Below are 288,358 nucleotides of genomic sequence, written 5' to 3'. Positions count from 1 at the left end.
CTGGGCCACTCCAGAAGGTGTATTTTCTTCTGTTTAAGCCATTCTGTTGTTGATTTACTTCTATGCTTTGGGTCGTTCTCCTGGTGCGACACCCATCTTCTGTTGAGCTTCAGCTGGTGGACAGATGGCCTTAAGTTCTCATGCAAAATGTCTTGATAAACTTGGGAATTCATTTTTCCTTCGATGATAGCAATCTGTCCAGGCCCTGACACAGTAAAGCAGCCCCAAACCATGATGCCCCCACCACCATACTTCACAGTTGGGATGAGGTTTTGTTGTTGGTGTGCTGTGCCTCTTTTTCTCCACACACAGTGTTGTGTGTTTCTTCCAAACAATTCAACTTTGTTTTGATCTGTCCACAGAATATTTTGCCAGTACTGCTGTGGAACATCCAGGTGCTCTTGTGCAAACTGTAAACGTGCAGCAATGTTTTTTTGGGCAGCAGTGGCTTCCTCTGTGGTATCCTCCCATGAAATCCATTCTTGTTTAGTGTTTTATGTATCGTAGATTCGACTCACAGGGATGTTAGCATATGCCAGAGACTTTTGTGAGTCTTTAGCTGACACTCTAGGATTTTTCTTCACCTCATTGAGCAGTCTGCGCTGTGCTCTTGCAGTCATCTTTACAGGACGGCCACTCCTAGGGAGAGTAGCAGCAGTGTTGAACTTTCTCCATTTATAGACAATTTGTCTTACCGTGGACTGATGAACAGCAAGGCTTTTGGAGATACTTTTATAACCCTTTCCAGGTTTATGCAAGTCAACAATTCTTAATCGTAGGTCTTCTGAGAGCTCTTTTGTGCGAGGCATCATTCACATCAGGCAATGCTTCTTGTGAAAAGCAAACCCAGAACTGGTGTGTGTTTTTATAGGGCAGCTGTAACCAACACCTCCAATCTCATCTCATTGATTGGTCTCCAGTCGACTGACACCTCACTCCAATTAGCTCCTGGAGATGTCATTAGTCTAGGGGTTCACATACTTTTTCCGCCTGCACTGTGAATATTTACATGGTGTGTTCAATAAAAACATGGTAACATTTAATTCTTTGTGTGCTAATAGGTTAAGCAGAGTGTGATTGTCTATTGTTGTGACTTAGATGAAGATCAGATCACATTTTATGACCAATTTGTGCAGAAATCCATATTATTCCAAAGGGTTCACATACTTTTTCTTGCAACTGTATATCCAGCAGCGCTTTAGAGACGTTCAAGCATCACGCTGTCCCCAATGGGGCTCACAATCAGTATGCCTTTGGAGTGTGGGAGGAAACCCCCGCAAACACAGGGAGAACATACAAACTCCAGGCAGATGTTGTCCTTGGTCAGATTTGAAACTAGGACCCCAGTGCTAACCACCGAGCCACCCTGCTGCCCATCTTGTCTGCCTTCTTAGAACCCCTTCTTGGTTTTGTTTCTCTCTCTGGAATTATTGAAATGGAAGGTAGAAACTTACTCTGCTAAAAAAAACATGCACGAACACACATACGGTAGATGCCAAAATGATACAACAAGGAAAATGGAAACGTGCACCTGATTCCCGATGCTTCCTAGTTTATTAGGAGCTCAGTTTCATTTCCAGATCTTAATTTCTGTTGCTCAGGGTAAATGACCAACCTGAAATATACATATAGAGGAGGAAATCAGCTGCAGAAATATAAATCTACCACATGTGAATAACAGGATAATGAAGTACAGACCACATCAAACCTTACCGCCCCTATTATCTAATGCTAGTATTATAATAGTTATACTCTTGTAGATAGGAGCATAGAATATAGGAGCATAGAATATAACTACTATAATACTGCTCCTATGTACAAGAATATCACTACTATAATACTGCTCCTATGTACAAGAATAAAACTACTATAATACTGCTCCTAAGAGCAAGAATATAACTACTATAATAGGAGGCAGTATTATAATAGTTATATTCTTTTGCATAGGAGGCAGTATTATAGTAGTTTAAATCTTGCACATTGAAGCAGTATTATAGTAGTTATATTCTTGTACATAGGAGGCAGTATTATAGTAGCTATATTCTTGTACATAGGGGCAGTATTATAGTAAATATATTCTTGTACAAACGAGGCAGTATTATAGTAGTTATATTTTTGTACATAGGAGCAGTATTATAGTAGTTATATTCTTGTACATAGGAGGCAGTATTATAGTAGTTATATTCTGGTACTTAGGAGCAGTATTATAGTAGTTATATTCTTGTACATAGGAGGCAGTATTATAGTAGTTATATTCTGGTACATAGGAGCAGTATTATAGTAGTTATATTCTTGTACATAGGAGCAGTATTATAGTAGTTATATCCTGGTACATAGGAGGCAGTATTATAGTAGTTATATTCTTGTACATAGGAGCAGTATAATAGTAGTTATATTCTTGTACATAGGAGCAGTATTATAGTAGTTATATTCTTGAACATAGGAGGCAGTATTATAATAGTTATATTCTGGTACATAGGAGCACTATTATAGTAGTTATATTCTTGTACATAGGAGCAGTATTATAGTAGTTATATTTTTGTACATAGGAGTAGTATTATAGTAGTTATATTCTTGTACATAGGAGCAGTATTATAGTAGTTATATTCTTGTACATAGGAGGCAGTATTATAGTAGTTATATTCTTGTACATAGGAGGCAGTATTATAGTAGTTATAGTCTTGTACATAGGAGCAGTATTATAGTAGTTATATTCTTGTACATAGGAGCAGTATAATAGTAGTTATATTCTTGTACATAGGAGCAGTATTATAGTAGTTATATTCTTGAACATAGGAGGCAGTATTATAATAGTTATATTCTGGTACATAGGAGCAGTATTATAGTAGTTATATTCTTGTACATAGGAGCAGTATTATAGTAGTTATATCCTGGTACATAGGAGGCAGTATTATAGTAGTTATATTCTTGTACATAGGAGCAGTATAATAGTAGTTATATTCTTGTACATAGGAGCAGTATTATAGTAGTTATATTCTTGAACATAGGAGGCAGTATTATAATAGTTATATTCTGGTACATAGGAGCACTATTATAGTAGTTATATTCTTGTACATAGGAGCAGTATTATAGTAGTTATATTTTTGTACATAGGAGTAGTATTATAGTAGTTATATTCTTGTACATAGGAGCAGTATTATAGTAGTTATATTCTTGTACATAGGAGGCAGTATTATAGTAGTTATATTCTTGTACATAGGAGGCAGTATTATAGTAGTTATAGTCTTGTACATAGGAGCAGTATTATAGTAGTTATATTCTTGTACATAGGAGGCAGTATTATAGTAGTTATATTCTTGTACATATGAGGCAGTATTATAGTAGTTATAGTCTTGTACATAGGGGCAGTATTATGGTAGTTATATTCTTGTACATAGGAGCAGTATTATAGTAGTTATATTCTTGTACATAGGAGCAGTATTATAGTAGTAATATTCTGGTACATAGGAGCAGTATTATAGTAGTTATATTCTTGTACATAGGAGGCAGTATTATAGTAGTTATATTCTTGTACATAGGAGGCAGTATTATAGTAGTTATAGTCTTGTACATAGGAGGCAGTATAATAGTAGTTATAGTCTTGTACATAGGAGCAGTATTATAGTAGTTATATTCTTGTACATAGGAGCAGTATTATAGTAGTAATATTCTGGTACATAGGAGCAGTATTATAGTAGTTATATTCTTGTACATAGGAGGCAGTATTATAGTAGTTATATTCTTGTACATAGGAGGCAGTATTATAGTAGTTATATTCTTGTACATAGGAGCAGTATTATAATGGTTATTCCAGGTCAGAGAGGTCAGGTGCCTTACAGCAGAAGAGCAGAGAAGAATGAGAAGGGTCATATAACTAGTTAGCATAGTGGACACTGCTGCTGGCTGTCCTGCATACAGTACATTTTTGATGTTTATCTTCATGAGCAGCTTCCTCTTTCTAAAGCTAAATCATGTTGCTCAAGACACTTGTATGACTACATTGTTCTCCTCCTCTGACTGCTATATTCACTCTTTGTGAAAATGTATTTTGTGAACCAAAATTGTGATGCGATAAAATTACACTTTCCTTCCCTCTCTCCTGTCCAAATCCTGTCGTCTGTTGTCCCTGTCTGTGCCTTGTAGTGAACACTTCAGCAGTGATGGGACTATGAAGAATTTCCATCGTGAATTGGTTGTGTGTGTAAGATAGTGAATTGGTGATATGTTCTGGTGAGGCGGGTCCTGGCATGTGGGGCTGGCTTGCTGACAAGGAGGAGTGACGGGTTCACTTTTACTGTCTCATAACCTCTGCTCAGGAGCTCAGAGCCTCACACAACAATGGAGAACACATACTACCAGGAGCCCTACCCCAGCAAACCAGGGGACCAACCTCCTGCATACAGCCCTGTACCTCCAGTCGATACCCTGCTTATTACCCACCGGGGCCACATCATGGTGTCCATCAGCCAACCAATCTCAACCAATGTGGTGGTGGTGAATGGGCAGGTGTTAGTGGTAAATTTAAGTCTATATGTTTTACCTCTATATTATAAAAAATCCCAAATTGACTGAAAATTTGGGAAAAATTTCAATATTCTAGATTTGAATATCTACGTATTAAAGGCAGATAGTGATACTGTGACAACCACCCGCCAATCTCGTCGTACTATGCCACAGTTGCCATACAGGTCTCGTCCACTAGAAACTCCTGGAGGCGAATTCACTGTGAGCACCGTAAACGTGTAAGATTGGTTGGTGTGCAGTGTTTGACTTAGTTTCTAGACACTTACCAGCCATAGTCGCTTTGTTAGAAACGCACCTATCGGATGAAAAAGTGGCGGCGCTCGGCGGAAGGAGATGGGCCTCTTATGAATACCATTCCTGCTACTCCACATATTCTCGTGGAATCAGTGTTTATATACATAGACAGGTAGACTATGCCCCAATAGAACAGTTAATTGATCAGGAGGGTCGGTATATTTTTCTTCACTGCCATTGGCAGGGCCAAAGGAGCATTATCGCTTTTATATATGTTCCTCCCCCCTTTATAGTAACTGTATTATGTAAACTGATGGACTATATTTCGGTGCGAGAGGAATGCCCAGTGCTGGTGGTGGGCGACTTCAACTCGGTCATGGATATTAAAATAGATAGGATATCTTGGTTGGAATGGAAGCAACCATTACAATGATCCCCAAAAAGGGGAAAGACCCGCTGTCAGTTACATCCTATCGCCCCATCTCTCTGTTGAATACAGATTATAAAATCCTTGCAAAACTGTTGGCTAACAGACTAAAAGCTGATGGGGAGGGGGGAGGACTGCTCCATCCTGTCTCTTGACGCTGCTAAGGCATTCGACAGGGTGGAGTGGCCCTTCCTTTGGAGAGTGATGTCACGGGTGAAGATAGGCAAATATTTCTCTAGATGGGTTCATATTCTGTATCGGAACCCAGTGTCCAGGGTCCGGGTTAATGGGGAGTATTCTTCCCTCTTTCCATTGACCCGGGGAACACGACAGGGATGTCCCCTCTCCCCTTTACTTTTCTCACTGTTTTTGGAACCATCGGCATGCAAAATTAGAGCAGATGAGGAAATACAGGGTTTCGGATGTGAGGGAGCAGCTGACAAAATAAGTCTCTATGCGGACGACACTTTACTTTTTCTGGGGGGAGGGCATAGGAATTTGCCCAGGGTTATGGAAAGTATAGATGAATTTGGATGTCTATCCAGATATGAGATAAATTGGGAAAAATCGAAGTTTCTCCCATTAAAACTCCCTGTTCCACCGGGTTATAATTCTCGGGTCAGTATACTGACCCCATCAGAATCTTTAATATATCTGGGTATTCATATTGGTACCAAACTGGAGGATTATAAGAAATTGAATATGTGTCCAATAATAGCTAAGGTTACCGAAAAAATCCGAACATGGCTAAGATTACCCCTATCACAAATTAATCGTATTGCTCTCATGAAAATGACATTATTACCAATGTTATTATACGTATTAAATGTCGTCCAATAGCGGTAGAAGATAAGTTCTTTAATAAATTGGAGTCCCTCTTTAATGAATTAATATGGGGGCGCAAACGAGTAAGAATTAAAATACAATACCTGTATAAAGAAGAGGGCGGTAAAAATAAAATAACATAGGATGAGAATAAGATGTACTGTATGTATTTTGTACTGTAAGCATTTAGAATTTTGATAATGAATTGGTACATTGTAAATTTTATATCTCCTTTGAAAATAAAAATAATAAAAAATAAAAAAAAGATTGGTTGGTGGGCCCATACATGATACAATCGCGATTATGTACAATAGTTAAAATAAAATTATCGATTTTGCGCGGGAAATCAACTTGATTTGCTGTCACCACTCTTCGTATTGAATCTGAGCGAAAAGAGACCCCGGCTAGCTATTCCTAAAGGGAAGAAACGGTTATTTGCAACCTAGCTAACAAATCAACAATGTACAAAAATAAGACAATGCGGTAGTATGCCTCCTCTGAGGACAGAGCTGTTAGCATAGACCAGATAATCAAGTAACAAGGGCAAAACTGGAACGATTAAATTGTTTTATTATAAATACTATACACAGAAATATACATCAAAACTGACAGGTAAATATACCTGTAAGTCAAACAGATTGGTTGGATAGAAATAAGTAAAAAATAAAAAGTGAATAGAATGTCTGTAAATTCAGAATTACCGTGGTAGAGTCCAGTAAAAGATAAAGTCTTTGCAAGGCAAAATCCAAGATGGCAGGGTGACCAATACCGTGTGTCTGAGAACCTTTATATCTCGAAGCGGGAATTTCTGATTTGCTTGCGGATTTCCTGGAAGGAGTGTTAGAATAACTTCAAACATTTCGGAAGAGATTGTTCATTCCGTATTTTCCTAACCCATGAAATATGCAAAAAATCTGAAATCTATGGATTGAAGGTGACTTTCAGGTCGTCTTCCTTCTTGTACCAACCAGCTGTGTGATAAGGATGTGTCATTCTTCTCTGAAGTTTCTGAACAGGTTTATGGTGTTAGGACCCCTGCTGTGCTGGGGCCGCTCAGACTATAGAGAGGGCACTTTTATGGGTTTTTTTCAAGACAATATCAGATTGATGGACGTAACACCCGGCATGGGGTCAGGAAGAATCTTTGGCAAGGATTTGATAATTTACCTCTGCTCTGTGAGCTGTCACTGAAAGTTTTAACTCTTTGGTGAATGAGAGGACTCTTGTGATTTTTGTCATTTTAAAACAGGATGCATTCGCAATTTATTCGTATTGCAGAGATCACGAAGAGTCACCTCATTAGATAGCTTTTCCTTAGAATTCCCTATATGTCTACTTTATGTCGGCATCATTTTGAAATGTACATTTTATTTTTTTAGGACGTTAGAAGGCTTAAAATTTAAGAAGCAATGTTTTGAATTTTCTATAAAATTTTTAAAACCGACTTTTTCAAGGACCAATTCAGTTCTGAAGTCACCTTGAGGTTCTTACATAATAGAAACCACCCATAAATTACCCCCTTTTAGAAACTATAGCCCTCAAAGTATTCAAAAATGGTTTTAATTTAATTTTGGGGTCTATATGACTTTTTAAGCGCCTTTTATTACATATTTTAAGGAGGTGAAGCAGGCAAAAATTGCAATTCTGTCAGTGTTTGTGTTATTTTTTATGGGGTTCTCCATGTGGTATATTTAATATAATTTTATTCTGTGGGTTGATACTGTTATGGCGATACCAAATTTGCATAGTTTTTTTTTTTTTCATGTTCAACCACATTTTTTTATCAAAAAAATCACTTTTTATTAAACTTTTTTTGCATCACCAAATCTAATACCTATAACCTTTTTATTTATATGTCTCATTTTTGGGATGTGTAGGACTTAATAACTTTTTCTTTTTTGGGAGGTGAGGCAAAAAAAATAGCAAATCCGCCATTGTTTTTTATTTTTATTTTTAATAGCGTTCAACACGTGGAATTAGTACCATAATCATTTTATAGATCTGGTCATTACGGACAACGGCGATACCAATTATGTGTAGTTTATTTTATTTTTTCATTTTTTATCTCTTATAAATGAGTGGCTATGTGAAAGAACAATTTATTTTATTTTTAATTTACATTTTTATTTTTTTTACTGTTTTTTATTTTTACTTTTTTTTTAATCAAGTCCTACTTGGATCTTGAAGATCCAGTAGGGCTGATGGCTGTACTATAGTTTGCAATTGTCTTGTATTGCAAAGTATAATGTTATCAGTTTTACACTGATGCAAAAGCATTCAATGTTGCCATGTAAGGCGTCCGGAGGCCGTGGTAACCATCGGGCCGTTACCATTGCAACGCAGCAGCCCAATGGTTGAGAGAGGGAGCCTGTAACAGAACAGAGCCGGAGCCATCAGATACAGGTGGACTGCACCAGGGGGCAGGGTGGGCACAGCGGCACGCATGAGGGGCAGAGATCTGGGACACAGTGGCATGAATAGGATGTATAAAGCCATATGGGAGTTGTAAAAAGGTTAACATTAATTTAGAACTTTATTGGTTTTTAGACCTTATGTTACCTATTTTACTTTTAGAATTTTCAGAATTGCAAAATTTTTAAGGACTTTCAATTTTGAAAGATTTTTAATCATTGTATATTTGGGTTCTATTTGCATTGTTTTACTGTGTTTATTTTTATTATATATTTTTATTTATATATTTTTACTAGCAGAAGGACCCGGCTTCACACGGGTATATTTCATCTATTTCATTTTATGTTTCCGCGTGATATCGACTGTTTCCCCCATAACAGTGACCTCTACAGTACCCGCCCCTTTAACAATGACCTCCACAGTGCCCGCCCCTTTAACATTGACTTCCACAGTGGCCGCCCTTTTAACATTGACCTCCACAATCCCTGCCCCTTTAACAAAGACCTTCACAGTTCCCGCCCCTTTAAGAGTGCCTACCCCTTTAACAGTGACCTTCACAGTGCCCGTCCCTTTAACAGTGACTTTTACAGTGACAGCCCCTTTAACAGTGACTTTTTACAGTAACTGCCCCTTTAAAGGGAGTCTGTCACCACATTTGAGCATATTAGACTAATCAAATAGCGTTATATGTGCCACCGAGAACTTAAAAACGTTACCTTTGTTGTATCTAATGGAGTTTTCTTTCAGCCAAAAATGAACTTTTAGGATTCTGTAAATGCGCCCTCTCAAGTGCCCAGGGCGGCGTCTCAATCACCCGAGCCCCAGGCAGCACCTCCTCAATGGCTCATAACCCAGCCCTCCGTGTTCCTCTACCCGCCCGTTTACTCTCCTGCTCTCTCCTTTTCCACTGCGGCTGCACGGTCAAATTCGTAGCGGGCGCAGTGGAAAAGGAGAGAGGAGGAGAGTAAAGCACACGGAGGGCGGGGTTATGAGCCGTTGAGGAGGTGCTGCCTGGGGCTCGGGTGATTGAGACGCCGCCCTGGGCACTTGAGAGGGCGCATTTACAGAATCTTAAAAGTAAATTTTTGGCTGAAAGAAAAATCCATTAGATACAACAAAGGTACCGTTTTTAAGCTCTTGGTGGCACATATAACGCTATTTGATCCGTCTAATATGCTCAAATGTGGTGACAGACTCCCTTTAACAGTAACTTTCACAGTGACAGCCTCTTTAACAGCGACTTTCACAATGAGTGCCCCTTTAACAGTGACTTTCACAGTGAGCGCCCCTTTAACAGTGACTTTCACAGTGAGCGCCCCTTTAACAGTGACCACTACTTTAACAGTGACTTTTTATTTTAGTGACCACCCCTGTAACAGTGACTTTCACAGTCACCTCACCTTTAACTGACCTTCAGTGGCCGCCCCTTTAACAGTGACCTTCACAGTGACCGCCCCTTTAATAGTGACTTTCACAGTGACCGCCCCTTTAATAGTGACTTTCACAGTGACAGCCCCTTTAACAGTGACCAGTGGCCGCCTCTTTAACAGTGACTGTCACAGTGACCGCCGCTTTAACAGTGTCTTTCACAGAGACAGCCCCTTTAACAGTTACAGCCCCTTTAACAGTGACTTTCACAGTGACCGCCACTTTAACAGGGACCTTCATAGAGCTAGCCCCTTTAAAAACAGTGACCTCCACAGTGCCTGCCCATTTAATAACAGTGACCTCCACTGTGCCCGTCCCTTTAATAACCGTTACCTCCACTGTGCCCGCCCCTTTAAAAACATTGACCTTTACTGTGCCCGCCTCTTTAAAAACAGTGACCTCCACAGTACCCGCCCTTTTAAGCAGTAAAGAAAAATGGCTGGTTGTTATGGAAACCTGGAGAAAAACTGTGTTTATGGCAGTCTAAGACCCGGTCTAATACCTTCCCGGACACCTGATGTACCTCTGTGCCAAATTTGGTGAAGATCAGTCCAGTTGTTTGGTTGCGCATAAAGAACGTCCAGACAGACAGAAATTCATTTTTATATATATGAGATATATTTATTTATATTTTTTTTTATTTTTTATTTCCAATATTTTTTTTTCTACAATAAACGTATCATCGTCCCATAGGTTTTACCATCCCTAGTGCCTTTTCCCCCTTATTTTAGACCTTTATTTACCTTGACCTTCTTAATCCCCCAAAAATATTAGGTGCTTACCCTTAAACCACCTATGACCACTAAGGGCTCTTTCACACTTGCGTTCTTTTCTTCCGGCACAGAGTTCCGTCGTCGGGGCTCTATGCCGGAAGAATCCTGATCAGTTTTATCCTAATGCATTCTGAATGGAGAGAAATCCGTTCAGGATGCATTAGGATGTCTTCAGTTCCGGAACGGAACGTTTTTTGGCCGGAGAAAATACCGCAGCATGCTGCGCTTTTTGCTCCGGCCAAAAATCCTGAACACTTGCCGTAAGGCCGGATCCGGAATTAATGCCCATTGAAAGGCATTGATCCGGATCCGGCCTTAAGCTAAACGTTGTTTCGGCGCATTGCCGGATCCGACGTTTAGCTTTTTCTGAATGGTTACCATGGCTGCCGGGACGCTAAAGTCCTGGCAGCCATGGTAAAGTGTAGTGGGGAGCGGGGGAGCGGTATACTTACCGTCCGTGCGGCTCCCGGGGCGCTCCAGAGTGATGTCAGGGCGCCCCAAGCGCATGGATCACGTGATCGCATGGCACGTCATCCACGCACATGGGGCGCTCTGACGTCACTCTGGAGCGCCCCGGGAGCCGCACGGACTGTAAGTATACTGCTCCCCCGCTCCCCGCTACTACTATGGCAACCAGGACTTTAATAGCGTCCTCGCTGCCATAGTAACACTGAAAGCATTTTGAAGACGGATCCGTCTTCAAATGCTTTCAGTACACTTGCGTTTTTCCGGATCCGGCGTGTAATTCCGGCAAGTGGAGTACACGCCGGATCCGGACAACGCAAATGTGAAAGAGCCCTTAGGGCAGGGGTGGCCAACCTTATATACACAAAGAGCCCAAAAAAATATAATTATGACTACCGGGAGCCACAGGCTATACATTTCCACACAGTTACCGTATTTTTCGCCCTACAAGATGCACCTAGGTTATAACAAAGAATAATAAGATTAAAAAATATATATTTTTCATCTGATCTGAGGTCTGCTAAAAATATTTTTTCTTATTGTTCATTAGCAGAGAAAAAAAAAATATATATATATATTTTTAATCAGACCTCAGATCAGACTCCTAAATCAGATCCCCAATCCTTATCTGACCTACAATAAGATCACCAAACCTCATCAGACTTCCAAATCAGACCCCCAATGCTTGGATCAGACAACACAAATCACCCAGTGTCAGACCCTCAGTGCTCAGACCCCCCCCCCCCCCTCATGCTCAGATCTCCCTCCTTCTCAGATCTGACCCCCCATGCTCAGACCTGACCAACCCATGCTCAAACAAGACCGCCATGCTCAGATCAGACCCCCATTCTCAGCTCCTGCTCGGTCGGGCACCTGCTACTCTGCAGGTCTGACATGCTCTCCAATGTGACCTGATGAGCGCAATGTCAGGTCATAGTGCGTGTCTCCAGGTACTACGTTCTCACACTGTGTGCATCAGGACGTAGTGGAGAGTGAGCTGGAGCCGCAAAGTAGCAACAGAGCCCGATCAGGAGAAGACATCTGAGCCTGGGGTGGAGAGTGCTTCCCGGCTCCACAGCTAGAGCCTCACTTGAAGAAGCAAAGAGCCGCATGTGGCTCAAGAGCCACAGGTTGGCCACCCCTGCCTTAGGGTGTTAGGTGAAAACCCCTCAACCACTGTAGACCACCATAGCTATTGCAATTGACCTGGAGTCCGTAGTTGTTAGGCAGGTCTGGTCTGTATTTGTTTAGAAAGGTCTATATTCATTTTAGGGTGTGATAAAGGGGTCACATATATTACTTTACATTTAAATTACATACTTTGGGGTGTAAAATAGGCAAAAAAAATGTGCACAGGGGAGAATACTTTATTTTTGAGCAGCTTTTTATAGTTTATGGAATTGCTGTCATTACTGTGTCTTTTCTTGCAAGGTATGTAAGAAGCTCACTACCGAGGCGCTGGGTTTAAAAAAAGAAAAAATGTAATAAAATGTAAAGAATATGAGTTTTGTTTAGTTTTTTTTTGTTCGATTTCCAGCTTCTGCACATGGATACCTATACACCACAATTCTGGTGCAGTTAGTGTCGCAGATATTACGTGGCTGAAGCCGCAGTCTTTTTTAAAAAAAATCTTTGACACAATTTTTATGATTATTGAATATTTTGCGCTTTTACTTTAAAATTAGTTTAGAACTTTTTTGGTTTTTACTTTTTAGACCTTATGTTACTTCTTCTACTTTTATCATTTGCAGAATTGCGTCATTTTATTCGGGCTTGATGTGATTTTTGAACAGATCTTTATATTTCAGAAAGGCAATTTTGGGTGGATTTCCCCTTTAAGTACAACTTCCCTCTTGGACTCACCATGTGTGTACAGGGTACAACTGGCATCTAGCCACATTCATTTTTACGAGGCCTCTAAACCACAAAAAAAACTGACATACACTGTGGGGGAGATTTATCAAACTGCTATCAAGTAGGAGCTATCAATCAGAACCCTCGCCCATAAGTTCATTTAGACCTCAGAAGATAGATAATCAAAAAGGTGGATGGATGGATAGACAGAGAGAGAGAGATAGATAGATAGATAGATAGATAGATAGACAGATAGACGTTTACATGAAGGAACATGTTCATCTTCTTTCCCTTCTTAGAAACTTTCATTTCTCTCTCTGGAATAATGGAAATGAAAGGTAATAATTTGCTCTGCTAAAAAACAAGCCAGAACACATCTAAGGTAGATGCCAAAATCATTCAATCTGCAAAAATGTCAACGTGTACCTGATCCCCGACGCTTCCTGGTGTATAAGGAGCTCAGTTTCGTTTCCCCATCTTAATTTCTGTTTCTCGGATATTAACACGAATTTCAGGGGTCAATGACACAAGAAGCAAAAATTAGCAGAACAATATAAACCTGAAATATACATATCATCTGCAGAAATATAAATCTACCACATATGAACAGGATAGTGAAGTACAGACCAGAACAAACCTCACCACCCTGATATAGTCATATCTATAAGGGCAGTATTATAGTAGTTATATTCTTGTACATAGGAGCAGTATTATAGTAGTTATATTCTTGTACATAGGAGCAGTATTATAGTAGTTATATTCTTGTACATAGGAGCAGGATTATAGTAGTTATATTCTTGTACATAGGGGCAGTATTATAGTAGTTATATTCTTGTACATAGGAGGCAGTATTATAGTAGTTATATTCTTACATAGGAGCAGTATTATAGTAGTTATATTCTTGTACATAGGAGCTGTATTATAGTAGTTGTATTCTTGTACATAGGAGCAGTATTATAGTAGTTATGTTCTTGTACATAGGAGCAGTATTATAGTAGTTATATTCTTGTACATAAGATCAGTATTATAGTAGTTATATTCTTGTACATAGGAGCAGTATTATAGTAGTTATATTCTTGTACATAGGGGCAGTATTATAGTAGTTATATTCTTGTACATAGGAGCAGTATTATAGTAGTTATATTCTTGTACATAGGAGCAGTATTATAGTAGTTATATTCTTGTACATAGGAGGCAGTATTATAGTAGTTATAGTCTTGTACATAAGAGCAGTATTATAGTAGTCACAGTCTTGTACATAGGAGCAGTATTATAGTAGTTATATTCTTGTACATAGGAACAGTATTATAGTAGTTATATTCTTGTACATAGGAGAAGTATTATAGTAGTTATATTCTTGTACATAGAAGGCAGTATTATAGTAGTTATATTCTTGTACATAGGAGGCAGTATTATAGTAGTTCTATTCTTGTACATAGGGGCAGTATTATAGTAGTTATATTCTTGTACATAGGAGGCAGTATTATAGTAGTTATATTCTTGTACATAGGAGCAGTATTATAGTAGTTATATTCTTGTACATAGGGGCAGTATTATAGTAGTTCTATTCTTGTACATAGGAGGCAGTATTATAGTAGTTCTATTCTTGTACATAGGAGCAGTATTATAGTAGTTATATTCTTGTACATAGGAGCAGTATTATAGTAGTTATATTCTTGTACATAGGGGCAGTATTATAGTAGTTATATTCTTGTACATAGGAGCAATATTATAGTAGTTATATTCTTGTACATAGGAGCAGTATTATAGTAGTTATATTCTTGTACATAGGAGCAGTATTATAGTAGTTATATTCTTGTACATAGGAGGCAGTATTATAGTAAATATATTCTTGCACCTAAGAGCAGTATTATAGTAGTTATATTCTTGTACATAGGGGCAGTATTATAGTAGTTATAGTCTTGTACATAGGAGCAGTGTTATAGTAGTTATATACTTGTACATAGGAGCAGTATTATAGTAGTTATATTATTGCACATAGGGGCAGTATTATAGTAGTTATATTCTTGTACATAAGATCAGTATTATAGTAGTTATATTCTTGTACATAGGAGCAGTATTATAGTAGTTATATTCTTGTACATAGGAGCAGTATTATAGTAGTTATATTCTTGTACATAGGAGCATTATTATAGTAGTTATAGTCTTGTACATAGGAGCAGCATTATAGTAGTTATATTCTTGTACATAAGATCAGTATTATAGTAGTTATATTCTTGTACATAGGAGGCAGTATTATAGTAAATATATTCTTGTACCTAAGAGCAGTATTATAGTAGTTATATTCTTAACCATATTTCTTTTTATTGAAAGAAATCAGAGCCGAAGCCCACACATGTCATGACAAGTATGATAATAAAGCTTCAAATGACATTCAAGCATACACGTCATGGGTACATATTACAAGCCATCATTGCCAATGGACAATTAACTGATATCAAGGAAATGAGAAGTGGAAAGGAGGGGTGAGGGTCAAACAGGGGGGGAAGGAAGGGAGGGAAACAAGGAGGCGAAAAGACTTCTGCTCTATTACACAAATTTCCTATGAGCTTTCCATGGAGACCACAACCTTAAGAAGCGAGAACGTGAGTTGTTCTCCCAGTGTGCAAGCTCCTCAAATCGGTATATCTGGTCCACTTTGTCAGACCACATGGGGAGAGATGGAGGTGACTCATTCTTCCACAGAAAAGGTATGAGTAATTTAGCCGCTGTCAGCAGCATGGTCGGGAGATCATGTTTAGAGGGAGTAAAAGAGCCATTGGGACACCACAATAGAACAAGCTTAGCGTCCAACAGTATCTCAGTGTCGCATATCTGGTTGACCAATGTCTCAATCGACGTCCAAAACGGTTGGATTTTAGGGCAGGTCCACCAAATATGCGACAAAGAACCCGTGCCTGTACCACATCTCCAACAAACTTCAGGGATCTCCGGGTTGAGTTTATGCAAAAACTCAGGTGTCTTATACCACCTGCTAAGAAGCTTAAAGGAATTCTCCTGAATCCTCACACAACGGTTGAAGCCGTGCGAGTGAGCCAGGATGAACGCCTTCTCCGGCTCAGTAAAGGACAAGGAAAGCTCCCGTTCCCAGGAGGTCATATAACCCAGCTCAGGAGGAAGGGCGGAGAGAATTTCTCTATACATCTGAGACAGCGGTCTTAAGGGAGGCTTGGTGGACAGAATCTTCCTTTCCAGCCAGGAAGGTGAGCTATGCCCCTTAGAAGGTACAAAACAATTTTTAATATCTCGCCGGAAAACCGCTAACTGGAAAAAGGGTGCAGCTTTGACCTCTGGGAGGTCCAACACCGAGTCCCATTTCAAACTACCATCCGGGAGAAGGACATCTCGCAGAGAAATGCCAGCGAGCCTGGACCAAATCCCGGAGGGGTTTAACACAGCAGGGTGGATGTGACTTTGTAATAGGTTTAGTGGCATGTCGGGATGAGGAAACATAAAAGTATGGGACTGAACCATCTTGGACCATTCCACCAACATGCCCTTCCAAACCGGAGAGGAGCAGTAGTGGTTAGCTGAAATAGGCCTAACGCCCCACAGGGTAAGTAACTCCCGGCTTGTAAACAATGCATTCTCCAAACGGGAGCAAAGGGAAGTAGATTGGCGAGATATAGTGGCTACGCATCTACAGAGCTGGACCGCAGTATAATAAAACTTTACATCCGGCAACCCAAAGCCTCCAAACCTCCTATCTCTCGTGAGAACAGAATATGCTATACGTGGCGATTTGCCGTTCCATAGAAAGCGTGTAAACACCCTGCGAATTTCAGTAAAATAAGAGTTCGGCAACCAAACGGGGAGGGTTTGCAGCAAATACAGAAATTTGGGGAGGATGAAGGTCTTAATGTAGTTCTTTCTCCCTACCCAGGAGACAAATGGGAGTTTCAAGCTCTGTAGATGCGCACGCACAGTTTTCAGGAGCGGTATATAATTAAGGGAAGCCAGATCCCGAACATTGGCTGATATGTGAGTCCCCAAATACACAATGTCTCTGGCGGCCCAAGTGAATGGAGTAGCACGCTTAAGAGCATTAATCACTACCTGTGGGCAGGAAATGTTGAGCGCCATGGATTTCCCGTAGTTGATTTTAAAATTGGATATGAAACCAAATTCTTCAAATATGTCTAGTAGTTTGGGCAAGGCCTCCTTAGGATTGGAGGTCATGACTAAGAGGTCATCCGCGAAGGCTGCAGTAACATGCGTACAGGAACCGATCTGGAGTCCCTTAATATTTGGGTCTGCCCTTATTTTACACAGGAGGGTCTCCATCACTAAGATAAATAGTGCAGGAGAGAGGGGACACCCCTGCCTCGTCCCGTTAGTGATGCGAAATGGTGGCGACAAAGCACCGTTGACTTTGACCCTGGCAGAGGGGGACGAATATAGGGTGAAAATGGCTGCAATGAATTGGTCTGGGAGGCCAAACTTCGACAGGGTCCGCGACATATAATGCCAACCGACCCTATCGAAGGCCTTTTCCGCATCAGTACTCACCAACACCAGAGGCTTTGAGAATCTTTTAGCCCAATTAACAAGATGAAGGAGCCGAACCGTATTTTCCGACCCCTGTCTGCCATGGACAAAGCCCACTTGTTCCTCATGAACAATGTCAGGAAGAACATCCTGAAGCCTGGCAGCCAGGATCTTTGCCCACCACTTCACATCACAATTAAGCAAAGAGATCGGCCTATAGTTACTGCAGCAAGTCGGATCCTTATTCTCCTTATGCAGGACCGTGATGTGCGCCATTAAAGAGTGAGGGGCTAAGGAGCCTCCAGAAAGAAGGAAATTGCACAGATCCCTGAAACGAGGAACTAAAATGTCCTTAAAGGACTTGTAGTAAGTGATGGAAAAGCCATCTGGGCCAGGGCTTTTGCCCGAGGGGATGGACGAGAGCACTTTATGAATCTCAGAATCAGTAATGGGTCTAGTTAGCTGTGAAGCCTTGGATGGGGAAACAGAAGGGAGGTCCAAGGTCTGTAAAAACCTATCTGTGGCCTCTGAAAGATCACCTGCGGTGGCCCCTTCAGGAGAGGGTAGATTATACAGAGCTTCATAGAAGGCGCAAAACGTTTTAGCAATATCTGGAGTGGATTTGTGTATTTTACCTTTGGGGTCCTTAACAGAGGAAACAAAGGAGTCAGAGAACTGCTTCTTCGCAATCGCCGACATCAGTCTGTTTCCTCTATCCCCATGTGCATAGGCTTTAAATCGTGAGCGCAAGACCAATTTAGCTGAAGTGACATTCAATGTGTTTTTTAAACGTACTCTAGCCTCAGTAAGCTCCGACATATATTGCTTAGCCTGTGACTCCTTGTGGGAGGATTCAAGGCGAGCAATCTCCGCTAGCAAAGCATCCAGTGCCTGCGTCCTTTGCTTCTTCACATACGCCCCCAAAGCAATAAGTTCGCCCCTCATGACTACTTTGTGGGATTCCCATAATATAGAGGGAGAGGGAGGGGAGTCAGGCGTATCGTTAAGTCTAAAGAATTCGGAAATCCTTGTCCCAATTTTGCTAGCATGAGTGGGATCTAAAATCAGGGTGTCATTAAGACGCCATAGGCGTTCATTTCTTTGTGGCCCAAACAGGGAGAGATCAATGATAACAGGAGCGTGATCGGACAGTGTGATGCTGCCAATCCGGGCCCCAGAGACACTGCGCATATGTGAGTCAGACAAAAACAAATAATCCAATCTATGGAAGGATGACTTGGCATGTGAATAAAATGTATAATCACGGCCACTGGGATTCAAGGTACGCCAGACATCCCGGACCTTCAATTTTCTCAGGGCAGTTTTAAGCCTTTTCAAAAGCCTATACGATATCGACGGTTTGCCCACAGAGGTATCCACCGCCGGTTCTAAGGCAACATTGAAGTCGCCCCCCAAAACTAGCAATCCATCAGAGAAGGATGACAGTAAGTCCAGGGTCTGAACGAGCCATGGTACTTGCCCTCTGTTAGGCGCATACAAATTAGCAAACGTAACCGGAGAGTCTCCCAACACTCCCTTTACAAAAATGTACCTACCCTCGGGGTCCGCTAAAATAGAGGTATGCTTAAATGGGAGATTTTTGTGCAGAGCAACACTTACTCCCTTGCTAGCAGAGTCATGAGTACTATGAAACCACTGAGCAAATTTCTTAGGAGGAAGATTGGGGATTTTACCTGTTCTAAAATGAGTCTCCTGTAGAAAAGCCACTGAAACTTTATCCTTCAGGAGGAGAGATATGATCTGGGACCGTTTGCATGGCTCGTTCAGCCCATGGACATTTAGTGAGGCGACTACAATGGAAGACATAACATTAGATATTCAAGGGAGAAATAGCGTCTGATACCCATGAAAGTGTCAAAGAACACATAGAATGTATGAGCAGAATAAGGAAAAGGGTGAAGGAGGGGGGGGGTGGGGAAACAAAAAATAAAATAAGTAGAACATCAATGAACATGTTTAACTGGCAAAAACCAGCACAGATAGAGCATACAACCAAAAAGGAGTGAGTGCTTCCCCTATCACCATCCAAGACAGGATTGGATCGGCGAGGGGGCAGGAAAAGCACTCGATGGTCTAAACCAAAATAATAGACCAACAACAAAAGATGCGTCCAGCACCGGTAACGATTCCGGTCAATACCCTGCAGGCGGGGAACAAAGTTCTCAGTGTAGAGAAAACGTTAAGCATAAAATGCAATACAAAAGCGTCCATTTGCTTTCGTGACAACATATTCCAATGTCAATCGCTGGAGAAAACAAATAAGCCAGGCACCTTCTAAACCCGATGAAGAAAGTGGCAATGCGTGCCTCCAAACTTATATCAAAAAGATAAGTAAATCAGGTGGGGGCCCTCTCCATCTTGCCTCTACCCGAGCGCTCCTGTCTGCCTGGTGAAGCCTTCTGCCAGGCCGAGACACGTGGTGGAAGCCGGCAGGGGGCCATCCTGGTCTGCAGGCAACCATGAGGCGATATCCACCGGAGGGACATCCAGCGAATTCCAGACCGAAGCGAGATCCGCAGGGGATCGTATGGTAAGTACTTTACCGTTCCTGGAGACAGCAAGTCCAAAGGGATATAGCCACCGGAATGGCGTAGATGTTTTCCTCAGGACATCCAGGAGGGGCTTCATCAGACGTCGCTTCGCCAAAGTGGATGGCGCCAGATCCTGGAACATCTGAAATGGCGTGCCTTCATACTCCAGTACCTCCATCTCTCTCTGTTTCTTCAAGAGGGCCGCAGTATCCACGTAGCTTAATAGGCCGCAGATGACATCCCGTGGAGGTTCCTGAGGCTTGGGCCTGGGGCGCAGCGCCCTATGTATTCTTTCTACCACAATGCCCGCCGCTCTCTCAGGATCAAGCAGCATGGAGAAAATTTCGCGCGCTACCGTCGGCAAGGCCTCAGCCGCAATTGATTCAGGTAGGCCGCGTATTCTAATGTTGCGCCTTCGGCTGCGGTTCTCCTGGTCTTCCAGCTTTAAAAAAGCCTCATTCAGTAAAGTCTTATGAGCCGCCAGCGCCTCCGAAGCTTTGTTTTCATAAGACATGATGGATTCCTGCGCTTCCTCTAACGCGACCACCCTCTGGCCCAAATGCCGCAGGTCATCCTTTATATCAGAAAGATCCTGTTTGATAGGCGAGAGGGCTGATTCCAGGACCCGTCTGAGAGTCCGCTCTGACATAGGTGGTTCTCTGGGCCTCCTATCCGAGGTATCGGAGCCGCTGCAAGCATCGGAGAGGTCTCCTACGTCAGAGTCATGGGCTGCAGATTCCGCCATATTAGGGCCTTTCTGTGCCACCAGCCTCGGCGTTTTCCGGAGAAACTTCTCCATTTCTGGTTGCTTGGAATGCCGTGGGGTCGTCTCTGCACTTCCTCTAGCTTTGTCCTTGCCAGGTTTCCCCATAATAAGCAAAATTATAAGTTTAATTAGGGCAATTGAGCCGGATTGCTGGAGGAGCTCAAGCTCGTGCGGCCATTCAGCAGCGTGGCTAGGCTCCGCCCCCATAGTAGTTATATTCTTGTACATAGGGGCAGTATTATAGTAGATATATTCTTGTACATAGGAGCAGTATTATAGTAGTTATATTCTTGTACATAGGAGCAATATTATAGTAGTTATATTCTTGTACATAGGAGCAGTATTATAGTAGTTATATTATTGCACATAGGGGCAGTGTTATAGTAGTTATATTCTTTGTCAAATTTCTTTTTATTTGAGAAAGGCACAAAGTTATGTAAAAGGAGATACATCTCGTGTACCAGACGCAGCTGGATAGATGCTTAATCAGCAAACACAATACATCTCAAATGGTGGCATACATAACTCAAAACACCAATAACCTGTGCATACAGATATCTGGTGGGGAGGGTACGACAAGACAAAGGAAGGATGAAACTGGGGGAGGAAAGGATGGGGTAAGTTAGATGTCAAACTTATATCTTGCATTCTATCATATCAAAGCCTAGAACTTGCGATATTGCTTCCAGGGGGACCATATTTTAACAAATGCCGCTCTAGAGTGGTTCTCCCAGTGGGCCAACTCTTCAAACCGGTATAATTGGTCAATTTTCTTGGTCCACATCACGAACGAAGGGGCCGCATCATTCTTCCAGAGGAGAGGGACCAGTAGTCGGGCCGCTGTTATAAGCATGGTTGGTAGGTTAGACTTTGAAGGAGTAAGCGTGCTATTAGGGCACCAAAGTAACAGAAGCTTTGCATCTAGACTAACCTGGGTATTACATATCTTATTTATAGCTGTCACCACTTCTACCCAAAAAGGTTTGATTTTCTCACAACTCCACCAAATATGGGATAAAGAACCGGGCCCTCCTCCACACCTCCAGCAACTGTCCGGGATAGCGGGATTAAGCTTATGGAGGAATTCTGGCATTTTGTACCATCTTGTAAGTAATTTATAAGAGTTAGCTTGAATCTTAATGCAACGGTTGAATCCGTGCGAGTGTGTGAGGATAAACGCTTTTTCAGGTTCCGATAGAGTCATGGACAATTCCTTTTCCCAGGCTGCTAGAAACCACAGGTCTGGAGGTGCGGAGGAGAGTAGCTCCCTGTAAAATGTGGAGAGAGGTTTCTTTGGGCGAAGGGCAGAAGAGAGTTTCCCTTCTATCCATGAGGGATCCGTAGTAGGCCTAGGGAGCGCTGCTAAGCGCGCCAAATCTTTTTTAAAAGCCATGACCGCTAGGAAAGAGGCCTCCTGGACTCTCGGGATTGCGTATATTTTGCTCCAGTCTAAAGCACCCGACTCAGTCATGATGTCTTGTAGTGTAAGGCTGGAAAGCATTGCCCAGATTCCTGATGCCCCAGAGGTGGTAGGATGAATATATGCCTGCAGCAAGTGCAAGGGAAGGTTCAAACTAGGAAACTTGAGGGTCGAAGATCTATATAGTTTGGACCATTCTATTAACAAACCTTTCCATAAGGGCGATGTGAACTTATTGTTGGCGGTGCACTTGCGTAAGCCCCAAAGAACTAGCTTATCGTTATATGAGAGCATATCACACTCCAGTCGGGAGACAAGGCCGGGAGGGCGCCAAGATAGGAGGCTCAAAGCTCTATTTAGCATTGACGCTCTATAATAAAGGTACATGTCGGGTAGGCCGAAGCCTCCCAACCTTCTCTCCCGAGTGAGAGTGGCATACGCCAGTCTAGGGGAGCTGCCTGACCACACGAATGCTGAGAAGACTCTGCGGACCTCCACAAAGAAGGAATGGGGTAGCCAGATAGGGAGTGTTTGGATGAAATAAAGCAGTCTGGGGACGATAAAAGCTTTGATATAATTCTTCCGTCCAATCCATGAAATAAACGGCAGTTTTAGGGAGTGTAGGTGAGATTTAATGGATTTTAGCAAAGGGGCTTGGTTCAGCTCAAAAAGCTCCTCTGGCTTTGCTGAAATATTAGTACCCAGAAATGGGATTGACTTAGGAGCCCACGAAAAAGCAGTGGAGCCTTTGAGCGTTTCAACGGTAGAGGATGGGCAGGAGATATTCAGGGCCTGTGACTTAGTGTAGTTAATCTTAAAGTTTGAGACCATTCTGTACTCCTCAAAAAGGGCCTGAAGTCTGGGGAAAGAAGTTAGGGGGTTGGACGTTATGACCAAAAGATCGTCTGCAAAAGCAGCCGTCAGATGGGTCTGCGACCCCAAAATGATTCCTTCAATGTCCGGATCCTGCCTGATCTTGGCCAGCAGGGTCTCCATGACAATAACAAAGAGAGCAGGTGAGAGTGGGCAGCCCTGTCACGTCCCATTAGTGATGGGAAAGGCTGGGGAGAGTGTTCCATTAATCCGTATTCTGGCAGAAGGGAGCGAATAGAGTGAGAAGATGGATTGGATGAACTGGTCCGGAAGGCCAAATTTCGACAATGCTCGAGACATAAATTGCCAGCTGATCCTGTCGAAGGCCTTCTCTGCAGTGGCGTCTCTAGCTTTCAAATTTTGGGGGGGCACACTGGGGGCCAGGACAAAAGTAAGGGGGGCAGCTATAACAACGATACATTTACACAAGTACGCTTAGAAATGCTGCGATACTTTACCCAATACCTAAAACCGCAATATGGAAGAAAAACCCCATTCATTCAGATTTCAACATGTCCTAGCTGCCTGGGCATGCTGGAATTACTCAAATTCCAGCATCTACTGGCTGTGTCAGAGGCAAGTCCCCTTCTCTTTGATCTGTGGATGACACTGCTATTGGGGGGATCTGTGGATGACACTGCTATGGGGGGGATCTGTGGATGACACTGCTATGGGGGGGGGGATCTGTGGATGACACTGCTATGGGGGGGATCTGTGGATGACACTTATGGAGGGGGATCTGTGGATGACACTTATGGAGGGGGATCTGTGGATGACACTTATGGAGGGGGATCTGTGGATGACACTTATGGAGGGGGATCTGTGGATGACACTTATGGAGGGGGATCTGTGGATGACACTTATGGAGGGGGATCTGTGGATGACACTTATGGAGGGGGATCTGTGGATGACACTTATGGAGGGGGATCTGTGGATGACACTACTATGGAGGGGGATCTGTGGATGACACTGCTATGGAGGGGGATCTGTGGATGACACTGCTATGGAGGGGGATCTGTGGATGACACTGTTATGGAGGGGGGATCTGTGGATGACACTGTTATGGAGGGGGGATCTGTGGATGACACTGTTATGGAGGGGGGATCTGTGGATGACACTGTTATGGAGGGGGGATCTGTGGATGACACTGTTATGGAGGGGGGATCTGTGGATGACACTGTTATGGAGGGGGATCTGTGGATGACACTGTTATGGAGGGGGATCTGTGGATGACACTGTTATGGAGGGGGGATCTGTGGATGACACATACCGTTTATAGCATCTTATGCTATATGTGTCATCCACAGATCCACCCCATAACAGTGTCATCCTGGGATCCACCTCCCTATAAGGCACCATTCACACGTCCGCAATTTTGTTCCGCATTTTGCGTAACGGAATTGCAGACCCATTCATTTCTATGGGGCAGCATGATGTGCTGCCCAGATACGGAAATGCGGACCCGCACTTCCGGGTCCGCAATTTCGTTCCCGAAAAAAGTAGAACATATAGGCATATTCTATTAGTGCCGGCAATGTGCGGTCCGCAAAATGCAGAACACACATTGCCGCTGTCCGTGTTTTGCGGATCCGCAAAACACGTTATGGACGTCTGATTGGAGCCTAACCCCCATAACAGTGTCATCTACAGATCCTTCCCCCCCCATAACAGTGTCATCTACAGATCCTCCCCCCCATAACAGTGTCATCTACAGATCCCCCCCCCATAACAGTGTCATCTACAGATCCTTCCCCCCATAACAGTGTCATCTACAGATCCTTCCCCCCCCCCCATAACAGTGTCATCTACAGATCCTTCCCCCCCCCATAGCAGTGTCATCTACAGATCATTTTCCCCCATAACAGTGTCATCCACAGATTCCCCCCCCCCCCCCCATAACAGTGTAATTACATCCACAGACCACAGATCTAAACAGTAAACACTGTAATCATCCAGGCTGCAGATGGTAACTTTAAAGGGAGTCTTTCACCTAATCTGAGCGTTTTAGACCGCTCAGATCAGGTTATAGACTCTTTAACCCTCATTACGATTATACCTTTCTCTTATGTGTCCCTCGCCCAGATAATGAAAATAACACTTTTTAAACTTATGCAAATTACCTTCTGAAGGTGCCCAGGGGCGGCGTTACTGGGCGATGTGCCCAGAAAAACACACCTCCAGCCGGTGGACGTCACGAGCGGCCCCAGAGGACGGCGGGCTGGGAACTGGCCCGCACCTGCACACTGCTCTGCCCATTATGGGCAGATGAACAGCTTTTTATATTGCGCATGCGCCGGCCGGCGCATGCGCAATATGTGTTTTTCTGGGCACATTGCCCAGTAACGCCGCCCCTAGGCACCTTCAGAAGGTAATTTGCATAAGTTTAAAAAGTGTTATTTTCATTATCTGGGCGAGGGACACATAAGAGAAAGGTATGATCGTAATGAGGGTTAAAGAGTCTATAACCTGATCTGAGCGGTCTAAAACGCTCAGATTAGGTGAAAGACTCCCTAAATCAGTAGGATTCAGCGAATCAGCAGCCGCTCTCCTCTGAGTCAGATCTCTCTAATTAGACAGACTTAGTAACTTAGTACCTTATTAACCTACTCCACAATAGGTCAGGCTTCAGGCTGCTATCTTCGGTACTCGGTAGGGTTAGGGTAGGGCCACGGTGATGCTTCACTGCCTGGCTTGGCTTTAGGGCTTAGGCTACAAATACTTGAACTACAGGCAGTGCGTGCTCACAGTGACGTCACGCGCCTGGCCCTGCGCCGCCTAGGAGGAGGAGCAGGCACGCCGCCCGCACTGTTACCATACTACTGCGAGCGGCGTGCTGATTTCTCCACAGCAGCACAGCACTGGTCAGGTCCTGGGGACGTGTGGAGAGGTCCGGTCGGATAGAATCGTAGTTTTGATTCAGGTCTGACTCAACTCGTCAGGGCCTGGGGGCGGGGCTGGGGCGGGGCTAAGGACGCGGCGCGGCGGCGGTGGGTGGAGTCACCACAGAAGAAGAGAGACTGAGACCGCAAGTGAGTGAATGAAGATGCATGTCCGATACCCGGTACAGTCAGTGCACAGCAGGCACGACGCAGCAGGCCAGCAGCAGCACATGTCACACAACTCACAAACAACTAGTAGTGCCAAAATGAATTGGGGCATTTTAGTTGGGGGGGCACATGGGGGGGCACAGCTTGATGTAGGGGGGGCCGTGGCCCCCTCTGGCCCCCCCCCTGGCAACGCCACTGCTTCTCTGCATCTGTACTAAGTAGGGCTAGCAGTATCGAGTGCTGTCGGGCATGTGTAATCAGTTGTATGACACGGACCGTATTCTCACTCCCTTGTCTGCCAGAGACGAATCCCACCTGCTCCTCGTTGATAATGCCAGGGAGAGCCGCCTGAATCCGCTGAGCCAGGATCTTGGCCCACCACTTCACATCTGTGTTCAGAAGCGAAATTGGGCGGTAACTCCCACAGTTTAGGGGATCTTTATTTTCCTTATGAATTACCGTGATGTGGGCTGAAAGCGATTGGGGAGGAAGGGAGCCCCCTTGGAGTAAGTAGTTACATAGGGTGTTAAACTGGGGGATTAAAATATGCTTAAAGGTTTTGTAGTAAGAGATGGTGAAACCGTCGGGGCCAGGGCTTTTTCCTGAGGGTATGGTTGAGAGGACCTTAGCAATTTCAGTATCAGTGATGGGAGATAAGAGCTGGGCTGACTGCGCTGGAGTGATAGTAGGTAGCTTCCCCTAGTTGTGCTGGTGACAGTTCATTTGGTGTTTTAAGATTATAAAGGTCCCTATAGAAGGCACAGAAGGACTTTGCAATGTCTGGGGTGCTTTTATGTAATACTCCTTTGTCATCTTTAACTGCAGCGATAAAGGAATCAGTTTTCTGCTTCTTGACTAGGGCGGACATCAACCTATTTCCTTTGTCCCCGTGGGCATATGAACGGAATTTGGCTCTTAATAACAGCTTAGCTGATGTGACATTCTTTTAGGTTTTTGAGCTTAGTGCGGGCTTCTGAGAGCCCTAAGGCACAGCTAAGAGCCTGGGAGGTTTTATGTGATAACTCTAGAGCCTGAATCTGGGAGAGAAGTGTTGCCACAGCTTGATTCCGTTGTCTTTTAATATGGGCACCTAAGGCTATTAGTTCTCCTCTCAGGACTGCTTTGTGGGTTTCCCAGATAATAGAAGGGGAGGGCGCGTCAGGGCCTGAAGCATTAGATGCAAAGAAGTCAGTTATGATAGAAGACAGTTTAGCAGCATGGGAGGGGTCCGAGATAATGGTCTCATTTATACGCCAATTCCATTCCCTCTTTGGGAGGTCCTGCAGAGAAATACTCAGGAATACAGGGGCATGGTCAGACAGGGTGATGTTCCCTATGTGAGAACCGATAGCTCTATTAGCAAGGGATTTGGACAGGAATAGATAGTCTAGTCTATGATAGGACAATTTAGCTGCTGAGTAAAAGGAGAAGTCCTTACCAGTGGGATTTGTGGTACGCCAAATATCTAAAACTCCCAACCTCTGTAAGGCAAGCTTAAGGCGTCGTAAGCGGATATGTGTGATGGCAGATTTCCCATTCTAAGAATCTAATGCAGGTTCAAGGGTAGCATTAAAATCGCCTCCTAGAATAACCAGTCCCTCCTTGAAGGAGGACAATAAGCCAAGGGTCTGAACGAGCCAAGCAACCTGCCCTCTGTTGGGAGCATATACAGTTGCCAGGGTAACAGGAGTGTCAGCGATAGTGCCCTTAACAAACAGGTAACGACCCTCAGGGTCTGCAGAGACGGCAGAGTGCTTAAAGGGGAGCTGTTTGTGGATCGCTATGCTGACACCCCTGCTAGCCGAACTATAAGTGCTGTGGAACCACTGGGAAAACCTTTTAGGGGCAATTTGGGGACCTTACCCTCTCTGAAGTGGGTCTCCTGAAAGAATGCTATAGACACTTTATCCCTCTGTAAAAGGGCCAGGATTTGGGACCTCTTGCAAGGCTCGTTCATTCCCCGGGCATTAAAGGATGAAATCACAATAGATGACATACTGAAACAGAAAGCAGACAATCAGCATCTGAAAATGCAATATAAGACATCTGATGGTGAAGGGGGGGGAGGGAAGACAAACAGGTAAGGTAGTTAACGACAGTGCAAATACATATTGCAAAGGGAGCTCTACTGAGCACCTGACTATAGAACGACCCTTTCTCATCACGGCTACCAGCCGGGGTCTGTCAGGTGGGGGGTCTCGCAGAGCTATAGAGGGCCACTGATTGGCCATCAACAACGAGAAAAGGGGGTGACCCGCGGGTAACGCCGGGTTAACCCCTGCAAATTAGGAAGGAGCAAGGAGTAGGCAAGGTCCAGAACTTCAAGTGAACCAGAATAAAGTCTGGAAACGGGTGAACTTCAGCTAAACGTTGGAACAGTATTCTCCACAACAGTCGGACGGGACTGGCCTGGTGTCAGCCCTGTTGCCCCTATGGACCAGGGGGGTTTTAAAACTTTTGACCATAAGGCACTAAGTCCCGGGTATTTTAATTGGAGCAGGAAACAAAACGAAGAGCTTCTTTAGCAAATCCTATGCTCAGGTTGGAGGATGGGCAGATTTTTCAGCCCTAGCTTTGGGCGATTTCTTGGTGTAGACAGGGCGCCATTCCGCCGCCTGGGGTGGCGGGAGAAGCGGTTCTTCCATGTCAGCTGGCATCCATGAGGGGATCTCGATCGGGGTTAACCCCAGCTGGGCCCAACTAGCTTTTAAATTCCCCGGTGAGCGGATGGAGATCTGACGTCCGTTTTTGAGGACCGCGATCCCAAACGGGTATAGCCACCGGAACGGGGTAGCCACTGCTTTAAGGGCATCCAGGAGCGGCCTAAGGATGCGCCGTTTAGCTAATGTGGACGGGGCCAGGTCCTGAAAGAACATGACCGGCGTACCTTCATACTGCAGCTGCTCCTTCTCTCTGCCGGCTCTCATGAGTGCTGCGGTGTCGAGGTAACTGAGGAGGCCGCAGATTACATCTCGTGGAGGATCGGTATTCTTAAGTTTAGGCCTAAGCGCTCGGTGGATTCTTTCAATTATAATCCAATCTGCTCTTTCCGGCCCCAGCAGGTCTGCAAATATCTTGTGCGCCACTTTCTCAAGCGCTTCATTAGCGAACACTTCAGGGAGCCCGCAAATCCTTAGATTCCTCCTGCGGCTGCGGTTCTCCTGGTTCTGAATCCTCAGGAGCGCTTCATTAAGCAGGTCAGTGTGGGAGCTGATCGCCTTGTATGTTTTTTCTTCTCTCCGTAGAGCAGCCTCCTGTGCGCTTTCCAGGTCCGACACCCGGTGACCTATGTTCCGGAGGTCCTCTTTAATTTCAGACAAGTCCCTCTTAATAGGAGCTAATGCCGAGTTCAGCACCTCCAGAAGTGCCGCTTTAGTGAATGAGCCCCTCTGTTTCTTTGATTTGTAAGTCGAGGCATCCGAGACACTGCCGCCATCTGTGTCTTCCTCCATGTCGGATGTCAGGGCCGCAGCAGGCGCCATCTTGGGGGTCTCAGCCGACCGAAGCTTCGGTTGCTTTTTCAAGAATTGATCCATGTCAGGCTGTCTGGATTTAACAGGAGTCGGATCCGCTTGATCCTTAGATCGATCCTTGCCCACTTTGCCCATCAGAGCTGTGCTGAATGCAGATTATAGGGGTTAAATCGCCCGACAAGGTTGAGGAGCTCAGCAGCACACAGCCATTCAGCTAGGCAGCCAGGCTCCGTCCCCATAGTAGTTATATTCTTGTACATAGGAGCAGTATTATAGTAGGTATATTCTTGTATATAGGAGCAGTATTATAGTAGATATATTCTTGTACATAGGAGGCGGTATTATAGTAGTTATATTCTTGTACATAGGGGCAGTATTATAGTAGTTATATTCTTGTACATAGGAGCAGTATTATAGTAGTTATATTCTTGTACATAGGAGGCAGTATTATAGTAGTTATATTCTTGTACATAGGAGGCAGTATTATAGCAGTTATATTCTTGTACATAGGAGCAGTATTATAGTAGTTATATTCTTGTACATAGGAGGCAGTATTATAGCAGTTATATTCTTGTACATAGGAGCAGTATTATAGTAGTTATATTCCTGTACATAGAAGCAGTATTATAGTACATATATTCTTGTACATAGGAGGCAGTATTATAGTAGTTATATTCTTGTACATAGGAGGCAGTATTATAGTAATTATATTCTTGTACATAGGAGGCAGTATTATAGTAGTTATATTCTTGTACATAGGAGCAGTATTATAGTAGTTATATTCTTGTACATAGGAGCAGTATTATAGTAGTTATATTCTTGTACATAGGAGCAGTATTATAGTAGTTATATTCTTGTACATAGGAGCAGTATTATAGTAGTTATATTCTTGTACACAGGAGCAGTATTATAGTAGTTATATTCTTGTACATAGGAGGCAGTATTATAGTAGCTATATTCTTGTACATAGGAGCAGTATTATAGTAGTTATATTCTTGTACATAGGAGCAGTATTATAGTAGTTATATTCTTGTACATAGGAGCAGTATTATAGTAGTTATATTCTTGTACATAGGAGCAGTATTATAGTAGTTATATTCTTGTACATAATAGTCAGTATTATAGCAGTTATATTCTTGTACATAGGAGCTGTATTATAGTAGTTATATTCTTGTACATAGGAGCAGTATTATAGTAGTTATATTCTTGAACATAGGAGCAGTATTATAGTAGTTATATTCTTGAACATAGGAGCAGTATTATAGTAGTTATATTCTTGTACGTAGGAGGCAGTATTATAGTAGTTATATTCTTGTACATAATAGTCAGTATTATAATGGTTATTCCAGGTCAGAGAGGTCAGATGCCTTACAGCAGAAGACCAGAGAAGAATGAGAAGGGTCATATAACTAGTTAGCATAGTGGACACTGCTGCTGGCTGTCCTGCATACAGTACATTTTAGATTTTTATCTTCATGAGCAGCTTCCTCTTACTGAATCATTGCTAAATTATCTTGCTCAAGACACTTGTATGACTGCACTGGTCCTCCTGTGACTCTTTGTGAAAATTGCTTTTGTGAACCAAAATTGTGATGGGATAAAATTACACTTTACTTCCCTCTTTCCTGTCCAAGTCCTGTCACCTGTTGTTCCTGTCTGTGCTTGTAGTGAACACTTCAGCAGTGATGGGACTATGAAGAATTTCCATCGTAAATTGGTCATGTGTGTAAGATAGTGAATTGGTGCTATCTTCTGGTGAGGCGGGTCCTGGGATGTGGGGCTGGCTTGCTGACAAGGAGGAGTGACGGGTTCACTTTTACTGTCTTATAACCTCTGCTGAGGAGCTCAGAGCCTCACACAACTATGGAGAACACATCCTTCCAGGAGCCCTACCCCAGCAAACCAGGAGACCAACCTCCTGCATACAGCCCTGGACCTCCAGTCATGCAGCCGTCTCCATACCCGGCTTATTACCCATCGGAGCCACATCACAGTGTCCAACAGACCCTCATCTGTCAACCAACCTCAACCAATGTGGTGGTGGTGAATGGGCAGGTGGCATCAACCCGGCCCCAGTACAAGAATTACCTCTGCTGGTCCATCCTGAACTGTCTGTGCTGCTTCTGGCCCCTTGGAATTGCTGCCATTGTCTTTTCTTGCAAGGTACGTAAGGAGCTCACTGACGAGACGCTGAATTAAAAAAAATATATATAAATGTAAAAAATACATGTTTTTTGTGATTTCCAGCCGTATGGCCACCTATACACCAAAACTGTGGGACAGTTACTGCCGCAGATATCACGTGGCGGAAGCCTGCCATATTGCCATATTGGCAAAAAATTTGCACAGCATACTAAAGGAGGGGTGAAAACTTTATGTATATGATTTTTGAGCAGGGTCAATTTTATGGAATTTATATTTTATGGAATTGGTGTCATTACCTTTACCTGCACGGTATGTAAGAAGCTCACTACCGAGGCGCTGGGTGTAAAAAAATAAATACAATTTAAGAATATGGCGGTCATTTATTAAGTTTTACTCTACTTTTTGGCGTATTTAGCTTGCAGATTTTGTCACAAAGGTGTTTTGCAACAAATTTATGACTTTGACTTTACTCTGCTCACGCCACTTTAGTGAAATGGCGGAAAAAGGGGTAGTGGCGTGGGCAGGGAAGGGGGCGGCCTGGGCCATTTCAGTCATCATTTTCCACGCTAGTTTATGGAGTGCAAAATGGCTTTAAACTAAGCCAGCAAAACATGTTGCACGGCCGGCGGCAAAAAGAGCCAAAGTTATATAGAGGCTGCCAGTGGCGTGCCTAGGGTGTTTGGTACCCAGGGCGGGTCCTTTCTTCGGCACACCTCCCCAATACTTTAAAATAATTGTGCCCCTTCACAGTAGAATTGCCCTCATTGTACAACCTTCACAGTAGTTTTGTCCAGATATGTGCCCCCTCACGGTAGTTATGCCCATATTGTGCCTCCTCAAGGTAGTTATGCCCTCACTGTACAACTTTCACATTAGTTATGCCTACGTTGTGCCCCCTTAAAGGGAACCTGTCACCTGGATTTTGTGTATTGAACTGAGAACATGGGTTGCTAGATGGCCGCTAACACATCCGCAATACCCGATCCCCATAGCTCTGTGTGCTTTTATTGTGTAATAAAAAAAGCGATTTGATACATATGCAAATTAACCTGAGATGTGTCCTGTCCCTGACTCCTCTCACGTACAGGACTCATCTCAGGTTATTTTGCATATGTATCAAATCGTTGTTGTTTTTTACAACTCCCAGCATGCCCGGAAAGCCTACAGCTATCAGCCTACAGTCGAGCATGATGGGAGTTGTAGTTTTACAACCGCTGGAGGGCCACAGGTTGAGCATTCCTGAGATAAACAATACGCCTGTACAATCAATCTAGATCTTATAAAGTGCTTTTACAGTAAGAGCATTATGTGCAAAGAAGGCAGAAATCTTTATTATAGCTAAATATAAGTCAGATAATGCTGTTAAATGTGTTACTTTTTTATTTATTAGTCAGGCAAGTGCAGTAATAACCTGTGTAGGTAAGGAGAAGGCCAAAGCCCAACTTGGTGTGGGGGAGTAGAGGTAAACTGCAATCCTGCAACTTGGGATAAGGGGGGGAGGGCAGACCTCAGTAATAAGGCCCTCCTGTACACGCATGTATCTTATAGTCCTCGTATAGAGGTGACATATTGACCAATGCTCTGTTAGTTGGTACCAGAGTCTGATGGCATTGAAATGAGTGTGTAAGAGGGTGAGTGGTGAATTTGTATCTCTGTCTCTCATGAGGGTAGCAGGTTCCACAAGTGGAGTCCTGAATGTTATCCAGTGTTTCCAGACCTTTAAAAACTTCTCATGTTGTCTGGTTTCCCAACCCACTAGTTCCTCCAATCTGCATATCTGATCCACCTTTAGTACCCAATGTGAGACTGTCGGAGGGTCTTCACTGAGCCACCTCTGTGGTATGAGTAGTCTCGCTGCGTGCGTGGATAAGTTTTTTTTAGATGGGAACAAAGCCGGCGTGGGGAGCCAGAGAAGAACTAGCGCTGGTGACAGCTGGATAGGAGTATTCATCACCTTATGTATTATGTCTGATACACCATCCCAATATGGGCAGAGTTTTGGGCAGGACCAGAATATGTGGGTCTGAAACCCTACAGCCTCCTTGCACCGCCAGCACTGATCCAAGCTACTAAGACCTTGTGTGAGTGCTCCTGCACCTTCACACATCTCGAGAAGCCGTGGGAGTGTGCATAAATACGTAAAATGTCTGTTTCTGTAAATTCCATGTCTAATTCATTGGCCCAAGTTTTCAGGTATTGTGGGGTCCCTATAGGAGTTGGGGTATTTAGTGCTTGGTATAGTTTTGAGATCATCTTACTGGGGGGGTCTCTAATTGCAGTGCAGTTTCTAGGTAAAATTTCTCTCAGGGCGAGTGTCAAAAAAACTCCCCCCCCCCGGTAACAGACAGGCAGGCAGTGCGTGAGGTACAGTGAGTGAGCGCCGCTGCCTGCCTGTGGGGGGACATTATTTTTAATAAGGATCACTATGGACATTATTTAGAATGGAGGCTGCTGTGGATGTCATTATAACTGTATAATGTCTGATAGGCCTAGTCCTGAGTTATATTACCCTGCCCTGTATAATAATGTACCCTGATACCCCTTAGTTATATTACTCCAGCGGGGTAATATAACTAAGGGGTATCAGGGATGGGTACATTATTATACAGGGCATGGGCAGGGTAATATAACTCAGCTCAGGACTAGGCCTATCAGACATTATACAGTTATAATGAGTAATGACACCAACAGCAGCCTCCATTCTAAATAATGTCCATAGTGATCCTTATTAAACTTAATGTCCCCCACAGTGACAGTGGCCCCCATTTTCATGTCTCCCACAGTGGCCCCCCCATTGTAGTTAATTCCCCCCATTGTAATTAATGCCCCCCCATTGTAATAACCCCCATCCCCCCATTGTAATTAATGCCCCCCCAGACCATCACTCGCCTCACAGCAGGCATCAGCACTGCTCAGGGGCTCAGGGCGGGCGGTAACAGGCAGGCAGTGTGGCGCTCACTCAGTCACTGTATGTCACGCGCCTGCGCCGCCTAGTGGGAGGATCAGGCGCGTGACGTCAGTAAGTCTGACCAGGGCCGGTGCAAGGATTTTTGCCGCCCTAGGCAAGATAAAAATTGGCACCCCCGCCCCCCCCTTATCAGATCCGGAATTACGGACCCGGATCCGCAATTCCGAACCTGAAAAAAAATAGTACATGTCCTATTCTTGTCCCCAATAACGGACAAGAATAGGCATATTCTCTTAGTGCCGGCAATGTGCGGTCCGCAAAATGTAGTATTAATAACTAAACAATTAAATAATACACATATTGCATTGTCTACTTACCACCAGGACAATTAGATGATCTGGTCTCTGGCTGCAGTCTGGCTCTGCGGACTCCCTTGTCATTCTCTTCCCCCCCCCTCCCTTGTCACTCTCTTCCCCCCCCCCCTCCCTTGTCACTCTCTTCTCCCCCCCCCTCCCTTGTCACTCTCTTCTCCCCCCCTCCCTTGCCACTCTCTTCTCCCCCCCCTCCCTTGTCACTCTCTTCTCCCCCCCCCCCCCCTTGTCACTCTCTTCTCCCCCCCCTCCCTTGTCACTCTCTCCCCCCCCCCCTTGTCACTCTCATTCTACTCCCCCCACCCCCTTGTCACTCTCATTCTACTACTCCCCCCCCTCCCTTGTCACTCTCATTCTACTACTCCCCCCCCTCTTGTCACTCTCATTCTACTACTCCCCCCCTCTTGTCACTCTCATGCTACTACTCCCCCCCCCCCCTCCCTTGTCACTCTCAGTCTCATTCTCCTCCCCCTTGTCAATGTCACCTCTAATGTAGCGTGGCCGAGCTCTGTTCGCTCCGCGGTACAGGAGCTTTTGTTTCCTGTACCCGGCTGACAGGAAGTGCTCACTTAGTGTGCACTTCCTTTCAGTCCGGCCGGGTACAAGAAACAAATGCTCCTGTACCCCGGGCCGGACCGAACAGAGCTCGGCCACGCTACACTAACAACTCAGCAGTCTTTTTTTTTTTTTACCTCAACGGGCGCCCCCTGCTTCTGACAGCGCCCCGGACGGCCGTCCGTCCCGCCCGCCCCTAGAAACGGCCCTGTCTAATTGCAACAATTTCTCAAACCACGTTACTTCTGTTGTGTATTGTTTATTATTTAGCAATGGTTTGCTAATAGAATTAAATTCTATGGTGTCCATAAAGTTGCCGGAAGATAGAGTGTGGTTTAGCGGGTGTTGGTCAGGGAGAGGACCAGATGTCCCATCCAGGAATTCTGAGATGGTGTATCTGCGCAGTTTGTTCCACACCTGTGATACATGTTCTGCTGTGGGTCTAACTATGAATGGTGCAAGGTCAGCTGGCATTAGTGACGATGGGGTATGTAGCAAGCTCTGGTCTTTATTTAGTTGCCGCTGTGCCTTTAAGTAGCACATGTGAGTGTAGTGAGGAGGAGTTCAGGCCCCATAGTCCCGCTCTCTGTTTCATGTCAAGTCGGGAGATCTCTAGATCACTACCCAAAATGCTAAACCTGGGGGCATGGATCTGCAGCCACCTCTTCAGGTGTATGGCTTTATAATATAGTTGAGCGTCCGGTAGAGCCATGCCTCCCTGGTATTTCCTCAATATCAACGTGCGATGTGCCAGTCTCGTTCCCCCCCCCCCCCAGAAATATGCTGAAAAGCCGTCTAGTTTGTGTGATGAAGGAGGAGAGGAGAAACACAGGCAACATCTGCATGACGTACAGTATCCTGGGCATAATAAATGCTGTTAGCAAATTTTTATGACCCATCCATGAGATATATGGAATCCAAAGTGTGTGCAGTTGTTGGACATCCTTTAGTAGTGTAGCATAGTTTAGTTGGAATAATTTATCTAAATTAGAGGGGATCTTGATACCCAGGTAGGATAGGTGAGAAGTTTGCCAAATAAAAGGGGTTTTTGGTTTCAGTGAATGGTGCTGATACATTCATAGCTTCCGATTTTGAGTAGTTCACTTAAAAGTTGGACACCTGTCCGTACTTCTCAAACAGGGTTAGTAGATGCGGGAAGGCCTCGACCGGGTTGGAGACCATGACTAGCATAAGCTGCATTGAGGTATTCTGTGGGGCTATTCTCCATCCTAATTCCACTGATGTTCGGATGATCTCTGATGGCTTGGAGCAAGGTTTCCATGACTAAAATGTAAAAGGTGGGTGACAGGGGGCAACCCTGCCTTGTCCCATTCCTTATAGGGAAGGGAGGTGATAAGGTGCCATTGACTCTGATTCGAGCGCTAGGGTCACCATACAGTGACATAATTGCTTTTTGGAATTGCACAGGAAAGCCAAATTTTTGCAGTTTTCCTCATATAGGTCCAATTCACCCGGCCAAAGGCCTTCTCCGCATCTATGCCCAACAGAACCAGGGGGAGGCGTCGTTTAACCGCTAGTTGTATGGTTGACATAATTCTGCAGGAGTTATGACTGCCCTCCCTGCCTGGGACAAATCCCGCTTGCTCAGGGTGGATGAGCTTTGGGAGAAAGACACTGATTCGAGTTGCTAATAATTTTGCCCAAACTTTGACATCTACATTTAAAAGCGATATTGGCCTGTAGCTGCCGCATAGCTTAGGGTCTTTACCGGGCTTAGGGAGAATTGTGACTGTAGCTTCGAGGGACTGTTTGTGCAGCTGGGAGCCATTAAGGAGCGCATTGCACCAGGCAGCAAAGTGGGGGGGCCAATATTTGAAAAAATTTCTTGTAGTATCCCACGGGGAAGCCGTCGGGGCCAGGGCTTTTCCCCAGTGGCATGGAGCCTAAGACGTCCATGACTTCTTTCTCAGTGAATGGGGATAGAAGAGTCTCGCTTTCTGTGTTGTTTAAGCTGGGGAGTCGCAGGTGTTTTAAGAAGTCATCTATCAATGTGTCTCTGGTCTCATTGGGCCCTGTCACCCTCTCGCAGAGTCCATATAGGTCCTGGTAGAATTTTTGGAATTCCTCAGCTATGTCTGAAGTTTTATGCAAGGTGGTACCTTCTTTTGTGTTGATCCCTGCTATGTACATGGAATCTTTCTTTTGCTTCAGGAGGGAGGACATCAACTTTGTGCCCTTAGCCAGGGCCGGCTCCAGGTTCATGTGGGCCCTTGGGCGATAAAGTCTCAGTGGGCCCCATTACACAGTCATGGCTATCCGAGTACAGAAAAGGTAGTAGTGTTACCTGCAGTCCTATTTAAAACCACAGATAACACTGGTGCTAATAATGTGGTAGTGTTACCTGCAGTCCTATGTAAAACCACAGATAACACTAGTGTAGATTATGTGGTAGTGTTACCTAGGTCCTTAGTGTGCCTTCCTGTGTCTCTGCCACGGACTCCATGCTGGCGGCGCTGTCTCCTCCTTTTCTTCTTGCCCCGTACAGAACATTGTGATGCAGCTGCGTCAAGAGAAAGGAACACTGTGGGCATGGTGATGGTGACATGCACACAGAGGGAGAGACACAGACACACAGGGAGAGACACACACACACACACAGAGGGAGAGAGACATACACAGAGGGAAAGACACATATACACAAGGACACACACTGGGACAGTCAAATACACACAGGAACAGATACACACACACACAGGGATGGACAGATACACACACACACAGGGACGGACAGACACACACACACACAGGGACATACACACACACACACAGGGACAGACACACACACACAGGGACAGACACACACACACACAGGGACAGACACACACACACACACACAGGGACAGACACACACACACACAGGGACATACACACACACAGGGACAGACACACACACACACAGGGACAGACACACACACACACACACACAGGGACAGACACACACACACACAGGGACGGACAGATACACACACACAGGGACGGACACACACACACACACACAGGGACATACACACACACACAGGGACAGACACACACACACAGGAACAGACACACACACACACACAGGGACAGACACACACACACAGGGACAGACACACACACACAGGGACAGACACACACACACACACAGGGACGGACACACACACAGGGACAGACACACACACACAGGGACAGACACACGCGCACACACACAGGGACAGACACACGCACACACACAGGGACAGACACACGCACACACACAGGGACAGACACACGCACACAAACAGGGACAGACACACGCACACACACAGGGACGAACACACACACAAGGACAGACACACACACAGACATACATATGGACAGACACCTGTGCAATCGTCAACCAACTTCTATCTAATGTGTGGCCACCTTTAGGAGACATTAAAAGGGAATTCCACCTTTAGTTATGCTCCAACCTTTTGTTACCGTCTTATATGATTCCCACTGATTCCCAGTACTGAGGGGACATGGACTGGGGTTTAAAAGGGAATTATCAACATGTACCAGAAGGTGGTCTAAACCATAACTCATTAGGCACTGGCTAGACTGTGGGATGGAGTCTAAGCAATGCCTTAGGCCTCATGCACACTGCCGTTATGCATCCGTTCTGTGCATTGGAGACCGCAATTTGTGGTTCCCAATGCACGGGCAATATCTGTGCGGTGGCCGGGATGGATTGGTACCCATTCAACTTCAATGGGTACGTGATCCGTCCCACCCGCTAAAAATAGAACATAGTGCTTCCGTGGGGTTCCGATCCATGCTTTCGTTACGCATATCTGTGATTGCAATGTAAAATGTGATTGCAATGTAAAACCACAGATCATACGAGTGTATTACTGTAGTGCAGCGGCGGCATGAAGCCCACGGCGTCATAGCAACCAATGACGCCGTACGCTCCAGCTCTCAGCAGGATGCCAGGCCAGGATACCACGGACCGCTCACAGCCGTGTGCATTTGGCCTTACAGGCATGTGTGCTGCTGATGCTGAGCAAGAGCAAAGCAACACATGGTAATTGTTCTTTATTCAATTATTGGCTCCTTTGAGCCTTTATTTAGGTGTTTTGGTGTAGACAGTGACTGTGAGTCGTGACACTCACTGTAGCCCCAGGCGGCAGGCCCCCCATTCATGTAACATAAATACTACAAGAACTGGTCTTTCTGTGACTGTCTGTTACTACTAGTAACTTACTAGTTCACCTGAATTCTAAATTCAAAACGAAATCCAGCAGCAGCAGCACTGCAGCAGCGTTCAGCTTTGTCTGCTTTCCTCTGGGCGCCAGGTTTCCAGCTCTGGGCTCGGCTATCAGTCCTGTCTTCTGCAGCTGCGCCGAGACGAGTCCTGCTGCTGGCTGGGGGCGGGCTTACAGTCAGTCAGACTCAGAGGATGATCATTGATCTGTGCGGGCGGCGTGCGCTGCTATGGAAACTGCAGTGCCTGGACTCGGAGTCAGAAGATCACGTGAGAGAGGGGCCGGGCGGCGGGCACTGCGCAGCATGAATGAATCTGGCTGTATGCAAACATTTTAAAGGGGCCGTAGCGGAGACGAGTGGGCACCCTAACTTACAGTGGGCCCCGGCACTTGCCCGGGTTTGCCGGGTTCTGACGCCGGCCCTGCCCTTAGCTCCGTGTGAGTAGAAGCGAATTTGTGAGTATTAGTATGTTTTCGCATAGCAGATATTCAGGTGGTCTGTTAGTTGTTTGCGCAGGCTAGTTAGAACTTCCTGTGCTTCTAGGGCTCTAACGCGATTATGTACAGATTCAATGGCAGCAATTTGCTTAAAGGGAAGCTGTTACCGGGATTTTGGGCATAGAGCTGAGGACATGGGTTGCTAGATGGCTACTAGCACATCCGCAATATCCAGTCCCCATAGCTCTGTGTGCTTTTTTTTATCAGAAAATCACTTTTTATTAAATTATTTTTTTTGCATCACCAAATCTAATGCCCATAACCTTTTTATTTTTCCATCAACATAGTTGCATGGGGGCTTATTTTTTTTATGGGATGGGCTGTAGTATTTATTGGTCTCATTTTGGGGATGCGTAGGACTTAATAACAGCAATTCCGCCATTGTTTTTTATTTTTATTTTTAATAGCGTTCACCATGTGGGATTAGTACCATAATTATTTTATAGATCTGGCTATTATGAACACGGCGATACCAATTATGTGTAGTTTACTTTATTTTATTTTATTTTTCATTTTTTTTATCTGTTATAAATGAGCGGCTATGTGAAAGAACAATTTATTTGATTTTTAATTGACATTTTGTTTAATTTTATTTTTATATTTTGTACAGTTTTTTATTTTTACAGTTTTTTTAATCAAGTCCTACTTGGATCTTGAAGATCCAGTAGGGCTGATGGCTGTTACTATAGTTTGCAATGGTCTTGTATTGCAAAGTATAATGCTATTCGTTTTACACTGATGCAAAGGCATCCAATGTTGCCATGTAAGGCGTCCGGAGGCCGTGGTAACCATCGGGCCGTTACCATTGCAACGCAGCAGCCCAATGGTTGAGAGAGGGAGCCTGTAACAGAACAGAGCCGGAGCCATCAGATACAGGTGGACTGCACCAGGGGGCAGGGTGGGCACAGCGGCACGCATGAGGGGGCAGAGATCTGGGACACAGTGGCACGAATAGGATGTATATAGCCATATGGCAGTCGTAAAAAGGTTTAAATTAGTTTAGAACTTTATTGGTTTTTAGACTTTATGTTACTTATTTTACTTTTAGAATTTGCAGAATTGCTAAATTTTTAAGGGCTTTCATTTTTAGCCATTGTATATTTGGGTTCTATTTACATTGTTTTACTGTTTTTATTTTCATTATATATTTTTATTTATATATTTTTATATATTTATTTATATTTTTTTTATTTTTTATTTCCAATATTTTTCTTTCTACAATAAACGTATCATCGTCTCGTAGGTTTTTAACATCCCTAGTGCTTTCTTCCCCCTTATTTTAGACCTTTATTTACCTTGACCTTCTTAACCCCCCAGAAATATTAGGTGCTCACCCTTACACCACCTATGAGCACTTAGGGTGTTAGGTGAAAACCCCTCAACCGCTGTAGACCACCATAGCTATAGCAAATAACCTGGGGTCTGTAGTTGTTAGGCAGGTCTGGTCTGTATTCGTTTAGAAAGGTCTATATTCATTTTAGGGTGTGATGAAGGGGTCACATATATTATTTTACATTTAAATTACATACTTTGGGGTGTGAAATAGGCAAAAAATTTGCACAGGGGAGAATACTTTATTTTTGAGCAGCTTTTTATAGTTTATGGAATTCCTGTCATTACTGTGTCTCACTACCGAGGCGCTGGGTTTAAAAAAAAATGAAATAAAATGTAAAGAATACGTGTTTTGTTTTGTTTTTTTGTTCGATTTCCAGCTTCTGCACATGGATACCTATACACCACAATTCTGGTGCAGTTACTGTCGCAGATATTACGTGGCTTAAGCCGCAGTCTATTTAAAAAAAAATCTTTGACACAATTTTTATGATTATTGAATATTTTGCGCTTTTACTTTAAAATTAGTTTAGAACTTTTTTGTTTTTTAGACCTTATGTTACTTAGGCCTCATGTACACAGCCGTGTTCCGCGGCCGAGAGCGGACTGTGGAAACCCGGCCGGGATTCCTCCTGACAGTATGAGCGCACGGCGTCATTGGTTGCTATGACGCCGTGCGCTCATACTGTCAGGAGGAATCCCGGCCGGGTTTCCACGGTCCGCTCTCGGCCGCGGAACACGGCCGTGTACATGAGGCATTATTCCACTTTTATAATTTGCAGAATTGCAGCATTTTTTCGGGCTTGATGTGATTTTTGAACAGATCTTTATATTTCAGAAAGGCAATTTTGGGTGGATTTCCCCTTTAAGTACAACTTCCCTCTTGGACTAACCATGTGTGTACAGGGTACAACTGGCATCTAGCCACATTCATTTTTACGAGGCCTCTAAACCACAAAAAACTGACATACACTGTGGGGGAGATTTATCAAACTGCTATCAAGTAGGAGCTATCAATCAGAACCCTCACCCATAAGTTCATTCAGACCTCAGAAGATAGATAATCAAAAAGGTGGATGGATGGATAGACAGAGAGAGAGAGATAGATAGATAGATAGATAGATAGACGTTTACATGAAGGAACATGTTCATCTTTTCTCCCTTCTTAGAAACTCTTTAATTAATTTTTCATTTCTCTCTCTGGAATAATGGAAATGAAAGGTAATAATTTGCTCTGCTAAAAAACAAGCCAGAACACATCTAAGGTAGATGCCAAAATCATTCAATCTGCAAAAATGTCAACGTGTACCTGATCCCCGACGCTTCCTGGTGTATAAGGAGCTCAGTTTCGTTTCCCCATCTTAATTTCTGTTTCTTGGATATTAATAAGAACTTCAGGGGTCAATTACACAAGAAGCAAAAATGAGCAGAACAATATAAACCTGAAAAATACATATAGAGGAGGAAATCTTCTGCAGAAATATAAATCTACCACATATGAACAGGATGGTGAAGTACAGACCACAACAAACCTCACCATAGGAGGCAGTATTATAGTAGTTATATTCTTGTACATAGGAGCAGTATTATAGTAGTTATATTCTTGTACATAGGAGCAGTAATATAGCAGTTATATTCTTGTACATAGGAGCAGTATTATAGTAGTTATATTCTTGTACATAGGAGCAGTATTATAGTAGTTATATTCTTGTACATAGGAGGCAGCATTATAGTAGTTATATTCTTGTACATAGGAGCAGTATTATAGTAGTTATATTCTTGTACATAGGAGGCAGTATTATAGTAGTTATAGTCTTGTACATAGGAGGTAGTATTATAGTAGTTATATTCTTGTACATAGGAGGCAGCATTATAGTAGTTATATTCTTGTACATAGGAGCAGTATTATAGTAGTTATATTCTTGTACATAGGAGGCAGCATTATAGTAGTTATATTCTTGTACATAGGAGCAGTATTATAGTAGTTATATTCTTGTACATAGGAGGCAGTATTATAGTAGTTATAGTCTTGTACATAGGAGGCAGTATTATAGTAGTTATATTCTTGTACATAGGAGCAGTATTATAGTAGTTATATTCTTGTACATAAGAGCAGTATTATAGTAGTTATATTCTTGTACATAGAAGCAGTATTATAGTAGTTATATTCTTGTACATAGGAGCAGTATTATAGTAGTTATATTCTTGTACATAGGAGCAGTATTATAGTAGTTATATTCTTGTACATAGGGGCAGTAATATAGTAGTTATATTCTTGTACATAGGAGCAGTATTATAGTAGTTATACTCTTGTACATAGGAGCAGTATTATCGTAGTTATATTCTTGTACATAGGAGCAGTATTATAGTAGTTATATTCTTGTACATAGGAGCAGTATTATAGTAGTTATATCCTTGTACATAGGAGCAGTATTATAGTAGTTATATTCTTTGAAAATTTTCTTTTTATTGAGAAAATAGCAGAAATGACGTATTGCTACGTCCTGCCGTATCATATAAAATGACAATCAAAATGACAATCAAAAGACAATCAAAAGCGCACATCGCTTAAAACATACATATCTGGTCCCTGACACAGGCCTGAACATAGTTCCATGCATAAATAACAGTACATTAAAGATGCTCAACGCACAGGTACCGACAGCATAATCACATCACATTATGGTAATACGATATGGCAAATACTTGATAGCCCTTAAAATGTACACTAGTCTTGCAGCATGTCTATTGAATCAAATAACACAAGAATGTAGGGACAGGAGGGAGGGTAAGGAAGGAGGGGGGGGGGGAAGAAGGGGAAAGGGAGGAGAAATTAAGGGGGAAAAACTAAGAAACAACAATCCATCCATGACACTTGTACATACGTAGCTCTTCAATCAAAGGAAGTACATGACGCAGATTTAGGCATATAAGCAGGTACTAAATATCTTCAGCACAGACACACTCCAGGCTATTTGGCAACAACGCGCAAGTATTACTCCGCCTAACGTTCTTCTTGGTTAAGTGCATCTAGGAGGCACAGACGAATCGTCCCTAAATAGAAACCATGGTGACCACAGCTTGACATACTTATTGTGGTTCCTGTCCTCCCAACTCGCAAGCTCCTCCATACGACATATATGGTCTACTTTTTTCAGCCATGCCTCCACTGAGGGGGGTTCCGTACTCAACCAGTGCTGTGGGATAAGTACTCTCGCGGCCTGGAGTAATTGGGTGGTCAAGCATCTCTTTGAGGGAGAGAAAGAGGGAGTTGGGAGCCACAGGAGCACAAGGGTAGGAGGCACCACAATATTGACTTTTGTTATCTTCTGAATAGAGGATAAAACCCCCTCCCAATATGGCCGTATTTTAGGACAGAACCAGAAGATGTGAGACAGAGTCCCCACCTCCTCCAGACATCGCCAACACTTGTCGTCCTGTCTCATGCCCCTAATGAACATTTGCTTTGGAGTTAAATACCACTGGGTAAGAACTTTATATGTGTGCTCTTGCACTCTGGTGCACCTTGAAAAGCCGTGAGAGTGTGCGTGTATTCTCATAATGTCAGTTTCACTCAGCTCTAATCCAAGTTCAGCAGCCCAGTGTCTCAGATATTGCGGCATTCCAGGGGACCGGGGATTAACCAAGGCCAAATAGCATAGGGAGATCAGCTTGCGCGGAAAGGACTCACATGTCAATATTTTCTCAAACCATGACTGAGTAGGCTTGTGTCTGCTGCTTGCAATAAGTGGCTTGGAGACTGAATTGAGCTCTATTAGTTCCAAGAAATTGCCTGAGTTAATAAGGGTGTGCAATGGATGAGGAGCTTGTATGTCACCTGAGGACGCCCCTAAGAACTCCCCAGTTGTGAACCTACGCAGTCTTTGCCATGTCGCAGCTATTTGTTTAGAATTTGGCCTTACAGCAAAAGGAAGGAGGTCAGCTGGCATAGAGGGAGAAGGGTTGTTTAAGAGGTTAAGTTTGCCAGATACCTGTTGAATTACAGAGGCAGTGCCTCTAAGCAAAATTTGTGACCTGAGATTGGAGGAAGTGAGACCCCATAGACCCGCTCTCTGGACAGGGGAGAGTTGAGCCATCTCCAGTTCACGACCCCAAGTATGGAGTTTAGTAGCATGTAATTGAATCCATCTTTTCAGGTGTATCGCCTGATAATATAAATGTGCGTCCGGTAACCCAAAACCCCCCGTACCCTTACGTTGTATCAGTCTGCTATGTGCCAATCTTGCTGACTTTCCCCCCCATAGAAAAGTTCTAAATAATCTCCTGACCTGGCAGAAAAAAGACATAGGTAGAAAAATGGGTAACATCTGCATTGCATAGAGGAGCTTGGGCATAATGAAGGCCTTTAAAAGATTCTTCCTACCCATCCAAGACACATACGGGATTTTAAGTGAGTGGAGCTGTTTTTGTATCTCGCTCAAGAGGGGCTGGTAGTTTAAGCTAAAGGTTTGGTCTAGATCTGCTGGTAATTTAATACCTAAGTAGGAAAGATGAGAACCCTGCCAAATAAACGGGGTTGTGCCCTTCAGAGAGGAAACCACTTTGCTTGGTGCCGAAACGTTCAGCGCCTCTGACTTTGTGTAGTTAACTTTGAAATTAGAGATCCTCCCATACAGTTCAAAAAGGGATAGAAGATGCGGAAAGGCCTCGACAGGGTTCGTGAGCATAACCAAAAGGTCGTCCGCATAAGCGGCATTTATATATTCAGCAGAACTACCTCCGACCCTTAGGCCTTTTATACCAGGGTGTTCTCTTATAGCTTGCAGCAGTGTCTCCATTACCATAACATATAATGTAGGTGACAGAGGACAACCTTGACGGGTCCCATTCGTAATCGGAAATGGTTGAGAGAGTGTACCATTCACCCTTATGCGGGCACTAGGCTCATGGTATAAAGACATGACCGCGTTTTGGAATTGCTCCGGGATACCAAATTTATGTAAGGTTTTCCTCATATAGTCCCAGCTCACCCTGTCAAAGGCCTTTTCCGCATCCACACCCAGAAGGACTAGTGAGGCCTTTTCCTTTTTTGCTAACTGCATTGCTGACAGAACCCTACACGAGTTCTGGTTCCCCTCTCTTCCAGGCACAAACCCGGCCTGGTCCGGATGAATCAACTTAGTCAGAAGGGGAGCGAGGCGTAAAGCCAGCAACTTCGCCCAAATTTTCACGTCAACATTAAGAAGTGAAATCGGCCTGTAGCTGCCGCACTGGTTCGGGTCTTTACCCGCCTTTGGTAGGATTGTGACTGTCGCCTCTAGCGATTGCTTATGGAGGGTGGAGCCATCCAAAAGGGAATTGCACCAAGTGACTAAGCGCGGGGACAGAACTGCTGAAAATTTTTATAATACCCCACAGAATACCCATCGGGTCCCGGGCATTTCCCCATTGGCATGGAGCTCAGGATTTTCCCTACCTCCTCCAATGAGACTGGGGCAGTGAGTTGCTCCTTATCTTTACTCTCTAATTTGGGCAAATTAAGACCCTTCAAAAATGCATCAGCCGTCTCTGCAATAGTGGCTTCCGTGTCACCTTCCGGGCACTTGAGGCCATAAAGCATACTATAGAAGTTATGGAATTCTGCAGCAATTTCTGAGGTTTTGTGCAGCAGCTTGCCATTTTTATTTTTAATACCCGCTATATAGGAAGCATCTTTTCTCTGCTTAAGGAGCGCCGCCATAAGCTTCGTCCCCTTGTCCCCATGGGCATAAAAACGGAACTGGGCATACTGGTAAGACTTTGCCTGATGATAGTTGAGGTGGTCTTTTAATTTTTTCCTAGCTAATGCCAGCTCTTGCTGGGCCTCAATAGTTTTAGTTTTCTTATGCAGAGATTCTAAGGTTGTTATCTGCTCTAACAGTGTGTGAAAAATCTTTTGTCTTTCTTTCTTTTTTCTGCTGCCTAAAGCAATCAGCTCCCCTCTTATGACCGCCTTATGCGTCTCCCATACCGTGGCGACAGAGACGTCATCCGTGGTGTTCTCCTTAAAGAATTGTTGTATCTTTGCTTCTATGTCTCTCGCCACTTCCACATCATCCAGCAAGGTTTCATTCAGTCTCCATTGCCTGGCAGGCTGAGGAAGTTCAGAGAACACCACTGATGTCGTCACAGGAGCGTGATCAGACACCGTCATGGGCTCAATGGTGGAGCTACTTACCAATCCAGCGTGGATATCAGAAATAAAGATATAATCTAGCCTGGAATAAGCCTTGTGTGGGGCTGAAAAGAATGTGTAATCCAAATCTGTAGGATGGGTCAGACGCCATGTGTCCAATAAGTGAGCCCCTGCTAAGTGCTTGTTAATCCTGCCAATGGCTGCTTGAGTCAACTGAGAGGAGCGATCAGAAGCATCCATTAGTGGGTTCAAAGCCACATTGAGGTCTCCCCCCACCAGACAGATACCCTCTGCAAAAGCCGTCAATTTAGACAGTGTAGGCCTCAGCCATAACCCTTGGCCCCGATTAGGGCTATACAGACTTGCTAGTGTTACCAGAGTAGTCCCTATCCTACCCTTTATGAATATATAGCGTCCCTCCGGATCAGACATAGAGGAAATAAGGGAGAAGGGAACTTTTTTGGAGATGGCAATCCCCGCGCCCCTGGAAGCTTTAACATGAGAGCTGATGAACCACTGACTGAAGTAAGCCTGAGAGAGTTTGGGAACATGTCCTAGCTTCAGATGCAATTCTTGAAAGAAACAGATATCTGTGTGCCTTTTCTTTAGCAATCTGATTACCTGCGAGCGCTTTTGGGGGGTGTTAAACCCCCTCACATTGAATGAGGTGCAGTTAACTGCAGCCATACTTGTAATGAGATATGCACACAGCTGCGTACACTGTAATATGCGTACATGGATAGGAAAACAGGGGGAAACAAACAAAATAACGCCTTGCCATAAGCAAGATCCTTTGTACCCTTGAGCAAGAGGGTTGTGAGCAATGACAACATGAGGACTTCTTCAAGCCCAAGGTAAACAAAGGAGATGATGGAAACTCCATGTAGGAGCTAGGGAACCGCCGGTGACAAATTGGTAGCAGGCTGACATGCTCAGTGTCAGGTAGTACTGCTCCAGGTCACAAATCGGCTTTTCCGCCCCACAAAGTGTGCCAAACAGATATCACATTTGTGTGGACATAGCCACTATTCTGACTACTAAGGTGAATCTAGTTGTTTAAACCAGGTATCACAAAATATTATCTAATATGACATATGCACCCTCTGAGTGCCAGCTTAAAAGAAAGCACTGCAAACCGAACTTCTATGGGGATCACCCATATTAACAGTAAACGCATATAACTTTCCAACATAGGCCAGCAAAGCCTCAACCGCCCTTATTTTAAGTGCGCTCCTGACACATATTGGGCAGAAGCTGGGGGGCCCGCATTAACAAAGACCCACATACAACCTGCTGCGAATGTTCAGGTAATTCTTTGTTTAGCTTTTGGGCCTTTTCTTGCTGGCACCTTCGACCACCTGGAGCTTTCAGGGAGTTCTGGAAGCGGGACGCCAGTGTCCGCCGAGGGCAGCCATGATGGTATGTCCTGTGGCGTGGTGTTAAGCAGCTCCCAGGCCGCCGGCAGATCACTGGGGGTCCGGATCGTGCACCTCCTGCCGTCTCTGGAGAAGGTGAGCCCGAAGGGAAAGAGCCACTTGAAGGGGATCTTGCTGTGGCGTAGGATCTCGGTGACAGGCCGCAGGATTCTTCTTTTATTCAGGGTTGAAGGCGCGAGGTCCTGGAACAGGAGGAATCTTGTTGCCCTCGTATTTTACTTCTCCTTTTTCTCTAGCCGCTTTAAAAATCGCAGCGGTATCTACGTACCGCAAGAGTCCGCAGACTACATCACGAGGGGGTTCCCCCTCCCTGGGTTTAGGCCGCAGCGAGCGGTGAATGCGCTCAATTGTGACTGCAGACGCACCTTCAGGGCCCAACAGGGACGTGAAAATGGCCGACGCTGCTGCAGGGAGGTCCTCGTGTGTTACCGCTTCTAGGTAATCCTCTGAAGCGTACGTTTTTGCGCCTGCTCCTGTTCTCCTGATCTTCGATCAGTGCATAAGCATGGTCCAGGGAAGACAGGTAGGCATAACTGTTATCTCCCAACACGCGGGCATGTTCCAAGATGGCCCCCTGTGTAGCTTCAAGCCTCTCGACTCTATGGCCGATATGTTTAATGTCCTCTTTAATCTCAGTGAGCTCCTGCATCACCGGCTGGATTACTGACATGAGCGCTTGCTGCAGGAACTGCTTAGAGATGGGTTCAGCTGCTTCAGCTTGCGATCCCTGAGAGCCCTCAGTGCACGGGCTATCCGCTCTCTCAGCTTCCTCCATGCCGTCTTCAGGATCCGGCGGCGCCATCTTAGGCCGCTCAGCTACCGGAGCTGCAGATCGCTTATTAAAGAATTTCTCCATTTCGGAGGGTCCCCGGTCTTGCTTGAGGTGTTCAGGACGGTCTCCGGGTATATATCTGCCGATCTTCCCCATAATTCTGTAGTCAGGATGCGAAATAAACCACTTTGTGAGGTTATGAAGAGGAGAGCTCTCTTCACATGCAGCCGGTCAGGACGCTGGTCAAGCCCCGCCTCTATAGTAGTTATATTCTTGTACATAGGAGCAGTATTATAGTAGTTATATTCTTGTACATAGGAGGCAGTATTATAGTAGTTATATTCTTGTACATAGGAGCAGTATTATACTAGTTATATTCTTGTACATAGGAGCAGTATTATAGTAGTTATATTCTTGTACATAGGAGGCAGTATTATAGTAGTTATATTCTTGTACATAGGAGCAGTATTATACTAGTTATATTCTTGTACATAGGAGCAGTATTATAGTAGTTATATTCTAGTACATAGGAGCAGTATTATAGTAGTTATATTCTTGTACATAGCAGGCAGTATTATAGTAGTTATATTCTTGTACATAGGAGCAGTATTATAGTAGTTATAGTCTTGTACATAGGAGGCAGTATTATAGTAGTTATATTCTTGTACATAGGAGCAGTATTATAGTAGTTATAGTCTTGTACATAGGAGCAGTATTATAGTAGTTATAGTCTTGTACATAGGAGGCAGTATTATAGTAGTTATATTCTTGTACATAGGAGCAGTATTATAATAATTATATTTTGTATTATTGGTGAAGCTAAGTATAAGGCCTCTTTCACACATAGTGTATTTTCACAGACCACTGTCCATGAAAACCCGTCCTGCTGAGTGCACGAGTACATGGCGTCCTTGGTTGCTATGACGCCGTGCGCTTCGTGTCGCCGCCATTGTACATTAATACACTCATATATATCATACAAGTACTCCAGTGCACAGCTGCGGCAGCATGAAGAGCACATCATCATAGCAACTAATGACGCCGTGTGCTCATTCACTCAGCAGGACGGCAGGACAGGATTTCATGGACCGTGGCCTGTAAAAATCCACGTATGTGTGAATGAAGCCTAACACTCAGTATTGCCCCCCCCCCCTCTTTCTTTGCCATTTTCATTGTAGCACAATACAGGATTTCAGAGATGAATAATGTAATGCTGTATATCATTATGTAGTTCATTTTTGCATCCTCCGTAATTAACCGCTCCGGACTATCCCATTGTCAGCTCCTTTGTCGTTTTTCCAGTGTTGGTTTGTTGATGGCGCTTTACACGACACATCACATATTATAGGTGACGTCTATCTGATCGTCATCCCTCTCTGCCGGCCGCCCGCAGGGCATCCTTGACCCCAGGGATAAGATTCACAGCCGCTCTCTCTATAATCACTCTCTGCTGTTACATTGTTACTTTTTTTTTGCAACATTCTTCTCGCTTTATAAAGTCTTTGTTTCAATTTCAATTTTAATGATTAATTCCTGGCTTTGTTCTTATTCCTTAGACCTAAATGTAAATGAAATCACTGAATGCAGTCTGTGGGATGTAACTGTATTAATACAATAGGTAATGTAATAGTAATAATATGATAATTATGCTATTGTTGTGCACTGTAAATATGTCATGTTTCCTGTATTCAGAAGCATTGCTTTTTCTCTGTCTTATGTCATGTTCCGATGGGAGTACAAGGAAGGCTACATGAATGTAACACTGAGTAGATGGGAGGCAGTAGTGTGTACAAAACCACAGCAAAATGTCTGCTTGCTTCCAGCAGGTGTAGATTTGTGCTAAATTTGGGCCATTTTCCTACTCAACCCTTCCTTTTTTTTCTTGCCACTTTTGAAAAGAGCTCCAGGAAAAATCTCTGCTTGTCCGCCTGCGGATAATGATGGTGCCGCAGAAATGAGGAACGGAAGATCTTACGGCGTCTTTTCGCTGTTTTATAATATTTGACATAAATATTAAGAGACGAGTTTTAGCAGAATCTTCTTGGTGAACGGTAATCCGGGAAAACATGGAATTGGCGCTCCGCGTCTCGTGTAATTTCTCAAATGTCATCTTGGTATTTAATGTTTTACTGTTTCTCCTTGTGACATTTCAGGGAATGGAACAAAGTTTTCTCAGTTTCTGAACTGGAAAATCCAGGAAAGGTTCAGTTCTGTCTGGGGACGGAGGAAGGTTTTCTTTATTTATGCCCTTTATCGGCTTCACAGTCATAATACGACCCCAGCCCCTCCGAGGCGTAAGGCCCGTCTTAGAAGAATGGAGGGGGGAGGGGAGCACTGTATCACCTTCAATGTAAGGGGCAGCCGTGGATCTCCCTGTGATCAGCTCCATGAGGGCCAAGCAAAGAACCTTGCAAAATATGAATATTTTCTGCATTGTAATGTCACAGAATGAATATGCATACAGCATTACATGGGACTGCAGGTACCACAGCAGTATCTGTACACAGTATTTACTGTTACACAGGACTGCAGGCAACACTTACTATATTTTCTGCGCTCATTACAAAACGATACATAGGACTGCAGGAAACACCTACAGCAATATCTATATGTATTATATAAGGCCGCTGGTAACACCTACTGTATTATCTGCACTCATTATATACTGCTACATAGGACTGCAGGTGGCATCTACATTATATGCACTCAGAGTTATCATTGTGTTATCTGTGGTGTTACATAGGACTGCAGGTGACATCTACTACATTATCTGTACTCAGAGAGTTATCACTGTGTTATCTGTGGTGTTACATAGGACTGCAGGTGACATCTACTACACTATCTGTACTCAGAGAGTTATCACTGTGTTATCTGTGGTGTTACATAGGACTGCAGGTGACATCTACTACATTATCTGTACTCAGAGAGATATCACTGTGTTATCTGTGGTGTTACATAGGACTGCAGGTGACATCTACTACATTATCTGTACTCAGAGTTATCATTGTGTTATCTGTGGTGTTAAATAGGACTGCAGGTGATATCTACTACATTATCTGTACTCAGAGAGTTATAACTGTGTTATCTGTGGTGTTACATAGGACTGCAGGTGACATCTACATTATATGCACTCAGAGTTATCATTGTGTTATCTGTGGTGTTACATAGGACTGCAGGTGACATCTACTACATTATCTGTACTCAGAGAGTTATCACTGTGTTACCTGTGGTGTTACATAGGACTGCAGGTGACATCTACTACACTATTTGTACTCAGAGAGTTATCACTGTGTTATCTGTGGTGTTACATAGGACTGCAGGTGATATTTACTACATTATCTGTACTCAGAGAGCTATCGCTGTGTTATCTGTGGTGTTACATAGGACTGCAGGTGACATCTACATTATATGCACTCAGAGTTATCACTGTGTTATCTGTGGTGTTACATAGGACTGCAGGTGATATTTACTACATTATCTGTACTCAGAGAGTTATCACTATGTTATCTGTGGTGTTACATAGGACTGCAGGTGACATCTACTACATTATCTGTACTCAGAGAGTTATCACTGTGTTATCTGTGGTGTTACATAGGACTGCAGGTGACATCTACTACATTATCTGTACTCAGAGAGTTATCACTGTGTTATCTGTGATGTTACATAGGACTGCAGGTGACATGTACTACAATATCTGTACTCAGAGAGTTATCACTGTGTTATCTGTGGTGTTACATAGGACTGCAGGTGACATGTACTACATTATCTGTACTCGGAGAGCTATCGCTGTGTTATCTGTGGTGTTACATAGGACTGCAGGTGACATCTACTACATTATCTGTACTCAGAGAGCTATCGCTGTGTTATCTGTGGTGTTACATAGGACTGCAGGTGACATGTACTACAATATCTGTACTCAGAGAGTTATCACTGTGTGATCTGTGGTGTTACATAGGACTGCATATTGTGTTCCTTGTCTGTGTGTCCAGCAGTGTTGGACGTCTCTTTTTTCTTGTGTTTTTGAAAAGCTGCTAATTTAGAAAGACAAACAGGCAGATGTCTGGAGCGAGTCTGCGGCGGTGCGATGTGCTGCGGCTTCCTGTCTGCTATCTCCTGGGGTCTGATGTCTGATACAAGTGACTATTTTCATGCTTTCCAAAAGGATTTCACTTCCTGCCTTTATAATGGAGGTCACGGAGGAGGCAGGATGTGCTGTAGATGTTTGCGATGGTGTCTGTATGTCCGTCCTTGGTGTCAGGGCTCCTCCGTGTACAGGGTCCCAGGGTATCGGCGCCATGTGGCGAGGTCCTTACTGCCCGAATGTCCTTGTTTAAAGGCTCCTTGTCATTTCCTAGGTCACATTCATGACCTTTTAAGAACCCAGGGAAAAAATGTTTACTTGACATCATCCTGTCTTCTGTAAGTCACTGTATAAATGAAACATACCGAATCTTTCTAGTGCTTGCTGTCAGTGAATGTGAAGATTTATTTACATTCCAAACATAAATATAGGATGTCCTGCGCTAATCTTATTTATTGACTGCAGATTGGGGCAATAAACTGTGAACTGAATACAGCAGCAGAAATGTTTCCTGTCCCGGACCCAAGGGACATGTTTACTGTCACATTGTTACAAGCCATTAGGACAGGCAGACATGTAGCCACTGCTCTAACCTTCAGCTGCATGAGCGCAACTAGGTGACTGTTTCCATTTACTGACAGTAAGTGCAAATCTTCCCTCATCATATTATAAACAGTTTTTATTGTAATTGACAAACTCTGCTTGACTGTGACTGTTTGGTAGCACATATTAATTCACTGAGCACCACAAACCAATGACCTAAATGAGATCATATCGGACCCCATGGCGGTCCCACCCTGTACAGAAAGCAGAATCAAGCAGGTAAAAAAAAAAACTTCATCCACAATACTGGCACACAGCTGAATCTTACCATAGTGTAACTGTGAGCCACCCGCAGGAGCTCCACGCAGCCTTGTGCATCCCCAAATGACCGAATGCCCAGGCAATTAGAGGGATGAAGCTGCTTCATAAGAAAGTTACAGCAAACTTCTATAACTTGGGAAAGCTGAAGAAGGCAAGCGGCGGCCAGCAAGCTCTCTATGGTGTCTTCCTTGAGTTCTAACATACCTAAAAAAAATATATAATATCAGTATTACAAACAGAAGCTGTGAGAAAAGAGGACAATCTGGGCAAAAAAATAATAATTTATAGTGCAAACCCTATATGTTCATCAGGATGAACATATATCAGATTACTTACCCTGTACTGATCCTGAGTAACATCCTGTATCATACTCCAGAGCTGCACTCACTATTCTGCTGGTGGAGTCACTGTGTACATACATTACTTATCCTGTACTGAACCTGAGTTACATCCTGTATTATACTCCAGAGCTGTACTCACTATTCTGCTGGTGCAGTCACTGTGTACATACATTACTTATCCTGTACTGATCCTGAGTTACATCCTGCATTATACTCCAGAGCTGCACTCATTATTCTGCTGGTGCAGTCACTGTGTACATACATTACTTATCCTGTACTGATCCTGAGTCACATCCTGTATTATACTCCAGAGCTGCTCTCACTATTCTGCTGGTGCAGTCACTGTGTACATACATTACTTATCCTGTACTGATCCTGAGTTACATCCTGTATTATACTCCAGAGCTGATCTCACTATTCTGCTGGTGCAGTCACTGTGTACATACATTACTTATCCTGTACTGATCCTGAGTTACATCTTATATTATACTCCAGAGCTGCACTCACTATTCTGCTGGTGCAGTCACTGTGTACATACATTACTTATCCTGTACTGATTCTGAGTTAAATCCTGTATTATACCCCAGAGCTGCACTCACTATTCTGCTGGTGCAGTCACTGTGTACATACATTACTTATCCTGTACTGATCCTGAGTTACATCCTGTATTATACCCCAGAGCTGCGCTCACTATTCTGCTGGTGCAGTCACTGTGTACATACATTACTTATCCTGTACTGATCCTGAGTTACAATCTGTATTATACCCCAGAGCTGCACTCACTATTCTGCTGGTGCAGTCACTGTGTACATACATTACTTATCCTGTACTGATCCTGAGTTACATCCTGTATTATACCCCAGAGCTGCACTCACTATTCTGCTGGTGCAGTCACTGTGTACATACATTACTTATCCTGTACTGATCCTGAGTTACATCCTGCATTATACTCCAGAGCTGCACTCACTATTCTGCTGGTGCAGTTACTGTGTACATACATTACTTATCCTGTACTGATCCTGAGTTACATCCTGTATTATACTCCAGAGCTGCGCTCACTATTCTGCTGGTGCATTCACTGTGTACATACATTACTTATCCTGTAATGATCCTGAGTTACATACTGTATTATACTCCAGAGCTGCGCTCACTATTCTGCTGGTGCAGTCACTGTGCACATACATTACTTATCCTGTACTGATCCTGAGTTACATCCTGTATTATACTCCAGAGCTGCACTCACTATTCTGCTGGTGGAGTCACTGTGTACATACATTACTTATCCTGTACTGATCCTGAGTTACATTCTGTATTATACTCCAGAGCTGCACTCACTATTCTGCTGGTGGAGTCACTGTGTACATACATTACTTATCCTGTACTGATCCTGAGTTATATCCTGTATTATACTCCAGAGCTGCACTCACTATTCTGCTGGTGGAGTCACTGTGTACATACATTACTTATCCTGTACTGATCCTGAGTTACATCCTGTATTATACTCCAGAGCTGCACTCACTATTCTGCTGGTGGAGTCACTGTGTACATACATTACTTATCCTGTACTGATCCTGAGTTACATTCTGTATTATACTCCAGAGCTGCACTCACTATTCTGCTGGTGGAGTCACTGTGTACATACATTACTTATCCTGTACTGATCCTGAGTTACATCCTGTATTATACTCCAGAGCTGCACTCACTATTCTGCTGGTGCAGTCACTGTGTACACACATTACTTATCCTGTACTGATCCTGAGTTTTACATCAGACACGGAGGCTTCATATTGCTTTCTCTTCCTTTACTGATCACCATAGCAGCAAGGAGAAACAAAAAACAAATGCAAATGGTCACCATAGTAACCCATACGTCCCACCCCTACAGCCCCAATATAAGGCTGCGTCCAAGGTGGTACTTCCTCTTTCTTGCTGCTCACCAGATAAGTAACATGTTCATTTTATCTGCTAGCTGTTTCTGTTCTCCCTAAGGGTTTATTTCGCTTTAGAGTATATTCCCCTGGTTATTTTCTCCCCTGGGGTTTGTTTTGTTTCCTCCCTTAAGGTGCTTTAGTGATTGTGCGGCGGGATATCTTGTTATCCTGCATTCTTGTCCCAGGGGCTTATCCCTGTCAAGGCAACCTTGCCTTCCTCAGTATTCCCGGGTCCTAATTGCGCGCTGCGTTTTCCCCTGGGACCTTCCCTCTGGGGGTCCGTTTGGTTCCTCCCTCTCCCCCTTCTCCCCTCGGGAGTTTTTGCTTGGGGGTCCCATTGTGCTTTGCAGTCGCCGCTGGCCTTACCGCCATCTTCTGCCTCCTCGGCGGTGGGCCACGCCCCCTCTTTGCGCGCGTCTGCTGCCCGGCTCGGCGGCCTTCTCCCCACTATTCGCGCTCTTTTGGCTGGCTGGAGCGAGATCTCGCGAGATCCGGCGGCCATCTTGGTTCCCGTTCCCGCGAGATCTCGCTTCCTCCGGTTTCCTGCGTGCCTGCTGCCGGTCTCCTGTGCTGCGCTCCGCTCCCCTCGCTCCTGGGGTGATTAACCCCTCGTTCTCCTAGCGCTGTACGCATAGTTCCTCAGGCTCTCCTCACAGTCTTCTTCCTGCAGGTACCCTGTTCCCTGTGCTGGACCAATATGGACCCCTCTGCCCAGTCCCCCTCCTCCCCCCTCCCGGGGAATGCTAGTCTCCCTGACTCAGACACACAGGCGCAGCTCATCCAGCGCTCTGTGTCTAATGCGATTTTACAGGCTATGGGTTCCATGTCCACTGTCTTATCACAGACCATCTCCCAGGCCCTGTCTGCACACCCCCTAGCTGGGGCCAGACTTGCTTCCCCTGAGATTGCGCAGCATTCTTTTGCTGCTGAACCTCCTGTTGGACAGGAGACAATGACCGGTGTGTTGATGACCACCCCAGACGACGCGCTGAGGTCGCGTAAGAGAGCTTGTCCCCGCCAGGCTGATAAATCGCGGGTGTGGAAACACGCTAGAGCCCAAGCGGATGCCGTCTCTGACTCGGATCTGGGTTCGGGCCCGGAGGATCCGGCAGAGGCTACTGATTTTTCAGAGGAGGATGACTCCCCTCTGGGGTCCGACCCTATTGCCACTCCCCCTGCGGTTCCTTTAACTAAGGATTCCTCCTCTGCCTCTGCTGACCATTTCCCTTTGGATTCCTCCGGGGCTCCCATGTTTGATCCTGAGGCCCTCCACCACCCTAGATCGGCGGAGTGGCTCCCCGATACACAAATTAGCAGTTACCTGGAGCATTGGGCCCGCCGTCCTCTGTCCAAGGAGGCGCGCAGTAAGCTGCGGGCCGAGTGCCCTCGGCCCATTATACCCCATAAGGTCTGCGACACGCCCGTTGTGGATCCAAAGATGACCCAATTTTTGTCCAAGTCTGGGTGGAATGCCAAGAAGGGCTTAGACTCAGCCCTTAGAGAATGCCAGGACAAGCTCCTGGACATTTTCGGTCCACTGGCAAAAATTATGGAATTGGCGGAGTCCGCCAGACAGGAGGGTTCCCACATTGACCCTGAGGAGCTCACGGGCTGGGCCCAGCGGGCGATTTGCATCGCCGGGGGAACCAATGCATCCCTGTCAGTGGAAAGGCGCAAGGCCATCCTGCTTAGGATAGACCCCAAGCTCATAAATCTTGCCCAGACGGAGACGGGCAAAGAGGCGGAAGGCCTGCTTTTTGGGGACTCCTTTATAAAGGACCTCAGCCGCTTCGTCGGCACTTTTTCCGCTCTGGACAAGGCGCAGGCTACTATGCGCAAAGTCTTCCAGGGCCGGGTCTCTCACAGGGCCGGCAGCAACAGGGGCCGTCTGTCCGGCCGCTCCAGCACCCGAGGCAGGGGTGTATCCAGAGGCTCCTTCTCCCAGCGAGCTGCATTTCAAGACCAGCGGTCTCCCCAGACGTTCTTCCCATCCAGAGGGGGACAATGGCGCTCCCGTTCCTTCCGAGGAAACACGGCTCCCCGCAAGTCATCCGGTAAGTCAGACCCCGGACGGGGATTCTTCGGTACTTTATGTAGGGGGCAGGCTTCGGCATTTTTTACACGCTTGGGAACTAATTACATCAGACCCGTGGGTTCTGACGACGGTCAGAGGCTTCTCCATAGAGCTCATAGACACCCCTTGCTCAGTGCAACACCCACCGTCCTCTCTTCGGAGGGGATCGGACTCCGCCCGGGTGGACGAGGAGCTCTCTTCCCTCTTCCTCAAGAGGGCCATAGAGAGAGCTCACGGCCACTCAAGGGGGGTAATAAGCAACATTTTCTTGGTCCAGAAAAAAGGGGGTCAGATGCGTCCCGTCATCAATCTCCGGGCCCTAAACAGCATCGTGCGGTACCGTCACTTCAAGATGGAGGGAATCCATCTACTTCGGGACCTTCTCTCCCCCAGGGATTGGCTCGTGAAGCTGGATCTGAAGGACGCGTACCTTACGGTCTCGGTGGCCCCCCACTCCAGGGATCTCCTTCGCTTCCTCTGGAAGGACGAGGTCTGGAGATTCACATGCCTTCCATTCGGCTTGTCGTCGGCTCCGTGGTGTTTCACCAAACTCCTGCGTCCGGTCATGGCCTGGTTGAGGAGTCGCGGAGTACGCCTCATAATATACCTGGACGACATCCTCCTGATGCATCAATCCAGGTCGACACTGCTGCAGCACCTTCGATGGACGGCGGATCTCATAGAGTCGCTCGGCTTCCTACTCAACTTGGAGAAGTCCTGGCTCACTCCCTCCCAGAGGTTGGACTTCCTAGGCTTCACAGTGGACTCGATCTCAGAATCCCTCAGCCTGCCAGGGGACAAGTTACGGTCCGTTCGCAAGGAACTGCGACGGGCGTTGACCAGTGCCCACCTGTCCCTGCGTCACCTAGCCCGCATCATCGGCCTGCTGGCATCCTCCATACAGGCGGTCTTCCCGGCACCGTTGCATTACCGGGCCCTACAGCGCTTGAAGATTGCGCACCTCCGCTCGGGGGCCTCCTTTGCAGACATGGTGGAATTGGATTCGGAGGCCAGAGAAGAGATCCGTTGGTGGATCGCCAATCTGGAGGCTTGGAACGGCAGGGCGATTTTTGGTTTCCAGCCGGAATTCACCATCGAATCGGATGCGAGCCTCCAGGGCTGGGGAGCGCACTGCAACGGGGTCTCCACCGGAGGTCCTTGGTCGCATGTCGAGACTCACTTGCACATCAATGCCCTGGAGTTGCTGGCCGGCTCCTTGGCCGTCAAGAGTTTTACCAACGGTATGGCCAATGCATGTATCCGGCTCCGGATGGACAATATTTCAGCGGTTCGCTATATCAACCGTTTGGGCGGAACCCAGTCTGCTACTCTAGCGGGATTGGCGAAGGACTTTTGGGCGTACTGTCTCTCCAGGGACATCATGGTGCAGGCCGAGTACCTACCGGGACTTCACAACGTGCGGGCGGATTGGAGTTCCCGCCATCTTACGGACGGCAGCGACTGGCAGTTGGACCCGTCGATTTTCTCGGCGGTGTCATCCAGATGGGGACCCTTTTCCGTGGACTTGTTCGCCTCCCGGCTCAACGCTCACCTCCCTCGGTTCTACAGTTGGCGCCCGGATCCGGAGGCATTGGCGGCGGACGCGTTTCTGCAGGACTGGTCCTCCGACCTTCTCTATGCTTTTCCCCCATTCATGATGATTCCTCGGATGCTTCTCCAAGTGCGTCGCCATCGGGCGGAGTTGGTGGCGATAGTCCCGTTCTGGGACTCCCAGGTGTGGTTCCCGTCTCTCCTAGAGCTTCTAGTGGACATTCCAGTCCTTCTGCCGAACCCGACCTCTCTCCTGCGCTGCCCTCAGGGGACTCCCCACCCTCTGCTCCTGGACGGATCCCTACGTTTGATGGCCTGCCGGCTCTCAGGACTCCTGGAGCGGTCGACGGAGTTTCGGAGGCAACTAGGCGCCTCTTGGACGACGCTTGGGCTCCCGGCACCCGAAAATCTTATCGGGCGGCCTGGCGAACTTGGGCTGGCTGGTGCCTGGAACGGGACCTGGATCCCGTTTCAGCTCCTGTAGCTCAGTTGCTTCAATTCCTCACCTCTCTCTTTGAAGAGGGAAAGGCTTACAGAACGATCAATCTTTTTCGTTCGGCGATCTCTTCGTCACATCTAGGATTTGACGGCGTTCCGGCAGGACAGCATCCTTCCGTTTCGCGCCTCCTCCGAGGCGCGCGGCTGTCTCGGCCTCCCCGGCCGAGGTTTTCTTCCACTTGGGATGTTCCCTGGTGCTTACCTTTTTGTCCTCTTGGCCTACCAATACTGACCTTTCCTTACGTCAGCTTTCCGCAAAGTTGCTCACTCTCTTTTGCTTAATTTCTTGTAAGAGAGTTTCTGATGTGCGGGCTCTGGACCACGACGCCAGGTCCTTTACCCCGGAGGGCGTGTCTTTTAACATTTCGAGACGCACGAAGACGAACATCCGGGTCGTTTCGTACCCCAGCTTTCCTGCTTCCCCGGCCTTGTGCCCGGTAGCTTGTTTAAAGGAATACGAGGCCAGGACTCGTCCTTACAGGTCTCCGGTTGTGCCGCAGTTGTTTCTCTCCATCCGTCACCCGTTCGGTCCGGTGACTAGCCCCACTTTGGCCCGTTGGTTGAAATGGGTTATGGCTCTGGCCGGTGTGGACACTTCGGTGTTTACAGCTCATTCGGCGCGCGGTGCGGCGTCTACCTCTTTGGCGGTCTCGGGAGCTCGCCTGGAGGACATCCTGAGATTGGCGGACTGGTCGAGTGCCTCCACTTTCCGTGAGTATTATTTCCGTCCTCCTCCTCATTTGTTTGATCCCTTGGTTAACCAGCTTTGAACTAGCAATATGAAGCCTCCGTGTCTGATGTAAAACTAACTGATTTTCCTAGTCTACGACGTAAAGTCATAGTTTTATTAAGACACGGAGGCGAATATTGCCCTCCCTTCCCTCCCCTGGGCTCTGGTAGTGTGGGGGGAGTGTTTGGCCTGTTAGCTCTACTTTAGTTGGTAGGCCTATTTTGTACTGTTATACATTGAGAATGTTAAGTTGTTCGCCATTAGGTGCTCATACTTGTTTGTATGCTTTACACCGGCCTGGACCTCTGGTGTCCGCTGGATATGGGTTTGGCTTGGCCATGCTCTCGCTTTATCGGAGTTTGCTTCTCTTGTTCTTTCAGGTTGAGTCTTCCTGCCCTGGAATGTTCCTGTTCTGGACGTTGTTTTCCTCCGGCTCCTGCTTCTACCACGTTGGATTTGCTGAGAGTCTTGGATGATGGTTTCCAGTCCTTCCCCTGAAGTGGATCCTGTCGCTGGAAAGTTCCTGCTTGGATTCCGTGGGTCTCTTTGGCGCGGATCGTTCTTTGGGTGTTCCGGAGTTGTTCGTTCATCGGTTATTATGGACTGGTTCGCAGAGAAAGAGGAAGTACCACCTTGGACGCAGCCTTATATTGGGGCTGTAGGGGTGGGACGTATGGGTTACTATGGTGACCATTTGCATTTGTTTTTTGTTTCTCCTTGCTGCTATGGTGATCAGTAAAGGAAGAGAAAGCAATATTCGCCTCCGTGTCTTAATAAAACTATGACTTTACGTCGTAGACTAGGAAAATCAGTTAGTTACATCCTGTATTATACTCCAGAGCTGCGCTCACTATTCTGCTGGTGCAGTCACTGTGCACATGCATTACTTATCCTGTACAGATGACAGTGTGAGGACTGGTTGTGTGCAGTTTGGATGCTGCTCATGAATATACATTGTTGCTGTGTCTTGGTTTCCATCACATTGTTGCAGAACGTCCTGGATGTGTTTCTCCTCTTCCTGCTCCGGTCAATAGGTTTCTTCCATCCTTTACATTCTGATTCACAGATGCAATGTAAGTGAAAGGCAGCGACCGCCGCTGTGCGGAGGAGAGGGGGCAGCCGCTGACTGACAGATGAATGCAGCTGCCCTCAGCCTCCGCATCTGGCTGCACTGAGCGCATGATGAATAATCAGCCTCCTCCATTATATCCACAGATTAAAGCCCTCACCTCATGAAATGGAACTCAAGTGCTGGACTGTACTGTGATTATTCTGCTACAGTGTGTCAGCCACTCCGGTCTGTGCCCTCTACTGCAGGAGCGTGCTGACATGTATCCCTAACACTGATTCTAGTCACAGCGCCACACGTGCCCACAGGTTGTGTGCGTTACTGCACCTTAGTTCTATTGAAGTGGAATGGGGTAGAGCTGCAATACCACACACAGCCTGTGGACTGGTGTGGCGCTGTTTCCGGAAAAAATAGCCATGTGTCCAGCTAATCATGGACAACACTTAGGACTCAGAACTGAGTAGCAAAGGGAGAATGATCCTGCAGGTATCTGCTGTGGAAATACTTGGTTCTTGGATGCAGAACGGTCAGGGCACAAAATGATGTATGCTACAAGGATGGCTGAAGTCCTATGAGATGGAGGGACAGCCTGTGGATTATTACAGCAAATGTCTGATAATGTGGAATGTATGAGAAGGACACCGACCAGACACTGAGTGCCGGACTATTGGAGATCCAGATACAGGACCTGCAATACTTCAGAAAGTGCCTATAGCTTGGAATTTTATGAATCAGATCCAATAATCCAGAAGATGTAGCATTCAAATAACTATTACTGGTCACATGTGACTTCATAAGAATGTCGCTGTTAATATTCTTTATTCTATTATTATTATAGGTCTGTTGCTGTTATTACAGTTGTGCTCGGATCGGCTCATTACGAGAGGGTCCCCTACCTAAGCCTATATTCCCCCCCCTACCTAGAAGCAGCAGAGTTATGCCGGAACTGCTTATCGAAGGGTAGCCTAAAGGGGGCCACACCCATGATGAGTCCTGAGAAGAAGGGAGGGCTTCTGGGTGGGTCGAAAGCATTCGAACCGACAAGTGGGGGCAGGAGAGCCAGGTTTAAATAATTAAAGCCCCGCCTCCCCTCACACAAACACGGCACTCTTTAATTGCCTACCACTTGTGCTCGGATCGGCTCATTACGAGAGGGTCCCCTACCTAAGCCTATATTCCCCCCCCTACCTAGAAGCAGCAGAGTTATGCCGGAACTGCTTATCGAAGGGTAGCCTAAAGGGGCCAAAAGAACCATGCATAGGAGTTTTGAAAGACTTTGATAACAGAAACTACAAAACCAAAACTCGGAAAGCCAGTGACATTTTGTATTAAGGATCCGGGATATAACGCATGGAACACGCGGAACTCCAACGACCCAACCGTTTGATTACATGTACTGGTACCTTATGCATGGACGCCGCAGCTGCTGCGCCCCTGTGGAAGGAATGTCCTGTGATCGAGAGAGGATCGACCCCTGAACCTGTTAACTAAACCCGAATGTGCTGAATACCTGCCAGGTATAGTTAACAGTGCTATAGGACAGGTTTAATTGAGAGTGGCAAAAAACCTGACAAAGCCCAATAGGTGAGCGATAGTCCCCCCGGCCAGCAGCCGGGTAGGTGTTCATATTTCTGAAACAGGCGCCAAGCTGTCTTGTAAGCCCTCAGGGTATTACTGGCCAAGGAATTGGCCATCAGTCTGTTAGCCATGGTGAGATGAGAGACTAGTCAGTCTAGCATTGGCAACCGATCTGCCCCTGGACAAACCTGAAAGAAAAAGTGGAATTATTTTTATTTTTTATTTTTTAAACGGAGAAGCCATGCATGAGACTCTAATGGCAGAGTCATATGTGTAAACCTAAAACTGAGAAGCCATGCGCGAGAGACTCTAATGGCGGAGTCATATGTGTAACCTAAACGGAGAAGCCATGCATGAGAGACTAATGGCGGAGTCATATGTGTAAACCTAAACGGAGAAGCCATGTGTGAGAGACTCTAATGGCAGAGTCATCTGTGTAAACCTAAAGCGGAGAAGCCATGCGCGAGAGACTCTAATGGCGGAGTCATATGTGTAACCTAAACGGAGAAGCCATGCATGAGAGACTAATGGCGGAGTCATATGTGTAAACCTAAACGGAGAAGCCATGTGTGAGAGACTCTAATGGCGGAGTCATATGTGTAACCTAAACGGAGAAGCCATGCATGAGAGACTAATGGCGGAGTCATATGTGTAAACCTAAACGGAGAAGTCGTGCGTGAGAGACTCTAATGGCAGAGTCATCTGTGTAAACCTAAAGCGGAGAAGCCATGCACGATATACTCTAATGGCGGAGTCATATGTGTAAAACTAAAACGGAGAAGCCATGCGTGAGACTCAGATGGCGGAGTCATGTGTGTAAACCTAAACGGAGAAGCCATGTGTGAGAGACTCTAATGGCGGAGTCATATGTGTAACCTAAACGGAGAAGCCATGCATGAGAGACTCTAATGGCGGAGTCATATGTGTAACCTAAACGGAGAAGCCATGCATGAGAGACTCTAATGGCGGAGTCATATGTGTAACCTAAACGGAGAAGCCATGCGTGAGAGCCTCTAACGGCGGAGTCATATGTGTACACCTAAAACGGAGAAGCTATGCGTGAGAGACTCTAATGGCGGAGTCATATGTGTAACCTAAACGGAGAAGCCATGCGTGAGAGACTCTAATGGCAGACTATATGTGTAAACCTAAAACGGAGAAGCCATGTGTGAGAGACTCTAATGGTGGAGTCATATGTGTACACCTAAAACGGAGAAGCCATGCGTGAAAGACTCTAATTGTGGTTTGAATTTTTATTTTTATTTTTTAAAACTATAAACCACTTACGCAGCTCCAGTATGGGCACAGCTCTGTGTACGAGCACGAAGAGCATGGTATAACGCAGGTCACCTGCACGGACTAACTAACATCCTGTGCCTAAATGACCCCCTTGGAACCTTCTGTACGGCCGGCAGCAGGAAGCCAGCCACCGCCTATGATCTGCTCCCCCTGACCGAGCCTGGTACTCCTTCCCCTGATCCCTGCCTACCTAACGGCACGGCGGCCCGTGCCAGACTTTATTGAAGATGAGGAGCGGGGAAACGGTGTCCTGCACCTTTACCCCCAGCCGCGTGGGGAGCTCACGCTGCTCCCTGGCAGAGTGCACCAGTGCGGGGGAGCCCCCCCCCCTCAGCCAGGGCCGACCCACCGCCGACTGGACACTCGTACCGCGTGGGGAGCAGCGCCGCTCCCTGGCGATGTGCACCGGATCAGAGGGAGCCCTTCCTTTACCGTGAGCCCCGGCCCCCGCCGGTTTGAATCGTGTGCCGCGTGGAGAGCCGCATAGCTCCCTGGCATTATGCGCCGGCGCGGGAGTGCCCCCCCTAGGGGCTGGTTATTGTGACTGGAACCCGCTGGGAGACTGAGGCCTGACCGGACCTACCTGTGACCGTGAAGGCTGACCCCCCAGGCCGTGGCTGACCCGCGTGCGTAGACGTGACGCAACTACCTGTAGATGCCCACCCAGTGCCTGTAGTCAACGGGAGTGCGACCGAGTCTGTGGATGTGACCGACTGGCCCCTGTAGTCGTGAGGGGACCCTACCTCGGGAGTAGCGGTAACGGACCATCGCCTGTAGACGTGGTAGTATTACCTCACGAGTCTGTTGACATGAGACTAATGCCTGCAGTCGTGGCAGGGCTTTATAACGAGTCTGTAGTCGTGACAGACTAATGCCTGCAGTCGTGGCAGGGCTTTATAACGAGTCTGTAGTCGTAACGGATTTGTGCCTGCAGGCGTGGCAGGGCTTTAGAGCGGGTCTGTAGTCGTGACAGACTGATGCCTGCAGTCGTGGCAGGACTTTATAACGAGTCTGTAGTCGTGACAGACTGATGCCTGCAGTCGTGGCAGGGCTTTATAACGGGTCTGTAGTCGTGACAGACTGATGCCTGCAGTCGTGGCAGGACTTTATAACGAGTCTGTAGTCGTGACAGACTGTTGCCTGCAGTCGTGGCAGGGCTTTAGAGCGGGTCTGTAGTCGTGACAGACTGATGCCTGCAGTCGTGGCAGGGCTTTATAAGGAGTCTGTAGTCGTGACAGACCTGGCAAAGCAACATTCCTATCTATACATTTTTTTATTTTTTTTTTATTTTTTTTTTACTTCTTTCCCCCCCACCAAAGGCCACGATTGTAGGCGCCACCCTGTAAGAGATGCGCCAGAGGCCTGGCCATAATAGTCCACCATCCCCCGTCCCCCAAGCCTATGCAGGAGAAAAGGAGGGGGTTGGCCCACGCCTGCACCACCCCTGACTCACCTGGCGGCCATGACAGCCACAAACCCCACAGTATCGTAAGTTAGCCAACCACCTGTGGACCTGAATAAACAAGGACAGACATGTGAGTGAGCGCACGGTGGCTGGGTGACCCTTCACTCCTGCCACCGCTCCTTTGCTGTCCACCGGATTATTGCGACTGCGCCCGAACCAACCCCCTGAGTCGCCGTATGGGCTTGCGGGCCGCCCGGCTGCGTGCGCAAAGTGACGTGGCCAGCCCCCCTCTTTGGAGCCCTCTTTATATTTGATCCTTAAAACATATCCCAAATATATAATATTTTTTATTTTATTTTTTTTTTGTTTGTCCTGCCTTAGTACCTAGCCACTGTGCCTGAGCAAGGAGCCCTGTACCTGGACTGCAGTACCAGTATGGGCCTGTAGGTGTCGCCCTCTATCAAGCCAGGGCCTGCTGGAGCGCAGCAAGCCTGTGAGCTGCGCTGAGGAGCCGACGGCCGGCGTGACCGCTGCTCTGGGTATGTGAAGGACGTGTGACCCATCTCTGCTGAGCCACAGATGAGGGGAGCCCGCCTGGGGGACGCTGCACGTGGGAGTGGGGGTGCTTGGCGCGGGGCCTGGAGCGGATCGGGGTGCCTGTATCGGGGTGCCTGTATCAGGGTGCCGGAAGCAATCGGGAGTGCGGGCAGTCGCCAGCGCGGCTGGGGCCCGGCGGCACGCTCGGCAGCCCCCCATGTTATACATAGCGAGACGGGTGTGCAGCCACCCTGCCTACCTAATCACCGAAGCGACGAGCCCGACGCAGCCGACCACCCGATTCTCCAGTGACGCACGCACTTCTCTGGCACCAACCCACGAGCCGATTCGAAAGCATTCGAACCGACAAGTGGGGGCAGGAGAGCCAGGTTTAAATAATTAAAGCCCCGCCTCCCCTCACACAAACACGGCACTCTTTAATTGCCTACCACTTACATCCTATTCTTACCTGATTCCTATTATCATATTGATACTGCTGTTATTCTTAGATATTATGATTACTATTGTTACATTCTAACATACACTACTCACAAAACGTTAGGGATATTTGGCTAGTGGGTAAAATGTCAAGATGAACCTAAATCCATGAATCACGGAATACTTTGCTTTCTTTAATTAGAATTGGTATTAAACCGTCCTCCTCATCATGCTGCTCACATTGTGACATCATGAGACCAAGAGGACACCTAACAATTGATGTACAGTACCTCGCCATTGTGAGGCTTCAAGCAGGATGTTCTCAGATGGAAATGGCCCCTGAGATTAGAGTGTCACAGAGAGTCATCAGCAGGTTGTATCAGAGATAGAGAGACTGGAAGAGTCACGGAAAGGCAGAGAAGTGGACGTCCTTTGTCCACATCCCACGCTGATGAACAATGCCCTGCGGAACTGAATGATGAATGCCACACAACTCCAGATGCATTTAAGGGTGAGAGGCACCCAAGTGTCACGTCAGACCATTAGAAACCGTTTACATCAGTCTGGTCTGCAAGGTAGACAACCTGCGGGGTACCTGACCATACCACATATCATCTTGCATGGGCCAGGGAGCATGTACACTGGACAAGGGACCAGTGGGCCTCAGTGCTGTTCACTGATGAAAGTCGATTCACACTGAGCGGAGATGATGGCCACCAACGATGTTGGAGACATCCAGGAGAGCACCATGCATCACCAGATGAGCCTGTGGTGGATGGAGGTGGTGGTGTTACAGTGTGGGCAGGTGTGTCTAGTCTCTACAGAACTGCCCAACACTGTGAATGGTCCAGTGACAAGCCCAGACTACCTGAAGAACATCATTAATCCTTTCATTGTGTCTCTGCAGGAACAACACAGGCCTAATGTCATCTTCATGGAGGACAATGCGCCAGCTCATCGAGGTCACATCATTAGGGAATGGCTGCTGGAGACTGGGGGACCTCACATGGAGCGGCCTGCACTTTCTCCAGACCTGAATCCCATTGAAAACCTAAGGGATCAGCTGAGTCGCCTGAAGAGGCGTGTAACTCTGTACCTCAGAACCTCAATCACCTGAGGGCCGCCCTTCAAGAAGACTGGGATGCCATGCCTCAGTAGACAATAAGGCGACGTGTGAACAGCAGGAGACGTCGTTGTCAAGCTGGAATTGATGCTCAAGGCCACAGAACAAGTTCCTGAGACACTGACATTTTGTGGCGGTGTACCCAGCACTGGGGTCGGCTTCTGAGTTGAGGAAATCACCATCGCTGCTTCTACTTAATGCCCGACTGTCATCATATAATATCACTGGAGCCGGAACTTTATACGTTTTCCAAACGTTTCGCCTAAAAGCCAAATATCCCGAACTGTTTGTGAGTTGTGTAAATGTTCTTTCCTCGGGTCCTTCCTTTGACCTCTTCCCTTTACTCTACATCAGTTCAGCTCTGAGAACAGGAAGCAGCAATTTCTAGGTGTAAAAAATCTCTTTATGATAAGAGAGGAAATATGCGAATCTGGCAGAAGGTGAGAGTTGTCCTGGGGGCGGACATAAGAAAACCTTTCAGAATCTACCCGGGGGATCAGACACCGAACAAGGCAAGAAAGTGGTGAAGAAACATGGATATTATTGTATATTGCCTGGAAGGGGTAAAACAGGACAAAGCTGAAAGGAAGGAGTCTAAACTAGGCGTGTGTTATCTGTGGTGTTACATAGGACTGCAGGTGACATCTACTACATTATCTGTACTCAGAGAGATATCACTGTGTTATCTGTGGTGTTACATAGGACTGCAGGTGACATCTACTACATTATCTGTACTCAGAGAGTTATCACTGTGTTATCTGTGGTGTTACATTGGACTGCAGGTGACATCTACTACATTATCTGTACTGAGAGAGTTATCACTGTGTTATCTGTGGTGTTACATAGGACTGCAGGTGACATCTACTACATTATCTGTACTCAGAGAGTTATCACTGTGTTATCTGTGGTGTTACATAGGACTGCATGTGACATTTACTACATTATCTGTACTCAGAGAGTTATCACTGTGTTATCTGTGGTGTTACATAGGACTTCATGCTGAAACCTCTGTGTTTTAGGCTAGGTCTACACGACAACATTTGTCGCGCGACATTTTGTTGCACCAATGTCGCGCGACAATTTTTATAATGGCAGTCTATGGTGTCGCACTGCAACATGCAACATGTTGCGACTGCGACGCAACAGTCGCAGAAAATCCATTTGAGATGGATTTTTCTGCGACTGTTGCGTCACAGTCGCAGCATGTCGCATGTTGCAGTGCGACACCATAGACTGCCATTATAAAAATTGTCGCGCGACATTGGTGCAACAAAATGTCGCGCGACAAATGTTGCGCCCTATCCGAGTCGCGCGACAACTGTCGTCATGTAGACCTAGCCTTATGCTCCTGTTCTCTGAGATAAAACTTTGAACCCTTCTTTTCTCTGTTGTCTTGGACCTTCTTACATCTGGGGAGTCTTCTCATCTAGCCACCATTCTTTGCTCTGCTGCATGTTTCCTTTGCTCAGTGCGGTGTAGATGACTATTTCTGTTGTGCAGCTGTGTCGTTACAGTGTATAATATTCTAGTTTCCTCCTGCTTTGTCTTGCCATCTTCCTATTGTTCCGGGATATTATAATCTACTAATAAGAGAAGTCCAGCATGTGCGACGTCACGCATTCATAAGCGGCCAGTAAAGGGTCGTTTCAGCGAGACTGAGCTCCTGTAATACTCCATAATGTGGCTACGATTCCTTCATTTCAATCTGCAGGTTCTCAGTTTTCATTTTTTAGCATAAACTAGAGCGACTCTCCTGTGATTTTTTGGCGGATGCTTTGAGGCTCGGTTTGCCTTCCTGCGGCCATTTGTTTAATCTCTTGTAGAGATGAATGGGCGACGGCGTCTTTTCTGCTGAAATAAATCCACAAAGGTTCAGTCCCGGGAGACTCCTACAGGATCCTGAATAAATCTGTGATGTCGGCAACGGGGTGAGATACTTTCGATTGAAAAACAGCAACCGAGGCTTTTCTATCTCATGGAGCTGTCTCTTATGTAACAGAGTGTCTCTGCACCGAGTGTCTCTGCACCGAGTGTCTCTGCACCGAGTGTCTCTGCACCGAGTGTCTCTGCACCGAGTGTCTCTGCTCTCTATCCAAGCCTTCATCTACACTGTTCACACTCCATTTGTAATGGGAATTCAAGGGGATCTCATGGATCTGTCTCTTATGTAACGGAGTGTCTCTGCACCGAGTGACTCTGCACCGAGTGACTCTGCACCGAGTGTCTCTGCACCGAGTGTCTCTGCACTGAGTGTCTTTGCTCTCTATCCAAGCCTTCATCTACACTGTTCACACTCCATTTGTAATGGGAATTCAAGGGGATCTCATGGATCTGTCTCTTATGTAACAGAGTGTCTCTGCACCGAGTGTCTCTGCACCGAGTGTCTCTGCACCAAGTGTCTCTGCACCAAGTGTCTCTGCACCAAGTGTCTCTGCACCAAGTGTCTCTGCACCAAGTGTCTCTGCACCAAGTGTCTCTGCACCAAGTGTCTCTGCACCAAGTGTCTCTGCACCAAGTGTCTCTGCTCTCTATCCAAGCCTTCATCTACACTGTTCACACTCCATTTGTAATGGGAATTCAAGGGGATCTCATGGATCTGTCTCTTATGTAACGGAGTGTCTCTGCACCGAGTGTCTCTGCACCGAGTGTCTCTGCACCGAGTGTCTCTGCACCGAGTGTCTCTGCACCGAGTGTCTCTGCACCGAGTGTCTCTGCACCGAGTGTCTCTGCTCTCTATCCAAGCCTTCATCTACACTGTTCACACTCCATTTGTAATGGGAATTCAAGGGGATCTCATGGATCTGTCTCTTATGTAACAGAGTGTCTCTGCACCGAGTGTCTCTGCACCGAGTGTCTCTGCACCGAGTGACTCTGCACCGAGTGACTCTGCACCGAGTGACTCTGCACCGAGTGACTCTGCACCGAGTGACTCTGCACCGAGTGACTCTGCACCGAGTGACTCTGCTCTCTATCCAAGCCTTCATCTACACTGTTCACACTCCATTTGTAATGGGAATTCAAGGGGATCTCATGGATCCGTCTCCACAATGACCCGGTTTCCCCAGGCTCTCTATACAACCCCATTTACAAAGTCAATACAATGTTGCAAAATAAATTCTGACTTGTCCCCTTTTAAAGAGAGTCTGTCATCACAAAATGCAGTGGAATCTGCAGGCGCCAGGTTATAGATCAGGAGGAGCTGAGCAGGTTGATGTAGAGCTTTGTTGGATCCAGCAAAACTTGCAGTTTATCCCTTTAAGTCTTTACATATCAATCAGCTCAGCTCCTCCTGCTCTGTACCGTCTCCCTGCAGTTGGAAGGCATTTTGTGGTGACAGGTTCTCTTTAAATCCCATCACAAATGAAACACGACCCAGTATAGCCTCTCGCACAGCTGGTCTTTATCTACCAGATTTAGGGGCAAATGACTAAGGCGACTTTCACACTAGCGTTTCTATTTTCCGATATTGAGATTCGTTATTGGGGCTCAATACTGGAAAAAAAAAGCTTCTGTTTTGTCCCCATTCATTGTCAATAGGGACAAAACAAAACGGAACAGAACGGAGAGCTCAAAAATGCATTCCGTTCCGTTCTCATACCGGAGAGCAGCGCGCTGAGGTTTGCTTTCCGTCATGGGATGCGGCGCAAGACGGATCCGTCATGACCCACAATGCAAGTCAATGGGGACGGATCCGTTTTCTCTGACACAATAGAAAACTGAACCGTCCCCCATTGACTTTCAATAGAGTTGATGACGGATCCATCTTGGCTATGTTACAGATAATACAACCGGATCCGTTCATAAACAGATGCAGACGGTTGTATTATCAGTAACGGAAGCGTTTTTTTCTGAACCCTGCCGGATCCTGTAAAAAACGCTAGTGTGAAAGTCGCCTTAGAAGTGACTTGCACGAACCTCAGCACAGTAGAAGTTACGATAGTTCATCCTCCCAGTTCAGTGTAATGGTCAATCTGGAAATGTCTCCTATTTAATGTATGCACTTTATGTTACATTGTAGCCATGATGACTGCCTGCCATCGAAAATCCCAAGTCAACAGAGTTAGAAACATTGGCCTATAAACACACAGACTTCATGCTGAGCTGCAGCTTTGCTGCCACTTCCTGATTCTGAGCAGACAACCTCATGGTTTATATCACATCTACAGGTGAAACTCGGAAAATTAGAATATCGGGCAAAGTTCTTTTATTTCAGTAATGTAACTTACAAGGTGACGCTAACACATGAGACTCGTTACAGGCAAAGTGAGATATTCCAAGCCTTTATTTGGTATAATTTGGATGATTATGGCTTCAGCTTATCAAACCCCAAAGTCACAATTTTGAGGTCCCCTTTGCTCAGGGGGTACGGAGTAATTAGCTGACTGGAGGGCGACACTTTGAGCTGAGAATATTGAACCTTTTCACAAAATTCTAATTTTAAGCTGCATTACTGAAATAAATGGACTTTTGCACAATATTCTAATTTCTCGAGTTTCACCTGTAGGGTTTAGAAAATTTCAACAGGGCATCAAGTGGTCGCTACCTGTATAAGCATAATGTACGAGGGATTTAAGGGCATCGGGGTCCACTCCTTCCATCTTTATCTCTTCTTCTTTAGCTTCACGGACATCATTGGTGAACATAGCAGCAAAATAGTCTGAAACTGCGCTGAGAACCAACCTGGGGGCAGAAATAGACAGGACTGAGTGACTGTGCGCAGGAAAGAAGCCGCCTAAGGGCTCAGTCACACGTCAGTGTTCGGTCAGTGATTTCCATCAGGAGCGGCTCTAATCACAGGACTGGAGCAGATCTTCCCCTCATGTCTGTGGAGGCTCCAGGCCTGGTTTTGGCTCAGAATCACTGATGGAAATCACTGACCGAACACTGACGTGTGAATGAGGTTTAGGCTACATGCACACGACTGTATTTTGTTTCCGTGTCCGATCCATTTTTTTTGCGTATAGGATGCGGACCCATTTATTCCAATGGGTCCGCAAAAAATGCGGATCCGCAAAAAAAAGGATGCCATGCGGAACGTCATCCTTTTTTTTGCGGATCCGCAATTTGTGGACCGCAAAACACATACGGTCGTGTGCATGTAGCCTTAATGCACAAAAGTTTATGGTTTCCAGAGGATGATGAGGGTGGTCATTCTCTGTAAAAGCTTCTGCTCCTGTTTGGCCTCCTCCACTGACAGCGATCATTTCTGAACATTGCACAAGGGGTCCCCTAGGTTCAAATCCAACCATCTGCATGGAGTTTGTACGTCCTCCATTTTCCTCTCACATTCCAAAAACATACAGACAGGCTAATTTGGAATTTAGATTGTGAGCTCCAATGGGGACATGTAAAGACTGCAGGATATGTTGGCGCCATATTAATGAATATGAAAAATAAATCCTAATCCTAAATATGATAATGAAATCCATTTTGATGAATATTTCAATCTTGCGGCCATCAGGTGGCATTGCATTAATATAAAGTGCTACCATATGGCGGTATATTGCAGTCCTTGGATCATGTAATGTTATTAGGGCAGGACTGACACAGGGGCCCTTCTAATGCTGATCATATGCTCAAGAGGTCCATCATCGGACAGCCTCACTGATAGGAATCAGAGGAGATGCACCTGCTGTAAATACCTGGATGGGCCCCTACTGGACCTTAAAGGGGATGTCCAACCCCAAAACAAATTTTAATGAGGACTGGGAGATTGATTAAATTAAGAAAAAAAAGTGCATTCAGCAGACCGGCGGTTACATGCTGCTTGGGGATACATCACTGCTGAGGCCAGAGAATGGCTGCAGCAGTGTAAGTGACTACGGATAGGAAATCAACCTTCTGGTGACCGTAAGGCTGGGTTCACACCTGAGCGTTCGCGATGAAGCGCTCTGTATGCGCGATTGTACGGGCGTTTGCAATCGCGCGAACAGAGACAAACGAACGCCCATTGTCGCGTGTTCTCGCTGAAGTCTATGGACGGGAACGCGCGACAAGACGCCCCAAAGAAGCTCATGTACTTCTTGGGGCGTCGGGCGTTTTACAGCGCGATCGTACGCGCTGTAAAACGCTCAGGTGTGAACCCAGCCCAAGGAACAGACGGCGCCTCGTGCTGGATCACAGCGGCAGTCGGTAGGTGAATACACTTTTTCCTCTCCCCCCCCCCCTCGTTGATATTTGTTTTGGAGTGAGACAAACCCTTTAAGGCACCTAAAATACCGTACACTTTAAACTAACTTGTCCTTCTCAATAACGTGTCGGTTTAGAGTTTGCTACATCTGTATGGTCTGCATTACGATTATTTTTGCAGAGACGGCATTAGGCGGGAGCTTCATGTGCGTTTATCATTTTACACATCATAAGGACATCTGGAAGCGCTGAATCCAAGAATGAGAGGGGATTTACTGGACCCCCGCCTCCTATGTGCCCGGTCCGGACGGGCCTGTTGTTTTTTGCAGCCCTACAGGCGCTGGTTTCCTACCTGTGCGCTGGGATCTTGTAGTTTCCGGCGATCAGGAGGACGTCGCACAGCTGCTTCTGCTGGAGGTAGCTCTCCATCTTGCGGAAGGTCTGTTCTGCATGGTTCAAGCTTTGAAAGTATTCATCAGAACCAGTGGGGTTCATTCTATTGGGGGAGACACTCGCCGCCGGAAGCCTGTGAAGCCCAAACCCAGAAGATGTTAGTGAGGGGCCCGTTTCATTACTGCTCAGATTTATCATCTCCACCGGTTGCTACATAAAAGTGCAGATTACAACGTGATCCGGTGAGAGAAGAAATAATGATGTCCCCAGAAGTTTCACTTTCTAATTGTAATTCCCCGACTAATAACGGATGACGAATGGTCCGGAACTGTTTCCCCCTTTACATACAATAAATGCTCCTCCAGGATATGAAGCTCTGCTTGTTGTCAGTGAATAGGAGCATCTGTTTACCCTCTGAGATCTAAGGTTACTCTCCCACTAGCATTTCTTTTTTCGGTATTGAGATCAGTCATAGGGTCTCAATACCGGAAAAAATACTTCCGTTTTGTCCCCATTCATTGTCAATGGGGACAAAACGTAACAGAACGGAACGCTCCAAAATGCATTCCATTCCGTTCTCATACCGGAGAGCCGCGTGCTGCGGTTTGCTTTCCGTCCTGGGATGCGGAGCAAGACTGGATCCGGCAAGGTTCAGCAAAAACGCTTCCGTTATTAATAATACAACCGTCTGCATCTGTTATAAACGGATCCGGTTGTATTATATCTGACATTGCCAAGACGGATCCGTCATGACCCACAATGCAAGTCAATGGGGACGGATCAGTTTTCTCTGACACAATCTGACACAATAGAAAACGGATCCGTCCCCCATTGATTTTCAATAGAGTTTATGATGGATCCATCTTGGCCATGTCAGAGATAATACAACCGTATTCGTTTATAACGGATGCAGACGGTTGTATTATCAGTAACGGAAGCGTTTTTTCTGAGCCCTGCCGGATCCAGCAAAAGCGCTGGTGTGAAAGTCGCCTAATACTTCTCCGAGCAGAGGGTTTGTTACAATGTATCCAGTCTATAACTCCTATGAGATATACTCATTAGTAACAGAGATCTCCCCCATCCTGATGGCTTGTTACAATGTATCAGCGCAGGTGAAATGGATCAGACTGGAATCACAGAGGACTGTCTAGTCTGGATACAATTGTAGCAAATACCTAGATGAGTGTAAACCATAATACTGATATTCACTGAGATACAAGAGAAGGCGGCAAAAAACAATCACAATCATCAAGAGGGGATAGAAACAAAGTAACAAGTGATCCTGGTTCACCAGACCCCAGTATTGCACAATAGAGGGATTCGCAGCGCGCCGTATGCTCACACCATCGGGTAGGTATGGACCATGATTGACCTTTGTGAATAGCATCCATTAAACGTCTGCAGAGATGTTGAGGATTTGCATTATATGAAGTCTACTACAAAGCTTCAATTGCTATCAATGAGACGGGGTCACTCCTAGTCACATCCGTGCTGCCACCATTGCTAAAACATATCCATTCCTTCTCTCTATATGCCAGGAGTGTCACAGAGGTCACAGTCAGACCTGATGACTGAGGGGGCCCCAAAGACCACATTTTTCACACGGACGATATGGATTGTGTAAGGATCTGACGGTTTTCCTTGCAAGTTCAGTCAGTTTTTTCTGTGATTGAATTCAGTGCGTGCTGTTTTTCCGTCCGCGTTGCATACGCTTTTCACGCGCATAAAGAAAAACTGAAGAAAAACTATTTACATCTTATAGCAACCATCAGTGAAAAATGCATTGCATCCGGAAGCCATTCATTTCTATGGGGCCAGGGCTTCGTGAAACACGCACAATATAGAACATGCTGAGATTCTCACTGAATGCAAAGATGAGACCAGTACACAGATAACTGGGAGAAATGGTCAGGATTCAGCCCGGACGCTCATGTACACGGATCACTCGGAGGAATGGTCAGGATTCAGCCCGGACGCTCATGTACACGGATCACTGGGAGGAATGGTCAGGATTCAGCCCGGACGCTCATGTACACAGATCACTGGGAGAAATGGTCAGGATTCAGCCCGGACGCTCATGTACACAGATCACTGGGAGAAATGGTCAGGATTCAGCCCGGACGCTCATGTACACAGATCACTGGGAGGAATGGTCAGGATTCAGGCCGGACGCTCATGTACACAGATCACTGGGAGGAATGGTCAGGATTTAGCCCGGACGCTCATGTACACGGATCACTGGGAGGAATGGTCAGGATTCAGCCCGGACGCTCATGTACACGGATCACTGGGAGCAATGGTCAGGATTCAGCCCGGACGCTCATGTACACGGATCACTGGGAGCAATGGTCAGGATTCAGCCCGGACGCTCATGTACACGGATCACTGGGAGGAATGGTCAGGATTCTGCCCGGACGCTCATGTACACGGATCACTGGGAGGAATGGTCACAATTCAGGCCGGACGCTCATGTACACAGATCACTGGGAGGAATGGTCAGGATTTAGCCCGGATGCTCATGTACACGGATCACTGGGAGGAATGGTCAGGATTCAGCCCGGACGCTCATGTACACGGATCACTGGGAGGAATGGTCAGGATTCAGCCCGGACGCTCATGTACACGGATCACTGGGAGGAATGGTCAGGACTCAGCCCGGACGCTCATGTACACGGATAACTGGGAGGAATGGTCAGGATTCAGCCCGGATGCTCATGTACACGGATCACTGGGAGGAATGGTCAGGATTCAGCCCGGACGCTCATGTACACAGATCACTGGGAGGAATGGTCAGGATTCAGGCCGGACGCTCATGTACACAGATCACTGGGAGGAATGGTCAGGATTTAGCCCGGACGCTCATGTACACGGATCACTGGGAGGAACGGTCAGGATTCAGCCCAGACGCTCATGTACACGGATCACTGGGAGGAATGGTCAGGATTCAGCCAAGACGCTCATGTACAAGGATCACTGGGAGGAATGGTCAGGATTCAGCCCGGACGCTCATGTACACGGATCACTGGAAGGAATGGTCAGGATTCAGCCCGGACGCTCATGTACACAGATCACTGGGAGGAATGGTCAGGATTCAGCCCGGACGCTCATGTACACGGATCACTGGGAGGAATGGTCAGGATTCAGCCCGGACGCTCATGTACACGGATCACTGGGAGCAATGGTCAGGATTCAGCCCGGACGCTCATGTACACGGATCACTGGGAGGAATGGTCAGGATTCTGCCCGGACGCTCATGTACACGGATCACTGGGAGGAATGGTCAGGATTCAGCCCGGATGCTCATGTATACGGATCACTGGAAGGAATGGTCAGGATTCAGCCCGGATGCTCATGTACACAGATCACTGGAAGGAATGGTCAGGATTCAGCCCGGACGCTCATGTACACGGATCACTGGAAGGAATGGTCAGGATTCAGCTTGGACGCTCATGTACACAGATCACTAGGAGGAATGGTCAGGATTCAGCCCGGACGCTCATGTACATGGATCACTGGAAGGAATGGTCAGGGTTCAGCCCCGACGCTCATGTACACGGATCACTGGGAGGAATGGTCAGGATACAGCCCGGACGCTCATGTACACAGATCACTGGGAGCAATGGTCAGGATTCAGCCCGGACGCTCATGTACACGGATCACTGGGAGCAATGGTCAGGATTCAGCCTGGACGCTCATGTACAAGAATCACTGGGAGGAATGGTCAGGATACAGCCCGGACGCTCATGTACACAGATCACTGGGAGCAATGGTCAGGATTCAGCCTGGACGCTCATGTGCACGGATCACTGGGAGGAATGGTCAGGATAGAGCCCGGACGCTCATGTACACAGATCACTGGGAGCAATGGTCAGGATTCAGCCCGGACGCTCATGTACACGGATCACTGGGAGCAATGGTCAGGATTCAGCCTGGACGCTCATGTACAAGAATCACTGGGAGGAATGGTCAGGATACAGCCCGGACGCTCATGTACACAGATCACTGGAAGGAATGGTCAGGATTCAGCCCGGACGCTCATGTACACGGATCACTGGGAGCAATGGTCAGGATTCAGCCTGGACGCTCATGTGCACGGATCACTGGGAGCAATGGTCAGGATTCAGCCCGGACGCTCATGTACACAGATCACTGGGAGGAATGGTCAGGATTCAGCCTGGACGCTCATGTACACGGATCACTGGGAGCAATGGTCAGGATTCAGCCCAGACGCTCATGTACACGGATCACTGGGAGGAATGGTCAGGATTCAGCTCGGACGCTCATGTACACAGATCACTGGAAGGAATGGTCAGGATTCAGCCCGGACGCTCATGTACACGGATCACAGGGAGGAATGGTCAGGATTCAGGCCGGACGCTCATGTACACAGATCACTGGGAGGATGGTCAGGATTCAGCTCGGACACTCATGTACACGGATCACTGGGAGGAATGGTCAGGATTCAGCCCGGACACTCATGTACACGGATCGCTGGGAGGATGGTCAGGATTCAGCTCGGACACTCATGTACACGGATCACTGGGAGGAATGGTCAGGATTCAGCCCGGACGCTCATGTACACAGATCACTGGGAGGAATGGTCAGGATTCAGCCCGGACGCTCATGTACAAGGATCACTGGGAGGAATGGTCAGGATTCAGCCCGGACGCTCATGTACACGGATCACTGAGAGGAATGGTCAGGATTCAGCCCGGACGCTCATGTACACGGATCACTGAGAGGAATGGTCAGGATTCAGCCCGGACGCTCATGTACACGGATCACAGGGAGGAATGGTCAGGATTCAGGCCCGACGCTCATGTACACAGATCACTGGGAGGATGGTCAGGATTCAGCTCGGACACTCATGTACACGGATCACTGGGAGGAATGGTCAGGATTCAGCCCGGACACTCATGTACACGGATCACTGGGAGGATGGTCAGGATTCAGCTCGGACACTCATGTACACGGATCACTGGGAGGAATGGTCAGGATTCAGCCCGGACGCTCATGTACACAGATCACTGGGAGGAATGGTCAGGATTCAGCCCGGACGCTCATGTACAAGGATCACTGGGAGGAATGGTCAGGATTCAGCCCGGACGCTCATGTACACGGATCACTGAGAGGAATGGTCAGGATTCAGCCCGGACGCTCATGTACACGGATCGCTAAGAAGAATGGTCAGGATTCAGCCCGGACGATCATGTACACGGATCACAGGGAGGAATGGTCAGGATTCAGGCCGGACGCTCATGTACACAGATCACTGGGAGGAATGGTCAGGATTCAGCCCGGACGCGCATGTACACGGATCGCTGGGAGGAATGGTCAGGATTCAGCCCGGACGCTCATGTACACGGATCACAGGGAGGAATGGTCAGGATTCAGGCCGGACGCTCATGTACACAGATCACTGGGAGGATGGGCAGGATTCAGCTCGGACACTCATGTACACGGATCACTGGGAGGAATGGTCAGGATTCAGCCCGGACGCTCATGTACACAGATCACTGGGAGGAATGGTCAGGATTCAGCCCGGACGCTCATGTACAAGGATCACTGGGAGGAATGGTCAGGATTCAGCCCGGACGCTCATGTACACGGATCACTCGGAGGAATGGTCAGGATTCAGCCCGGACGCTCATGTACACAGATCACTGGAAGGAATGGTCAGGATTCAGCCCAGACGCTCATGTACACGGATCACTGGGAGGAATGGTCAGGATTCAGCTCGGACGCTCATGTACACAGATCACTGGAAGGAATGGTCAGGATTCAGCCCGGACGCTCATGTACACGGATCGCTGGGAGGAATGGTCAGGATTCAGCCCGGACGCTCATGTACACGGATCACAGGGAGCAATGGTCAGGATTCAGCCCGGACGCTCATGTACACAGATCACTGGGAGGAATGTTCAGGATTCAGCCTGGACGCTCATGTACACGGATCACTGGGAGGAATGGTCAGGATTCAGGCCGGACGCTCATGTACACAGATCACTGGAAGGAATGGTCAGGATTCAGCCCGGACGCTCATGTACACGGATCGCTGGGAGGAATGGTCAGGATTCAGCCCGGACGCTCATGTACACGGATCTCAGGGAGCAATGGTCAGGATTCAGCCCGGACGCTCATGTACACGGATCACTCGGAGGAATGGTCAGGATTCAGCCCGGACGCTCATGTACACAGATCACTGGAAGGAATGGTCAGGATTCAGCCCGGACGCTCATGTACACGGATCGCTGGGAGGAATGGTCAGGATTCAGCCCGGACGCTCATGTACACGGATCACTGGGAGGAATGGTCAGGATTCAGCCCAGACGCTCATGTACACAGATCACTGGGAGGAATGGTCAGGATTCAGCTCGGACGCTCATGTACACAGATCACTGGAAGGAATGGTCAGGATTCAGCCCGGACGCTCATGTACACGGATCGCTGGGAGGAATGGTCAGGATTCAGCCCGGACGCTCATGTACACGGATCACAGGGAGCAATGGTCAGGATTCAGCCCAGACGCTCATGTACACAGATCACTGGAAGGAATGGTCAGGATTCAGCCTGGACGCTCATGTACACAGATCACTGGAAGGAATGGTCAGGATTCAGCCCGGACGCTCATGTACACAGATCACTGGAAGGAATGGTCAGGATTCAGCCCAGACGCTCATGTACACGGATCACTGGGAGGATGGGCAGGATTCAGCCCGGACGCTCATGTACACAGATCACTGGGAGGAATGGTCAGGATTCAGCTCGGACGCTCATGTACACAGATCACTGGAAGGAATGGTCAGGATTCAGCCCGGACGCTCATGTACACGGATCGCTGGGAGGAATGGTCAGGATTCAGCCCGGACGCTCATGTACACGGATCACAGGGAGCAATGGTCAGGATTCAGCCCAGACGCTCATGTACACAGATCACTGGGAGGAATGGTCAGGATTCAGCCTGGACGCTCATGTACACGGATCACTGGGAGGAATGGTCAGGATTCAGCCCGGACGCTCATGTACACGGATCGCTGGGAGGAATGGTCAGGATTCAGCCCGGACGCTCATGTACACGGATCACAGGGAGGAATGGTCAGGATTCAGGCCGGACGCTCATGTACACAGATCACTGGGAGGATGGGCAGGATTCAGCTCGGACACTCATGTACACGGATCACTGGGAGGAATGGTCAGGATTCAGCCCGGACGCTCATGTACACAGATCACTGGGAGGAATGGTCAGGATTCAGCCCGGACGCTCATGTACAAGGATCACTGGGAGGAATGGTCAGGATTCAGCCCGGACGCTCATGTACACGGATCACTCGGAGGAATGGTCAGGATTCAGCCCGGACGCTCATGTACACAGATCACTGGAAGGAATCGTCAGGATTCAGCCCAGACGCTCATGTACACGGATCACTGGGAGGAATCGTCAGGATTCAGCTCGGACGCTCATGTACACAGATCACTGGAAGGAATGGTCAGGATTCAGCCTGGACGCTCATGTACACGGATCGCTGGGAGGAATGGTCAGGATTCAGCCCGGACGCTCATGTACACGGATCACAGGGAGCAATGGTCAGGATTCAGCCCGGACGCTCATGTACACAGATCACTGGGAGGAATGGTCAGGATTCAGCCTGGACGCTCATGTACACGGATCACTGGGAGGAATGGTCAGGATTCAGCCCGGACGCTCATGTACACGGATCGCTGGGAGGAATGGTCAGGATTCAGCCCGGACGCTCATGTACACGGATCACAGGGAGGAATGGTCAGGATTCAGGCCGGACGCTCATGTACACAGATCACTGGGAGGATGGGCAGGATTCAGCCCGGACACTCATGTACACGGATCTCTGGGAGGAATGGTCAGGATTCAGCCCGGACGCTCATGTACACAGATCACTGGGAGGAATGGTCAGGATTCAGCCCGGACGCTCATGTACACAGATCACTGGGAGGATGGGCAGGATTCAGCTCGGACACTCATGTACACGGATCTCTGGGAGGAATGGTCAGGATTCAGCCCGGACGCTCATGTACACAGATCACTGGGAGCAATGGTCAGGATTCAGCCCGGACGCTCATGTACACGGATCACTGGGAGCAATGGTCAGGATTCAGCCTGGACGCTCATGTACAAGAATCACTGGGAGGAATGGTCAGGATACAGCCCGGACGCTCATGTACACAGATCACTGGAAGGAATGGTCAGGATTCAGCCCGGACGCTCATGTACACGGATCACTGGGAGCAATGGTCAGGATTCAGCCTGGACGCTCATGTGCACGGATCACTGGGAGCAATGGTCAGGATTCAGCCCGGACGCTCATGTACACAGATCACTGGGAGGAATGGTCAGGATTCAGCCTGGACGCTCATGTACACGGATCACTGGGAGCAATGGTCAGGATTCAGCCCAGACGCTCATGTACACGGATCACTGGGAGGAATGGTCAGGATTCAGCTCGGACGCTCATGTACACAGATCACTGGAAGGAATGGTCAGGATTCAGCCCGGACGCTCATGTACACGGATCACAGGGAGGAATGGTCAGGATTCAGGCCGGACGCTCATGTACACAGATCACTGGGAGGATGGTCAGGATTCAGCTCGGACACTCATGTACACGGATCACTGGGAGGAATGGTCAGGATTCAGCCCGGACACTCATGTACACGGATCGCTGGGAGGATGGTCAGGATTCAGCACGGACACTCATGTACACGGATCACTGGGAGGAATGGTCAGGATTCAGGCCGGACGCTCATGTACACAGATCACTGGGAGGATGGGCAGGATTCAGCTCGGACACTCATGTACACGGATCACTGGGAGGAATGGTCAGGATTCAGCCCGGACGCTCATGTACACAGATCACTGGGAGGAATGGTCAGGATTCAGCCCGGACGCTCATGTACAAGGATCACTGGGAGGAATGGTCAGGATTCAGCCCGGACGCTCATGTACACGGATCACAGGGAGCAATGGTCAGGATTCAGCCCGGACGCTCATGTACACAGATCACTGGAAGGAATGGTCAGGATTCAGCCCAGACGCTCATGTACACGGATCACTGGGAGGAATGGTCAGGATTCAGCTCGGACGCTCATGTACACAGATCACTGGAAGGAATGGTCAGGATTCAGCCCGGACGCTCATGTACACGGATCGCTGGGAGGAATGGTCAGGATTCAGCCCGGACGCTCATGTACACGGATCACAGGGAGCAATGGTCAGGATTCAGCCCGGACGCTCATGTACACAGATCACTGGGAGGAATGTTCAGGATTCAGCCCGGACGCTCATGTACACGGATCACTGGGAGGAATGGTCAGGATTCAGGCCGGACGCTCATGTACACAGATCACTGGAAGGAATGGTCAGGATTCAGCCCGGACGCTCATGTACACGGATCGCTGGGAGGAATGGTCAGGATTCAGCCCGGACGCTCATGTACACGGATCTCAGGGAGCAATGGTCAGGATTCAGCCCGGACGCTCATGTACACGGATCACTCGGAGGAATGGTCAGGATTCAGCCCGGACGCTCATGTACACGGATCACTGGAAGGAATGGTCAGGATTCAGCCCGGACGCTCATGTACACGGATCGCTGGGAGGAATGGTCAGGATTCAGCCCGGACGCTCATGTACACGGATCACTGGGAGGAATGGTCAGGATTCAGCTCGGACGCTCATGTACACAGATCACTGGAAGGAATGGTCAGGATTCAGCCCGGACGCTCATGTACACGGATCGCTGGGAGGAATGGTCAGGATTCAGCCTGGACGCTCATGTACACGGATCACAGGGAGCAATGGTCAGGATTCAGCCCGGACGCTCATGTACACAGATCACTGGGAGGAATGGTCAGGATTCAGCCTGGACGCTCATGTACACGGATCACTGGGAGCAATGGTTAGGATTCAGCCTGGACGCTCATGTACACAGATTACTGGGAGGAATGGTCAGGATTCAGCCCGGACGCTCATGTACACGGATCACTCGGAGGAATGGTCAGGATTCAGCCCGGACGCTCATGTACACGGATCACTGGGAGAAATGGTCAGAATTCAGCCCGGACGCTCATGTACACGGATCACTGGAAGGAATGGTCAGGATTCAGCCCAGACGCTCATGTACACAGATCACTGGAAGGAATGGTCAGGATTCAGCCCGGACGCTCATGTACACGGATCGCTGGGAGGAATGGTCAGGATTCAGCCCGGACGCTCATGTACACGGATCACAGGGAGCAATGGTCAGGATTCAGCCCGGACGCTCATGTACACGGATCACTCGGAGGAATGGTCAGGATTCAGCCCGGACGCTTATGTACACAGATCACTGGAAGGAATGGTCAGGATTCAGCCTAGACGCTCATGTACACGGATCACTGGGAGGAATGGTCAGGATTCAGCTCGGACGCTCATGTACACAGATCACTGGAAGGAATGGTCAGGATTCAGCCCGGACGCTCATGTACACGGATCGCTGGGAGGAATGGTCAGGGTTCAGCCCGGACGCTCATGTACACGGATCACAGGGAGCAATGGTCAGGATTCAGCCCGGACGCTCATGTACACAGATCACTGGGAGGAATGGTCAGGATTCAGCCTGGACGCTCATGTACACGGATCACTGGGAGCAATGGTCAGGATTCAGCCTGGACGCTCATGTACACAGATTACTGGGAGGAATGGTCAGGATTCAGCCCGGACGCTCATGTACACGGATCACTGGGAGGAATGGTCAGGATTCAGCCCGGACGCTCATGTACACGGATCACTCGGAGGAATGGTCAGGATTCAGCCCGGACGCTCATGTACACGGATCACTGGGAGAAATGGTCAGAATTCAGCCCGGACGCTCATGTACACGGATCACTGGAAGGAATGGTCAGGATTCAGCCCAGACGCTCATGTACACAGATCACTGGAAGGAATGGTCAGGATTCAGCCCGGACGCTCATGTACACAGATCACTGGAAGGAATGGTCAGGATTCAGCCCAGACGCTCATGTACACGGATCACTGGGAGGAATGGTCAGGATTCAGCCCAGACGCTCATGTACACAGATCACTGGGAGGAATGGTCAGGATTCAGCTCGGACGCTCATGTACACAGATCACTGGAAGGAATGGTCAGGATTCAGCCCGGACGCTCATGTACACGGATCGCTGGGAGGAATGGTCAGGATTCAGCCCGGACGCTCATGTACACGGATCACAGGGAGCAATGGTCAGGATTCAGCCCAGACGCTCATGTACACAGATCACTGGAAGGAATGGTCAGGATTCAGCCTGGACGCTCATGTACACAGATCACTGGAAGGAATGGTCAGGATTCAGCCCGGACGCTCATGTACACAGATCACTGGAAGGAATGGTCAGGATTCAGCCCAGACGCTCATGTACACGGATCACTGGGAGGATGGGCAGGATTCAGCCCGGACGCTCATGTACACAGATCACTAGAAGGAATGGTCAGGATTCAGCCCAGACGCTCATGTACACGGATCACTGGGAGGAATGGTCAGGATTCAGCCCAGACGCTCATGTACACAGATCACTGGGAGGAATGGTCAGGATTCAGCTCGGACGCTCATGTACACAGATCACTGGAAGGAATGGTCAGGATTCAGCCCGGACGCTCATGTACACGGATCGCTGGGAGGAATGGTCAGGATTCAGCCCAGACGCTCATGTACACGGATCACTGGGAGGATGGGCAGGATTCAGCCCAGACGCTCATGTACACAGATCACTGGAAGGAATGGTCAGGATTCAGCCTGGACGCTCATGTACACAGATCACTGGAAGGAATGGTCAGGATTCAGCCCGGACGCTCATGTACACAGATCACTGGAAGGAATGGTCAGGATTCAGCCCAGACGCTCATGTACACGGATCACTGGGAGGATGGGCAGGATTCAGCCCGGACGCTCATGTACACAGATCACTGGAAGGAATGGTCAGGATTCAGCCCAGACGCTCATGTACACGGATCACTGGGAGGAATGGTCAGGATTCAGCCCAGACGCTCATGTACACAGATCACTGGGAGGAATGGTCAGGATTCAGCTCGGACGCTCATGTACACAGATCACTGGAAGGAATGGTCAGGATTCAGCCCGGACGCTCATGTACACGGATCGCTGGGAGGAATGGTCAGGATTCAGCCCGGACGCTCATGTACACGGATCACAGGGAGCAATGGTCAGGATTCAGCCCAGACGCTCATGTACACAGATCACTGGAAGGAATGGTCAGGATTCAGCCTGGACGCTCATGTACACAGATCACTGGAAGGAATGGTCAGGATTCAGCCCGGACGCTCATGTACACAGATCACTGGAAGGAATGGTCAGGATTCAGCCCAGACGCTCATGTACACGGATCACTGGGAGGATGGGCAGGATTCAGCCCGGACGCTCATGTACACAGATCACTGGGAGGAATGGTCAGGATTCAGCTCGGACGCTCATGTACACAGATCACTGGAAGGAATGGTCAGGATTCAGCCCGGACGCTCATGTACACGGATCGCTGGGAGGAATGGTCAGGATTCAGCCCGGACGCTCATGTACACGGATCACAGGGAGCAATGGTCAGGATTCAGCCCAGACGCTCATGTACACAGATCACTGGGAGGAATGGTCAGGATTCAGCCTGGACGCTCATGTACACGGATCACTGGGAGGAATGGTCAGGATTCAGCCCGGACGCTCATGTACACGGATCGCTGGGAGGAATGGTCAGGATTCAGCCCGGACGCTCATGTACACGGATCACAGGGAGGAATGGTCAGGATTCAGGCCGGACGCTCATGTACACAGATCACTGGGAGGATGGGCAGGATTCAGCTCGGACACTCATGTACACGGATCACTGGGAGGAATGGTCAGGATTCAGCCCGGACGCTCATGTACACAGATCACTGGGAGGAATGGTCAGGATTCAGCCCGGACGCTCATGTACAAGGATCACTGGGAGGAATGGTCAGGATTCAGCCCGGACGCTCATGTACACGGATCACTCGGAGGAATGGTCAGGATTCAGCCCGGACGCTCATGTACACAGATCACTGGAAGGAATCGTCAGGATTCAGCCCAGACGCTCATGTACACGGATCACTGGGAGGAATCGTCAGGATTCAGCTCGGACGCTCATGTACACAGATCACTGGAAGGAATGGTCAGGATTCAGCCCGGACGCTCATGTACACGGATCGCTGGGAGGAATGGTCAGGATTCAGCCCGGACGCTCATGTACACGGATCACAGGGAGCAATGGTCAGGATTCAGCCCGGACGCTCATGTACACGGATCACTGGAAGGAATGGTCAGGATTCAGCCCGGACGCTCATGTACACGGATCGCTGGGAGGAATGGTCAGGATTCAGCCCGGACGCTCATGTACACGGATCACAGGGAGGAATGGTCAGGATTCAGGCCGGACGCTCATGTACACAGATCACTGGAAGGAATCGTCAGGATTCAGCCCCGACGCTCATGTACACGGATCACTGGGAGGAATCGTCAGGATTCAGCTCGGACGCTCATGTACACAGATCACTGGAAGGAATGGTCAGGATTCAGCCCGGACGCTCATGTACACGGATCGCTGGGAGGAATGGTCAGGATTCAGCCCGGACGCTCATGTACACGGATCACAGGGAGCAATGGTCAGGATTCAGCCTGGACGCTCATGTACACGGATCACTGGGAGGAATGGTCAGGATTCAGCCGGACGCTCATGTACACGGATCGCTGGGAGGAATGGTCAGGATTCAGCCCGGACGCTCATGTACACGGATCACAGGGAGGAATGGTCAGGATTCAGCCCGGACGCTCATGTACACAGATCACTGGGAGGATGGGCAGGATTCAGCCCGGACACTCATGTACACGGATCTCTGGTAGGAATGGTCAGGATTCAGCCCGGACGCTCATGTACACAGATCACTGGGAGGAATGGTCAGGATTCAGCCCGGACGCTCATGTACACAGATCACTAGGAGGATGGGCAGGATTCAGCTCGGACACTCATGTACACGGATCTCTGGGAGGAATGGTCAGGATTCAGCCCGGACGCTCATGTACACAGATCACTGGGAGGAATGGTCAGGATTCAGCCCGGACGCTCATGTACAAGGATCACTGGGAGGAATGGTCAGGATTCAGCCCGGACGCTCATCTACACAGATCACTGGAAGGAATGGTCAGGATTCAGCCTAGACGCTCATGTACACGGATCACTGGGAGGAATGGTCAGGATTCAGCTCGGACGCTCATGTACACAGATCACTGGAAGGAATCGTCAGGATTCAGCCCGGACGCTCATGTACACGGATCGCTGGGAGGAATGGTCAGGATTCAGCCCGGACGCTCATGTACACGGATCACTCGGAGGAATGGTCAGGATTCAGCCCGGACGCTCATGTACACAGATCACTGGGAGGAATGGTCAGGATTCAGCCTGGACGCTCATGTACACGGATCACTGGGAGCAATGGTCAGGATTCAGCCTGGACGCTCATGTACACAGATTACTGTAAGGAATGGTCAGGATTCAGCCCGGACGCTCATGTACACGGATCACTCGGAGGAATGGTCAGGATTCAGCCCGGACGCTCATGTACACGGATCACAGGGAGCAATGGTCAGGATTCAGCCCGGACGCTCATGTACACGGATCACTGGGAGAAATGGTCAGAATTCAGCCCGGACGCTCATATACACGGATCACTGGAAGGAATGGTCAGGATTCAGCCCAGACGCTCATGTACACAGATCACTGGAAGGAATGGTCAGGATTCAGCCCGGACGCTCATGTACACAGATCGCTGGAAGGAATGGTCAGGATTCAGCCCGGACGCTCATGTACACGGATCACTGGGAGGAATGGTCAGGATTCAGCCCGGACGCTCATGTACACGGATCACTGGGAGGAATGGTCAGGATTCAGCCCAGACGCTCATGTACACAGATCACTGGGAGGATGGGCAGGATTCAGCTCGGACACTCATGTACACGGATCACTGGGAGGAATGGTCAGGATTCAGCCCGGACGCTCATGTACACAGATCACTGGGAGGAATGGTCAGGATTCAGCCCGGACGCTCATGTACACGGATCACTGGGAGGAATGGTCAGGATTCAGCCCGGACGCTCATGTACACGGATCACTGGGAGGAATGGTCAGGATACAGCCCGGACGCTCATGTACACAGATCACTGGGAGCAATGGTCAGGATTCAGCCCAGACGCTCATGTACACGGATCACTGGGAGCAATGGTCAGGATTCAGCCCGGACGCTCATGTACACGGATCACTTTGAGGAATGGTCAGGATTCAGCCCGGACGCTCATGTACAAGGATCACTGGGAGGAATGGTCAGGATTCAGCCCGGACGCTCATGTACACGGATTACTGGGAGGAATGGTCAGGATTCAGCATGGACGCTCATGTACAAGGATCACTGGGAGGAATGGTCAGGATTCAGCCCGGACGCTCATGTACACGGATCACTGGGAGGAATGGTCAGGATTCAGCATGGACGCTCATGTACAAGGATCACTGGGAGGAATGGTCAGTCCAGATATTAAACTCGCTCGTGTGAATGAGGGCTGAGGACAGTGACACCGCACATAAAGTCTGGGGACGTGTTCTGCGTAGAATTGGGGTCTCACGAAGGTCTCTCCTCCCCACATTGTATTTTCCTGGAGACCATTGACTCTGGAAGGTATCTGCTCCTCCGCGGCTGAATGATCTGTCCATGGCTTACAGAAGTGATGATTCCCCTGAATGGCGGCGGTCCGCTCATCGGATGGGGCGAGCAGCCTGGAAATGATCGGCCGCAGGGAACGCAATTATTTTTTAAATTAAAGTTTAAGCTTTGGAAACTGTAAGCCTGAAATCAATTGGCCGATCAATCAGTTATTTGGCGCCTCTGAAGCCGGGGGCAGAGTGGATCATAGTGTTAAATAAGAGGCGCTCTGCCCGCGGCTCGTGGTGCGGGGCTCTCACTGCTGACTCCTCAGAGAGAAGTAATAATCTGGAGAAGAATCATTTGCCTCGTACCGCACAGAGAAGACGCCCTCCTCCTCGTAGATGAGTACCTCCGGGCCGGCGCGCTCCAGCTACCAGCACTGAGGACATTTTGCAGTACACAAATTATTTTGCCACCCTGCCTTTAAGCGCACCGCCTTCCTTTTCGCTGCAGCGTTACTCTTTCTCGACATCGATGAATATTTATCTGGCTAAGGCCTCGTTCTTACGAGCGTGACGGATCGGCTCCGGATGCGTTCTGTAAAACTCGCACCATTTTGCAAGCAAGTTCAGTCAGTTTTGTCTGCGACTGCATTAAGTTGTTCAGTTTTTTCCGCACGGGTGCAATGCGTTTTGATGCGTTTTTCACGCGTGTGATAAAAAATGGAAGGTTTACAAACAACATCTCCTAGCAACCATCAGTGAAAAACGAAGCCCCATTCACTTCTATGGGGCCGGGGCTGCGTGAAAAATGCAGATTATAGAACATGCTGCGTTTTTCACGCAACGCAGAACTGATGCATGAAAAAAACCGCTCATGTGCACAGAGCCATTGAAATGAATGGGTCAGGATTCGGTGCAGGTGCTATGCGTTCACTTCACGCATTGCTCCCGCACCGAAAAGTTGCCCGTGTGAAAGGGGCCTTAGTGTCTGTGCACCGATGTGGTGAAGCTGGAGGCCGCGTTCTCAGCCTGGGTCTCAGGAGAAGCTTATTACGCAGATACAATACGTAAACCTGCGGAATTTACATCAAACGATGGAAAATCGCAAATTCAGCAACATTGAGCTCATTAATAACGTATGAAAACATTATTAAAAAGGGACGGTGTCCAGAATCCTGAAGTCTGCTCATTGTGTTCAACAACGTCCCAATATTCTTTGTGCTTCAATTTCTCATCCTATTCAAGATCTCTGCTTGCTGTCAGTGCATATTTAGAATATTCACTGTTTTGATCCTGGGTCTAACAATCCATCCAGACCTTGTCCTCCTCAAACAGCTGAAAGCTTCTTACCAGTGACTTGGGCCCCACAGCACACTTTGGAATGGGGCCCCCCCAGCAACCCCCTCCTCAGTGGAGCCCTCACTCCTGTGGCTAGTCAAAGTAACGCTCTCAGACCAGACCACCGCTCCACCGCTTCCTATACGTATATATAGTGTATGTCTCTGCATCTACTGTCATTGTGTGATACTGCTGAGGGTCCCTGACAATAACATCCTTCAGTCTCCCTCCTGAGGGGCCCCTTCTGAGTTTGGGCCCCACAGCTGCTTCCACTACAGCTATGCTTCTGCTGCTTGCAGAAAATCCTCTGGGGGAGAGAACAGCAGAAATGTGTCTGGAATCCAGGCTGCTAGCTTTTCCCTACACTGATACATTGTAACAAACTCATACATCATTGTTCTATACCTAGAGAAATGTTGCACATACAGCAGGCTGCAGTCAGAATAATGCAGAATTCAGAGCTGAAATCTCCCAGCATTCCCTGCTGCTTCAGAGTCTGGAAAGATTATTCCGGTGATTTACATTCAGTAAAGTGTTGTCTTTACACCGGAATCTTTAAGTCATATGATGTGGGACATATTAACTGCTAGAGATGAACTTGCGGTTTGTCCAGCGGTCGCCGAACATGCGAACATATAGCGATGTCCGCCGGCGCCATATTCTTTAGCATTGCGCCGAACTTTGACCCATGACACATCCATCAGGTGGTACAGGACAGCCAAGTGAGACGTTTCAGCACATGGACACCCCCCCACCCTATAAATAAACCCGATCCGGCCGCAATTTTACATTCAGTGCTTTGCCAGTGTAGGGAGAGGTCGCTGTGTGGGGCAGGGACCGGCTGTTAGAGACACCAAACGCTAATAGGGCCACAAAAGTCCTTGTAAGGGCTGGTATAGGTGTGCTATCGATAGGTGTGATACACAGAGGGGTGCGATATACTTATAATATACTTTCTAACATAGACAGTATATTATAGAGCATTTGTATTGTGCGGTTCTGCTGAGATACTGCAGCTATACAGAGTGACAAACGCTACTGGAACAACTAATTTCTACTGGTGTAATTTACCAGTTTCCAAGTTTCCCCAAAAAAACTGATTGAGGCAGGGCTGCGATATACCTGTTTCCACACATTCTGCTCTTCTCTACAGACTTTGGCAGAGGAATAGTCAGGCCGTTCCGCAGGGGTGGTGGGGTAACCCAGGTGCACCAGGCCGAAGCCTGAGTGGGAAGTTGGAGAAGGTGCGTGCGATTACGTCAAAGTACACACCAGAGTTGGTTGAGTGGCTCACTCAGCCTTCTCCTTCTGCACCCTCCTCATCCTCTGTATCTGCACCCTCCTCACTCTCTGCTGTGCGCACCCCCAAAGACACCACCACTATAGCTCCTCCACTCGAGTCAGAGGAACTATTTTCCCATCCATTCCCAGACCTTACCGATGCGCAGCCATTCATGGCATCGGATCAGGAAGAGGAGGTAGCAACGGCCGCCACCCAGCGGTCTGACGACATTACTCAGATCAGCCCAAGGAGGGTGGTCCCCGCTGTTACTGCCTACTCCGAGATCTCTAATGTCAGTGGTGGTGAAGGTGACGATGATGACGTGTCCATGGACGTCACATGGGTGCCCACAAGAGAGGAAGAGAAGGGGAGTTCAGAGGGAGAGACGGAGCAGCAGAGAGGGAGGAGAAGGAGGAGAAGCAGGCAGAGCTCGCAGGGCACAGGAGGCAAAAAGCAGACTGCAAATGTATCTGGAGCGAGCCATCCACCATGCATGGTCACATCTGGCGCTCCCAGGACACCGGCACATGGCTCCGCAGTGTAGGCTTTTTTTAACGTGTCAGCTGCTGACAATAGTGTTGCCATCTGCAGCCTGTGCTGTCAACACATAAGTCGCGGTAAGCCCAACACTCACCTAGGGACGACCGCCTTAAGAAGGCACCTGGCCTCCCATCACCGAGCGCAGTGGGAGCAACACCGTCAGAACCCACAAAGCTACACTCCTGGTGCTCCACATCCTGCCTCTTCTGCTTCTCCTCTCTCCTCCCAGTTATCCTCCACTCCATCTTCCACCGTGCCGTCGTTGTGTTCATCTGGCAGAAGGCAGGCTTCCGTGGCCAAATGGTCGAGCTAAAAAAAGATGATGATGCCGGATGACGCTCTTGCCCAACGGCTGACTGCTGGAACTGCTAGCCCGCCAACTACTGCAATATAAACTGGTGGACTCGGAGGCCTTTAGAAAATTTTTTGTCCATTGGCACACCACAACGGAGGTCCCTGGAAGGAAATATTTCTCCCAGAAGGGCATCCCAGAGCTTCATGGCCACGTTCACCGGCAAGTGAATTTATCTCTGGCACACAGTGTCAGTGCCAAGATACATCTGACCACAGACACGTGGCCTAGCAAACAGGGGCAGGGAAGGTACATAACTTTTACTGCCCACTGGGTGAACCTTCTGACGGCCGTCAAGCATGTAACCCATGGCACCCGTGTGGATTTGGTGTTACCGCCACAGATTGCATGCAGGCCTGCCTCTTCTTCTCCTCCCCATACTCCATCCTCCGTCTCCTCCTCCTTTTCTGCTGCTACCGCATCTTCCGCTGCTCCCCCAAGCTCCCCAGAACCTATTCGACGTGCCAGGTGAGACGTTGCCATGCTGTGCTGTGTGCCTGGAAGCCAAGAGCCACACCGGTCCTGCACTGCTGTCAGCTCTGCGGTCACAGGCAATCAGTGGCTAACCCCGCTAGATTTTACAGTTGCATGCAGACTTCTGCAGCCATTCGATGAGATCACCAAACTGGTCAAACACAGCCAGGGTGCCATCAGTGACATCGTACCTTACGCCTTCTTTCTTGAGCGTGCAGTGGGTAGTGTCATTGACCAAGCCATCGAGGAGCAGGAGCTGGAAGATGACGAAGTCGCAATGCTGAATTCCCGTGGGAGGCTACTCCATCTGAGACAAGTCAGCAGGAGTCTGAAGAGGAGTCAGAGGAGAATAGTGACTGGGGGGAGGAGGAGCAAGAAGAGCATGGACTTTAAACTTTTCGGGGATCCCTGGTGTTGTCCATGGCTAGGGGGAGGAGACCGAGGACGAAATTCTCCTGGGCGATGAGCAGGAGCCAGGCCGCTCCACCGCTTCCAATTTAGTGCAAATGGGGGCCTTCGTGCTCTAGTGTTTGAAGAGGAACCCCCGTATAAAAAGCATAAAGGGCAAGAACCAGTCCTGGATGGCAACGTACTTAGACCCCGGTACAAACACAAAATGGCGGACATGTTACCAGCATCACAGAGGGCTGGCAGAATGCAGCACTTCCAGGCATCACTGCGAGAAATGCTGCATTCTGCTGTTGCGGGCGCTGGCAGAGGAATTTCCTCTCACAGCGATACAGTTGCGGGTACCAATCCTACCGCGCCTGCAAGAAGAGGGCAGTTTGAAGATGTGTTGGTCACTTCGGATATGAGATCATTCTTGCAGCCAACCCATCGACAGCCGCCCCCCGGATCCAGCCTCAGGGAACGCCTGGACCGACAGGTGTCTGACTACATCGGGTTAACAGCCAATGTGGACGCTCTGAGAAGCGAGGAACCCCTGGACTACTGGGTGTGCAGGCTTCACCTGTGGCCAGAGCTGGCACAATTTGCCATGGAACTCTTGGCTTGCCCCTCGTCGAGTGTCCTGTCCGAACGGACGTTCAGCGCAGCAGGGGAGATCGCGACTGATAAGCGCACTCGCCTAGCTCACAACAGTGTGGACTACCTCACATTACTAAAAATGAATGAGGCATGGATCTCGGAGGAATTCAACACATGTGACGACCACGTGTAATTGAATTTCCTCATGCCAGCCCACACATATCCGCCACCACCCAGAACAAAGAATGGTCCTTGTCTTATGTATATACAGCGGCATAAAAGGCCTTTTCTGCCTAATTTTTGGGGCCTCTACTCCAAAGGCCTGCAGTAAAATTTGTATCCAGTGACTGCCTAATATACCTGCAGCCACACAATCACTTGTTCTTTTCTTCCCGGTGAATGTCCGTACTCCCGTGGCCTAAAATAATATTTTTCTAGGCTCCAGCAGGGAACATTTTTGAGATTTTCCCTTTAAGATGCATAAAAATGATCCCTGATTAAAATACATATTTTTTGTGGGATTTTTTGCCAATGATCCCCTCTGGTTTGTCACTGTCCATGTTGTGGGACTATTTGTGCACTTCTAGTAAGTATTTGGTGGCTGCAAATATGACCTGAAGATTTTCAGGTTCGCCTGTTGTTAAAGTGAATGGGGCCTGCCGCGAATGACCAGTTCGCGGACATTTGAACGCGAACGCGTGTTCGTGAAACGTCCCCGCCGATGTTTGTCCATCACTATTATCTGCCCCCAGCATGGTAGAAGTGCAGCTAAGCTGTGTCTCACCCCACGCTTGCTGACGGTTTCCAACCTGTTGTTCTCTTAGTCGCAGGCAGTCATTGCCACGGCTTTGTCATCAGTCTCTGTCATCCATTCCTAACATAAAATAAAGCAATAGGAGAGCTGACAGATGATGGTGACGGGAGGTTTATACCGCTCTGTATTCCTGCTGTTCCGCCACTCACTGCAGGATAATTAATTAAATCTAACCAGACTTCTCCCAGTTTCGTTTTCTGCCACATGACATTAGATGAGAGCTCAGCAGCTCCTCGTCTGTACAATTTATGTAGAGAATATGTGAAAATAATGGCACATTAACATAATGTCTGCGCCGACACCGCGCCGCTATAGAAGACATGTTAATAATCCGCTGTCCATATACATAACCGCCTGCAACCGTCCACTGCGCCATTTACCACATTATGTTATACGATACATATGAAATCCTATCAGTCACTAGATACTCCGGGAAATTAATGTCTCCAGCACCAGATGATCTGTACAGAGAGTTCACTGAGGAGGCAGAACATAGAACACGTTACAGAGAATGGAAGCCATGATGTCTTAAAGGAGAACTCCACTTATCCACAGGAAAAATCCCACTTATTATTAGTACTTGTCAAATAAATACACTGAACAAAAATATACACACAACACTTTCGGTTTTGATCCCATTTTGCATGAGCTGAACTCAAAGATCTGAGACATTTTCTACAGACACAAAAGACCCATTACTCTCAATATTGTTCACAAATCTGTCTATATCTGTGTCAGTGAGCGCTTCTCCTTTGCCGAGGTAATCCATCCCACCTCACAGGTGCGGCAGATCAAGGCGCTGATTAGACAGCATGAATATTGCACAGCTGTGCCTTAGACTGCCACAATAAAAGGCCACTCTGAAATGTGCAGTTGATCACACAGCACAATGCCACAGATGTCGCAGCGTTTGAGGGAGCGTGCACTTGGCATGCTGACTGCAGGAATGTCTACCAGAGATGTTGTACGTGTAATGAATGTTCATTTATCTACCATAAGCCGTCTCCAAAGGCGTTTCAGAGAATTTGGCAGTACATCCAACTGGCTCACAACCGCAGACCATGTGTAACCACACCAGCCCAGGACCTGCACCTCCAGCATGTTCACCTCCATGATCGTCTGAGACCAGCCACCCGGACAGCGGCAGCAACAATCGGTTTGCATAACCAAAGAATTTCTGCACAAACTGTCAGAACCGTCTCGGGGAAGCTGCTCTGCTCGTCGTCCTCGTCAGGGTTATATTCTTGTACATAGGATCAGTATTATAGTAGTTATATTCCTGTACATAGGAGCAGTATTATAGTAGTTATATTCTTGTACATAGGAGCAGTATTATAGTAGTTATATTCCTGTACATAGGAGCAGTATTATAGTAGTTATATTCTTGTACATAGGAGCAGTATTATAGTAGTTATATTCTTGTACATAGGAGGCAGTATTATAGTAGTTATATTCCTGTACATAGGAGCAGTATTATAGTAGTTATATTCCTGTACATAGGAGCAGTATTATAGTAGTTATATTCTTGTACATAGGAGCAGTATTATAGTAGTTATATTCTTGTACATAGGAGGCAGTATTATAGTAGTTATATTCTTATACATAGGGTGCAGTATTATAGTAGTTATATTCTTGTACATAGGAGCAGTATTATAGTAGTTATATTCTAGTACATAGGAGCAGTATTATAGTAGTTATATTCTTGTACATTGGAGCAGTATTATAGTAATTATATTCTTGTACATAGGAGCAGTATTATAGTAGATATATTCTCTTACATAGGAGCAGTATTATAGAAGTTATATTCTTGTACATACGAGCAGTATTATAGTAGTTATATTCTTGTAGATAGGAGCAGTATTATAGCAGTTATATTCTTGTACATAGGAGCAGTATTATAGCAGTTATATTCTTGTACATAGGAGCAGTATTATAGTAGTTATATTCTTGTACATAGGAGCAGTATTATAGTAGTTATATTCTTGTACATAGGAGTAGTATTATAGTAGTTATATTCTTGTACATAGGAGGCAGTAGTATAGTAGTTATATTCTTGTACATAGGAGCAGTATTATAGTAGTTATATTCTTGTACATAGGAGCAGTATTATAGTAGTTATATTCTTGTACATAGGAGCAGTATTATAGTAGTTATATTCTTGTACATAGGAGCAGTATTATAGTAGTTATATTCCTGTACATAGGAGGCAGTATTATAGTAGTTATATTCTTGTACATAGGAGCAGTATTATAGTAGTTATATTCTTGTACATAGGAGCAGTATTATAGTAGTTATATTCTTGTACACAGGAGCAGTATTATAGTAGTTATATTCTTGTACATAGGAACAGTATTATAGTAGTTATATTCTTGTACATAGGAGGCAGTATTATAGTAGTTATATTCCTGTACATAGGAGCAGTATTATAGTAGTTATATTCTTGTACATACGAGCAGTATTATAACAGTTATATTCTTGTACATAGGAGCAGTATTATAGTAGTTATATTCTTGTACATAGGAGCAGTATTATAGTAGATATATTCTTGTACATAGGAGCAGTATTATAGTAGTTATATTCTTGTACATATGAGCAGTATTATAGTAGTTATATTCTTGTACATAGGAGCAGTATTATAGTAGTTATATTCTTGTACATAGGAGCAGTATTATAGTAGTTATATTCTTGTACATAGGAGCAGTATTATAGTAGTTATATTCTTGTACATAGGAGCAGTATTATAGTAGTTATATTCTTGTACATAGGAGGCAGTATTATAGTAGTTATATTCTTGTACATTGGAGCAGTATTATAGTAGTTATATTCTTGTACATAGGAGCAGTATTATAGTAGTTATATTCTTGTACATAGGAGCAGTATTATAGTAGTTATATTCTTGTACATAGGAGGCAGTATTATAGTAGTTATATTCTTGTACATAGGAACAATAGAAGTATTCCAGTAGATGTATTATTTTTCTTCCTTATACCCGTGACTGCACTATAGTGATGGATGTGTTGCTTGGTTTCACTTGTCTATTGTTCTGCAGCGTTCTTGTCCATGTTTTGCTGAGAACTTCATGTGCTGATGTGATGTGGGGGCGAGCCTGACACGTGTATTCTGCTGCACCTACATGAACCCAGTCTGTGACAGTGGAGACAAGATGCGCTTCTTTGAACAAACATTGTGAAATAATCAGATGTATTTGGGTAAAAGTATCAGTTAGTGCCGCCATCTTTAATGCACTATGCACACACACATTTTACGTGTCTGGAAATACAGAAGATACGTTTCTTTTTTGTAACCCAGTAATTCTTCCTGGATACATATGAATTGCAAATGCAGATCTGTTTACTTGTGATTGCTTTTATCAGGGAGATGGATTTGGTTTCGATGACTCATCGGCCAATGCAATGAGAGGATGAATCCTGGGGAAGTAGAGGCGGCCGCAGACAGACACAATGTATTAGATCTGATATCCGGTGACTTCTGGAAATAATAGGATCGTAAAGTGAATGATATCTACTTAGAGAGATGAAGGAGGAAAATGACTGATGAGCAGAACTGGAAATTGCAAATGTTTCAGTTTTTTCAGGTGGGTTTTTATTAATTTTAGGTGCGGCATCATAATTAAAGGGAATGTGTCATCAGAAAATGACTTGCTGTTTAAATCACTACATATTGTGAAATAATTTTTGATGATGTTTTTCATTTTCCATGTCAATGTTTATATTTAAACTAAAACTAAAAGTCCTGCAGTTTTTGCACTGGCCACTATATCCAAAAAGTGGCGCCACTTCTTTGTCTGTACATATCACTTTACTGCAGTTACCTGCTTATCTGTCATTCTAATCCTGCCTGTAATGATACCACCTCTATGTATAGATAAGACATGATCCACTATTCACAATAGGTGACTGTCAAAGCTTATCTATTCCCTCCCTGTACAATGACCTCCCATAGAAGTCAGTGACTTCCCCTCCTGGCCATTGTGAACCCCATAATCATGTTCAGGAAATACAATTAAAAAAAATCTACAATCTGAAAATAAACTCAGATTAGAAAAAAAGGAGATGTGTCACTATCTGGTTTTAACTGGCAGATAAAAAATTTGGTGACACATTTCTTATGTTAGCCACAAATTGTGGGGGATAATAAGTGAATGGAATCATCCAGTGTTCTGTAATGAAGCTTAAACAAAAATTCTCCAACCTTGTCAGGACCTCTGCTTGCTGCTTATGTATAGGAACACTCTCATTTACATCCATAGGCTGACAAATTGTCTGGAGCAAATATTTCTTACACAGAGAGTCTGTTACAGAGTTTGATTACAGTCTCATGATTATTGGTTTAGAGGAGAGATGTATTATATACCATGGACAGAGGGAGGGGGCACAATCCCCTGACGGGTAGTGATCAGCGGGAGGTGCCATATTCGATTTCGCGATATTTCGCGAATATTCGAATGAATATTCGTGTTATATTCGTCGAAATCGAATATTCGTAATTATTCCAATTATCGCGAATAATATACGAATTTAATTTTTTCGCATATTGCGATTATTTATCTTGATAGTATAAGGCAACGTCCCTATGCTAATTGACTATGGCTAGGCTAATATGTGTATTTTACGAAATTTCGTGATTTGCTCTAACTTCGTCTCTTAGAATATTACGAATATTCTAAAAGACGAAGTTAGAGCAATATTACGAAATTTCGTAAAGACGAAGTTAGAGCAATATTAAGAACATTTGCAAAAGTCGAAATTGCGATGCGAGTAATATAATACGAAATAATCGCATGAAGATTTCAACTTAGCACTGCTATACTCCATACTAGGCCAGAATATGGAATATAGCAGAGCTAAGTTGAAATCTTCATGCGATTATTTCGTATTATATTACTCGCATCGCAATTTGCGAAATTTCGTAAAATACACATATAGATTAGATTGTAATTTAGCTAATATGGAATATAGCAGTAAGTTGAAAACGCCACTGACTGGAGCAGCCAGGAAGCCAGGAATCCAAAGGACAGGTAAGAACAACTTTAGAGAAGTGGGAAAGAAGAAAATATAATAATAAAAAAAACAAAAACGAATATTCGTGCTCAACACTACTGACGGGGGCTTACCGCGTCTGTCATCTTAGAACGCCCATTACAACCTGCTGAAGGATACCCCTACGGCAACTAAGCAAAACTGTATCAAGTTCAGATCTCTATGGGGACTAAAAGAAATAGGTAAAAAAAATGTATGTAAATATATAACCCCGCAATATTACAAATAAAAATAAAAAAACATTTCCAATTCATTGTATAAATAATAAGAAATTAAACATCATTAATGTTGCCACGTGTATCATGTATTATGAGGGCAGGGCCGCCCCCGGAACGGTGAGAAACTGAGGTAAATAAAACTTTTTATTTTTTTATATTTTTTTTTAGAATGACTGATTTTCATAGAACAGGTATTTTTGTAATCAGCAAGATCACCCTACCAGAGAGTATTCCTGATATTGTAGGGTGTATTCGGCTGACAGGTGCAGCTGAAGGCCATGATCCCCTATTTCCAGGTACCTCTTACCTCATCAAGTCTTTGGGGTCACATGAAAGGTTAAATAAAAAATTTTGACATAAGGGACATTTTTGGGAAATTAGGGACATTTTCCCGCACATGTGACGGGCGACCTCACCGTGCTTCTCTCCTCCACTGCATGTGACGGGTGACCTCACTGAACTTCTCTCCTCCAGTGCATGTGACGGGAGACCTCACCGTGCTTCTCTCCTCCAGCCCATGTGACGGGTGACCTCACTGAACTTCTCTCCTCCAGCGCATGCGACGGGTGACCTCACTGAACTTCTCTCCTCCAGCACATGTGACGGGTGACCTCACTGAACTTCTCTCCTCCAGCACATGTGACGGGTGACCTCACTACACTTCTCTCCTCCAGCACATGTGACGGGTGACCTCACTGAACTTCTCTCCTCCAGCACATGTGACGGGTGACATCACTGAACTTCTCTCCTCCAGCACATGTGACGGGTGACCTCACTGAACTTCTCTCCTCCAGCACATGTGACGGGTGACCTCACTGAACTTCTCTCCTCCAGCACATGTGACGGGTGACCTCACTGAACTTCTCTCCTCCAGCACATGTGACGGGTGACCTCACTGAACTGCTCTCCTCAAGCGCATGTGACGGGTGACCTCACTGAACTGCTCTCCTCAAGCGCATGTGACGGGTGACCTCACTGAACTTCTCTCCTCCAGCACATGTGATGGGTGACCTCACTGAACTTCTCTCCTCCAGCACATGTGATGGGTGACCTCACTGAACTTCTCTCCTCCAGCGCATGTGACGGGTGACCTCACTGAACTTCTCTCCTCCAGCACATGTGACGGGTGACCTCACTGAACTGCTCTCCTCAAGCGCATGTGACGGGTGACCTCACTGAACCTCTCTCCTCCAGCACATGTGATGGGTGACCTCACTGAACTTCTCTCCTCCAGCGCATGTGACGGGCGACCTCACTACACTTCTCTCATCCAGCGCATGTGACGGGTGACCTCACTGAACTTCTCTCCTCCAGCACATGTGACGGGTGACCTCACTGAACTTCTCTCCTCCAGCACATGTGACGGGTGACCTCACTGAACTTCTCTCCTCCAGCACATGTGACGGGCGACCTCACTACACTTCTCTCCTCCAGCGCATGTGACGGGTTACCTCACTTCAGTTCTCTCCTCCAGCACATGTGACGGGTTACCTCACTACACTTCTCTCCTCCAGCGCATGTGACGGGTGACCTCACTGAACTGCTCTCCTCCAGCGCATGTGACGGGCGACCTCACCGCTTTTCTCTCCTCCAGCGCATGTGACGGGCGACCTCACTGAACTGCTCTCCTCCAGCGCATGTGATGGGTGACCTCACTGAACTTCTTTCCTCCAGCGCATGTGACGGGCGACCTCACCGCACTTCTCTCCTCCAGTGCATGTGACGGGTGACCTCACTGAACTTCTCTCCTCCAGCACATGTGACGGGTGACCTCACTGAACTTCTCTCCTCCAGCACATGTGACGGGCGACCTCACTACACTTCTCTCCTCCAGCGCATGTGACGGGTTACCTCACTACACTTCTCTCCTCCAGCGCATGTGACGGGTTACCTCACTTCAGTTCTCTCCTCCAGCACATGTGACGGGTTACCTCACTACACTTCTCTCCTCCAGCGCATGTGACGGGTGACCTCACTGAACTGCTCTCCTCCAGCGCATGTGACGGGCGACCTCACCGCACTTCTCTCCTCCAGCACATGTGACGGGTGACCTCACTGAACTTCTCTCCTCCAGCACATGTGACGGGTGACCTCACTGAACTGCTCTCCTCAAGCGCATGTGACGGGTGACCTCACTGAACTTCTCTCCTCCAGCACATGTGACGGGTGACCTCACTGAACTTCTCTCCTCCAGCACATGTGACGGGTGACCTCACTGAACTTCTCTCCTCCAGCGCATGTGACGGGTGACCTCACTGAACTTCTCTCCTCCAGCGCATGTGACGGGTGACCTCACTGAACTTCTCTCCTCCAGCACATGTGACGGGTGACCTCACTGAACTTCTCTCCTCCAGCGCATGTGACGGGTGACCTCACTGAACTTCTCTCCTCCAGCACATGTGACGGGTGACCTCACTGAACTTCTCTCCTCCAGCGCATGTGACGGGTGACCTCACTGAACTTCTCTCCTCCAGCGCATGTGACGGGTGACCTCACTGAACTTCTCTCCTCCAGCACATGTGACGGGTGACCTCACTGAACTTTTCTCCTCCAGCACATGTGACGGGCGACCTCACCGCACTTCTCTCCTCCAGTGCATGTGATGGGTGACCTCACTACACTTCTCTCCTCCAGTGCATGTGACGGGTGACCTCACCGCACTTTTCTCCTCCAGCGCATGTGATGGGCAACCTCACTGAACTTCTCTCCTCCAGCACATGTGACGGGTGACCTCACTGAACTTCTCTCCTCCAGCGCATGTGACGGGTGACCTCACTACACTTCTCTCCTCCAGTGCATGTGACGGGTGACCTCACTACACTTCTCTCCTCCAGCGCATGTGACGGGTTACCTCACTGAACTTCTCTCCTCCAGCACATGTGACGGGCGACCTCACCGCACTTCTCTCCTCCAGTGCATGTGACGGGTGACCTCACTACACTTCTCTCCCCCAGTGCATGTGACAGTCAACCTCACCAAGTTTCTCTCCTCCAGTGCATGTGACCTCACCGCACTTTTCTCCTCCAGTGCATGTGATGGGCGACCTCACTGCACTTCTCTCCTCCTGTCACGACTGTGACTGATCCAGACAGGTCTGGGAGGAGAAGGTCGCAGCGACTTGCTACTCACGATAGCTTGTGAGTTTGCTCCGTGGTTCAGGGTATGTCATCCGGGTTTTGCCTTGTGAACCTTTTTGTCCTGACTGGGAGTTTGTAGGCATCCTTCTCAGGTGAGTCCTGTCTGCCACTCCCAGCTACTATATTAGTTTCAGTTTCACTTGCAGTCATTGCCAGATATAGTCCTTACTTCCAGTGCTATTCTGACCTTTGAAGGAGATCATTGGACGGTGTTGCTGTGGAGCTCTTGTCTGGCGTGGACTGTCGTTATTGGGATCACCTTCTCTGCTCGTGACTGGATAAGTCTATCTATGCTGGAGATTGTTTGTTTGTTGCTGTCTTCCCCTGTTGTTCTCCTAGACATGAGTGATGGTGACTAGTGCTCCCATCTGCCTTTCCCCAGTCTAGTCTTGTTAGGGTGACTGAGGGTTTAGGCATCCCGCTCGCCGCACGGGTTCACACCCCGTCTAGGGTATCAGGGCAGACAGGTGCCAGCTTAGGGTTAGTCAGGGGTGACCGTTCTATTTCCCATCCGTAGATAAGGGTCCCCCTTCCCCTCCGTCTGGTGCGACACGACTGCTGCTGGGATAGCGGTCGTGACACCTCCAGCGCATGTGATGGGCAACCTCACTGAACTTCTCTCCTCCAGCGCATGTGACGGGTGACCTCACTGAACTTCTCTCCTCCAGCGCATGTGACGGGTGACCTCACTGAACTTCTCTCCTCCAGTGCATGTGATGGGTTACCTCACTGAACTTCTCTCCTCCAGCGCATGTGACGGGTGACCTCACTGAACTTCTCTCCTCCAGCACATGCGACGGGTGACCTCACTGAACTTCTCTCCTCCAGCACATGTGACGGGTTACCTCACTGAACTTCTCTCCTCCAGCGCATGTGACGAGTGACCTCACTGAACTTCTCTCCTCCAGCACATGTGACGGGCGACCTCACTGCACTTCTCTCCTCCAGCGCATGTGACGGGCGACCTCACTACTCTTCTCTCCTCCAGCGCATGTGACAGGCGACCTCACCGCACTTCTCTCCTCCAGCGCATGTGATGGGCAACCTCACCGCACTTCTCTCCTCCAGCGCATGTGACGGGTTACCTCACTACACTTCTCTCCTCCAGAGCATGTGACAGTCGGCCTCACCAAGTTTCTCTCCTCCAGTGCATGTGACCTCACTTTACTTCTCTCCTCCAGCGCATGTGATGGGTGACCTCACAGCACTTCTCTCCTCCAGCGCATGTGACGGGAATCCTCACCGCACTTTTTTCCTCCAGCGCATGTGACGGGTGACCTCACAGCACTTCTCTCCTCCAGCACATGTGACGGGCAGATGTGTTATCTGTGTATATATTGGGGGGTGAGCCTTGTGCAGGCGGGGGCACCAGTTTATGCAATGCTCATTGCGGCTATGCGGTAACACTTCCGGTAATTGTGCCTCACACTTGCAGCTCATTCCTTCGCCTCCCTGAACACACTTGGCTCTGCATTAATCTATATTCAGTGCAGACGCTCATGATACTCGCTCGTCTCTGCCAAGTAGAATCTCTTACAATGTGAGGGACTAATAGCGGCTCCGAAGCTACAGGTTTACAGAAAGTACAAGGAAGATTACGAGGATCCTTCTGGCTGATTGTCTACTGCGTTAACAATGGCCGATGGGTGGGGGGGAATATATTATACAGATGATTCATTCTCCACCAAATAAATGGGGGGGTGCAAACCTCCCGGACAATAAAGATAAACACTCTGCATTGTAAAGGGGTCATCTGTACACAGCGCAGGGGCGAGAGACAATGCGTGTGCAGCTCGGTGGTCACAATGTGGACGCTGGAGTCTCCAAAGCCAAAGATCTGAGGGAGAGGATCGGCACAAAACAAGATTCATTGTGTGTTCTAATAAATCATGTAATCATCAGAAGAAAGCTGGGAAATAATACAAGATATCAGCAGAGTCCTTCCAGCATCTGGACAGAGAGCCCCCATATGGACATTAGGACGGTCTCTACTTTCATAAAATGCTGCCGCATCTAAGAGGTAAAATGGTAAATAAACACCATTATTAATCTAAACCTCAGGGTCTCATAACTATGGATAAGTAATGTATGTACACAGTGACTGCACCAGCAGAATAGTGAGTGCAGCTCCGGAGTATAATACAGGAGGTAACTCAGGATCAGTACAGGATAAGTAATGTATGTACACAGTGACTGCACCAGCAGAATAGTGAGTGCAGCTCTGGAGTATAATACAGGATGTAACTCAGGATCAGAACAGGATAAGTAATGTATGTACACAGTGACTGCACCAGCAGAATAGTGAGTGCAGCTCTGGAGTATAATACAGGATGTAACTCAGGATCAGTACAGGATAAGTAATGTATGTACACAGTGACTGCCCCAGCAGAATAGTGAGTGTAGCTCTGGAGTATAATACAGGATGTAACTCAGGATCAGTACAGGATATGTAATGTATGTGCACAGTGACTGCACCAGCATAATAGTGAGTGCAGCTCTGGGGAATAATACAGGATGTAACTCAGGATCAGTACAGGATAAGTAATGTATGTACACAGTGACTGCACCAGCAGAATAGTGAGTACAGCTCTGGAGTATAATACAAGATGTAACTCAGCATCAGTACAGGATAAGTAGTGTATGTACACAGTGACTGCACCAGCAGAATAGTGAGTGCAGCTCTGGAGTATAATACAGGATGTAACTCAGGATCAGTACAGGATAAGTAATGTATGTGCACAGTGACTGCACCATCAGAATAGTGAGTGCAGCTCTGCAGGATGTAAATCAGGATCAGTATACATAACTGTGTGTTCACACTGATTCCTGGTTTGATGGTTAGAGATTCAGGCATTTGCTCTTCTTTTGTTGTAACTATGTTATGATAAATGAACTATAAGGATAATTGTAATAATTTAATCCCACGGATTTTATGAGCGTTCCTGCTGATATAGTTAATGCTCGGGGTGATCTGTGATACTGCAACAATAAAAGTAAAAAGTGTGAAGTCTCATAAAGCACCAGCATGATATTATTTACAGTGGAGACGTCAATAGTGCGGTATTTCACTGCAGTGGATGATAATACAGGGAATATTAGCGTTTAATTACCTTCACTGATTTGGTTAATTACCTGAATCTGTCATTATTGTATTTTTATTGGTTTGGTGTTTGCAGCCGGTGACGCACAGCCTGCAGAGCGCGGCGGTATGTCCGCAGGCAGTACTGTTTATATGGTCATCTATCTGTGACTGCACAATGGTGAACATCTCCTCCATTTCTGCCCGGCAGGGAGATGGTGTATATTAATGAGAATATGAAGGGCCGGTATCTCTGCCGCACTGACCGCTTTGCCGCCATGTTGGATCCGGGAATGGAGCATTGGTTCCTGCAATCATTTGGATCAGATGAGAGATCATTCAGGGGCCGCCACTGAAAACACTGAAACCTGTAGTTGATTGTGAAGCCCAGAAATAATTGTCTGCCTGTAGGGGGCGCTGTCTTCAGTGATACAGAGGATTTACCAGTGAATCGTCCCTGCTGATTGGGCGCAGCTTCCAGCCAATCAGAAATGAGACCTTGTACGCCAGAAAGATTCTACCTCCTGGGAAAATTCTATAATAAAAATGTCACAAATCCTCTCATCCCGGGTTCAGGGCGATGAAGATTTATTACAAATATGAGGCAAATATCTCACTTTGTTTCAAAACTGTGCAAAATGCATCATCGCCAATCAATAACATGCACGATAGAGAAGGGCCCCGCTGCCTCCTGACATGTACAGCAGAGAAGGGCCCCGCTGCCTCCTGACATGTACAGCAGAGAAGGGCCCCGCTGCCTCCTGACATGTACAGCAGAGAAGGGCCCCGCTGCCTCCTGACATGTACAGCAGAGAAGGGCCCCGCTGCCTCCTGACATGTAGAGCAGAGAAGGGCCCCGCTGCCTCCTGACATGTACAGCAGAGAAGGGCCCCGCTGCCTCCTGACATGTACAGCAGAGAAGGGCCCCACTGCCTCCTGACATGTACAGCAGAGAAGGGCCCCGCTGCCTCCTGACATGTACAGCAGAGAAGGGCCCCGCTGCCTCCTGACATGTAGAGCAGAGAAGGGCCCCGCTGCCTCCTGACATGTACAGCAGAGAAGTGCCCCGCTGCCTCCTGACATGTACAGCAGAGAAGGGCCCCGCTGCCTCCTGACATGTACAGCAGAGAAGGGCCCCGCTGCCTCCTGACGTGTAGAGCAGAGAAGGGCCCCGCTGCCTCCTGACATGTACAGCAGAGAAGGGCCCCGCTGCCTCCTGACATGTACAGCAGAGAAGGGCCCCGCTGCCTCCTGACATGTACAGCAGAGAAGGGCCCCGCTGCCTCCTGACATGTACAGCAGAGAAGGGCCCCGCTGCCTCCTGACATGTACAGCAGAGAAGGGCCCCGCTGCCTCCTGACATGTACAGCAGAGAAGGGCCCCGCTGCCTCCTGACATGTACAGCAGAGAAGGGCCCCGCTGCCTCCTGACATGTACAGCAGAGAAGGGCCCCGCTGCCTCCTGACATGTACAGCAGAGAAGGGCTCCGCTGCCTCCTGACATGTACAGCAGAGAAGGGCCCCGCTGCATCCTGACATGTACAGCAGAGAAGGGCCCCGCTGCCTCCTGACATGTACAGCAGAGAAGGGCCCAGCTGCCTCCTGACATGTACAGCAGAGAAGGGCCCCGCTGCCTCCTGACATGTACAGCAGAGAAGGGCCCCGCTGCCTCCTGACATGTACAGCAGAGAAGGGCCCCGCTGCCTCCTGACATGTACAGCAGAGAAGGGCCCCGCTGCCTCCTGTCATGTACAGCAGAGAAGGGCCCCGCTGCCTCCTGACGTGTAGAGCAGAGAAGGGCCCCGCTGCCTCCTGACATGTACAGCAGAGAAGGGCCCCGCTGCCTCCTTACACGTAGAGCAGAGAAGGGCTCCGCTGCCTCCTGACATGTACAGCAGAGAAGGGCCCCGCTGCCTCCTGACATGTACAGCAGAGAAGGGCCCTGCTGCCTCCTGACATGTAGAGCAGAGAAGGGCCCCGCTGCCTCCTGACATGTACAGCAGAGAAGGGCCCCGCTGCCTCCTGACATGTACAGCAGAGAAGGGCCCCGCTGCCTCCTGACATGTGGAGCAGAGAAGGGCCCCGCTGCCTCCTGACATGTACAGCAGAGAAGGGCCCCGCTGCCTCCTGACACGTACAGCAGAGAAGGGCCCCGCTGCCTCCTGACATGTACAGCAGAGAAGGGCCCCGCTGCCTCCTTACACGTAGTGCAGAGAAGGGCCCCGCTGCCTCCTGACATGTACAGCGGAGAAGGGCCCCGCTGCCTCCTGACACGTAGAGCAGAGAAGGGCCCCGCTGCCTCCTGACATGTACAGCAGAGAAGGGCCCCGCTGCCTCCTGATATGTACAGCAGAGAAGGGCCCCGCTGCCTCCTGACATGTACAGCAGAGAAGGGCCCCGCTGCCTCCTGACATGTACAGCAGAGAAGGGCCCCGCAGCCTCCTGACATGTACAGCGGAGAAGGGCCCCGCTGCCTCCTGACATGTACAGCAGAGAAGGGCCCCGCTGCCTCCTGACATGTACAGCAGAGAAGGGCCCCGCTGCCTCCTGACATGTACAGCAGAGAAGGGCCCCGCTGCCTCCTGACATGTACAGCAGAGAAGGGCCCCGCTGCCTCCTGTTATGTACAGCAGAGAAGGGCCCCGCAGCCTCCTGACATGTACAGCGGAGAAGGGCCTGGCTGACTCCTATGAAAGAATCTCCTTTTTTGCTACTTTGTAAGATTAATCTTTCTCTTCACCCTAGAGGTCAGGAAATCGGGCGTTTTAATGGCGGGAGAAGCTTTTATTATGAATTATAAATATCGCCCGCGTTGTTTCCTTACATATTTGATCAATCTTATAAAAATTTCACCAGGTCTCTCTCCTAAATAATTCAGTTTCAAAGAAAAACCTCAACATCAGGGGTCTAAGAACACAAACCCCTCCTGAAATCTGCGAGAAGAGGACGGAGGATGAGGAGGAGGCGGCCGAGAGAGAAATCAGCAGGAAAGCCCATTCTATAGAGTAATCGACAAAACGGAACTCCTGTAACGCAGATCATCTGAGCAAGCGCCGTGCAGACCCTGAACAAGCAGAGAATGGTGGAGGTGCAGCTCTGGAGTATAAGGATGTAAGTCAGGATAAGTAATGTAATGTATGTACACAGTGACTGCACCAGCAGAATAGTGAGTGCAGCTCTGGAGTATAATACAGGATGTAACTCAGGATCAGTACAGGATAAGTAATGTATGTACACAGTGACTGCACCAGCAGAATAGTGAGTGCAGCTCTGGAGTATAATACAGGATGTAACTCAGGATCAGTACAGGATAAGTAATGTATGTACACAGTGACTGCACCAGCAGAATAGTGAGTGCAGCTCTGGAGTATAATACAGGATGTAACATAGGATCAGTACAGGATAAGTAATGTATGTATACAGTGACTGCACCAGCAGAATAATGAGCGTAGCTCTGGAGTATAATACAGGATGTAACTCAGGATCAGTACAGGATAAGTAATGTATGTATACAGTGACTGCACCAGCAGAATAGTGAGTGCAGCTCTGGAGTATAATACAGGATGTGACTCAGGATCAGTACAGGATAAGTAATGTATGTACACAGTGACTGCACCAGCAGAATAGTGAGTGCAGCTCTGGAGTATAATACAGGATGTAACTCGGGATCAGTACAGGATAAGTAATGTATGTACACAGTGACTGCACCAGCAGAATAGTGAGTGCAGCTCTGGAGTATAATACAGGATGTAACTCGGGATCAGTACAGGATAAGTAAGTGCTGCTCTTCCTGGGGCTTGCTCTACTAAGTGGGCTTCTTATTAAGTGGAGTTAAAAAAACAAGGAGTTCTAGTGCTGTGTGTGGTTTTGTGGGAGTGATTGCAGGTGGCTGAGTGTGGATTGCAGCAGAGATCATTGAAAGCTAAGTGTTGGTATTCTAGTACTGCCATTTAAACTTTTTTTTCTTTTTTTTTTCTCTGCTTAATTAAGGGGAGTGCCCTGGGCAACCAGGTGCTATAAATTGACCCACTAAAACTCTGTAGAGCCTGCTCTTCCTGGGGCTTGCTCTACTAAGTGGGCTTCTTATTAAGTGGAGTTAAAAAAACAAGGAGTTCTAGTGCTGTGTGTGGTTTTGTGGGAGTGATTGCAGGTGGCTGAGTGTGGATTGCAGCAGAGATCATTGAAAGTTAAGTGTTGGTATTCTAGTACTGCCATTTAAACTTTTTTTTTTTTTTTTTTTTTCTCTGCTTAATTAAGGGGAGTGCCCTGGGCAACCAGGTGCTATAAATTGACCCACTAAAACTCTGTAGAGCCTGCTCTTCCTGGGGCTTGCTCTACTAAGTGGGCTTCTTATTAAGTGGAGTTAAAAAAACAAGGAGTTCTAGTGCTGTGTGTGGTTTTGTGGGAGTGATTGCAGGTGGCTGAGTGTGGATTGCAGCAGAGATCATTGAAAGTTAAGTGTTGGTATTCTAGTACTGCCATTTAAACCTTTTTTTTTTTTTTTTTTCTCTGCTTAATTAAGGGGAGTGCCCTGGGCAACCAGGTGCTATAAATTGAACCCACTAAAACTCTGTAGAGCCTGCTCTTCCTGGGGCTTGCTCTACTAAGTGGGCTTCTTATTAAGTGGAGTTAAAAAAACAAGGAGTTCTAGTGCTGTGTGTGGTTTTGTGGGAGTGATTGCAGGTGGCTGAGTGTGGATTGCAGCAGAGATCATTGAAAGTTAAGTGTTGGTATTCTAGTACTGCCATTTAAACCTTTTTTTTTTTTCTCTGCTTAATTAAGGGGAGTGCCCTGGGCAACCAGGTGCTATAAATTAACCCACTAAAACTCTGTAGAGCCTGCTCTTCCTGGGGCTTGCTCTACTAAGTGGGCTTCTTATTAAGTGGAGTTAAAAAAACAAGGAGTTCTAGTGCTGTGTGTGGTTTTGTGGGAGTGATTGCAGGTGGCTGAGTGTGGATTGCAGCAGAGATCATTGAAAGTTAAGTGTTGGTATTCTAGTACTGCCATTTAAACCTTTTTTTTTTTTCTCTGCTTAATTAAGGGGAGTGCCCTGGGCAACCAGGTGCTATAAATTAACCCACTAAAACTCTGTAGAGCCTGCTCTTCCTGGGGCTTGCTCTACTAAGTGGGCTTCTTATTAAGTGGAGTTAAAAAAACAAGGAGTTCTAGTGCTGTGTGTGGTTTTGTGGGAGTGATTGCAGGTGGCTGAGTGTGGATTGCAGCAGAGATCATTGAAAGTTAAGTGTTGGTATTCTAGTACTGCCATTTAAACCTTTTTTTTTTTTTTCTCTGCTTAATTAAGGGGAGTGCCCTGGGCAACCAGGTGCTATAAATTAACCCACTAAAACTCTGTAGAGCCTGCTCTTCCTGGGGCTTGCTCTACTAAGTGGGCTTCTTATTAAGTGGAGTTAAAAAAACAAGGAGTTCTAGTGCTGTGTGTGGTTTTGTGGGAGTGATTGCAGGTGGCTGAGTGTGGATTGCAGCAGAGATCATTGAAAGTTAAGTGTTGGTATTCTAGTACTGCCATTTAAACCTTTTTTTTTTTTTTTTTTCTCTGCTTAATTAAGGGGAGTGCCCTGGGCAACCAGGTGCTATAAATTAACCCACTAAAACTCTGTAGAGCCTGCTCTTCCTGGGGCTTGCTCTACTAAGTGGGCTTCTTATTAAGTGGAGTTAAAAAAACAAGGAGTTCTAGTGCTGTGTGTGGTTTTGTGGGAGTGATTGCAGGTGGCTGAGTGTGGATTGCAGCAGAGATCATTGAAAGTTAAGTGTTGGTATTCTAGTACTGCCATTTAAACCTTTTTTTTTTTTTTTTTTTCTCTGCTTAATTAAGGGGAGTGCCCTGGGCAACCAGGTGCTATAAATTAACCCACTAAAACTCTGTAGAGCCTGCTCTTCCTGGGGCTTGCTCTACTAAGTGGGCTTCTTATTAAGTGGAGTTAAAAAAACAAGGAGTTCTAGTGCTGTGTGTGGTTTTGTGGGAGTGATTGCAGGTGGCTGAGTGTGGATTGCAGCAGAGATCATTGAAAGTTAAGTGTTGGTATTCTAGTACTGCCATTTAAACCTTTTTTTTTTTTTTTTTTTTTCTCTGCTTAATTAAGGGGAGTGCCCTGGGCAACCAGGTGCTATAAATTAACCCACTAAAACTCTGTAGAGCCTGCTCTTCCTGGGGCTTGCTCTACTAAGTGGGCTTCTTATTAAGTGGAGTTAAAAAAACAAGGAGTTCTAGTGCTGTGTGTGGTTTTGTGGGAGTGATTGCAGGTGGCTGAGTGTGGATTGCAGCAGAGATCATTGAAAGTTAAGTGTTGGTATTCTAGTACTGCCATTTAAACCTTTTTTTTTTTTTTTTTTCTCTGCTTAATTAAGGGGAGTGCCCTGGGCAACCAGGTGCTATAAATTAACCCACTAAAACTCTGTAGAGCCTGCTCTTCCTGGGGCTTGCTCTACTAAGTGGGCTTCTTATTAAGTGGAGTTAAAAAAACAAGGAGTTCTAGTGCTGTGTGTGGTTTTGTGGGAGTGATTGCAGGTGGCTGAGTGTGGATTGCAGCAGAGATCATTGAAAGTTAAGTGTTGGTATTCTAGTACTGCCATTTAAACCTTTTTTTTTTTTTTTCTCTGCTTAATTAAGGGGAGTGCCCTGGGCAACCAGGTGCTATAAATTAACCCACTAAAACTCTGTAGAGCCTGCTCTTCCTGGGGCTTGCTCTACTAAGTGGGCTTCTTATTAAGTGGAGTTAAAAAAACAAGGAGTTCTAGTGCTGTGTGTGGTTTTGTGGGAGTGATTGCAGGTGGCTGAGTGTGGATTGCAGCAGAGATCATTGAAAGTTAAGTGTTGGTATTCTAGTACTGCCATTTAAACCTTTTTTTTTTTTTTTTTTCTCTGCTTAATTAAGGGGAGTGCCCTGGGCAACCAGGTGCTATAAATTAACCCACTAAAACTCTGTAGAGCCTGCTCTTCCTGGGGCTTGCTCTACTAAGTGGGCTTCTTATTAAGTGGAGTTAAAAAAACAAGGAGTTCTAGTGCTGTGTGTGGTTTTGTGGGAGTGATTGCAGGTGGCTGAGTGTGGATTGCAGCAGAGATCATTGAAAGTTAAGTGTTGGTATTCTAGTACTGCCATTTAAACCTTTTTTTTTTTTTTTTTTTCTCTGCTTAATTAAGGGGAGTGCCCTGGGCAACCAGGTGCTATAAATTAACCCACTAAAACTCTGTAGAGCCTGCTCTTCCTGGGGCTTGCTCTACTAAGTGGGCTTCTTATTAAGTGGAGTTAAAAAAACAAGGAGTTCTAGTGCTGTGTGTGGTTTTGTGGGAGTGATTGCAGGTGGCTGAGTGTGGATTGCAGCAGAGATCATTGAAAGTTAAGTGTTGGTATTCTAGTACTGCCATTTAAACCTTTTTTTTTTTTTTTCTCTGCTTAATTAAGGGGAGTGCCCTGGGCAACCAGGTGCTATAAATTAACCCACTAAAACTCTGTAGAGCCTGCTCTTCCTGGGGCTTGCTCTACTAAGTGGGCTTCTTATTAAGTGGAGTTAAAAAAACAAGGAGTTCTAGTGCTGTGTGTGGTTTTGTGGGAGTGATTGCAGGTGGCTGAGTGTGGATTGCAGCAGAGATCATTGAAAGTTAAGTGTTGGTATTCTAGTACTGCCATTTAAACCTTTTTTTTTTTTTTTTTTTTTTCTCTGCTTAATTAAGGGGAGTGCCCTGGGCAACCAGGTGCTATAAATTAACCCACTAAAACTCTGTAGAGCCTGCTCTTCCTGGGGCTTGCTCTACTAAGTGGGCTTCTTATTAAGTGGAGTTAAAAAAACAAGGAGTTCTAGTGCTGTGTGTGGTTTTGTGGGAGTGATTGCAGGTGGCTGAGTGTGGATTGCAGCAGAGATCATTGAAAGTTAAGTGTTGGTATTCTAGTACTGCCATTTAAACCTTTTTTTTTTTTTTTTTTTCTCTGCTTAATTAAGGGGAGTGCCCTGGGCAACCAGGTGCTATAAATTAACCCACTAAAACTCTGTAGAGCCTGCTCTTCCTGGGGCTTGCTCTACTAAGTGGGCTTCTTATTAAGTGGAGTTAAAAAAACAAGGAGTTCTAGTGCTGTGTGTGGTTTTGTGGGAGTGATTGCAGGTGGCTGAGTGTGGATTGCAGCAGAGATCATTGAAAGTTAAGTGTTGGTATTCTAGTACTGCCATTTAAACCTTTTTTTTTTTTTTTTTTCTCTGCTTAATTAAGGGGAGTGCCCTGGGCAACCAGGTGCTATAAATTAACCCACTAAAACTCTGTAGAGCCTGCTCTTCCTGGGGCTTGCTCTACTAAGTGGGCTTCTTATTAAGTGGAGTTAAAAAAACAAGGAGTTCTAGTGCTGTGTGTGGTTTTGTGGGAGTGATTGCAGGTGGCTGAGTGTGGATTGCAGCAGAGATCATTGAAAGTTAAGTGTTGGTATTCTAGTACTGCCATTTAAACCTTTTTTTTTTTTTTTTTCTCTGCTTAATTAAGGGGAGTGCCCTGGGCAACCAGGTGCTATAAATTAACCCACTAAAACTCTGTAGAGCCTGCTCTTCCTGGGGCTTGCTCTACTAAGTGGGCTTCTTATTAAGTGGAGTTAAAAAAACAAGGAGTTCTAGTGCTGTGTGTGGTTTTGTGGGAGTGATTGCAGGTGGCTGAGTGTGGATTGCAGCAGAGATCATTGAAAGTTAAGTGTTGGTATTCTAGTACTGCCATTTAAACCTTTTTTTTTTTTTTTTCTCTGCTTAATTAAGGGGAGTGCCCTGGGCAACCAGGTGCTATAAATTAACCCACTAAAACTCTGTAGAGCCTGCTCTTCCTGGGGCTTGCTCTACTAAGTGGGCTTCTTATTAAGTGGAGTTAAAAAAACAAGGAGTTCTAGTGCTGTGTGTGGTTTTGTGGGAGTGATTGCAGGTGGCTGAGTGTGGATTGCAGCAGAGATCATTGAAAGTTAAGTGTTGGTATTCTAGTACTGCCATTTAAACCTTTTTTTTTTTTTTTTCTCTGCTTAATTAAGGGGAGTGCCCTGGGCAACCAGGTGCTATAAATTAACCCACTAAAACTCTGTAGAGCCTGCTCTTCCTGGGGCTTGCTCTACTAAGTGGGCTTCTTATTAAGTGGAGTTAAAAAAACAAGGAGTTCTAGTGCTGTGTGTGGTTTTGTGGGAGTGATTGCAGGTGGCTGAGTGTGGATTGCAGCAGAGATCATTGAAAGTTAAGTGTTGGTATTCTAGTACTGCCATTTAAACCTTTTTTTTTTTTTTTTTTTTTCTCTGCTTAATTAAGGGGAGTGCCCTGGGCAACCAGGTGCTATAAATTGACCCACTAAAACTCTGTAGAGCCTGCTCTTCCTGGGGCTTGCTCTACTAAGTGGGCTTCTTATTAAGTGGAGTTAAAAAAACAAGGAGTTCTAGTGCTGTGTGTGGTTTTGTGGGAGTGATTGCAGGTGGCTGAGTGTGGATTGCAGCAGAGATCATTGAAAGTTAAGTGTTGGTATTCTAGTACTGCCATTTAAACCTTTTTTTTTTTTTTTTTTTTTTCTCTGCTTAATTAAGGGGAGTGCCCTGGGCAACCAGGTGCTATAAATTGACCCACTAAAACTCTGTAGAGCCTGCTCTTCCTGGGGCTTGCTCTACTAAGTGGGCTTCTTATTAAGTGGAGTTAAAAAAACAAGGAGTTCTAGTGCTGTGTGTGGTTTTGTGGGAGTGATTGCAGGTGGCTGAGTGTGGATTGCAGCAGAGATCATTGAAAGCTAAGTGTTGGTATTCTAGTACTGCCATTTAAACCTTTTTTTTTTTTTTTTTTTTTTCTCTGCTTAATTAAGGGGAGTGCCCTGGGCAACCAGGTGCTATAAATTAACCCACTAAAACTCTGTAGAGCCTGCTCTTCCTGGGGCTTGCTCTACTAAGTGGGCTTCTTATTAAGTGGAGTTAAAAAAACAAGGAGTTCTAGTGCTGTGTGTGGTTTTGTGGGAGTGATTGCAGGTGGCTGAGTGTGGATTGCAGCAGAGATCATTGAAAGTTAAGTGTTGGTATTCTAGTACTGCCATTTAAACCTTTTTTTTTTTTTTTTTTTTTTCTCTGCTTAATTAAGGGGAGTGCCCTGGGCAACCAGGTGCTATAAATTAACCCACTAAAACTCTGTAGAGCCTGCTCTTCCTGGGGCTTGCTCTACTAAGTGGGCTTCTTATTAAGTGGAGTTAAAAAAACAAGGAGTTCTAGTGCTGTGTGTGGTTTTGTGGGAGTGATTGCAGGTGGCTGAGTGTGGATTGCAGCAGAGATCATTGAAAGTTAAGTGTTGGTATTCTAGTACTGCCATTTAAACCTTTTTTTTTTTTTTTCTCTGCTTAATTAAGGGGAGTGCCCTGGGCAACCAGGTGCTATAAATTAACCCACTAAAACTCTGTAGAGCCTGCTCTTCCTGGGGCTTGCTCTACTAAGTGGGCTTCTTATTAAGTGGAGTTAAAAAAACAAGGAGTTCTAGTGCTGTGTGTGGTTTTGTGGGAGTGATTGCAGGTGGCTGAGTGTGGATTGCAGCAGAGATCATTGAAAGTTAAGTGTTGGTATTCTAGTACTGCCATTTAAACCTTTTTTTTTTTCTCTGCTTAATTAAGGGGAGTGCCCTGGGCAACCAGGTGCTATAAATTAACCCACTAAAACTCTGTAGAGCCTGCTCTTCCTGGGGCTTGCTCTACTAAGTGGGCTTCTTATTAAGTGGAGTTAAAAAAACAAGGAGTTCTAGTGCTGTGTGTGGTTTTGTGGGAGTGATTGCAGGTGGCTGAGTGTGGATTGCAGCAGAGATCATTGAAAGTTAAGTGTTGGTATTCTAGTACTGCCATTTAAACCTTTTTTTTTTTTTCTCTGCTTAATTAAGGGGAGTGCCCTGGGCAACCAGGTGCTATAAATTAACCCACTAAAACTCTGTAGAGCCTGCTCTTCCTGGGGCTTGCTCTACTAAGTGGGCTTCTTATTAAGTGGAGTTAAAAAAACAAGGAGTTCTAGTGCTGTGTGTGGTTTTGTGGGAGTGATTGCAGGTGGCTGAGTGTGGATTGCAGCAGAGATCATTGAAAGTTAAGTGTTGGTATTCTAGTACTGCCATTTAAACCTTTTTTTTTTTTTTTTTTTTCTCTGCTTAATTAAGGGGAGTGCCCTGGGCAACCAGGTGCTATAAATTAACCCACTAAAACTCTGTAGAGCCTGATCTTCCTGGGGCTTGCTCTACTAAGTGGCTTCTTATTAAGTGGAGTTAAAAAAACAAGGAGTTTAAGAAAAGGAGTTTGGAAACTAAGGTTGGATATAATTTCCTTGTGTGTTGTTGGCTTGGTTTAGCATAGCCCTTCGGCTACAGCAGACAGGGTCTAGGTCTGAATCATATATACTGTTTTACTTTTTTACTGTTGTAATCCCCATTTAGTATGTGTTGCACAATTTACAACGCAGTCCAGTGCACATCTTGCATGATGTATGCAGTCCTGGAACAGGAGTTCAAGGGTGCATATCTTTGTTCTAGATGTGAGCAAATAACCCGTTTGGAATCGCAAATCGAGTCTCTAAACGGGCAAGTTGCAACACTGAGAGGCATTGATAATTTGCAAAAGAGTTTGCTTCTCACCGAGCAAGCACTCTTTGGGGTAGATGAGGGGGAGGGTGACAGAGAGGAGGCTGAGGAAAGTGAGGTAGCTAGCTGGGTAACAGTTAGAAAGCGGGGTAGAGGGAAGAGTGCCAGGGAGGCTAGCCCTGATCTGACACACCCCAACAAGTTTGCACGTTTGGCAGATGAGGGGGATGTCAGTCCGGGGACGGCACTGCTGCAGCCGGACACTTCCTCTGCCAGTCAGGGGAATGTCAGCTCCAGTAAGCAGGGAACCAGGAGAGCAGGGCAGGCCAGACAGGTGCTGGTAGTGGGCGACTCCATTATTAGGGGAACAGATAGGGAAATCTGTCACAAAGACCGTGATCGCCGAACAGTGTGCTGTCTTCCTGGCGCTAGAGTTCGACACATTGCGGATCGGGTTGACAGATTACTGGGAGGGGCTGGAGAAGATCCAGCGGTCATGGTCCATATCGGAACCAATGACAAAGTTAGAGGTAGGTGGAGAGTCCTTAAAAATGATTTCAGGGATTTAGGTCAAAAGCTGAGGGCAAGGACCTCAAAGGTAGTATTTTCCGAAATACTGCCTGTACCACGAGCCACACAAGAAAGGCAGCGGGAGATTATGGAGATTAACAAGTGGCTCAAGAACTGGTGTAGGAAGGAGGGGTTTGGGTTCCTGGAGAACTGGGCCGATTTTTCTATCGGCTACAGGCTCTATCGTAGGGACGGGCTGCACCTCAATGGGGAAGGGGCAGCTGTGCTGGGGAGAAAGATGGCTAGAAGGTTGGAGGAGTGTTTAAACTAGGGACTGGGGGGGAGGGTAATTACGTTATAGGACGGGAAGATAGTGCAGATAGAGACCGGGGGCAAAGTAATGGGACTGGGGGAGGAATGGAAGGAGGGACTAGAACAGTTCAGAAGGAAAGGTGTAGGGTAAAAAATATACATAAACCTCTCAAATGTATGTATACTAATGCCAGAAGCCTGACTAATAAAACTGGTGAACTGGAATTAGTGATGTGTGAGGAGAACTATGACATAGTGGGAATAACTGAGACATGGCTGGATGATAGCTATGACTGGGCGGTTAATGTACAAGGTTACAGTCTGTTTAGAAAGGATCGTCAAAACCGGAGAGGAGGAGGGGTCTGCCTCTATGTAAAGTCCGGTCTAAAGCCCACACTCCGCGAAGATATAAATGAGGGACATGAACATGTGGAGTCACTGTGGGTAGAGATACATGGAGCTAAAAACAACAATAAATTACTAATAGGAGTTTACTATAAACCACCTAATATACCAGAGTCCACAGAAAATCTATTACTAAACGAGATAGACGAGGCGGCAAATCATAATGAGGTGGTTATTATGGGGGACTTCAACTACCCAGATATAGACTGGGAAACTGAAACTTGTATATCTCATAAAGGAAACAGGTTCTTGGCAATAACCAAAGACAATTACCTCTCCCAACTGGTTCAGGACCCGACTAGAGGGACGGCCATACTGGACTTAGTATTAACCAATAGGCCGGACAGAACAACAGACGTGCAGGTTGGGGGACACCTGGGAAATAGTGACCACAAAGTAATAACCTTCCAATTATCATTCAAAAGAGCGTTTCTACAGGGAGGAACAAAAATACCAAACTTCAAAAAAGCTAAATTTAGCCAACTAAGAGAGGCCATAGGCCAAACTAACTGGGACAAAGTCCTCAAAAATAAAAATACAGCCACAAAATGGGATATCTTTAAAAACATCCTAAAATCTCATTGTGAGAGGTACATACCGTATGGTAATAAAAGGTTAAGGAATAAAAAGAAACCAATGTGGATAAATAGAACTGTAACGAAAGCAATAAATGACAAAAAGAAAGCATATCATTCACTGAAACAGGAGGGGAGCACGGAAGCACTGAAAAACTATAAGGAAAAAAATAGAACATGTAAAAAACAAATAAAAGCGGCCAAACTAGAGACCGAGAGATTAATTGCCAAAGAGAGTAAAACTAACCCTAAAATGTTCTTCAATTATATAAATGTTAAAAAGTATAAATCTGAAGGTGTCGGCCCTTTAAAGAGTAATGAGGGGGAAGTCGCAGAGAGCGATGAGGAGAAAGCAAAGCTGTTAAATATTTTTTTCTCCAATGTATTCACTGAGGAAAATAAATTGTCAGATGACATGCAGAATGCAAAAATAAATTCCCCATTAAAAGTGTCCTGTCTGACCCAGGAAGAAGTACATCAGCGACTTAAAAAGATTAAAATAGACAAATCGCCAGGACCGGATGACATACACCCCCGTATCCTAAAGGAATTAAGTAATGTCATAGCCAGACCCTTATTTCTGATATTTGCAGACTCTATACTGACAGGGAATGTCCCACAGGATTGGCGCATGGCATATGTGGTGCCAATATTCAAAAAGGGGCCAAAAACAGACCCTGGAAACTATAGGCCGGTAAGTTTAACATCTGTTGTGGGTAAACTGTTTGAAGGTTTTCTGAGAGATGCTATATTAGAGCATCTCAACAGAAATAAGCAAATAACGCCATATCAGCATGGCTTCGTGAGGGATCGGTCATGTCAGACTAATTTAAATCAGTTTCTATGAGGAGGTAAGTTCTAGACTTGACAGCGGCGAATCAATGGATGTCGTATATCTGGACTTCTCCAAAGCATTTGACACTGTACCACATAAAAGGTTAGTATATAAAATGAGAATGCTCGGACTGGGAGAAAACATCTGTATGTGGGTAAGTAACTGGCTCAGTGATAGAAAACAGAGGGTGGTTATTAACGGTACACACTCAGATTGGGTCACTGTCACTAGTGGGGTACCTCAGGGGTCAGTATTGGGCCCTACTTCTCTTCAATATATTTATTAATGATCTTGTAGAAGGCTTGCATAGTAAAGTATCAATTTTCGCAGATGACACTAAACTGTGTAAAGTAATTTACACTGATGAGGACAGTATACTACTACAGAGGGATCTGGATAGACTGGAGGCTTGGGCAGATAAGTGGCAGATGGGGTTTAACACTGATAAATGTAAAGTTATGCACATGGGAAGGAAAAATGCAAGTCAACCGTACATACTAAATGGTAAAACACTCGGTAACACTGACATGGAAAAGGATCTAGGAATTTTAATAAACAGCAAACTAAGCTGCAAAAACCAGTGTCAGGCAGCTGCTGCCAAGGCCAACAAGATAATGGGTTGCATCAGAAGGGGCATAGATTCCCGTGATAAGAACATAGTCCTACCACTTTACAAATCGCTAGTCAGACCACACATGGAGTACTGTGTACAGTTCTGGGCTCCTGTAAACAAGGCAGACATAGCAGAGCTGGAGAAGGTCCAGAGGAGGGCAACTAAAGTAATAACTGGAATGGGGCAACTACAGTACCCTGAAAGATTATCAAAATTAGGGTTATTCACTTTAGAAAAAAGACGACTGAGGGGAGATCTAATTAATATGTATAAATATATCAAGGGTCAGTACAGAGATCACTCCCATCATCTATTTATTCCCAGGACGGTGACTGTGACGAGGGGACATCCTCTGCGTCTGGAGGAAAGAAGGTTTGTACACAAACATAGAAAAGGATTCTTTACGGTAAGAGCAGTGAGACTATGGAACTCTCTGCCTGAGGAGGTGGTGATGGTGAGTACAATAAAGGAATTCAAGAGGGTCCTGGATGTATTTCTGGAGCGTAATAATATTACAGGCTATAGCTACTAGAGAGGGGTCTTCCTCTGGATCAACTTGCAGGATATCAGGCCGAACTGGATGGACAAATGTCTTTTTTTGGCCTTATGTACTATGTTATGTACTATGTTACAGTGACTGCACCAGCAGAATAGTGAGTGCAGCTCTGGAGTATAATACAGGATGTAACTCAGGATTAGTACAGGATAAGTAATGTATGTACACAGTGACTGCACCAGTACAATAGTGAGTGCAGCTCTGGAGTATAATACAGGATGTAACTCAGGATCAGTACAGGATAAGTAATGTATGTATACATTGACTGCACCAGCAGAATAGTGAGTGCAGCTCTGGAGTGGAATACATAATGTAGTTTGGGAACATGTCAGGCAGCAGTTGTAATAATCGGTGATTGTTAGATAAGCAATTCTCTATAATTATGATTTCCCTTTCTTCCTGTGACTTCACTCAAGCTAGTGTTGATACTAATGAGGTCACTTGCATTTGATACGTTTGCATTATTCTCGGCGCCCTCCTCCATTTTCCAGCTCCTGATATTATGTTTCCCTCTTCAGTAATAAAATAAATGAGCATCAAAACCAGTTTTATTTACAAACCAATTATCCTTGTGAATTGATGACTCCGCCATTGTAATCTGTCTGTGCTGCTTCTACGTCTCCATATATTTCTGCTAATTGGGTATGATACGTGATTTATTACCTGCCACGCTCGTTTTTCATGATAATTGTGCGCCAAGATTCCTGCACATGATCAGCTGAGGGACCTGCAGTTCCTTCTGAATTAACGACTCTGTTTCCTTTAATTACTTTATTTTTACTGGTAGGAAAGTATCGTTTACTGTCACATCGGACAAACAATCTCCTCCTGCCCTGCAAACAAAGCCTAATCTGTGCGGAATAAGACATTCTGCTACTCTCTGATATGCTTTGTGACTCAAGTCTTCATGATTGGCAATATCTCTGCTTGTTGTCATTTAACGGAAACATGTTTGTGAGACTGAAAGACTTTCTTAAAGATATTTCTGAGGGTTTTTTACAGGTTTGTCCAGTTTAGATAATGACCTGTGAGATAAACACCTCGGCAGCACTAATCTCTCCTCTGTCCTGATAGTTTGTTACAATGTATCAGTGAAGATTAAACATATCAATTTGAAGTCCTGTTGTGAGGTGCGGTTTTTTCTCACAGAGACTTGTGTAGACTGGATTGAATTGTAGCAAACCCTCAGCTTTGGAAACATGAGCCCTGCCAAGGATTTTGCCCCCCTGAATATAAATGATCTATAAATTATCCATGTTTGCATTCACTGACATCAAGAAGAGTTCTTGAACATAGACAGGTGGGTGACCACCTGTTCAGGAGCTAATGCTGGACATAGTGGCTGTCACTTTACATCTACAGCATGGACTGTGACCTCTCACCCCACCCTCACCATGATTTACACTGCCGCGCTCTAGCGCAGCCCGAGGTCTATGTTGCCTTGTCCTCAGGTGACTCAGGCGCCTTTTGTTTAATCCTGTAATGTCGCATGTCACGACGGGGTGAAAACCAGTACAGCTCCTGTAATGGGGAGAATTTTGCAGCTTCTTCGTGGAAGGTCTATTCTCCTCTTGGATATAAGTAATGTGTCTATTCATTCACAGCAAGCAGAGATATTGAGAACATGGAATACAAATGCTATCAGTAAGTTGCAGAACTTTTCATTATATGATGATAAAGATTTATTCGCACCGGCCCTTTAAGAAGGAGTGTGGTTTGCAAGGGTAAGTTCTGAACATCTAGTGCAGGGATCAACAACCTCTGGGCTCCTGATGTACTGAAACTACAACTCCCAGAATCCTCCTTTCCCTTCTGTGGTACTTACAAGAACAGCCGCCTAAGTTTGCATGATGGGAATAGTAGTTTTGCAGCAGCTGGAGTGCAAAATGTTGCTGATCCATGTTCTAGAGCACGGGTCAGCAACCTCTAGCACTCCAGCTGTTGTGAAACTACAACCCCCAGCGTGCTCCATTCACTTCTATGGGAGTTCCGCGTACAGCCAAACAAGTGTGCATGCTGGGAGTTGTAGTTTCACCACACCTGGAGTGCGGAAGGTTGCTGATCCCTGCTCTAGAGCCTCCGGATGTGGTGCTGAAGGACAGCTCCTCCTCACACTGAGCATGTCCTTCTGCAGAGACCAGTTCACACCTGATGACTCTTTACTGCAATCCTTTCACATACTTCAATTTCATAACTATGACAATTTTCTTCTCCTTTCACATCCAAAGACAAAGCAAGCCTCCTATTATCCAAGCGGAGGCTCCAATCATAGGGCATCCAAACTTTTACATGGCACATATTCCAGGCAGAAAGCACAGGGGAGCATCAGACAGAAAACCTTGTTTTTGCAAAACTGGAGTGCCCCTTTAAATCTACATACAGTGGATGGTTGAGAAACAGTGAAGATCTTTATTTTATTGCAGTTCTCCTCCACTCACATCCAAAGCAGAAGGTAACACTTGCCATAGGTGCTGCTTGGCTAGTCATGTGGCCTAATAGCCGGTACTGTCATATGAGCCCTCACTTTGGTAACACAAAGCCGCTCCTGAATTGGGGTTTGGATGTGAATGGAGAAGTGATATGTCACACTGGGACAAATGTTTTGTACATTTTTATATCTCTCACTTTGCGTCTCCGTATTTAGAGGACGGCGCTCACATAACTGACAATGTTCTGCATTATTCGCCGGACTTAGAGTCCAGATTTGAAGCTTCTAATTTGCTTGCGATAATGAAGCGCGTGGAGCTGACGGCAGCGCAATGTCCTAATTGTTCTCCCTAAGTCAATAGCTGAACGCGGAGCGAGAAACGCCATTATCTGCGGGAATTTGCAAAAAAAAGAGAAGAGATAAAACATGCGACTCGTGTCGGGTCAGTCCTGCAGATTCACAGGAAGGTGGATGACCTGCAGGGAAACTACCCGAGTCCAGAATCAATAAACAAAATCCAGAAAACAAGTCAATGTCACTTCAGTTTTGCAGATTTTATATAATGTAAGTCTGGAGCTGCAACAACCATCGCACGACCAAAGATCGCTGTGCAGCCATTGTACTGAAAGAGATCAAACCATGACTTGCAAACAGATGTGACGACAAATCCAACATGACGGAAAAAAAAAATCAAACAAATCGAACGGTAATAGATAGTCTGCAATTCAAGGGCACAGTTACATCAATCAGTTCAATAGCTGCACTGCTACACAGCGATCACTGGTCATGAGATAAATGTTATAGAAAAGATATCTGTGCAGCTCTAGCATTAATTTACAAAAGAAATACTCATCGTATTCAAACAATATTATATCCTGCATCATGCTCTAGAGCTGCACTCACTATTCTGCTGGTGGAGTCACTGTGTACATACATTACTGATCCTGTACTGATCCTCAGTTACATCCTGTATTATACTCCAGAGCTGCACTCACTATTCTGCTGGTGCAGTCACTGTGTACATACATTACTTATCCTGTACTGATCCTGAGTTACATCCTGTATTATACTCCAGAGCTGCACTCACTATTCTGCTGGTGCAGTCACTGTGTACATACATTACTTATCCTGTACTGATCCTCAGTTACATGCTGTATTATACTCCAGAGCTGCACTCACTATTCTGCTGGTGCAGTCACTGTATGCATACATTACTTATCCTGTACTGATCCTGAGTTACATCCTGTATTATACTCCAGAGCTGCACTCACTATTCTGCTGGTGCAGTCACTATGTACATACATTACTTATCCTGTACTGATCCTGAGTTATATCCTGTATTATACTGCAGAGCTGCACTCACTATTCTGCTGGTGCAGTCACTGTGTACATACATTACATATCCTGTACTGATCCTGAGTTACATCCTGTATTATACTCCAGAGCTGACACTCACTATTCTGCGGGTGCAGTCACTGTGTACATACATTACTTATCCTGTACTGATCCTGAGTTACATCCTGTATTATACTCCAGAGCTGCACTCACTATTCTGCTGGTGCAGTCACTGTGTACATACATTACTTATCCTGTACTGATCCTGAGTTTTACAGCAAGACACGGAGGCTCCTATTGCTATCTCCTTCTTTACTGTCCACCAATAGCAGCAAAGAAAAAATTTTTACATCACATAACGTAACCATAGTAACATCACCCTCCCCTCACAGTCCATATAACAGACGGCTCCTCCTCTCAATCCTCCTCTTTCTTTGCTGCTGCCACCAAGATAAGTACATGTTTTTTATGGCAGCTCATTTATGTTAAATCTAATTGTGCCTGTTCTATAGATTTGGCTTATTTTAACGTGTTTGGGATTTTCTGCACGTTCCCTGTGCAGTTATTGTGTTGTGGCCTCTTGGGGGTTTTCTTACCCTGGGGCCGTTTTCATTTCTGGGGGTATTTCTCTTATTTATCTTATTTGTGGTTTATGGTTTGATCCCTCGGTCTCCCCCCTTTTTTGTGCCGCTTGCGGTGTCTCCGTTCTCCCTCTGTCCCCCTTCCAGTGGATTTTTTACCTGTTCGGGCGCTTCGTTCCCGCGCTACCGTCTTCTCTATGGCCGCGAGATCTCGCGAGATCTCGGCGGCCATCTTGGTACCCCTTTTCGGCCGCCTCCCGCTTGTTCTCGCGGGATTTCGGCGGCCATTTTGGTTTTAGTTCAGTGCTTGCCGCAGGGTCTCGCGAGACTTCGGCGGCCATTTTCTTTCGTCGCATTCCTCCGGCTGTGCGGTCGCATCGTTCCGGAGCTCCGGTTTGACGGGTGACTAACCCTGCTTCCTTGCCCTGCTGTCGGCCCATTAGCTTGCCTACCCTCAGCTTCTTGCCCCTGCTCCCTCCTAGACCCTGAGGCTAGTTAGCGGTCCCTGCAGTTACCCTATATATATTACTACATCCCTACCATGCCGCTCTCAGACCCTACCCCTGAGGCTGCAGCTCCTTCATCCCCTGTGAGGGATCTTCAGATTATGGATGACACCCAGGCAGTAGCGCTGCAGCGCTCTGTCTCTGCCGCAATTTCTGCTGCGATGGACTCAATGTCCTCTGTGCTGTCGCAGTCGATAGCACAGGCACTGGCTGGCCACCCTGCTTCAGGGCCTGTGCTGCCTGCGGCTCCTTTAGCTCAGCAACCTCCAGTTGTGAACCCTCCTGTGTCACAGGACCAATTGACTGGTGCGCCTCCGGCCACCCATGAACACGCGCATAGATCGCGTAAAAGGGCCTATCCACGCCAGGCAGAACGGGCGCGGTCTTGGAAAAGCGCTAGAGCGCATTTGATGAGTGATTCTGACGCCGAACTTGGGTCAGATGAGGAGGCATTTGCTGGAGCTAGTGCAGGTTCAGAGGAAGAGGCTCATTCGGGGCCCAGTAACGCCCCTTGCCCCACCCCTTCTACTTCCCAAGTGAAGGATGTCTCTTCTGTAACCGTTCCTGCATCTTCCCTTATTGACCCGTTGGGAGAACCCATGTTTGACCCTGACGTCCTCCACCATCCCAGATCGGCGGAATGGCTTCCTGCAGATCACGTGGGGAAATATCTGGAGTATTGGGTCCGCCGCCCCCTTAGTAAGGAGGCGCGCAATAAGATGAGGGCTGAATGCCCCAGGCCTATCGTGCCTAACAAGGTGTGTGACACACCCGTGGTTGACCCCAAAGTCACCCAATTTCTGGCCAAGTCGGGTTGGAACCCCCGCAAGGGTCTGGACTCAGCTCTCCGTAGCTGTCAAGATAAGCTCCTGGATATCTTTGGTCCCCTGGCCAAGTTGTTTGAATTGGCGGAGAGCGCCAGATCGGATGGGTCCCAGATTGACCCGGAAGAGATGAGGGGCTGGGTTCAGCGTGCGATCTGCATCGCTGGGAATACCAACACATCTCTGTCAATAGAGAGACGCAAGTCTATCCTTTTTAAGGTGGATCCCAAATTGGCCAACCTGGCTCTTACTGAGTCCGGCGCAGACGCCCAGGGTCATTTGTTCGGCGACTCCTTTATTAAGGATCTGAGCCGCTTCGTAGGTGCTTTTACGGCCCTAGATAAGGCCCAGTCCTCCATTAGGAGAGTGTTTCAGGGACGGGTCTCCACCAGGGCCGGCAGTACTAGGGGCCGTCTGTCCGGCCGTTCCAATTTCCAAGCCCGTAATGCGGGCAGAGGCTCCTACCATCAACGTCCCGCATTTCAGGAACAGAAGTTCCCATCCCCTTTCTTCCCGGCCAGAGGTGGACAATGGCGTGGCAGATCCTATCGAGGAAATCAATCTTCACGACGCCCTTACGGTAAGTCCTCCCCCCTCGGGGGATTCTTTGGTTCATTGCATAGGGGGCAGACTCCGTCGTTTTTCCCCCGCTTGGGCGGAGATAACGTCCGACCCTTGGGTGTTGTCCACGGTGGAAGGTTTCCACGTGGAACTGGTGGGATCTCCAGACCTCATTGCCCCACCTCCCACCTCCCGTTTCTCCCACCCCGGCACCGCCCAGGTGGATCTGGAGCTCCTTTCCCTCTACCACAAGCGGGCCATCGAAAGGGCCCCGCGGGGTTCACGGGGGGTGCTCAGCTCCATGTTCTTGGTCCAGAAGAAGGGGGGTCAGATGCGCCCGGTCATCAACCTGCGGGCTCTGAATGCGATTGTCCGGTATCGCCACTTCAAGATGGAGGGCATCCATCTACTTCGGGATCTTCTCCTGCCGGGCGACTGGTTTGTGAAGCTGGACCTCAAGGACGCTTACTTGACGGTTCCTATTGCCGCTCCTTCCAGGGACTTACTGCGTTTCCTGTGGAACGGGGAGATCTGGCGATTCACGTGTCTCCCGTTTGGCCTGTCCTCGGCCCCGTGGTGTTTTACGAAGTTGATGCGTCCGGTAGTGGCATGGCTCCGCAGTCGCGGGGTCCGCCTCATAATCTACCTGGACGACATGCTTCTCATGCATCAATCGGCCCCGACCTTGCTGGTCCATCTGCGCTGGACGACGGACCTGCTCTCCCGTCTTGGGTTCCTGATCAACCACGAGAAATCGTGTTTGACCCCGTCTCAGAGGATGGAGTTCTTGGGCTTTACGGTGGACTCCGTACTGACCTCCCTCTCTCTACCCACGTCGAAATTAGTCTCCATTCGCAAGGAACTCAGACGTGCCCTCGCCATACCGCAATTATCCCTACGCCATTTGGCCAGGATCATCGGCCTCCTTGCCTCCTCGATCCAAGCGGTGTTCCCGGCCCCTCTTCATTACAGGGCTCTTCAACGGTTGAAGATCGCACACCTCCGTGCTGGCGCTTCCTTCGCAGACACTCTGATCCTGGACCCAGAATCAAGGGAGGAGCTCGTGTGGTGGATCGACAACCTGAGGGCGTGGAACGGCAGGGCGATTTTCGGTCTCCAGCCAGAACTCACGATCGAGTCAGACGCCAGTCTCCACGGCTGGGGGGCCCACTGCAATGGAATCTCCACGGGCGGTCGGTGGTCTGTGGACGAGACTCGGCTGCATATCAACGCGTTGGAGCTCCTGGCCGGTTCGTTTGCCATTCGGAGTTTCACCAGTGGTATGGCTCACGCGTGCATTCGGTTGCGGATGGACAATGTCTCTGCCGTGCGATACATCAACCGATTGGGAGGAACACGCTCGGCGACTTTGGCCCGGTTGGCGAAGGACTTCTGGTCGTTTTGTCTCTCCCGGGAGGTCATGGTTCAGGCGGAATATCTCCCTGGCCTTCACAACGGCCGAGCCGATTGGGGCTCTCGATACCTGAAGGACAGCAGCGATTGGATGCTGGCGCCAGAGACCTTCTCCGTGTTGTCCAGATACTGGGGTCCGTTTGGGATCGACCTGTTTGCCTCACGCCTCAATACCCAACTCCCGCGTTTTTTCAGCTGGCGTCCGGATCCGGCGGCGGAGGCAGTGGACGCGTTTCTCCAGTCCTGGTCCGGGTTCCTGATGTACGCATTTCCCCCGTTCGCGATGATCCCGAGGATGCTGTTGCAGGTGCGTCGTCAGCTGGCCGAGTTGGTGGTGGTGGTCCCCTTTTGGGGGACTCAGGCTTGGTTCCCGTCTCTCCTGGGTCTCCTGATCGATGTTCCTCTTCTTCTTCCGTCTCGGGCGGATCTCCTCCAGGACCCTCAGGGTTTTCACCACCCTCTTCTGTCGGACGGGTCCCTGCGCCTGGTAGCATGCCGAATCTCAGGACGCCTGGAGAGGTCGTCGATATTTCTGAAGCAACTAGACGCCTTTTGGACAACGCGTGGGCTCCCGGCACCAGAAAATCTTATCGGGCAGCCTGGCGATCTTGGGCTGTTTGGTGCGTGGAACGGGACTTGGATCCCGTTTCGGCCCCTGTGATTCATCTTTTGGACTTTCTTACTTCTCTTTTCGAGGCGGGGAAGGCCTATCGGACGATTAATTTATTCAGGTCCGCGATTTCGTCCACGCATCGGGGTTTTGAGGGCGTCCCTGCGGGACAGCATCCTTCTGTGTGCCGTTTGCTTCGCGGTTCCCGCATGTCTCGTCCTCCCCGGCCTCGCTTCACCACGACCTGGGACGTGTCGGTCGTCTTGTCCTTTTTGTCCAACTGGCCGGGTAACCCTGATCTCACTTTGAGGCAGTTGTCGGCCAAGTTATTGGTTCTTTTTTGCCTTGTTTCCTGCAAGCGGGTTTCCGATGTTCGAGCGCTTGATCACGACGCCAGGTCCTTTACTCCGGAGGGGGTCACCTTCAATATTTCCAGACGTACGAAGACCAGCATTAGGTCGGTGTCTTATCCGTCTTTTCCTTCTTCGCCGGCTCTTTGCCCGGTGGCTTGTTTGAAGGAGTACGAGTCCCGGACGCGTGCTTACCGGTCGTCTTCGGTTCCTCAGCTTTTCTTGTCCATTCGGCATCCGTTTGGTCCTGTCTCCAGCCCTACTTTGGCTCGCTGGATGAAGTGGGTTATGTCGTTGGCAGGAATTGATACTTCCATATTTACTGCTCATTCCGCTAGAGGCGCATCGGCTACCGCTTTGGCTGTTTCGGGTGCTCGTTTGGAGGATATCCTACGTCTGGCGGACTGGTCTTCGGCGTCAACATTCAGGGAGTATTATTTTAGGCCGCCTCCTCATTTGTTTTCTGCGGTTATTGCTCAACTTTAAACTTAGCAATAGGAGCCTCCGTGTCTTGCTGTAAAACTAGGTGATTTTCCTAGTCTATGACGGAAAGTCATGGTTTTATTAAAGACACGGAGGCGAGTATTGCCCGCCCTGGGGTTCCCTCCCTTACTATGTATTTCTGTGGTTTACAGTATGATTTGCATGCTATGTATGCTGTGTCAATTCGAGATGTTTATTCTGGCGGAATCGCGTTTGACTTGCGATGTTTTATTCTGCCCATTTCTTAACCTGTCTATTGCTTTCAGGAGGAAGTTGATTCGCTTCGGGTCTCCATTGACCTATTCCAGTTATAGCCATGTTGGCTTTCGTTGAAAAGAAGATCCGGTGATCCAAGTTGCTGGTTTTCGTTGGGATGTTCCGGTGGTTCCGTGCTGGTCGTTTCCCGTTTCCAGGTTCCGGTTTCGTGTTCGGTGGTTCCGGTCATGGTGTCAGGATCGTAAAGAAAGAGGAGGATTGAGAGGAGGAGCCGTCTGTTATATGGACTGTGAGGGGAGGGTGATGTTACTATGGTTACGTTATGTGATGTAAAAAATTTTTCTTTGCTGCTATTGGTGGACAGTAAAGAAGGAGATAGCAATACTCGCCTCCGTGTCTTTAATAAAACCATGACTTTCCGTCATAGACTAGGAAAATCACCTAGTTACATCCTGTATTATACTCCAGAGCTGCACTCACTATTCTGCTGGTGCAGTCACTGTGTACACACATTACGCACATTGTGTTATGAGGACATTTTGCTGTCTAGAATACAGGAAATGCTTCATAAACTTTTCATCATTTTCACCATTAGTTCTGTCATTTCTTATGCTCTGGTGAATTTTGTACATTTATGGGGTAGTTACTTTTAGGTAATTGTGTTGCTTTGGCTACAGATCTCTAAATGGAGCAGCAGAGAAGCAGTTAAAGGGCTTCTGTCACCCCACTAAAGTCATTATTCTTTTTTGGGCTAGTTACATTCCTTATAGTGCGATATATATGAAAATATAATGGTGTTACTTACTTTCATTCAGCCGTTTCTTATAAAAACGAAGTTTTATAATATGTAAATCAGGTCTCTACCAGCAAGTAGGGCGTCTACTTGCTGGTAGCCGCTGCAAAAAACCGCCCCCTCGTCGTGTTGATTGACAGGGCCAGCCGCGATCTCCTCCTCCGGCCGGCCCTGTCAGCATTTTAAAAATCGCGCGCCTTTGTTCATTCGGCGCAGGCGCTCTGAGATGAGGAGGCTCATCTCCTCAGAACTCCCTCAGTGCGCCTGCGCAGATGACGTCTTCTCTGTATTACATACCCCCTTTAATGGTGGGTATTCGGCCGCCTCCCCTGTATTACATCCTCTATTACCTGTTGCTCCTCTGATGAGTATATTCTATACTGTTTTTCTAGTTATCACATGTGAGAGATTTCCGCCAGGGTCGGGTTGTAATTCTATTATATATTAGACAGATACATTGTATCCTATTGTTGTTTAATACACGAGATACATTATGCAAATCCTGTTACTTTCCTCCTATAATAATTGTATCTGCTTTCTAAATCCTGACAAATCCTCTGATCCCGGACTGTGGGATGGCGGCGGCTGATCCTCTGAACCTTCACGTGTTTAGTCTTTTATATTTCATGTCATTATAGATTTGAGCATCTTAGGGTACTTTCACACTAGCGTTGTTAGAATCCTAAAATCCGTATGCAAACAGATATCTTCCGGCATTTGCTGTAGTGTTTCGGAATTTTTGCCGGAAACAATACCGTACAAGGGACAGAAGGGAAGACATCCTGATGCATACTGAGCGGATTGCTTTCCATTCAGAAGGCATTAGGACAAAACTGAAGTGTTTTTTTCTTTTTCTGGTATTGAGACCCTTTACCGGAAAGGAATAACGCTAGTGTGAAAGCACCCTTATGTACCATGCAACTTCCTAATACATTTTGTGTCTGAAGGTCCAACCATTTTTATGATCTTTTTGTCAGTGAATTCTTGTTTAAAAAAACTTTGCAAAGTTGCATTAGCCGCTGATGTGCTTGTTACAATGTATCAGTCTCCAATTCTCCACACGGCACAAGTCATCAATCCTCAGATTTCAGGCCGATAACCGTTTCCTTCACTGACACATTGCTTGCATTCACTTACAGCAGGCAGAAAACAGATTATCCTTCTAAAATATTAAGGAGGTTTTTCTAGATTAAAAAAGTGGCTGCTCTTTTTTTAGGTAGCCATCACTCTTCCCTGTGGACTGTGCCTGGCGTTCACTGAAATGGGGCTGAGCTGCAACACCAGACAACGCCATAGACAAGAGCAGTGCTGCTACTAGGAAACTACTAATCTATGGCAGCCACCTGCAGTCACTACCTCTGCTTTACCCAGGACTTGGCTTACTGACGACCTTCCTTATATTGCTCTGTAGTCAGGTACACACATCACTATTAGCAGTCTCGCCTATAGAATTTGCAGTCTATGTGACTGATCGTTCAGGGGATCAGCTCCTTGTGGCGCTACCAAGTCTACATTTCCAGCTGGCAGGTATCTAGACATTTTCCATAGATGGCTTTATAAACTCTTGCCAGTATCTAGAATTTGTCCGATATCCAGAAATTCTTTGTCTATGAGAATAAAGTGGCTTCTTCTCACCTCTTAGCAAACTGATACAATGTATATTCCCAAACTGCAAGGAACAGTGGGCAGCATGGTGGGTCAGTACTTAGTCCTGGTGCCTTGCAGAGCTCGGGTCCTGGGCTTGAATCGGACCAAGGACGACAGCTGCACAGAAGTTACATAATCTCCCCGAGGTTTGGGTGGGTTTGCCCTGGGTCCTCTAGGTTTCTCTAGAACTCAAAAACATCAAGATTCAAACAGATGTAATTCTATAACCTGGGCGTTCACCTTATGTTTTGGAATAATGCACGTATAACCTACGCTGTGGTTGTAGCTGCAGTGACGGCTTCGCCAAACGCTATCTCAGTGACAAGTGAAGACAAGTGGAAGGAAAGGTTACAAAATGAGATGTGGAAACGAAGAGGATGAAATGAAACAAAGTCTTCATTCACTCACTGTCTCATTGAAGGAAGGGGTAACACCCCCGAAACGCACTAATACAGGATCCTGAGCTCATGAAGGCCTTATCTCATTTGATGCCCCTGGAAGATGACGCATCTCGTGTTCTGTTACAAGTTTTCCTTTCACTTCTTGTAATTAACTCGACTTGTTTTTCGCCTTATCTGTCGGCAATGACTTTGTAACTGAGAAGGAAAAACATTGAAGATTTTATAATGAAAACTGTCAGAAGTCCCCTCTTGCCCTGTCCTCGTCTCCCATTGGGTTTGCCGGAAGTTGCTATCAGACTCACCAGCTGCGAGGATTTCAATGGACACAATTAACTGAGGAAATTAATGACACAAGAAAGGAGAAGGAATAAAGACGCTCCAGTGACTGAGACGAAGGTGGAATAAGAGGCAACGAGCTCAACCCTTGCACTTTCTGTGTGATAAATATATATTTCCAGAACTGTCTTATAGCAAACTCCAAATTTAAAACCAATAAATTTACAAAAACTGTTGAGAAAAAAAGGTTACAATTATTCATGATAAATTGCTAACTTTTTGTCAATTTGTTACAATATACTATATCTCTGCTTGCTTTTAATGAATACCAGTCTATCCTTTTTAGACACTGAGCATATTATTTTCGGAATCATACATAATACAGGAAATACCAGGAAATACCCAGGTTGCAATATTTGGGATTTAAGGTAAATGACGAAGAAATTCCACAAAGTTTCAGTTTTGCGGTCGCATCTTTCACGTTTGTTGGCAAATGTATAAAGAACTTACAATTTTCTGCTTCTCCAAAGTACCTGGTCAGAGCAGCAAGGTGTCCCCCACATGCAATTAGTGTCCCATGTAGATGAGATGGGCCCCAAAGTAAAATCTAAATGTGCCCCTATTATGATCCTTGGTTCATATCTAGTGCTGATCTCCCTTCCTTTCCATGACCTTTAGGTCAATTTCCTCTCCTTTTGGTAACATGGAGGTTCCACTGGAGAAGGGAGTCCTGTGGAGGTTCTCACCACCAGAAGCAAAGAGTCAAGACTGGGCCCCTGCTCTCCAGGGGCCCCATAGCAGCTGCTTATCTCTGTGGTACAGGGTGCAATATGAAGCTCGCTTTGCATCTCTTGGCCACATTCCCATTTGAAGCAGCTTTTATCCAAAATGCTGTCGTCTCATTCAGACGATGCCCCTGAAACAACCTTCGCCATCTCACTGAAGGAATGTCCCTTCCTGGACTCGAGTCCCCGGGTGACATTTCCTATGTGATGCTTCCTGTTTGGATGGCGGAGCTGCTCTTTTCTGACATTTCCGGTGGAGCTGTAGTGATGCGCGCACTTCAACTGCAATTACCAAGCTGGCGGCCTCGGCGGGACGGCAATTAGATTGCATTTATTTAGTAGAGACTCCGCTAATTTCTCTGTGGACAGAAGATATTAACACTTCAAAAACTATCGAAAGGTCAAAAAAATTGGGATTTGTTCAGATGTTATTTTAAATGCCAGAAGCTGTTACTGAACCGCGCCAGCGAGGCGTTAAGTAATAGATAAATGGTGGCTTAAAATAACCTGAAAACATATCCTATAAATAAGAGTGTAGAATGTGCGCCAATTACTGTCCGTAAAGTGAACGCGCAGCAGAACGGACATGAAGCATCTTCTAATGCACTTGAAGCAGCTCCCATCCTGCATTGCTCTAGTGCAGCTCTTTCAAGATTCCTCAACACGTAATAAGGAAAATGTTTGCTGGCTGTTAGTGGAAGGAGCAGAGTCCTCAGCAGCACAGAGGATTTCAGGAGAGGAGTGTGCTGATCTTCTGGAGGTCACAGGCTGAGAGTTAGATAGTGGAAGGAGCAGAGTCCTCAGCAGCACAGAGGATTTCAGGAGAGGAGTGTGCTGATCTTGTGGAAGTCACAGAATGAGAGTTACATAGTGGAAGGAGCAGGGTGCTCAGCAGCACAGAGGATTTCAGGAGAGCAGTGTGCTGATCTTGTGGAAGTCACAGAATGAGAGTTACATAGTGGGAGGAGCAGGGTCCCCAGCAGCACAGAGGATTTCAGGAGAGGAGTGTGCTGATCTTGTGGAGGTCAGAGGCTGAGAGTTACATAGTGGGAGGAGCAAGGTCCCCAGCAGCACAGAGGATTTCAGGAGAGGAGTGTGCTGATCTTGTGGAGGTCAGAGGCTGAGAGTTACATAGTGGGAGGAGCAGGGTCCCCAGCAGCACAGAGGATTTCAGGAGAGGAGTGTGCTGATCTTGTGGAGGTCAGAGGCTGAGAGTTACATAGTGGGAGGAGCAAGGTCCCCAGCAGCACAGAGGATTTCAGGAGAGGAGTGTGCTGATCTTGTGGAGGTCACAGAATGAGAGTTACATAGTGGAAGGAGCAGGATCCTGCCAGCAGCACAGAGGATTTCAGGAGAGGAGTGTGCTGATCTTGTGGAGGTCACAGGCTGAGAGTTACATAGTGGAAGGAGCAGGGTCCCCAGCAGCACAGAATATTTCAGGAGAGGAGTGTGCTGATCTTGTGGAGGTCACAGGCTGAGAGTTACATAGTGGGAGGAGCAGGGTCCCCAGCAGCACAGAGGATTTCAGGAGAGGAGTGTGCTGATCTTGTGGAGGTCACAGGCTGAGAGTTACATAGTGGAAGGAGCAGAGTCTTCTGTGCTGCTCACTTTGTATATTATTTATGTAAACTACACTAGGATTGATCTCGAGTAATTGCTTAAAAATAACAGGATATTCAGAAATAGTCTTTTAGTCTTTGCTCACAAAACAAAACTGCGATGATGTCACAAACACATCGGAGGTTTACGTCTCCCCTTCCTTCTCTGTAAATGTTTATGAAGACGTGACCTACGCCACAAAACATATATAACAAGGACGTGGAGCACAGAGGATAAGGGGAGATACAGCAAAAAGTACAAGAACGAGATGTGAAAATAATGGCCATTATTGATGATGAACTATCACATCCAGATATATATAGGTTTATATAAACCAGAATCCAACATTTATAAATGAGAAACAATCCCAGCCACTGCAAAACATACAGTGCCTTGCAAAAGTATTCACCCCCCTTGACTTTTTTCTTGTTTCGGTGCCCCACAACCTGGAATTAACATGGATTGTTTGAGGATTTGCATCATGTCATTTACAGAACCTGCCGACAACTTTGAAGATTGTTTTTATTTTTATTGTGAAGCAAACAACAAATAGAACAAAATAACAGAAAAAGTCAATGTGCAGAACTATTCACCCCCCTAAAGTCTATACTTTATAGAGCCTCCTTTTGCGGCAATCACAGCTCCAATCGCTTGGGATAAGTCTCTATGAGCAGTCGCCACATCTGACCGCTGGGATTGTCGCCCGTTCCTCCTTGCAGAACGGCTCCGGCTCCTTCAGGTCGGATGTTTGCGCTTGTGAACAGCGATCTTTACGTCTGACCACAGATCTTCTATTGGATTGAGATCTGGGCTGTGACTCGGCCGTTCCAACACATTTACATGTCTCCCCTTGAACCAGTCAAGTGTTGCTTTAGCCGTGTGTTTGGGGTCATTGTCCGGCTGGAAGGTGAACCTCCGTCCAAGCCTCAGATCATGCACGGAGTGGGGCAGGTTCTGCTGAAGACTATCCCTGTATTTAGCACCATCCATCTTTCCCTCAGCTCTGACCAGTTTCCCAGTCCCCCCAGCATGATGCTGCCACCACCATGTCTCACTGTGGGGATGGTGTTCTTTGGGTGATGGGATGTGATGTGTTGGGTTTGCTCCAGACATAGTGTTTTCTTTGATGGCTGAAAAGTTCAGTGTTAGTTTCCTCAGACCAGAGCACCGTCCTCCATACATTTTGGGAGTCTCCACCACCTTCTCACTCACAACGCGCCTTGTTGTCTTTAGCTGACAGTAATGGCTTCTTCTGGCCACTCTGCCATAAAGCTCAACTCTATGGAGCGTACGGCTTATTGTCGTCCTATGTACAGATCCTCCTGTCTCTGTTGTGGAACTCTGCAGCTCCTCCAGGGTTACCTTAGGTCTCTGTGCTGCCTCTCTGATTAATGCCCTCCTTGCCCGGTCCGTGAGTTTTGGTGGGCGGCCGTCTCTTGGCAGGTTTGCTGTTGTCCCATGTTCTTTCCATTTGATTGATAGATTTAGAGATTTTTTTATAACCTAACCCTGACTTGTACTTCTCAACAACATTGTCTTTTACTTGTTTGGAGAGTTCCATGGTCTTCATGGCAGGGTTTGGTTAGTGATGCCTCTTGTTTAGGTGTTGCAGCCTCTGGTGTATATATGTAATGACAGATCATGTGACACTTAGATTGCACACAGGTGACATCAATTCAGATTTAGGGTCCATTCACACGTCCGTAGGATGGGCCCGGATCCTTTCCGCAACATTGCGGAACAGATCTGGACCCATTCATTTTGAATGGGGCCGGAAGAGATGCGGACAGCACACAGTGTGCTGTCCGCATCTGCATTTTCGGTGCACGGCCCCAATCTTCTGGTCCACGGCTCCCGAAAAAAAACAGAACATGTTCTACGCTTGTCCGCAATACACAACGGACGTGTGAATGGACCCTAACAAAACATTGAACTCAAGGTTGTAATGTAACAAAACACAAAAAAACTACACCAAATGAACAAAGGGACACACATATAAAATAATCGCTAATTTTATTAATTAACATTAAAAAAGACATGAAGAACTAATATTAGCAGCAGCAATGCAGACTAGCGCTGCGACAAGCAGCTCATTTGCCGGACAGAGGGTATACCTGATCCCAATGCAGGGGAAACTCCAAAGGGGAACATAGATGCCGCATGGAGCAGGCAATATTGGAACAATCCCCAATAAGATGTAAAAAATCCCTACAAGGTATATGAAAACTACACTAATATGAGCCAGTAAGAGGGCCAAATACAAAGCACCACCTTTTTCACATACGCCTCTTGAAAAAGCGGAGCGAAACGTGCGTCGAGGTGCCGGTCCAGGGTCTGATCCTCTTGTGATCCTACTTAACTTTAGGTAATATGCTGTTGTTTTATTACTTCTGTTATTGCTATTAATGTTGTTTCTATTACTGCTTGTGGTGCTTTGTATTTGGCCCTCTTACTGGCTCATATTAGTGTAGTTTTCATATACCTTGTAGGGATTTTTTACATCTTATTGGGGATTGTTCCAATATTGCGGCATCTACAGGGAGTGCAGAATTATTAGGCAAGTTGTATTTTTGAGGATTAATTTTATTATTGAACAACAACCATGTTCTCAATGAACCCAAAAAACTCATTAATATCAAAGCTGAATATTTTTGGAAGTAGTTTTTAGTTTGTTTTTAGTTTTAGCTATTTTAGGGGGATATCTGTGTGTGCAGGTGACTATTACTGTGCATAATTATTAGGCAACTTAACAAAAAGCAAATATATACCCATTTCAATTATTTATTTTTACCAGTGAAACCAATATAACATCTCAACATTCACAAATATACATTTCTGACATTCAAAAACAAAACAAAAACAAATCAGTGACCAATATAGCCACCTTTCTTTGCAAGGACACTCAGAAGCCGCCATCCATGGATTCTGTCAGTGTTTTGATCTGTTCACCATCAACATTGCGTGCAGCAGCAACCACAGCCTCCCAGACACTGTTCAGAGAGGTGGACTGTTTTCCCTCCTTGTAAATCTCACATTTGATGATGGACCACAGGTTCTCAATGGGGTTCAGATCAGGTGAACAAGGAGGCCATGTCATTAGATTTTCTTCTTTTATACCCTTTCTTGCCAGCCACGCTGTGGAGTACTTGGACGCGTGTGATGGAGCATTGTCCTGCATGAAAATCATGTTTTTCTTGAAGGATGCAGACTTCTTCCTGTACCACTGCTTGAAGAAGGTGTCTTCCAGAAACTGGCAGTAGGACTGGGAGTTGAGCTTGACTCCATCCTCAACCCAAAAAGGCCCCACAAGCTCATCTTTGATGATACCAGCCCAAACCAGTACTCCACCTCCACCTTGCTGGCGTCTGAGTCGGACTGGAGCTCTCTGCCCTTTACCAATCCAGCCACGGGCCCATCCATCTGGCCCATCAAGACTCACTCTCATTTCATCAGTCCATAAAACCTTAGAAAAATCAGTCTTGAGATATTTCTTGGCCCAGTCTTGACGTTTCAGCTTGTGTGTCTTGTTCAGTGGTGGTCGTCTTTCAGCCTTTCTTACCTTGGCCATGTCTCTGAGTATTGCACACCTTGTGCTTTTGGGCACTCCAGTGATGTTGCAGCTCTGAAAATGGCCAAACTGGTGGCAAGTGGCATCTTGGCAGCTGCACGCTGGACTTTTCTCAGTTCATGGGCAGTTATTTTGCGCCTTGGTTTTTCCACACGCTTCTTGCGACCCTGTTGACTATTTTGAATGAAACGCTTGATTGTTCGATGATCACGCTTCAGAAGCTTTGCAATTTTAAGAGTGCTGCATCCCTCTGCAAGATATCTCACTATTTTTGACTTTTCAGAGCCTGTCAAGTCCTTCTTTTGACCCATTTTGCCAAAGGAAAGGAAGTTGCCTAATAATTATGCACACCTGATATAGGGTGTTGATGTCATTAGACCACACCCCTTCTCATTACAGAGATGCACATCACCTAATATGCTTAATTGGTAGTAGGCTTTCGAGCCTATACAGCTTGGAGTAAGACAACATGCAGAAAGAGGATGATGTGGTCAAAATACTCATTTGCCTAATAATTCTGCACTCCCTGTATGTTCCCCTTTGGAGTTTCCCCTGCATTAGGATCAGGTATACCCTCTGTCCGGCAAATGAGCTGCATGTCGCAGCGCTAGTCTGCATTGCTGCTGCTAATATTAGTTCTTCATGTCTTTTGTAATGGTAATTTGCGATTATTTTATATGTGTGTCCCTTTGTTCATTTGGTGTAGTTATATTTTTGTCACACATTGGATTCAACATTTTTGATTATTAAGTAGGTTGTAAAAACACCAAAAGTCAAGGGGGGTGAATACTTTTGCAAGGCACTGTATAAAGGTAAACATCTATTCAGCTACAAATACATGTGTCCAGAACAATAGCAATAACCCGTGAATGTGTACCACACAAAGAGAGCAAGAGAACAAAAACCCTCCTAGCTGATAATAGCTGTAAATACTTTACAATAAATTTCAAGAACTAATAATTCCAAGGTTTCACATATTTTTTACAATGAAAAGAGATTACATTTATTTCAAACAATGTCCATAGTCAACCAGAAACTGCAACTATTAAAAAACCTGCCTTCTAAAGCAAGAATATAACTACTATAATACTGCTCCCTATATACAAGAATATAACTGCTATAATACTGCTCCCTAGGTAAAAGAATATAACTACTATAATACTGCCTCCTATGTACAAGAATATAACTACTATAATACTGCCTCCTATGTACAAGAATATAACTACTATAATACTGCTCCTATGTACAAGAATATAACTACTATAATACTGCCTCCTATGTACAAGAATATAACTACTATAATACTGCCTCCTATGTACAAGAATATAACTACTATAATACTGCTACTATGTACAATAATATAACTACTATAATACTGCCACATATGTACAAGAATATAACTACTATAATACTGCTCCTATGTACAAGAATATAACTGCTATAATACTGCCTCCTATGTACAAGAATATAACTACTATAATACTGCTCCTATGTACAAGAATATAACTACTATAATACTGCCTCCTATGTACAAGAATATAACTAATATAATACTGCTCCTATGTACAAGAATATAACTACTATAATACTGCCTCCTATGTACAAGAATATAACTACTATAATACTGCCTCCTATGTACAAGAATATAACTACTATAATACTGCCTCCTATGTACAAGAATATAACTACTATAATACTGCTCCTATGTACAAGAATATAACTACTATAATACTGCCCCCTATGTACAAGAATATAACTACTATAATACTGCTCCTATGTACAAGCATATAACTACTATAATACTGCTCCTATGTACAAGAATTTAACTACTATAATACTGCTCCTATGTACAAGAATATAACTACTATAATACTGCCCCCTATGTACAAGAATATAACTACTATAATACTGCTCCTATGTACAAGAATATAACTACTATAATACTGCTCCTATGTACAAGAATATAACTACTATAATACTGCTCCTATGTACAAGAATATAACTACTATAATACTGCCCCTATGTACAAGAATATAACTACTATAATACTGCTCCTCTGTACAAGAATATAACTACTATAATACTGCTCCTATGTACAAGAATATAACTACTATAATACTGCCTCCTATGTACAAGAATATAACTAATATAATACTGCTCCTATGTACAAGAATATAACTACTATAATACTGCCTCCTATGTACAAGAATATAACTACTATAATACTGCTCCTATGTACAAGAATATAACAGCAATAATACTGCTCCTATGTACAAGTATATAACTACTATAATACTGCCTCCTCTGTACAAGAATATAACTACTATAATACTGCTCCTATGTACAAGAATATAACTACTATAATACTGCTCCTATGTACAAGAATATAACTACTATAATACTGCTCCTATGTACAAGAATATTACTACTATAATACTGCTCCTATGTACAAGAATATAACTACTATAATACTGCTCCTCTGTACAAGAATATAACTACTATAATACTGCTCCTATGTACAAGAATATAACTACTATAATACTGCCTCCTATGTACAAGAATATAACTACTATAATACTGCTCCTCTGTACAAGAATATAACTACTATAATACTGCTCCTATGTACAAGAATATAACTACTATAATACTGCCTCCTATGTACAAGAATATAACTACTATAATACTGCTCCTATGTACAAGAATATAACTACTATGATACATATTATATACGTGTACTGTTGTGGTAGAGCTTTTATACGTCATCAGCTGTGCTCAGGTTTTTTCCACAATATCGCCTATTATTATACTGGGATCTTGTAGATTTCTCCAGTTGATTCCAGTGTTTTGTATAATGTATCACTTGTTTCCTCTACATATAAATAGATCCTCCCGGGGCTCCTATTGATTTCAGTGTAATATCTCTTCTTTTGTTGGTTTTCTCCTTCACTCCTCTCTATATCTCTATTATGCAGTTCTCGATATTCGAAGAATCTTTTTCTATTTTCCACTGATCAATGGTAATATGATGAGTGGGGTTTGTATATTGCTGGGGGTCATCCTCTTTGCGGCTCCTGGGGTTCTGTTCAGGACTGATGACTTTCCATATAAGAGGCTGTAATGTGATTTTGCTGCCTGATCGTTCTCTTTCATTTCATAGCTCTCTGTAGATTGTTGTATGGAATGTGATACTTTTATTTGATTTTAGGATTTCTCTTGTGTCTTTCCTTGAATGATAATCACTTCAAACAATGTCTGTGAAGGTTCTCATTTATCCAGGTCATGGTATATCTGTAAAGAATAAATCAAGGCAACTGGACGTCCTGTAGATTTCTTCAAAACGTTTCACTCGTTCTCCCAACGAGCTTTCTCAATTCTGAGTGACTGTACAAGAATAGTCTGCCACATACAATGCTGTCTTGACACCTTTCTGGGAGGACATTATCATCTACTGACTCCAATTAGGATAATGGAATCAACACCTTTGACCCCATGCTGGTTATAATGACCTCTGACCCCATGCTGGGTATAATTACCAGATGTTGATTCAGTTACATATTTATTCCCAGAGAATTCTTGTACAGTCACTCAGAATTGAGAAAGCTCATTGGAAGAACGAGGGAAACGTTTTCAAGAAATCTACAGTACGTCCAGTTGCCTTGATTTATTCTTTACAAGAATTCTCTGGGAATAAATATGTAACTGAATCCACATCTGGTAATTAGACCCAGCATGGGGTCAAAGGTGTTGATTCCATTATCCTAATTGGAGTCAGTAGGTGATAATGACCTCCCAGAAAAAGGTGTCAAGACAGCATTGTATGTGGCAGACAATTCTTGTACAGTCACTCAGAATTGAGAAAGCTCGTTGGAAGAACGAGGGAAACGTTTTCAAGAAATCTACAGGACGTCCAGTTGCCTTGATTTATTCTTTACAGATATACTTCGATCAATATTAAGGTTACTAAGAAATCTGAGATAGTTGACCCCCTCCTATGTACCTTACTATGGTATATGGAGGTGTCCTCGGGTCAGGATGTCCCTACATTAACCATATCATTACACCTTCTTATTGTGAAGCTCTGCACCCCCTCTGCAGTTCCAGAATATATTGTGACAAGATATATATATAATGCTCCCCTGCAATGCCGGTATATATGTATGTCTCCCCCTGTAGTGCTAGTACATATAATGCTCCCCCTGCAGTGCCAGTATATATATATATATAACAGTCCTCCTTGCAATGCCAGTACATATAGTGCTCCCCCCCCCTGTAGAGCCAAAGAGCCTCATTATGTTGGGCTGGAACATTGTGTTCTATGGTAATGAGGCTCACCATCCTTTCACCTATGTTGGGGTGCTGCTCCTTTTCTTCAAGTATATATATATATATAATGCTTCCCCTGTGTTTGCTTATTTTGGATTTGGATTCTTAATGAACCCTTTGAAAAGATTCAGATTTCATAAGGAAATCAGGAGGAAACGAGAAATATTTGATTATGAATTTACTGCTAATGATTGCAACATTCGAGTAAATGAAACACAAACACACAATCCATTAAAGCCGCGGAGAGCCATTTTCCCTGTTAACACCTTCACCCAATTACGTCTCTCTGCAGACATTTAATCAAATTTACTAGCACAGTGGCAATCAATAAGCGACTTTCTCTAAAGACGTCTAATATATTATCCCGGAGAAGGCACTAGACTCCATGGTTCTACGCAGGATCTAGAATGGAATTTACCCTCTATAAGTGTGATTTATGTTTACAAGGTCTATTCTTAAAGGAACGGTCATCCTAAAGCTCATGTACAGTACTGTCATTTAATGCCCAAATGATACTGCCATACAATGTCTAAATAATACCTCCATACAGTATTTACTTATTACCATATAGTGGCCACATAAAACCGACATATATTTCTTCACAATACTGCAGTTAAATCAACAAAAGCATCATTTTAATTCTCTAAATAATGCTGCCATACAATGTCTAAATTGACACCCAACACTCCAGTATACAAATAATACTACCACAATGTGCTCACATAGCATTGCGTACTGTATATTTTACATACAATCCTGCCATTCAGTACCGAAGTAAGTTATCACCAGTAATACCGCCTGTTTCTGATACATTGTTAAACTCCCTGAGTGTCTAATTTACAACTTGAGTGACCCCTCGCACTTGAGTGACCTCCCTCCAGAACAGGGTCACCTTTCCTCAAGGGCCATTATGACCAGCACATCGGACCCATCGAAAAACCTTTTATTCCCATGATTTATTTCTTTATCGTTGCGATGTAATATTAAGAGCAAAAGGTTCCAAGCAAGCAGCTGCTACAAAGACATTCTGTGAAAAATGTGGTTTCCTTAGCAACAGGAAACGTCTCAAAATAGACGCTCTCGCACTCTCGAAACTTTTTTATTTTTAAGATTTTAGTCATTCACACGTCTATTCCTCGGGACAGGCAGGTGCCAAAGCTCCAAGAGTCCCACAAGGGAGGAGAAGGTGCCAAGAAGATGGCACCTGCTGGACCCTGGGTAATGTCTGGATGGAGATGTGCGCGCGGTGCTTTGCTCCGAAGACATGTTCATGCTTCATTAGTGCTTGTGAAGTCTCTTCAAGCTCTGGCGCTCTCTTCCCCTGAGACCCCTCTAATTCACTGCCCATGGCTACTCTGTTTGTGATCAGACCCTCTCTATAAGAGACTGGAGGGAGCGGTGCAGCCATAGAAGACACCTATTATATCCTATATACGGTCAAATGAACATGACATCAATGACGCCTAATGACGCGTATTCTGGATTATCGGACTGTCATAGAAAGATTCAGAAACCTCTTGTCCTTGCTGGTTCTGCTCAGTCTTTTAGTCTCGGGTATTCTATATTGAATTGTAGCTTGGTTCTGGATCACCAGACTTTCAGCGCTTTAATAGCAGCCATGATGGTTGTCACCCCGCTTTCCTAGAAACAGATCTCAGACATGACTGAGGATTGAAGGATTTATTCATTTTGGCATCAATGGCCTTTAAGAGAGTTGTCCAGTTTTCCAATATTGATGGCCTATCTAGTGTTGATGGCCTATCTGAATGTGAGTCTCAGATTCCGCGATTAGTGTTGAACGCGGCATCTGAGGGGTTAAGTGTTTTGGGGCGGCTTGATCGCTGTTCCCCATCTTTGCACCTGCTCCATACAATGGAGAGTGGTTTGTGACAAAGTAATACTCAGGACAGTATCTGATCGCTGAGGGTCTGACTCCCGACACCCCAGCTGATCAGCTGCATGAGGAGGCCGTGGCACTTGTGGACATTCTGAAGTCTGGACATTTGTGGACATTTTCCCCTGTTTCCTCTATTCAAAATGATAAACTTCTTACTTTCACTTGAAAGGGTGAACTTGCACTGTTTAATACTGTTTAAATGCATTTTATATGTATACTGTGATATCCGGGGTTTTTGCACTGTATTTGCCAGGCTCTGTGGAAAGGGTTAATGAACACTGAGAGACTTTTGGGACTTTGAATGAGAAGCTGGTAATTTTCCACAGCTGCCATAGGGTTTAATGAAGAGCATGTTTTGGAGGGAAAAACCCAGATGTTGTGTACCACCAAAACCAGACAGACTGACCTTGTGAATGTTTGGTTTAGCTCTGTGGTTATGTCTGGGGAATTATTTTTGTCTGGAAAAACTGCTGTGTCATTGCTATTGAGTATCATTGAAGCTCTAATAAAATTCTATGAGAGACGGAAAGTGCAACATTGTTGTCAAGGAACCATGAACCAGACGTACAACAGAGATAAGTGGAGAAGAAGAAGGTTTTATTGAAGAGCAAGCCGTAAGCAAAGTCCAAACGGATGGCTAGACCGAAGCAGGGTCTTGCGGAGACAGAGGTCAGGAACCAGAAGGGTAGTCAGACGTAGCCGGAATCAGGAACCAACGGGGTAGTCAGACGTAGCCAGGATCAGGAACCAACGGGGTAGTCAGACGAAGCCGGAATCAGGAACCAACGGGGTAGTCAGACGAGGCCAGGATCAGGAACCAGAAGCAGCAGCAGTCTTGGAAGCATGTGAACACAGGAGGACCAAGCAAGGAACTGAAGCCACAGACCTCCTATATATATGAGCTGGGCATCCAGCTCCTCCCAGTGGGAAGGAGGAGCCGCAGGGTGGGAGGCTACAAGAAAACCCAGAAACCAAGATGGCCGCCAGCACATGTCAAACGAAGGGAACAGCAAGGAGGTAAGACCATGACAGTACCTCCCCCTCAAGGGCCCCTCCTCCGCGGAGTAAGGAACGGTTTCTGAGGGAAGCGTGCGTGGAAGGCTCGGAGCAAGACAGGAGCATGGACATCTGCGGAGGGAACCCAGGAACGCTCCTCTGGACCATAACCACGCCAATGGACCAAAAACTGCACCCGGCCGCGGACCAGGCGTGAGTCCAGGATATTGCTCACCTCATACTCCTCACGATTGCCCACTTGGACCGGACGAGGCCGAGGAATCGAGGAAGTGAAACGATTACACACCAGCGGCTTCAACAGGGAGACATGAAACACGTTGGAGATCCGCATGCCAGGAGGAAGCGCAAGGGCATAGGCTACCGGGTTTACCCTGCGAAGCACTCGGAAGGGACCAACAAAGCGAGGCGCCAGCTTGGGAGTGGGCACTCGAAGGTTGAGGTTGCGGGTGGACAACCATACGCGGTCTCCGACCTGGTAGGAAGGAGCGGGCGCTCGTCTGCGATCAGCCTGGAGTTTCTGGCGCTGCGCAGAGACCTCAAGGGACCTCTGGATCTGTACCCAAGAAGCACGTAGGACGGAAAGGTGATCCTCCACAGCCGGAATATCCTGGGGAGAGAATATCTCCGGTAACACGGCAGGTTGGAACCCATAATTGGCCATGAAGGGAGACGTCCCAGAGGAAGAGTTCACCGCCGTGTTCCTGGCAAACTCAGCCCAAGGCAGGAGGTCAACCCAATTGTCTTGGTGATCGGAGACATAGCAACGAAGGAATTGCTCCAAGGCCTGATTGGATCGTTCTGCGGCCCCATTGGACTGAGGGTGGTAGGCCGAGGAGAAAGAGAGATGAATCCCCAACTGGGAGCAAAAGGCGCGCCAGAACCTGGACACAAACTGACTCCCCCGATCCGACACAATCTCCTTGGGCAAACCGTGCAACCGGAAGACCTCCCTGGCAAAAATCGAGGCCAACTCTTGTGCAGAGGGTAACTTCTTGAGAGGAACACAGTGGCACATTTTGGAAAACCGATCCACTATCATGAGAATGACCGTATGGCCTCGGGATGCAGGGAGGTCCACAATGAAATCCATCCCCAGGTGTGACCATGGACGCTCCCCGGTGGCTATGGGTTGCAAAAGGCCCAACGGAAGGTGCCGAGGGGACTTACTCTGGGCACAAACGGAGCATGCCGCTACATATGCGGCGATGTCGGAACGTAGGGAAGGCCACCAGAACAGACGTGAAACAGCCCAGGACAGCTGATTCTTTCCAGGATGCCCCGCGGCCTTGGAGTTATGGTAGGTTCGCAACAACCGAGTGCGCAACTCCTCAGGCACAAAACACCTGCCGTTGGGTCTCCCAGAGGGAGCACCAGATTGAGCCGCCAAAATCTGCTCACCCAGGGGAGAGGTCAGGCTGGTGCGAATGGCGGCCAGGATCTGATTCGGAGGTATGACCGAAGTCGGAATCGACTCCTCCCCGGACAGCTCGGAGTACTGCCGTGATAAGGCATCCGCTCTGATGTTCTTGGAACCGGGTAGGTAGGAGACCACGTAATTAAAACGTGACAAGAACAGAGCCCATCTGGCCTGACGTGGTGTCAATCTCTTGGCCTCAGAGAGGTAGGTCAGATTCTTGTGGTCCGTCAGGATGAGAACCGGAACCACCGAGCCCTCGAGCAAGTGCCTCCATTCTTTAAGGGCCTGCACGATGGCCAATAACTCCCTGTCACCAATCTGATAGTTGCACTCCGCGGAAGACAGTTTCCGGGAGTAAAACCCACAAGGAAGCAGAGGACCCTCCGGTGTTCTACGCTGAGACAGGAGGGCGCCTACTCCCGTCTCAGACGCGTCCACCTCGAGGACAAACGGCAACCCAGGGTTGGGATGCGACAGAATCGGAGCCGACACAAATGCGGATTTTAGAGCCTCAAAAGCTCGGATGGCCTCGGGCGGCCAGACCTGGGGATTACTTCCCTTCCTGGTCAGATCCGTGAGAGGCTTGGCTAGCAAGGAAAAGTCCCTGATGAACTTCCGATAATAATTGGCGAAGCCCAAAAAGCGCTGCAGGGCACGAAGACCACTGGGCTGGGGCCACTGTAAGACAGCCGAAACCTTCTCAGGATCCATGGAGAACCCCTCAGCGGAAATGATGTAACCTAAGAAGGTTACCTGGGATCGGTGAAATTCACATTTCTCAAGCTTACCGAACAGCTTGTTCTCTCGTAACCTTTGCAACACTCGTCTGACATCCAGAATGTGGGCCTCCATGGATTCAGAATATATCAAGATGTCATCCAAATAGACCACCACACACTGCTGCAACAGGTCACGGAAAACATCGTTGATGAATTCCTGGAAGACTGCGGGCGCATTGCACAACCCAAAGGGCATAACCAAGGATTCATAATGACCGGTCCTGGTGTTAAACGCGGTCTTCCACTCATCGCCCGCCTTGATCCTTACCAGGTTATATGCCGCCCTCAGGTCGAGTTTGGTAAAGACCGTGGCCCCTTTGAGGCGATCGAACAGCTCGGAAATCAAGGGTATCGGGTAAGCGTTCTTGATCGTGATGCGATTGAGACCCCTGTAATCGATGCAAGGCCTCAACTCACCGCCCTTCTTTTTCACAAAGAAAAATCCAGCCCCTGCCGGGGACGAGGATTTGCGAATGTGTCCGCGTGAAAGCGCCTCCCTCACGTACTCCTCCATGGCCTCATTCTCCGCTACCGACAGTGGATAGACTTTGCCACGAGGAGGAACGGCACCAGATTGTAACTCTATGGCACAATCGTATGGGCGGTGCGGAGGTAGGGCAACCGCACGCACCTTATCGAATACATCCCGGTACTCCTCGTATTCAGGAGGCAACAGAGAGTCCGAGGAAGTACTCAGCAACTTGACAGGCCCATGGATGCAACTAGCCCCACACTGCGGTGACCACGAGAGGATCTCGGCCGATTTCCAATCGAAAGTCGGATTATGCTTCTGGAGCCAGGGGTACCCCAAGACCACCGAGTAGTGTGGAGACGAAATAACCTGGAGACAGACCGACTCTCTGTGAACGGCACCAATGACCATCCCCACTGGAAGGGTCTCATGAGTCACGTGTGGCGGCAGAAGGGGTCTGCCGTCTATCGCCTCAAGAGCCAGTGGGGAACCTCGAGGCTGCAGAGGAATGGAATTGGCGGCGGCGAACACACCATCAATGAACAAACCACCAGCACCAGAGTCCACCAACGCCTGGGTCGTCACCGAGCCCCCGACCCAGGAGAGGACAACGGTAATCAGTGGTTTGTCAACACGGGAAACCGGGGACGAGGAGACTCCACCCAAGATCTGCCCCCGACAGGACCTCAGGTGCGAGCGTTCTCCCGGACGGTTCGGACATGCCAACCGAAAATGCCCACCGAGACCACAGTACATGCATCGGCCCTCGCGTCTCCGGAGTGCCCTCTCCCCCTCGGAAAGGCGAGCAAACCCCCGCTGCATGGGTTCACCCCCAGACAAGTCATCCCCAGGAGGCGTGGGAGGAGAGGGAGGCACGGGTGGGACAGCAAACGTAGGCGCCAATCTGTTAGGAGACCTCCGCAGGCTCTCCTTAAAGGAAGGTCTCTCCCTGAGTCTGGTGTCAATCAAAATCAGGAAAGAAATAAGAGACTCGAGCTCCACTGGTAGGTCCTTAGCTGCAACCTCATCCTTCAAGGCATCCGAGAGACCATGAGAGAAAGCAGCGACCAGAGCCTCATTATTCCAGCCCACCTCTGCTGCCAGGGTACGAAACTCAATGGCGTATTCAGCTACGGATCGTGAACCCTGTCTGATGGACATAAGGAGCTTCGCAGCAGAGGCAGCACGAGCCGGCACATCGAATACCTTCCGAAGAGAAGCAACAAAACCGGAAAACTCGGCAACCACCGGATTGTTGTTCTCCCATAAAGGGCTGGCCCAGGCCAAGGCCTTGTCCGAGAGCAGCGAGATCAAGAAGCCCACCTTTGATCTCTCAGTAGGAAAGGCATGTGGCAGCAACTCGAAGTAAATGCCCACCTGGTTAAGGAAACCTCGGCACTGAGTTGGCTCTCCCCCAAAGCGCTGTGGAAGGGGGGCAGAACCGGTCATACCCCGAAACACCACAGGCGCAGCAACAGGTGTCGGGGTAGACTCTGGCGCAACAACCGGAGCGGCAGTAGGAGCGGGCCCAGGAGCGACAACCGACCCATCGGCAACGGAAGCTAAATGAGCCGTGCGTTCAAGCAGGGTTTGCAACGCCACAGCGAACCGACCCAACAGGTGATCCTGCTGATCAAGTCTGGCAACCAGCGTAGGTAGCGAGGGTGGCCCTGTACCGTCAGAATTCATGGCTTGGTCCTAATGTCAAGGAACCATGAACCAGACGTACAACAGAGATAAGTGGAGAAGAAGAAGGTTTTATTGAAGAGCAAGCCGTAAGCAAAGTCCAAACGGATGGCTAGACCGAAGCAGGGTCTTGCGGAGACAGAGGTCAGGAACCAGAAGGGTAGTCAGACGTAGCCGGAATCAGGAACCAACGGGGTAGTCAGACGTAGCCAGGATCAGGAACCAACGGGGTAGTCAGACGAAGCCGGAATCAGGAACCAACGGGGTAGTCAGACGAGGCCAGGATCAGGAACCAGAAGCAGCAGCAGTCTTGGAAGCATGTGAACACAGGAGGACCAAGCAAGGAACTGAAGCCACAGACCTCCTATATATATGAGCTGGGCATCCAGCTCCTCCCAGTGGGAAGGAGGAGCCGCAGGGTGGGAGGCTACAAGAAAACCCAGAAACCAAGATGGCCGCCAGCACATGTCAAACGAAGGGAACAGCAAGGAGGTAAGACCATGACAATTGTATCTGTTTGTGCTGAGCCTCTCCACTCCACCCCTCCCACTAGAAGATTCCAGTCTAGCTAAGACCGAATATAAGGAGAGCAGTCAGAGTCCTTAGTGTTCTGCAGTTAGGGACCAGTGCTTGGAAGAGGAGACTCTGCCAGACTACTGAGTGACTAGAAGACAACGCTGAGATGGGGACACTGAGCCACAGACCCTGGGCCTCCAACCTTTAACCAGGGTTCCAGCCTTCTGAGAGAGAGGGACATCTAGCTCAGGCCTTTCCTCAGCATCAAACCCTTCTTCTGCCAGGGAGGAGACTGTAGAAGCCAGCCCTATGCCTCGTCTCAGGGAGGAGACTGGAGAAGCCAGCCCTATACCTCGTCTCAGGGAGGAGACTGGAGAAGCCAGCCCTATACCTCGTCTCAGGGAGGAGACTGGAGAAGCCAGCCCTATACCTCGTCTCAGGGAGGAGACTGGAGAAGCCAGCCCTATACCTCGTCTCAGGGAGGAGACTGGAGAAGCCAGCCCTATACCTCGTCTCAGGGAGGAGACTGGAGAAGCCAGCCCTATACCTCGTCTCAGGGAGGAGACTGGAGAAGCCAGCCCTATACCTCATCTCAGGGAGGAGACTGTAGAAGCCAGCCCAATACCTCATCTCAGGGAGGAGACTGGAGAAGCCAGCCCTATACCTCGTCTCAGGGAGGAGACTGGAGAAGCCAGCCTTATACCTCATCTTAGGGAGGAGACTGGAGAAGCCAGCCCAATACCTCGTCTCAGGGAGGAGACTGGAGAAGCCAGCCCTATACCTCGTCTCAGGGAGGAGACTGGAGAAGCCAGCCCTATACCTCATCTCAGGGAGGAGACTGGAGAAGACAGCCCTATACCTCATCTCAGGGAGGAGACTGGAGAAGCCAGCCCTATACCTCATCTCAGGGAGGAGACTGTAGAAGCCAGCCCAATACCTCATCTCAGGGAGGAGACTGGAGAAGCCAGCCCTATACCTCGTCTCAGGGAGGAGACTGGAGAAGCCAGCCTTATACCTCGTCTCAGGGAGGAGACTGGAGAAGCCAGCCCAATACCTCGTCTCAGGGAGGAGACTGGAGAAGCCAGCCCTATACCTCGTCTCAGGGAGGAGACTGGAGAAGCCAGCCCTATACCTCATCTCAGGGAGGAGACTGGAGAAGACAGCCCTATACCTCATCTCAGGGAGGAGACTGGAGAAGCCAGCCCTATACCTCGTCTCAGGGAGGAGATTGGAGAAGCCAGCCCTATACCTCGTCTCAGGGAGGAGACTGGAGAAGCCAGCCCTATACCTCATCTCAGGGAGGAGACTGGAGAAGCCAGCCCTATACCTCGTCTCAGGGAGGAGACTGGAGAAGCCAGCCCTATACCTCGTCTCAGGGAGGAGACTGGAGAAGCCAGCCCTATACCTCATCTCAGGGAGGAGACTGGAGAAGCCAGCCCTATACCTCATCTCAGGGAGGAGACTGGAGAAGCCAGCCCTAAACCTCGTCTCAGGGAGGAGACTGTAGAAGCCAGCCCTATACCTCGTCTCAGAGAGGAGACTGGAGAAGCCAGCCCTATACCTCATCTCAGGGAGGAGACTGGAGAAGCCAGCCCTATACCTCATCTCAGGTAGGAGACTGGAGAAGCCAGCCCTATACCTCGTCTCAGGGAGGAGACTGTAGAAGCCAGCCCTATACCTCATCTCAGGGAGGAGACTGGAGAAGCCAGCCCTATACCTCGTCTCAGGGAGGAGACTGGAGAAGCCAGCCCTATACCTCGTCTCAGGGAGGAGACTGGAGAAGCCAGCCCTATACCTCGTCTCAGGGAGGAGACTGGAGAAGCCAGCCCTATACCTCATCTCAGGGAGGAGACTGGAGAAGCCAGCCCGATACCTCGTCTCAGGGAGGAGACTGTAGAAGCCAGCCCTATACCTTGTCTCAGGGAGGAGACTGGAGAAGCTAGCCCAAAGCCTCGCCTGTATTGTTTTACACCTAAATTCCTCCAGTAAAGAAGCTCACTGGTTACTGCAGACCCTGACTCTCTGGACTTATCTCCCATTGGGGTGCACCATACCTTACCATCCCTTCTGGAGAGCAGAAACACGTGGTGACACCTCAACGGTGTCCTGGGGCCATCTCAAACCCGGCCACTGCACTTGTGTGAGCTCTGCGTTCTCTTCACTGTCTACCTGCTCACCATCACCATTGCAGCAGAGGTGCAGTGTAATTGCAGCGGCTTCGTCCCCTTCACCGCACCGCCATGTCGACAGCACGGCAGGTTCACACAGGGTTTTTTGGGAAAACCAGAAGTGGATTTGAAAGGAATCAGAAACATAGAAGAAGGACTTATACTCTTCCTTCCTGCCGGATCTACTTCTGGCTTTGGCTGAAAAACCTACAGGAAAATGTGCCTTAAAACTTCCCCAAAAACCTCTGTGTGAACAGTGAAGAGAATGCAGCACTCGCATGTCTGAGTCGGACCCCTGCCAATATGATACTGATGACCTTGGGGTCATCAATATGGAAAAACTGGACAACCCCTTTAAGGACTGTGATTTTGCTCCTCAGCCGCGCTCCCCTATCAGTAACCAGAAAATAGCAAAAAATGTAATTGAAAAAAGTCATTATTTAAGAAAATTCGCTCCTTAGATAAAAAACAAAAACATTACTCCCTATTAACTAGAAGCCCTGGATTACTAAACTCTTGTCTGTGCAGCCATGTTTCTGGGTGGCGATAAATATCGCGCCCGTCATGGCTGCACCCAACTTCTCTAGGCTCCAGCATGGGAAACCTTTCCAGTCAAACCTGTCAGTTACACCGACAGATGAGAAAATCAGGCAGCTGGGCGACAAGGGGAATGTCCGTGGACACGTGGCGGGGACTTGGCTGCAGTCCTCATGGGGAACTTCACATCTGGCTGTAAGTGGTCTAGAATTCATTATATAGAAATGATGAGAGTTATCCCCTGTAGAGAGGGGCAGGTGCAGACACCGCAGGAGTCAGTGACTCTCCTCCTCTGAAGCGTCTGACTCTTTGCAGGTGATTTTCTTGGTCTCGGCTCGTAGATTGAGGTCAGACCCCATTTCAGGCTCCTTGGAAAGAAGCGCTCGGCTCAGCGTGAAATTGACAAGTGTCGGCCGTAAAGTGGGACAATCGGTAACTTTTATGGGATTTTGAGTATTTCCCTCAGCCCCGCAGTGGGTCACCCAGCTTTCCAGATCACTGATTAATCTGCCTGTACAGTCATTATAACACCAAAATATAGCAACAACCGGAGACATATAAAAACGTAAATATTTATTATGACACAATTTTTAAAAACTCACAGATGGTCGTAGAAAACAATCTGCCCTAGCAGGTCACGTAGGTCACTTATAAAGGTATTTCATTCTTAATAAGCAGCGTTCATATAGCAACAATACACAGTATTATACAACAAAGCGCTTGTGCTGGTAAACAGGTCAATCCTATAGCAGCCGCATCAATCACAGTACAGTAGTGTTATAACATCACGTGCTACATTATATCCATACGCTGAGTGTCAGCTCCTGTGGTTCTGCTTTCTACAGACCCTGAAAGGTCCAGGAATCTGCAGAGTCATAAAAAGCACTCAGCTTTCCCAGACTCTGATATAATGTGAGTGTATGTGAGACTCACCTGCCATACAGGATCTGGGGAAAGCTGGGTGAGCTGTATGGGCTGCCATTAGTGGTTGTCACCCAGCATCTGACATACAGGAGATGTTCTTGCCTCCTGTCAGCCGTCATCTGGGTGTTCATTCTCTATCCAGGGCGGGCGTCATAGAGCGCCACCCCCAGGAGAAGCAGAGTTATTGCTTCCTCTTATTCAGGATGACATACGCCCGGCTAAACGCCGCGGAGTGACACACAGAGGAGGCCGGGTCACCTCATGACACCCCGCGCAGGGTGTATACACACAGAGGAGGCCGGGTCACCTCACCACACCCCGCGCAGGGTGTATACACACAGAGGAGGCCGGGTCACCTCACCACACCCCGCGCAGGGTGTATACACACAGAGGAGGCCGGGTCACCTCACCACACCCCGCGCAGGGTGTATACACACAGAGGAGGCCGGGTCACCTCACCACACCCCGTGCAGGGTGTATACACACAGAGGAGGCCGGGTCACCTTACCACACCCCGTGCAGGGTGTATACACACAGAGGAGGCCGGGTCACCTCACCACACCCCGCGCAGGGTGTATACACACAGAGGAGGCCGGGTCACCTCACCACACCCCGCGCAGGGTGTATACACACAGAGGAGGCCGGGTCACCTCACCACACCCCGTGCAGGGTGTATACACACAGAGGAGGCCGGGTCACCTCACCACACCCCGTGCAGGGTGTATACACACAGAGGAGGCCGGGTCACCTCACCACACCCCGTGCAGGGTGTATACACACAGAGGAGGCCGGGTCACCTCACCACACCCCGTGCAGGGTGTATACACACAGAGGAGGCCGGGTCACCTCACGACACCCCGTGCAGGGTGTATACACACAGAGGAGGCCGGGTCACCTCACCACACCCCGTGCAGGGTGTATACACACAGAGGAGGCCGGGTCACCTCACCACACCCCGTGCAGGGTGTATACACACAGAGGAGGCTGGGTCACCTCACCACACCCCGTGCAGGGTGTATACACACAGAGGAGGCCGGGTCACCTCACCACACCCCGTGCAGGGTGTATACACACAGAGGAGGCCGGGTCACCTCACCACACCCCGCGCAGGGTGTATACACACAGAGGAGGCCGGGTCACCCCACGACACCCCGTGCAGGGTGTATACACACAGAGGAGGCCGGGTCACCTCATGACACCCCGAGCAGGGTGTATACACACAGAGGAGGCCGGGTCACCTCACCACACCCCGTGCAGGGTGTATACACACAGAGGAGGCCGGGTCACCCCACGACACCCCGTGCAGGGTGTATACACACAGAGGAGGCCGGGTCACCTCGCCACACCCCGCGCAGGCTGTATACACACAGAGGAGGCCGCGTCACCTCACCACACCCCGTGCAGGGTGTATACACACAGAGGAGGCCGGGTCACCTCACCACACCCCGTGCAGGGTGTATACACACAGAGGAGGCCGGGTCACCTCACCACACCCCGCGCAGGGTGTATACACACAGAGGTGGCCGGGTCACCTCACCACACCCCGCGCAGGGTGTATACACACAGAGGAGGCGGGTCACCTCACCACACCCCGTGCAGGGTGTATACACATAGAGGAGGCCGGGTCACCTCACCACACCCCGTGCAGGGTGTATACACACAGAGGAGGCCGGGTCACCTCACGACACCCCGCGCAGGGTGTATACACACAGAGGAGGCCGGGTCACCTCACCACACCCCGTGCAGGGTGTATACACACAGAGGAGGCCGGGTCACCTCACCACACCCCGTGCAGGGTGTATACACACAGAGGAGGCCGGGTCACCTCACCACACCCCGTGCAGGGTGTATACACACAGAGGAGGCCGGGTCACCTCACCACACCCCGCGCAGGCTGTATACACACAGAGGAGGCCGCGTCACCTCACCACACCCCGTGCAGGGTGTATACACACAGAGAAGGCCGGGTCACCTCACCACACCCCGTGCAGGGTGTATACACACAAAGGAGGCCGGGTCACCTCACCACACCCCGCGCAGGGTGTATACACACAGAGGTGGCCGGGTCACCTCACCACACCCCGCGCAGGGTGTATACACACAGAGGAGGCGGGTCACCTCACCACACCCCGTGCAGGGTGTATACACATAGAGGAGGCCGGGTCACCTCACCACACCCCGTGCAGGGTGTATACACACAGAGGAGGCCGGGTCACCTCACGACACCCCGCGCAGGGTGTATACACACAGAGGAGGCCGGGTCACCTCACCACACCCCGTGCAGGGTGTATACACACAGAGGAGGCCGGGTCACCTCACCACACCCCGTGCAGGGTGTATACACACAGAGGAGGCCGGGTCACCTCACCACACCCCGTGCAGGGTGTATACACACAGAGGAGGCCGGGTCACCTCACCACACCCCGTGCAGGGTGTATACACACAGAGGAGGCCGGGTCACCTCACCACACCCCGCGCAGGGTGTATACACATAGAGGAGGCCGGGTCATCTCACGACACCCCGTGCAGGGTGTATACACACAGAGGAGGCCGCGTCACCTCACCACACCCCGTGCAGGGTGTATACACACAGAGAAGGCCGGGTCACCTCACCACACCCCGTGCAGGGTGTATACACACAAAGGAGGCCGGGTCACCTCACCACACCCCGCGCAGGGTGTATACACACAGAGGAGGCCGGGTCACCTCACCACACCCCGTGCAGGGTGTATACACACAGAGGAGGCCAGGTCACCTCACCACACCCCGTGCAGGGTGTATACACACAGAGGAGGCCGGGTCACCTCACCACACCCCGGGCAGGGTGTATACACACAGAGGAGGCCGGATCACCTCACCACACCCCGTGCAGGGTGTATACACACAAAGGAGGCCGGGTCACCTCACCACACCCCGCGCAGGGTGTATACACACAGAGGTGGCCGGGTCACCTCACCACACCCCGCGCAGGGTGTATACACACAGAGGAGGCGGGTCACCTCACCACACCCCGTGCAGGGTGTATACACATAGAGGAGGCCGGGTCACCTCACCACACCCTGTGCAGGGTGTATACACACAGAGGAGGCCTGGTCACCTCACGACACCCCGCGCAGGGTGTATACACACAGAGGAGGCCGGGTCACCTCACCACACCCCGTGCAGGGTGTATACACACAGAGGAGGCCGGGTCACCTCACCACCACACCCCGCGCAGGGTGTATACACATAGAGGAGGCCGGGTCATCTCACGACACCCCGTGCAGGGTGTATACACACAGAGGAGGCCGCGTCACCTCACCACACCCCGTGCAGGGTGTATACACACAGAGAAGGCCGGGTCACCTCACCACACCCCGTGCAGGGTGTATACACACAAAGGAGGCCGGGTCACCTCACCACACCCCGCGCAGGGTGTATACACACAGAGGTGGCCGGGTCACCTCACCACACCCCGTGCAGGGTGTATACACACAGAGGAGGCCGGGTCACCTCACCACACCCCGTGCAGGGTGTATACACACAGAGGAGGCCGGGTCACCTCACCACACCCCGTGCAGGGTGTATACACACAGAGGAGGCCGGGTCACCTCACCACACCCCGTGCAGGGTGTATACATACAGAGGAGGCCGGGTCACCTCACCACACCCCGTGCAGGGTGTATACACACAGAGGAGGCCGGGTGACCTCACCACACCCCGTGCAGGGTGTATACACACAGAGGAGGCCGGGTGACATCACCACACCCCCTGCAGGGTGTATACACACAGAGGAGGCCGGGTGACCTCACCACACCCCGTGCAGGGTGTATACACACAGAGGAGGCCGGGTCACCTCATGACACCCCGTGCAGGGTGTATACACACAGAGTAGGCCGGGTCACCTCACCACACCCCGTGCAGGGTGTATACACACAGAGGAGGCCGGGTGACATCACCACACCCCGTACAGGGTGTATACACACAGAGGAGGCAGGGTCACCTCACCACACCCCGTGCAGGGTGTATACACACAGAGGAGGCTGGGTGACATCACCACACCCCGTACAGGGTGTATACACACAGAGGAGGCCGCGTCACCTCACCACACCCCGCGCAGGGTGTATACACACAGAGGAGGCCGGGTCATCTCACCACACCCCGCGCAGGGTGTATACACACAGAGGAGGCCGGGTCACCTCACCACACCCCGTGCAGGGTGTATACACACAGAGGAGGCCGGGTCACCTCACCACACCCCGCGCAGGGTGTATACACACAGAGGAGGCCGGGTCACCTCACCACACCCCGTGCAGGGTGTATACACACAGATAAGGGTTACTTTTCTATATCTCACAACATGTGCGAAAGAATGACATCACACTCCTGCACTGGCAAAGCTTTTTTTGCCGTCTCAAGCAACTAACAGGGGAAACGTAATGAATACTGAGTGATAAGTCTTCAGAAAGCTCCTCGTCCCCCCCTAGTGGTGGCTGCTGTGTGAATACTGTCCTGTAACAAAGTCCATCCAGGGGATTTGTAGCTCTGTATTAGAGCCCTGAAACTCATCTCACAAACGGAATTCAAAACGCCAGTTCATTAAGGATGCATGCGGTTGTATTATTGTAACGGATCCGTCTTTGCAGATCCATGACAGATCCACCCAAAACGCGAGTGGGAAATTAGCCTATATTGTATATAGAAACATAGAATGTATATATTGTTTACAATTTTTTTTAGAGACCTTTAACTATGTTTAACTTAAACCAGACAAGCCCCATATATACAGTGACTGCACCAGCAGAATAGTGAGCGCAGCTCTGGAGTATAATACAGGATGTAACTCAGGATCAGTAGAGGATACGTAATGTATGTACACAGTGACTGCACCAGCAGAATAGTGAGTGCAGCTCTGGAGTATAATACAGGATGTAACTCAGGATCAGTACAGGATAAGTAATGTATGTACACAGTGCCTGCACCAGCAGAATAGTGAGTGCAGCTCTGGAGTATAATACAGGATGTAACTCAGGATCAGTACAGGATAAGTAATGTATGTACACAGTGACTGCACCAGCAGAATAGTGAGTGCAGCTCTGGAGTATAATACAGAATGTAACTAAGGATCAGTACAGGATAAGTAATGTATGTACACAGTGACTGCACCAGCAGAATAGTGAGTGCAGCTCTGGAGTATAATACAGGATGTAACTCAGGATCAGTACAGGATGAGTAATGTATGTACACAGTGACTGCACCAGCACAATAGTGAGTGCCGCTCTGGAGTATAATACAGGATATAACTCAGGATCAGTACAGGATAAGTAATGTATGTACACAGTGACTGCACCAGCAGAATAGTGAGTGCAGCTCTGGAGTATAATACAGGATGTAACTCAGGATCAGTACAGGATGAGTAATGTATGTACACAGTGACTGCACTAGCAGAATAGTGAGTGCAGCTCTGGAGTATAATACAGGATGTAACTCAGGAACAGTACAGGATAAGTAATGTATGTACACAGTGACTGCACCAGCAGAATAGTGAGTGCAGCTCTGGAGTATAATACAGGATGTAACTCAGGATTAGTACAGGATGAGTAATGTATGTACACAGTGACTGCACTAGCAGAATAGTGAGTGCAGCTCTGGAGTATAATACAGGATGTAACTCAGGATCAGTACAGGATGAGTAATGTATGTACACAGTGACTGCACCAGCAGAATAGTGAGTGCAGCTCTGGAGTATAATACAGGATGTAACTCAGGATCAGTACAGGATAAGTAATGTGTGTACACAGTGACTGCACCAGCAGAATAGTGAGTGCAGCTCTGGAGTATAATACAGGATGTAGCTCAGGATCAGTACAGGATAAGTAATGTATGTACACAGTGACTGCACCAGCAGAATAGTGAGTGCAGCTCTGGAGTATAATACAGGATGTAACTCTGGATCAGTACAGGATAAGTATCGTATGTACACAGTGACTGCACCAGCAGAATAGTGATTGCAGCTCTGGAGTATAATACAGGATGTAACTCTGGATCAGTACAGGATAAGTATCGTATGTACACAGTGACTGCACCAGCAGAATAGTGAGTGCAGCTCTGGAGTATAATACAGGATGAAACTCAGGATCAGTACAGGATGAGTAATGTATGTACACAGTGACTGCACCAGCAGAATAGTGAGTGCAGCTCTGGAGTATAATACAGGATGTAACTCAGGATCAGAACAGGATAAGTAATGTAATGTACACAGTGACTGCAGCAGCAGAATAGTGAGTGCAGCTTTGGAGTATAATACAGGATGTAACTCAGAATCAGTACGGGATAAGTAATGTATGTACACAGTGACTTCACCAGCAGAATAGTGAGTACAGCTCTGGAGTATAATACAGGATGTAACTCAGGATCAGTACAGGATAAGTAATGTATGTACACAGTGACTGCAGCAGCAGAATAGTGGGTGCACTGTATGTACACATTTAGAGACTATACAGTATGTATTTTACATTTACTGTACATATTGTATGTGTACAAAAGAGTGATCTTATGTATTGAATTTCTCCTTCTACATGGCTCCTTTGCACATAAACTCTGCTTCAATGCTTCATGGAGGTGACTCAGCTCTGCTTTATTTTCAGTGAAAAGTTCTTTTTATTAAATAGATTTCTCTCCTGATTTCCCGCTGGTCACAAGTTCTCAGCAAGAGGAAAAATAAAGAGTATAATGTATGAAGTCAAGGTTCCACTCTGAGGTTCTGCTGCATCCTGCAGGCTTCACGTGGACCCCGCTCTCTGCTGCAGTTTCATTTTTAAGACCTTTTTATTTGCCGTTTATCAACAGAAAATGTCTGTAAGTCAAAACACTTAATTTCTAAAATCTCCATCTCCTTCAAGCACAACACATCTAAATGCAGAATCATTCAACCCCTAAATACTGCAGAATGTATTCCTGCCATGCACTACAACATTGCTGCAAAACCCTGCTGCACCACGGCGCTAGATCTGACGCAGTTCCTGACGCTCTTCTCCACGTTTATGCCGTATTTACACAATATTAATACATTGTTCCTATCACTTTTACGTATTCAGGTCTGTAGTTTTAGACTTCTATGGGGAGACTCCGGATCTGTACTTTCTTACTGGCGGCGATCACTAGGAAGACCGTCACTTAGACGCCGGCACATGATCTGGCAGAAGTAGACAATATGAGGGTTAGATAAAGTAGAAAGGGGCAAAAATAATTGCGGCAGTGATTAAAGGCAGCGACTGCGCAGCGCAGACTCGACCGGAACAAATGTGCTCAGAATAATGGAAAGTAAGTTTCCATTTGTCTTGTTGTTTCTGACAGCTGAGCTCAGGATAAGGCGGGATCTCCAGGGAGAACGGCGCTAATGTGTGCGAGGAGAGCGGCGGAACACAACACGTTTCATACAGCCGCACTGAAAGGCAATTATCCCCCATAACTGCACAGACCACCCCTGAATGCTGCGCAGTGGCCTGACTCATGGCGGGGGCTCTTCTAGGACCGCTATTACCTACTTCACACCATAAGTCCCCCGTCTAATACCACCAAGCATAAATAATACCTCCATCTATTACTACCATGTACATAATACCCCCATCTATTACTACCATATACATAATACCCCCATCTATTACTATCATATACATAATACCCCCATCTATTATTACCATATACATAATATCCCCATCTATTATTACCATATACATAATACCCCCATCTATTACTACCATATACATAATACCCCCATCTATAACCACCATATACATAATACCCCCATATACATAATACCCCCATCTATTACCACCATATACTTAATACCCAAATCTATTACCACTAGGGATGAGCGAACTCGAACTGTATAGTTCGGGTTCGTACCGAATTTTGGGGTGTCCGTGACACGGACCCGAACCCGGACATTTTCGTAAAAGTCCGGGTTCGGGTTCGGTGTTCGTCGCTTTCTTCGCGCTTTTGTGACGCTTTCTTGGCGCTTTTTGAAAGGCTGCAAAGCAGCCAATCAACAAGCGTCATACTACTTGCCCCAAGAGGCCATCACAGCCATGCCTACTATTGGCATGGCTGTGATTGGCCAGAGCACCATGTGACCCAGCCTCTATTTAAGCTGGAGTCACATAGCGCCGCCCGTCACTCTGCTCTGATTAGCGTAGGGAGAGGTTGCGGCTGCGACAGTAGGGCGAGATTAGGCAGATTAACTCCTCCAAAGGACTTGATTAACTGATCGATCTGCAGCTGTGGACCATTGAGCTGCTGATACTCAATTGCTCACTGTTTTTAGGCTGCACAGACCGTTTGTCAGTCTCATTTTTCTGGGGTGATCGGCGGCCATTTTGTGTCTTGTGGTGCGCCAGCACAAGCTGCGACCAAGTGCATTTAACCCTCAATGGTGTGGTTGTTTTTTGGCTAAAGCCTACATCAGGGTGAAGCTGTCACACCAAGTGCATTTAACCAGCAATAGTCTGTTCATTTTTTGGCCATATACAAAATCAGGGGCAAGCTGCGCCTGTCACCAAGTGCATTTAACCCTCAATGGTGTGGTTGTTTTTTGGCTAAAGCCTACATCAGGGTGAAGCTGTGACACCAAGTGCATTTAACCAGCAATAGTCTGTTCATTTTTTGGCCATATACAAAATCAGGGGCAAGCTGCGCCTGTCACCAAGTGCATTTAACCCTCAATGGTGTGGTTGTTTTTTGGCTAAAGCCTACATCAGGGTGAAGCTGTCACACCAAGTGCATTTAACCAGCAATAGTCTGTTCATTTTTTGGCCATATCCCAGTCTAATTCTGTCACTAAATCCATACCGGTCACCCAGCGCCTAAATACTAGGCCTCAAATTTATATCCAGCTAAATCTGTCCCTAGTGCTGTAGCTGGGCGAGTTATTTAGTGTCCGTTCAAGCACATTTCTTGTTCTGGGTTGAAATACAATTCCCAATTTAGCAATTTCATAATTTAGTGGTTCCTGCTATATCAGAGCTATTTGAAATCTATCCCAAAAAGGGTATATAATATTGAAGGTGCACATAGGGTCATTCAGAATAACTTCACACACACCCGCTACTGTGTATTTCCAAGTCTAATTCTGTCACTAAACCCATACCTGTCACCCAGCGCCTAAATACTAGGCCTCAAATTTAATTCCCTCTAAATCTCTCGTTACCGCTGTACTGTTGTTGCTGGGCAAGATATTTAGTGTCCGTCAAAGCACATTTTTTGTTCTGGGTTGAAGTACAATTCCCAATTTAGCAATTTCATAATTTAGTGGTTTCTGCTATATCAGAGCTATTTGAAATCTATCCATAAAAGGGTATATAATATTGAAGGTGCACATAGGGTCATTCAGAATAACTTCACACACACCCGCTACTGTGTATTTCCAAGTCTAATTCTGTCACTAAATCCATACCGGTGACCCAGCGCCTAAATACTAGGCCTCAAATTTAATTCCCTCTAAATCTCTCGTTACCCACCGCTGTACTGTTGTTGCTGGGCAAGATATTTAGTGTCCGTCAAAGCACATTTTTTGTTCTGGGTTGAAGTACAATTCCCAATTTAGCAATTTCATAATTTAGTGGTTCCTGCTATATCAGAGCTATTTGAAATCTATCCCAAAAAGGGTATATAATATTGAAGGTGCACATAGGGTCATTCAGAATAACTTCACACACACCCGCTACTGTGTATTTCCAAGTCTAATTCTGTCACTAAACCCATACCTGTCACCCAGCGCCTAAATACTAGGCCTCAAATTTAAATCCCTCTAAATCTCTCGTTACCGTTGTCCTGTTGTAGCTGGGAAAGTTATTTAGTGCCCGTCAAAGCACATTTTTTGTTCTGGGTTGAAGTACAATTCCCAATTTAGCAATTTCATAATTTAGTGGTTCCTGCTATATCAGAGCTATTTGAAATCTATCCCAAAAAGGGTATATAATATTCAAGGTGCACATTGGGTCATTCAGAATAACTTCACACACACGCTTCTGTGCATTTCCAAGTCTAATTCTGTCACTAAATCCATACCGGTCACCCAGCGCCTAAATACTAGGCCTCAAATTTATATCCCGCTGAATTTGAATACAATACATTGGGCCAAATAATATATTTGTTGTTGTGGTGAACCATAACAATGAGAAAAACATCTAGTAAGGGACGCGGACGTGGACATGGTCGTGGTGGTGTTAGTGGACCCTCTGGTGCTGGGAGAGGACGTGGCCGTTCTGCCACATCCACACGTCCTAGTGTACCAACTACCTCAGGTCCCAGTAGCCGCCAGAATTTACAGCGATATATGGTGGGGCCCAATGCCGTTCTAAGGATGGTAAGGCCTGAGCAGGTACAGGCATTAGTCAATTGGGTGGCCGACAGTGGATCCAGCACGTTCACATTATCTCCCACCCAGTCTTCTGCAGAAAGCGCACAGATGGCGCCTGAAAACCAACCCCATCAGTCTGTCACATCACCCCCATGCATACCAGGGAAACTGTCTCAGCCTCAAGTTATGCAGCAGTCTCTTATGCTGTTTGAAGACTCCGCTGGCAGGGTTTCCCAAGGGCATCCACCCAGCCCTTCCCCAGCGGTGAAAGACATAGAATGCACTGACGCACAACCACTTATGTTTCCTGATGATGAGGACATGGGAATACCACCTCAGCATGTCTCTGATGATGACGAAACACAGGTGCCAACTGCTGCGTCTTTCTGCAGTGTGCAGACTGAACAGGAGGTCAGGGATCAAGACTGGGTGGAAGACGATGCAGGGGACGATGAGGTCCTAGACCCCACATGGAATGAAGGTCGTGCCACTGACTTTCACAGTTCGGAGGAAGAGGCAGTGGTGAGACCGAGCCAACAGCGTAGCAAAAGAGGGAGCAGTGGGCAAAAGCAGAACACCCGCCGCCAAGAGACTCCGCCTGCTACTGACCGCCGCCATCTGGGACCGAGCACCCCAAAGGCAGCTTCAAGGAGTTCCCTGGCATGGCACTTCTTCAAACAATGTGCTGACGACAAGACCCGAGTGGTTTGCACGCTGTGCCATCAGAGCCTGAAGCGAGGCATTAACGTTCTGAACCTGAGCACAACCTGCATGACCAGGCACCTGCATGCAAAGCATGAACTGCAGTGGAGGAAACACCTTAAAACCAAGGAAGTCACTCAGGCTCCCCCTGCTACCTCTTCTGCTGCTGCCGCCTCGGCCTATTCTGCTGCTGCCGCCTCGGCCTCTTCCTCCGCCTCCGGAGGAACGTTGGCACCTGCCGCCCAGCAAACAGGGGATGTACCACCAACACCACCACCACCACCTCCGTCACCAAGCGTCTCAACCATGTCACACGGCAGCGTTCAGCTCTCCATCTCACAAACATTTGAGAGAAAGCGTAAATTCCCACCTAGCCACCCTCGATCCCTGGCCCTGAATGCCAGCATTTCTAAACTACTGGCCTATGAAATGCTGTCATTTAGGCTGGTGGACACAGACAGCTTCAAACAGCTCATGTCGCTTGCTGTCCCACAGTATGTTGTTCCCAGCCGCCAATACTTCTCCAAGAGAGCCGTGCCTTCCCTGCACAACCAAGTATCCGATAAAATCAAGTGTGCACTGCGCAACGCCATCTGTAGCAAGGTCCACCTAACCACAGATACGTGGACCAGTAAGCACGGCCAGGGACGCTATATCTCCCTAACTGCACACTGGGTAAATGTAGTGGCAGCTGGGCCCCAGGCGGAGAGCTGTTTGGCGCACGTCCTGCCGCCGCCAAGGATCGCAGGGCAACATTCTTTGCCTCCTGTTGCCACCTCCTCCTTCTCGGCTTCCTCCTCCTCTTCTTCCACCTGCTCATCCAGTCAGCCACACACCTTCACCACCAACTTCAGCACAGCCCGGGGTAAACGTCAGCAGGCCATTCTGAAACTCATATGTTTGGGGGACAGGCCCCACACCGCACAGGAGTTGTGGCGGGGTATTGAACAACAGACCGACGAGTGGTTGCTGCCGGTGAGCCTCAAGCCCGGCCTGGTGGTGTGTGATAATGGGCGAAATCTCGTTGCAGCTCTGGGACTAGCCGGTTTGACGCACATCCCTTGCTTGGCGCATGTGCTGAATTTGGTGGTGCAGAAGTTCATTCACAACTACCCCAACATGTCAGAGCTGCTGCATAAAGTGCGGGCCGTCTGTTCGCGCTTCCAGCGTTCACATCCTGCTGCTGCTCGCCTGTCTGCGCTACAGCGTAACTTCGGCCTTCCCGCTCACCGCCTCATATGCGACGTGCCCACCAGGTGGAACTCCACCTTGCACATGCTGGACAGACTGTGCGAGCAGCAGCAGGCCATAGTGGAGTTTCAGCTGCAGCACGCACGGGTCAGTCGCACTACAGAACAGCACCACTTCACCACCAATGACTGGGCCTCCATGCGAGACCTGTGTGCCCTGTTGCGCTGTTTCGAGTACTCCACCAACATGGCCAGTGGCGATGACACCGTTATCAGCGTTACTATCCCACTTCTATGCCTCCTTGAGAAAACACTTAGGGCGATGATGGAACAGGAGGTGGCCCAGGAGGAGGAGGAGGAGGATGAGGAAGAGGGGTCATTTTTAGCACTTTCAGGCCAGTCTCTTCGAAGTGACTCAGAGGGAGGTTTTTTGCAACAGCAGAGGCCAGGTACAAATGTGGCCAGCCAGGGCCCACTACTGGAGGACGAGGAGGACGAGGATGAGGAGGAGGTGGAGGAGGATGAGGATGAAGCATGGTCACAGCGGGGTGGCACCCAACGCAGCTCGGGTCCATCACTGGTGCGTGGCTGGGGGGAAAGGCAGGACGATGACGATACGCCTCCCACAGAGGACAGCTTGTCCTTATCCCTGGGCAGCCTGGCACACATGAGCGACTACATGCTGCAGTGCCTGCGCAACGACAGCAGAGTTGCCCACATTTTAACCTGTGCGGACTACTGGGTTGCCACCCTGCTGGATCCACGCTACAAAGACAAGGTGCCCACCTTACTTCCTGCACTGGAGCGTGATAGGAAGATGCGCGAGTACAAGCGCACGTTGGTAGACGCGCTACTGAGAGCATTCCCAAATGTCACAGGGGAACAAGTGGAAGCCCAAGGCCAAGGCAGAGGAGGAGCAAGAGGTCGCCAAGGCAGCTGTGTCACGGCCAGCTCCTCTGAGGGCAGGGTTAGCATGGCAGAGATGTGGAAAACTTTTGTCAACACGCCACAGCTAACTGCACCACCACCTGATACGCAACGTGTTAGCAGGAGGCAACATTTCACTAACATGGTGGAACAGTACGTGTGCACACCCCTCCACGTACTGACTGATAGTTCGGCCCCATTCAACTTCTGGGTCTCTAAATTGTCCACGTGGCCAGAGCTAGCCTTTTATGCCTTGGAGGTGCTGGCCTGCCCGGCAGCCAGCGTTTTGTCTGAACGTGTATTCAGCACGGCAGGGGGCGTCATTACAGACAAACGCAGCCGCCTGTCTACAGCCAATGTGGACAAGCTGACGTTCATAAAAATGAACCAGGCATGGATCCCACAGGACCTGTCCGTCCCTTGTCCAGATTAGACATTAACTACCTCCCCATAACCATATATTATTGGACTCCAGGGCACTTCCTCATTCAATCCTATTTTTATTTTCATTTTACCATTATATTGCGATGCTACCCAAAGTTGAATGAACCTCTCCTCTGCCTGTGTGCTAGGCCTAAATATATGCCAATGGACTGTTGCAGTGGTGGCTGACATGAAGCCTGATTCTCTGCTATGACATGCAGACTAATTCTCTGCTGACATGAAGCCAGATCCTCTGTTACGGGACCTTTCTCCTCTGCCTGGGTTCTGGGCCTAAATATATGCCAATGGACTGTTGCAGTGGTGGGTGACGTGAAGCCTGATTCTCTGCTATGACATGCAGACTAATTCTCTGCTGACATGAAGCCAGATTGTCTGTTACGGGACCTTTCTCCTCTGCCTGGGTTCTGGGCCTAAATTTATGAAAATTGACTCTTTCAGTGGTGGGTGACGTGAAGCCTGATTCTCTGCTATGATATGAAGACTGATTCTCTGCTGTCATGAAGCCAGATTGTCTGTTACGGGACCTCTCTGCTCTGCCTGTGTGCTAGGCCTAAATATATGCCAATGGACTGTTGCAGTGGTGGGTGACGTGAAGCCTGATTCTCTGCTATGATATGAAGACTGATTCTCTGCTGACATGAAGCCAGATTGTCTGTTACGGGACCTCCCTCCTCTGCCTGGGTGCTGGGCCTAAATATATGCCAATGGACTGTTGCAGTGGTGGCTGACGTGAAGCCTCATTCTCTGCTATGACATGCAGACTAATTCTCTGCTGACATGAAGACAGATTCTCTGTTACGGGACCTCCCTCCTCTGCCTGGGTGCTGGGCCTAAATATATGCCAATGGACTGTTGCAGTGGTGGCTGACGTGAAGCCTCATTCTCTGCTATGATATGAAGACTGATTCTCTGCTGACATGAAGCCAGATTGTCTGTTACGGGACCTTTCTCCTCTGCCTGGGTTCTGGGCCTAAATTTATGAAAATTGACTCTTACAGTGGTGGGTGACGTGAAGCCTGATTCTCTGCTATGATATGAAGACTGATTCTCTGCTGACATGAAGCCAGATTGTCTGTTACGGGACCTTTCTCCTCTGCCTGGGTTCTGGGCCTAAATTTTTGAAAATTGACTCTTACAGTGGTGGGTGACGTGAAGCCTGATTCTCTGCTATGATATGAAGACTGATTCTCTGCTGACATGAAGCCAGATTGTCTGTTACGGGACCTTTCTCCTCTGCCTGGGTTCTGGGCCTAAATTTATGAAAATTGACTCTTACAGTGGTGGGTGACGTGAAGCCTGATTCTCTGCTATGATATGAAGACTGATTCTCTGCTGACATGAAGCCAGATTGTCTGTTACGGGACCTTTCTCCTCTGCCTGGGTTCTGGGCCTAAATTTATGAAAATTGACTCTTACAGTGGTGGGTGACGTGAAGCCTGATTCTCTGCTATGATATGAAGACTGATTCTCTGCTGACATGAAGCCAGATTGTCTGTTACGGGACCTTTCTCCTCTGCCTGGGTTCTGGGCCTAAATTTATGAAAATTGACTCTTACAGTGGTGGGTGACGTGAAGCCTGATTCTCTGCTATGATATGAAGACTGATTCTCTGCTGACATGAAGCCAGATTCTCTGTTACGGGACCTCCCTCCTCTGCCTGGGTGCTGGGCCTAAATATATGCCAATGGACTGTTGCAGTGGTGGCTGACGTGAAGCCTCATTCTCTGCTATGACATGCAGACTAATTCTCTGCTGACATGAAGACAGATTCTCTGTTACGGGACCTCCCTCCTCTGCCTGGGTGCTGGGCCTAAATATATGCCAATGGACTGTTGCAGTGGTGGCTGACGTGAAGCCTCATTCTCTGCTATGACATGCAGACTAATTCTCTGCTGACATGAAGACAGATTCTCTGTTACGGGACCTCCCTCCTCTGCCTGGGTGCTGGGCCTAAATATATGCCAATGGACTGTTGCAGTGGTGGCTGACGTGAAGCCTCATTCTCTGCTATGACATGCAGACTGATTCTCTGCTGTCATGAAGCCAGATTGTCTGTTACGGGACCTCTCTGCTCTGCCTGTGTGCTAGGCCTAAATATATGCCAATGGACTGTTGCAGTGGTGGGTGACGTGAAGCCTGATTCTCTGCTATGATATGAAGACTGATTCTCTGCTGACATGAAGCCAGATTGTCTGTTACGGGACCTTTCTCCTCTGCCTGGGTTCTGGGCCTAAATTTATGAAAATTGACTCTTACAGTGGTGGGTGACGTGAAGCCTGATTCTCTGCTATGATATGAAGACTGATTCTCTGCTGACATGAAGCCAGATTCTCTGTTACGGGACCTCCCTCCTCTGCCTGGGTGCTGGGCCTAAATATATGCCAATGGACTGTTGCAGTGGTGGCTGACGTGAAGCCTCATTCTCTGCTATGACATGCAGACTAATTCTCTGCTGACATGAAGACAGATTCTCTGTTACGGGACCTCCCTCCTCTGCCTGGGTGCTGGGCCTAAATATATGCCAATGGACTGTTGCAGTGGTGGCTGACGTGAAGCCTCATTCTCTGCTATGACATGCAGACTAATTCTCTGCTGACATGAAGACAGATTCTCTGTTACGGGACCTCTCTCCTCTGCCTGTGTGTGTGCTGGGCCTAAATATATGCCAATGGACTGTTGCAGTGGTGGCTGACGTGAAGCCTCATTCTCTGCTATGACATGCAGACTGATTCTCTGCTGACATGAAGCCAGATTCTCTGTTACGGGACCTCTCTCCTCTGCCTGTGTGTGTGCTGGGCCTAAATATATGCCAATGGACTGTTGCAGTGGTGGCTGACGTGAAGCCTCATTCTCTGCTATGACATGCAGACTAATTCTCTGCTGACATGAAGACAGATTCTCTGTTACGGGACCTCCCTCCTCTGCCTGGGTGCTGGGCCTAAATATATGCCAATGGACTGTTGCAGTGGTGGCTGACGTGAAGCCTCATTCTCTGCTATGACATGCAGACTAATTCTCTGCTGACATGAAGACAGATTGTCTGTTACGGGACCTCTCTCCTCTGCCTGGGTGCCGGGGCCTAAATATCTGAGAATGGACTGTTCCAGTGGTGGGTGACGGGAAGCCAGATTCTCTGCTATGGAACCTCTCTCCAATTGATTTTGGTTAATTTTTATTTATTTAATTTTTATTTTAATTCATTTCCCTATCCACATTTGTTTGCAGGGGATTTACCTACATGTTGCTGCCTTTTGCAGCCCTCTAGCTCTTTCCTGGGCTGTTTTACAGCCTTTTTAGTGCCGAAAAGTTCGGGTCCCCATTGACTTCAATGGGGTTCGGGTTCGGGACGAAGTTCGGATCGGGTTCGGATCCCGAACCCGAACATTTCCGGGATGTTCGGCCGAACTTCTCGAACCCGAACATCCAGGTGTTCGCTCAACTCTAATTACCACCATATACAGTACAGACCAAAAGTTTGGACACACCTTCTCATTCAAAGAGTTTTCTTTATTTTCATGACTATGACAATTGTAGATTCGCACTGAAGGCATCAAAACTATGAATTAACACATGTGGAATTATATACATAACAAAAAAGTGTGAAACAACTGAAAATATGTCATATTCTAGGTTCTTCAAAGTAGCCACCTTTTGCTTTGATTACTGCTTTGCACACTCTTGGCATTCTCTTGTTGAGCTTCAAGAGGTAGTCACCTGAAATGGTCTTCCAACAGTCTTGAAGGAGTTCCCAGAGATGCTTAGCACTTGTTGGCCCTTTTGCCTTCACTCTGGGGTCGAGCTCACCCCAAACCATCTCGATTGGGTTCAGGTCCGGTGACTGTGGAGGCCAGGTCATCTGGCGCAGCATCCCATCACTCTCCTTCATGGTCAAATAGCCCTTACACAGCCTGGAGGTGTTTGGGGTCATTGTCCTGTTGAAAAATAAATGATGGTCCAACTAAACGCAAACCGGATGGAATAGCATGCCGCTGCAAGATGCTGTGGTAGCCATGCTGGTTCAGTATGCCTTCAATTCTGAATAAATCCCCAACAGTGTCACCAGCAAAGCACCCCCACACCATCACACCTCCTCCTCCATGCTTCACGGTGGGAACCAGGCATGTAGAGTCCATCCGGTCACCTTTTCTGCGTCGCACAAAGACACGGTGGTTGGAACCAAAGATCTCAAATTTGGACTCATCAGACCAAAGCACAGATTTCCACTGGTCTAATGTTCATTCCTTGTGTTCTTTAGCCCAAACAAGTCTCTTCTGCTTGTTGCCTGTCCTTAGCAGTGGTTTCCTAGCAGATCTTCTACCATGAAGGCCTGATTCACACAGTCTCCTCCTAACAGTTGTTCTAGAGATGTGTCTGCTGCTAGAACTCTGGGTGGCATTGACCTGGTCTCTAATCTGAGCTGCTGTTAACCTGTGATTTCTGAGGCTGGTGACTCGGATGAACTTCTCCTCCGCAGCAGAGGTGACTCTTGGTCTTCCTTTCCTGGGGCGGTCCGCATGTGAGCCAGTTTCTTTGTAGCGCTTGATGGTTTTTGTGACTGCACTTGGGGACACTTTCAAAGTTTTCTCAATTTTTCTGACTGACTGACCTTCATTTCTTAAAGTAATGATGGCCACTCGTTTTTCTTTACTTAGCTGCTTTTTTCTTGCCATAATACAAATTCTAACAGTCTATTCAGTAGGACTATCAGCTATGTATCCACCTGACTTCTCCACAACGCAACTGATGGTCCCAACCCTATTTATAAGGCAAGAAATCCCACTTATTAAACCTGACAGGGCACACCTGTGAAGTGAAGACCATTTCAGGTGACTACCTCTGGAAGCTCATCAAGAGAATGCCAAGAGTGTGCAAAGCAGTAATCAAAGCAAAAGGTGGCTACTTTGAAGAACCTAGAATATGACATATTTTCAGTTGTTTCACACTTTTTGTTATGTATATAATTCCACATGTGATAATTCATAGTTTTGATGCCTTCAGTGTAAATCTACAATTTTCATAGTCATGAAAATAAAGAAAACTCTTTGAATGAGAAGGTGCGTCCAAACTTTTGGTCTGTACTGTACATAATACCCCCAGGGCCAGCATCAGAACTCGGCACACCCGGGCAAGTGCCAGGGCCCACTGGGGGGGGGGGGCACTGTGCCCGCTCACTCTTGCAGCTGTGTCCTGGTTTTAATTAAACTTGCTGTTCTGAATTCTAGGGCAGCTTACCCCAGCAATGCAGACAATTGTGGCCATGTGCACTGCTGGGGTGGGCCGTCCCAGTATGGAGTCTGTGGGAGAGACACAGGGAGGCACACTAAGGACGTAGGTAACACTACCACATTATCAGCACTAGTGTTATCTGTGGTTTTACATAGGACTGCAGGTAACACTACCACATTATCAGCACTAGTGTTATCTGTGTCCCCCCATAACAGTGTCATCCACAGATCCCCCATAACAGTGTCATCCACAGGTCCCCCATAACAGTGTCATCCACAGATCCCCCATAACAGTGTCATCCACAGATTCCCATAACATTGTCATCCACAGATCCCCCATAACAGTGTGTCATCCACAGGTCCCCCCATAACAGTGTCATCCACAGGTCCCCCATAACAGTGTCATCCACATATTCCCATAACAGTGTCATCCACAGATCCCCCATAACAGTGTGTCATCCAAAGATCCCCATAACAGTGTCATCCACAGATCCCCCATAACAGTGTCATCCACAGATCCCCCATAACTGTCATCCACAGATCCCCCATAACTGTCATCCACAGATCCCCCATAACAGTGTCATCCACAGATCCCCCATAACTGTCATCCACAGATCCCCTATAACTGTCATCCACAGATCCCCCCATAACATTGTCATCCACAGATCCCCCATAACTGTCATCCACAGATCCCCTATAACTGTCATCCACAGATCCCCCCATAACATTGTCATCCACAGATCCCCCCATAACAGTGTCATCCACAGATCCCCCCATAACAGTGTCATCCACAGATCCCCCCATAACATTGTCATCCACAGATCCCCCATAACAGTGTCATCCACAGATCCCCCATAACATTGTCATCCACAGATCCCCCCATAACAGTGTCATCCACAGATCCCCCATAACTGTCATCCACAGATCCCCTATAACTGTCATCCACAGATCCCCCCATAACATTGTCATCCACAGATCCCCCATAACTGTCATCCACAGATCCCCTATAACTGTCATCCACAGATCCCCCATAACATTGTCATCCACAGATCCCCCCATAACATTGTCATCCACAGATCCCCCATAACATTGTCATCCACAGATCCCCCCATAACAGTGTCATCCACAGATTCCCTGGATGGCATTTAATATCATATTCGGTTGCTACGGCTGCAGTAAATGTGTCCAAATGATGATATTATTGACATTTCCGCAGATTCCAGTTAAGCAGCTAGTTGGACCAGTAGAATGCATTTGCTTCAGCTGCCGCCGGCTACTGGAGACCTGGCGGACATTCTGCAGGATTAGCGTTGTTCCCTATTACAGTTTTAGTAGTAAACATCACATCATTTCATGTACATATAAATTTCTGGAGGATACGGATAGATTGTAAGCTCATGTGGTCAGTGCTATCCCCTTGTAGGTCACATTGCTTCATATTTGCAGCTCTTCTGGCTCGGGTTAGTGTTAGTTTGGGATCAAATGAAAATTTTGGAGTTTTGATACCATTTGGATTCACTGGTATATTTTAATAATCTGTAAAATGCATTAGGTTTGGTCAGATTTTTTTTGCTGTAAATAATTATTTTCATTCACTAACAGCAAGCAGAGATCCTGAAAATGGTGAGAAAGTAAGACACAAAGCCTGTTGGATAGAATGCTTATTTATAGGATTTACAACTGCAATGAAGCCTCCAATTAAAAGTCAACCAGGGCTGGGCCCCCTCCCTCCAGGGGCCACATAGCAGTCACATGGTCTTCCTCTGGTTGTCGCTCATTACTGTGTTGATACAATGCGGGATCATCTTGTACTGCTGTCGGCTCCCGCACACTGCGGTTCTGTGTGATGTGTCCTCGCCGCGGCGATATCTGCAGCGTCAGCGCTCGGCTGCGCCTGTCTCTTCTGGAGAGAATGACGTGCGGCCGAAAAATTACCATTACCATACGCTGGAGAGACGGTATACTTCAAGGACAAGCGACCCCCAACACACATGACTGTGATGTCACAGCCATCACCAGTACAATGTCACCACCTCACCAGTACAATGCCACCGCCATCACCAGTACAATGTCACTGCCATCACCAGTACAATGCCACCGCCATCACCAGTACAATGCCACCGCCATCACCAGTACAATGTCACTGCGACCACCAGTACAATGTCACGATCACAAGTACAATGCCACGCCATCACCAGTACAATGCCACCGCCATCACCAGTACAATGTCACTGCCATCACCAGTACAATGTCACTGCCACCACCAGTACAATGTCACGATCACCAGTACAATGTCACTGCCATCACCAGTACAATGTCACCACCTCACCAGTACAATGCCACCGCCATCACCAGTACAATGTCACAGCCATCACCAGTACAATGTCACCACCTCACCAGTACAATGTCACTGCCATCACCAGTACAATGTCACTGCCATCACCAGTACAATTCCACCTCCATCACCAGTACAATGTCACTGCCATCACCGGTACAATGTCACTGCCATCGCCAGTACAATGTCACTGCCATCACCAGTACAATGTCACCGCCATCACAGTACAATGTCACCGCCATCACCAGTACAATATCACCGCCATCACCAGTACAATGTCACGATCATCACCAGTACAATGTCACTGCCATCACCAGTACAATGTCACGATCATCACCAGTACAATGTCACCACCTAACCAGTACAATGTCACCGCCATCACCAGTACAATGTCACCGCCATCACCAGTACAATGTCACCACCTCACCAGTACAATGTCACCACCTCACCAGTACAATGCCACCGCCATCACCAGTACAATGCCACTGCCATCACCAGTAAAATGTCACAGCCATCACCAGTACAATGTCACCACCTCACCAGTACAATGCCCCCGCCATCACCAGTACAATGTCACCGTCATCACTCATCACCAGTACAATGCCACCGCCATCACCAGAACAATGTCACTGCCATCACCAGTACAATCTCACTGCCATCACCAGTACAATCTCACTGCCATCACTAGTACAATCTCACTGCCATCACCAGTACAATGTCACCACCTCACCAGTACAATGTCACTTCCTCACCAGTACAATGTCACTGCCATCACAAGTACAATCTCACTGCCATCACCAGTACAATCTCACTGCCATCACCAGTACAATCTCACTGCCATCACCAGTACAATCTCACTGCCATCACCAGTACAATCTCACTGCCATCACCAGTACAATGTCTGTATGTTTATGTAGTCTAATAAAATTGCTTTATTGATTTTATACTTTATGGTTGTGCACATTATAACGGTTTTCTGGGTACTCTTTTTTTGGGTGTCTCATCACCAGTACAATGTCACTGCCGTTACCAGTACAATATCACCGCAATTACTGATACAATGTCACCGCCATCACCAGTACAATGTCACCGCTGTCACCAGTACAGATCTCTTATCTATCCATCCATCTACCATCAAGGGGCGGAGCTGTAGCAGCCGTAGTTGTAATAATGGTTACTGTGTATGCCCATCATCCACTACGGCCCAAGCCTCATTACCCAGCCATGCTCTCCTCAGGCCAAGGACAGGCCGGAGAAGGATCCTTGGCCCATGTGCTCTTCTACTCAGCAGGTGCCATTATATCATTGCATCGGGGCTTCTGGACTGAGTAGAAGAGAGTACGGACTGAGGATCATTCCCCATCCTGTCCTCAGCCTGTTCACATCCTAGACCCCTACTCAGCCGAGCAGGCATTGCACCTACTGGGGAGGGCGAGATGGGCTCCGATCATCAGGGCAACAAAGCTAGGTGAGTATTACTGTTTTTAATTTTATTTACACCAAGGGGCTATAACTACTGTGTGGGGGCGCTGGGGGGCTACAACTACAGTGTGGGGGCACCAAGGGGCTATAACTACTGTGAGGGGGCACTGGGGGCTAATAAGTACTGTATGGGGGCACCAAGGAGCTTTAACTACTGTGTGGTGGCACTGGGGGGTACAACTACTGTATGAGGGCCCTGTAGGCTATGACTAATGTTTGGGGGCACTAACGGGCTATACCTACTGTGTGGGGGCACCAAGGAGCTATAACTACTGTGTGGGGGCACCAGGGAGCTATAACTACTGTGTGTGGGCACTGAGGGGGCTATAACTACTGTGTGGGGGCACTCAGGGGCTATAACTACTGTGTGGGGGCACTCAGGGGCTATACCTACTGTGTGGGGGCACTAAGGGGCTATAACTACTGTGTGGGGGCACTCAGGGGCTATACCTACTGTGTGGGGGCACTCAGGGGCTATACCTACTGTGTGGGGGCACTCAGGGGCTATACCTACTGTGTGGGGGCACTCAGGGGCTATACCTACTGTGTGGGGGCACTAAGGGGCTATAACTACTGTGTGGGGGCACTCAGGGGCTATAACTACTGTGTGGGAGCACTCAGGGACTATACCTACTGTGTGGGGGCACTCAGGGGCTATACCTACTGTGTGGGGGCACTCAGGGGCTATAACTACTGTGTGGGGGCACTCAGGGGCTATACCTACTGTGTGGGAGCACTCAGGGGCTATACCTACTGTGTGGGGGCACTCAGGGGCTATAACTACTGTGTGGGGGCACTCAGGGGCTATACCTACTGTGTGGGGGCACTCAGGGGCTATACCTACTGTGTGGGGGCACTCAGGGGCTATACCTACTGTGTGGGGGCACCAAGGACCTATAACTACTGTGTGGGGGCACTCAGGGGCTATACCTACTGTGTGGGGGCACTCAGGGGCTATACCTACTGTGTGGGGGCACTCAGGGGCTATACCTACTGTGTGGGGGCACTCAGGGGCTATAACTACTGTGTGGGGGCACTCAGGGGCTATACCTACTGTGTGGGGGCACTCAGGGGCTATACCTACTGTGTGGGGGCACTCAGGGGCTATACCTACTGTGTGGGGGCACCAAGGACCTATAACTACTGTGTGGGGGCACTCAGGGGCTATACCTACTGTGTGGGGGCACCAAGGACCTATAACTACTGTGTGGGGGCACTCAGGGGCTATACCTACTGTGTGGGGGCACTCAGGGGCTATACCTACTGTGTGGGGGCACTCAGGGGCTATACCTACTGTGTGGGGGCACTCAGGGGCTATAGATCAGGAGTCGTTGTTGTCAATGATTGGGTGGAGCTGACAACCAGTTCTTTTAACTAAAAAAGAAACCAAGTCATTTGTGTTGGATTGTATGAGGTTGCATGATCGTCCGCCTTTACGCAAATGGCAATGTAGTGGGTGGATTTGCTTATGACCACCACCACCACCCCAGGTGATGGGTCGATACTCAGCCCTGACCAACGCGCTATAATGCTGCGCCATCATTCTCCTATGTTCTTCAGTAATGTGTGGCGGTCATCGTGCAGGTCATTGCATCTTCTTCTTATAAATCTCTCTGACACACAGGATTACCCTGACTCTGACAAGAAAGAGCCAATCTCCCAGACAAAAATGAAAGGGTTAAAGATGGAGCTAAAATAAATGCAAGGTGGCTGAACCTGTTATATGGACCACCCCTCCCACCTCCAGGACTATGGGTTGAAACCCCATGTGGGTAGTAATGGCTGTCACAGTGGATTTCACCCAGTTTCCAGAGACATTCCTAAAACCAGCTGGACAATAACCCCTATCGGAGCTGCAATGCTAACCCCACTGGGTGTCTCTCATCTTCCATAGAACTGGTGACTTGCATTTACCTAACCATGCAGATCCATCTCCCGCCCGTTCTGTGCCGCGTCCCGGGGCTTCATCAGCAGTCAGCACACGTCTGGCTGGTGCCTTGTAGATTCAGCTAATTACATAATCTCTCAGGCTCCTGTGACATTTCGGCACTCGCTGCCATTAGGCGCTGTTTGTGGATGGGTCGTTATTTCATTGTTTTTGTGCCAATTATTCTGTGACTGATGTAGGTTTTGCCAGTATTCAGATATTGCATCTTATGCTCAGACAGGGCCATTCAAAAAAAAAAAACAGACCCCTATTGTTATGCAAAAAGACTGCGTTCCCGAGTGGTAAGATAGCTTAGGCCATGCATGTTCCACAATGGACATCCTCAGTAGGAGGGGTCTTTAAGTTAGAAATCTCTATGCATGAAATAAAGCTTTCAGCTCCACTGATGGTATCAATCAGGTAAGATGGTGTTGTCTGACTATCTCGCTCTGTATTACCATGAGGCTGTGGCCATGTACCATGATGGTAGTGTGGCAACAGACATGCCAGGTGATTGATTGTTATTTACTTTTAGTCTGTATGTGATTTGTATCACATTAAGTAAATATGTTTATTCACTTAGCCTTGTTAGGCCTATTTTATTCTCAAATCTTTGAATTCACAGTAAAACAGGATTTGCAATGCCACAGTTTTACGGTAATGCCTTGGCAACTAGGTGTCATCATAGAGCCCAAGCCAAAAACCTAAGATTTTTTTTTATTATCATACAAGACAAATGTTGCATGCATTTATTTCATATGTGAAATCCCCCCCCAGGACTGCATGAAAGTAAAATGTTCAGAGGTGTTAATGGAAGATATTGACCCTGAGACATATCTCAGATGTAGCTATAAAAATATTTCACGTTTTAGTCAAAAATCCACTTTTAGCAGTAAAGTATAAGTTGACATCTCCAGAGATGATCTGCCTCTGAGCATTTTTATTCTTAATTTCTTGTAATAATGTTGCTAAGTTGATATTGCAAAGCAGATCTGTATGAGGTGTGGGCCGACAGCGAGAAGAATTGAACATACACTGCACATGTCATGTTACAGAGCTGAAGGGGGTGTCCAGTTTGAATCAACATCCCTTACAATAATCATTTATGGAGGTTACAGTGATTTTGCTATGGATTTCTTTGACCTTTATCTCCCTGTCTTCCATTTTGGGCTGTGGTCACATGACCATGTCCATGCAGCTCTTTCTTATTTCCTGTGATGTTATGTCCATGGATGGGGCAGTGATAGGGGATTATCTATGTCACTAGCTGGTGGGCGGAGCTATAAACTAACCGGCCATTGTTAGGGGCAGTCATAGGGGATTATCTATGTCACTAGCTTAGGGACAGTGATTAGGGGAGTGTCTACGTCACTAGCTGGTGGGCGGAGCTATAAACTAGCCGGCCATTGTTAGGGGCAGTCATAGGGGATTATCTATGTCACTAGCTTAGGGACAGTGATTAGGGGAGTGTCTACGTCACTAGCTGGTGGGCGGAGCTATAAACTAGCCGGCCATTGTTAGGGGCAGTCATAGGGGATTATCTATGTCACTAGCTTAGGGACAGTGATTAGGGGAGTGTCTACGTCACTAACTGGTGGGCGGAGCTATAAACTAGCCGGCCATTGTTAGGGGCAGTCATAGGGGATTATCTATGTCACTAGCTTAGGGACAGTGATTAGGGGAGTGTCTACGTCACTAACTGGTGGGCGGAGCTATAAACTAGTTTGTTTCTTAGGAGCAGTGATACAGGAGAGTCACTAGCTGGTGGGACAAACTGTAAACTAGCCGGGCATTGTTACTGTCGGTGCTGGAGCTATGGCAGAGAAAGAAGAAGCGCAACATGGGTTTGGTTGAATACAGCAACAGGAAGTGCTATATACAGAATGCAAACCGAGTTTGTGGTTTACATGGTAAAAACAGATCAGAAGAGTCCATATAAAAAACAAATAGAAAGATGTACATGAGGTAAGCAACTTCATGAGCATATCTGTTAAAAACTCTAGTAAACCTGGGAAACCCCTTTAGGCTACATGTGCATCCATATTTAGGTCTGTAAAGAACAGATCTATAAAATAAAGCTGCCTTCTGTGTACATTCCACCGCCCCATCACTAGAAGTGAGTATTCTCACCCGCAGTGTGGACCAGAATAGGACACGTTCCATATTTGGTGAAATGAATGAATGGGTCAGTGTGCTTGCCACAAAAAGGCAAATAGCACATGGATGAAAAATACAGTTGTGTGCATGAGGCCTTAAGCAGATGGGAACTTCTGTTATGGAAAACCTATTTTTCTTCTTTTTGTCTGTAGCTCTGCTTTCTCTCGCACACACTTGTGGAGCTGCAAATGGAGCCAATTATTGTTGCAGAGGAGAACATAGATTTAAGCATTCTACATACATGTCTCATGACTATTATTCACACTCTGTCCCTCCTCCATGCTTTACATACTCGCTCTTCTTGCTTTTATAAGCAGAATATCAGCAGTCAGTACATTGAGAGATGATTTTCATTACACCAAGAACAGAAAGATCACAGACAAAAGTAACTTAAGAGAAGATTGAGGGAGAGGTAACAACAAAGTTATTTCTAGACTACTTAGGCCTCATGCACACAACCGTTTTTTTTTAAGGTCCGCAAAAACGTGATCCGTAGGTCCGTGATCCGTGACCGTTTTTTCGTCCGTGGGTCTTCCTTGATTTTTGGAGGATCCACGGACATGAAAAATGAAAAAAAAATCAAAGTCAAGTTTGCCATTGAAATGATAGGAAAAAACGGACACGGATCACGGACAGGGATCACGGACGCGGATGACAATCTTGTGTGCATCCGTGTTTTTTCACGGACCCATTGACTTGAATGGGTCCATGAACCGTTGGTCGTGAAAAAATAGGACAGGTCATATTTTTTTCACGGCCAGGAAAAACGGATCACGGATGCGGCTGCCAAACGGTGCATTTTCCGATTTTTCCACGGACCCATTGAAAGTCAATGGGTCCGCGAAAAAAAACGGAAAACGGCACAACGGCCACGGATGCACACAACGGTCGTGTGCATGAGGCCTTAAGCTGCAGTCCCATGTAAGACCCCTGATAACATATGGCAGTATCAGCTCTATCACATACAGTATATACAATATATTCCCTTTCTCTGGGCTTCCATGCCTGCGATCCCCATGGACCTGGCTCCACTCCCCGTCTGACTGATGCTCCAGGTGAAATGTGCTGCTTGAAAAATGTTGATTCTTTATTTTATTTTTTTCATTTATACGGTAAAGAAATCTCGTGAGATGCAGAGAACCTCCAGCTATTCCAGATCTGCGGCATCTGCTGCGTGTCAGTGAGTGGGGCCGAAAAACTCCATCCCTTGAGCGATTTTTACACTTCTGCTGCTTATTTTATCTCTTCTATATTCGGAGAAGCGCACCTCTGGCTCTTACCCATGGTCATCGCTGCACATTTGTAATAGACTTTATTTTATTCTATCACTGTTTTCAAGATCTCTGCTTGCTGACAAACAACGAACACTCCTTTTTTTTACATCCAGAAGCTGAAAATCCACATGGACCAAACACTTTTCACAGCTGAATGGTCGTTACAATTGTATCCCAACTAGACAATGCTCTCCAGGAACAGCCTGGACTTTAGATTGATACATTGCACTGATACATTGTAGCCAATTACAAGAGCAAAAGAGGGATTGTTAGGGGGATGTTCACACGGCAGGCTTTCCACGCCAAAATATGCTGCAAAATTGTTCTGCCCGCCGTTACTTCTTAAAGGAAATAGATTTTGTTCATGTCCAAATTACATGAAAGTGAATACTGTATGTCAAGTCTTGCCCTGTTTCTGCAGGAAGATGTGGGCCACGGACCCCCGGGGCAGACTCAGATTCCTGCAGCCCGTTAAAAATATGGACGCACCATATCAATAAAACTGCAAAGCTTCTTCACCTGTCAGGATGTTTTTGAGGTTTTATTAGCTTCTCAATGTAAACAAGAGTGTTTCTATTCTCTGGCAGCAAGCAGGGGTCTTGAATATGGTGAGGAATTGATGCATAAAGTATATTAGAAAGTTGCAGGACTTCGTCGTTCACATCAGACTGGACAATTCCTTTGGATTACAAGCTCCGTCCTCGCCGTACTGAAGGATTCTGCTGAGAGTAAACGCGCAGCGAGAGCGGAGAAGAGGGCAGGGAATGAGGGAGAGTGCAGGCGCCCGGCTATACATTGTGACTGCGTTTTCCGTGCTTCTCTCTGCCAAAGCAATTACAGAGAAGTACGGCCTTGGCACTCCAGCGCATTGACATTGACACCGCGTCGGCGGCGGGTGCCTTGACTGTTGATTACCAGCTGAAACCGTGGGTAATGAGATGAACCAGCCGCCCTCCCCAGTTAATAGTCCTGACTCCATCACCAACTCCACCAACCGACCTCTAGCGCGGTCAGCACAAAGCAGAGCGCCACTTCATTGTGTGACCCGGCCCGCCGCCTGTCCGGCCACAGCCGCTGATGGAAGAATCCCAGCATTTACAGAATCCCCTGCAGCTGGTTGTACTGGTGCCGCGTGCAGTGACTGATATTGCTAGTAGGCTTCATGCACACGACCGTATGTATTTTGCAGTACGCAAAACACGGATCCACAAAAAATACAGATGACGTCCGTGTTTGGCGGAACGGAACAGCTGGACCCTAATAGAACAGTCGTATCCTTGTCCGTAATGAGGACAATCATAGGACGTGTCCTTTTTTTTTTTTTGCATAACAGACATACGGAAACGGAATGCACGCAGAGTAACTTTAGTTGTTTTTTTGGCGGACCCACTGAAATGATTGGTTCCGCATACGTTATAGCGGGGAGACAAACAGCGGCGTAGAAAGCGGGTCTTTGTAAATGACCCCCTAAGAATTTGGGGACAAGCAATCACTGTATGAATACAATGGAGGTGACTGCGGCGTGTAAGTGCGGATGATCAGGCGACTATCAGGAGCGTCTGCTTGTAATCTGCCAGGGGTCCGTCGGATCTGTTGGGTGACCACAGGGAGGCGTCTTTGCTGAGTTCTCAGCCATGAAGGAAACTGCGTGGAAAGTCCTTAGCGCAGACAATGCTTGGTGTGGCCTCTCTTCCCACAATGTGACCCCATGGGAGTAGTAGTAGTAATGCTTGGTGTGGCCTCTCTTCCCACAATGTGACCCCATGGGAGTAGTAGTAGTAACAACAGCAAACTATTTTTTTGTTTTAGGAATTCACTAAGCGCCTGGAAATCCTATTTTAAGGGTCATGCAAAAACGTTACATAAGACCGGCTGCTGCGTCGTTCAGAGTTAAAATACGAAGCAAATAAGCAAAAAGTCCGAATTTACGAAATCACCATTTTGTTTCTTCAGCTCCTGTGCAAACCTGTGCGTTTCCATGGTTACAGACTACAAACAAGCCCTGCGTAGTCTGACCCTGCCGTTATGGCTGAAGCTGACCAGAAATGCATCCCGCTGGTCTGTGAAGGTTGACATTTCGGATAGCGCCGCGTCGCCGCATTCTGTCGCCATTTGGCACAAATGACTTTCTAGCAACTACACCCGATAACGGCAAAAAAAATCTAACGAAGCAGGAAAACTTTTCCAGGTTTCTGCAGGAAGCTTATAATTTGCCAACGTGGAGACACATTGGTCGGCACAGGAGCTGTAAACACAAAACGGAAGCAGGTTTTTGCTTGTAATCTTGCTTCATTTTTAACACTGCGGCAATGAAAATGGCGGCACGCCTCAGCAGCGATAAGTCACAGCCGCTGACTTACTTATTACAGCTTATTACTACTGATACACCAGGACCGGGATGAGCGGGAACCTTCATAGAGAAAATCGGTCGCGGTTTTGCACGTTCCTTCCGATCTGAGATCTCAGCAAATGCGTCGCCTGATCCTCATTGACAGATGAAGCAACTTGTTCGCTTCCTTGTCTTATTCACAATATTTTATATGGAAATTTCCAGCATCTCAGCCGGGATCCCATTATAAGAGGCGCTTGACGTGTGCGCTGTTTGGATTACGGTTCAGCGTGCCAGAATCAGTGCCGTCTGGTTGGTGGCGGCTCCATTTACCGCCTGCTAACAGTAAATATCCTACCGCTTTGTAAGGTTCCTTATCTACGTGAGGCAGACATTTCTATCAGGACGAAGCCTCGCAGCAGCCATACAAGATCTGACAAGATCGTCGGACCCCGCACCCGTATTCCTGCGACCCAGATGCCGGATCCAAGCTTCCTGCTTCCGATTTCCAAGAACCATTAAAGGGGCGCTCTGCTTTTATGTAAAAAAATCACAATAATTTTATAATAAAAGTTCTGCAACTTTACTGTGAATTTAGTTGCTGTTTTTACTCTTTTAAAAATGTCTGCTTTCTGTCAGTGAATGGGAACGTTTTTCTATAACGCTTTAGGCTGAAGACCCATATTGACCTGGTCCTGCTCACGGCTGAGGGTTTGCTACAATGATATCCTTAGGACACAATCCACTGTGCGCTATGCACAAATCTCTCCCCTGTGCTGATCATCAGTTACAATGTTTCAGTGCAGATGAAATGTCAATCCGCGAAACTCAGTGGACACGATTGTAACCACTGAAGCATTTCCCTCTCTGACCCTCGCACACGATCGGGCGCAACGCAGTCAGTTCAGGCACTGCACCCGCACTGAATCCTGAACTACTCATCTCTATGGGTCTGTGCACATGAGCGTTGTTTTTCACGCATCATCTCTGCGTTACGTGAGAATCGCAGCCTGTTCTATCATCTGTGTTTGTCACGCAGCCCTGGCCCCATAGAAGTGAATGGGGCTTCAATGAAAAACGCATTGCGTCCGGAAGCTGATGGTTTCTTGAAGATGCTACTTGTAAGGCTACATTCACACGACCGTGCACAAAACACGGATACCAGCCTGTGTGCTTTCTGCAGTTTCTCGGACAGCACATGGCCGCCACTGTCATAAAAAAGCCTATTCTTGTCCTCAATTGCGGACAAGAATAGGACATGCTCTATGTTTTTTGCGGGGCTGCATTGAGATACATGGGTCTTCACACGTTCCGTAAAATAACGGAGCGGATGCGGACTCATATGGTCGTGTGAATGAGCCCTAATTCTTTTTTTTTATTTATTTTTAACACCCGGTGGTCAAAATGCACTAAATTCAAGAACTGCAGCAAATTATCGAAGCCATCAGATCAGTCCCCTACTGGGACTTAAAAAAAAGGAAGAAGTCAAGAAAGTTTGAAAAATGTTATAGAAAAAAAAAAGTTTAAAAATCACCCTTTTTCTCCACTAAATACTTTTTTGGGGGGAGGGAAGAGAGATAAAACATTAAAAAAAACTACATGTAAGGCCTCTTGCACATGGTCTGCAAAAAACGGATCTGCAAAAAATACGAAGGACATCCGTGTGCACTTTTTTGCGGAACGGAACATCTGGCCCCTGATAGAACAGAACTATTCTTGTCCGTGATGCGGAAATAATAGGACATGTTATATCTTTGAACGGAAATACGGAAACGGAATGCATACGGATAACATTCACTTTTTTTTGCAGACCCATTGAAATGAACGGTTCTGTATACGGAACGCATACAGAACGCAAAAAAAATGGAACGTAAACGAAAAAAATGTTTCACACGACCGCATGGCTTTTTCAGTGTTTTGCGGTCTGTTTTTCACGAATCCGCTGTTCCGTTTTTTGTTTCCATTGTGTTTTCGTTTATGTTCTGTTTTTCCGTATGGCATATACAGTAATTACATAGAAAAAATTGGTCTTGGCATAACATTTTTAATAGATGGTTCCGCAAAAACGGAATGGATACGGAAGACATACGGATGCATTTCCGTATATGTTCCGTTTTTTTGCGGACCTATTGACTTGAATGGAGCCACGGAACGTGATTTGCGGGCAATAATAGGACATGTTCTATCTTTCAACGGAAATACGGAAACGGAATGCATACAGAGTACATTCCGCTTTTTTTGCGGAACCATTGAAATGAATGGTTCCGTATACGGAACGCAAAAAACGGCCCGTAAACGCAAAACAAAAAACGGTCATGTGAAAGAGGCCTAATTTGTATCATCACATTTGACCCATACAATTAAATGAACACATTTTATCCTGCAAGGTGGAAAAAAGTCAAAATTGTTGTTTTTTTCATCCCGCCTCCCCCTGCACAAAATGGAATAAAAAGCGATCAAAAGCTGCGTGTGACCCCGAATCGTGCCAAAGAAAACTATAAGACATCGGAAACATTAAAAGTTGTGGATTTTGAGACGTGGAGATGAAATATTGATGAAATACGCCGCTAAGTACCGAACTGGGTCACAATGGTTAAACTTTGCATGAGGCTGGCAAAAAAGTGGGCAAATATAGAACCGCACATATATTTGCACTAAATGGCGCGGTTTCGGTGACACTTATTTTCGATTTGGTACCAGGCTATTTATCAACCTCTCTGGATGAGCCACAATTGAGGGGGAGGGGGGGGGCAGATTTTGTAAAGAGTTTACTGGAGCCAATTTGAAAATAAAAAAAGGTTGTGGTTGCGGGAACTTTTATTACATCCATTCTTTGTATGAATTATCCTAGTTACACTATATGGCGATACACCGCTGTTATGTACTGCAATAATACAATAAAGTATTATGAATAATTATAGAACCACAACAGCAGCCCTTCAAAACCTATTCCAGAGCCCACACAGAACTCAATATACCATATAATACCGCCATATGTTACATCACCACCATGGAGTGCAAGGACAATGCCCACATAAGTGGCATACAGTGCCCAATCAATATCAATGCACAGACTAGGAAAACACCGCCATATCGTTCTTAAATAATACGGCCATATAGCACTTACATAACAGTTTCATCAGCTGTTCAAATAAAGGTTCCCAGTAAAACTGTCTTACAGGATTTAAATGACCATGCCGCACACTGCTGAAATAGTACTGCCATACAGTCCTCAAATAACAGTGCCATATAATAAAGACTGCCAGAAAGTCCAAATAATACCAGCATATAGTGCCCCAAAAGATATTACTTCCAGTGCCCAATAACCAACCCCAGAGTCTGCGACTAGTCACTATAGTAAGATGGGGAGCCGAGCTGCTGGAGGCCCCTTGGGTATTGGCTTCTACCCTCCATGTGTCACTATAGTAAGATGGGGAGTCGAGCTGCTGGAGGCCCCTTGGGTATTGGCTTCTACCCTCCATGTGTCACTATAGTAAGATGGGGAGTCGAGTTGTTGGAGGCCCCTTGGGTATTGGCTTCTACCCTCCATGTGTTACTATAGTAAGATGGTGAGTCGAGCTGTTGGAGGCCCCTTGGGTATTGGCTTCTACCCTCCATGTGTCACTATAGTAAGATGGGGAGTCGAGTTGCTGGAGGCCCCTTGAGTATTGGCTTCTACCCTCCATGTGTCACTATAGTAAGATGGGGAGCCGAGCTGCTGGAGGCCCCTTGGGTATTGGCTTCTACCCTCCATGTGTCACTATAGTAAGATGGGGAGTCGAGCTGCTGGAGGCCCCTTGGGTATTGGCTTCTACCCTCCATGTGTCACTATAGTAAGATGGGGAGTCGAGTTGCTGGAGGCCCCTTGAGTATTGGCTTCTACCCTCCATGTGTCACTATAGTAAGATGGGGAGTCGAGCTGCTGGAGGCCCCTTGGGTATTGGCTTCTACCCTCCATGTGTCACTATAGTAAGATGGGGAGTCGAGCTGCTGGAGGCCCCTTGAGTATTGGCTTCTACTCTCCATGTGTCACTATAGTAAGATGGGGAGTCGAGCTGTTGGAGGCCCCTTGAGTATTGGCTTCTACTCTCCATGTGTCTCTATAGTAAGATGGGTAGTCGAGCTGCTGGAGGCCCCTTGGGTATTGGCTTCTACCCTCCATGTGTCATTATAGTAAGATGGGGAGTTGAGCTGCTGGAGGCCCCTTGGGTATTGGCTTCTACCCTCCATGTGTCACTATAGTAAGATGGGGAGTCGAGTTGCTGGAGGCCCCTTGGGTATTGGCTTCTACCCTCCATGTGTCACTATAGTAAGATGGGGAGTCGAGTTGCTGGAGGCCCCTTGGGTATTGGCTTCTTCCCGCCATGTGTCATTATAGTAAGATGGGGAGTCGAGCTGCTGGAGGCCCCTTGGGTATTGGCTTCTACCCTCCATGTGTAAGAAGCATTAGGAGACGCCGCCATCTTTGCTGCACTTTGCCGTCTATTACAGGCCAATGCTGAATGTTCTGATCTCTTATCCTCTGTAATAAGAACTTAGATACAGGAAGCCAGATGTGCAGAGCGGAAATGTGCCCCACAGGCTTCAGTCCGCGGGTTCCTCCATAGTCTAATAGAACAGGGGTCTCCTGAGATTAGTGCCGGCGGCAGCACCGATATACGGACCATCAAGCCTCCAGAAACCGGAGAACAGAACCTTTATCTGCAATGTTCTGAGAGCACAAAGAACGACACACGGATCAGCAGAAACTTTACCAGACCTTATAATGGGATCGAGCATTCTCAGAGTATTATAATACTGTACATGATGTCAGGGGTGTAGCAAGAAAAGCTGTCACATGTCACAGGTATAATGCACACAGTGATGTCACAGTGCAGGTATAATGTACACAGTGATGTCACAGTACAGGAATAATGCACTCAGTGATGTCACAGTACAGGAATAATGCACTCAGTGATGTCACAGTACAGGAATAATGCACTCAGTGATGTCACAGTACAGGTATAATGTACACAGTGATGTCACAGCACAGGTATAATGTACACAGTGATGTCACAGTACAGGAATAATGCACTCAGTGATGTCACAGCACAGGTATAATGTACACAGTGATGTCACAGTACAGGAATAATTCACACCGTGATGTCACAGTACAGGTATAATGCACATAGTGTTGTCACAGCACAGGTATAATGCACATAGTGATGACTCAGCTATAATGCTCTCAGTGATTACATCACAGATATAATGCACATAGTGATGTCACAGCACAGGTATAATGCACACAGTGATGTCACAGCACAGGTATAATGTACACAGTGATGTCACAGCATAGGTATAATACACATAGTGATCACATCACAGGTATAATGCACAAAGTCATGTCACAGCACAGGTATAATGCACACAGTGATGTGACAGAACAGGTATAATGTACATAGTGATCATATCACAGGTATAATGCACACAGTAGTGTCACAGCACAGGTATAATGCACACAATGATGTGACAGAACAAGTATAATGTACACAGTCATGTCACAGCACAGGTATAATACACAAAGGATTGCTATAACGAAGGAATATGCAGGGATAACCAATGGGCAATAAAACTTAGAATTTGGCTAAGTTCAATCTTCTAATCCCCCCCCCCCCCCACCATTTCATCCTCCATAATCATCACTAACTGCACTTCATCTCTGAGTGGAAATGGCCCCTAAGGTTGCAAGGCCCCATATTAGAGGCTACCCTGATAGGTAGGTACCTCCATGCATGCTGTATATTGCTCAGTACATATAATTGCATTCCTATATACATACTGCATGCAGCATGGAGGACTGGGATATCACTGGTTTAACCCTTAACATCAAGAGCAGAATCACTTCAAGTAGAACCCCCCTGTCTGCAAATGAGACTTGAGAACTTCAGCCATTGTCTCGGCTGCTTCCTGTCTGACCCTGTATCCTGTATCCTAGCAGCTATATATATATATATGTTTATTGTATATATGGTGCCTTCACACCTCGTGAGCTTCTACCAGTACAGTCCAGTCCCCTGGCCTGAGCCCCATCCATCTGCCAGAGTCCAGCCCGGACACATTGCTCTCCTGGAATCACATGGCTGAACCTCTGCATAAACATCTGCACTGTGAATGTGAACAGCTGCATATGAAGCATCAGACAGGACAGAAGTTGTGTCATTTCTCATGGCTGAAGGTTAATTGGATGAAGCAGGAGAACAATCAGATCCCTGCAAACAATCTGCCCGACATCGTATGCTTTTCTGGTTAGGTCAGATGGAATACAGGATTTGGGAGATTATTATCACAAGGACAGAGGATTACTAGATATAATATCCAGAATCTGAAGAGAAAGGGAACTGGATACTAAGTAGCAGCACAGAATTCTGGGATCTAATTGTTGTGACAACAAATAGAATGTTGGGATCTGAGCGAATGTTGCAATGCAAGGGAGATTGTTACAATTAATAAAGTGGATACAAATGTGAACCTGCCCAGGGTAGAGTAGTAGATACAATGTATCGCAGTGTGAACAGAGCTCAGCGCCCAGACCCTACCTGTCGGCGGTTTCCTCCCTGCTCTCCTGGGAGGGGATGGCGACCTCCTGGACGCTGTTGTCCTCTTCTTTCCCCAGTTTCTCCTCGGTGCTGTTGGCTTTGGGGATTTCCTCACTGGCTTGCAAGTGCTCTATCAGGTTCTGCTGTTGCCAGGACTGGATGGACCGATGGTGGACAGGGGTTGGACCTGGCACCGGTGCCAGGATGTTGTGGACAGGGCTGCTGGTCTTCTTTAGTCCATTCCTGTCCCGTGAGTGGTTTTTGAGCCTATTGTGAACCGGAGTCCCCCTGTGCTCATATCCTTCCTGCTGCAGGCACCCCCCAGATCCTGGAGAACCTTGTGAGGGGTGGCTGAACCACCTCCAGCGCAGCCTGAGGATCTGCTTCACATCAAACTCTTTCTTCCCAGATACTGACATTTTCTTCTTTTTTGCAGTGAATAAAGCCAGTGGAACCTGGAAAGGTGCAGATATCAGTGGATCCCGCTAGTCCTTCAGTGCATGAGGAGCCAAGGACTGGAGACTGGTCCCTGTGCCTGGTGCATGCTGCAAGCACCTCCAGCCCATGCTCTGCTACTGCTGCTGTGTAGGTGGGATTCCATACTGACAGGATGATGAGGTCAGACCTTAAACAAGTAAATCAGCTTAGCACAGGAAAGTAGCAGCAACACCAGTCAGCTGCTGGCTCCATTACAGGCACATAGGCTCACATTCTCTCCAGAGAGAGAGGCTGAGATTGGAAATGCAAGGAGGCAAAGCAGAAGAGAACAGAGTGATGATGGCAAAGCCTGGATTCAGAGGAGGCGAGCCTGCCTACATACAAGCTGCAGCTCTCCCCAGCCAAGGAGCCAGCTATAGATGCAACTCCCTCCACCAAATCATTACCCAGTGAATTTATTACTCACAAGATGAATCAAGACATTGGGGGAAGGGTTACACTAAAGTAATGTACCTAAATGTAGAGCATTCACTGCAGGATCTATACAGGGTGCAGAGCTTCTGGGCTGGAGTATTAATAGGAGGCAAGCACATTTCCCAGGATAATATACAATATTAGTAAAAAGATAAATAAAGGGGGTTAAAGAAGTTACACTAGAGGCCACAGTCATTGATCTGCCTGCCCTTAAGATAGGTTGGATGAACTAATAACAGTTTATTGAATTTGGCAGTAGCTAATCTGCAATTATAGATCATTGTAGGGTAAAAAGTCTGAAAGGTAAATCCTAGCACTAATTACTTTATTTAGTGCACCAAATACAAAGAGGTGATCTGATGTATGAGAACTGATTACTACATTACTTATCCTGTACTGATCCTGAGTTACATCCTGCATTATACTCCAGAGCTGCACTCACTATTCTGCTGTACTGATCCTGAGTTTCATCCTGTATTATACTCCAGAGCTGCACTCACTATTCTGCTGGTGCAGGCACTGTGTACATACATTACTTATCCTGTACTGATCCTGAGTTACATCCTGTATTATACTCCAGAGCTGCACTCACTATTCTGCTGGTGCAGTCACTGTGTACATACACTACTTATCCTGTACTGATCCTGAGTTACATCCTGTATTATACTCCAGAGCTGCACTCACTATTCTGCTGGTGCAGTCACTGTGTACATACACTACTTATCCTGTACTGATCCTGAGTTACATCCTGTATTATACTCCAGAGCTGCACTCACTATTCTGCTGGTGCAGTCACTGTGTACATACATTACTTATCCTGTACTGATCCTGAGTTACATCCTGTATTATACTCCAGAGCTGCACTCACTATTCTGCTGGTGCAGTCACTGTGTACATACATTACTTATCCTGTACTGATCCTGAGTTACATCCTGTATTATACTCCAGAGCTGCACTCACTATTCTGCTGGTGCAGTCACCGTGTACATACATTACTTATCCTGTACTGATCCTGAGTTACATCCTGCATTATACTCCAGAGCTGCACTCACTATTCTGCTGGTGCAGTCACTGTGTGCAGACATTACTTGTCCTATACTGATCCTGAGTTACATCCTGTATTATACTCCAGAGCTGCACTCACTATTCTGCTGGTGCAGTCACTGTGTGCAGACATTACTTATCCTGTACTGATCCTGAGTTACATCCTGTATTATACTCCAGAGCTGCACTCACTATTCTGCTGGTGCAGTCACCGTGTACATACATTACTTATCCTGTACTGATCCTGAGTTACATCCTGCATTATACTCCAGAGCTGCACTCACTATTCTGCTGGTGCAGTCACTGTGTGCAGACATTACTTGTCCTATACTGATCCTGAGTTACATCCTGTATTATACTCCAGAGCTGCACTCACTATTCTGCTGGTGCAGTCACTGTGCACATACATCACTTATCCTGTACTCATCCTGAGTTACATCCTGTATTATACTCCAGAGCTGCACTCACTATTCTGCTGGTGCAGTCACTGTGTACATACATTACTTATCCTGTACTGATCCTGAGTTTTACATCAGACACGGAGGCTTCATATTGCTTTCTCTTCCTTTACTGATCACCATAGCAGCAAGGAGAAACAAAAAACAAATGCAAATGGTCACCATAGCAACCCATATGTCCCACCCCTACAGCCCCAATATAAGGCTGCGTCCAAGGCGGTACTTCCTCTTTCTTGCTGCTCACCAGATAAGTGACATTTTATTTTATCTGCTGACTGTTATTCCCTAAGAGTTTAATTCTGGCTATTCCCCGGGTTATATTTCTCCCCTGGGGTTTGTTTTCTCCCTTTAGGTGTTTACGTTTAGGCAGCGAGATATAGATATATATTTTATCTTTGTTTCCCCTGTCGGGGCATCCTCTGCCTACCCCAGTAGTACTGGGACCTGATCGCGCGCGGCGTTTTCCCTGGGGCCCCTTCCGCTCGTCCCCTCTCTTCTACAGCAGGTAGCAGGGTTATGTGCAGTGCCATCGGATCTGTGGTCTAACTCTGTTTATCCCCTGGGACTTTTACTTGGGACTCCCCACAGTGCCGGGCCGATTCTCTGGCCTTGCCGCCATTTTACCTCCCCTGTGCTGGGCACTCCCCTCTGGCACGCCCCTCACCTTGCGCGCGTCTTCGCTCTGGTCGGCGCCCTTTTCTCCCCGCTTTCGCGCTCACTCTGGCTGTCTGGAGCGAGATCTCGCGAGATTCCGGCGGCCATTTTGGTTCCCGTTCCCGCGAGATCTCGCTTCATCCGGTCTCCTGCGTGACGGCTGCCGGTTCCTCTGTGTTAGCGCTCCTCTCCTCTCGCTCCTGGGGTGATTAACCCCTCAGTTAACTGGCGCTGCGTTTTCTTTGGCCTCCGGCTCTCCTCTCTGCCCTCTCCTTACAGGTGCCCTGTTTCTTTTACTTAGCAGCATGGACCCCTCGGCCCAATCTCCCCCTAGGGGTGGAACCTCTGGCAATATTAGTCTCCCTGGCTCAGACTCACAGGCGCAACTCATCCAGCGCTCTGTGTCTGATGCAATCCTGCAGGCCATGGGTTCCATGTCCACGGTTTTGTCCCAGACCATCTCCCAGGCCCTGTCTGCACACCCCCTAGCTGGGGCCAGACTTGCTCCACCTGAGACTGCACAGCACTCTTTTGCTGCTGAACCTCCTGTGGGACAGGAGACGATGACCGGTGTGTTGATGACCACCCCAGACGACGCGCTGAGGTCGCGTAAGAGAGCTTGTCCCCGCCAGGCTGACAAATCGCGGGTGTGGAAGCACGCTAGAGCCCTAGCGGATGCCGTCTCTGACTCGGATCTGGGTTCGGGCCCGGAGGATCCAGCAGAGGCTTCTGATTTTTCTGAGGAGGATGACTCCCCTCGGGGGTCCGACCCCATTGCCACTTCCCCTGCTATGCCTTTAGCTGTAGGTTCCTCCACTACCTCAGCTGACAATTTACCTTTGGATTCCTCCGGGGCCCCCATGTTTGATCCTGAGGCCCTCCATCATCCCAGATCAGCGGAGTGGCTCCCCGATTCCCAGATTAGCAGCTATCTGGAGCATTGGGCCCGTCGTCCTCTGTCCAAAGAGGCGCGCAGTAAACTACGGGCTGAGTGTCCTCGGCCCATTATACCCCATAAGGTCTGCGACACGCCCGTCGTGGACCCAAAGATGACCCAGTTTTTGTCTAAGTCTGGGTGGAATGCCAAGAAGGGTTTGGATTCGGCCCTTAGAGGCTGCCAGGATAAGCTACTGGATATTTTCGGTCCACTGGCAAAGATTATGGAGTTGGCGGAGTCCGCCAGACAGGAGGGTTCCCTCATTGACCCGGAGGAGCTCACGGGCTGGGCCCAGAGGGCGATTTGCATCGCCGGGGGAACCAATGCGTCCCTATCTGTGGAGAGGCGCAAGGCCATCCTGCTTAGGATAGACCCCAAGCTCATTAATCTCGCCCAGACGGAGACGGGCAAAGAGGCGGAAGGCCTACTTTTTGGGGACTCCTTTATTAAGGACCTCAGCCGCTTCGTCGGCACGTTTTCCGCTCTGGACAAGGCGCAGGCCACTATGCGCAAAGTCTTCCAGGGCCGGGTCTCTCACAGGGCCGGCAGCAACAGGGGCCGTCTGTCCGGCCGTTCCAGCACCCGAGGCAGGGGTGTTTCCAGAGGCTCCTTCTCCCAGCGAGCTGCGTTTCAAGACCAGCGGTCTCCCCAGACGTTCTTCCCATCCAGAGGGGGACAATGGCGCTCCCGTTCCTTCCGAGGAAACACGGCTCCCCGCAAGTTTTCCGGTAAGTCAGACCCCGGTCGGGGATTCTTCGGTACCTTATGTAGGGGGCAGACTTCGGCATTTTTTACCCGCTTGGGAACTAATCACATCAGACCCGTGGGTTCTGGGGACGGTCAGGGGCTTCTCCATAGAGCTCATAGACACCCCTTGCTCGGTACAGCTCCCGCCGGCCCCTCTTCGGAGGGGATCGGACTCCGCTCGGGTGGACGAGGAGCTCTCTTCCCTTTTCCTCAAGGGGGCCATAGAGAGAGCTCACGGTCACTCAAGGGGGGTGATAAGCAACATTTTCTTAGTCCAGAAGAAAGGGGGGCAGATGCGTCCCGTCATCAATCTTCGGGCGCTAAACAGCATCGTGCGGTACCGACACTTCAAGATGGAGGGCATCCAATCTACTTCGGGACCTCCTCTCCCCCGGGGATTGGCTCGTGAAGCTGGATCTGAAGGACGCGTACCTGACGGTCTCGGTGGCCCCCCAGTCCAGGGATCTCCTTCGTTTCCTCTGGAAGGGCGAGGTTTGGAGATTCACATGCCTTCCATTCGGCTTGTCGTCGGCTCCGTGGTGTTTCACCAAGCTCCTGCGTCCGGTCATGGCCTGGCTGAGGAGTCGCGGGGTGCGCCTCATAATTTATCTGGACGACATCCTCCTGATGCATCAGTCCAGATCGTCGCTGCTGCAACACCTCCGATGGACGTCGGATCTCCTGGAGTCGCTCGGTTTCCTACTCAACTTGGAGAAGTCTTGGCTCACTCCCTCCCAGAGGTTGGACTTCCTCGGCTTCACGGTGGACTCGATCTCGGAATCCCTCAGCCTGCCGGGGGACAAGTTACGGTCCATTCGCAAGGAACTGCGACGGGCGTTGACCAATGCCCACCTGTCCCTGCGTCATCTAGCCCGCATCATCGGCCTGCTGGCATCCTCCATACAGGCGGTCTTCCCGGCGCCCTTGCATTACCGGGCCCTACAGCGCTTGAAGATTGCGCACCTCCGCTCGGGGGCCTCCTTTGCGGACATGGTGGACTTGGATGCGGAGGCCAAGGAAGAGATCCGTTGGTGGATCGCCAATCTGGAAGCTTGGAACGGCAGGGCGATTTTTGGCTTCCAGCCGGAGTTCACCATCGAGTCGGATGCCAGCCTTCAGGGCTGGGGAGCACACTGCGACGGGGTCTCCACCGGGGGGCCTTGGTCGCAGGTCGAGACGCGCTTGCACATCAATGCCTTAGAGTTGCTGGCCGGCTCTTTGGCCGTCAAGAGTTTTACCAACGGTTTGGCCAATGCATGTATCCGTCTCCGGATGGACAATATTTCAGCGGTTCGCTACATCAACCGTTTGGGCGGAACCCAGTCGGCTACCCTGGCGGGGTTGGCGAAGGATTTTTGGGCGTATTGTCTCTCCAGGGACATCATGGTGCAAGCCGAGTACCTGCCGGGACTTCACAACGTACGGGCGGATTGGAGTTCCCGCCATCTTACGGACGGCAGCGACTGGCAGTTGGACCCGTCGATTTTCTCGGAGGTGTCGTCCAGATGGGGACCCTTTTCCGTGGACTTGTTCGCCTCCCGGCTCAACGCTCACCTCCCTCGGTTCTACAGTTGGCGCCCGGATCCGGAGGCGATGGCGGCGGACGCGTTTCTGCAGGACTGGTCCTCCGGCCTTCTCTATGCTTTTCCCCCATTCATGATGATTCCTCGGATGCTTCTCCAGGTGCGTCGCCATCGGGCGGAGTTGGTGGCGATAGTCCCGTTCTGGGAATCTCAGGTATGGTTCCCGTCTCTCCTGGAGCTTCTGGTGGACATCCCAGTCCTTCTTCCGAACCCGACCTCTCTCCTGCGCTGCCCTCAGGGGACTCTCCACCCCCTGCTCCTGGACGGATCCCTTCGTTTGATGGCCTGCCGGCTCTCAGGACTCCAGGAGCGGTCGACGGAATTTCGGAGGCAGCTAGGCGCCTCTTGGACGACGCTTGGGCTCCCGGCACCCGAAAATCTTATCGGGCGGCCTGGCGAACTTGGGCTGGCTGGTGCGTGGAACGGGACCTGGATCCCGTTTCAGCTCCTGTAGCTCAGTTGCTTCAATTCCTCACCTCTCTGTTTGAAGGGGGTAAGGCTTACAGGACGATCAACCTTTTTCGTTCGGCGATCTCTTCATCGCACCTGGGGTTTGATGGCGTTCCGGCAGGACAGCATCCTTCCGTTTCGCGCCTCCTCCGAGGCGCACGTCTTTCTCGGCCTCCCCGCCCGAGGTTTTCTTCCACTTGGGATGTTTCCCTGGTACTTACCTTTTTGTCCTCTTGGCCTTCCAATGCTGACCTTTCCTTACGTCAGCTTTCCGCGAAGTTGCTCACGCTCTTTTGCTTGATTTCTTGTAAAAGAGTTTCTGATGTTCGGGCTCTGGACCACGACGCCAGATCCTTCACCCCGGAGGGCGTGTCATTTAACATTTCAAGACGCACGAAAACGAGCATCCGGGTCGTTTCGTATCCCAGCTTTCCAGCTTCCCCGGCCTTGTGTCCGGTAGCTTGCTTGAGAGAGTACGAGGCCAGGACTCGTCCTCACAGGTCTCCGACTGTGCCGCAGTTGTTTCTCTCCATCCGTCACCCGTTCGGCCCGGTGACTAGCCCCACCTTGGCCCGTTGGTTAAAATGGGTTATGGCTCTTGCCGGTGTGGACACTTCGGTGTTTACAGCTCATTCGGCGCGCGGGGCGGCGTCTACCTCCTTGGCGGTCTCGGGTGCTCGCCTGGAGGACATCCTGCGATTGGCGGACTGGTCGAGTTCCTCCACGTTCCGTGAGTATTATTTCCGTCCTCCTCCTCATTTATTTGATCCCTTGGTTAACCAGCTTTGAACTAGCAATATGAAGCCTCCGTGTCTGATGTAAAACTTAATGATTTTCCTAGTCTACGACGTAAAGTCATAGTTTTATTAAGACACGGAGGCGAATATTGCCCTCCCTTCCCTCCCCTGGGCTCTGGTTGTATGGGGGGGGGGTATGTTCGGCCGCTTACCTCTACTTAGTGGGTAGGCAGGGTTTTGGGTCTGTTAGTACGCTGGGAGGGTTCAGTTGTTCGCCATTATGTGCTCATGCTTGAATGTATGCTTACCATCGTCCTGGGCCTGTGGTGTCCACTGGAGATGGGTTTTGGCTGGTGCCATGACCTCGCTTTATCGGTGTTTATCTCTCTTGTTCTTTCAGGTTGAGTCTTCATGCCTTTGATTGCTCCTGTTTTGGATGAGGTTGTTCCCTCCGGCTCCTGCTGCTTCCACGTTGGATGTGCTGGGAGTCTTGGATGTTGGTTCCAGTCCGTCTCCTGATGTGGATCCTGTCGCTGGAGAGTTCCTGCTTGGATTCTGAGGGGTTCGTTGGCGCGGATTGTTCTTGGACTGTTCCTGAGTTGCTGTTCGTTGGTTGTTATGGACTGGTTCGCAGAGAAAGAGGAAGTACCGCCTTGGACGCAGCCTTATATTGGGGCTGTAGGGGTGGGACATATGGGTTGCTATGGTGACCATTTGCATTTGTTTTTTGTTTCTCCTTGCTGCTATGGTGATCAGTAAAGGAAGAGAAAGCAATATTCGCCTCCGTGTCTTAATAAAACTATGACTTTACGTCGTAGACTAGGAAAATCATTAAGTTACATCCTGTATTATACTCCAGAGCTGTACTCACTATTCTGCTGTTATATCACTACTCGGACACTGTTATTTGCAGTATTACATCTTCCTCCTCTGACCACTAGGGGCGCAGTGCTTTGCTTTTCACTATTATTGGGCAGTGTTTATAATTGGGTTCTCGGCAGATACTTTTATATGTGGAATAATCGATAATTAGTTAGTATTTGTGAGAATTCCACAGATCGTCTCTAGAGATTACGTAATGTTTCCTTTAATTCCCTGTCGTGCAGAGCGCTCGCTATAACTATTCTAAGAATACATAACGCTTGGCATTTCGTACAAAGAGCATAAAGGGCATTAGATAAAAGGCGAGGGCGCATCTCCGGTGCCATGGCGAGAAAATGTTATTAAATGCTCCACTGGTGGACGACGCAGAGGTGGCCTCTCGTTACCTTCTGCTTTGTTTGGCTTTATAGTAATATATATATATTTAATCTCAATCACAGTTTGGATGAAATTAACCAGGAGAGCGACAGAAACGAGGACGGAAAGCTGCGGCTGCGCTCAGATCTGGGGGATCCTGATCCTGGATACAATATCGATGACTGATCCCAATCAGTCATTTTTTTGGGATCAGCTCATTAGCATATTGGTGATGTGACCCCTGCACCCCCACATCTAGACTCCCTGTAGCCCTCCATTAACACATTAAATTATGTGTCATGTCTTCACCTTACCACTTATAAGCACTATTTTACTGCTGTTCATCCTGGGCCTCCTGATTCACGAGGGAGGGGAGCAAGAAGAATGTAACGTTCCCTTACAATGTCATTCAGAGTCTGCGGTCTCGCACCATTTTGCAAGGAAGTTCAGTCAGTTTTGTCTGCGATTGTGTTCAGTTGTTCAGTTTTTTCCGTGTGGGTGCAATGCGTTTTGATACGTTTTTCACACGCGTGATAAAAAACTGAAGGTTTACAAACAACATCTCTTAGCAACCATCAGTGAAAAACGCATTGCACCCGCACTTGCTTCCGGATGCAATGCGTTTTTCACGCAGCTCCATTCACTTCTATGGGGCCTGGGTTGCGTGAAAAATGCAGAATATAGAACATGCTGCGATTTTCCCGCAATGCAGAAGTGATGCGTGAAAACCAACGCGCGTGTATACAGACCCATTGAAATGAATGGGTCCGGATTCAGTGCGGGTGCTATGCGTTCACGTCACGCATTGCACCCGCGCGGAAAACTCTCTCTTGTGAAAGGGGCCTAATAAGAGGTCATTGGTTGATTTTATGCTGTGATACATTGTTGCAGAGTTAGGACCTGGGACGATCTATTCTAGAAGATCTTCTCTCTGCTAAATTTTAATCTCACCAAAAATATCCCATAGATTTCAGCGCAGTCAGGACCTCGCCTCGTGACGCCAGCAATGGAGGAATTAATCATCCTCTTATATTTAGTTTCTGCGGGAGCTGAGGATCTACAGAAGGTGCTATTCCTGCTCCTCACGTCAGGGCCCGGGGGGGGAGGGGCACAGAAGTAAGACCGATATTAACATCATTTGGTGAGCGTACAGCGAAGGTATCCGCTCCTGCCCGGATCTCATGTGCCGGCGGCTCGTTAGAAAAGCAAATCAGGTGAGATGGTAAATCCAAGTTCATGAATTTTCCATGATCTCAGAAAAATAAAGAAAGGAAGGACAGATAAAAAACAAATGCAAATGAGGCTGTGCGGAGACAATGCAAGATACAAAGTATCCGCTTTATGAATTCATCACTCTCCTGTCAATCAAATGTCGACAGATGAATCCTCTAAAAGGGTCTTCATCGAGAATCACTAATTTTCAGGTCGGTTATTAACCCTCTCAGCCCCCCCTAGCTTAAACCCCCTTAATGACCAGACCACTTTTTACACTTCTGCACTACACTACTTTCACCGTTTATTGCTCGTTCATACAACTTACCACCCAAATGAATTTTACCTCCTTTTCTTCTCACTAATAGAGCTTTCATTTGGTGGTTTTTCATTGCTGCTGACATTTTTACTTTTTTTGATATTAATCGAAATTTACTGAAATTTTTGCAAAAAAATGTCATTTTTTAATTTCGGTTGTAAAATTTTTCATATAAAACTACATTTCTATATAAATTTTTCTCTAAATGTATTGTTCTACATGTCTTTGATAAAAAAAAAAATATAATAAGTGTATATTTATTGGTTTGGGTAAAAGTTATAGCGTTTACAAACTATGGTACAAAAATGAGAATTTTCGCACTTTGACTTTCTGAGCACCTGTCATGTTTCCTGAGGTTCTACAATGCCCAGACAGTAGAAACACCCCACAAATGACCCAATTCGGAAAGCAGACACCCTAAGGTATTCACTGATGGGCATAGTGAGTTCATGGAAGTTTTTATTTTTTGTCACAAGTTAGCGGTAAATGATTATTTTTTCTTTTTTTCTTTTATTCCTTACAAAGTCTCATATTCCACTAACTTGTGACAAAATTTTTTTTTTTACATGAACTCACCATACCCCTCACAGAATACCTTGGGGTGTCTTCTTTCCAAAATGGGGTCACATGTGGGGTATTTATACTGCCCTGGCATTTTAGAGGCCCTAAAGCGTGAGAAGTAGTTTGGAATCCAAATGCGTAAAAAATGCCCTGTGAAATCCTAAAAGGTACTCATTGGAACTTGGGCCCCTTTGAGCATCTTGGCTGCAAAAAAGTGTCACACATTTGGTATCGCCGTACTCAGAAGAAGTAGGGCAATGTGTTTTGGGGTGTCTTTTTACATATACCCATACTGGGTGAAAGAAATATCACTCTAAAAGACAACTTTTCTCATTTTTTTATGCAAAGTTGTCATTTGACAGAGATATTTCTCTCACCCAGCATGGTTATATGTAAAAAGACACCCCAAAACACATTGCCCTACTTCTCCTGAGTACGGTGATACCACATGTGTGACACTTTTTTGCAGCCTAGGTGCGCAAAGGGGCCCAAATTCCAATGAGTACCTTTTAGGAGGGCATTTTTAGGCATTTGGATTCCAGACTTCTTCTCACGCTTTAGGGCCCCTAAAATGCCAGGCAGTATAAATACCCCACAAGTGACCCCATTTTGGAAAGAAGACACCCCAAGGTATTCAATAAGGGGCATGGCGAGTTCATAAAAGATTTTTTATTTTTGCACAAGTTAGCGGAAAATGATTTTGTAAGAGAAAAAATAAAATAAAAATCATTTTCCGCTAACTTGTGCCAAAAAAAAATAATATTCTAGGAACTCGCCATGCCCCTCACGGAATACCTTGGGGTGTCTCCTTTCCAAAATAGGGTCATTTGTGGGGTATTTATACTGCCCTGGCATTTTAGGGGCCCTAAAGTGTGAGAAGAAGTTTGGAATATAAATGTCTAAAAATTTTTACGCATTTGGATTCCGTGAGGGGTATGGTGAGTTCTTGTGAGATTTTATTTTTTGTCACAAGTTAGTGGAATATGAGACTTTGTAAAAAAAAAAAAATCTATTTCCGCTAACTTGTGCCAAAAAATAATTCTTCTATGAACTCGCCATGCCCCTCAAAAGTGATCTTTTTATAGTGCCGCAGCGATTTTACATTGTTTTTGCAGTGATCAGAAAAAAAAATTCTGTCACTGCGGTGGGGCGGACTGAACGCAGGTGTGCGCACAAGATCAGGCCTGATCGGGCGAACACTGCGTTTTTTGTAGAGCCTATAGAACATGTCCTATTCTTGTCCGCAAGAAAAGGCATTTTCTATATAGTTCTGGCAATGTGCGGATCCGCAAAATGCGGAAAGCACATTGCCGGTGTCCGTTTTTTGCGGATCCGCAGTGTCCGTGTTTTGCGGATCCGTGGATCCGCAAAACACATACAGACGTCTGAATGGAGCCTTACAGGGGGGTGATCAATGACAGGGGGGTAATCAGGGAGTCTATATGGGGTGATCAGGGGTTAATAAGGGGTTAATAAGTGACAGGGGGGGTGTAGTGTAGTGTGGTGCTTGGTGCTACTTATTACAGAGCTGCCTGTGTCCTCTGGTGGTCGATCCAAGCAAAAGGGACACCAGAGGACCAGGTAGCAGGTATATTAGATGCTGTTAACAAAACAGCGTCTGATATAACTTTCAAGGGTTAAAAAAATCGCATCTACAGCCTGCCAGCGAATGATCGCCGCTGGCAGGCTGTAGATCAACTAGTTTACCTCCCGATCCTGTGAACGCGCGCTCCTGTGTGCGCGCGTTCACAGGAAATCTCGCATCTCGCAAGATGATGTGCCGGCGCGTCAAGGAGGAACAAATCGGCCGCCTCCAGAACGCAATCCTGCGTTAGGCGGTCCGGAGGCGGTTAAACACTTACCTCATTTATTTCAGAGAATACAACCTGTTCTGAAGGGAGGAGTCGGACACATAACCACACCCCTTTTACAGCTTAAAAATTTCAAATCCTGAAAATGGACATTTAGAGGCTATGTATTTTATCTTTTCCTTGATATGATTACTAATTGCAAAACAGTTTGGAAATGTCATCGTATTACAAACCGGATTCCAAAAAAGTTGGGACACTATACAAATCGTGAATAAATACTGAATGCAATGATGTGGAGGTGCCAACTTCTAATATTTTATTCAGAATAGAACATAAATCACGGAACAAAAGTTTAAACTGAGAAAATGTACAATTTTAAGGGAAAAATATGTTGAATCAGAATTTCATGGTGTCAACAAGTCCCCAAAAAGTTGGGACAAGGCCATTTTCCCCGCTGTGTGGCATCTCCCCTTCTTCTTACAACACTCAGCAGACGTCTGGGGACCGAGGAGACCAGTTTCTCAGGGTTAGAAATAGGAATGCTCTCCCATTCTTGTCTAATACAGGCCTCTAACTGTTCCATCGTCTTGGGCCTTCTTTGTTGCACCTTCCTCTTTATGATGCGCCAAATGTTCTCTATAGGTGACAGATCTGGACTGCAGACCGGCCATTTCAGTGCCCGGATCCTTCTCCTACGCAGCCATGATGTTGTGATTGATGCAGAATGTGGTCTGGCATTATCTTGTTGAAAAATGCAGGGTCTTCCCTCAAAGAGATGACGTCTGGATGGAGCAGAACCTGAATATATCTTTCTGCATTGATGGTGCCTTTCCAGACATGCAAGCTGCCCATGCCACACGCACTCATGCCACCCCATACCATCAGAGATGCAGGCTTCTGGACTGAGCGTTGATAACAACTTGGGTTGTCCTTGTCCTCTTTGGTCCGGATGACATGGTGTCCCAGATTTCCAAAAAGAACTTTGAATCGTGACTCGTCTGACCAAAGAACAGTCTTCCATTTTGCCGCACTCCATTGTAAATGATCCCTGGCCCAGTGAAAACGCCTGAGCTTGTGGATCTTGCTTAGAAATGGCTTCTTCTTTGCACTGTAGAGTTTCAGCTGGCAGCGGCGGATGGCGCGGTGGATTGTGGTCACTGACAATGGTTTCTGGAAGTATTCCTGAGCCCATTCTGGGATTTCCTTTACAGTAGCATTCCTGTTTGTGGTGCAGTGTCGTTTAAGGGCCCGGAGATCACGGGCATCCAGTATGGTTTTACGGCCTTGACCCTTACGCACAGAGATTGTTCCAGATTCTCTGATCTTCGGATGATGTTCTGCACAGTTGATGATGAGAGATGCAAAGTCTTTGCAATGTTTCGCTGGGTAACACCTTTCTGATATTGCTCCACTATCTTTCTGCGCAGCATTGTGGGAATTGGTGATCCTCTACCCATCTTGGCTTCTGAGAGACACGGCCGCTCTGAGAAGCTCTTTTTATACCCAATCACGTTGCCAATTGACCTAATTAGTGTTAATTGGTCTTCCAGCTCTTCGTTATGCTCAAATTTACTTTTTCCAGCCTCTTATTGCTACTTGTCCCAACTTTTTTGGGATTTGTTGACACCGTGAAATTTTGAATCAACGTATTTTTCCTTTAAAATGATACATTTACTCGGATTAAACGTTTGATCCATCACCTACGTTCTATTACAAATAAAATATTTACATTTGCCATCTCCGCATCATTGCATTCAGTTTTTATTTACGATTTGTATAGTGTCCCAACTTTTTTGGAATCCGGTTTGTATAATATCTTTGAACCATATATGATGGACCATCTGCACTTTGTCACTGTAGATTCAGTTTAGAGGCTTGGGCCTTTGTGAGTCCTCTTCGACAGTCTTGGATTCTCCTGAAGCTTTCCAATGTTCTGGACCATTGAAAACAATGAACTAAGTAACAGTAAGGCCTCTTTCACACGGGTGTTGCAGGAAAATGTGCGGGTGCGTTGCGGGAACATGAACGATTTTGTACATTGTAATGCATTTTGCACTCGCATGAGAAAAATTGGCATGTTTGGTACCCAAACCCGAACTTCTTCACAGAAGTTCGGGCTTGGGTTCGGTGTTCTGTAGATTGTATTATTTTCCCTTATAACATGGTTATAAGGGAAAATAATAGCATTCTAATACAGGATGCATAGTACAATAGCACTGGAGGGGTTAAAATAAAAATAATTTAACTCACCTTAATCCACTTGATCGCGCAGCCGGCTTCTCTTCTGTCTGTCTTCTGTGCTGTCACCAAAGAAATTGCACAAAAATCTTCGCATAGTAAATATAAATAAACTTTATTGACAATGTAAAATACATACATGTAGATAAAAAAGGCAGCACAAAGGTGGAACACAAGGGAGAGGAATAGGACCCAAGGAGGGGCTGGGAGGTCAGCACACCAGGAGTCAGGGAAAAATCAGCTGCTGGTCACCAAGACACCTCAAGACAATAAGCCCCAAGCAATGGCAAAGGGAGACAAATGTGAGGATAAACAGACTTGGTGATTAAGAGACAAAGATAAGCATACCCTGAGTGGTGTGTCCATCTCTCAGCCACCTCCTGACCCAACGCCGTTTCGCCAGTCAATCTGGCTTCTTCTGGAGATGTGTGCAGGAACAGGACCTGTGGTGACGTCACTCCGGTCATCACATGGTCCATCACGTGATCCATCACCATGGTAAAAGATCATGTGATGACCGGAGTGACGTCACCACAGGTCCTTTTCCTGCACACAGCAAAAAAGAAGACAGAAGGAGATGCCGGGCTGCGCGAGCAAGTGGATTAAGGCGAGTTAAATTATTATTATTTTTTTTTAACCCCTCCAGCGCTATTGTACTATGCATGCTGTATTCAGAATGCTATTATTTTCCCTTATAACCATGTTATAAGGGGAAATAATAATGATCAGGTCTCCATCCCGATCGTATCCTAGCAACCGTGCGTGAAAATCGCACCGCATCCGCACTTGCTTGTGGATGCTTGCGATTTCCACGCAACCCCATTCATTTCTATGGGGCCTGTGTTACGTGAAAAACGCACAAAATAGAGCATGCTGCGATTTTCACACAGCGCACAAGTGATCCGTGAAAATCACCGCTCATGTGAACAGCCCCATAGAAATGAATGGGTCGGGATTCAGTGCGGGTGCAATGCGTTCACCTTACGCATCGCATTCGCGCGGAGTACTCGCCCGTGTGAAAGGGGCTTAACTAAACCTCGACACCTTGGATTCGCGTTCGCTATGAAGTAACTTCTCCCTTTTTGCTTAACTTTAACAAGTAAACTCCAGAATGAGATCCCACCCTGAACGTATGTTCCTACCATAATGTGACAATTTCTGGGAAACATTTGCTCCATAATTACCATAATCTTTGACATTTTGAAAGTTTAATCATAATTAGGACTAAATTAACCAAGGAAAGCTCCCAATGCACAGGAAGTTCTCTGCACTTGCGGCATCTGCCCTGTTCTGTCTTCTACCAGAAGAGATGATGGGGTAGGTTCTTGGCTCCTGGGTCAGCAGCCTGCGGCGCCTCATGTAACTGGAACAAGCTCTCCAGATTCTGTTTACTTCCTGACCCACATGATATTCTCCTCAATTAATCAGCGAGCTCTGCGACTGTCTCCACTGGGATCCACATTCCAATAAGTGGTTCTTCTTTAATAATATTGACAGCCGGCAGCGACACAACTCACAAGGAAAATAATAAACCGTCACTGTGATCTCCGAGGAGAATGCAACAGAACATACAGAGAGTGTCCAATGCAGAAGAGAGATAAACCAGCACCTCCAAACTATGTATAATGGGAGCTTAGGCGCATACTACCATGGCTGCAATGCAAAAGCAAAAAAGGTCTACAAGTAGAAGCAAAAACTGCTTTATGTACAAAGACACATTCAAACATTGAAAGCATGAAAAAATATAAACGGCATTACTGCTATACTTACTATAAGAAAATTAGAAGCTCTTTGCATATATTTTTGATAAAGAAAATGTCTGGCCCATCTACCAGCGACAAGGTGGCTTCTATCAGATGGGACCTATGGCTATATCTCTCCTTACAAATTGACACCGCACATGTGGCGCTGCCTCCTTCTCTCTATATCTTCTATAATGCTGTACTAAAACAACCTGCACACAGCTTCCTCATCCTGATTAGAACAACCTGCACACAGCTTCCTCATCCTGATTAGAACAACCTGCACACAGCTTCCTCATCCTGATTAGAACAACCTGCACACAGCTTCCTCATCCTGATTATAACAACCTGAACACAGCTTCCTCCTCCTGTATTATAACAACCTGCACACAGCTTCCTCATCCTGTCTTATAACAACCTGCACACAGCTTCCTCATCCTGATTAGAACAACCTGCACACAGCTTCCTCATCCTGATTAGAACAACCTGCACACAGCTTCCTCGTCCTGATTATAACAACCTGCAGACAGCTTCCTCATCCTGATTAGAACAACCTGCACACAGCTTCCTCATCGTGATTAGAACAACCTGCAGACAGCTTCCTCATCCTGATTAGAACAGCCTGCACACAGCTTCCTCATCCTGATTAGAACAACCTGCACACAGCTTCCTCATCCTGATTAGAACAACCTGCACACAGCTTCCTCGTCCTGATTTTAACAACCTGCAGACAGCTTCCTCATCCTGATTAGAACAACCTGCACACAGCTTCCTCATCCTGATTAGAACAACCTGCAGACAGCTTCCTCATCCTGATTAGAACAGCCTGCACACAGCTTCCTCATCCTGATTAGAACAACCTGCACACAGCTTCCTCATCCTGATTAGAACAACCTGCACACAGCTTCCTCGTCCTGATTATAACAACCTGCAGACAGCTTCCTCATCCTGATTAGAACAACCTGCACACAGCTTCCTCATCCTGATTAGAACAACCTGCAGACAGCTTCCTCATCCTGATTAGAACAGCCTGCACACAGCTTCCTCATCCTGATTAGAACAACCTGCACACAGCTTCCTCATCCTGATTAGAACAACCTGCACACAGCTTCCTCATCCTGATTAGAACAACCTGCACACAGCTTCCTCATCCTATATTATTTATAACAACCTGCACACAGCTTCCTCATCCTGATTAGAACAACCTGCACACAGCTTCCTCATCCTGATTAGAACAACCTGCACACAGCTTCCTCATCCTGTATTATTTATAACAACCTGCACACAGCTTCCTCACCCTGTATTATATCAACCTGCACACAACTTCCTCATCCTGTTTTATATCAACCTGCACACAGCATCCTCATCCTGATTAAAACAACCTGCACACAGCTTCCTCACCCTGTATCCTAACAGCCTGCACACAGCTTCCTCATCCTGATTATTACAATCTGCACACAGCTTCCTCATCCTGTATTATAACAACCTGCACACAGCTTCCTCATCCTGTATTATAACAACCTGCACACAGCTTCCTCATCCTGATTATAACAACCTGCACACAGCTTCCTCATCCTGATTATAACATCCTGCACACAGCTTCCTCATCCTGATTATAACAACCTGCACACAGCTTCCTCATCCTGATTAGAACAACCTGCACACAGCTTCCTCATCCTGATTAGAACAACCTGCACACAGCTTCCTCATCCTGATTAGAACAACCTGCACACAGCTTCCTCATCCTGATTAGAACAACCTGCACACAGCTTCCTCATCCTGATTAGAACAACCTGCACACAGCTTCCTCATCCTGATTATAACAACCTGCAGACAGCTTCCTCATCCTGTATTATTTATAACAACCTGCACACAGCTTCCTCACCCTGTATTATATCAACCTGCACACAGCTTCCTCACCCTGTATTATATCAACCTGCACACAACTTCCTCACCCTGTATTATATCAACCTTCACACAGCTTCCTCATCCTGATTATAACAACCTGCACACAGCTTCCTCATCCTGATTATAACAACCTGCACACAGCTTCCTCATCCTGATTATAACAACCTGCACACAGCTTCCTCATCCTGATTATAACAACCTGCACACAGCTTCCTCATCCTGATTATAACAACCTGCACACATCTTCCTCATCCTGTATTATTTATAACAACCTGCACACAGCTTCCTCATCCTGATTAAAACAACCTGCACACAGCTTCCTCACCCTGTATCCTAACAGCCTGCACACAGCTTCCTCATCCTGATTATAACAACCTGCACACAGCTTCCACATCCTGATTATAACAACCTGCACACAGCTTCCTCATCCTGTCTTATAACAACCTGCACACAGCTTCCTCATCCTGATTATAACAACCTGCACACAGCTTCCTCATCCTGATTATAACAACCTGCACACAGCTTCCTCATCCTGATTATAACAACCTGCACACAGCTTCCTCATCCTGATTATAACAACCTGCACACAGCTTCCTCATCCTGATTATAACAACCTGCACACAGCTTCCTCCTCCTGTATTATAACAACCTGCACACAGCTTCCTCATCCTGATTATAACAACCTGCACACAGCTTCCTCATCCTGATTATAACAACCTGCACACAGCTTCCTCATCCTGATTATAACAACCTGCACACAGCTTCCTAATCCTGATTATAACAACCTGCACACAGCTTCCTCCTCATGTATTAAAACAACCTGCACACAGCTTCCTCATCCTGATTATAACAACCTGAACACAGCTTCCTCCTCCTGTATTATAACAACCTGCACACAGCTTCCTCATCCTGTCTTATAACAACCTGCACACAGCTTCCTCATCCTGATTAGAACAACCTGCACACAGCTTCCTCATCCTGATTAGAACAACCTGCAGACAGCTTCCTCATCCTGATTAGAACAACCTGCAGACAGCTTCCTCATCCTGATTAGAACAACCTGCACACAGCTTCCTCATTCTGATTAGAACAACCTGCACACAGCTTCCTCGTCCTGATTATAACAACCTGCAGACAGCTTCCTCATCCTGATTAGAACAACCTGCACACAGCTTCCTCATCCTGATTAGAACAACCTGCAGACAGCTTCCTCACCCTGATTAGAACAGCCTGCACACAGCTTCCTCATCCTGATTAGAACAACCTGCACACAGCTTCCTCATCCTGATTAGAACAACCTGCACACAGCTTCCTCATCCTGATTAGAACAACCTGCACACAGCTTCCGCATCCTGTATAATAACAACCTGCACACAGCTTCCTCACCCTGATTATAACAACCTGCACACAGCTTCCTCATCCTGATTAGAACAACCTGCACACAGCTTCCTCACCCTGATTATAACAACCTGCACACAGCTTCCTCCTCCTGTATTATAACAACCTGCACACAGCTTCCTCATCCTGATTATAACAACCTGCACACAGCTTCCTCATCCTGATTATAACAACCTGCACACAGCTTCCTCATCCTGATTATAGCAACCTGCACACAGCTTCCTCCTCCTGTATTATAACAACCTGCACACAGCTTCCTCATCCTGATTATAGCAACCTGCACACAGCTTCCTCACCCTGATTATAACAACCTGCACACAGCTTCCTCATCCTGATTATAACAACCTGCACACAGCTTTCTCATCCTGATTATAACAACCTGCACACAGCGTCCTCCTCCTGTATTATAACAACCTGCACACAGCTTCCGCATCCTGATTATAACAACCTGCACACAGCTTCCGCATCCTGATTATAACAACCTGCACACAGCTTCCTCATCCTGATTATAACAACCTGCACACAGCTTCCTCACCCTGATTATAGCAACCTGCACACAGCTTCCTCCTCCTGTATCCTAACAGCCTGCACACAGCTTCCTCCTCCTGTATTATAACAACCTGCACACAGCTTCCTCCTCCTGTATTATAACAACCTGCACACAGCCTCCTCATCCTGATTATAACAACCTGCAGAATCCTGTAGCACAGGTCATATTCACGGGGCTGTAGATCCTTCCCTTTTCATCAGATGTATAATTCATGAGCTCGTTCATTATTTAGGTCTTCAGGAGCCGGGCAGGAGGCCACTTTCATGTTTAATATCAATATGTAGGTTTTTAGGCTGCAGATGATTCGGAGGAAAGAAGATTGTTCTCTAAGAACTGACAGGTTTGCAATAAATATTCCAGGCCTGTTGTAGGCACAGCCGGTGCCTCTCCCTCCCAGGTTCTGACGGTGCTGATAAATAATGTATGGACCCTTGTGCACAGCACGGAGGACGCCTCCGGCTCAGACGTCTCATCAGTCTCCTCCTCAGGACCAGGATCCAGTTATCGCCTCTGTTTACCGACCTGTAATTTACAATGTAACAAAGGAAGTCACTATTGATACATTTATAGGATACAAGCTTCCTGTGCACAATATACAGGGTGATCTCCTAATATCAGATGATATAATGCACTGTTGACAGCGATGACTGGTTCTCAAGGACCTGGGATGATGGGAGTATCTGTGCACTCAGAAGACAAGGACACTTTGTAAGGTTAATTCCAGGTTTTCTTTTCTGCCTCTTATCTTCATCATTCTCCTCGCTCTTCTTTGAGTCAAGAAAGACATGTTGATTTTTAGAGGGACTGATGAAGAGATTTCCTCCCCCCCTGTGACCACCGCACCGAGACAGGAGCAACCAGCTGACAACCCACGAGGGACCTGGAAACAAACAACTAAAACTGAGCCAATGTCTGGTAAACAATATAGAAATGAATGCAAATCACTTTTCACCGAGCAGACCTGGAGAATTTCATATTTTAATATTTTTACACTTATAAATGTGTCGGTAAGATGAACGACCTACAAATTGGCGTCTTGGATCCTGGGACAAAGTTTTGATTAATCGTTCCTGGGTCTAATTCTTCGCTTCTGAATATATTTCTTATGGCAGATGCTTTGTTCGGGCCACATTTCCATTTTTATCTCTGTGGGTATATGTATATATCATTACGGTGTGTAATATCGCCGGCGCCGTCAGCGCCCATCTATCACCCGGCAGCTGTGTCATCCGTCAGCGGATTATTAGCTAACTGCGCCACATTGTTTGTGTGGTGAAATATCGAGGGGACGTATTTTAGCTGATATTGTGAGAACCTTGTGTATCTGATGAATTGCACATAAAACTTCCATCCTTTCAGGTTATCCCCCTGGTCCTTCTGGGTGTTTGCCTTCTTAAAGGAGAAGCGTACCATTTTCATGTAATTTGCATTTTAAATCGGTTCCTCCATCCGTAGACTATGTATTACGTATACTCCTACCTATGGACACAGAATATTACAGCACTGCTTTGTCCTACACTGTGTATGGGGCTCTTTGGATCACATCTATGGGTCATGGTCCATCAGGATCAATTTAAAGGGAAATTAAACCTATAAGCAAAAGAAAAAAATAAATAATAATAAGCACTTCTCTGTCTACAATATACTCACTTAACTTCTTAAAAAGAGCATTTCACAGAGCAGTCAGGCTTATTCTTGCCTCTTCATGTTTTCCTTTTCCATGTGTATAGATAGATATATAAAATCTTTCAGACACATGACAAAATCTGCCATCTTGGAGCCATTTAACTAATATCAGTGCCCAGGAGAGGACGGCCATACAATCTTTGAAAAAAAATAAAGAAATCATTATTAAACCAGCGGACAAAAGAAGAGCTATAGTCATAATTACAGATGAGCAAACTTTTTAAAAAAAATTGATTCGGTCGGTTCCCCGAATTTCCCAAAGAGATTTGATCCGAATTTATTTGCGGCGAATTGTGTTGAAAACAGCTATTTCCGGGCTGCACGGAGCCTTTATAGCGGTGTAGAACACTGTGCCTGTATAGTGGTGTAGAACACTGTGCCTGTATAGTGATGTAGAACACTGTGCCTGTATAGCGGTGTAGAACACTGTGCCTGTATAGCGGTGTAGAACACTGTGCCTGTATAGCGGTGTAGAACACTGTGCCTGTATAGCGGTGTAGAACACTGTGCCTGTATAGCGGTGTAGAACACTGTGCCTGTATAGTGGTGTAGAACACTGTGCCTGTATAGCGGTGTAGAACACTGTGCCTGTATAGCGGTGTAGAACACTGTGCCTGTATAGCGGTGTAGAGCACTGTGCCTGTATAGCGGTGTAGAGCACTGTGCCTGTATAGAGGTGTAGAGCACTGTGCCTGTATAGCGGTGTAGAGCACTGTGCCTGTATAGCGGTGTAGAACACTGTGCCTGTATAGCGGTGTAGAACACTGTGCCTGTATAGCGGTGTAGAACACTGTGCCTGTATAGCGGTGTAGAACACTGTGCCTGTATAGCGGTGTAGAACACTGTGCCTGTATAGCGGTGTAGAACACTGTGCCTGTATAGCGGTGTAGAACACTGTGCCTGTATAGCGGTGTAGAACACTGTGCCTGTATAGCGGTGTAGAACACTGTGCCTGTATAGCGGTGTAGAGCACTGTGCCTGTATAGCGGTGTAGAGCACTGTGCCTGTATAGCGGTGTAGAACACTGTGCCTGTATAGGGGTGTAGAACACTGTGCCTGTATAGCGGTGTAGAACACTGTGCCTGTATAGCGGTGTAGAACACTGTGCCTGTATAGGGGTGTAGAACACTGTGCCTGTATAGCGGTGTAGAACACTGTGCCTGTATAGCGGTGTAGAACACTGTGCCTGTATAGCGGTGTAGAACACTGTGCCTGTATAGCGGTGTAGAACACTGTGCCTGTATAGCGGTGTAGAACACTGTGCCTGTATAGCGGTGTAGAACACTGTGCCTGTATAGCGGTGTAGAACACTGTGCCTGTATAGCGGTGTAGAACACTGTGCCTGTATAGCGGTGTAGAACACTGTGCCTGTATAGCGGTGTAGAACACTGCGCCTGTATAGCGGTGTAGAACACTGCGCCTGTATAGCGGTGTAGAACACTGCGCCTGTATAGCGGTGTAGAACACTGCGCCTGTATAGCGGTGTAGAACACTGCGCCTGTATAGCGGTGTAGAACACTGCGCCTGTATAGCGGTGTAGAACACTGTGCCTGTATAGCGGTGTAGAACACTGTGCCTTGCAGTAACACACATAGGGAGTCTGCTGGGGTAGTGAAATAATACTGTGAGTCCTACCGTGAGTGCAGTCTCATTTGTATAGCCTTATAGTAGCCGCTTATGTCCGGTAGACTAAGGCCCCCTTTGGATCTAGGCAGTATCAATCTCTTGTAGGCTAGTCTAGGTTGAGCTTGGTTCCAAATAAATGCAGAGAAAGTTTTCCGAACTTGTGTTAAAAAGTGATGAGGCATTTGCACTGGTAATGTCTGCATCAAGTATAGCAATTTGGGAAGTATGTAGGTTTTTAAGACATTTTTCCTCCCTAACCAGGTTAAGAATGGTATTTTCAGCTCTTTTAGTTGGAGTCTAATGTCGGCTAATAGTTTAGGGTAGTTCTGGGAGAAGAGTTTGTCTGGATCTCTGGTAATTTGGACCCCTAAATAGTTGATGTGGTCGCTCTCCCACTGAAAGGGATAGGTCTCTTTGAGATGGGCTATAGTCATCTGAGGGGTATTAATTCCTAGAGCCACACATTTTGCCAAATTTATTTTGAAGTTGGATACATACCCAAATTTATCCAGTTGCTGCAGTAGAGCTGGAAATGCAACTCTAGGGTCTGATAGTAACAGGAGCATATCGTCAGCAAATGCAGCTATGGTGTGCGACTGGGGGCCAATACGTAGTCCCTGAATGTCCTTGTCTTGCCTAATAGCCTGTAGGAAAGTCTCCAAACAAAGAATGAAAAGGGTAGGTGAGAGCGGACATCCCTGTCGGGTCCCGTTCCGTATATCAAAGTGAGGCGTGAGAATGCCATTTATGCGAATTTTCACCGTGGGAAAGGAGTACAGGGACAGCACAGCAGCCACAAATTGAGGAGGGAAACCGAATTTATGTAAGGTGGCCTCCATGTAATGCCAATCAACTCTGTCAAATGCCTTTTCGGCGTCTGTACTCAAAAGGGTGATTTTCTGACCATGAGTCAGAGCATATTGTTGTGCCTGTATTACCCGAAATGTGTTGTCCCTGCCGTTCACAAATCCGGACTGCTCCGGGGAGACCAAGTCACCTAGTAAAACTGGGATTCGGTAGGCCAAAATTTTCGCCCAAAGCTTGATATCCGCATTAAGCAAGAAATTGGGCGGTAACTAGATGGGAAATTTAAGTCTTTTCCAGACTTAGGCAAGACAGTGATGTGAGCCTCCAGTGACTGTTTGGGAAGTGGAGTACCAGTCAGTAAGGAGTTAAACAGGGATACTAAATGAGGGCCCAGTGTAGTGAAGAATTTTTTTTAGTAAGCGACCGTTAGTCCATCAGGTCCTGGGCTCTTGCCCTTGGGGGTTGATTTTAGGGCCTTCCTGACTTCTTCTAAAGTCACTGGGGCCAATAGTACCTCCTTGTCGGTGTCTGATAAGATTGGCAAGTTAAGACTTTGCAGGTAGGAAGTTGTCTTATCCTGACGATCCCTCGGCACTTCACTAGAGTCCCCTTTCCTTATATTATACAGATCATGGTAATACGTGGTAAATACCGTAGATATGACCTTGGCCTCTGTGGAAAGAGAACCTTCCGGTGTCATCATTTGCTTAATATTGATTGCTCTGCCCTCTTTTTCTGCTAAGGACCTTTTGTGTGATCTTTCTAGTCGGGAAACACGGGTTAAGAGTTCTGATCTACGCTTCGCCCTCTCTCTCTCTTGACATGTGAACCTAGTGCAACGAACTCCCCCCGTATTACGGCCTTATGCGCCTCCCAAGAAACAGCCGGAGATGCGACGGTGTTCACATTCAGATCAAAATAGTCTTGCAACTTCTTTGTGATCGACTCTACATGAACTGGTGTGTCTAATATTGTGTGATTCAGTCTCCAGGACCCTTCTCTCCCAGCTAAATCAGGAAGCTGAATGGCGCAAGACACCAAAGCGTGCTCTGACACTGTTATGTTGTCCATATTGACAGACTTAACTAAAGACAGATTATTCTCTGGGAACATGAGATAATCCAATCTCTGGTACGACCTATGTGGATTAGAATAAAAGGTGCAGTCTCTTCTATTTCCGTGCACGGACCGCCAGACAATGCAGTGCCTTTAAGCGTACCTGTAAGGATTTCAGGGCCCTAAATGAAATCGCTGACCCCTGGGTTGAAGAATCCAACAGGGGATTCAAAGTCAAATTGAAATCTCCACCCATTAAAATCCAGCCGAATGCAAAGGCAGATATTTTGTTTAGTGTCTCTAATACCCACTGAACCGTCCTAACGTTGGGGGCATATAAGTTGCATAGTGTAAATTTCGTATGACCTATTTTGCAGTTCACTAACAAGTAACGCCCCTCCGGATCAGTCAACTGGGAATGCAGGGTAAAAGGAACATGTCTCCGCAACCCAATGCTAACCCCTTTGGACGCAGCTTTATCGGAGCATGAATGGAACCAATATGGAATGTGGAATTGCCTAAATTGGGAATATGATTAGCAGTGAAATGTGTTTCCTGCAGCATAACAATATCTACCGCCGCTTGCTTTATGGTCCGGAAAATCCGGCTCCGTTTCACTGGGCCTTTGCAGCCATGAACATTAAATGTTGCGATATTGAGTACTAAGGGTGCCATTTATGCTTCCCACAGAAAAAATTCACCCTGCATATACCTATTAGGACCAAGGAATGGAGTATAAAACTTAAAATACTTAAAAAAAACAAAAAATAAACAATGCAGAACTTAAGCCATAATATAGATGAGCCAGACTCCTAGGTAGGACTCTGTACCTTGGGGAGGTGGAGGGGGGGGGGGGGGGGGGGTAATCTGATATCATAAACATATCCTGATCGGCCTAGATACTTTTGGTGTACCCGACAGGTTAGATTTGAATCCCAGCAGAGGTACTACCTATTATAACATACCTCTGCAACATTACAATGCAGGTACCCTCCGCATAGTAGTATAAGGCACTATAGAGCGCTGATTCATATCATTAGTCACACATCTTAAAGCTAACCTTTCACCTCATTTTCACTTTTTAAACTATCAACAGTACGTTATAGTTTACCTTTAGTGTGTTGTTATCCATGTTAGGTGCGCTTTCCTGCGCTCTTTATTCATCCAGAAATCGGCTTATAAAGTTCAAATTTTGTGCTGTAACAGTCAAGCAACAAGTCAAGGGGGTAGCCCTTTCCTCTCCTCTGGCCGTACCGCCCCTGCCCTAACGCCGCCTCTATGCCTTGTAATTGACAGCAGGCTCACTCGCAGGGACGGCGCTTCTGAATCCTGCGCATGCGCCGTCCTCATTCGCCGCTCGCTCCCGTCTTTCTTGCGGACACAAGCTCCGCTCCCGATGATCACTGGCTTGCAATCTGGTTACAAGTCTACAGTGATCATGTGGGGCACTTGGAGCATGAAGGTAGTGGAGCGTGCGCACGGGAGGTAGAGAAGAGAAGCAGGCAGGAATCGCGTACGGCGCATGCGCTATTCTCTTACATGGTCGCGCTTGTGTCCGCAAGAAAGACGGGAGCGAGCGGCAAATGAGGAGGACGGCGCATGCGCAGGATTCAGAAGCGCCGTCCCTGCGAGTGAGCCTGCTGTCAATTACAAGGCATAGAGGCGGCGTTAGGGCAGGGGCGGTACGGCCAGAGGAGAGGGAAGAGCTACCCCCTTGACTTGTTGCTTGACTGTTACAGCACAAAATTTGAACTTTATAAGCCGATTTCTGGATGAATAAAGAGCGCAGGAAAGCGCACCTAACATGGATAACAACACACTAAAGGTAATCTATAACGTACTGTTGATAGTTTAAAAAGTGAAAATGAGGTGAAAGGTTCGCTTTAAGATAAACAGGTGCTAGAGGGAGATGTTGAGGGAGGTTAAACAATGCTAATTATACTTCTCTAATGAGAGTTAAAGGGAGAGAAAAGCAACCTCTTATATATATATATGATCGCGTGCAGCAGCCATCTACTAGAGGCTCTGATGTCCACAGCTCTGCTGGCAGCTTTTCTGTTCCGCCCGCTCCTCTGGTGCTCCGGCTTCACCCATGGTGAGATCGTCGGTAGAGGCGTCAGTTCTTCTTCTGAAGGAACCGGCAACCAGGAGGGGATCTCCACAGGGGTTAGGTCCATCATTTCCCAGAAGGGGATTAGGTCTGCAGGTGCTCTTACAGTGAAACAGCGATTTCCCGCTTTTACCAGTAATCCAAATGGGAACAACCACCTGTATGGAAACTTCGAGGTACGCAGGAGATCTGTTAATGGTTTCAACAGTCTCCTCTTTTGAAGAGCGGATGCTGCCAAATCTTGAAATATTTGAATACTTCTGCCTTGTAAGGTTACTTCCTTCAGCTCCCTCGCTTTTTGCTAAATTTCCTCAGTGTCCCTGTAACTTAGTATACCACAAATGACGTCTCTGGGGTTCTCTGAGGTACCAGGTTTGGGTCTCAGTGCACGATGGACCCTCTCAACCGTGACGCTCTGAGCTCTTTCTTGGCCCAACAGGGAGGTGAACAGTGTGTCCATCGTTTTCATCAAATCCTCCTTGTCATCAGCCTCAGGTAGGCCTCTTATCCTGATATTGCGACGGCGACTTCTGTTCTCTTGATCTTTCATTTGCAACAACAGGCTGTTCATGGCTCTAGTGTAGGAGCCTAATGAGCTTTTGACCGCCGTGTTAAAAGAGAGCATGGCGTCTTGCACTTGCTCTAGGGACTCAACTCTGTCCCCAATATGGCGGACGTCCGCCTTTCTAGTGGCCAGGTCCGCTGCAATGGGGGCTAAGGCCCTTTGCAATGCCTGTTCTATGAAGTCCCGAGTGAGCGCCGCTCGCTCAGCCTCTGCCTGCGACCCGCTCACCTCGCTTGTATCCTCGTGTGGTGTTTCGGGGCTCGAGGCCTCACATGAGTCTTCTATTCCTTGCCACTTCAGCGCCATCTTTGGTGTGCGCGCGGGGGTCTGGGGAGCTGATTTCTGGAGGTATTTCTCCATGTCAGATTGGTGCGGCGAGTCCCTCTTCTGCTCCGAAGTGACTCTAGTCAGTTCCTTGGACTGAATCTTCATCCCTGTGTTTCGGGATCTAGTGGTGGGAGCTCCGCTCTCAAGCAGCCGCCATCAAGCTCGGTCAGGCCACGCCCCCACTTTTGAATACAATTTTAATGAGATGTTCCTAATGCCCTAATAATAGTTTTTCTAATATACTTATTTTCTAAGGCATTTTCTATTTTTATTACAGTTTCCATCCCCTAAAGCGCACCATACCTTGTAGGCTTAAAACTGACATTTCTGGACCCCGCTGAGCGGAGCGGCTCCTGCTTCTGCCTGATCCGCTAAGCTAAGAGCTGATATGTAGGACTCTCAGTTTAGAGAAGCAGGCATAAAAAGGAGCCGCTCCGCTCAGCTAATCCTGGCATAGTAATGGTCACAGGGCACCAGTGTGCTATGCCAGGAGTTAGTAAACCTCCGGGCGACACGGGCAGGAGCAGCAATATGCGCTTCTGCCAGTACTCATTACTGCTGTGGACCCATTTTTAAAATGTATACAGCCCATACTCCATACACCGCTGAGAAGTCAGCGTTGTACAGATATGTCAGTTTTAAGCACACAGGGAATGGTCAGTCCTCATAGTGGTCAGTAACAGAGTGGTGAGGGTGGCCAATGCATGAGGAGTCAACATAGTGGTTAGTCACAGGGTGGGGGGCAACAGCAGTGGTAGTAACAGCACAAGATGGTGGGTGACATCAGGCGGGTGGCCGAAGCAGGTGTGTGACATCAGGCGGGTGGCAGCATCAGAATAGTGCCAAAGCAGGTGTGTGACATCAGGCGAGTGGCAGCATCAGAATAGTGGCCGAAGCAGGTGTGTGACATCAGGCAGGTGGCAGCATCAGAATAGTGGCTGAAGCAGGTGTGTGACATCAGGCGGGTGGCAGCATCAGAATAGTGGCCGAAGCAGGTGTGTGACATCAGGCGTGTGGCAGCATCAGAATAGTGGCCGAAGCAGGTGTGTGACATCAGGCAGGTGGCAGCATCAGAATAGTGGCTGAAGCAGGTGTGTGACATCAGGCAGGTGGCAGCATCAGAATAGTGGCCGAAGCAGGTGTGTGACATCAGGCGGGTGGCAGCATCAGAATAGTGGCCGAAGCAGGTGTGTGACATCAGGCGGGTGGCAGCATCAGAATAGTGGCTGAAGCAGGTGTGTGACATCAGGCGGGTGGCAGCATCAGAATAGTGGCCGAAGCAGGTGTGTGACATCAGGCGTGTGGCAGCATCAGAATAGTGGCCGAAGCAGGTGTGTGACATCAGGCGTGTGGCAGCATCAGAATAGTGGCCGAAGCAGGTGTGTGACATCAGGCGGGTGGCACCATCATAATAGTGGCCGAAGCAGGTGTGTGACATCAGGCGGGTGGCAGCATCAGAATAGTGGCCGAAGCAGGTGTGTGACATCAGGCGGGTGGCAGCATCAGAATAGTGGCCAAAGCAGGTGTGTGACATCAGGCGAGTGGCAGCATCAGAATAGTGGCCGAAGCAGGTGTGTGACATCAGGCGGGTGGCGGCATCAGAATAGTGGCCGAAGCAGGTGTGTGACATCAGGCGGGTGGCAGCATCAGAATAGTGGCCGAAGCAGGTGTGTGACATCAGGCGGGTGGCAGCATCAGAATAGTGGCCGAAGCAGGTGTGTGACATCAGGCGGGTGGCAGCATCAGAATAGTGGCTGAAGCAGGTGTGTGACATCAGGCGGGTGGCAGCATCAGAATAGTGGCTGAAGCAGGTGTGTGACATCAGGCGGGTGGCAGCATCAGAATAGTGGCCGAAGCAGGTGTGTGACATCAGGCGGGTGGCAGCATCAGAATAGTGGCTGAAGCAGGTGTGTGACATCAGGCGAGTGTCAGCATCAGAATAGTGTATGAAGCAGGTGTGTGACATCAGGCGGGTGGCAGCATTAGAATAGTGGCTGAAGCAGGTGTGTGACATCAGGCGGGTGGCAGCATCAGAATAGTGGCTGAAGCAGGTGTGTGACATCAGGCGGGTGGCACCATCAGAATAGTGGCCGAAGCAGGTGTGTGACATCAGGCGGATGGCAGCATCAGAATAGTGGCTGAAGCAGGTGTGTGACATCAGGCGGGTGGCACCATCAGAATAGTGGCCGAAGCAGTTGTGTGACATCAGGCTGATGGCAGCATCAGAATAGTGGCCGAAGCAGGTGTGTGACATCAGGCGGGTGGCAGCATCAGAATAGTGGCCGAAGCAGGTGTGTGACATCAGGCGAGTGGCAGCATCAGAATAGTGGATGAAGCAGGTGTGTGACATCAGGCGGGTGGCAGCATCAGAATAGTGTATGAAGCAGGTGTGTGACATCAGGCAGGTGGCAGCATCAGAATAGTGTATGAAGCAGGTGTGTGACATCAGGCAGGTGGCAGCATCAGAATAGTGGATGAAGCAGGTGTGTGACATCAGGCGGGTGGCAGCATCAGAATAGTGGCTGAAGCAGGTGTGTGACATCAGGCGAGTGTCAGCATCAGAATAGTGTATGAAGCAGGTGTGTGACATCAGGCGGGTGGCAGCATTAGAATAGTGGCTGAAGCAGGTGTGTGACATCAGGCGAGTGTCAGCATCAGAATAGTGGCTGAAGCAGGTGTGTGACATCAGGCGAGTGGCAGCATTAGAATAGTGGCTGAAGCAGGTCATGTCACTTGTGCATAAAAACCACCCATTTCTGTATACATTGCTTGTGTTTTAATGTCCTCCTCCAGTTCAGTCCCCACAGGGCTCAAGTGGCCTTGAGATGTAGGCGCCATGTATCCTGTCCCCTGGCAGAACAGTTCCTCCCCGGTGTGACTCCGTTCACCCAGGCAAACCAGGTGCAGAACAGCCCAACACCGTCATGCTCTGCACAGGTGGTATGCTGGAGTAGCACTCCAAATTGTGCCTGCATTGGAGTCTGAGGACAAGATGGAGGATGAGGAGGCCAAGGCGAACATTGGTGTAGGACTCACAGCTTGAGAACATGGAGGTGGCAGTGACATCACCTGGCCTAGTTGCTGGTGTGGCTGGGCAGGAACCACCTTTACCCAGTGGGCCATAAAGGACATGTATTGTCCCTGACCGTAGTTACAGCTCCATATCTCGGTGCTGCCATGCACTTTGGCAGACACCGACAGGCTCAAGGACTGGCCCATGTTCTATTCTACATACTTGTGCAGGGCTGGTACTGGGCTTAGGACTAGAGTTGAGAGAACCCGAACTGCAAAGTTTGGGTTCGTACCGAACTTTGCAAGTTCGGATACCCGGACCTGAACCCGGACTTTTTCATTGAAGTTCGGTGTTCGGGTGATTTTATTATTTTCTGTTATAACATGGTTATAACGGAAAATAATAGCATTTTTAAAACAGAATGTTTAATAAAATGTCTACTGAGGGGTAATAAAAAAATAATAAATAACTCACCTCATCCACTTGATCGCGCAGGCGATATCCTCTTTTCTTTAGGACCTGCAAAAGAACCTGCGGTGATGTCACTTGCCCACGAAACGTCACCGCAGGTCCTGCTAAATGAAGATAGAAGGACCTTCAGTGATGTCACTGCGCTCTTTTGGGGTCAAAGAACTGTGAAAAATTGCGGTGTTAAAACATTGTGTGCATTGGGGACTGTTCGCCGAGCCACCGCTCAGTGAATTGACAGCATTATGCTTAAAGATGGCCACCTAAGCTGACTGGATTATTTGCTGCGCCATTGCTGTATTGTATTGGCGGGAAGAATTTGGCGCCTTCTGCTGAAGAGAGCGGGAAGGACTGTATTTTCGCGCCACTACCTTTAATTTGCATATTGTGCCAAGATGGACTCCGCCTCCCCCATGTTGGAGTACCTAGGGACGGCCTCCCGGAGCAGTGGGATGTCTTGTGTGAAGTCCTACATGCCGCCCAGTGGAGTGCAAAAGAAGGTTCGGGAATGTTGCAGAAAGGAGAGTCTCCAGCCGAAATGGCCTTACCTGCAAGCAAGACCCCAGAGCCTGCTGCAATGATCGAAGAAAGAGAAGCACCACCTGCCTATACTCCGGGACCAGAGGGGCCAACCTGCTTCCCACCGCGGTCGCAGCCCAAGCCGTGCCTTGGCTCACGTGATGGATTTATAAAGCCCTCCGCGCAATGGCCCTTGCTGATGGCCGAGATACACGCCGCAGCAATAATACAAAAGACGACCAAGAAAAATATATACTTCGAAGAGCTTGCGAAAACTGTGTACGAGCGACATTCGAATACTCAGCCCCATCTGGAGAGAAGGGTGGGAGTGGTGGTGACATTCGATTAAAGCCTAGGATTCGGGTTCATCAAGGACTACTCCACAGGCTGAGACCTTTATGTGAATCGGAGGTCTGTAAAACGCAGCTACCTACCCGAACATTTACACAACCTCCGCGAAGGAGAAGAAGTGGAGTTTACCCCCGCTGAGGGCCTGAGAGGCCCGTATGTCACGGCAGTAGCCCGTCCTAAGCCGGGACCAGAAGATTGGGAAGAGTCTGAGGAGTCTGCCAGTCCGGAATGCGAGTCTGAGATTTCAGCGGAACCCGCTCACAATACCTACCAGGAGAGGAGTTCCTTCACTGGCCCTAATATTTTCTGGCAGCCCACAGTACTCGATAAACGGGTGAGTCCCTATCCCTCACCTGAGTTGCCCCGCAGGGAGAAGACACAAGCGGAGATGGAAAACATGCAGAAATTCCACTAGACCCTTGATGTCCTGCAGCGAGGAAAGAGTTGCGACCCAGCGCCAGAACCTGCTGCGACTGCACCGGATCCCTGCAGCGGAGCATCGCATGAGACTCTGGAGGAACAGATCGCCAGGCTAGAAATCCATCTTGATGGCCTGCAGCAAATTGCTGAGTCCAGGGTGGCACCAACACCACCTGACAGTAGCGATCCATCCGAGAACTATGATGTCCCCGGGCCTGCAGAGAAAGATCCCGTTGCCACCAGTTCTGCGACCTCCATGACTGCGCCAGGAGAGAAACTTTGTTATACTAGGAGTCGGGTCCGTCGTATAAGGCCAGCGACACCCAGACCCACGGAGCCTCCTGCGTCGTTAACCCCTAGGCTTGCGGAGCCTATACCATTGACAGGCCCATTTGTTTTACAGTTGCCTGCTAATACCATTTTATGGGCCCAGCCAAGTGTGGATGCCCGTTCCAGGCCAAGACTCAGAGCGGAAACAGGATGCACCACATCTGATGACCAGTATGAACTGGACACGTACCTGTGAGTAGGCCTGCTAGGCCATAATAGCTGAAGGACCCTTACAGTGAATGTAACTGTTTCAGGACAGGAGTCCTATGTTTTGGCACTATGAGCTGCTGCCAGCTTCCCACGGCCCAGTGGTGGTTGTAAGGCCACTGAGAATTCTAATTGCTCTGCTGCCATATTGTTTACAGGACATCCTGCCTGCTTTAAGTGCTAAAATCCAAGTTGTGCCTGCTGTTTTTGCACCTTTACCCTTTTAACCCCCTTTTCAGGTTGAGTAGGGGATATTACAGCACCTCTTTTATCTACTAGAACTTGTCAGGGGAAAAGATCCCTGAGATGTGGAGTTTTGTGCTGTGACTTTTATGTGCAATCTTAATCCAAGAACTGTGCCCAGAGATGACCCCAACACATGTGGGCCTCTGAGATGCTGTTTTATGGGACTACTGCATTTTATTATTATGGACTATCCTGGTTATCCCTGATACGCTGCACCAGGTCAGCCACCATGTTCCCTGTTCTATCCTGTATGAAGATAACGATGCCCCTTTTCACCGCACTTGTTCCTTTGCTAGAGGAGCTGCCTGATATATTTTTATTGCAAATGTAGCGATTATTGTATATGCCTGCTTTGCATATTTTTGTCTTTCAGGTTGCAGTCTCCAGCTGGGCGGGGCCCCTGTGTTGCGCCGAGGATGGGCAACCTCAAAGCAGCGGGGTATGTAGTGTCCCACTAGGTAAATGTGGGCAATACACAAGGGTCAATTAGGCCACGTTGTTCCCCACCTTTTGTGGAACAGGGTCATTGTATTTTATATGATGTTTTTATGTGTATTTTTCCTGTTTTCTCCTGTACCAGGCCTGTTAGGGGTAGTTCCTCCTCCTAGACAGTAGAGGGAGCTAGGGAACCCCTAGTATATACAGTACAGACCAAAAGTTTGGACACACCTTCTCATTCGAAGAGTTTTCTTATTTTCATGACTATGAAAATTGTAGATTCATACTGAAGGCATCAAAACTATGAATTAACACATGTGGAATTATATACATAACAAAAAAGTGTGAAACAATTGAAAATATGTCATATTCTAGGTTCTTCAAAGTAGCCACCTTTTGCTTTAATTACTGCTTTGCACACTCTTGGCATTCTCTTGATGAGCTTCAAGAGGTAGTCACCTGAAATGGTTTTCACTTCACATGTAGTGGGGTATGTAGTGTCCCACTAGGTAAATGTGGGCACTACACAAGGGTCAATTAGGCCACGTTGTTCCCCACCTTTTGTGGAACAGGGTCATTGTATTTTATATGATGTTTTTATGTGTATTTTTCCTGTTTTCTCCTGTACCAGGCCTGTTAGGGGTAGTTCCTCCTCCTAGACAGTAGAGGGAGCTAGGGAACCCCTAGTATATACAGTACAGACCAAAAGTTTGGACACACCTTCTCATTCGAAGAGTTTTCTTATTTTCATGACTATGAAAATTGTAGATTCACACTGAAGGCATCAAAACTATGAATTAACACATGTGGAATTATATACATAACAAAAAAGTGTGAAACAATTGAAAATATGTCATATTCTAGGTTCTTCAAAGTAGCCACCTTTTGCTTTAATTACTGCTTTGCACACTCTTGGCATTCTCTTGATGAGCTTTAAGAGGTAGTCACCTGAAATGGTTTTCACTTCACAGGTGTGCCCTGTCAGGTGTAATAAGTGGGATTTCTTGCCTTATAAATGGGGTTGGGACCATCAGTTGCGTTGTGGAGAAGTCAGGTGGATACACAGCTGATAGTCCTACTGAATAGACTGTTAGAATTTGTATTATGGCAAGAAAAAAGCAGCTAAGTAAAGAAAAACTAGTGGTCATCATTACTTTAAGAAATGAAGGTCAGTCAGTACGAAAAATTGGGAAAACTTTGAAAGTGTCCCCAAGTGCAGTCACAAAATCCATCAAGCGCTACAAAGAAACTGGCTCACATGTGGACCGCCCCAGGAAAGGAAGACCAAGAGTCACCTCTGCTGCGGAGGAGAAGTTCATCCGAGTCACCAGCCTCAGAAATCGCAGGTTAACAGCAGCTCAGATTAGAGACCAGGTCAATGCCACACAGAGTTCTAGCAGCAGACACATCTCTAGAACAACTGTTAAGAGGAGACTGTGTGAATCAGGCCTTCATGGTAGAATATCTGCTAGGAAACCACTGCTAATGACAGGCAACAAGCAGAAGAGACTTGTTTGGGCTAAAGAACACAAGGAATGGACATTAGACCAGTGGAAATCTGTGCTTTGGTCTGATGAGTCCAAATTTGAGATCTTTGGTTCCAACCACCGTGTCTTTGTGTGACGCAGAAAAGGTGAACGGATGGACTCTACATGCCTGGTTCCCACCGTGAAGCATGGAGGAGGAGGTGTGATGGTGTGGGGGTGCTTTGCTGGTGACATTGTTGGGGATTTATTCAAAATTGAAGGCATACTGAACCAGCATGGCTACCACAGCATCTTGCAGCGGCATGCTATTCCATCCGGTTTGCGTTTAGTTGGACCATCATTTATTTTTCAACAGGACAATGACCCCAAACATACCTCCAGGCTGTGTAAGGGCTATTTGACCATGAAGGAGAGTGATGGGGTGCTGCGCCAGATGACCTGGCCTCCACAGTCACCGGACCTGAACCCAATCGAGATGGTTTGGGGTTAGCTGGACCGCAGAGTGAAGGCAAAAGGGCCAACAAGTGCTAAGCATCTCTGGGAACTCCTTCAAGACTGTTGGAAGACCATTTCAGGTGACTACCTCTTGAAACTCATCAAGAGAATGCCAAGAGTGTGCAAAGCAGTAATCAAAGAAAAAGGTGGCTACTTTGAAGAACCTAGAATATGGCATATTTTCAGTTGTTTCACACTTTTTTGTTATGTATATAATTCCACATGTGTTAATTCATAGTTTTGATGCCTTCAGTGTGAATCTACAATTTTCATAGTCATGAAAATAAAGAAAACTCTTTGAATGAGAAGGTGTGTCCAAACTTTTGGTCTGTACTTGTGGCGAAACCAACCTCGCCACTGGGTTTTGGAGAGGCCTGTTTACCAGCCTCTTGCCTCATGATTACGGCCCTTTAAGATACTTTTACTAACTTTTAAACCCCTTAACCTATTCAAGTGAATTTTGGATAGGTTTGTCCCCAAGTTATACTGGTTAAATTGATATAAGTTATATGTATGTACAATGTAAACTCACAAAGTTGTAACAATTTATAAGAAGTGTAACTTTTCAGCGTAGGAGATAGTTGAGTAGATACAGAAATTGACTCAATTATCTCCTAGACAGAGGGGAGGAATATGCTGGGTGTGTTTCTATTGTCCCATTGTGCCATTGTCCCATTGTGTGCTTAAATGGTGATTTCTGTCCCGTTGTCTCCACATGTGTATTGGCGATTTCCCTTTGTCCTGAGAGATAATTGAATTGCTCCTCGGGTGTCTCCAGGGCAGAGAGGAGAAAACCATGATGCATTGTGGGGATGTGTTGTGTCTGTGTATCCTGAATTGCTGCATATCTGTCCTGGGTCACAGTCTCCCTTCTGGTCCCCTAGGGGGGTGCCCACCAGATGGGGACCTGCATAAATACGGGCGAGTTAGGAGACGGTGAGACCTCAACCAAGCTTCGGCGGTTCGTGGGGTCTGCAGTGCGTACGGTTTCAAGTGGAGTGCTTAGAGTCCTCAGAAAGCACTAGGAGCATCTATCGACGGAAGTACCCGGTCGGGGTGCCAGGAGATCCGTTACAGTACTGTATAGTCAGGTCCTGTTCAGGGAGGGGTGTGTAGTCAGAAGTCAGTATGGACTTTAGCCAGAGGAGAGCTGAGGAGCAGCTTCTGACAAGCAGCTAGATAGCCGAGGCTCCTGGCTTGCCACCAGGTGAAGAGTTTGCCTCCTGAGAAACCAAGTTTCCTTACAAGTACAGTGCAGAGCCAAGTTGTATCCTGCCAAACTGAGATCTGAAGGGCAGAAGTATATACTACAGCAAGGAGACATATACCAGAGGAAGGTTTCTCTATCCAAGGATAAAGCCAGCAATAGGGCATACGGGCCTTGGAGAAAGCCAGACAGGAACTGAGGAGAAATACAGCCTGATCTGTAAGTGTTATTCCCTCTGAGTATGTTGCAAGGACTTTGCCTGCCGTTTATATAAAGCCTGCCTGTTACAATCTTTACATGTGGAACTGACTAAAGACTGTACATAGTTGAACTATTCAGTAAAAGGAAGTTTTGGTTCACTGCAACTTGTTTTCCTCAATTATTCCTACAATAAATCGGTGTGCCACCGTTACCGGCACTGGCGTCACGAACTATAAGGGATCTTGCCACAGGCACACTAAACCTGCAAAACCCAGGGCACCTCACCTACCATCCGGCCTAGTGCCTATATACAGAGAGTGCCCCAGAGGATCCATGTGCCAGCCTCTCCATCACTGCTGTACGCCTGCCCAGGGTATATAAAAGCTGTGAGTACCAATAGCAACCCTCGGTCTGTTAACTGCCCCTCTAACCTCACCATCGCTCACCCTGCAGGGCTGCGTACTGCACTTAGGACTCTTCACCTCGGCTGGGGACAAGCCTTTAGTTCTCTGAAAGGTGCAGAGTCCACCATTTTGAAAAAGAGGGACTGCAGCACCAGCAACTTGGAGAGGAGCATGGTCAGCTTCTGCGCCATTGGATAAGTGCACGCATACTGCTGTCTTTTTGCAATGGCCTCTGTGATCGATTGCTGAGAAATTAATTGCAAGGAGTAGGAGGAGCAGGAGCATCAGGACCAGTAGATGATGGGAGGGAAACACAGCTCCTTTATGCTGAGGTGGTGGAGCCTTGACTGCTGGATAAGGGAGGTGTGCCACTGGGTGATGCAGCGGTTGCTGCAGAAGGCTGGACCACTACATTACCACCACGGTTATCCCAGGCCACTTTATGGTTATGTTGCATGTGTTGACGCAGGGCCGTGGTGACAACAATAGCACCCTGGCCACCCTTCTGTCCACAGATTCTGGAAATGGCCAAGCTGACATCCTCTGGTGGCTTGATGAAAAATTGCCACACCACCGAGTACGGCATTTCCCCCCCCCCCCACCACCACTCCATGCTGACTGCCTGCTACCGCTGCCTCCGTGAACCAGTGCAACACTACTTCTTTCCGGACAGTTAGGCTCCTGAGTAGCAGGTGGTCTACCCCGGGCACGTTTGTCTCCAGATCTGACACTGCTGCCACCTTGCAGACTCACTGCCATGCTATCACCCTGCTGACTCACGGCCATGCTATCACCCTGCTGACTCACGGCCATGCTATCACCCTGCTGACTCACGGCCATGCTATCACCCTGCTGACTCACGGCCATGCTATCACCCTGCTGACTCACGGCCATGTTACCACCCTGCTGACTCACGGCCATGCTATCACCCTGCTGACTCACGGCCATGCTATCACCCTGCTGACTCACGGCCATGTTACCACCCTGCTGATTCACGGCCATGCTATCACCCTGCTGACTCACGGCCATGCTATCACCCTGCTGACTCACGGCCATGCTACCACCCTGCTGGCTCAGCCGCTGCCTCATGAGCAAGCTGACACCCTCTTCTCCTAATGATGATAAAGCCCCTCTTCACCCGGCTCTCACGTGCGATCGGCCACATCATCATCGGCTACTGTCTGCATGTCACAGATGTTCCCCTCACCAGTCTTAGGGCCACGTGCCTGACCGCTCGCAACACCAGCTCCCATGTGACTCTCCTCATTACTACTATTATAGGAGTTATATTCTTGTACATAGGAGGCAGTATTATAGTAGTTATATTCTTGTACATAGGAGCAGTATTATAGTAGTTATATTCTTGTACATAGGAGCAGTATTATAGTAGTTATATTCAACTACATAGGAGGCAGTATTATAGTAGTTATATTCTTGTACATAGGGGCAGTATTATAGCAGTTATATTCTTGTACATAGGAGCAGTATTATAGTAGTTATATTCTTGTACATAGGGGCAGTATTATAGTAGTTATATTCTTGTACATAGGAGCAGTATTATAGTAGTTATATTCTTGTACATAGGAGCAGTATTATAGTAGTTATATTCTTGTACATAGGAGCAGTATTATAGCAGTTATATTCTTGTACACAGGAGGCAGTATTATAGTAGTTATATTATTGTACATAGGAGCAGTATTATAGTAGTTATATTCTTGTGCATAGGAGCAGTATTACAGTAGTTATATTCTTGTACATAGGAGCAGTATTATAGTAGTTATATTATTGTACATAGGAGCAGTATTATAGTAGTTATATTCTTGTACATACGAGGCAGTATTATAGTAGTTATATTCTTGTACATAGGAGGCAGTATTATAGTAGTTATATTCTTGTACATAGGAGGCAGTATTATAGTAGTTATATTCTTGTACATAGGAGGCAGTATTATAGTAGTTATATTCTTGTACATAGGAGGCAGTATTATAGTAGTTATATTCTTGTACATAGGAGCAGTATTATAGTAGTTATATTCTTGTACATAGGAGCAGTATTATAGTAGGTATATTCTTGTACATAGGAGCAGTATTATAGTAGTTATATTCTTGTACATAGGAGGCAGTATTATAGTAGTTATATTCTTGTACATAGGAGCAGTATTATAGTAGTTATATTCTTGTACAGAGGAGGCAATTTTTATTGTAAAAACCAAAACAAATACAATTAAATAAAACAAAATTTCTCCTTCAGTTCAAAACATAAATCAAATTCAGGGCTCATACAATGATTACTCCACTATAGAAAACACAATGAATAAAATTTTTAAAAAAAAAATTAATTATATATATATACACTCACCTAAAGAATTATTAGGAACACCTGTTCTATTTCTCATTAATGCGATTATCTAGTCAACCAATCACATGGCAGTTGCTTCGATGCAGGTCGGGTTGTGGTCCTGGTCAAGACAATCTCCTGAACTCCAAACTGAATGTCAGAATGGGAAAGAAAGGTGATTTAAGCAATTTTGAGCGTGGCCTGGTTGTTGGTGCCAGACGGGCCGGTCTGAGTATTTCACAATCTGCTCAGTTACTGGGATTTTCACGCACAACCATTTCTAGGGTTTACAAAGAATGGTGTGAAAAGGGAAAAACATCCAGTATGCGGCCGTCCTGTGGGCGAGAATGTTGATGCTGGAGGTCAGAGGAGAATGGGCTACTGATTCAAGCTGATAGAAGAGCAACGTTGACTGAAATAACCACTCGTTACAACCGAGGTCTGCAGCAAAGCATTTGTGAAGCCACAACACGCACAACCTTGAGGCGGATGGGCTACAACAGCAGAAGACCCCACCGGGTACCACTCATCTCCACTACAAATAGGAAAAAGAGGCTACAATTTGCACAAATTCACCAAAATTGGACCGTTGAAGACTGGAAAAATGTTGCCTGGTCTGATGCGTCTCGATTTATGTTGAGACATTCAAATGGTAGAGTCCGAATTTGGCGTAAACAGAATGAGAACATGTGTCCATCACGCCTTGTTACCACTGTGCAGGCTGGTGGTGGTGGTGTAATGGTGTGGGGGATGTTTTCTGGGCACACTTTAGGCCCCTTACTGCCAATTGGCCATTGTGTAAATGCCACGGGCTACCTGAGCATTGTTTCTGACCATGTCTATCCCTTCATGACCACCATGTACCCATCCTCTGATGGCTACTTCCAGCAGGATAATGCACCATGTCACAAAGCTCGAATCATTTCAAATTGGTTTCTTGAACATGACAATGAGTTCACTGCACTAAAATGGCCCCACAGTCACCAGATCTCAACCCAATAGAGCACCTTTGGGATGTGGTGGAACGGGAGCTTCGTGCCCTTAATGTGCATCCCTCAAATCTCCATCAACTGCAAGATGCTATCCTATCAATATGGGCCAACATTTCTAAAGAATGCTATCAGCACCAAGGTGTTGAATCAATGCCACGTAGAATTAAGGCAGTTCTGAAGGCAAAAGGGGGTCCAACACCGTATTAGTATGTGTTCCTAATAATTCTTTAGGTGAGTGTATGTATATATATATATGTGTAAGGCTGATTAGTCAGCCTGCATTTGTGGGAGGGGCGGAGGCTCTTCATATACGAGCCACAGCCTCACTCACAGGGGCGTGTTCTCAGGTGCCCCACCCTCCCTCCCTTGTCTTCTCATTTCCACAGGGTATGCCCACTTATAGGCCTACCCACGATCATGGCTTAGGGCACACAACAAGCCATTTAGTCAGGTTAGCTAAGACACGCCTAGCTGGGTTAGGTTGTTCCTGTTGTTTCTCTCCCTAGGGTTCTTCGGATATCTCTTGACCGTAGCTATGACCATAAATATATATATATAATACAAACTGAAAAAAGAGATAATAATTTCTAATCGAGATGTACATTTCTCCACAATTTTGTTGTTGTTGTTTTTCCTACTTACCTCTAATGATCTTTCCCACCTGAGCTCAGACAGTATTTGGCTGACTGGGGTCATGTACTGGAAGGTCTCGCTGTGCAGGGACACCCGGGTTCTTGCGTGTCAATTGTAGTATTTAATGGTGGTTATTATTACATACAGTGTCCCCCTGTCGATATTACCATTAGCAAATGGAACACTATAGATAATGTCAGAGTATTTCAGGGACTACTACCTTGAGATTTTTAAGTTGTCAGATACTTCCTCCCCAGCACTCCGTTATGAAATGTTCTATGGTCTCCTCTTGTGGACATCCCAGGGGACATGTCCTATCTGACAGAGACAAGTACTTTATATTACCTCTGACAAAGAGCCTCCCATGTAGTGACAGCCAGGCAATGTCATAGAGTTTAGCGGGGAGTCGCTTCCCACTGAGACTTTCCTGCGTCGTGGTGGTCAAACAATCTCTCAGAGCAGGTGGAGAGTAAAAGAAATCCCTACATACCTTAAAGTACAATTCTTTCCTTGTCTTACTCCCTATGAAAGACTTCTCTAGCCTCCACTTCCTAACACACTTCAGGACATAGTCCAGGTACTGGGGGAGGTAGTCCTGCGTCCATCTCCTCCTCTTCAGACTGCCGCTTCGCACTCAAGACTATGTAAAAGGCAATATCCAGTCCCTGACACTGTTCACCCACAGGGAGCTGTTCTCAGGGTCCAGGTCAACAAAATTCACTTTTAGAAACATGGAGTCAAAGAACACTTTTGGATTTATCATATCCAGCCCATCCTCTCTCCTCTGTAGATACATTATACCCCTCTTTATCAGGTTCAACCTGTTCCCCCATAACATTTAGAAGAACAAGCTAAAAGAGCCTAGCCGAGAAAGATTCTGACAAAGGGGAAATCACAGATACGTACAAGAAGACAGGGACCAGAAAGCTTGACTCTTCTCAAGGTTGACCAGAGACCCTAAGGTCTCCGAGTAGCTTCTGATAGCTACAGACAACATCTGCACCTCACGAGGCTCAGATATCACCACAGTCACATCATCCGCGTAGGCAACAACACTCACAGGCAAGCAGTGGGGGACCAGCACCCCCCGAAAATCACACTTCTGCAGTGACCTCAGGAATGGGTCTAAGGCAAACACATACAGCAGTGGACTCAACAGACAACCCTGTCTCACCCCTGCCTCAACACTGAACGTGTCACCCTGCCAAGGCTTTCAGCCAATCAATAAATTGTTCCGGAATACTGTACTTTGACAAAGTGGCCCATAGATACTCATGGTCTACTTTTAGCCTGGTCAAGATCAACAACATATCTCCCACACCTTAGAGCTTTACATCTCTCAAAAATCTCTCTTATCAAGATGACTGCTCCAGAGATGTTCCGTTTTTTTACTGTGCTGAACTGACAGCCTGCCAACAGTGCCCGGGACAAGCAGACTAACCTAGAGAACAGAATTTTTGCCAGAATCTTCCTGTCGACATTCAAGAGGGCAATCGGCCTCCAGTTCTTGATGTCACTAGGCTCCTTTCCTTTAGACAGCAGAATTAACTAGGACACCCTCATGGATGGAGACATCAGGTGATTTCCTAGACAATTTCTGTAAACGTCCACGAGGATTGGAGGTAAGTGGTCTCTGAATTTCTTATAAAATTCTGCTGTAATACCATCAGGAACTGGTGCCTTCTTCAGATATAACTGATCAATGGCCACTTTAACCTCCTCCACCGTCAATTCTGCTGTTAAAGGAGAAAAATCCACATCATTACTATCAGGGACTGGAGTTGCCTTCAAGAATTGTGTCTTCTCTTTATTCAAAACCTTCTTCTGAAATAAGTCAGCATAGTAAGATCTCACCACCCCAGGGGCGTAGCTATAGGGGGTGCAGAGGTAGCAGTCGCTATCGGGCCCAGGAGCCTGAGGGGGCCCAAAGACCCTTGTGCTGCATAAGAAGACACACAAAGCACTGAGGGAAGGGGGGCCCAAGCCTAACTCTTGCACCAGGGCCCTGCACCACCCCCAGGATATCTTCCCGAGATTCCTGCAAAACGCACTGGGAATCAGTGAGAACTGTGACCACTTTGTTTGCCAAATGCTCCCGGCAGTTCTCAAAGGGATCAGGTGACCCTAAGGTCCCATAATCCCGTTCAAGAACCAGGGAGGTGTAACTTCTGTACTGATACTGCCTTTTCTCAGATTTCAGTCAGTCAATCTTTTGGTCCCCCCCATTTGCTGAAAATAGCGACTCCAATTTTTCCCGCAGCTTGAGATACTGGCTGTACTTACTCTTCCCTTTCTTAAAAGACAGTCTCCTTAAGAGGGATCTAATCTCATCCTTGACATTCTCTCACAAGTTAGCCATGATGTCATAAAAATCAACTCTGTCTAGCTGACTCTAAAGAAGGGAGTGGATGCAGCTCTGGACATGAGGATCATCCAAGAGACTGGAGTTGAGTTTCCATAACCCTCTCCCAACGTCAGGGCACTTAGTGGCTTAAGGACTCACTAGAGCTAAGTCTAAGACTAAGTGTCCTGATTTTGGGAGAGGGTTATGGAAACTCAACTCCAGTCTCTTGGATGACTGCTTTTGCCAGCACAAGAATAGGTAAATTTTGGCTTTCTACCGCCACACACAAACACATTAGACAAACCAGCCTGAAAAATCATCCTGTTTAGAACCTTAGAGTCTCTAGTAAGGGGTCTGTCTGTAGGTCAGCCACTGAGTGTCACAGTGGCATTAAAATCCCCCGCCATGATCACAGGAACAGTTGTGAACAGGTATGGCTTAACCTCATTAAACAGGTCAATCCTCTCAGTCACTGTCTGTGGACCATAGATATTAACGAGCCGGAGCCTTCTCCCTCGGATTGTGGCTTCCAGGACTATACACCTCCCATCAAAATCTCTGCTAATCTATGTATGGTCACATCATTCGTGTTAAACAGTATGGAGACCCCGGCATATGGTTCCACAGCTAGTGACCAGAAAGAAGGAAGGACCGGACCGCCATTCTCTCTCTGCCTCTCGTACAAGTCCCAAAGTATTTAGATGGGTCTCCTGCAAGAAGAAGACATCAGCATCCAAATACTTCAGATGTTCATATACAGCATACCTTGTTCTCCTCACCTTGATGCTATTTCCATTACTTGAGATGACTTTAAGGTGAAAATCAGCCATCAGAGTAAGACACAGAACAAGAAACAGAGAGACTGACCCCATCATCATAAATCAAAGTCTAATTGTTCTCTCTGACCACCGATTTCCATGTCGGAATCAGACTGCCTCTCAACTTGAATAGGTCTCTTTTTAGAGGGAGGATCATCTGGGTCTTGATCATACTCAGCCATCATACGTTTTAATTTATTCTCCATTTCTGCCTCTGCATCTGACTCAGATAAGACACTAAATCTATTGTCTCACCTGGTCTACCATTCACTTTTATCTTACTTGGCTTTTGGACAGTGGTCCACTCACCCTCAGGTTTATGGCTGGACTTATCTTTTTTTCCTTCTCTTAGTTTGTTTATTTTCTCCAATGATGGACACTGGTGCAGAAGTAGAGACAACCTCTGAGTCTACAGCTTCTGTGACCACTTCCGTGTTGCCATCAATTACATCTGAGGTTGGGTTTGTGCTGGATCACTGTGTGATATTTCCTGTTGAGGCTCTGGCCCTGTTAGCACTAACCATGATATCAATGCGTCCTCCTCTAGGTCATCTGTCCCTGCTGGTAAGTCATCATCAGGAAAGTATTTGCATATGTTATGCCGGGCATCAGGACAGTCCCTGTGGGGAAGACCAATCCTACCACACAAATGACACCTAATGACCTGGCAGTTGGCACTGAATCTACCAACCTCCCCTCACAGGTTGCACTTCACCATGGGTCATGCCAAGTGACCAGTCTTCCCACACTTAAAGCATATCCTAGGCTGACCTGCATAGAAAGACACACCCTTTTCCCGACCAATGAAGAAAGAATTGGGGAGATGTTATGTTATAATGTGGTGTTGATGGAGCTTCACAAAGACCCTCCACCCCCCAGTCCAGATACGATCTTCATCTCTGGTCTTAGTGAGTTCAGACTTGAGGTCACAATGTCTCCTCAGCCAGACTACAATGTCCTGGTGGGGAACCGACTCATTCCAGAAGATGATGGGGACATTAACGGTATCTGGCTTAGAGATGGCCATAAAACTAAACTTATTCCAACCCTCTTCTTCTCTGAACCTGGTGAAGCTAGCCCAAAAGCGGTCCAGGTCAGACATGAGCTTGAAACTGATGTCATAGCCCTGCCTTTCCGGGAGGTTTATCATGGCCAGGATGTTGGACGGCAGGAAGCCCATTTGCTTACATAGCAGCTCTCTGATGACAAACCTATCAGGCAGCTCTTCCTTGGCACCTCTATGCCTGAACCTCTTCTTCTTAAAAGCCTGGCTAGAATAAGTGGTGTTTGATGTAAATAATGGAAAGCCACGGCTCCAGGCATCCGTAGAGGAGGTGTGACCAGGTCCACTATCCTGCCGTCCTTGTGGGCCCTGTGTAGGCCGCTGGCCTCCTGTACTAGGGGGTTCTGGTACTGTCTGTGTAACTAATGGGGGGGGGGGGGAACTCCTGTACATTAGACTGTACCGCCCCCTCCCCACCATCAGTGTCAGCAGCATACACAGAGGGAACCACAGACTGGCCTGATTCCCCAGATGATCCCAGATCCCACACAGACTGTGGTGCACCCTCCCCTGAATGAGCATTATCACAAACAACATCACCAATATCATCAGACACATGAATGTCCTCAGCAGTACAGTCCTGCACAGCAGAGCCCTGAGGGCCTGGCTCAGAAATACCAGTCTGATATGCTGCTGCACTGTTACCTACTGGTAGGAGTCCACAGTCCATCTGCACAGTGCTGCCCCCTGACTCTTGTGGGGACTTCACTGCTACTACAGGGTTACCTTCAGGTAAGAGTCCACTGTCCTCCTGCAGAGTGCTAAGACGAGGAGATGCGCCATTTTGGAAGTGAAGGAAGGGGAACGGAGGCGAACGCAGGGCGCAGATGAAGATCGCGGCGATGAACATGTCGGTGGAGGAGTTGCTGGCGCGGCTCAGACGGGAGCCAGAGGTGCGGGGGCCTGGCTGGCTGCAGGAACAGGTCGGTGGCTGCTTGGTCGAACCGGCTGCACGGCTACCCCCATGAATCGGGCTGCCCGGCCGTGGTGGGGTCACCCGCCGGCGCGCCTGAGCCATGAATGCCCCCCCAGGGTCCGGCGCCGAGTTAGAAGCCCCTCAAAGGACCCTTTGCAGCGGAGAGTGCCAGCGCTGCCTGCTGTGAGGCGCTCCCACCGCGGGAGGAATCTGGTCATGTGGTGGGACCCGGAGCAGAGTGGGACGCCCCCTCTCTCTGCAGCAAGTGCTGCGGATTCAGGACCAGGATCTGTGGGTCGGCCCAGTTCTCCTGCCTACGGGCGGCCCACTCAGCTTGGTCAGCATGTCCAGGGTGTGCGTGCTGGGCAGGGGGAAATGGAAGACCTACGCAGGCCCAGAGAAGTAGATTAAGATGGAGAGGGATCCGTCCACCATGTGGCAAGAGCTATGTTACCATGCGTCGGGCCATCCACAGTCGTCCAGAGGGTTTCCCAGGCTTTCCAGGATGAGCGTCCGTCGACTTCCAGGAGCAGCGCAGCAGGAGTTTCTGATCACCCGGAGTCCGGACCTGCGGCAGTGGGCGTCACAGCACCCGCGGTCCCTGGTGAGACATCATGGGGCCCCTAGTTAGCTCAGGGTTACTCCCCGGGGTGGTGGCGGGGGTGGGATGGTCACGGGTGATTTAGGCAAGGGTTTAGGTCAGTTTTGGGGGGGACTGGCGGGTTGGTTGGCGAGTCTTGGGTCGCCGTTGCCAGCCTGTGGGCTGGGTCAAGGGACGGGGTCGGTGGTGGGTGCAGTTTTATTGGTGTCGGTGAAAACGCAGGCTGGGGGGAAAGAGGAGGGTCCCAGCTAGATGATAGGGCGCTGGGCGAAGTGTACGTGTGCTATGAAGGCCCCTTGGGGGCCTACTTGAAGCAGGAGGTAAAAGAAAAAAATTGGAAAGGGGAATATGTGGAAATATTTTCACTGCTCCCCTTGGAACGTTTTAATTTGAGATGTTTTTTCTAATTAAAAGATGAGGATGAAAAGCGGCGCTATCGGTTAATTCCACGCATGTTTTGGCTGCAGGCTTTCGCTATACTAGCGAGCGTCATTGGTGAAAGGTCTCCAGAATGCTGGTCCGCGTTATTCTGTTACCAGGATGCTATAGGTGAGGCGTATCAGGTTTACGCTGGGGTTGGGTGGTTCCGCTATGATGAACAGGCCCGACAACGCAAGGCAGTGAGGCCGGATATCAGGTGGGATCACAAGGCTATCGGGTTTTGGTTAAAGGTGACGGCACCGACTAGGACGGGGCAGCCCTTTCGTGGGGAGCTTGGGAGTCTACACTGGGAACGCTGGCGGAAGCATCAGCGAAGGGCTTATGTTTCCTTTTCAATGAGGGAAACTGCAGATTTGGGGCTAAGTGCAAGTTTAAACACGAATGCACTTCGTGCGGGGGCCCCCACGGAGCCAGCCGTTGTTTTAGGGGGGAAGACATAAGGGTGGGGACGCAATTGAAAAAGGGTCAGAGGCCGGTGCGGGTGGAAAGGATGCAGGAGCTTCTAGATAGGTATCCAGATCGGGCGGCAGCCAATTTGTTAACTAACCGTTTTATGTGCGGTTTCCGTATTCCTTCAGTTACGCTGGCGGGGGCCTCTGGTCCATAAGAATTTGAGGTCCGCACTTGATCACCCTGAAGTGGTTGCTGAAAAATTGAAGAAGGAGGTGGCGTTGGGGCAGATGGCGGGACCGTTCAGGGTGGCTCCGTTGGTCAATTTAAAAGTGTCGCCATTGGGGGTGGTGCCTAAGAATGAGCCGAACAAGTTTCGGCTCATTCACCATTTGTCGTATCCAAAAAGGACGTCGGTCAATGACGGTATAGATCCCGAGTTGTGTTCGGTGGTGTATACATCATTTGATGTGGCTGTGAAGTGGGTAAGGCGGTGGGGCAGGGGAACGTTGTTGGCCAAGGTTGACATTGAAAAGGCTTTCCGCTTGTTACCGGTTCACGTGGAGAGCATGCATGTTGGGTTGTTTTTGGGATGGGGGTTATTTTGTGGACAGGTGTCTGCCTATGGGGTGTTCGCTTTCTTGCGCATATTTTGAGGCGTTTAGTTCATTGTTGGAATGGGTAGTGGTTGATGTTTCGAGTTGTTCGTCAGTCATTCACTATCTGGATGATTTTTTTTGTTTAGGCCCGGCGGATTCTCGGGTTTGTTCTTTGTTACTTCATACGTTGCAGTCGGTTTTGATGCGGATTGGTGTGCCTCTGGCGAGTGAGAAGATGGTCGGACCGGTGACGGAGTTGTGTTTACTAGGTATTATCATAGACACAGTAAAGATGGAGTGTAGACTTCCAGAGGACAAACTGTTGAATTTGCGGCAGGAGGATTGTAAGGCTATAAAGCAGAAAAAGATTTTGGACTTGCAGTTCTTGTTGGGGAAACTTAATTTTGCATGTCAGATTATGCCATTGGGTCAAAAATTTTTGCAGACGCTTGGCCGCGGCTATGGTTGGAGTTTCCCGCGCAATATCACTTTGTACGAAAAGAGTTAAAAGGGGACTTACAGGTATGGGCAGAGTTTTTACAACAGTACAATGTTCGGACATTGCTTATGGGGTACGCTTGTGACAATGTGGACTTTGAGTTATATACGGACAAGTCGGGGGGAATTGGTTTTAGGGCTTATTTCCAGGGACAATGGTGCGCTAGTACGTGGCCGGAGACGTGGGTTACGCGGGGTTGGATTAAGAACCTGGCTCTTTAGAACAGTTTCCCACTGTCATGGCGGTGGTGTTGTGGGGGGAGAGATTCTCAAATAGAAAGGTGCGTTTCCATTGTGATAATCTGGGGGTGGTGCAGGCCATCAACAGCTTATCGGCATCTTCCCCTCCAGTGGTAGGCTCTTGCAATTTCTGCTCTTGCGTTGTTTGTCGATTAATGCTCGGGTGGTTGCGGAGCATGTTGCTGTGGTGTCTAACTCTGTGGCGGATCCTCTTTCTCGTTCACAGTGGAAGCGGTTCCGGCTTCTAGTTCCAGAAGCAGAGTAAGAGGGCCTGGAGTTTCCGAATTGGCTTTGGGAGATCCTAGAGGAGCAGTAATGGGCTTGTTGAAGGACTCGCTCAGTCCCGGTACCTGGAGGTACCTGGTGGGAGACTTGGGTGAGGTGGACCGCTAGGATGGGGGCAGGCGTTGAAGACGGAGAGATGATATTGGTGCTGTTACTGGGGCATTTGAAGGAAGAGGGTTGGTCTGTTCTTCAGGTAAATCGTTTAATTTCAGGTTTAGCATTTGGTTTCAAGTTGCGGGGTCTAGCTGATCAGACAAAAGCCTTTCTAGTTCGTCAGGTTTTAAAGGGTTGGCGTAGAGTAGGTAAGGTTGAAGATCAAAGGAGGCCTGTTTCTTTTAAGTTGCTTTTGGGGATGGGAGAAAAGTTGTGCGCTGTTTGTAGTTCCGAGTGGGAAGTGGGTTTATTTAGGGCTCCGTTTGCGTTTTGATTAGGGGAATTGGTGAGTGGCAGTGTCAGCAGAGCGGGGGGGTTGAGGTGTGAAGATGTGGATTTATATTGGGACAGGGTTGTTATTCGGATACGGAAGTCAAAAATGGATCAGGAGGGTAGGGGGCACCAGTTTACGTTATTTTCTGTCCCGGGTTGTTTTATGTGCCCAGTTCTGTGCGTGGAGGGTTATTTAATGGGCTTAGGGAGGGATTCTGCTCAGTTTTTGCGGCATGAGGACGGTTCGTTTTTGTCCCGTTTTCAATTTCTGGCAGTGTTTAAAAAATGTTTAAAAGCTTTGGGGATTGAGGGAACCGGGTATTCGGGGCACTCGTTTAGGATTGGAGCGGCAACTGAGCCAGCCAGACTGGGGGTCAGTGAAGATGTAATAAAAAAATTGGTCGCTGGGAATCGGTTCTGTTTTGGTCTTACGTTAGACTTGCTTTATTATAGATATTATGCGTTCATTTGTTCGTGTTAGTGTTTAATTATTTTCTTTTGAGTTTGTGGCACTTCTATGTGTTTTGGGGGCTGATCAGGGCGGCCGTGCGGCCGAACGGGCGTCAGCTCGAATTAGGCGTCCATCAGTTGCTGCCTCTGAGCTGGGTTCAACGGCTGGGGGCAAGATGGAGTCGCCTGTTTTTTACTTGTGTTTATGTGGTTATTGGGGCTTCTAGAAGCTCCCTCGTCATTGGTTAATATATGTTCTGGTTGTTATGGTATTTATGTTATTTATTTAATAAAACGGCTGCTGTGGCCAATTATTTCTGAACCGTGGTTGTTTGTGTTATTTATCAACAGGGTTATGGTTTAAAAAAAGACCGAACGGGTCATGGCTTCTTGCTGTACTGGGACTGCTGACAACATGACCACTGAGATCCTTATCATTCATCTTCTTCAAAATAACTTTGGGATTTTCATCCACAGAGTGATATGTCTGGGAGTTTTTTCCCAGAATAGTCCTTGGAGCCTGGGCCTTGCTTGAGGAACATCCCTGCCCAGTGAGGCCCCTCCCTGGGCTTGCTCCAGACATGAGGAGAGCTACCGAGACACAACCTCTCAGCTAGGAGGCAGTATTATAGTAGTAGTTATATTCTTGTACAGAGGAGCAGTATTATAGTAGTTATATTCTTGTACATAGCAGCAGTATTATAGTAGTTATATTCTTGTACATAGGAGGCAGTATTATAGTAGTTATATTCTTGTACATAGGAGGCAGTATTATAGTAGTTATATTCTTGTACATAGGAGCAGTATTATAGTAGTTATATTCTTGTACATAGGAGGCAGTATTATAGTAGTTATATTCCTGTACATAGGAGCAGTATTATAGTAGTTATATTCTTGTACATAGGATGCAGTATTATAGTAGTTATATTCTTAACCAAATCTCTTTTTATTGAGAAAGCAAATAGATATAAAGTGCCACAGTACAGCATACGCCATACGCAGATGGCATCAGAATAGTGCAATCAAATATAACAAAAGTCAAACAAATGAAGGGGGGGGGGGAACACAAATAGACAAACAGGACAACGGACAGGGATAAAGAAATACCAAACAAGAAGAAGGGAGGGAGGGAGAGGGAGGGAGGGGGGGTGGTGGGTTCAATAATGGCAGTGTCAGTCAGATCATGACAGGGTCTTCAAGACGCCGGGTTGCGATAGGCTTTCCAGGGACTCCATATGTCCAGAAAACGAGGGTGAGTGTGAGATTCCCAGTGAGCCAGTTCTTCAAAACGACATATCTGATCCACTTTCTCTTGCCACATCAGCAGCGTAGGTGCAGAGTCGTTCTTCCACAGCAGAGGGACCAGCAGGCGGGCAGCAGTTAGAAGTAACGTTGGTAGGTTGTTTTTAGAAGGGGCGAGGGTTATATTGGGGCACCAAAGCAGGACTAATTGCGCATCTAGACTTATAGGGGAGCCGCAAATGCGCCCGATTAGGCTCTCAATCTGTGTCCAGAAGGGACGGATTAGACTGCAGGACCACCATATGTGAGATAGGGACCCCTTCTCTGTTCCACACCTCCAGCACTGATCAGGTATTTCGTGATTAAGATTATGGAGGAATTCAGGCGTTTTGTACCAACGCGTAAGAAGCTTAAAGGAATTTTCCTGTATTTTGATACAACGACTGAATCCGTGAGAGTTGGAGAGGATAAATGCTTTTTCGGGTTCTGAGAGGGGGTACGAGAGCTCCTTCTCCCAGGCCACTAAAAAGGATAGTACTGGGGGTGTGGAAGAGAGTAACTCCTTGTAGAGAGTTGACAGGGGCTTCTTCGGGGGGATCGGCATATCTAGTTTCTTTTCCAGCCAGGTGGATTCTTCCGTGCAGAAGGGAGGGAGTTTCAAAATCGCAATATCCTTGCGAAAGGCAGCGAGAGCCAAGAAGGATTGCTTTCGAACCTCAGGCAAGGCCCGAATCGTGTCCCATGCCAAGTCCCCACCCGCAGATACAACCTCCTGTAGTGTGTGGTTAGACAACTGATACCAAACACCTGAAGGGGCAGTGGTCTCGGGATGAACTAAGTTTTGCAATAAGTGCAGAGGGAGGCGAGGATTCGGGAATCTCAGATCTTTAGATCTATAGAGTTTAGCCCATTCAACGAGCATGCCCTTCCAAATGGGGGAGGCAAAGGAATGTGAGGGCGTACAGCTACGGACCCCCCACAGGACGAGATAATCTTTGTATGTAACGAGGCCTCGCTCTAGAGCTGTGCATAGATTTGGGGGGCTTCGGGAAAGAAGAGAGAAGCACCTATTTAGGTGCGTGGCAGTGTAATACAGGTGGACATCGGGAAGGCCGAAGCCACCAAACCTCTTTTCCCTCGTCAATGTGGAGTAAGCTATCCTAGATGGTTTGTTCGACCAGAGGAAAAGGGAGAATCTCCTACGCAACTCTGTAAAGTACGAGCGCGGGAGCCATATGGGCAACGTCTGCAGCAGGTATAGGAGTTTGGGGACAATGAAGGTCTTGAGATAATTCTTCCTGCCTATCCAGGAGATGAAGGGAAGTTTTACCGACTGTAGATGGGATTTAATTGAGTTGAGCATAGGGGTGTAATTAAGGCTGTGAAGGTCATTCAGATTCGCAGAGATGTGAATCCCCAAAAATGTGATGTCCCGAGCGGCCCAAGTGAAGGGGGTGGAGCGTTTAAGCGACGCAACAAGAGCGGGTTTACATGTAACATTCAGGGCAAGGGATTTGCTATAGTTGATCTTGAAATTGGAGACCCAACCGAATTCTTCAAATATAGAGTGTAGCCGGGGGAAGGATGTCTCAGGGTTCGTGGTCATAATAAGGAGGTCGTCTGCAAAAGCCGCCGTGAGGTGAGTGTGGGAGGCTCTCTGGAGACCTTCAATATCGGGATCTTGCCTGATTTTGCACAGGAGAGTTTCCATGACTATCACAAAAAGCGAGGGGGAGAGAGGGCAACCCTGCCTAGTGCCATTAGTAATGGCAAAGGCGGGTGAAAGAGTGCCGTTGACTTTGACCCTGGCAGAGGGGGCAGAGTACAGAGAGAGGATAGCGGAAATGAGTTGGTCAGGAAAGCCAAATTTCGACAGAGCCAGTGACATATACTGCCAGCTCACTCTGTCAAAAGCTTTCTCTGCATCAGTGCTCAGCAGAGCTAGCGGGGTAGAGGTAGACCGTGCCCAGTTCATGAGATGAAGGAGGCGAACAGTATTCTCATTACCCTGTCTGCCAGAGACAAAGCCAACTTGTTCTTTGTGAATAACATCCGGGAGAACTTTTTGAATCCGTTGAGCCAGGATCTTAGCCCACCATTTAATGTCCGTGTTTAGTAGGGAGATAGGGCGGTAACTGCCACATTGCAACGGGTCTTTATTCTCCTTATGGATAATGGTGATGTGGGCTGTGAGTGACTGGGCAGGGAGGTGGCCACCACCCAGGAGATAATTACATAGGGAGCTAAATTGAGGGGCTAGGACAGATTTAAAAGTTTTATAATAAGAGATGGTGAAACCGTCAGGGCCGGGACTGCGACCGGAGGGGATAGTGGCTAGGACTTTCAGGACTTCCGGGCCAGAGATGGGAGCTAATAGTTGGGAGGACTGATCCGGGGATATAGAGGGAAGCTGAAGGGAGGAGAGGAATTTATTCGAGGCCTCCGCGACGGAGCAGGGAGATGACCCAGGAGGGGGCGGGAGGTTGTAAAGGTCTTCGTAGAAGGCACAAAATGCTTTGGCTATATCAGGGGTAGACTTGAGGTGATTGCCCGCCGCATCTTTGATCGCCGGAATGAAGGAGTCAGAAAATTGTTGTTTAGTCAGCGCCGCCATAAGTCTGTTCCCTCTGTCGCCATGTGCGTAGGATTTGAAGCGCGCACGAAGGAGTAATTTAGCTGAAGTAACGTTCAACATATCTTTTAATTGAGATCGCGCGACAGAAAGCTCCTCCGCAAGGCTTAACGCTTGGGATTGCTTATGGCTGAGCTCGAGGGTGGCGATACGGGATAGGAGGGTGGACATGGCCTGGGCCCTTTGTTTTTTAAGATGGGAGCCGAGAGCGATGAGCTCTCCACGGATCACGGCCTTGTGGGTTTCCCAGATTACAGCGGGGGAGGGAGGGGAGGGACCTGCGGTGTTAGTACTGAAGAACTCCTGGAGGGAGGTGGCTATTTTCCCCGATGACACCTGGTCCTGGATGATGGTCTCATTGAGACGCCAGTTCCATTCCCGTGTAGGGAGAGTGGACAGCGAAACTGTCAGAAAGACAGGGGCGTGGTCCGACAACGTGATGTTGCCTATTCGGGTGTTTACAATTTGTTTGACATGCTCAGAGGAGAGAAAGACATAGTCTAATCTGTGGTGTGAGGACTTGGCATGGGAGTAGAACGAGTAGTCACGACCCGTGGGGTTCAGGGTACGCCAGGTATCAATAACACCTAGTTTACGCAGAGCCACCTTCAGGCGTCTAAGACGTACGTGAGTGATAGCCGATTTCCCCGAGGAGGAATCCAGAAGTGGGTCTAGGGTCACATTAAAATCTCCCCCCAGAATTACCATACCCTGTTTGAATGCAGCCAGCGCAGCGAGGGTCTGAACCAGCCATGCAACCTGTCCCCTATTCGGCGCGTAAATATTGGCCAGTGTAACCGGTGTGCCCGCTATAGAGCCCTTCACAAATAAGTATCGGCCATCAGGATCCGAGGAGGAGGCTGTAACCGCAAAGGGTACCTGCTTGTGAATGGCAATACTGACACCCCGGCTAGCGGAGGCCTGTGCGCTGTGGAACCACTGAGTGAACTTTTTGGAAGGAAGATTGGGAATCTTACCTGCCCGGAAATGTGTTTCTTGAAAAAAGGCTATTGAGACTTTGTCTTTTAGTAGTAAGGAAATCACCTGGGATCTTTTGCACGGCTCGTTCAGGCCCCGGACATTAAGGGAAGAAACTATAAGAGAAGCCATGTTAAGTCAGCAGGAAAGCACAAAGCAATCATAATCTGAGCGAACCAAGTAAGAACATTAGGATGGGATAAGAGGACACAGAAGGGGAAACACATGAGGGCAAAAGAAGGGAGACAATAATGCAAACAGTAAATCATAATCACAGAATGCAGAACTAAGAGCTCCACGGAGCGCCTGGGAATCAGAGGATCCTTTCTCATCACGGCCTGGTGCCGGGATCCATCAGGCGGGGGGTCTCGTAGAGCTGGGAGAGGCCATGAAAAGGCCATCAGGTAACAAGGAAGTCAATGAGGGAAACAACGGCAAACAAATCCCCTGTGCAGAGGGGGTGGGAGGGAAGAGGTAGATAACATTCAGGAGGGTGAAGTCCTCAGGGAGGTGAACAAAGGCCTGGAAACACCTAGAAAGGCCATGTCAAAAGGCTAGACGGCTCCTATGCATGTCCTGAACAATATAACAGGAGAAAACCGTAACTTCCGGAGGTCCACTTCAGGAGAACACCTGAACTGCGAACGGCGAAAATGGTGGCCAACGTAGCAGAGAAGAATCAGCGATGAGGAGAGCGACCCGCAGCAGCGGAGGCCTGGGAACTCTGACTGGGTCGGGATTTCTTCCCGGCAGGCACAAGGGACCAGGTGTCTGCAGTCGGAGGCGAGGGTATAGGATCTCCCTGGTCTGCCGGCATCCAGGACGGAATTTCAATTGGAGCAATACCCAGTGGGACCCAGGCCCCGGATAGGTCCTGAGGCGTGCGTATGGTGATCTGCCGTCCGTTTTTGACGACGGCCAAGCCAAAGGGGTACAGCCAGCGGAACTGGGTCCCGGAAGATTTAAGAACTTCAAGAAGCGGACGCAAAATACGTCTCTTTGCCAACGTGGAAGGTGCCAAGTCCTGAAAGAACTGCAGCTGCGAGCCTTCATATTCCAGGCGGTCCGCCTCTCTACTGGCTTTCAATAGAGCCGCAGTATCCACAAAACTGAGGATACCGCAGACAACATCTCTCGGAGGGTCTGAAGCCTTTGGCTTGGGGCGAAGAGCGCGATGTATGCGTTCAATGACAATATTTGCTGCTCTTTCTGGAGTTAAAAGATTCGCGAATATTTCTTTCGCGATTTTTTCAAGAACTTCCGATGCGAATATTTCAGGGAGGCCGCGGATGCGAATATTACGTCTACGGCTGCGATTTTCCTGATCCTCAATTCGCAGGAGGGCATCGTTAAGAAGATCTTTATGCGATCCGAGGGTGGAGCATGTTTCCTCACCGAAGCGAATAATCGCGTCTTGCGAGTTTTCCAGTGCAGCGACTCTCTGGCCGATGGATCGGAGATCGGTCTTTATTTCAGTCAAGTCCTGCTTCAGGGGAGCTAGCGCAGAGTCCAAAATTTCGCGAAGGATCGCTTTTGAAAGATTCGCTCCCCGCTTGCGATTTTTATATTCGGAAGCATCCGAAATACTTCCCGCTTCTGAAAATTCATCCGGATCGGAATGAATAGAAGGAGCCGGCGCCATCTTAGGTGTCCCAGCAGCGGTGCCCTTGGCAGCTTTCCTCAGGAATTTCTCCATGTCAGGCTGTTTGGAGCGGCTCACAGGTGGGTCAGCAGGTTCCCTGGGGCGATCTCTCTCCACTTTGCCCATTTCAAGCTTCTAAAAGGTGCTATAAAAGGGGGTTTGTGCCGGCTAGGATGAGGAGCTCAGTCACCGGCAGCCATGCAGCTCAGCGGCCAAACTCCGCCCCCCCATAGTAGTTATATTCTTGTACATAGGAGGCAGTATTATAGTAGTTATATTCTTGTACATAGGAGGCAGTATTATAGTAGTTATATTCTTGTACATAGGAGGCAGTATTATAGTAGTTATATTCTTGTACATAGGAGCAGTATTATAGTAGTTATATTCTTGTACATAGGATGCAGTATTATAGTAGTTATATTCTTGTACATAGGAGCAGTATTATAGTAGTTATATTCTTGTACATAGGATGCAGTATTATAGTAGTTATATTCTTGTACATAGGAGCAGTATTATAGTAGTTATATTCTTGTACATAGGAGCAGTATTATAGTAGTTATATTCTTGTACATAGGAGCAGTATTATAGTAGTTATATTCTTGTACATAGCAGCAGTATTATAGTAGTTATATTCTTGTACATAGGAGGCAGTATTATAGTAGTTATATTCTTGTACATAGGAGCAGTATTATAGTAGATATATTCTTGTACATAGGAGCAGTATTATAGTAGTTATATTCTTGTACATAGCAGCAGTATTATAGTAGTTATATTCTTGTACATAGGAGCAGTATTATAGCAGTTATATCCTTGTACATAGGAGCAGTATTATAGTAGTTATATTCTTGTACATAGGAGCAGTATTATAGTAGTTATATTCTTGTACATAGGAGGCAGTATTATAGTAGTTATATTCTTGTACATAGGAGGCAATTTTTATTGTGAAAACAAACAAACAAAAATACAATAAAAATACATTCTTACAATACAAAACCCAAAAAATAACAGGCATTGTACACACAATGACTACTCGGCTAGAATGCCTATAGAATTATATTAAACTGATAAAGTCCACATTTGCTGGGGGGGAAACGAAAAACAAAACAAACACAAAATAACATATTTTCTGTTTTAAACCAAAGACACATTCCTCCATAATTTCCTATTATTTGGGTTACTCCTTATCTCTAATGACTTAACCCACTGGAGCTCAGACATTATTTGGTTTACGGCTGTGGTGTGGTGGAATGGCTCATTGTGTATAGACACGTGGGTTCTCATGTGCCAATGGTAGTATTTTATGACAGAAATGATCAGGTACATTGTCCCCCTGTCTACATTACTATTTCTGGATGGAACAGCATAGATGATGTCAGGATAAGTCAGGGACTGCAGTAATGGGATGTTTAGCTTTTGTGACACCTCTTCCCATATTCTCCTCCCACCCCTGCAGTCAGATATGAAGTGCTCCATCGTCTCCTCCTGCTGACAACCGAGAGGACAGTTCCTATCTGAAACACTTAAAAATTTTAGGTTACCCCTAACAAATAGCTTTCCATGTAATGACAACCAAGCTATGTCAAAGAATTTGGCGGGGAGACGTTTCCCATTGAGGAGCTTCAGACTTTCTTGTAAAGTGCTAGTCACACAATCCCTCAAGACTAGTGGAGAACAAAAGAAAGCCCTACAGATCCTCACATATAGATCTTTCCTTGGCTTACCCTCAATGTAGGACTTCTCTATCTTCCACCTTCTCACACACTTCAGCCCATAGTCCAGGTACTGGGGGAGGTAGTCACTCGTCCATCGACCCCTCTTGAGACTGCCGCCTCGCACCCAAGATTCTGCAAAAGGCAATATCCAGTCCCTGACACTGTTCGCCCACAGGGAGCTGTTCTCTGAGTCCAGGCAACCAAAATTAACTTTTAGAAACATGGAGTCAAAGAACACCCTTGGATTCAGCATATCCAACCCACCCTCTCTCCTCTGTAGGTAGGTGATCCCTCTTTTTATCAGGTTCAACCTGTTCCCCCACAACAGTTGGAAGAACAGGCTAAAGAGCCTAGCGGAGAAAGATTCCGGCAAAGGAAAAACGACAGAGACATACAAGAAGACAGGGACCAGGTAAGTCCTCGACATTTTAACCCTTTCTCTATAGGTCAGCCTCCAGTTCTTCCATCGCTGAACCTTTGCATTTCCGGCTTCCAACTTCTCTTCCCAATTTAGTTTGCCGTTATCATCCCTCCCAAATTTGACCCCTAGGATTTTAATATAGGTGGAGGCTCTCACAAATTGTGGCAGATCAAAATCTGGATCACTGTCTGATATCCAAAGAGCTTGACTCTTCTCAAGGTTGACCAGAGACCCTGAGGCCTCCGAGTAACTTCTGATGGCTGCAGACAACATCTCCACCTCACGAGGCTCAGATATCACTACAGTCACATCATCCGCATAGGCAACAACACTCAGGGGCAGGCAATGGGGGACCGGCACCCCCTGAAAACTACACTCCTGCAGTGACCTCAGGAATGGGTCTAGGGCAAATACATACAGCAGTGGACTCAGTGGGCAACCTTGTCTCACCCCTGCCTCAACCCTGAAGGTATCACCCTGCCAACCATTGACCAGAGGAAAGCTCTCAGCCTCGCAATACAAAGTCTTCAGCCAATCGATGAATTGCCCCGGAATACCGTACTTTGACAAAGTGGCCCATAGATACTCATGATCTACTCTGTCAAAGGCTTTAGCCTGGTCAAGACTCACAACATATCTCCCACACCTCAGAGCTTTACATCTCTCAAACATCTCCCTTATCGAGAGGACTGCTCCAGAGATGTTCCGCCCTTTTACTGTGCCAAACTGACAGCCTGACAACAGTGCTGAGGACAGACAAACTAATCTAGAAAAAATAATTTTTGCCAGAATCTTTCTGTCGACATTCAAGAGGGCAATTGGCCTCCAGTTCTTGATGTCACTCGGCTCTTTACCTTTGGACAGCAGAATCAGCGAGGACACTCTCATGGATGGAGGCATCAGGTGACTTTCTAAACAATTTGTATATACATCCACGAGGATTGGGGCCAAGAGGTCTCTGAATGTCTTATAGAATTCTGCTGTTATCCCATCTGGACCTGGTGCCTTCTTCAGATGTAACTTATCAATGGCCTCTTTAACCTCCGCCACCGTCAAATCTGCTGTCAAAGGAGAAAAGTCCAAATCATTAGTATCAGGGAGCGGAGTTGCCTCCAAGAATTGGGTCATCTTGTCACTATCCAAAACCTTCCTCTGAAACAAGTCAGCATAGTAAGATCTCACCACCCCCAGGATACCCTCCCGAGATTCTTGCAAAACACCCTGGGGGTCAGTGAGACCGGTGACAGATTTATTTGCCACTCGCTCCCGGCAATTCTCAAAGGGATCAGGAGACCCTAAGGTCCCATAATCCCGTTCAAGAACCAGGGAGGTATACCTGCTGTACTGATACTGCCTCATCTCAGATTTCAGCCGGTCAATACTTTGTTGGTCACCCCCTCCCGCCAAATAGAGTGACTCCAATTCTTTCCGCAGCTTGAGATACTGGCCATACTTACACTTCCCCTTTATAACTGACAGTCTCTTTAAGAGGGATCTGATCTCATCCTTGACATCCTCCCACCAGTCGGCCATATTGCCATAAAAGTCCACTCTCTCTAGCTGACTCTGTATAAGAGAGTGAATATGACTCTGAACCGAAGGGTCTTCTAATAGACTGGAATTAAGTCTCCATAACCCTCTACCTGTCCCAGAATACTTTGTGACACCCAAACGGAAATATAAGGCCAGATGGTCTGAATAAGGGACGATCTTCTCATCTTTCTCACCAATGGTCTCTGTAGGACTCACCAGAGCTAAATCTATCCGACTTCTTCTTTCACCACAAAAATAAGTAAATTTTGGTTTACGACCACCCTGCACAAACACATCTGACAACCCGGCCTGTTGAATGATTCTGTTTAGAACCTTGGAGTCTCTGGTAAGAGGCCTATTAGAGGTCCTGTCACTAGATGCCCTGGCGGCATTAAAATCTCCAGCCATGATGATACGGATAGATGTGAAGAGATATGGCTTCACTTCATTATAAAGATTAATCCTTTCAGTCACTGTCTGCGAACCATAGATATTGATGAGACGGAGCCTCCTACCCCGAATAGTAACTTCCAGAATTAGGCACCTTCCCATCAATACTTCTGTCAACCTATGTATAGTTACATCATTGGTGTTAAAGAGGATAGAGACCCCGGCACTTGGTTCTACAGCCAGTGACCAAAAGAATGGACCAGACCGCCATTCACGCTCGGCTTCCCGTAAGAGTCCTAACGTATTTAAACGTGTCTCTTGTAGGAAGAATATATCAGCATCAAGAGACCTTAGATGTTCATAAACCGCATGCCTGGTCCTCCTCACTCTGACACTGTTCACATTACTGGAGAACACTTTAAGGTTGAAGTCAGCCATCAAAGCAAAGCAAAGCACAAGTAGCAGAGATATTACCCCCATCATCATAGATCTGAGTCTGAGCCCACCTGCCGACCACCTGTCTCCATGTCTGATTCGGACAGACGTTTAGCTCGCGGGGGTTTCCTTTTTGTGGGGGGGTCGCCCTCCTGGTCCTCATTAAATTCATCTACCACTCTCTTTAACTCTCTCTCCATCTCTTCCTCAGCGTCTGACTCTGATAGGACACCGTACCTATTTGTTATGGTCATGACACCTGACCCGGGGTCTACTTTCTTTTTGGAAGGCTTTTGGACAGTGGTCCATTCCCCCTCAGGCTTACGGCTGGTTTTGTCCTTCTTCCGTCTTTTCTGTGGATTTATTGATGCTGGGGCAGAAGACGACGTGCCCACAACCTGCTCAGTGACCTCCCCGTTCCCCTCAGTGGCTCCAGTAAGGCCGGACTATAGGTTTACCTTAAGGGTAGGCCTTCATGAGGAATTTGGTGCCAGGGGCCTGGTAGAGGTAGGGTTAATGTATGGCGGGAAGCGGAGGGGCGGGTTAGCGTAGGTGGAGTTAGGTTGTAGTTTATTTAAGGGGCGGTAGCTGGGGGCCATTTTAGAGCCAGGAGAAAAAGCGGAGGAAAGACAGCACACGTGCGACTTACCATGCAGTCGGTGGAGGTATTGCTGGAGCGGTTGCGGGCGGCAGGGGAGGCCCGTGGACCGGAGTGGCTACAGGAGCTGCTGGCTGGAGTGCTGCAGGGGGAGGCGGCGGGTATAGCAGGCCCGTCGCCGCCGGCGCAACGGCCGCGGCGGGTCCGGCCGCCGGCGCGCCTTAGCCCTAGTGAGACCCCCCGGGCTCGGCGCAGGCGCAGGAGCCCCTCTAGGGACCCTTCACGGTCGGGGGTTGGGGGGAGCATGGTGGCCCCAGCCCCCGGGTGTGGGAGGAATCCGCGTGCGCAGCGGAGCTCTGAAGGAGGCAGGACCCCATCACCCCTGCCTTCACCTGCGGCCGGCGTGGGATCTGGAGCTGGGTCGGCGGGTTCCTTGCTCCCCCTAGTGGCAGGAACGTCCGCTCGTCGTGGGAGAGTCTGCAGCAGGAGGACGGAGCCTGTACCAGTAGTGGCCACTAGAGGGCGCAGGGCTCCCAGGGATCACGGGCAGGTGTCTCCTGGCCTGGAGCTGCAGGAAGAGTCCATGAGGGAGGAAGATGTTGAGAGCGCACCCAGCTTGGACCAGGTTGGGGTGCAGTCGTCGGGCGGATCCAGCGCAGCAGGAACCTCCGTGGAGTCGGCGGTGAGGTCGGTTCGTCTGGAGTCCGGATCAGCGGCTGATGGGGTCACAGCGCCCAGGCAGCCAGGTGAGAACATGTGGGGCTTATTGCAGAATTTGATGGGTGGCCCAGGGGGTGTGGGCGCTGGGGGTAGTCACGGGGAAATTGTGGGGGGTTTGGGGCAGTTTTTGACGAGTTTGGCGGGTTTGGTTGCTGGTATGGGGGTGGCAGGTGCGTCTCCGTTGCCGGCATGGGGGGTCGGTGGGGGTTTAGGAGGGGCGGCGAGGGATGGGCAGTCACGGAGTGTGGGGTCGGTGTCGGTTCAGACGCAGGTGGGGGGCGAGGAGGAGAGGCCTAAGGTTAGCGACGCGGCGAAGGGGGAGGTATATGTATGTTTTGAGGGGCCGTTGGGGGCGCATTTGAAGCAGGACGTGCGGGAACGGATATGGCGGGGGGAGTATGTTGAAATTTTTTCGCTTCTCCCCCTGGAGCGGTTTAATCTGGATAGGGAAAGAGTGGGCGAGGGAAAAAAGGAGGATGATGAAAAGCGTCGGCATAGACTCATACCGCGTACGTTTGCCAATTGGTTGCAGGCGTTTGCGATCTTGGCAAGTGTAATTGGGGAAAAGGCGCCGGAGTGTTGCTCGGCCTTGTTTTGCTATCTGGATGCGATTGGGGAGGCGTACCGGGTATATGGTGGGTCTGGGTGGCTCCGGTATGACGAGCAATTCCGGCAGAGGAAAGCGGTGCGGCCTGATATTAGGTGGGACCATAAGGACATCAGTCTATGGTTGCGGGTGACTGCGCCGCCGCGTCAGGGGCAGTCCTTTCGGGGGGACGCGGGAGGGGCGCCAAGTCAGTCTGCGGTGTCGGCAGTGTCAGCAAGAGGTTTGTGTTTCCTCTTTAATGAGGGGAGCTGCAGGTTTGGCGCAAAATGCAAGTTCAAGCATGAGTGCACGACTTGCGGAGGTGCTCACGGGGCTAACCGGTGTTTCAGGGGCGGTAAGCACAGGGGGTCAGACTCGGCTGCGAAAGGGGCTGACTCCGGTTCGGGTGGAAAGGATGGAGGAGTACCTAAATAGGTATCCTAAGCGGGAAGCGGCGGAATTGTTAACACGGGGGTTTTCGGAGGGATTTCGGATTCCGTCGAATCCATTGCCAGTGGTCGTGCCGCAAAGAAATTTGCGGTCGGCTTTGGAGTTTCCGGAGGTGGTCTCGGAAAAGTTGGCAAAGGAGGTGGCCTTGGGCAGGATGGATGGGCCATTTGTGGAAGTGCCGTTAGCTGGTTTGAGGGTGTCTCCGCTGGGGTTGGTGCCTAAGAAGGAGCCGAACAAGTTTCGGCTTATACATCATCTGTCTTTCCCGAAGGGTGCGTCGGTCAATGATGGTATCGATCCTGACATTTGTTCGGTGGTTTATACGTCATTTGATGCGGCTGTGGCGTGGGTTAGGAAGTTGGGGCCTGGGACCTTGTTGGCTAAGGCGGATATTGAGGCGGCTTTTCGGTTGCTTCCGGTCCATCCGGACAGTTTGCATTTATTGGGGTGTTTTTGGGATGGGGGGTATTTTGTGGACAGGTGTCTGCCTATGGGTTGTTCTGTGTCATGCGCGTACTTTGAGGCATTTAGTTCGTTCTTGGAATGGGTGGTGGTGGATGTGGCCGGGTGTTCGTTCATTATCCATTACTTGGATGATTTTTTGTGTTTGGGACCGGCGGGCTCGCGGGTTTGTTCCCTTTTGTTAGCTACGTTGCAGTCGGTTTTTGCGCATTTTGGGGTGCCATTGGCGGTGGAGAAGACGGTGGGCCCGGCGACGGAATTAAGTTTTTTGGGCATTGTAATTGATACGGAGCGGATGGAGTGTCGGCTTCCGGAAGAAAAAGTGGTTGATTTGCGGGCGGTCGTTGAGCGGGTGAGGCAGTCAGCGAAGGTGAGGTTGCGGGATCTGCAGTCTCTTTTGGGAAAATTGAACTTCGCGTGTAGGATCATGCCTATGGGCCGAGTGTTTTGTCGGCGGTTGGCGGCGGCTACGGCGGGGGTGGTCGCGCCGCATCATTTTATTAGGTTGGGGCGGGAGTTGAAAAGGGATTTGGAGGTTTGGGCTGGGTTCTTGAGGGATTTTAATGGTAGGACTTTGATGATGGGCGAGGTGGTCGATAGTTTCGATTTTGAATTGTTTACGGATGCGGCTGGCGGGGTGGGGTTTGGGGCTTATTGTCATGGCCAGTGGTGTGCAGCTCGGTGGCCGCAGTCTTGGGTTGAGCGGGGGTGGGTCAGGAATTTGTGTCTTCTCGAACTTTTTCCCATTGTTCTTGCAGTAGTGTTGTGGGGGGACAGTTTCAGGGACAAGAAGGTGAGGTTTCATTGCGATAACATGGGGGTGGTGCAGGCGATCAATGGTTTGACGGCCTCGTCGCCGCCCGTGGTTCGCCTGTTGCAGCATCTTGTGTTGCTTTGTTTGTCGTTTAATGCATGGGTGGTAGCAGTCCATGTGCCCGGGGTTTCTAACAATATTGCGGATGCTCTTTCTCGTTTGCAGTGGGAGCGGTTTCGGCAGTTGGCTCCGGAGGCGGACGCGGAAGGTCTGGAGTGCCCGGGGTCGCTGTGGGGTCTGTTGGAGGTACTGTAGCGGGGTTGTTGCGGGCGTCATTGAGTGCGGGCTCGTGGGCTGCGTATGGGAAGGCTTGGAGGGACTGGGAGCAGTGGTGTTCGGGGTTAGGGATGGGGGTAGATGAGGGGGAGATACCTCTATTGTTGTTCTTGGGGCAGGGCAAGGAGCAGGGTTGGTCGGTGGCGCAGCTGAACAACTGTGTAGCTGGGCTGGCGTTTGGCTTCAAGTTGAGGGGTATGGTTGATGTTACCAAGACCTTTTTGGTGAGGCAGGTTTTGAAGGGTTGGAGGAGGAGGCAGCGGACTGAGGATCATAGGAGGCCAGTGTCGTTCTCGTTGCTGTTGAAATTGGGGGGACAGGTTGGGTTGGTTTGTACTTCTGTAGGGGAGGTTAGCCTGTTTCGGTTGGCATTTTCGTTGGCTTTTTTTGGGGCTTTCCGGTTGGGGGAATTGGTGGCTAGGAACGTCAGGGTCGCGGGGGGTTTACGCGGGGAGGATGTGCAGTTGTTTCTGGACAGGGTGGTGGTCAGGTTGCGGTCGTCTAAAACGGATGTGGAAGGAAAAGGGCGGTATGTTACTCTTTTTTCAGTCCCGGAGTGTTTTTTGTGTCCGGTTAGATGTTTGCGGGTGTATAGGGAGGGGGTGTGCTTTGAGGGTGGCCCGCTGTTGAGGCATGGTGATGGTTCTTTTCTGTCCAGATTTCAGTTTGTGGCAGTGTTTAAAAAATGTTTGGTAGGGGTGGGGGTGGACCCAGCAGACTTCACGGGTCACTCCTTCAGAATTGGGGCGGCAACTGAGGCGGCTAGGTTAGGGTTGAGTGACGAGGTTATTAAACGGATAGGGCGTTGGGAATCTGTTAGGTTCCGGTCATATGTGCGTTTGGGTGGGTTGTAGGTGGTGTTGGCGTCCTGGTAGTGACGTGTTTTCTTTTGTTTGCGTTTTATTGCAGGCTCCGGTCCGGCGCTAGTGTGGATCCTTGGACATTCGTTCGTTTTTTGGGGGGCGTTGCGGGCCGATGTTCGGGAGAACGGTCGTCAGTTGGGGTTGGGCAGGGATGTCGCGGTGGTGAAGTGGCTGGGTTCTAGAGGTATGTTGTGGGGCGGTGTGTTGAGGGAGGTTCATCGCTTTGTGCGGTTAGACAGGGCCCCGGAGATTTTAGTGCTTCATGTCGGGGGCAATGATTTGGGGGTTAGGCCGGCTAGGGAATTGATCAGGGATATCAAATTTGATCTATTACGGCTGTGGTCATTGTTCCCACACATGATAACGGTGTGGTCGGATATTGTGCCTAGGAAGACGTGGAGGGAGGCGAGGTCTGTGGAAGCGGTGAACAGGGCTCGCATTAAGGTGAACAGGGCGGTTGGACGGTTTGTGGCTAAGAGTGGGGCGGTGGTGGTTAGGCACGTGGATCTTGAGTCGGGTCTTGGGGGGTTTTGGAGAGCAGATGGGGTTCACCTTAACGCGGTCGGGATTGATCTGTGGTCCTTGGGATTACAGGGCGGAATTGAGAGGGCATTGGAGATGTGGAGGAACGCGCAGTCTTGAGGTTGGAGTGGTCAAGTTGCGCGTTGTTGGCGGGGGGAGGTCCTCGGAGCTGGTGGAATGGGTTGCTGCTTGAGAATGAGAGGGCCTCAATGGTGGGGCTGGACTCTCAGGATTGGGCACTCGGTTAATCAGTGAGGGCATCCATCAGTTTGGTGGCTCCGAGCTGGGTGTTTACAGCTGGAGGCAAGGTGGATGGTCCACTGAGTGGTTGTGCTGGATGTATACATGTTGGGGCTTCTAGGACCTCCCTCGGCTGGGGGAATTCATTGTTAAATTATTTGTATTTTTGTTTAATAAATAACGGCTGCTGTGGCCGATTTAAATCCGACTCAAGTCTCTGTGTCTTATTGGTAAGGGGGAAGTGAAAGGGTTAATGAGGGAAGTGTTATGGGGAGGAATGGTTGGTAGGCCCCGGTGGGGTCACCAATAATTCGCTCAAGTAAGGCCGGACTATAGGTTTACCTTAAGGGTAGGCCTTCATGAGGAATTTGGTGCCAGGGGCCTGGTAGAGGTAGGGTTAATGTATGGCGGGAAGCGGAGGGGCGGGTTAGCGTAGGTGGAGTTAGGTTGTAGTTTATTTAAGGGGCGGTAGCTGGGGGCCATTTTAGAGCCAGGAGAAAAAGCGCCCGCCCACCCTCCCTTGAGTAGGTATTGGGGAGGTAGATGTGAGGTATGTCGCGGCAGTCGAGGCGGGGGGAGGTCCTCGGAGCTGGTGGAATGGGTTGCTGCTTGAGAATGAGAGGGCCTCAATGGTGGGGCTGGACTCTCAGGATTGGGCACTCGGTTAATCAGTGAGGGCATCCATCAGTTTGGTGGCTCCGAGCTGGGTGTTTACGGCTGGAGGCAAGGTGGATGGTCTACTGAGTGGTTGTGCTGGATGTATACATGTTGGGGCTTCTAGGACCTCCCTCGGCTGGGGGAATTCATTGTTAAATTATTTGTATTTTTGTTTAATAAATAACGGCTGCTGTGGCCGATTTAAATCCGACTCAAGTCTCTGTGTCTTATTGGTAAGGGGGAAGTGAAAGGGTTAATGAGGGAAGTGTTATGGGGAGGAATGGTTGGTAGGCCCCGGTGGGGTCACCAATAATTCGCTCATGGCTGGGACTGGTCAGGCACTATGTCACCTATATTGTCACCCATATTGTGCTGAGGCTCGGGCGGTGTCACTGCTGACCCTGACAACAACATCTCCTCCTCTAGGTCATCTGCCCCTTCCAGCAAGTCCTCATCAGGGAAGTCCTTACAAACATTATGCCAGGCGTCTGGACAGTCCCTGTGGGAGTGACCGATCCTACCACAGAGGTTGCACCGGATGTTCTGGCAGGTGGCGCTGACATGGCCGATCTCCCCGCATAAGTTACATTTTACCAGGGTGCACACACTCGCAATATGACCGGCCTTTCCGCATTTAAAACATTTTCTAGGCTGACCCGCATAGAAGCATACCCCTTTCTCCCGGCCAATAAAGAATGAGTTGGGCAGATGTTGGGTAATGTTGTTAACCTGCCGTAACTTTACCAGGACCTTCCACCCCCCAGTCCATATGCCATCCTTGTCCCTAGTCTTGGTGAGATCTGACATTAGGTCACAGTGTCTTTTTAGCCATACAACAATATCCTGGTAGGGTACCGACTCGTTCCAGAATATTATGGTGACGCTTGCTGTGTCTGGTCTAGAGATGGGGATGAGGCTGAACTTATTCCAGCCATCAGCATCTCTCACCCGGGCGAAATGAGCCCAGAAGCGGTCCAGGTCAGACATGAGTTTAAAGCTGACGTCATACCCCTGCCTGTCAGGAAGGTTTATCACTGCCAGGATGTTAGATGGCAGGAAACCCATTTGGTGGCACAGAAGTTCACGGACCACAAACCTCCTGTCAGGCAACTCCTCCTTGGCCCCTCTATGTCTGAACCTGACCACGTTCCTCCTCTTAAAAGCCTGACCTGTATAGTTCACATTAGATGTGAAGGATGGTGACCCACGGCTCCAGGCATTACCAGAGGAGACACCACCAGTTCCACCCTCCTGCTGAACTTGGGGGCGCTGTGGTGGCTGCTGACCACCTGCACTATGGGGGTCTGACACTTCTGGTGTAACTAAAGGGGGGAAGTGCTGTGCATCAGACTGTACAGCCCCCTCCCCACCACCATCCTTTATACTCTGCGGGTCACAAGCCTCTGAAGGCTGACCCAATGGTGGACCCGAGTCTAGAGATGACCCCAAATCCCACACAGACTGTGAAGCGCTCCCCTCTGCAGAAACATCATCAGTAACATCACATGCAGTCATATCAATGCAGTCACTGGCAGTATGATCCTGCTGTACAGAGCCCCGACAGTCCTGCTGAACCATGACCTGCGAGCTCACTGCTGCACTGCTGCCTTCAGGCGAGAGTCCACAGTCCTGCTGCTCTCTACTGCCCCCCAGGACTTGTGGTGACTGCACTGCTACTGCAGAGTTACCTTCAGGCGAGAGTCCACAGTCCTGCTGCTCTCTACTGCCCCCCAGGACTTGTGGTGACTGCACTGCTACTGCAGAGTTACCTTCAGGCGAGAGTCCACAGTCCTGCTGCTCTCTACTGCCCCCCAGCGCTTGTGGTGACTGCACTGCTACTGCAGAGTTACCTTCTGGTGTGAGTCCACAGTCCTGCTGCTCTCTACTGCCCCCCAGGGCTTGTGGTGACTGCACTGCTACTGCAGAGTTACCTTCAGGCGAGAGTCCACAGTCCTGCTGCTCTCTACTGCCCCCCAGGGCTTGTGGTGACTGCACTGCTACTGCAGAGTTACCTTCAGGCGAGAGTCCACAGTCCTGCTGCTCTCTACTGCCCCCCAGGCCTTGTGGTGACTGCACTGCTACTGCAGAGTTACCTTCAGGCGAGAGTCCACAGTCCTGCTGCTCTCTACTGCCCCCCAGGGCTTGTGGTGACTGCACTGCTACTGCAGAGTTACCTTCAGGCGAGAGTCCACAGTCCTGCTGATCTCTACTGCCCCCCAGGGCTTGTGGTGACTGCACTGCTACTGCAGAGTTACCTTCAGGCGAGAGTCCACAGTCCTGCTGCTCTCTACTGCCCCCCAGGCCTTGTGGTGACTGCACTGCTACTGCAGAGTTACCTTCTGGTTTCAGTCCACAGTCCTGCTGCTCTCTACTGCCCCCCAGCGCTTGTGGTGACTGCACTGCTACTGCAGAGTTACCTTCTGGTTTCAGTCCACAGTCCTGCTGCTCTCTACTGCCCCCCAGCGCTTGTGGTGACTGCACTGCTACTGCAGAGTTACCTTCTGGTTGGAGTCCATAGTCCTGCTTCACAGTACAAACTGCTGGAACTTGTGGTACCTTTTGAGGAGTCTCTGCAGGTCTTTGCTGGTGCTGGACACTTTCTTCCACTTCTCTGTACAAATTCCCTTTCTCAAAAGGGAAGCTGGCTGGTCTGAGAACTGGTCTTGCACAGGCCTGCTGGGTGTCATCTGGACAGGTTAGAGACCTGGGTTTAGATGGAGATGGTTCTGGCGCAGGGGCGTAACGATCGCGGTCGCAGGGAGTGCGACTGCGACCGGGCCCGGCGGGGGGAGGGGCCCGCTGTACTAACATGTAATGAAGCGCTGTGACGGGGCCCAGCATGAAGTACAGTGACAATGCCGGGCCCCCATCAGGGCGCTCCATTACATGTTTACATAGGCGTGTGCCGGGTGTGCCTGGGCACACCCTAATAGGTTCGTCACCTCCGTGCTCACTGCCCTAGTCCCCTGTCTGTTATGCTGGCTGCCGCCGCCCACCGCACATAAATTAATCTACAATACCTGGCTGTGAGCTGCCGGCGGGCGGCGGCTAGTATTCACATAGGGGGGCGGAGTCCTGGACCCAGCTGACGCAGAGAGGGAGCAGTACGGGTCATGCTGTGCGGCGCAGGAGGAGTTGACGTCACGTCACGCTGCATCTGTGTGCCTGAGCCTCGCGCGCCTGCTAGCTGGTGAGGTGAGGGCATATAAAAAATAAGTATGTTCCATTGTACCCCCCTGTCCCACAGTGCTATGCCTTCTCTATTGTCCCCTGTATTACCCTGATACCCCTCAGTTATATAATATATCTGAGTGGTATCAGGGTAAATTATACAGGGGGCAATATAACTAGGGTTATCAGGGTAACATGAGGGGTAATATAACTGAGGAGGGCTAGGCTACTATCAGGCATTATACAGGGGTAATATAACTTATCTTACCCCTCACCCCTGTATTATGTCTTGATAGCCCTCCTCAGTTATATTACCACTGTATAATGTACCCTGATAGCTACCCCTCAGTTATATTACCCCAGTATAACGTACCATGATACCCCTCAGTTATATAATATAACTGAGGGGTATCAGGTTAAATTATACATTATTATACAGGGGGAATATAACTAAGGGCTATCAGGGGACATTATACAGGGGGTAATATAACTGAGGGGTATCAGGGTAAATAATACAGGGGGTAATATAACTAAGGGGTATCAGGGGATATTATTATACACGGGTAATATAACTGAGGAGGGCTATCAGGGGACATTATACCTGTGTATAATCTCCTTGATAGCCCTCCTCAGTTATATTACCCCTGTATAATGTACCCTGATAACCCTTAGTTATATTACCCCCTGTATTATTTACCCTGATACCCCTCAGTTATATTACCACCTGTATAATGTCCCCTGATAGCCCTTCTCAGTCATATATCATCAACAGGTCCTCCATAACAGTGTGCCATCCACAGATCCCCCATAACAGTGTGCCATCCACAGATCCCCCATAACAGTGTGCCATCCACAGATCCCCCATAACAGTGTGCCATCCACAGATCCTCCCATAACAGTGCGTCATCCACAGATCCTCCCATAACAGTGCGTCATCCACAGATCCTCCCATAACAGTGCGTCATCCACAGATCCTCCCATAACAGTGCGTCATCCACAGATCCTCCCATAACAGTGCGTCATCCACAGATCCCCCATAACAGTGCGTCATCCACAGATCCTCCCATAACAGTGCGTCATCCACAGATCCCCCCATAACAGTGCGTCATCCACAGATCCTCCCATAACAGTGCGTCATCCACAGATCCCCCCATAACAGTGCGTCATCCACAGATCCTCCCATAACAGTGCGTCATCCACAGATCCCCCCATAACAGTGTGTCATCCACAGATCCTCCCATAACAGTGCGTCATCCACAGATCCTCCCATAACAGTGCGTCATCCACAGATCCTCCCATAACAGTGTCATCCACAGATCCTCCCATAACAGTGCGTCATCCACAGATCCTCCCATAACAGTGCGTCATCCACAGATCCTCCCATAACAGTGCGTCATCCACAGATCCCCCCATAACAGTGCGTCATCCACAGATCCCCCCCATAACAGTGTGTCATCCACAGATCCCCCCATAACAGTGCGTCATCCACAGATCCCCCCCATAACAGTGCGTCATCCACAGATCCCCCCCATAACAGTGTCATCCACAGATCCCCCCCATAACAGTGCGTCATCCACAGATCCCCCCCATAACAGTGCGTCATCCACAGATCCCCCCCATAACAGTGCGTCATCCACAGATCCCCCCCATAACAGTGCGTCATCCACAGATCCCCCCCATAACAGTGCGTCATCCACAGATCCCCCCATAACAGTGTGCCATCCACAGATCCCCCATAACAGTGCGTCATCCACAGATCCCCCCCATAACAGTGCGTCATCCACAGATCCCCCCCATAACAGTGCGTCATCCACAGATCCCCCCCATAACAGTGCGTCATCCACAGATCCCCCCATAACAGTGTGCCATCCACAGATCCCCCCCATAACAGTGTGCCATCCACAGATCCCCCATAACAGTGCACCTGCGCACTGAGGAGAGACTGAAAGGAGGGGAAGATCCGCGGAAGGAAGCAGAGGACGGCGCAGCAGACGACTGAGTAGCTTTTTTTGTAAGTAAATTATTTTATTATAGTGCTGAAACTGCTTTAAACTATAAAGAAAAGTTTTGGAGAGTGTTTCTCTCTTTCTCAGGTCTGAAGCCATACTGAGGAAGAAAGCAAAACTCTTGAAAGCTTGTCTTTTAAGTATTAGGTTGGTACAATAAAAAGGTATCTCTGCGTACAGCAATACTCGTATTTTGTAATCTTATTTATATATACTTATTTTGTTTTTTTCAGTGGTATGATTAAGTGGTGAAAATTATTAGTGCCCCCCCCCCCAGTTTTGACTGTGCCCCCTATATATTGTTCCTAGAGTCGCCACTGCGCAGAGGCGAGTCACAGCAACGCTAGGCTGAGGCCTGGCCTGTGTGTGTGTATGTATATAATATATATATATATATATATATATATATATATACACGGGCGTGTGTGTTTGTACTTTATGGTGCACACCCTAATGCAATAGGCTGCGCACGCCTATGCATGTTTAATATGAAGCAAGGTGGGGGAGGTTTGCGCAGAGGGGGGGAGGAGGAAGAGGGGGGACGCGCGCACTCACTCACTCACATACAGTCCGCCCGGCATCTCTTGTCACTGCCAGGCTGTATCCAGATCATCAGTGAAGCAGGCGCTGCTGGCTGTGGGAGGAGCTCTGAAGGCCCGGGAAACTGCCTTCAGCACAGCCAGCAGTGCCATGTGAGTGTGGCAGCGCAACACCAGGGAAGAGGGTAAGTATGTGTTTTTTTATTTTCTTTTCCTAACACTGCAGACTGGGGGCAAAGGGGAAGGGGGTTGATGGGCACAACTAGAGTGAGGGGGCACAAAAGTGGGCATCTCTACTGAGGGGGCACCTAATATGTCATAACTACTGTGAGGGGGGCACATATAAAGGCATAACTATGAGGGGGCACATATATCAACTACTGTGAGGGGGGCACATAATCTAGCATAACCACTGTGAGGGGCACATATGTGGGCATATTTAATGTGAGGGGCACATAATCTGGCATAACCACTGTAGGGGGGCACATATCTGGTCATAACTACTGTGAGGGGCACATAATCTGGCATAACTACTGTGAGGGGTAACATATCTGGCCATATCCACTGTGAGGGGCACATATCTGGGCATAACCACTGTGAGCGGGCACATATCTGGGCAAACCCCTGTGAGCGGGCACATATCTGGGCATATCCACTGTGAGGGGGAACTTATCTGGGCATAACTACTTTGAGGGGGCACATATCTGGCATAAATACCATGAGGGGGCACATATTTGGCATAACTACTGTGAGGGGGCACATATTTGGCATAACTACTGTGAGGGACACATATCTGGGCATAACTACTGTGACAGGAACAAAGGTAGGCATAACTGCTGTGAGGGGCCACAAGAAGGACATAACTTTTGTGAAGGGACCACAAGGTGGGCTTAATTGCTGTGAAAGGCCACAAGGTGGGCATTAGTACTGTGAGGGGCCACAATGTAGACATTAGTACTGTGTGGTTGCACTTAGGGGAAATGTCCTAAATTACCCTGCTATACATTGGCATAGCTCAGTCTACCAGGCCAGCACAGCGCCCCCTGCTGGTAGTTTCATAGGGGCAGTCACCATCCCTTCCTTATGTGATTATTCTTTTTTTCTCTATCACCACAGGAACCTTGTTCTGGATCCAGCGGACATCACGCCGACGCCAGAGACACCCTGGATGAGGTAGGACCAGATTTTATTAGGACTGGGTGAGTGTAGCCATGCATTGGGCTTAGGGCTCTTTAACACGAGCGGATCCCGTGTGGCTAAACTGCTGTGTGAAAGAAAGCCAAGCCCCGCTCCGGACAGCAGAGACACGGAGCAGTAACATGACTGATAACGCTCCGCGCCTCTCTGTGATCGTTTTGCTACAAAATCACGGTGACAACTTTATCTCATTGTGATTTTGTAGTAAAAAGGTCACAGAGAGGCACGGAGCTGTCTCTCCTGTCCGGAATGGGGCTTGGCTCTCATTCACGCAGCGGACTAGCCGCACGGGAAAGAGCCCTTAGTAAGAAATTCTGCCGCTTCTTTGTATAAATGGGGGGGGGGGGGGGGCCCCGATCCAAAGTTTGCACTGGGGCCCATAACACTCTAGTTACGCCACTGTTCTGGCGCAGGTCTTTCCTCATGTCTTTGCTGGTTCCTGAAGGATTCAGCGACTGGTCCCATCTGCTCCAGTACAGCCTCCATGTCCTGCACAGTGTCAGCGAGCTGCACAGCGAGGGAGCTCAGCTTCTTGTCGTGAACAGCCTGATTGTTGGGGTTTGCTGCCTTTAGTTTATAGACACAATCTATCTGTTTCTGCAGCTGGAGTTTAGTCTTTTTTAATGTCTCTAGTCTCTTGACCAGAGCTGGGATCCGCTCGGCCAGACATAGTTCTGGTGCACGCTGAGTATTGGGGGGCTGTGTCGGCAGTGTACTCACAGAATGGCTCCTCACAGGCGTCCCTCTGCTTGGTCCTTGCACTGGACTTGGTGCAGCCGTGGTCACTGCTGCGAGGTCACTATCTCCAGATTGGTGACTGGGCCCCTGGTTCTTCCCAGTGACCGCACTTGTGGCCCCATGAAGCCTTCCTGCAGTACTCCCTCTGGTCTCATCTGTCGTGTTGGCGACTTTTGCGCTGTTCCCACTTCCATAACGTGTGCGGTCAGACCGCATCAGGACAGACTGTTGCAGATTCTCCTGCATGGTCTGCTTCTCCAGGGATGTTCTCCTCTGTCTACCTGCGGGTGGGGTGGATTGCACACCTGCAGCCATGCTCTCACTCAGGGATGTCTCCTTCTTTACTTCCAACACTTTCTTTTCTTCTTTGCTTCCTGCTGCACTGGGACTGGCAACACTCGGAACATTCCTTCCTTCCAAATAAACTTTTGGATAATTATCCATGGAGTGAGAGGTCTGGGAATTGTTTCCCAGAATAGGCCTTGGAGCCTGGGCCTTGCTTGGGGAGCATTCCCACCCAGAGTGGCCCCGCCCTGGGCTTTCTCCAGACATCCAAAGCCTCAGGAGAGCTACTGACACACGTCCTCACAGCTAGGAGGCAGTATTATAGTAGTTATATTCTTTTACATGAGAGCAGTAATATAGTAGTTATATTCTTGTACATAGGAGGCAGTATAATAGTAGTTATATTCTTGTACATAGGAGGCAGTATTATAGTAGTTATATTCCTGTACATAGGAGGCAGTATTATAGTAGTTATATTCTTGTACATAGGAGGCAGTATTATAGTAGTTATATTCCTGTACATAGGAGGCAGTATTATAGTAGTTATATTCTTGTACATAGGAGGCAGTATTATAGTAGTTATATTCTTGTACATAGGAGCAGTATTATAGTAGTTATATTCTTGTACATAGGGGCAGTATTATAGTAGTTATATTCTTGTATATAGGAGCAGTATTATAGTAGTTATATTCTTGTACATAGGAGCAGTATTATAGTAGTTATATTCTTGTACATAGAAGTATTATAGTAGTTATATTCTTGTACATAGGAGCAGTATTATAGTAGTTATATTCTTGTACATAGGGGCAGTATTATAGTAGTTATATTCTTGTATATAGGAGCAGTATTATAGTAGTTATATTCCTGTACATAGGAGGCAGTATTATAGTAGTTATATTCTTGTACATAGGGGCAGTATTATAGTAGTTATATTCTTGTATATAGGAGCAGTATTATAGTAGTTATATTCTTGTACATAGGAGGCAGTATTATAGCAGTTATATTCTTGTACATAGGAGGCAGATTATAGTAGTTATATTCTTGTACAGAGGAGCAGTATTATAGTAGTTATATTCTTGTACATAGGAGGCAGTATTATAGTAATTATATTCTTGTACATAGGAGCAGTATTATAGTAGTTATATTCTTGTACATAGGAAACAGTATTATAGTAGTTATATTCTTGTATATAGGAAGCAGTATTATAGTAGTTATATTCCTGTACATAGGAGGCAGTATTATAGTAGTTATATTCTTGTATATAGGAGCAGTATTATAGTAGTTATTCTTGTACATAGGAAACAGTATTATAGTAGTTATATTCTTGTATATAGGAGCAGTATTATAGTAGTTATATTCTTGTACATATGGACAGTATGTATGTACACAGTGACTGCACCAGCAGAATAGTGAGTGCAGCTCTGGACTATAATACAGGAGGTAACTCAGGATCAGTACAGGATAAGTAATGTATGTACACAGTGACTGCACCAGCAGAATAGTGAGTGCAGCTCTGGAGTATAATACAGGATGTAACTCAGGATCAGTAAAGGATAAGAATTGTATGTACACAGTGACTTCACCAGCAGAATAGTGAATGCAGCTCTGGAGTATAATACAGGATGTAACTGGGGATCAGTACAGGATAAGTAATGTATGTACACAGTGACTGCACCAGCAGAATAGTGAATGCAGCTCTGGAGTATAATACAGGATGTAACTGGGAATCAGTACAGGATAAGTAATGTATGTACACAGTGACTGCACCAGCAGAATAGTGAGTGCAGCTCTGGACTATAATACAGGAGGTAACTCAGGATCAGTACAGGATAAGTAATGTATGTACACAGTGACTCCACTAGCAGAATAGTGAGTGCAGCTCTGAAGTATAATACAGGATGTAACTCAGGATCAGTACAGGATAAGTAATGTAATGTACACAGTGACTGCACCAGCAGAATAGTGAGTGCAGCTCTGGAGTATAATACAGGATGTAACTCAGGATCAGTCCAGGATACGTAATGTATGTACACAGTGACTGCACCAGCAGAATAGTGAGTGCAGCTCTGGAGTATAATACAGGATGTAACTCAGGATCAGTACAGGATAAGTAATGTATGTACACAGTGACTGCACCAGCAGAATAGTGAGTGCAGCTCTGGAGTATAATACAGGATGTAACTCAGGATCAGTACAGGATAAGTAATGTATGTACACAGTGACTTCACCAGCAGAATAGTGAGTGCAGCTCTGGAGTATAATACAGGATGTAACTCAGGATCAGTACAGGATAAGTAATGTATGTACACAGTGACTGTACCAGCAGAATAGTGAGTGCAGCTCTGGAGTATAATACAGGATGTAACTCAGGATCAGTACAGGATAAGTAATGTATGTACACAGTGACTGCACCAGCAGAATAGTGAGTGCAGCTCTGGAGTATAATACAGGATGTAACTCAGGATCAGTACAGGATAAGTAATGTATGTACACAGTGACTGCACCAGCAGAATAGTGAGTGCAGCTCTGGAGTATAATACAGGATGTAACTCAGGATCAGTACAGGATAAGTAATGTATGTACACAGTGACTTCACCAGCAGAATAGTGAGTGCAGCTCTGGAGTATAATACAGAATGTAACTCAGGATCAGTACAGGATAAGTAATGTATGTACACAGTGACTGCACCAGCAGAATAGTGAGTGCAGCTCTGGAGTATAATACAGAATGTAACTCAGGATCAGTACAGGATAAGTAATGTATGTACACAGTGACTTCACCAGCAGAATAGTGAGTGCAGCTCTGGAGTATAATACAGAATGTAACTCAGGATCAGTACAGGATAAGTAATGTATGTACAGTGACTGCACCAGCAGAATAGGGGTTGTCTCACCTCAGACATTGGGGGAATATGGCTATGATATGCCCACTCTGTCTGATAGGTGCGGGGTACATGTGGCAGGCGCAGCACTATGAAGTGCTTTTTGCGCTGTGGCATTAGAAGAATTTTGATATCTCTGACTTGTAGTCTAACCAGACTGTCTATTACTCTGTAATTCCTCTTTTGCCGTTCTATGGAAACAGTAGGGTTAAAGAGCACACCAAATGCTTGAAATAACTTCTTTATTAACTTCAACTTTTCTTCATATATTACACTGCCGCCTCCGCAGCAGATAGTCCATGTACATAACACGTGTTGAATAAAGTAAAATGGCGGTATGCAAAAGATGGTGGTTCAACTATTCAATCTTGTCATTCAACATAAAATGGTGGATATATTTCTCTCTTCAGTATCTGTACTATCACTTTAAGATATCTAAGCACTTTATGATCTCTCTGAGAGGTATATCTAAGCTCTAACTAATAGTTCACTTGCTCTACTTGGTTTGCAGTTTGCTCTATACAATTGCTTATGATCTGGTATGAGAAGTTTGCATTTGTATGCAATTTGTAGCTAGCATTTTGTAGTTTGCAATTGGTGGAACTTTAAGTAAACACACATATATCTAGTTCAGTACACAGTTCTAATCACTATATTAACAGTAGGAACATTATATAACTGTTTTAAATACCTATTTTGGCCTCTCTGCCTCCATAAAACACAGCTCTTAGTAGAGTGAGTGTCTGATCAGCTTCTCTCTCTGGTCAATAATGATTCTAGCAGCTCCTGCTAGTGGAATTTCCCACACAGGCTGTGAGTGAGGCTGGCTGTGATTGGTCAAAACTCCTGCCCAGCGACATGTCATTAAGCTTACCTCACATCCATATAATGAATCTTAAAGGCATATTATCTTTTCTGCTTCTGTGAACTTAATATATATAACAGTTATATGACTTCCAAACATGAAGTCACTGTAAATAACTCTGCTTTGGTCTTTAAGACACAAACATAGGAACTGTAAGTAGATTATTGGCAGGTCTAGCTGTATAAACACACAAGCTATACTAGCAACCTAGAACAGCCTAGTCTATGGGATCCATACCTACCTTTAGAACAGAGCCCACAAAGCTCCTATATGAGCGCTGAAGATAGCTGAGCAGTACGCTTGGTTATTTTCGCCAGTCCCATTGCCGAAAGCACAGCCACTGCTCCTTTTACTTCTATGGGAATGATGGAAGTAGCCGATCCAGCACTCGACTATTTTCAGTGCTCCCATAGGAATGCAGGTCAGACCCCCTACTATCAGACATTGGGGGCATATCCTAGTGATATGCTCCCAATGTCTAATGTGAGCTATCCCCTTTAAAAAGTCTAGTCCTGCCTACACCCCAGCCACTTTTTTGAAAGTGAGGATGGCATTGTAAAAACACCTACTGCACCTAAATTTAGACACAATGGAATTTAGAAAGTTGGAAACCGGTAGTTTGTAACATTTTTGTACCAGAAAGCTGGCGCGGGGGCAGAGTAAATGAACTGAATGCCCCAGATATACTATATATGTCTAGACCTGCACCAGATCTATCTTAGGGGCTCAGGCAGGATGATCGATGTGCTGCAGGGATGGACGCTTTTCACTGACTCTATAACATCCCTTGGTTGTTTGACTTGTGGCACTTTTTTTTTCTTCTTTTCACGAAGACCCAAAAACTTACAAAGTATATCGGAAAATGGTGTAGAAACCCTAGATGTGCCAAGTTGCGCCACTTTTAAGATATGAGCAGGCAGTGCGTTAAAATTGGGCCAGTGTCTTTTGTAGATTACTCGTAAAGTGATGTCAACAGGTGACCGTCTGGTTTGTGTATAAGAAGTTCTTATCAATACTTTGATTATTTAGTAATTGCTGGAGATGAGGAGCAGGTAATGAGCTCACAGACAGCGCACATTGGAGGCTTTGTATGTTACTGCACATTTCTGAGGTTCACATGACACAATGTGTAAATTGACTTCAAGATCATTTGTCACCATAATCAAGCCTAATAAACCTGACATACTGCTCGATAGGGTTGATGATGAGTAAAATGAGTCCTTTCTCTCTGCAATAGGTATTACCTCTGCAGAGAAATTCCTATTTTTAGTTATATGCAAAAATGGTGCTCGGAGCACTTGGGGCGGTCCTAGACACTTGGAGCACCGCTTCACCTTCGCCTCTGCCCGTTGCCACTTGTCCTTCCAGTGAGATTGAGACGACCAGGCATCCTCACTGCTCTGATGCTTGGCCCTGACTTTTTGAAGATTGCTTGTGGTCTGAGATCTTCACCACACATGGTCAGATAGTACTGCCGCTGGTGCTTGTGCGAGATCTCAGGGCTTAGCATCAGAGCAGTGAAGATGTCTGGCCCTGTCAATCACACAGAGAGGGAGAGTGGTAACAGGCAGAGGTGACCTGGTGCTCCGAGGGCCTAGGCCAGCCTCCAAGTCCTCCGAGCACCTCATCTGCATATAACTAAAAATAGGGTGTCTGATAGGGTTGATCACAGTGACTTAAATGATCACTTTCTCAGTATAACATTTGCAGAGAGAAAGGCATTGTTTAAGTTACCATGATTAACCCTATTGTGCAGTTATGTCTGGTTTATTAGGGGTCATTAGGGTGACAGATGCTCTTTAAGTGCACCTAAACCTTGTTGTAAATTGCACCAAAATGAGTTACGTTTCAGGCACATAAGTTTAATACTTATTTATCAAGCCAATGCTCCAAGTGGAATAATCCGCTCGCTGTGCCTACGTAGCTTGTCTTTTTCCGTTTTCTGTCTTGGCTTCACAGGAAGGAACATGGTGTCATTTGAGTCAGGTTTTTTCAAAATTGTGCCAAAAGTAAGGAAAGTAAAGCATTTAATTGTTGGTATGTGATTAGTGAGCGGAGTTTGTCCCCACAGCAAATGTACCATCCAGCAGGAGTCCCTATGATGAATTTGGCGGCTCCGTAGACAACCTGCTCTAAGTTTGCGCCATTGACATTTTATACTGGATTAGTGAATCTGATTAGAAAGTGAATTTTGCTGCAATATAAATAACCGGAAAAACATCAGCCAGGGCTCGGAGATATTAGAGGATTCCCAAAATAGTCACCTCTGAAATATTCAAATGGAACGGAAGCCATCCGCTGTCAACATGATCTCTCAAACTTCCTACATTTCCTGTTATTCTATTTTTTTCTGCCCAATAAAGAAGAATCCTAATGAGCCAAAGTAACTGAGTATTCATTAACTGAGCCGGTGCTGCAAGAGCAGCGTTCATATGACGAGCCAGTGATTGGAGAGAGTCAGTGCTCGGATGTTATAAAGTCTTCCTAAAAGAAGGCATGACACAAGACCAGGCCAGTGAGACAGTCTCTGCTGTCACATAATCAGATATAAGCCTGTGTTCACATCTGGCATTCCTGCTGAGGTTTTACGAGGAGAGTACGCAGGTTTCCATGCAATATTGGTCAAGCTATGAGATGCGTTATTCCTGATATGATGAGACGTGCTGTGAGATAATAAGCTAGATCTGTGAGATAATAAGTGACTGCTGTGAGATGATGATTCAGTATTATAAGGCAGAAGGTTATAATCTGGGCTAAGGAGTAAGAGGCGCTGTCACCTGACATGTCTGTTAGTAAATAATTGCCTCCCCCATATAATTACTATTCTGGAGCATCTACTGCTAGAACTCTTTGTTGTGCATTTCCCCTTTTATTTCTACTAGAAATGTGCAGCTCCTCTTTATTGATGTGAGCTAATAAGTCTGCTCTGTGTAAAAATACAAGTCTGCTCTGAGAGCTGATCAGTCTGCATTGTGATGTAATACATCTGCCTTGAGAGCTGATAATTCTGCTATGTGTGATAATGTCTGCCCTGCGACAAAATAAGTCTGCTCTGAGATAATAAGTCTGCCATGTGCAATAATAAGTCTGCTCTGAGATAATATGTCTTCCCTGTGAAATAATAGGTTTTCCACATGAGATAATAAGTCTGCTCTGAGATAATAAGTCCGCCCTGTGAGATAATAAGTCTTCCCTGTGAGATAATAAGTCCGCCCTGAGAGATAATAAGTCTGCCCTGTGAGATAATAAGTCTTCCCTGTGAGATAATAAGTCCGCCCTGTGAGATAATAAGTCCGCCCTGAGAGATAATAAGTCTTCCCTGTGAGATAATAAGTCCGCCCTGAGAGATAATAAGTCTGCTCTGAGATAATAAGTCCGCCCTGTGAGATAATAAGTCTGCCCTGTGAGATAAGTCCGCCCTGTGAGATAATAAGTCTTCCCTGTGAGATAATAGGTCTTCCCTGTGAGATAATAGGTCTTCCATGTGAGATAATAAGTCCACCCTGAGAGATAATAAGTCCGCCCTGAGAGATAATAAGTCTGCCCTGTGGGATAATAGGTCTTCCATGTAAGATAATAAGTCTGCCCTGTGGGATAATAGGTCTACCCTGTGAGCTAATAAGTCTGCTCTGAGAAATAATAAGTCCGCCCTCAGAGATAATAAGTCTGCTCTGAGATAATAAGTCTGCCCTGTGAGATAATAAGTCTGCCCTGTGAGATAATAAGTCTGCCCTGAGAGATAATAAGTCTGCCCTGTGAGATAATAAGTCTGCCCTGTGGGATAATAGGTCTTCCATGTAAGATAATAAGTCTGCCCTCAGAGATAATAAGTCCGCCCTCAGAGATAATAAGTCTGCTCTGAGATAATAAGTCCACCCTGTGAGATAATAAGTCCGCCCTCAGAGATAATAAGTCTGCTCTGAGATAATAAGTCTGCCCTATACACTGTCATTTCTCCTGCACGTATACTACACATTCTGCTGGACCGGTAGTATACACGGCTCCATCCAGCTGTTCCGCTTTCTCACTGCTGCAGAGACATTTTCAGTGACCTGTACGGTGGCCAGTAAGGGGAATTAAACCAGAAGACGCCTCCCAGGACTCAGGAGTCACATGACTGTCCAGAAGACAGCGGGCTCCTGAATATAGTGATGTCCTGAGATTACAGCAGAATGTACACGGCAGGAAGCCTCCGCTCCTCCTCCGCGAGCACACGGGTCCCTCTATAATGCAATTGTTTACTCAACGTCTTTAAATAGATGCAAAGGCGTTTCTGAAACCCTCTGCAGCTTTTCCTCCCGTCTTAGTGTCAAAATATTTTCACTGTGACGTGCGTGTTGTGAGCGCCGCGCCAATGTGTTTACAGTTTAAAGGAAATGGCAAAAAACTAAGCGTGTAAGACGCAGTCACCGCAAGTATAAGGAGGAATGTTCCTGGAGAGACAGCCAAAGAGACCACCGAAGAATTTCATAGGTTTCATAACATTTCCTAGTTATATGGCTGTGGTCGCTGGGTGACAACCACTATGGCCACCATTTCTGCTCCTACAGGGGTTGTCACTCAGGAGAATTTGGATAATTAGGCAGCAATAAGATGGCAAGAGAAGTTAAATGATATTGAACAACCACAAAAGTCCCTTTACTGTTAAGATAAAAGCAAATTTCTACAAAGTATTTACATTTTTATCAGGAAAAAAAATATTCATCCCTGTAATGTATGTTTTTCTAGAGCTGAATTTGACCGCCATTAAGCACTTGATCAGAGATCTGGGCCACTGAAGATATTCCTAGGTAGATTTGGCTTGAAGTTTCATATTGTTGCTTTTCTGGATAAAGACAATTACCAAATTGCAGTTCTCTTGCAGGCTGCAGCAGGTTTTCATTGCAGTTCTCTTGCAGGCTGCAGCAGGTTTTCATTGCAGTTCTCTTGCAGTCTACATCAGGTTTTCGTTGCAGTTCTCTTGCAGGCTGCAGCAGGTCTTCTTTGCAGTTTCCTTGCAGGCTGCAGCAGGTTTTCATTGCAGTTCTCTTGCAGGCTGCAGCAGGTTTTTGTTGCAGTTCTCTTGCAGGCTGCAGCAGGTTTTTGTTGCAGTTCTCTTGCAAGCTGCAGCAGGTTTTTGTTGCAGTTCTCTTGCAGGCTGCAGCAGATTTTCGTTGCAGTTCTCTTGCAAGCTGCAGCAGGTCTTCTTTGAAGTTCTCTTGCAGGCTTCAGCAGGTCTTCTTTGCAGTTTCCTTGCAGGCTGCAGCAGGTTTTCATTGCAGTTCTCTTGCAAGCTGCAGCAGGTTTTTGTTGCAGTTCTCTTGCAGACTACATCATGTTTTTGTTGCAGTTCTCTTGCAGGCTGCAGCATGTTTTCATTGCAGCTCTCTTGCATGCTGCAGTAGGTCTTCTTTGCCGTTTCCTTGCAGACTGCAGCAGGTTTTCTTTGAAGTTCTCTTGCAGACAAAAGCATGTATTTTTATGTAGTTCTCTTGCAGACGAATGCAGGTTTTTGTTGCAGTTCTGCCAGCACAGTAGGCAAGAACACACAGAGAGTGAGCCCTAACTGAAACCCAGCTCGCTTTCCCTGCCTACATGCAGCTGCAAGCCCTAGGCGGTAAGTCCTCAACTGGTTGATGTTCCCTACTCTGCTAGGTGCAGGATCAACATGCTGCGACTGAAATGTGACAGCCACGCAAAGATCCAAGTCACGGTGCGATTATCATTATAAAAAATGTCACAACTTTTCTGCAATAAGAAGTCGCACGTGTAGCCCTAGCCTGAGGCCGCTTTCAGACGAGCGAGTTGCACACTTCGGTCTTGCAGCGTGAGTATGAGACAGCGGTGTGTTTTTGGCACTGTGTAGGGTTTGGGTTAGGCAGATGTAGATAGATTGGATAGGTGATAAATGGTGGTTGTCTGTCTCTTCCCTCGTCCCCCTCTCCCAGCTGCAGGAAGGTGGGAGGAGTTTGAATGGAGCAGGGATGAGCATACACCCTGCCGCTCCATCCAAAGTCTACAACCAAAATCCTCTGGTGATCGTGGGGGTCCTAGTCCGTGGACCTCTCCCCTAATGTAGCATTTATCATCTATATCAGTGATCTCTAACCTGTGGCTTTCCAGGTGTTATATAACTACAACTCCCATCATGGCTTGATAGCTGCAGTGTGGGAGCTGAAGTTTTGCAACACCTGGAGAGCCCCCGATTGGGGAACATCTTTCTATACAATGGAGAGGTGACGTGCTTCAGGCCAGTGGTCGCAATGACTTTTGGTCTGTCCCAGTAACAGGGGCGAATACTTCTGCATTCAGGAATTTGGAAAGTAATCATTATACTAATTTATTCTGCAGATGAAGCCTAATTAAATCCACAGTGAATCCGCGTGGCAACAAATAAAATGTCTGAAAGCCCGAGAGCGGGGGTGAATACTTTTTATAGGCGTATTGCATTAAAAAATGATACTATCAAGATAAACTACGGACTCTTGAAAGACGCAGGATAAAGCCTTCTGCTCATTAAGCACCCGCAGCCAATAATCCCGTCAGATTGAGACAATTTATGGCACGTAAATGATGGAATCTTTCCGGAGGGCCTCGTAATATTTTTTATGGTGCAATACATGAATAAAACAGCAGCGCACGGAACGCTTGTATCCTGAGGGGCAATTCTGTCATCTGGCAGTCTACTGATTGCTGCATTTAAGAATATCGGACGGTCCAAAAAGGTTCAAGAAGGGCAGCTGGCAGCTCATGGGCAAGCACCGTCCAGGCAGCACCCAATGAACATGTTACAATGTATCATCCATGCAATATTCTGTGGCAAAACTACAAATGCTGCAACAGGACGCCAACCAAAAATGGAAAAATTGACCAAAATTGTCAAAATCATCAGAATCCAGTGTAATGTTTATATAGAAATTAATCTTTTATTTTTACTATTACTATTATAATTTTTTTATTATTATTTTATTATTAGCCACATTTTTTCCCTTTTTTAATTAGTTTTTGTTCCTTTTTATTTAAACCCTCTCTGGCAGGAACCTCCGCTACTCTGTCTGTTATAAAAAAAAGCTAAGCCACGCCTCTATAGCTAAGCCCCACCCATCCATCAGTATCGAGCCAATTGGAAAGAATTATTGTCTGTTTTCTCGGCTTGATTTCTCTGCAGAAAGTCGGCAGAACAGCCAAACCTGTATTCTTTTTTCAAATTTTTTTCTATTTTCCTTTTTTATCTAGATTAAGGTTTAGGGTCCATTTAAAAGGAACCACAATACATTCCTTTCAGATTTGAATGCCTGCAGGATGCCCCTTAAAAAAAAAAAAGATAGATGCAATTGCAGCCACTAAATAATTTGCGACTTTGTTAGTCCATAAGAGCGGCATAAACACTTTGATAAATGTCTTGTTTTCTATTTTTTTTCAGCTTTATTCAGCATTTTATTTACATTTAGTGTTTTCAGGTGGTTTTCAACTCCCATAGAGATTCCTTCAGGACAAATGCCAGAAATAACATCTAGAGAAGGCAAAACCGCTAAACACACAAAAACTGCAAAAAAACTCTGCAAAAAATTTCACAAAATATGTTTCTAGGAGAAAACCTTCTCTGCGGTAAGACCAGTGACCATTTTCACCCAGTGAGCTGAATGTGGGATCAAGAAAATAAGTGTCTGCCGTGTGTTGGGAGGGCACCACCGGCACTGTTTATTGGGGCGTGGTATGGTGCCCCGCTCCCTCGGCACTGGTTACCATTGTGGAAGCGCTCATCTCCATAGTCATAGTCATCTGTATCGCCGCTGTATGGGGGGGCTCTTGTTACTGGCACATGATTAGGGGGCATCTATGGGGGCACATTTTACTGGCATATTATTGGGGGGTATCTATGGGGGCACTAATTACTGGCACATTATTCGGGGCACTTATTACTAGCACATTATTGGTGGGCACTATAGGGGCATCTACAGAGGCCACAAAGAGGGGGTATTTTATATGGGGGGCTTTGTACAGTAGCATTTTATACTGAGACACATTATGGTGGGTACTATGGGAGGAGGGGAGAGGAGTACTATGGGGTCATCTATGGGGGGCACCAAGGAGGGGTATTTTATACTTGCAAATTATGGGGGACACTGAGGGCATCTACTGGGGCACTATATATGGGGCATTTTATACTAGTACATTATGGGGGCACTAGGAGGAAGGGGGAGAGGAGCACTATGGGGGCATTTACTGGGAGCACTATGGGGGCACTGTATAGGGGTATTTTATACTGGGACATTATGGGGGCACTATGGGGACATTTTTTGAAATTCGCTCTTCTCTAATAAGAAACCCTAAGGCCTCTTTCACACGGGCGTCATGTTTTTTTGCCCGGATAAGAGCCGGGTGCGTTGCGGGAAAATGCGCGATTTTTCCGCGCGAGTGCAAAACATTGTCATGCGTTTTGCACTCGCGTGAGAAAAATCGCGCATGTTTGGTACCCAAACCCGAACTTCTTCACAGAAATTCGGGCTTGGGATTGATGTTCTGAAGATTGTATTATTTTCCCTTATAACATGGTTATAAGGGAAAATAATAGCATTCTGACTACAGAATGCATAGTATAATAGTGCTGGAAGGGTTAAAAAAATAAAAAAGTTAACTCACCTTATCCTCTTGTTTGCGTAGTTCGTTCCCGGTCTGTTCTTTGCTAGCTGTGGGCTGAATGACCTGTGGTGACGTCAGATCACATGCTCCAATCACATGGTCCATCACCATGGTGATGGAGCATGTGATCTGACATCACCACAGGTCCTTTAGCCCAAGGCCACAGCTAGCAAAGAACAGACCGGGAACGAACTACGCGAACAAGAGGATAAGGTGAGTTAACTTTTTTATTTTTTTAACCCTTCCAGCACTATTATAATATGCATTCTGTAGTCAGAATGCTATTATTTTCCCTTATAACCATGTTATAAGGTAAAATAATACAGTGAATAGACTGTCACCTAGAACCCATGCGTGAAAATCGCACCGCATCCGCACTTGCTTGCGGATGCTTGCGATTTTCACGCAACCCCATTCACTTCTATGGGGCCTGCGTTGCGTGGATTATCGCACCGCAACGCACAAAGAGGAGCATGCTGCGATTTTCACACAACGCACAAGTGATGCGTGAAAATCACCGCTCATGTGAACAGCCCCATAGAAATGAATGGGTCCGGATTCAGTGCGGGTGCAATGCGTTCAACTCACGCATCGCACCCGCGCGGAATACTCGCTCGTGTGAAAGGGGCCTAAGGCCTCTTTCACACAAGCGTGGCGGATCGGCTCTGGATGGGTTCATGGTGCGTTCAGTGAAACTCGACCATTTTGCAAGCAAGTGCAGTCAAAGTTCAGTTCAGTTTTTTCCGCGCGGGTGCAATCCGTTTTGATGCGTTTTTCACGCGCGTGATAAAAAACTGAAGGTTTACAAACAACATCTCCTAGCAACCATCACTGAAAAACTTATCGCACCCGCACTTGCTTCCGGATGCGATGCGTTTTTCACTGAAGCCCCATTCACTTCTATGGGGCCAGGGCTGCGTGAAAAACTCAGAAAATAGAAAATGCTGCGTTTTTCACACAACGCAGAAGTGATGTGTGAAAAAACTTTCATGTACACAGACCCATTGAAATGAAAGGCTTCAGTGCGGGTGCTAAGCGTTCACGTCACGCATTGCACCCGCGCGGAAAACTCTCTGGTGTGAAAGGGGCCTAACTGCCTGTCAGAACTGCACTGTGCGCCATCACCTAATGCATCAGTTGAAGTTGTTTTATTTTCTCCTTTTCACCTTGTGAACTAAATCAGTTTAATAAACTTCACATTTTTACCCTTCGTGGGCACCGGAGGCCGGAGTAAAGCCCGGCAGCTCTGAGTCCCCCGCGTCACCTTTATTACAATGCATCAGATGTGATATATATACCGAATCTCATCAGCTTTATTACCATCATTCTCCGGTGGCCGCACGTCTTCTATTATTTCATAAACAAGACGTAATTACACGTTCTTCCTGCTGCGTCCGGCACCGTGCGCTTCACTTATTAATTGTATTATTACTTTTGTGTCCTGAGACCTGGTAGGGATGGTGCAGGTGGAGCAGAGGGTCCCGGCGTGCATCACACAGGGCTGCTCCAGTCTGCTCACAATGTATCCATAGTCCATAGTGTTACATTGTAACAATACATATGCGGGGCTTATTATTATAATTTTTTCTTGCAGATCTGTGTTTTTTGCGACCACAAAATACATACGGTCGTGTGCATGAGCCCTGACACTGTGTTCATACAAACGGCTGTCACTGATGAACTGGCCGACAATCAGCCAGTCTAACACAGGCGTAACTCTCTTTTACATACGGTAGTTTAAGAATCAGATACTTGAAATTCTCTAATTTTCTAAAATCATTTCTATTCCAATTCCTTATATTTTTTAAGATCTCTGTTTTCTGTCAGTGACTTGCAACATTCTTAAAGGGAACTGAGGGCAGCACAAAATAGTGACAGAAATGCTGATGTCAGCGGTGTGTCCCTCATGAGCTAAAAGTCAGAGGTTGCTGAGAACCGTGTCACTGAACATGAAATCCCTAAAATGTAACTTTCAATGTAATCATCAAGGTAAAAAAGCAAACCCTAAAAACATAGATAATATATAGATGATATAGATAGCGTAATCTCTTGTGCCTACACTCCGGATGCAGCAATCAGTGCAGTGCATATACCAGCAAGGCCAGTATACAGCTGACACCTCACATTTGATAGAGCATAGAGCAGGCAATAGTATACAGCTGACACCTCACATTTGATAGAGCATAGAGCATGCAATAGTATACAGCTGACACCTCACATTTGATAGAGCATAGAGTATGCAATAGTATACAGCTGACACCTCACATTTGATAGAGCATAGAGTATGCAATAGTATACAGCTGACACCTCACATTTGATAGAGCATAGAGCATGCAATAGTATACAGCTGACACCTCACATTTGATAGAGCATAGAGCATGCAATAGTATACAGCTGACACCTCACATTTGATAGAGCATAGAGCATGCAATAGTATACAGCTGACACCTCACATTTGATAGAGCATAGAGCATGCAATAGTATACAGCTGACACCTCACATTTGATAGAGCATAGAGTATGCAATTCAATAACCAGAGGTTGTTGTTGTAAAGCTCACGGTTACTTGTCACCGGGTGATCTGTAGGCCAGCAACTGACAAGGTGGGGTAGGGGAAGGTGGACTCTCCCTAATTGTCCCTACCGGCTACCCCTGCCTAAAAGCAGAGCACCCGCCCCGATAGGGGGGACCCCACTTCTCGGTGGCTAAGCCCTCAGAGACCCTGGGTGTCCCTGCTAGCTTTAACACTCTTCGCATTTCCCCAAAAGGAGGTATCCAAGTGGTTCATCAGGGGACATTCGGCTCTTAGTTGATAAATAAGTGCTGCAAATAGTAAAAGAAAAACCCATGATGTGGGCACCAAGATAAAAAGGAACGCCGAAATCAACTCGCCTGTCTCTACTTCATACTGCTTTTAGTATGGGCATCATAAAGTTAATGACAGGTTCCCTTTAAATCCAGAGGCCAACATCCACCTCTGACCTAATACAAGGTCTTGTGGTTTTTCATTTTTTCGTTCCTGTTTTTTACTCCCTGCCTTCCCGGAGCCATAACTTTTTTTATTTTTATTTTCACATAGCCCTATGGGACTTGGAACATTTTGTGCATTTTGTTTTTACAGCGTTCCCTATGAGATAAAACTGACCTGTTCCCTTCATTCTCCGGGTCAGTACGATTACAGAGATTCCACATTTATCAGTGGCCATTTTGATTGCTTCTCCATTACGGCGTCAGGGCTGCACCTCGCCTTTCTGCTGCCTAAGGTGAAAACGGAAACAATGTGCCTCTCCCCAGTCCCCTGCCAAATGTGCTACCTAACCCCTTCTCCTCAGCCCTGCTGGTAAAGACATACTGGGAAAACATTACGTACAGAGCTACAGAACATAGAGGGTAATGCAGCGCCACATATCTCTTACATCCAGTGAGGTCTCCTTTGATGTAGATGTTCTCTTTCTTTATCTTCTCCATACAGACCAGACCACCATGATGACTTCTTTCATCCATCTCTTGTCTCTGCAGAGTTTGACAGACATCTTAGTGTCTTACTTTTCCTTCATCCTCCCACTAGGATTCGCACCCAGAATTTTTCTTTTTTCTTGACAACTTATCCCAAAATCACGGACATCCAACATTTTTTATGGACAAATTGGAAAATCATGATAAGTAATCCATGTCTATAGATCAATATAGTGATGAGAACTTATTACTAGTGATGAGCGAGCATGCTCAGCTGAATACCAGTTCGGCTCGAGCATCGCTATGCTTGGCACATGGCTGTACTCGGCTGAATACCGCATGTGCTCGAGCACAACGCTCGCGTCTCCTTCCCGCATGTTTTGCCAATAAACGTGTGGGGAGGTAGTGGCACGCACTGTAATGCCGTAGCCATGTTGGCTACTGGCATTACAGTGATTGGCTGGCCGTAATGCGTCATCAGGTGCTAGAAACATCCAATGACACGTGTTTGGCTCAGTCTTTAAGTCAGGGAGAGCTGGAGA

At 47.3% G+C, this 288,358-nt stretch overlaps 1 protein-coding gene across 1 annotated transcript; it reads right to left on the bottom strand.

Moving 5' to 3' along the window:
• Positions 1 to 54,779: 54,779 nt before the first annotated feature.
• Positions 54,780 to 196,209, bottom strand: LOC122919770 (kelch-like protein 4). The gene is made up of 5 exons (XM_044268955.1): positions 195,389 to 196,209; positions 75,965 to 76,138; positions 74,027 to 74,163; positions 54,917 to 55,113; positions 54,780 to 54,842 (listed from the first exon to the last, which is right to left on the bottom strand). Exons 1-5 carry the CDS (start codon positions 195,805 to 195,807, stop codon positions 54,780 to 54,782), a joined length of 990 nt encoding a protein of 329 aa, XP_044124890.1. The 5' UTR covers positions 195,808 to 196,209.
• Positions 196,210 to 288,358: the final 92,149 nt, after the last annotated feature.

The sequence above is a fragment of the Bufo gargarizans genome, chromosome 9 (genome assembly GCF_014858855.1).
Source record: "Bufo gargarizans isolate SCDJY-AF-19 chromosome 9, ASM1485885v1, whole genome shotgun sequence".
Classification (NCBI taxonomy): domain Eukaryota; kingdom Metazoa; phylum Chordata; class Amphibia; order Anura; family Bufonidae; genus Bufo; species Bufo gargarizans.
This window is presented reverse-complemented; position numbering and strand designations above follow the sequence as displayed.

Bases quoted from the DNA above. Each gene is read 5' to 3' on its own strand.
- LOC122919770 (XM_044268955.1), bottom strand. From the start codon at position 195,807: ATGTCAGTATCTGGGAAGAAAGAGTTTGATGTGAAGCAGATCCTCAGG. The intron at 76,139-195,388 runs GTAGGGTCTGGG...TGGGCTTCACAG, and splicing joins AGGGAGGAAACCGCCGACAG to GCTTCCGGCGGCGAGTGTCT. The intron at 55,114-74,026 runs GTAGCGACCACT...TATTTTTTTTAG, and splicing joins CGTACATTATGCTTATACAG to GTATGTTAGAACTCAAGGAA.